General features: G+C 44.6%; 1 protein-coding gene across 1 annotated transcript; it reads left to right on the forward strand.

Moving 5' to 3' along the window:
• The first annotated feature begins 201554 nt into the window (after nucleotides 1-201554).
• On the forward strand, nucleotides 201555-205165 carry LOC147979757 (splicing factor YJU2-like). Its single transcript, XM_087547152.1, has 8 exons — nucleotides 201555-201898; nucleotides 202480-202629; nucleotides 202723-202857; nucleotides 202971-203036; nucleotides 203189-203254; nucleotides 203349-203444; nucleotides 204163-204244; nucleotides 204557-205165. Exons 1-8 carry the CDS (start codon nucleotides 201701-201703, stop codon nucleotides 204769-204771), a joined length of 1008 nt encoding a protein of 335 aa, XP_087403278.1. The 5' UTR covers nucleotides 201555-201700; the 3' UTR covers nucleotides 204772-205165.
• The last annotated feature ends 83193 nt before the right edge of the window (nucleotides 205166-288358 follow it).

Here is a 288358-nt window from a genome sequence, read left to right on the forward strand (position 1 = left end):
GGACTCCACAATCTGGTCGATGCACGGCAAGGGAAATGGGTCCGTCGGGCAAGCTTTGTTGAGATCTGTGAAATCTATGCAAAGCCTCCACTTCATGTTAGCCTTGCACATGACTACTGGGTTTGCTAACCATGTTGGATGCAGTACTCATCTGACCAAACCAGCTGCCTCAAGCTTCTTAATCTCTTCTGCAATAAACTACTGCCTCTCCAAGGTCTGCTTCCGAACCTTCTGCTTGACGGGTCGGGCATGTGGGCAGACAACAAGGTGGTGCTCGATTACCTCCTTGGGAACACTGGGGATATCAGATGGTTGCTAGGAAAACACATTGATATTCGCCTGCAGGAAGGCAACAAGCACGCTTTCCTATTTGTTGTTAAGGGTGGCGCTTATAGTGAAGGTACCATCAACGCCAGCCAACCCTACCGAGTTCTTCTTCACTTGTGGTGCAGCAACCTTGGATATCTTGCTATTGGAACTCTCCAGCAAGTCATCGACAGGTGTACTGCACTCAGGAGAGGTACGCTTCCCGGATTCCTTGCTGGTGTCTCTGCTATCCTTCTTCTTTCCTTTGCTTTCCTTGGTGGGAACTGCCGCTGCCGCAGCCTCTGCCGTGACTGCGTCCCGATACATCTTATCCACGCAAATGATTGTGTCTTTCTCATCTGATGGAATGACAATGACTCCCACTGGCCCTGGCATCTTCAAGATATTGTAGGCATAGTGAGATGCCGCCATGAATTTTTCCAAGGCCAGGCGTCCAAGAATCCCATTGTACGGCAGGGGGAGGTCAACCACGTCGAACACAACCTTCTCAGTCCGGTAGTTCAATTCTCTCCCAAATGTCACTGAAAACGTGATCTATCCCTTAGGACGGCTCGTGCCGGGATTAATTTCTTTAAACGTGCCCGTGACCTTTAATTCCTGCTCTGCTATCTGAAGCTTGCTGATCACCTATGGGGAAATCAGATTCAACCCGGCCCCGCCGTCAACCAACATCTTTGTGACTTCAAGGTTGCAGATTGTTGGAGAGACCAACAACGACAAGCACCCTACCACGATGGTGCGGTCAGGATGGTCCTCTTCTTCGAAGACAATGGGCATGCATGACCATTTGAGCGGCTTCCGAAACTCTGTCGTTGGCTCCACGACATTAACCTCATGCACCCACTGTTTGAGTTGGCGGTGAGAGGAGTGCAAAGATGCACCCCCGTCAATGCATAGGGCGTCAGTGGCCTTCTAGAATTCATGCTCACTGGCTTCCTCTTCATCCCCTCCATCACTCTCATCATTGCAAACTTCCTTCTCACGGCCCCTGGCGGGTTTTCCTTGGTTCCGAAAGGTCTTGCCGGGGAGATTCACTTCACCGCCTCGACCCTTCCCGCCAGCACCATTCTGACCCTTTTCCTTGTCACGCTTCTCATACTCAACCCTCTACTTCTTGACGAGCTGCTCTACCTGATGATACTCTTGGAGATCATGGCCCTTGGTTTGAAAAATCTTGCAATACGACCCATCACCTTTCCCAGCCTTCTCGGCAGCCGCAGCCTCCCGGCAGTCAGCGCACGCGACAACTTCCTTGCCGGGGGCTTGGGCCTTAGCCTTCTTGCCGGTACTAGGAGTGCCCGATCCTTCGACGGGCATCACTGCCTTATCCTTGCGCCTCTTGCTGCGCTTCTTATTCTTCTTCTTCTGACTGGTGGATTCATCATCATCTTCCGAGTTGATGTCGACGCAATCCTCCTCTCCAGGAAGTTTCCTTCCTTTTTCCACCCGAGCACACTTGTCCACCAAGGTGTAAAGCTCCTTCACAATCTTAGGCAACCACACGTTCATCTTGGAATGTATCCTACGGTTACGCACATTGGAATAGAAAGCTGCTATTACTGTTGCCGGGTGCATACCTGGGATATTCCTGTGGACTCTGCTAAATCTATGCAAATACTTCTATAGAGTCTCTCCTTCTTTCTGCTAGAGAAGCTGCAAGTCGCTGGGCCGTCTCGGTTCTTGATGGCCGCCCGTGAAGGCGCCAATGAACTCATGGCACAGGTCAGCCCAAGATGAAATGGAGTTCTCCGGCAGGTGCATCAGCCAAGACCTCACATTGGACGCCAAAGAGAAGTAGTTGGCGAACACCTTCTCATCTCTTCCCCCGGCAGCTTGAACAACAATGGTGTAGATGCTCAAGAACTCTGCCGGGTTTAGCCTCCCGTCATACTTCTCGGATATCTCTAGCTTGAACATGCGAGCAGATGGCCAGCGAACTTGCCGCAGCTCACGAGTAAATAAGGCAGGGCACCCAACCTCGAAAGGCAGGCACCCGCCGTCCTCGATCACAGGCTCATCGACACTGGGGCCATCGCACCCATTGGGCCAACGGTGGTCATCGCAGCGTTGCTCAATGATGACGTGCATGCCTCCCCTCTTCCGATCCTTTAGGGCTTGCCATTGGCCTGGACGTCCGCGAGGGTCAGAAGAGGCCATCGATACGTTGTTAGGTTCTTGATTCCGTGGCTCCCGTGCTGGCTGCCACGATGGGGACTAACAGTGGGGGTGCCCCCTTCCGTATGGCCAGCTACGCGGGATGTCGTCGTCGAGGTCGTGGCGGGCCAGCCCGCTGTGAGCCCCCAGCCTTGGCGAAGCCAATCAGACTTTGGATGTTGGCTCTCCACTCATCCATCTGATCGACTGCCGGTGAGAACCTCAATAGCAGCTAGGCCCATGCCATGGCCTCAGTAGCGGTGCTTGGCATCTGTGATGATGATGTGAACCGCTCCGTCACCCGGCTTCTGACGGTGCTGGCGGTGGCTATGATGCGTCCTCGCTGTTGCGACCCAGTCGCTTGGATGGCTCGGTGACGCGGTGAAGGCACTTGAGGTCCAGCGGCTCCATTGGGCGCATCGGTGGGGTCGACCCGCTCTGGCGGAGGTGCGCGCCCTGCAGACGTGCCCGCGATGGGGATGGCCGGAGGGTGGCGGTTCGCCCTAGATTGAGTACCACCGTTGTGGTTGTGCCCTTCAGCGAGGAGAAGAGGTATGGATGGCACAACCCCTTCATTCATACCTCGTGGAGCATGACCACCGGGATGTTGTTGAAGCTGCTCTCCTCTGGTGCCTCCCGCTCCTGCTTCGGCCGCGGGGGAGGTGGTTGCAATGTTGCCTGCGCCGACCATGTCTCCTGCAGCGTTCGCATCCTCCTGCGCCCCCCCGCTCTCCGCGGCGCCGGCGGCCGCGGGCGGTGTCGTGGTTCCAAGTCTGACAGTAGTGTAGGGGGGTAAGTATGGAGAGGCAATATCTTAGCTATGGAGAAGTTGTAAGAACGCAAGGTTTACGAGTTCAGGCCCTTCTCGGAGGAAGTAATAGCCCTACGTCTCAGAGCCCAGAGGCGGTCGACTGGATTATGAGAGTATGAATTACAGGGGTGCGAACCCTTTACACTGAGGAGGGGGTGGCTTATATAGAGTCTGTCAGACCCCTCCGGCCCTCAGTTATGCAGGGTTTTAAGTACATTAAGGTCGGGCGTTACTGGTAACTGTTGGGGAACGTAGCAATAATTCAAAATTTTCCTACGTGTCACCGAGATCAATCTATGGAGTCATCTAGAAATGAGGGAGGAGTGGATCTACATACCCTTGTAGATCGCGCGCGGAAGCGTTCAAGAGAACGGGGTTGATGGAGTCGTACTCGTCGTGATCCAAATCACCGATGATCCTAGCGCCGAACGGACGGCACCTCCGCGTTCAACACACGTACGGAGCAGCGACGTCTCCTCCTTCTTGATCCAGCAAGGGGGAAGGAGAGGTTGATGGAGATCCAGCAGCACGATGGCGTGGTGGTGGAAGTAGCGGGATTCCAACAGGGCTTCGCCAAGCGCTGCGGGAGGAGGGAGATGTGTCATGGGAGGGAGAGGGAGGCGCCAGGGCTTAGGTGTAGCTGCCCTCCCTTCCCCCCACTATATATAGGGCCAAGGGAGAGGGGGGAGGCACAGCCTTGGCCCTTCCTCCAAGGAAGGGTGCGGCCAGGGAGGAGTCCCTCCTCCCCAAGGCACCTCGGAGGTGCCTTCCCCCTTTAGGACTCTTCCTTTCCCTCTTCTCTTGGCGCATGGGCCTCTTGGGGCTGGTGCCCTTGGCCCATATAGGCCAAGGCGCACCCCCTACAGCCCATGTGGCCCCCCGGGGCAGGTGGCCCCACCCGGTGGACCCCCGGGACCCTTCCGGTGGTCCCGGTACAATACCGGTGACCCCGAAACTTGTCCCGATGGCCGAAATAGCACTTCCTATATATAATTCTTTACCTCCGGACCATTCCGGAACTCCTCGTGACGTCCGGGATCTCATCCGGGACTCCGAACAACTTTCGGGTTACCGCATACTAATATCTCTACGGGTTCGGGAGACATGCAGACATGACCGAGATGACTCTCCGGTCAATAACCAACAGCGGGATCTGGATACCCATGTTGGCTCCCACATGTTCCACGATGATCTCATCGGATGAACCACGATGTCAAGGACTTAATCAATCCCGTATACAATTCCCTTTGTCTAGCGGTACGATACTTGCCCGAGATTCGATCGTCGGTATCCCGATACCTTGTTCAATCTCATTACCGGCAAGTCTCTTTACTCGTTCCGTAACACATCATCCCGTGATAAACTCCTTTATCACATTGTGCACATTATGATGATGTCCTACCGAGTGGGCCCAGAGATACCTCTCCGTTTACACGGAGTGACAAATCCCAGTCTCGATTCGTGCCAACCCAATAGACACTTTCGGAGATACCTGTAGTGTACCTTTATAGCCACCCAGTTACGTTGTGACGTTTGGCACACCCAAAGCACTCCTACGGTATCCGGGAGTTGCACAATATCATGGTCTAAGGAAATGATACTTGACATTAGAAAAGCTTTAGCATACGAACTACATGATCTTGTGCTAGGCTTAGGATTGGGTCTTTGTCCATCACATCATTCTCCTAATGATGTGATCCCGTTATCAATGACATCCAATGTCCATGGTCAGGAAACCGTAACCATCTATTGATCAACGAGCTAGTCAACTAGAGGCTTACTAGGGACATGGTGTTGTCTATGTATCTACACATGTATCTGAGTTTCCTATCAATACAATTCTAGCATGGATAATAAACGATTATCATGAACAAGTAAATATAATAATAACTATTTATTATTGCCTCTAGGGCATATTTCCAACAGTCTCCCACTTGCACTAGAGTCAATAATCCAGTTCACATTGATATGTGATTAACACTCAAGGTCACATCCCCATGTGACTAACACCCAAAGAGTTTACTAGAGTCAATAATCTAGTTCACATTACCATGTGATTAACACTCGATGAGTTCTGGGTTTGATCATGTTATGCTTGTGAGAAATGTTATAGTCAACAGGTCTGAATCTTTCAGATCCGTATGTACTTCGCAAATCTCTATGTCATCTTGTAGATGCAGCTACTACACTATATTTGGAGCCATTTCAAATAACTGTTCTACTTGGAGCTATTCTAAATTGTTGCTCCATTACACGTATCCGGTATCTCTACTCAGAGCTATCCAGATAGGTGTTAAGCTTGCATCGACGTAACTCTTTACGTCGAACTCTTTATCACCTCCATAACCGAGAAACATATCCTTATTCCTCTAAGGATAATTTAGACCGCTATCTAGTGATCTACTCCTAGATTACCTTTGTACCCTCTTGCCAGATATGTGTCAAGGCACACTTCAGGTGCGGTACACAACATAGCATACTGTAGAGAGCCTATGGTAAAAGCATAGGGGACGACCTTCGTCCTTTCTCTCTATTCTGCCGTGGTCGAGCTTTAAGTCTTAACTTCATACCTTACAACTCAGGCAAGAACTCCTTCCTTGACTGATCCATCTTGAACACCTTCAAGATCATGTCAAGGTATGTGCTCATTTGAAAGTACCATTAAGCATTTTGATCTATCATTATAGATCTTGATGCTCAATGTTCAAGTAGCTTAATCCAGGCTTTCCATTGAAAAACACTTTCCAAATAACCCTATATGCTTTCCAAAAATTCTACATCATTTCTGATCAACAATGTGTCAACAACATATACTCATTAGAAATTCTATAGTGCTCCCACTCACTTCTTTGGAAATACAAATTTCTCATAAACTTTGTATACACTCAAAATCTTTGATCATCTCATCAAAGCATACATTCCAACTCCGAGATGCTTACTCCAGTCCTTAGAAGGATTGCTGGAGCTTTGCATACTTATTAGAATCTTTTAGGATTGACAAAACCTTCCGGTTGTATCACATACAACCTTTCCTCAAGAAAATCGTTGAGAAAACAATGTTTTTGACATCCTATCTGCAAGATTTCATAAACAATGCAGTAATCGCTAATATAATTCCAACAGACTCTTAGCATCGCTACGAGTGAGAAAGTCTCATCGTAGTCAACTCTTTGAACTTGTCGGAAAACATCTTAACGACAAGTCGAGCTTTCTTAATGGTGACATTTACCATCATTGTCCGTCTTCCTTTTAAAATCCATCTGTACTCAATAGCCTCATGACCATCGAGCTGTTCTGCCAAAGTCTACACTTTGTTTTCATACATGGATCATCTCTCGGATTTTATGGCCTCGAGCCATTTATCGGAATCCGGGCCCACCATCGCTTCTCCATAGCTCGTAGGTTCATTTTTGTCTAGCAACATGACTTCCAAGACAGGATTACGTACCACTCTGAAGTAGTACGCATCCTTGTCATCCCACGAGGTTTGGTAGTGACTTGATCTGAAGTTTCATGATCACTATCATAAGCTTCCACTTCAATTGGTGTAGGTGCCACAGGAACAACTCCCTGTGCCCTGCCACACACTAGTTGAAGAGACGGTTCAATAACCTCATCAAGTCTCCACCATCCTCCCACTCAATTCTTTCGAGAGAAACTTTTCCTCGAGAAAGGACCCGATTCTAGAAACAATCCCTTATTGCTTTCGGATCTGAGACAGGAGGTATACCCAACTGTTTTGGGTGTCCTATGAAGATGCATTTATCCGCTTTGGGTTCGAGCTTATCAGCCTGAAACTTTTCCGCATAAGTGTCGCAGCCCCAAACTTTTAAGAAATGACAACTTAGGTTTCTCTAAACCATAGTTCATACGGTGTCATCTCATCGGAATTACGTGGTGCCCCTTTTAAAGTGAATGTGGTTGTCTCTAATGCCTAACCCATAAACTATTGTGGTAATTCGATAAGAGACATCATGGTATGCATCATATCCAATAGGGTGCAGTTATGATGTTCGGACACACCATCACACTACGGTGTTCTAGGCTGTATTAGTTGTGAAACAATTTCCACAATGTATTAATTCTGTGCTAAACTCGTAATTCAGATATTCATCTCCATGATCATATCATAGATATTTTATCCTCTTGTCACGACGATCTTTCAACTTCACCCTGAAATTACTTGAACCTTTCAATAATTCAGACTCGTGATTCATCAAGTAAATGTACTCAACATCTACTCAAACCATCTGTGAAGTAAGAACATAACGATGTCCACTACACGCCTCAGCACTCATTGGACTGCACACATCAAAATGTATTACTTCCAACAAGTTGCTTTCTAGTTCCATTTTACTGAAAAACGAGGCTTTCAGTAATCTTGCCCATGTGGTATGATTTGCATGTCTCAAGTGATTCAAAATCAAGTGAGTCCAAACGGTCCATTTGCATGGAGTTTCTTCATGCATATACACCAATAGACATGGTTCGCATGTCTCAAACCTTTCAAAAATGAGTGAGCCCAAAGATCCATCAACACGGAGCTTCTTCATGCGTTTTATACCGATATGACTTAAGTGGCAGTGCCACAAGTAGGTGGTACTATCATTACTATATTTTGGCATGAACATGTGTATCACTACGATCGAGATTCAATAAACCATTCATTTTAGGTGTAAGACCATTTGAAGGTATTATTCAAATAAACAGAGTAACCATTATTCTCTTTAAATGAATAACCGTATTGCGATAGACATAATCCAATCATGTCTATGCTCAACGCAAACACCAATCTCGATGGTAGAGGGAGCGTACGATATTTGATCAACCTTGGAAATACTTCCAACACATATCGTCAGCTCACCTTTAGCTAGTCTCCGTTTATTCCGTAGCCTTTTGTTTCGAGTTACTAACACTTAGCAACCGAACTGGTATCTAATACCCTGGTGCTACTAGGAGTACTAGTAAAGTACACATCAACACAATGTATATCCAATATACTTCTATCGACCTTGCCAGCCTTCTCATCTACCAAGTATCTAGGGTAATTCTGCTCCAGTGGCTGTTCCCCTTATTACAGAAGCACTTAGTCTCAGGTTTGGGTTCAACTTTGGGTTTCTTCACTAGAGCAGCAGCTGATTTGCCGTTTCATGAAGTATCCCTTCTTGCCCTTGCCCTTCTTGAAACTAGTGGTTTCACCAACCATCAACAATTGATGCTCCTTCTTGATTTCTACTTTTGTGGTGTCAAACATCGCGAATATCTCAAGGATCATCATATATGTCCCTGATATATTATAGTTCATCATGAAGCTCTAGCAGCTTGGTGGTAATGACTTCGGAGAACCATCACTATTTCATCTGGAAGATCAACTCCCACTCGATTCAAGCGATTGTTGTACTTAGACAATCTGAGCATAAGCTCAACAATTGAGCTTTTCTCCCTTAGTTTGTAGGCTAAGAAAATCGTCGGAGGTCTTATACCTTTTGACGTGGGCACGAGCCTGAAATCCCAATTTCAGCCCTCGAAACATCTCATATGTTTCGCGACGTTTCAAAACATCTTCGGTGCCTCAACTCTAAACCGTTTAACTGAACTATCACGTAGTTATCAAAAATGTGTATGTCAGATGTTCGCAACATCCACAGACAACGTTCGAGGTTCAGCACACTGAGCGGTGCATTAAGGACATAAGCCTTCTATGAAGCAATGAGGACAATCCTCAGTTTACGGACCTAGTCCGCATAATTGCTACTATCAACTTTCAACTAAATTTTCTCTAGGAACATAACTAGACAGTAGAACTGAAGCGCGAGCTACGACATAATTTGCGAAGACCTTTTGACTATGTTCAGGATAATTAAGTTCATCTTATGAACTCCCACTCAGATAGACATCCCTCTAGTCATCTAAGTGATTACATGATCCGAGTCAACTAAGCCGTGTCCGATCATCACGTGAGACGGACTAGTCAACATCGATGAACATCTTCATGTTGATCGTATCTACCATACGACTCATGCTCGACCTTTCGGTCTCTTGTGTTCCGAGGCCATGTCTGTACATGCTAGGCTCGTCAAGTCAACCTAAGTGTTTTGCATGTGTTCCGAGGCCATGTCTGTACATGCTAGGCTCGTCAACACCCGTTGTATTCGAACGTAAGAATCTATCACACCCGATCATCACGTGGTGCTTCGAAACGACGAACTTTCGCAATGGTGCACAGTTAGGGGGAACACTTTCTTGAAATTTTAATGAGGGATCATCTTATTTACTACCGTCGTTCTAAGCAAATAAGATGTATAAACATGATAAACATCACATGCAATCAAATAGTGACATGATATGGCCAACATCACTTTGCTCCTTTTGATCTCCATCTTCGGGGCTCCATGATCATCATCGTCACCGGCATGACACCATGATCTCCATCATCATGATCTCCATCATTGTGTCTCCATGAAGTTGTCTCACCAACTTATTACTTCTACTACTACAGCTAACGGTTAGCAATAAAGTAAAGTAATTACATGACGTTTATGTTGACACGCAGGTCATAAATAAATTAAGACAACTCCTATGGCTCCTGCCGGTTGTCATACTCATCGACATGCAAGTCGTGATTCCTATTACAAGAACATGATCAATCTCATACATCACATATATCATTCATCACATCCTTTTAGCCATATCACATCACATAGCATACCCTGCAAAAACAAGTTAGACGTCCTCTAATTGTTGTTTGCATGTTTTACGTGGCTGCTATGGGTTTCTAGCAAGAACATTTCTTACCTACGCAAAAACCACAACGTGATATGCCAATTGCTATTTAACCTTCATAAGGACCCTTTTCATCAAATCCGATCCGACTAAAGTGGGAGAGACAGACACCCGCTAGCCACCTTATGCAACTAGTGCATGTCAGTCGGTGGAACCAGTCTCACGTAAGAGTACGTGTAAGGTCGGTCTGGGCCGCTTCATCCCACAATGCCGCCGAATCAAGATTGGACTAGTAACGGTAAGCATATTGAAAAAAATCAACGCCCACAACTACTTTGTGTTCTACTCGTGCATAGAAACTACGCATAGACCTAGCTCATGATGCCACTGTTGGGAAACGTAGCAATAATTCAAAATTTTCCTACGTGTCACCAAGATCAATCTATGGAGTCATCTAGCAACGAGGGAGGAGTGGATCTACATACCCTTGTAGATCGCGCGCGGAAGCGTTCAAGAGAACGGGGTTGATGGAGTCGTACTCGTCGTGATCCAAATCACCGATGATCCTAGCGCCGAACGGACGGCACCTCCGCGTTCAACACACGTACGGAGCAGAGACGTCTCCTCCTTCTTGATCCAGCAAGGGGGAAGGAGAGGTTGATGGAGATCCAGCAGCACGACGGCGTGGTGGTGGAAGTAACGGGATTCCAACAGGGCTTCGCCAAGCGCTGCGGGAGGAGGGAGATGTGTCATGGGAGGGAGAGGGAGGCGCCAGGGCTTAGGTGTAGCTTCCCTCCCTTCCCCCCACTATATCTAGGGCCAAGGGAGAGGGGGGAGGCGCAGCCTTGGCCCTTCCTCCAAGGAAGGGTGCGGCCAGGGAGGAGTCCCTCCTCCCCAAGGCACCTCGGAGGTGCCTTCCCCCTTTAGGACTCTTCCTTTCCCTCTTCTCTTGGCGCATGGGCCTCTTGGGGCTGGTGCCCTTGGCCCATATAGGCCAAGGCGCACCCCCTACAGCCCATGTGCCCCCCCGGGGCAGGTGGCCCCACCCGGTGGACCCCCGGGACCCTTCCGGTGGTCCCGGTACAATACCGGTGACCCTGAAACTTGTCCCGATGGCCGAAATAGCACTTCCTATATATAATTCTTTACCTCCGGACCATTCCTGAACTCCTCGTGACGTCCAGGATCTCATCCGGGACTCCGAACAACTTTCGGGTTACCGCATACTAATATCTCTATAACCCTAGCGTCACCGAACCTTAAGTGTGTAGACCCTACGGGTTCGGGAGACATGCAGACATGACCGAGATGACTCTCCGGTCAATAACCAACAGCAAGATCTGGATACCCATGTTGGCTCCCACATGTTCCACGATGATCTCATCGGATGAACCACGATGTCAAGGACTTAATCAATCCCGTATACAATTCCCTTTGTCTAGCGGTACGATACTTGCCCGAGATTCGATCGTTGGTATCCCGATACCTTGTTTAATCTCCTTACCGGCAAGTCTCTTTACTCGTTCCGTAACACATCATCCCGTGATAAACTCCTTGATCACATTGTGCACATTATGATGATGTCCTACCGAGTGGGCCCAGAGATACCTCTCCGTTTACATGGAGTGACAAATCCCAGTCTCGATTCGTGCCAACCCAACAGACACTTTCGGAGATACCTGTAGTGTACCTTTATAGCCACCCAGTTACATTGTGACGTTTGGCACACCCAAAGCACTCCTACGGTATCCGGGAGTTGCACAATCTCATGGTCTAAGGAAATGATACTTGACATTAGAAAAGCTTTAGCATACGAACTACATGATCTTGTGCTAGGCTTAGGATTGGGTCTTTATCCATCACATCATTCTCCTAATGATGTGATCCCGTTATCAATGACATCCAATGTCCATGGTCAGGAAACCGTAACCATCTATTGATCAACGAGCTAGTCAACTAGAGGCTTACTAGGGACATGGTGTTGTCTATGTATCCACACATGTATCTGAGTTTCCTATCAATACAATTCTAGCATGGATAATAAACGATTATCATGAACAAGGAAATATAATAATAACTATTTATTATTGCCTCTAGGGCATATTTCCAACAGTAACGCCCTTAATAAAGTGCTATGATGCCCATAAAAGCTACTTAATGACCGACCATTAGCGTGCGGAGTGACTTTAGGTCTCCTGGCCATCGGGTGGTTGGATCTTGGTCGAGTGGTTGCTTCTTGGTCGAGTGTCTTCGAGTCCGTCGAGTGAAACACCGCCAAGTCGATTGAAATGTGATTTCTTCTGGAGGTGTCCTTGGGTAGGTCAGTTTGGACAGGTCCATGACCCTACCCTAGGTACATAGCTTCATCATTAGCCCCCGAATGGATCGAGGTTTGAGTGGGAAAGGGTTTGAGCACATCTCCGACTCATTTTTCATGTCGTGAGCATACCTTGTTTCAGATCAATGGACCAGAGTGATGACAACAACTTTCTTTCCAGTCGCCTTGATCCATTCTTAGGTTTTGTCGAGTGAGTTCTTATACTTGAAGAGTTCTGAGTAACGGTGCGGAGGAGATCTTCGGTCCGACGAGTTGTTTTGCTGCCCGCGGATTTCGTGGGATCCAAATTTCGGGAAGCGCGCGGGACGGGAGAGGCCGCAGTAAACGGATGGGATAGCACGGAGCCGCCTCGATCCCCGCGCCACCTTTTTCGCCATGTATCGTGCGCGCGATCGCCACGGGATTTGACAGGGCCGTCCGGGCCTACCAGTCAGCCACTCGGAAGCAGCCTCATATAAGGCGTTGGGCCGGGGCTCTGTTCCGCACACCACCATTCTCTCTCTGTTTTCTCCCGATTTCTCCGCCACCCTTGCTCCCGTCTCGTCGCCGGATCTCCGCTCGAGCTCGAACTGCCACCATGGGGAAGGACAAGACGGCGGCGCTGGAACACGCGAAGAAGGCAACCGCGAAGGCAAAGGGCAAGCGGACCAACCGGGGCGGATCCTCGTCGAGGTCCGGCCTGCCGGCGGGCTGGATCCAGGGCGACTGGATCCGCTCGGCAATCACGCAGGACGACCTCAACGACCTGGTGGAAGGGGATTTATCCCCCACAAGTCGGCTCGGCTCCCGGGAGACGAAACTGAGCCGCAGCCCAGAGAGGGTGAGTGCGTCCTCTTAGCAACTCACATAGATCGTCGGTTCTCGCTGCCTCCCCACCCTTTCTTTCGGGGTTTTTTGAACTTCTTTGGGGCTCAGCTCCACCATTTTACTCCGAATACCATAGTCTATCTGGCCGCTTTCGTGTCTATGTGCGAAAACTTCTTGGGCTGTCGACCTCACTGGGGGCTCTTCAAACATATCTTCACTTGTCGTTCCCAGTCGGTCAAAAATACCAAGTCGAGTGACAAGAGGACTCGGGTGATCCAGATGTGTGGTGGTCTGGGGATCCAGATGAGGAGCAAAAGTACTTTCCCAGCGATGATCCTTCCTCACTCGGTCCGGGGCTGGCAGTCGACTTGGTTTTACTGCAAGGATCAGCCGACCCCTGACCAGTCGACTGGGCTTCCTCCTTTCTCCTTGGCTCGAGTGGAGAAGCCTGCTCCCCTGAAGATAGTTCCAGAAGAGAAGGCGCAGGTCAAGGAGCTGGTCGAACGGGTCGTCCAGCTCGTCCACAACGAAGTGACCGGGATGGATCTGCTGGAGGTCTTTCTCGGTCGATGCATCCAACCCCTTCAGGCGCACGATTATCCGATGTGGATGTATTCTGGGCTCGAAGATACCACTCGGATCCACCCGGAGGAGGTCAGTGAGGATACCTTGGAGAGCTGGTTGAGAGGAATCACTGGCAACAAAGACAACCCTCGGGGATCCAGGAGGGTGACTCCATTCGACAACTCGCGTCAGCCGGAGCAGGTATGTTTCTGTAAGTAACTTTCCGACTCTCCATGTGATGTCCCGTTTGCGGTCGACTGAATGTCTTTTGATTGTTATTTTTTCAGGCCCTCATTGAAATGTACTCGATGCCCAATGGAGAGCAAGGGCAAGACTTGGAAGGCGAGGCGAGCGGCGGCGACAGTGGCGAGTGGACTTCTGATGGTGAAGAGGATGGAGAAAGTGAAGACTCAAGCGACGAAGAAGAAGTCGAGTCGCCTCCTCGTAGGGAGAGGCGATCCAAACTTGCCCAAGAATGACCGAGCGTCCGTGAAAAGGTGACTGCTCAAGCTGGTCAATCTTCGAAGCGTCCTCGGATCTCTTCACCAACCCCGACCGAGAAAGCGCCCAAGCACCCCAAAGTTGCGGAGCCAAAAATCCGGAAGGCGTTGCCGAAGATTAAAATTGACATCCCCATCGCTTCTGCGTAAGTGTCTTCCTCTGTATACACTCGACACTCAGCGCCATTTGTTTTTCTTGTTTTAACCGGACGAACTTTGGAACTGCCAGCGCTGCCACTTCTAGGACCTCAGCTTACAGGGATGATGATGAGGTGATGGAGGATGCTGTCACGTCAAAACTGGGTATGACTCCTGCCATACTGTCTTTATTTTGGTCGATTCAACTGCAACGTGTACCATTGGGTGATGTGATTGTGACGATTGAACTTTGCATAGCTCCCAACATTATTGACCTCCCTGATGATGATGAAGAGCCCTAGAGGCCTTCGACGAGGAAAAATAGGCAGGCTCCTACAAGCGAGGCGCCACAGTCGACGCCAAGGACGGAACCAGTCGTTCAGGACACTGGCGACGCTAATCGGGGTTCTGTTACCTTTGTTGTGCCACTGTCGAGTGCCTTGCCCTCTTCGTCGACTGCTCAGGCCCCCGTCGACCCACCTTCAGTTTTTGTGACCCATCATGTCCCGGAGGACGAAGCGAATGCTGCCAAGGAAGCCATACGTCAGGCGGGCATCATGATGGAGAAGATGAGGATGGTGCGGGACGCCAGTCAGGCTGCCTACGACGCCAGCTCGGCCCTCCAAAGCAATGTTCAGGTTAATTGGTCACTGCTTGTTTTATTAGGATATGTTATCTGAAGACTCTTTTCCGAAAATCTTTGCATCTGTACACCCACTGGGTGCGTCGATTGAAATTTTTGAACCGGTGGGGGCACGCTGAGTGCACCCACTGGGTGTAGTCCCCGAGACTACGGTGGACTACTTGCTGTCGACTGTAGTCGTTGTATTTTTTTGAATGTATAAACCAAACTGGTAGTTTGTCTCTTCCACTCGGTCTGGTTGAGTGGGATCAGAACTGGTGGGGGCACGCAAAGTGCACCCACTGGGTGTAGTCCCCGAGACTACGGTGGACTGCTAGCAGTCGACTGTAGTCTGAGTTCTACTTTCTCTCTTTCTGCTTTTTTTTACTTCCTGGACTCGACTTCGGCGGGCCGGTCGAGTGGGATCAGAACCGGTGGGGGCACGCAAAGTGCACCCACTGGGTGTAGTCCCCGAGACTATCGTGGACTGCGGGCAGTCGACCATAGTCTTAGTATTTATTGCCTTTGTTGTTTTTCGCTGTAAAATAACTTCTCCTCTTTGATTGCAGAAATCTTGTGATCTGGGAGCTCGCTTTGCTGATTTGGAGAAACAGCAGACCCAACTGAACCTTGACTTGGAGCTGGCCAAGACAGAGCTGCAAAAGGCTAAGGATGGAGCCAATGGTAAGACGAGTTTGTCGACTGGTTTGCCTTGGGCTTGAGTACCCTTCTGCTCTTTCTGGATCAAGCGCCATTTCTTTGCAGAAAAGCTGAGAGAAGCTCTGGCAAAGAAGGACCAGGATCTGGCTGTTGCCCGAAAGGAAGCTGACGACAGAGTCGCTCTGGCCAAACAGAAGCTGGCTTCGGTCGGCCAGTTGGAAGAAGAGAATACCAGGCTGAAGTCTGCTCTGAATGACTCCAACAAGGAGTGCTCGCGTTGGAAGAAGGCGAATCTCGTCCAGGGCGAGAAAATGGAAAGCATTGCTCGCAGGAGGGATGATCTGGAGAGCTATCTGAGAAGTCTTGCCAAGAAGTTGTTCATCAAGCTTGAAGGTGCACATTCTGTTCCGACTGATTTTTTTTGTGTCGACTCAGTGTACGAAAATTGACTTATCCTTGGATCATGAATGCAGAGTTTTGCCAGAACTTTGAAGAGGAGACTAGGCGGATCGAACCAGGTTTGGATCCAATCAACTCTCCCGTGAAAGATGAAACTGCCATGAATCTGCTTCGACTGGAAACTCGCATCGACGGTGCCGTGGACTACTTGGCTCGACTGAAGGTCGCCATGTCACGGATCGACCCGGCACTTTGGCCAGAGGCTACACTCCAAAACGATCTTGAGTCTCTGATGACTCGACTTAACGGAATCCCTGACCGAGTGCAGGAGTGGAAGAAGGCTTCTGCTCGGTGTGGCGCTGATGTGGCTCTGTCTTTTGTTCGTGTCCACTGCAAGGAGGTGCGACAAGATAAGCTGGCCGCAATCAAGGTCGCCAACACCCAGAAGCACGACTTCCGAACTTTTATGGAGACTTTCATTGCTGCCGCGACTCGGATTGCCGATGGCGTCGACCTGGACGAGTTCGTCGAGCCTACCAGCCCTCCTCCTGCGGAGTGAACAAACTTTTATGCCCCACCTTAAATTTGCCTCGGAATGCCGAGTGGTTTTTGTAACTGTTAAACTCTTTCAGGCTGAATGCCTGAGCACTTTGACCTGTGGTCCGGACCCTTTAGGATTTATCTGAACTCGGTTTATCGTTGAATATCTTTATGAATCCCCCGTCGAGTGGAAATAGTTCTTCTTTTGAGACAACTTTTTTGCACTTGTGGCGCGGCTCCGAAGGGGAAGGTAGCAGTCGACCTGCACCTCGTTACTGCAGAGCAGGATGGAGTGCATGTTGTATTTGTGGCGAAGCTCTCCAAGGAGGAGGTGGCCGTCGATCTGCAGCTTGTTACTGCAGAGCGGGATGTGTTTCGTACTTAGGTGAGTGCCTGACTGCAGCTAAGTCCTCAAGCAAGAGAACTTAGGCGAGTACTGGACTGCAGCTAAGCCTCCGAGTGGGAGGGTTGCTCTCCACTCGGTAGGATTCTTTGTTTTTCAAACTTAGACGAGTGCCTGGCTGCAGCTGAGTCCTCAAGAGAGAGAACTTAGGCGAGTACTGGACTGCAGCTAAGCCCTCGAGTGGGAGGGATGCTCTCCACTCGGTAGGATTTTTTCAAACTTAGGCGAGTGCCTGACTGCAGCTAAGTCCTCAAGAGAGAGAACTTAGGCGAGTACTAGACTGCAGCTAAGCCCCCGAGTGGGCGGGCTGCTCTCCACTCGGTAGGCTTTTTTCAAACTTAGGCGAGTGCCTGACTGCAGCTAAGTCCTCAAGCGAGAGAACTTAGGCGAGTACTGGACTGCAGCTAAGCCCCCAAGTGGGAGGGATGCTCTCCACTCGGTAGGATTTTTTCAAACTTAGGCGAGTGCCTGACTGCAGCTAAGTCCTCAAGCGAGAGAACTTAGGCGAGTACTGGACTGCAGCTAAGCCCCCGAGTGGGCGGGCTGCTCTCCACTCGGTAGGATTTTTTCAAACTTAAGCGAGTGCCTGACTGCAGCTAAGTCCTCAAGCGAGAGAACTTAGGCGAGTACTGGACTGCAGCTAAGCCCGCGAGTGGGAGGGCTGCTCTTCACTCGGTAGGATTTTTTCAAACTTAGGCGAGTGCCTGACTGCAGCTAAGTCCTCAAGCGAGAGAACTTAGGCGAGTACTGGATTGCAGCTAAGCCCCCGAGTGGGAGGGCTGCTCTCCACTCGGTAGGATTTTTTTTCAAACTTAGGCGAAACGGATTCGCAGCTAAGACTCCGAGTGGGGGGCTGGCTCGCCACTCGGTAGGAAATCGTTTTTATAAACTTAGGCGAAGCGGATTCGCAGCTAAGCCACCCACTGGGGGATTTCTTACGTAAACAAAAACAATAATAATCACTAGGAAAATTATAATACTCTTGTCTTTGATAAATAAACTACATGAGTTTTTTCTTATTACATCTTATCTGAATGATAACTCAAGTATAAAAGGGGCGGAGTAGCTCCGCATTCCAGGCTCGTGGCTCATCAATCTGGCGATCGACATTGTAGAGGTGGTATGCTCCATTATGGAGGACTCTGGTGACTATGAAGGGGCCTTCCCAAGTAGGAGCGAGCTTGTGTGGTTTCTGCTGATCCACTCGGAGGACTAAGTCTCCTTCTTGGAAGGCTCGGCTCTTCACGTTTCTAGCATGGAATCGATGCAAGTCTTGCTGATAGATGGTTGATCGAATCAAGGCCATTTCTCTTTCTTCTTCTAGGAGGTCGACTGCGTCTTGCCGGGCTTGTTCTGCTTCATCTTCAGAGTAGAGCTCGACTCGGGGAGCGTTGTGAAGCAGGTCACTCGGTAAGACTGCCTCGGATCCGTAGACCAGAAAGAATGGGGTTCTTCCGGTCGATCGATTCGGGGTTGTTCTTAATCCCCAAAGGACTGATGGAAGCTCGTCGACCCATGCACCTGCTGCGTGCTTGAGATCGCGCATCAATCGTGGTTTCAGTCCTTTGAGAATCAGGCCGTTCTCCCTTTCTGCTTGCCCATTCGACTGGGGGTGAGCGACCGAAGCATAGTTGACTCGAGTGCCCTGAGAGGCGCAAAAGGCCCTGAATTTGTCGGAATCGAAGTTTGACCCGTTGTCGGTGATGATGCTGTGTGGAACTCCATATCTGAATATCAACTCTCTGATGAAACTGATAGCGGTGCAAGCATCAAGATTCTTGATAGGCTTGGCTTCAATCCATTTAGTGAACTTGTCGACTGCTACCAGCACATGAGTGAAGCCGCTCCTGCCTGTTCTCAGTGGTCCAACCATGTCCAGCCCCCAAACAGCGAAGGGCCAGACGAGTGGAATGGTTTTCAGGGCTGATGCGGGCTTGTGCGGCATATTGGAGTAATACTGACATCCTTCACATTTGTCGACTATCTCTTTTGCCATCTCATTGGCTCTTGGCCAATAGAACCCCGCTCGGTATGCTTTAGCCACAATGGTCTGAGAGGACGCATGATGACCACAGGTCCCCGAGTGGATATCGTTAAGGATCATCTGACCTTCTTCTGGTGTGATACACTTCTGGCCGACCCCAGTCGTGCTTTCTCTATATAACTGTCCCTTTATGACTGTAAAGGCCTTGGATCGACGGACGATCTGTCGAGCCTCTTCTTCATCTTCTGGGAGTTCTTTCCTTAGGATGTACGCGATGTACGATTCTGTCCAGACGGGAGTGATAACCAAGACTTCCATGATCAGGTCGACCATAGCTGGAACTTCAACTTCAGTCGGATCCATGGCGCTTTTTGGCTGCGGGGCCTCTTCAGTGAAGGGATCCTCCTGGACTGATGGTGTGTGGATGTGTTCCAAAAACACATTGCTGGGAATGGCTTCTCTTTTGGAACCTATTTTTGCCAGATCATCAGCTGCTTGGTTTTTCAGTCGGGGTATGTGATGAAGCTCTAACCCCTCGAATTTCTTCTCCAGCTTTCTCACTGCATTGCAATAACCAGTCATGGCTGGACTTCTGACGTCCCATTCCTTCATCACTTGATTAACCACCAAATCTGAGTCACCATAGACCATGAGGCGACGGACGCCGAGTGAAATGGCCATGCGCAACCCATATAAAAGTGCTTCGTATTCTGCCTTGTTGTTAGAGGAATCAAAGTGGATTTGAAGAACATATCTGAGTTTATCTCCTCTGGGGGAGACCAACACCACTCCAGCGCCGGAACCATTTAGCATCTTGGAACCGTCGAAGAACATGGTCCAATGCTCCGAGTGAACCTGAGTCGGCAGTTGCTGTTCAATCCACTCGGCGACGAAATCCGCGATTGCCTGGGACTTGATAGCTTTCTTTGCCTCAAACATGATATCTAGAGGAAGGAGTTCAATCGCCCATTTTGCCACTCGACCAGTTGTGTCCCTGTTATGCAAGATCTCTGACAATGGAGCGTCGCTGACGACTGTAATGGAATGATCAGAGAAGTAGTGGGCAACTTTCTTTGTGGTCATATAAATCCCATATACGAGCTTCTGATAATGAGGATATCTTTGCTTCGATGGGGTCAAGACTTCAGAAATATAATACACTGGGCGCTGAACTTTGAAGGTTTTCCCTTCTTCTTCCCGCTCGACCATAAGTACCGTATTGACGACTTGTCCTGTGGCTGCAATGTAAAGCAGCAAAGGCTCCTTGCTGATTGGGGCAGCAAGCACTGGCTGGGTGGAGAGCAGAGCTTTGAGCTCTGCGAACGCTGCGTCAGCTTCAGGAGTCCACCCAAACTTGTTAGACTTCTTCATCAATCGGTAAAGAGGCAATGCCTTTTCACCGAGACGAGATATGAATCGACTTAGGGCGGCCAAGCAACCAGTAAGCTTCTGAACATCGTGCACTCGCATAGGACTTTTCATTCGGAGTATAGTACCGACTTTTTCTGGATTGGCGTCGATTCCCCGTTCGGAAACGAGAAAACCGAGTAACTTTCCGCCAGGAACCCCGAATGTGCATTTTGATGGATTAAGCTTGATATCAAACCTTCTGAGGTTGGCAAAGGTTTCAACAAGGTCAGTCAGCAGGTCGGAACCCTTCCGTGACTTGACCAAAATATCATCCATGTACGCCTCCACATTCCGACTGATTTGGGTGAGCAAACACTTCTGAATCATCCTCATGAATGTGGCTCCGGCATTCTTGAGGCCGAATGGCATGGTAACATAACAGAAGCACCCGAATGGAGTGATGAAAGATGTTTTGATCTCGTCACGCCCATACAGACGGATCTGATGGTACCCGGAATAGGCGTCTAAAAAAGACAGTTGCTCATATCCCGCAGTCGAGTCGACTATCTGGTCGATGCGGGGGAGAGGAAAATGATCTTTCGGGCAGGCCCGATTGATATGTTTAAAGTCAATGCACATGCGAAGTGACTTGTCCTTCTTGGGGACCATGACAACATTGGCGAGCCACTCGGAGTGGTAGATTTCTCGGATGAACTCCGCCGCTAAGAGCCGAGCCACCTCTTCGCCAATGGCCTTTCTCTTCTGGACGGTGGACCGTCGGAGATGTTCCTTGACAGGTTTTACTTTTGAGTCGACTCTTAGGCGGTGCTCAGCCAGCTCCCTGGGAACACCCGGCATGTCAGAGGGCTTCCATGCGAAAATGTCCCAGTTCTCACAGAGGAACTGGATGAGCGCTTCTTCCTATTTGGAGCCGAGTGTTGTCGAGATATGAGTTGGAGCAGCGCTGGGGTCGGTCGGGTGGATGTGAGCTGTCTTCGTATCGCCAGTCGACTGAAAAGCTGACTCTGTAGTGGGATTCTTGGCTCGGAACAAATCACTCGGGTCTACAGTCTTCTGGTATTCCTGCAACTCCACCACTGCCATCTGAGCATCAGCGATCTTCGAACCTTTCTGAAAACATTCTTCCACTTTCTTCCGATTGCCCATAATAGCGATCACACCTTTGGGGCCAGGCATATGAAATTTGAGGTACACGTAACATGGTCGGGCCATGAAGCGTGCATAAGCCGCCCTCCCCAAAATAGCGTGGTAGGCACTCTGGAAGTCTACAACTTCGAATGTCAACTTTTCTTTGCGGTAATTTTTGGAATCACCGAAAACCACATCAAGAGCAATCTAGCTGAGTGATTCAGCCTTCTTCCCAGGAGTGACTCCATGGAAACTCATGTTGCTGGCACTGAGTCTGGACATCGGAATGCCCATCCCTTTCAACGTCTCAGCATACAATATGTTCAAACCACTGCCACCATCCATCAGGACTTTGGTCATTCGAGTGCCTTCAACAACTGGGTCGACCACCAAAGCTTGCCTCCCAGGGGTGGCGATGTGCATTGGGTGGTCGGACTGGTCGAATGTTATGGCAGTCTGAGACCATTTCAGGTAACTAGGTGTCGCCGGAGCGACCATATTCACCTCTCGGTTAATAACTTTCAGTCGACTTTTGCTCTCAACATCAGCAAAAATCATCAGGGTGGAATTGACTTGGGGGTATCCATCATTGCTATCTTCCTTGTACTCAACTTTGTCTGACTCCTTCTCTTTATCTTTGGGCTGCTTGCCCTGGAACTGCTGAATCAAGAGTCGACACTGTCGAGTGGTATGTTTTGGGTAAATGAAATTACCCTCTTCATCTTTCTTTGTGTGGACGAGACATGGTAAGTCCAACACATCATTTCCGTCCTGGTCTTTAACCTTTTTGGGGTTCCAAGGTCCTTTAGGTTTCCCTTTAAACTTACCTTGGGTTAAAGCCAAGGCTTCCCCGGGAGCCGCTGGCTCGGCTTTCCGCTTCTGTTTCCGATTGGAATTTCCTCCGGTTTCTTGGGCGACTGACTTGAGCTTGCCACTCCTGAGTTGATCCTCATCTTCACCATTAGCGTACTTGGTGGCAATCTCCATCATCCGATTCAGGGACATATCTCCGGTTCGACCGAATTTCAAATTCAGTTCTCTGTACTTGACGCCTTCCTTGAAGGCACAAATTGCTTGGTGGTCAGGCACATTCTCCACCGAGTGATGTAACGTGATCCACCTCTGGATGTAATCCCTCAGAGTTTCATTCGGCTTCTGCACGCAAGACCGCAGTTCCGTCAGTCCTGCCGGTCGCTTGCATGTGCCTTCAAATGTGGTGACGAACACTCGGGAGAGATCTTCCCAAGTGTAAATGCTGCTAGGCGCTAACTGGTTCAGCCACGCTCTGGCCGAGCCCTCCAACATGAGAGGCAGGTGCTTCATGGCCACTTCATCATTGCCGCCAATCTGGACGGCCACTCGGTAGTCCTCAAGCCAAGTATCGGGCTTGGACTCGCCAGTGAACTTACTGACTCCAGTCGCCAACCTGAAGTTGGGAGGAATCACAGCGGCCCTGATGGCTCTACTAAAGCACTCTGGCCCCGAAACATGTACTCTGCTGTTGGTAGGTGCATCTCTGTCGTGACCTTCTCGGTGAGCCCTGTTCCTGTTGACCAAACCTTGGATGAGAATGGATCTCGCATCAAAGCCTGGCCCTTTGGGTCGACTGGAATCCTTCGCCCACCACTATGAGGGCGCCTGTCATCCTGCTGGCGAGGCACATACGACCCGCTCCTCGAGGGAGGCGTGGGCACTCGACGTCGACTGTCATGATTGACTCGGTGATCATACTGCTCATGGTTCCCATACTGGTCACGCCAGTCTCCACGTCCCTCATGCCTCGGGGGCGATCTCGGGCTGTGAGCCGACTGGACTGTGTCCGCAGCAACGGATCTGCTGTGAATCCTGTTCCGCGACTGAGAAACAGCGGAATTCTGGTCTCTTGCTGCCCGGAGTAACGCTCTGATCTGCAGCAAGCCTCTGCCAGCCCCCGACTGGGAAGGCTGAATCGACTCCGCTATACGGGCCGCAGCTGCTAAATTCTGAATCGGAGTTCGATATACCTGCAGGGGCGGGAAGAGCTGACGCCGACTGGATTCGGGAACCCGTTGTCGCGCACGCTCGTCGAGTGCTCGTTGGAGGTTCTCCAGTCGAGTGCGCTCGACCAAGTTTGCCAGGCACGCGTCTTCCAAGGCGCGAGCCTCGGGGGTTTCTCCAATGATAGGAGTGTGCAGTGCATCCACGTTCCGGCGGCGAAGTTCTTCTCTCTGCAGCGACATGAGAGGCTCGGGAAGATACTCCTCATGGGGACGCGACGGGTCGCCTCCACCCGCGCCTCCGTAGGTGCGGGGAAAACCGGGAGGACTGGGCGGTCCATTGTAGGATCGAAAGTATGTCTAGAGGGGGGGGGTGATTAGACTACTTGACCAAATAAAAACTTAACCTTTTCTCAATTTTAGTTCTTGGCAGATTTTAGCTATTGTAGGACAAGTCAAGCAATCATCACACAATTCAAGCAAGCATGCAAAGAGTATATTGGCAGCGGAAAGTAAAGCATGCAATTTGCAAGAATGTAAAGGGAAGGGTTTGGAGAATTCAAACGCAATTGGAGACACGGATGTTTTTCCCGTGGTTCGGATAGGTGGTGCTATCCTACATCCACGTTGATGGAGACTTCAACCCACGAAGGGTAACGGTTGCGCGAGTCCACGGAGGGCTCCACCCACGAAGGGTAATGGTTGCGCGAGTCCACGGAGGGCTCCACCCACGAAGGGTCCACGAAGAAGCAACCACCCACGAAGGGTCCACGAAGAAGCAACCTTGTCTATCCCACCATGGCCATCGCCCACAAAGGACTTGCCTCACTAGCGGTAGATCTTCATGAAGTAGGCGATCTCCTTGCCCTTACAAACTCCTTGGTTCAACTCCACAATCTTGTCGGAGGCTCCCAAGTAACACCTAGCCAATCTAGGAGACACCACTCTCCAAGAAGTAACAAATGGTGTGTTGATGATGAACTGCTTGCTCTTGTGCTTCAAATGATAGTCTCCCCAACACTCAACTCTCTCTCATAGGATTTGGATTTTGTGGAAAGAAGATTTGAGTGGAAAGCAACTTGGGGAAGGCTAGAGATCAAGATTCATATGGTAGGAATGGAATATCTTGGTCTCAACACATGAGTAGGTGGTTCTCTCTCAGAACATATGAGTTGGAATTGTGTATGTGTTCTGATGGCTCTCTCCCCGAATGAAGAGGAGGTGGAGGGGTATATATAGCCTCCACACAAAATCCAACTGTTACACACAATTTTCCAATCTCGGTGGGACCGAATCAACAAACTCGGTCGGACCGAAAAGGTAAACCTAGTGACCGTTAGAGATTTTTGGTGGGACTGACATGCAACTCGGTAGGACCGATATGGTTAGGGTTTGGCCATAACGTAATCTCGGTGAGACCGATTACACAAACTCGGTGAGACCGAGTTTGGTAATAAGCTAACCAGAGAGTTGGTCAGGTAAACTCGGTGGGACCGATTTGCTCTTTCGGTGAGACCGAAAAGTTACAAAAAGGAAACAGAGAGTTTATACTGCAATCTCGGTGGGACCGATTCGCTCTTTCGGTGTGACCGAAAAGTTACGAAAGGGAAACAGAGAGTTTGCAATCCCATCTCGGTGAGACCGAGATCCCTATCAGTAGAACCGAATTTCTAGGGTTTGGCAGTGGCTTATGACAAGTGAAACTCGGTGGCGCCGGATAGAAAGAATCGGTAGGACCGAGTTTGGCTTAGGGTTTAGGTCATATGTGGATATGGGAAAGTAGTTGAGGGTTTTGGAGCATATCACTAAGCACATGAAGCAAGAGGCTCATTAAGCAACACCTCATCCCTCCTTGATAGTATTGGCTTTTCCTAAAGACTCAATGTGATCTTGGATCACTAAAATATAAAATGAAGAGTCTTGAGCTTTTGAGCTTGAGCCAATCCTTTTTCCTTAGCATTTTGAGGGTTCCACTTTCACATCCATGCCATGCCAATCATTGAGCTTTCCTGAAATAGTCATCTTGGAATAGCATTAGCTCAATGAGCTATATGTTGTTATGAATTACCAAAACCACCTAGGGATAGTTGCACTTTCATCCATCGACCATCAAAACCTCCGCCGCCGGATCGCTGCTGTCGCACTCGGATGCGGTCTCTGCGGAGCCAGTCGAACAGGCCGTAGAGGGATTCGTCGGGCTCGATCGCCGTGACTTGAGGGGTGGCCGACTGACGTGCCACCGCGTGTCTCACCCACCGCTGAAGTCTCGACCGACCGGAGCGCTTGCGCTGGCGGGAGACGGGGAGGGAGGACAACACAGGAGCCGACCGGTAGGGGGTCGACGGTTGCCGCAGGAGAACGCCACGGACGCACGCGCTAAAGTGCGTTGCCCCACGAACAGGGAGTGCGTCCACGTCGAGCGGAGCCTCCTGGAGCCAAGCAGAGTCATCGACGATGAACGTGAGTGCACCGAGACGGATCTCGCGGCCCTCCACCAAAACTCCGCCGAAAACCATGATGATTCGGGTCGGAAAAGGTCGCAACTCCTCCAACAAACGCTAAAACACCAGCCCCACGGTGGGCGCCAACTGTTGTGGTTCCAAGTCTGATAGTAGTGTAGGGGGGTAAGTATGGAGAGGCAAGATCTTAGCTATGGAGAAGTTGTAAGAACGCAAGGTTTACGAGTTCAGGCCCTTCTCGGAGGAAGTAATAGCCCTACGTCTCACAGCCCGGAGGCGGTCGACTGGATTATGAGAGTATGAATTACAGGGGTGCAAACCCTTTACACTGAGGAGGGGGGTGGCTTATATAGAGTCCGCCAGACCCCTCCATCCCTCAGTTATGCAGGGTTTTAAGTACATTAGGTCAGGCGTTACTGGTAACGCCCCTAATAAAGTGCTATGATGACCATAAAAGCCACTTAATGACCGACCGTTAGCGTGCAGAGTGACTTTAGGTCTCCTGGTCGTCGGGTGGTTGGATCTTGGTCGAGTGGTTGCTTCTTGGTCGAGTGTCTTTGAGTCCGTCGAGTGAAACACCGCCAAGTCGATTGAAATGTGATTTCTTTTGGAGGTGTCCTTGGGTAGGTCAGTTTGGACAGGTCCATGACCCTATCCTAGGTACATAGCTTCATCAGGCGGCAGAGACTTTGAGGTGGACGGGTGAGTTGCGGCACCAGGCTTCTTCTTGGGCGCCATAGTCGATGGAGCCGTTGATGACGCAAGATGGCAATGAAGGTGGCGCACTGCTCACGCCTTCGGGTTTGCGCAAGTGATCCCCCTACCTAGCGCGCCAAAGATGTCACGGGAAACCACGGCCACCTATGGGACCAAGAGCCCCTTTTTGGTTCGGCGAGGGGATGGCACATTGCATGTAGAGCGGAAAAGCATGGAACAACACAACAGAGATCACACGGGCTATTTACCTAGGTCCGGGCTGCCGTGAGGCGTAAAACCCTACTCCTGCTTTGGTGGATTGATTGTGGAAAAAATGGTGGTGGACGCAACTCGCTTGCCCGACAAGATTGCCTTAGGGTGAGAGCGGCTACGCGCATATGAGTGTGTGGAGGTCTAAATCATCTAACCCCTTCTACGTTGCCTTGGGCCTTCTTTTATTGATAGAAGGTGTCACCACAGTGGTAAATCAGTCATTATGTACTGATTAGATAGCAAACAATGCTATCATACCTAACTCTGCAGGCTGACAGAGCGCATTACATGCATCTCTCAGTGTCACATAATAGCTTGCCTGGCAAGGGGCTGCCAGGCTGTTTTGCCAGCTTTGCACTTGCCTGCTTGACACATCGCAGGACAGGTGTCACTTGTAGGAATTTTCTGTAGGAAGTGGCTGCCAAGTGGTGGATAGCACCCACTTCGTCACCTTGGAGCTTGACACTGCACTGATCGATGACTCGGGTTGTGATGAGGTGGTGCGGTGGGTCGGTTCTGCCTCCGTAAGTCCCGGCAGGCCTGTCGGGATGCCTCGAAAGCTTGCTTTCGGGGGAAACCCCGTCCTCGCCAGGCTTGCCTGCCTGGCAAGTGAGGCTTTTCCCTTGGCGCATCTTGCTTCTCTGGCTCCTCTTGGTCTTCTTGATCTGCATGTTGGATCCTCCAAAGGGCTGGTCTCTTGTGCTTCAACCTGATCTTCGGAGTTGTGGTCTTGTCCTCATGCATGTGCACAGTCTGGGCAACAGACCCAGGGTTTGTTGCACCGACACAGGAGCTACGGAATAAACGGAGATTGGCTAAGGACGAGGTGACGATGCGTGTCGGGAATAGTTCTAAGGTCGGTGTGATCGTCGTCGGCACGCTACCTCTACATCTACCTTAGGGATTAGTTTTAGACCTCAATAATTGTTATTTGGTGCCAGCGTTGAGCATGAACATTATATCTGGATCTTTTTTATTGCGAGACGGTTATTCATTTAAATCAAAGAATAATGGTTGTTCTATTTATATGAGTAATATCTTTTATGGTCATGCACCCTTGATGAATGGTCTAATCTTGTTGAATCTCGATCGTAGTGATACACATATTCATAATATTGATGCCAAAAGATGCATAGTTGATAATGATAGTGCAACATACTTGTGGCACTGCCGTTTAGGTCATATTGGTGTAAAGCGCATGAATAAACTCCATGCGGATGGACTTTTGGAATAACTTGATTATGAATCATTTGATACTTGATAACCATGCCTCATGGGCAATATGAGTAAAACTCCATTCTCCAGAACAATGGAGCGAGCTAATGACTTATTGGAAATAATACATAGCGATGTATGCGGTCCGATGAGTGTTGAGGCACACGGCGGGTATCGTTGTTTTCTAACCTTCAAAGATGATTTGAGTAGATATGGATATATCTACTTGATGAAACACAAGTCTGAAACATTTGAAAAGTTCATGGAATTTCAAAGTGAAATGGAGAATCATCATAACAAGAAAATAAAGTTTCTATGATCTGATCGCGGAGGCAAATATTTGTGTTACGAGTTTGGCCTTCATTTAAAACAATGTGGTATTGTTTCACAACTCACGCCACCTGGAACACCACAACGTAATGGTGCGTCTGAACACCGTACTTTATTAGATATGGTGCATTCTATGATGTCTCTTACCGATTTACCACTATCATTTCGGGGTTATGCATTAGAGACAGCCGCATTCACGTTAAATAGGGCACCGTCTAAATCCGTTGACACAACACCGTATGAACTATGGTTTGGCAAGAAACCTAAGCTATCGTTTCTTAAAGTTTGGGGTAGCGACACTTATGTCAAAAGGCTTCAGCCTGTTAAGCTCGAACCTAAATCGAAAAGGTGCATCCTCATAGGATACCCTAAGGAAACTATTGGGTACACCTTCTACCATTGATCCAAAGGCAAGATCTTTGTTGCCAAGAATAGGTCCTTTCTAGAGAAGGAGTTTCTCTCGAAAGAAGTGAGTGGGAGGAAAGTAAAACTTGATGAGGTAATTATACCTTCTCTTGAATTGGAAAGTAGCACATCAGATAAAACCGTTCCCATGATGCCTACACCAACTGGAGAGGAAGCTAATGATGATGGTCATGAAACTTTGGATCAAGTTACTATTGGACCTCGTAGGTCGATGATACGTCTCCAACGTATCTATTATTTATGAAGTATTCATGCTGTTATTTTATCATTCTTGGGTGTTTTACAATCATTTTATAGCAAGTTTATATAATTTTTTGGGACTAACCTATTGACCCAGTGCCCAGTGTCATTCGTTGTTTTTGCTTGTTTTTTACATAGCAGGAAATCAATATCAAACGGAGTCCAAACACCGCGAAAGTTTTTGGAGATTCTTTTTGGACCAGAAGGAACCCAATGGGCCAGAGCTGCACCTGGGGGGTGCCCCGAGGGGGCACAACCCACCAGGGCGCACCAGGGCCCCCCTAGCGCGCCCAGGTGGGTTGTGCCCACCTCGGTGGCCTCCCGCACCCCCTTTTTGCACTATAAATTCCCAAATATTCCGAAACCCTTTGGGGTTAACCTAGATCAGAAGTTTCGCCGCTGCAAGGCTCTGTAGCCATCGAAAACCAATCTAGACCCTTTCTGGTACACTGCCGGAGGGGGGAATCATCTCCGATGGCCATCTTCACCATCCCGGCAGCCATCACGATGACGAGAGAGTAGTCCACCCTCGGGGATGACGGTTTGTACCAGTAGCTATGTGATTTATCTCTCTCTCTCTCTCTCGTGATCTATATCATTGGAATTGTTAATATAGTCGGATCATATGATGTTTCTCCCCTCTATACCCTTCTTGTGATGAACTGAATCTTTACACTTTGAAGTTTTGTCTCGTCGGATTGAATATTCAGAGATGAGAACACATGATATATGTCTTGCAGTATGAATACTTTAGGTGACAATTGGGGTATCTTATTGATTCACTTGATATATGTTATGGCATTCAACTCGCGGATTCCCGCGGTGATATTGGGGTAATCTATGCATAGGGGTTTATGCATGTTTTTGTTATCTTTTCTCTGACGGAAACTTTGGGGTCTCTTTATAGTTCTTTGTGTGGATTGAGTATTATGAATGTGAATTTGCATTGGTGTTATTCTAGTACGAACTCTCGAATAGATCGAATGGCAAGAATAGCTTTGAGGGGGTTTCGTACCCTACAAACAATTCCTATATTTTGTTATCCGCTAATTGGAACTTGAGAGTGATTCTTTATTGTACTTTGAGGGATAATCATATGATCCAACTATGTTCGCACTGTTGAGAAATTGCACTAGCGAAACTATGGACCCTAGGCCTCATTTTTAACCATTGCAACACCGTTTTGTGCCCGTTTACTATTAGTTACCTTGCTGTTTTTATAATTTCAGATTACAAAAACAATATCTACTATCTGTATTACACTTTTATCACCATCTCTTCACCAAACTAGTGCACCTATACAATTTGCCATTGTATTGGGTGTGTTGGGGACACAGGAGATTGCTTGATCATATTCATCCTACACCTCTCAAGGATTGATAAACCTTAGGTAATCCACTTGAGGGGAAATTGCTACTTTCCTACAAAACTCTGTGCTTGGAGGCCCAACACGTGTCTACAAGAATAAAGTTGCGTAGTAGACATCAAGCTCTTTTCTGGTGCCGTTGCCGGGGAGGTGAGTGCATGAAGGTATATCTTTATATCTTGCAATTGAATATTTTAATTTCTTGTTTTATCAATAGTTTGGTTTATAAAATAAAACTACACAAAAATGGAATTGAGGTTGCATCATGTTATTGATCATGTTTATAATATTTTTCTTGAAAATGATGGTTCGGAAAATTGTGCTCAATTGTTAGAAGAAGAAGTCAACAAAATGTTTGGCACAAAATATTTGAATGATGAGCATGATTGCAATGTTGTTAGTATGAATTCTTTGAATATCCATGATGCTAATGATATGCAAAGCTACAAGCTTGGGGATGCTATGTTTGATGAAGATGATATTTTTTGTCCCCCAAGTTTTGATGTGCAATTTTATTATGATGAAAGCATGTCTCCTATTTATGATGATTATATTGATGAAAGTGGGTTTGGACGAGTGTCAACTTTAGGAAGTAATGATCCCACTATTTTGGAGGGTGTTGAATCTTATTGTGATAATTATGAAAGTGGGTTTGGAGAGGTAATGACTTCATTTAGTGATTAATCCACTATTTCAGAAGAGGTTCCAAATGATTATGAGAAAAAAGTTGCTATCTATGATGATTATGGTGATGACATGTACGCTAGATAGAATAATGATAACCATGAAACTTGTCATCATGATTTTAATTTTCACTCTCATGATAGTTATTTTGTTGAGTTTGCTCCTACTACCATTCATGAGAATAAATTTGCTTATGTGGAGAGTAACAAAATTTCTATGCTTGTGGATCATGGAAAGAATGCTTTATGTGATAGTTATATTGTCGAGTTAATTCATGATACCACTAAAAATTATTATGAGGGAGGAACATATGCTTGTAGGAATTGCAATAATATCAAGTTCCCTCTCTATGTGTTGAATGTTTTGAAGTTATGCTTGTTTTGCCTTCCTATGCTAGTTGATTCTTTCTCCCATAATTTGTTTGCTCACAAAATCCCTATGCATAGGAAGCATGTTAGGCTTAAATGAGCTTGTCATGTGATTCATGATGCTCTTGTTATGCTTCAATCCTTATCTCTTATGTGAGCATCATTGAACTCATCATGCCTAGCTAAAAGGCATTAAAGAAAAGCGCTTGTTGGGAGACAACCCAACACTTTTACCTACTGTTTTTGTGTGTTAAAATTATTAGGATACTGTAGTAATCATGTTTTATTGCTTTTGTTTCAATAAAGTGCCAAGTAAGACCTTTGGGATGGCTTACGGTGATAGTTGATTTGATCTTGCTGAAAAACAGAAACTTTTGCGCTTAGGAAACCAATTCTCATTTTTAACAGAAGCTTGATAAAATGCTGATTCTTTTTCAGAAGTTTAATATACAAATTGCTCATGTGGTCCTAATTTTTCATAATTTGTGGAGTAGTAGAAGTACGGTTGGAGTACAGATTACTACAGACTATTCTTGTTTTGACAGATTCTGTTTTCAATGCATAGTTTGCTTGTTTTATAGTTTATATGGCTTATATTGCTCAATATAAATTGTATAAATGATATGATACAGTAGGAATTGTGTGAGAAAAAATATGAATCTTGTCTTTGGCAGTACTAAAAGTGGAATGGTTTGCTCTTTATCATACTAACCTATCTCACAAAGTTCCGTTAAGTTTTGTGTGATTGAAGTTTTCAAGTTTGGGTGAGATATCAATATGAGGAGAATAAGGAGTGACAAGAACCTAAGATTTTGGATGCCCAAGGCACCCCCAAGGAAATATTCAAGCAAGATCCAAGCAACTAAGCTTGGGGATGCCCCGGAAGGCATCCCCTCTTTCGTCTCCAACATTATCGGTAACCTCACTTGGAGCTATGTTTTCATTCATCACATGATATGTGTTTTGCTTGGAGTGTCATTTTATTTTGTTAGGATTTGCTTTCTTTTATTTAGAATAATGTTTTGAATATTTTATTTCAATAAAAGTGGCAATAATAGCCTTTACCATGCTTATTTTGCAAGTATACATGTTGCTGTTTGAAAACATAAAGTTTACCGCTGTTGCAAAAATTCCCTAGAAAAGTCAGAAGGTGATAAAACATTGAAACTTTTTGCAAAATGAGCTCTGATAAATTTTCTACAGTGTGGTAAATTTTCATAATGTTTGGAGTTGAATAAGTATTGATACTCTTGCATTCTTTACAGACTATACTGTTTTGGCAAATTGCTGTTATGTTTGCATTGTTTGCATATGTTTGCTTGTTTAATGATTATATTTGTGGATAGGAGTATTAAATATGCAGAGGCATTTAGTATGCAATGTTGAATAATAATTTTAGTGATTTTCCACAGTAGAGAATGATAAGGTTTTTGCATTGGTTTATACTGACTTATCTCACGAGTTCTTTATGAGTTTTGTGTGGATGAAGTTTTTAAGATTTAGGGAAACCGTGATATAAAAGGAATTAAGGAGACACAAAATCTCAAACTTGGGGATGCCCAAGGAATCCCAATATAATATTTCAAGAAGTCTCAAGCACCTAAGCTTGGGGATGCCCTGGTAGGCATCCCACCTTTCTTCTTCAACAATTATCGGTTAGTATCGGTTGAGCCTAAGTTTTTGCTTCTTCACATGAGTTGTGCTATTCTTAGAATGTCATTTTTTTCATTTTGCTTGCTGTTTTAATAAGATACTTAGATCTGATTTTTTTAAAGAAAATAGAGTCCTCAAATAGTTGCCGGGGAGGCTAAGTATGCAGCATTCGCATTCCGTCAACAAAGCTCTTTTCTATGTCATTTACTCTTGTGATTCACTTATATCCTATGACTGAATTGTTGAATAAATTGAATGTCATAAAGTTGAAATCATATCATGCCTAGTGGTAGCTTCACATTGGGTTTAGAGAGTGAAATCTTTTGAGGCTTGACAATCACACTATTGGTCATACAAGCAATTCACGAATAATTAGTATAAGGAAGAGAACTTTCACATATAAATACACTATCATAGAAATATTTTGTGATTGTGAGCCCCCACCAAAATATTATATGCCAAAATTGTTGACGTTGGACAAGGAAGACAACTTAATGGTTTATGTTTGTTCATATTCACACAGAAGTTATATTGTCATAGATCCTTCAACATGTGGTGCTTTCCCCCCATCTTAGCTAGCCAAAAATTCCGCACCAAGTAGAGATACTACTTATGCATCCAAAAACCCTTAAACCCAAATCTTATTTTCAAGAGTCAACTATATCTACCTATATGCGGTATTCTTTTACCATTCTAAGCAAATCTGCATGTGCCATCTCTAATTTTCAAAATAAATTTCTCTTTTGTGTGCTCGTACCGCTCGCAAGGCAGTGAGTGGTGGCCAATATTTTCCATGCTAGATGTGTTATTCTCATGATGAGTGTTTATTCGCTTGTCATTGCACGAGAGTAAGGCAAAGGTATTATTGATGCCTAGTCTTGAAATGAAAAATGAATTTACTTTATGTTGTCAAATAATAAATTCCTTGGTAAGTGTTGGTATGGAGGGCACCCGTGGATACGGTTAGCCATGGAAAGTGAAAGTATGGTGGAAAAAGGAATAAACTTTACTTTCTTTTTGAGAACCGCCTATGATATATCTAGCATGGAAAGTGTTGGGAGCTCTAAGTCGTTTTCGTTGGTGGGAAAAGTATGCCTCTTTTATCTCTCAATTTTAGCTTTGAGCTCTGGCGCCTCTACAAATACCTACTTCCCTCTGCGAAGGGCCTGTCTTTTACTTTTATGTATTTACTTTTATGCAAAGAGTCAAAGTTCTTCTCTCTATTCCTTTTTATTTTTCTCTTTTGGCAAGCATCATATGGTGAGGAAAGATCTAGGCACATATATCTAGTTGAATATGGGTAGCATGAGTTATTATTGTTGACATCACCCTTGAGGTGAATACGTGGGGAGGCAAAACAATAAGCCCCTATCTTTCTATGTGTCTGGAGGAAATCAATATCAAACGGAGTCCAAACACCACGAAACTTTTTGGAGATTCTTTTTGGACCATAAGGAACCCAATGGGCAAGAGTTGCACCCGGGGGGGTGCCCGGAGGGGGGCACAACCCACCAGGGAGCTAGGGCCCCCTGGCACGCCCAGGTGGGTTGTGCCCACCTCGGTGGCCTCCCACACCCCCTCTTTGCACTATAAATTCCCAAATATTCCAAAACCCTTCGGGTTAACCTATATCAGAAGTTCCGCTGCCGCAAGGCTCTATAGCCACCGAAAACCAATCTAGACCCTTTCTGGCACACTACCGGAGGGGGTAATCATCTCCGGTGGCCATCTTCATCATCCCGGCGGCCATCACGATGAGGAGTGAGTAGTCCACCCTCGGGGCTGAGGGTTTGTACTAGTAGCTATGTGATTTATCTCTCTCTCTCTCGTGATCTATATCATGGGCTTTGTTAATATTGTCAGATCATATGATGTTTCTCCCCTCTATACCCTTGTTGTGATGAATTGAATCTTTACCATTTGAAGTTTTTTCTTGTCGGATTGAATATTCAGAGATGAGAACACATGATATATGTCTTGCGGTATGAATACTTGAGGTGACAATTGGTGTATCTTATTGATTCACTTGATATATGTTATGGCATTCAACTCGTAGATTCCCGCGGTGATATTGGGGTAATCTATGCATAGGGGTTGATGCACATTTTCATTATCTTTTCTCCGACGGAAACTTTGGGGTCTCTTTATAGTTCTTTCTGTGGATTGAGTATCATTAATATGAAATTGCTTTGGTGTTATTCTAGTACGAACTCTTGAATAGATCGAACGGAAAGAATAGCTTTGAGGGGTTTTTGTACCCTACAAACAATTCCTATCTTTTTTTATCCGCTAATAGGAACTCGGGAGTGATTCTTTATTGTACTTTGAGGGATAATCATATGATCCAACTATGTTAGCACTATTGAGAAATTGCACTAGCGAAAGTATAGACCCTAGGCCTCATTTTTAAGCATTGCAACACCGTTTTTGTGCCTGTTTACTATTAGTTACCTTGCTGTTTTTATAATTTCAGATTACAAAAACCAATATCTACTATCTGTATTACACTTTTATCACCATCTCTTCACCGAACTAGTGCACCTATACAATTTGCCGTTGTATTGGGTGTATTGGGGACACAAGAGATTGCTTGTATTTGGTTGCAGGGTCGTTTGAGGGAGACCATCTTCATCCTACACTTCTCATGGATTGATAAACCTTAGGTCATCCACTTGAGGGAAAATTGCTGCTGTCCTACAAAACTCTGCGCTTGGAGGCCCAACACATGTCTACAAGAATAAAGTTGCGTAGTAGACATCAGTCGACCAGAGCACGTTTTGCACTAGAGTGGTACGGTAATCCTGTCCTGTAAGTCATGTTATTAGACCATGGAAAACCAACAAACTATTAAGAAGCTATGATGAGCCCGGATTCCGATAAATGGCTTGAGGCCATGGTATCTAAGATAGGATCCATGTATGAGAACAAAGTATGGACTTTGGTGGACTTGCCCGATGATCAGCAAGCCATTGAGAATAAATGGATCTTCAAGAAGACAGACGTTGATGGTATTGTCACTATCTACAAAGCTCGACTTGTGTTTTTGACAAGTTCAAGGGGTTGACCATGATGAGACTTTCTCACCCGTAGCGATGCTTAAGTCAATTCAAATCATGTTTGCAATTGCCGTATTTTATAATTATGAAATGTGGCAAATGGACGTCAAAACTGCATTCCTTTATGGATTTCTTAAAGAAGAGTTGTATATGGTGCAACCGGAAGGTTTTGTCGATCCTAAAGGTGCTAACAAAGTGTGCAAGCTCCAGCGATCCATCTATGTACTGGTGCAAGCATCTCGGAGTTGGAATATACGCTTTGATGAGGTGATCAAAGCATATGGTTTTATATAGACATATGGTGAAGCCTGTATTTACAAGAAAGTGAGTGGGAGTGTAACGCCCACGATCCAACTATATCTCCCACGTGTCGAAGCACGACTTAGAGGCATTACCGCATTGTAAGCAATGTCGCAAGTGGGGTAATCTTCACACAACCCATGTACTGAATAAGAAAAGAGATACATAGTTGGCTTCCAATCGCCACGTCACACAATAGCATAAATATCATTACATTCATCCAGATACAATCAAGGTCCGACCACGGAACCAAAATAAAGACAACCCCAAATGCATAATGTCCCCGATCGCCCCAACTGGGCTCCACTACTGATCGTATGGAAAGGAAACGTAGTATCGTCCTGAGTCCTCATCGAACTCCCACTTGAGCTCAGTCGTAACTCCTGGAATGGTATCATCAGCACCTGCATCTGGTTTTGGAAGTAATCTGTGAGTCACGGGGACTCAACAATCTCACACCCTCGCGATCAAGACTATTTAAGCTTATAGGTAGGGAAAAGGTATGAGGTGGAGCTGCAGCAAGCACTATCATATATGGTGGCTAACATACACAAATGAGAGCGAGAAGAGAAGGCAAGGCACGATCGAGAAACTATGATCAAGAAGTGATCCTAGAACAACCTACGATCAAGCATAACACGAGACAGTGTTCTCTTCCCGGACTCCGCCGAAAAGAGACCATCATGGCCACACACTATGTTGATTCAATTTAATTAAGTTAAGTTTAAGGTTTTCTACAACCAGACATTAACAAATTCCCATGTGCCCATAACCGCGGGCACGGCTTTTGTCGTGGAATTGTCACGGCAGATGTCCTAGTGTGAGGACTTAGTCGTGAGGCCAACGCATCTTTGTAGTAGCTTGAGAGGGGTTGAGTGGAATCGAGAGACGCAACACAAGACAAGGATTTAGACAGCTTCGGGCCCCAGGAAACATCATCCGGTAATAGCCCTACATGCTGTTTGTGGCTAGATCTCATTATACTCATGAGAGTCATCGCATAAGCCGGCTCTTTGTGTCTAACCCTAGAGATTGTTTCTTCTTGCTTGTCCCTCTTTGGGGAGCCCTGCCCCCTCCTTATATATGTTAAAGGGGCGGGTTACATGACTAGTCCTAGTAGGATTAGGATTACTCTATTACAAGTGGAGTCCTAGTCTTGCTTCCTTTGTAGGAGAATATTCCTTATGCCTTTCCTCTTAAGCCGGCCCACCATAACATGAGCTGTTCTTCTGGGCTTTGGGTCTTGTCATCCATCTGAAACACCCACTGGGTCACTAATGAGCCGCCAAGATCGGGCGGGTTACCCATGAGTCGCCAAGCTCCGGGCGGGTCTCCAGTGAGTCGCCAAGATCCATCCGGGTCATACATCCAGCCGGGTTACACCGCGGGGTATATCCCCGACATTAGCCCCCAGTTTAATTTGGATTTATCCATGTTAAACTAATTTGTGACATAAACACAAGAAAAAATTTGACAGGTTGTGCTCCGGGTTAAATATTTTGTAAGCCGGCAGCTGATCATCCTTAAGTCCTTGTCATTTCCTTGTTGATATATACATGTCCATGATCTCATAGAAAATCTCCCTTAGCAGATATGTTTCAATTTTGTCAATGTAAAAAATAATCCAGATACTTCTTTTGAGAAATCCGGGTCAATAGACCAGCTTCAGAGTCAATTTGCAGACATTGTTATCTTTATAGAGAAATATCGTAGAAATAATCCACTTGAATCGGCTTCCAAAGCGCCGGCTTAAAAGTTATTGGTCTTGAAAAACTCATCTGACTTTCAGCCGGCTTGTAGAACTTGCCGGTTTATCATTGCCAAAATATCCGGTTTGTAAATATTGATAGCACCAGGTCATAATTGTTGCCGATGCCGGGTCATAGTTATTGGTGACACCGGGTCAAACTGGTTTACTCAAAACTGAGAATTTTGAAGATTTTTCTCCCTTATATCCATATTACCTGTAGCCCCCAAGTCTTGAGCAGAAACAAAGTGATGACTTAAGACTTGCTTCAATATAAATACTGCCACTTTGAAGAAATCCATGTTGTTCATGTTAGTCACTAGTAAAGACTGAATATTCCATATATGTAGCCCCCAAGTGCCGGGTTGTCATGCTTGCAGCAACCTAGGACTTGTAATTGCCTTATACTCATGAAAAACTACAACCAGTGTAGCCCCCAAGGGTCGGGTCATTATGCAATAATGAGCAGGGACTTTATAAATATGATCATATAGACTTGAACAACAACGTGTAGCCCCCAAGGGCCGGCTCAGTAAGATAATATTGAGCTGGGACTTTGTATATGATTCATTGATAATACCATCAAATGATGTAATCTCCACCATGGGGCTTGAACCCACGTCCACAAGGTTAAGAGCTTTGTACTCTACCAACTGAATAATGGATCTTTCAATATAATGGATTAAGGCTTGTGTACCTTGAATTTTCGACAGGAGAAATTGGTAGCCCCCAAGGGCCGGCTCATTTAAAATGTGATGAGTCGGGTCTTTAATAAGTTGAGCAAAAATGACTTTGCATTAGCCCCCAAGTACCAAGGTGCATGCTGGCAGTGACATGGGACTTGTATATTCGATGTAATCTCGATTTGAACAATGTAGCCCCCAAGTGCTGGGTCGTAAGCCGGCAGCGACTCGGGACTATTTCCTCCATTGTAAAATAAATCATGCCCATTGATAAAAATAATAGCCGTTGCGCTAAAGCGACTTTGAAAACCTCAATCATAACACTGGTTATTGATAATCACAATAGAAATCCAGCCATGTTGGCTATTCAAGATTTGAATAATATAATCCGGTATGAAAACCTCAATCATTCAATATCATCATGAAAATCCAGCCAGTTTTGGCTATTAAAGATTTGAATACCTCATCGGTTGACAAGTAAATCCGGATTTTAAATACCCGGCGGCTCTTGGCCGATGGCGATTTAATATGCCTCCATTGTAAGCCGGAATTTTTATAACCTGGCGGCTTATAGCCTTTGAGAAAAATCAAGAATTGATAACCCTTTTGAGACACCAATTTCAATCTTTCATGATGGGCTGGAACTTAATACTTTACGTAAATCATAGCTCTGTAAATCCTGCACAGAGTTTAAACAACATATGCCCTGGCGACTTAACGTCAAAAGCCAGGGCGGGTAACTACTCAAATGTAGTCTTATCCTGCACATAAGTAAATCACAAGATCCCCTGGCGGTTTACCGCAGGGCGGATCATAATATCCCACATATAACCATTGTGATATTTAATTCGTACTGCCGGTTTACATGACCTGTGCAGTAAGGGTGATAACCTAATCCTTAGAAGCCAATACTTCCAAATATATGATGATTGTCACATGCTGGCGACTTATCGTCCAAAGCCAAGCCGGGTTTAAACGAAACCACACTTATATGCTTCAGATATGAGCAAAAAGTCTCAAAACCCAAAAGATTGTTTGCAAAAACTTAATACAAATAAAAATTGAGGTTTCTGATTCGAATACAATCAGTAAACCGTTCCAAAGGGGCTACGCTAGGATTCGAATACGATCATGTAGCCCCCAATGGCTTTGGCGTTGCGCCGATCAAGAGGGTACCGACAGCTATGTTCTCTTTGGTTCGAATACGACCTATGTTTTAACAAGAAGCCCCCAAATGACCTTGAGAGGTTTTTAACGACCCTGATTCGAATACGATCCAAGTCAGATCCAAAAGGGGTTAAGCTATGATTCAGATACGATCAAGAAGCCCCCTAGTGAGTTTGGCTTTGCGCCGATCAAAAGGGTTATGATAGCTATGTTCTCTTTGGTTCGAATACGACCTATGTTTGAACAGGAAGCCCCCAAGTGACCATATAAATTCTGGCATTGCGCCGATCAAGAGGGTACCGACAGCTATGCTCGATGAGCAGGGAGCCCCCAAGTGATCATAATAAGATAAGCCGTAAGGCAGGATACCCATGTTTGAATCATGCATCATGACAGCAAGTTCTCTTTGGCAACCATTAATTTGTCTGAGAACTCGAACTTGCGAGAGATTAATTCTTTTTGAACCGGAACTTTAAACCGGATTTGAGAGCTTCAAGCTTTGTGGGAAACAGATTTACCTTGAACCGGATTTTGAACCGAAATCCTTCCTTTTAAGCCGGAAATTTCCTGACGGCCTTTAAATTTTCGTCAAAAAGACAGTAGCCTCCGGGGCCGGGCTATTTTTTCTTCCAATGACCCGGAGTTCTTGAATCTGCCTTAAACTAGCAATCATTTACTGAGTCATGTCATCATAGCCCCCGAGTCTCGAGGCAACTCAAGGAGTTGTCTTGAGATTCTCCATATTTGATCGTGATGTAAACCGGTATGAGTCATTGTAACATCCCAAAATTCTAAACTTTGGAATGTTATAATAAATAGATAGATTTGATTGATTGTGTGAAGTTGAGTGAAATTCTAAACTTTTTGAAAGTTAAATGAGAGGGAATAAAAGGACTTTCCCAGACTTTCATTTTTGCTTTTATGATCTCCATGATTTCAAATTCTTTTCACCATAAAACCTTGGAGAGAAGATGACATGACTTCTTCCATTTATTTAAATGACAAGGGGTGTTGAAAATATTTGAATTTCATTTGAAAACATTTACAATTCTGAAACTTTATGCAACTCAATGAATTTCATGAGAGAAGATAAAATGACTTCTTCAAATCATATGAAATATGAGTTGGGAGTTTCAAAGAAACTCAAATTTAAAATCCAGTTGAAATTATTTTTTCAATTTGGGTTATTTGAGTTTTATTCAAATTATTTTTCTCCAAAAATAAAATATATGGAAATTACGGTAACATGATTCCCTACAACACAAAATTGGAGAGAAATACATTTGCATTCATTTTGAGATTTTTAAAATGATTTTTACTAGATTTTATTAGACCAGTAGCACTCTTTGAATTATCTGAATTTGTGTGAAATTTATTTGACTCTAGAAAAATGTTCAACTTGTAGAAAATGTTTTTCTGAAAATTTTGATATATTATATGCCTATATAAAATTATTAGTTATTTTGTTTTATTTATGTTTGTTGTCTGGAAAATCTTTATTAAAAAATAAAAAAAATAGAATCCCTGCCGACTGGGCCGACCCAGCTCCTCAGCCAGGCCCAGCCCAGCTCACCAACTGCCTCCGTCTCCGAGCTCGGGACGTAGTCCCGAGCGTGGCCGACTTCGCCACCGTCGCCGACTCCCGGTCGGGCACGCCTCCCCTTGCCCCTCCTCCACGCCACCTCCTCTCCTCCCCTTAAATAGCGCGGCCCCGGGCCCCGCCTCTCTCTTCCCGCCGCCAAGCCATCGCCCGCGCCGCCGCCGCCGGGGTCTGCGCCGCCGTCCCCCGCTGCTGCAAGCCACAGCCGCGCCTCGCCTCCGCCCAAAGCTCTCTACCAGCGCCGCCGCCTTGCCCGCACCGCCGCCGCCCGCTGCTGCCTGCTACCGCGCCACCGCTCGCTGCCACCGGAGAACGTCGTTGCCGCCTGATCTGCCGTCACCGCCGACGAAAATCCGAGAACCGCGAATAAAACCGCCGGTAACCGCCGACCCGCCGGTTCATCCTGGTTTTTTTTCGGTCCAGTTTTCATTTAAAACTGAACAGTTTTCTTTTAGATAGATCTATTTAGAGAACGTTCGCTGGTTAGGTTTAGAAAACGAACGTTCGCCTTTTAGTCTTTTCCTTTTTCTGTTAGTTTTAGATAGGGACTTCTTCGTAGATGTTTTATTTACAGTTTAGTCCCTGATCTCAAAACAATCACTACTTTTTGCTCGCTAGTCGGAATTGGACGAAACCAACGCCCACTTCTTCGTTACGATCTCCTCTATCCAGTAAAACAACTTAAACATATTTTTAAAATTTTAAAATTTGAATTAGGTCATATTTAAATTCAAACTTCGTTTGTTTATAACTTGAGTTTCGTAACTCCGTTTGAGTTGATTCTTTTTGCAAATTAAAGCTCTTGACCAAAAATTTCTGATAAGGCCAAATTCACATAATTTTGGTACTATCAGAAATTGTTTTATGTTGCAAGAGTTATTTGCTTGGTTTTGATGTTTTCTGAATCGTCTTCTTCGATCTTTCTGATCTTTTGAGTGATTGCTTATGTGTGGTTACTACTGCTTGCCCATGATAGATTGACCGAAGTGTGACGAGTAGAACTATCAAGAGTTTTGAGTGCGAATCATCTTCATAAACATTGCAGGCAAGTTCACACTTTGATCATATCCCTTTTCATACCCAGTTTTTATGCATTAGTTTCAACCCTCAAACATTGCATGAGTAGGATTGATAACATGTGGGTATTGGGAAGTAGTTGATGAGGTAGGAACCTATTTCCCTGCATTCAAACCTTGAGAGTTACTATTACGTTATGCTTATATTGCCATGCTATGCTCGTAGACGTGGATTGGGTTTTAGAGTATTTCATGACAAATGTGAGATTGTTAATTAATGGTTTACTTAAGGTGGCAACTTTAACACACATCTGGGTGGATTGAGGCACCTGGGTATTCCAGCGATTGCCTGTCTAGGCACCTGGGTATTCCAGGATTGCCTGTTTTTTTATGGACCGCCACCCAGGCTCAAAGGGATCATGAGATTATTCATGCTAGAAACTTCCGTGTGTGGCCACAAGCTATTATGGGCTCTAGCATAGTTGATTAAATTGTGCGAACTCTTACAGTGGTAGACTAACAGATGTAGGGGAAAGTAGGTGTAACGGTCTACCCGATCGTAAGGTGCTAGCACTTCTGAAAGACTATGTCTCGGTCATCCGTTTCTCAAACACCATGTAGTGCGAGAAACCAAATAGAGGCGATCGAGTCTTGTGGGGAAAAGTGCGCAAACCTCTGCAGAGTGTATAAACTAATCATGGTTAGCCGTGTCCCCGGTTATGGACATCTTGAGTATCTAGTACTTGGATTTTCATGTGAATCTCATCACGTTACTTTAAATTAATTTTGTTGGGTTTAATGATGTTACTTAATTGGGATTAAGAATGCTGTCAACCATTCTCAATGTTCAACAACCACCAGGATAGTTAAATAAAAATTATTCCTTTGCAGTAGGGAAAAATTGGCTTTTCGCAAAATCCATATAACCATAGAGCTTTTCCACCAGCCTAATATGCATGTAGTGATAGCCATTGTTCATCATTTTTCTCTATGGTGTGAATTTGCCAGTACATTCAATGTACTGACCCTTTGTGGCTGCAACATCTCATGCTGCAGGATTATCTTACGACGAGTAAGTGATACGTTCGGGTTACGATTTCTACACTCAAATTTGCCATTGGTGTTGATGGGAATCCACAACCTTGTTACTTCCGCTATTTGGATTGAGGTAATAGTATTTGCGTTACTTTTACATGTGATTTACCTCTGTTATAAATCCTCGAGTACTGTGTGTGTCAGCATACCGATCCAGGGATGACACTTAAGCACAGAGACTTGATCCATTCGGGTCGGGTCGCTACAAGATGGTATCAGAGCACATGTTGACTGTAGGACGTGACCCTAGAAACTGGCAAGCCCATAGAAAGATTTTTCTCTACAACTTTCTTTTCAAAAGGATCTTTTACCTCTCTTCTCTTCTGAGCTTATTCAAATATACCCTTTTAGTGAGACCATACCCCTTTTCATTTTTTGACCACTCGAAGATTCTGCTGATGAGACTACTCCAAGAAGCACAAGATATGGGACCACTAAGACCACATCGGAATGAAGAGGATTTTACCGTATATTATAATGATGGAAACTACAACGGCTGAAGACTCCGAAGACTAGGGGAATTTGAAGGCCCTGTAGAATTTTCCAGATTTGTATGACCTAGGGAGGCACCCCTTATGGAACTTGGCAGACTAAGGAAGCCGTCAATACCTGAGATCAAGGTGTATCGGAGAAACACCGAGCATGAAGAGTGAAAAACCTCAAAGTTTTGTCAATAAAACCCTAAGGCAGGAGATATCTGAAGGAAATATGCCCTAGAGGCAATAATAAAGTTATTATTTATTTCCTTATATCATGATAAATGTTTATTATTCATGCTAGAATTGTATTAACCAGAAACATAATACATGTGTGAATACATAGACAAAAAGAGTGTCACTAGTATGCCTCTACTTGACTAGCTCGTTAATCAAAGATGGTTATGTTTCCTAACCATGAACAAGGAGTTGTTATTTGATTAACGGGATCACATCATTAGGTGAATGATCTGATTGACATGACCCATTCCATTAGCTTAGCACCTGATCGTTTAGTATGTTGCTATTGCTTTCTTCATGACTTATACATGTTCCTATGACTATGAGATTATGCAACTCCCGTTTGCCGAAGGAACACTTTGTGTGCTACCAAACGTCACAACGTAAATGGGTGATTATAAAGGTGCTCTACAGGTGTCTCCAAAGGTACATGTTGGGTTGGCGTATTTCGAGATTAGGATTTGTCACTCCGATTGTCGGAGAGGTATCTCTGGGCCCTCTCGGTAATGCACATCACATAAGCCTTGCAAGCATTGCAACTAACGAGTTAGTTGCGAGATGATGTATTACGGAACGAGTAAAGAGACTTGCCGGTAACGAGATTGAACTAGGTATTGAGATACCGACGATCGAATCTCGGGCAAGTAACATACCGATGACAAAGGGAAGAACGTATGTTGTTATGCGGTCTGACCGATAAAGATCTTCGTAGAATATGTAGGAGCCAATATGAGCATCCAGGTTCCGCTATTGGTTATTGACCGGAGACAAGTCTCGGTCATGTCTACATTGTTCTCGAACCCGTAGGGTCCGCACGCTTAAGGTTTCGATTATAGTTATATTATGAGTTTATGAGTTTTGATGTACCGAAGTTAGTTCGGAGTCCCGGATGTGATCACGGACATGAAGAGGAGTCTCAAAATGGTCGAGACATAAATATTGATATATTGGACGGCTTTATTCGGACACCGGAAGTGTTCCGGGTGATTTCGGAGAAAACCGGAGAGCCGGAGGGTTACCGGAACCCCCCGGGAGAAGTAATGGGCCATATGGGCCTTAGTGGAGAGAGAGAGGGGCAGCCAAAGGTGGGCCGCGCGCCTCCTCCCCCTGGTCTGAATTGGACTAGGAGAGGGGGGGCGGCGGCCCCCTTTCCCTCTCCCTCCCCACTTCTTTCCCCCTCCTAGTAGGAGTCCTACTCCTACTAGGAGGAGGACTCCTCCTTGGCACGCCATAGAGGGCCGGCCGGCCTCCTCCCCTTGATCCTTTATATACGGGGGCAGGGGGCACCCCTTGACACACAAGTTGATCCACGTGATCATATTCTTAGCCATGTGCGGTGCCCCCTTCCACCATAGTCCTCGATAATATTGTAGCGGTGCTTAGGCGAAGCCCTGCGATGGTAGTGCATCAAGATCGCCACCACGCCGTCGTGCTGATAGAACTCTTCCCCGACACTTTGCTGGATCGGAGTCCGGGGATCGTCATCGAGCTGAACGTGTGCTAGAACTCGGAGGTGCCATAGTTTCGGTGCTTGATCGGTCGGGCCGTGGAGACGTACGACTACATCAACCAAACGCTTCCGTTGTTGATCTACAAGGGTACGTAGATCACACTCTCCCCTCTCGTTGCTATGCATCACCATGATCTTGCGTGTGCGTAGGAATTTTTTTGAAATTACTACGTTCCCCAACAGTGGCATCCGAGCCTAGGTTTTATATGTTGATGTTATATGCACGAGTAGAACACAAGTGAGTTGTGGGCGATATAAGTCATACTGCTTACCAGCATGTCATACTTTGGTTCGGCGGTATTGTTGGACGAAGCGGCCCGGACCGACATTACGCGTACGCTTACGCGAGACCGGTTCTCCCGACGTGCTTTGCACATAGGTGGCTTGCGGGTGACAGTTTCTCCAACTTTAGTTGAACCAAGTGTGGCTACGCCCGGTCCTTGCGAAGGTTAAAACAACACCAACTTGACAAACTATCGTTGTGGTTTTGATGCGTAGGTAAGATTGGTTCTTGCTTAAGCCCGTAGCAGCCACGTAAAAATTGCAACAACAAAGTAGAGGACGTCTAACTTGTTTTTGCAGGGCATGTTGTGATGTGATATGGTCAAGACATGATGCTAAGTTTTATTGTATGAGATGATCATGTTTTGTAACCGAGTTATCGGCAACTGGCAGGAGCCATATGGTTGTCGCTTTATTGTATGCAATGCAATCGCGCTGTAATGCTTTACTTTATCACTAAGAGGTAGCGATAGTCGTGGAAGCATAAGATTGGCAAGATGACAACGATGCTACGATGGAGATCAAGGTGTCGTGCCGGTGACGATGTTGATCACGACGGTGCTTCGAAGATGGAGATCACAAGCACAAGATGATGATGGCCATATCATATCACTTATATTGATTGCATGTGATGTTTATCTTTTATGCATATTATCTTGCTTTGATTGACGGTAGCATTATAAGATGATCTCTCACTAATTATCAAGAAGTGTTCTCCCTGAGTATGCACCATTGCGAAAGTTCTTCGTGCTGAGACACCACGTGATGATCGGGTGTGATAGGCTCTACGTTCAAATACAACGGGTGCAAAACAGTTGCACACGCGGAATACTCAGGTTATACTTGACGAGCCAAGCATATACAGATATGGCCTCGGAACACGGAGACCGAAAGGTCGAGCGTGAATCATATAGTAGATATGATCAACATAGTGATGTTCACCAATGAAACTACTCCATCTCACGTGATGATCGGACATGGTTTAGTTGATTTGGATCACGTAATCACTTAGAGGATTAGAGGGATGTCTATCTAAGTGGGAGTTCTTTAAGTAAATTAATTGAACCTAAATTTATCATGAAACTTAGTACCTGATAGTATCTTGCTTGTTTATGCTTGATTGTAGATAGATGGCTCGTGCTGTTGTTCTGTTGAATTTTAATGCGTTCCTTGAGAAAGCAAAGTTGAAAGATGATGGTAGCAATTACACGGACTGGGTCCGTAACTTGAGGATTATCCTCATTGCTGCATAGAAGAATTACGTCCTGGAAGCACCGCTGGGTGCCAGGCCTGCTGCTGGAGCAACACCAGATGTTATGAACGTCTGGCAGAGCAAAGCTGATGACTACTCGATAGTTCAGCGTGCCATGCTTTACGGCTTAGAATCAGGACTTCAACGACGTTTTGAACGTCATGGAGCATATGAGATGTTTCAGGAGTTGAAGTTAATATTTCAAGCAAATGCCCGGATTGAGAGATATGAAGTCTCCAATAAGTTCTATAGCTGCAAGATGGAGGAGAACAGTTCTATCAGTGAGCATATACTCAAAATGTCTGGGTATAATAATCACTTGATTCAATTGGGAGTTAATCTTCCAGATGATTGCGTCATTGATAGAATTCTCCAATCACTGCCACCAAGCTACAAGAGCTTCGTGATGAACTATAATATGCAAGGGATGAATAAGACTATTCCCGAGCTCTTCGCAATGCTGAAAGCTGCGGAGGTAGAAATCAAGAAGGAGCATCAAGTGTTGATGGTCAACAAGACCACTAGTTTCAAGAAAAAGGGCAAAGGGAAGAAGAAGGGGAACTTCAAAAAGAACGACAAGCAAGTTGCTGCTCAAGAGAAGAAACCCAAACCTGGACCTAAGCCTGAAACTGAGTGCTTCTACTGCAAGCAGACTGGTCACTGGAAGCGGAACTGCCCCAAGTATTTGGCGGATAAGAAGGATGGCAAGGTGAACAAAGGTATATGTGATATACATGTTATTGATGTGTACCTTACTAATGCTCGCAGTAGCACCTGGGTATTTGATACTGGTTCTGTTGCTAATATTTGCAACTCGAAACAGGGACTATGGATTAAGCGAAGATTGGCTAAGGACGAGGTGACGATGCGCGTGGGAAACGGTTCCAAAGTCGATGTGATCGCAGTCGGCACGCTACCTCTACATCTACCTTCGGGATTAATATTAGACCTAAATAATTGTTATTTGGTGCCAGCGTTAAGCATGAACATTATATCTGGATCTTGTTTGATGCGAGACGGTTATTCATTTAAATCTGAGAATAATGGTTGTTCTATTTATATGAGTAATATCTTTTATGGTCATGCACCCTTAAAGAGTGGTCTATTTTTGTTGAATCTCGATAGTAGTGACACACATATTCATAGTGTTGAAGCCAAAAGATGCAGAGTTGATAATGATAGTGCAACTTATTTGTGGCACTGCCGTTTAGGTCATATCGGTATAAAGCGCATGAAGAAACTCCATACTGATGGACTTTTGGAACCACTTGATTATGAATCACTTGGTACTTGCGAACCGTGCCTCATGGGCAAGATGACTAAAACACCATTCTCCAGAACTATGGAGAGAGCAACAGATTTGTTGGAAATCATACATACAGATGTATGTGGTCCGATGAATATTGAGGCTCGTGGCGGATATCGTTATTTTCTCACCTTCACAGATGACTTAAGCAGATATGGGTATATCTACTTAATGAAACATAAGTCTGAAACGTTTGAAAAGTTCAAAAAATTTCAGAGTGAAGTTGAAAATCATCGTAACAAGAAAATAAAGTTTCTACGATCTGATCGTGGAGGAGAATATTTGAGTTACGAGTTTGGTGTACATTTGAAACAATGCGGAATAGTTTCGCAACTCACGCCACCCGGAACACCACAGCGCAATGGTGTGTCCGAACATCGTAATCGTACTTTACTAGATATGGTGCGATCTATGATGTCTCTTACTGATTTACCGCTATCGTTTTGGGGTTATGCTTTGGAGACGGCCGCATTCACGTTAAATAGGGCACCATCAAAATACGTTGAGACGACGCCTTATGAACTATGGTTTGGCAAGAAACCAAAGTTGTCGTTTCTGAAAGTTTGGGGCTGCGATGCTTATGTGAAAAAGCTTCAACCTGATAAGCTCGAACCCAAATCGGAGAAGTGTGTCTTCATAGGATATCCAAAGGAGACTATTGGATACACCTTCTATCACAGATCCGAAGGCAAGACTTTTGTTGCTAAGTTCGGAAACTTTCTGGAGAAGGAGTTTCTCTCGAAAGAAGTGAGTGGGAGGAAAGTAGAACTTGACGAGGTAACTGTACCTACTCCCTTATTGGAAATTAGTGCATCACAGAAAACTATTTCAGTGACACCTACACCAGTCAGTGAGGAAGCTAATGATGATGATCATGAAACTTCAGAACAAGATACTACTGAACCTCGTAGATCAACCAGAGTGAGATCCGCACCAGAGTGGTACAGTAATCCTATTCTGGAAGTCATGCTACTAGATCATGATGAATCTACGAACTATGAAGAAGCGATGGTGAGCCCAGATTCCGCAAAATGGCTTGAAGCCATGAAATCTGAGATGAGATCCATGTATGAGAACAAAGTATGGACTTTGGTTGACTTGCCCGATGATCGGCAAGCAATTGAGAATAAATGGATCTTCAAGAAGAAGACTGACGCTGACGGTAATATTACTGTCTACAAAGCTCGACTTGTCGCAAAAGGTTTTCGGCAAGTTCAAGGAATTGACTACGATGAGACCTTCTCACCCGTAGCGGTGCTTAAGTCTGTCCGAATCATGTTAGCAATTGCCGCATTTTATGATTATGAAATTTGGCAGATGGATGTCAAAACTGCATTCCTGAATGGATTTCTGGAAGAAGAGTTGTATATGATGCAACCAGAAGGTTTTGTCGATCCAAAGGGAGCTAACAAAGTGTGCAAGCTCCAGCGATCCATTTATGGACTGGTGCAAGCCTCTCGGAGTTGGAATAAATGCTTTGATAGTGTGATCAAAGCATTTGGTTTTATACAGACTTTTGGAGAAGACTGTATTTACAAGAAAGTGAGTGGGAGCTCTGTAGCATTTCTGATATTATATGTGGATGACATATTACTAATTGGAAATGATATAGAATTTCTGGATAGCATAAAGGGATACTTGAATAAGAGTTTTTCAATGAAAGACCTCGGTGAAGCTGCTTACATATTAGGCATTAAGATCTATAGAGATAGATCAAGACGCTTAATTGGACTTTCACAAAGCACATACCTTGACAAAGTTTTGAAGAAGTTCAAAATGGATCAAGCAAAGAAAGGGTTCTTGCCTGTGTTACAAGGTGTGAAGTTGAGCAAGACTCAATGCCCGACCACTGCAGAAGATAGAGAGAAAATGAAAGATGTTCCCTATGCTTCAGCCATAGGCTCTATCATGTATGCAATGCTGTGTACCAGACCTGATGTGTGCCTTGCTATAAGTCTAGCGGGGAGGTACCAAAGTGATCCAGGAGTGGATCACTGGACAGCGGTCAAGAACATCCTGAAATACCTGAAAAGGACTAAGGATATGTTTCTCATATATGGAGGTGACAAAGAGCTCATCGTAAAAGGTTATGTTGATGCAAGCTTTGACACTGATCCGGACGATTCTAAATCGCAAACCGGATACGTGTTTACATTAAACGGTGGAGCTGTCAGTTGGTGCAGTTCTAAACAAAGCGTTGTAGCGGGATCTACATGTGAAGCGGAGTACATAGCTGCTTCAGAAGCAGCAAATGAAGGAGTCTGGATGAAGGAGTTCATATCCGATCTAGGTGTCATACCTAGTGCATCGGGTCCAATGAAAATCTTTTGTGACAATACTGGTGCAATTGCCTTGGCAAAGGAATCCAGATTTCACAAGAGAACCAAGCACATCAAGAGACGCTTCAATTCCATCCGGGATCTAGTCCAGGTGGGAGACATAGAGATTTTCAAGATACATACGGATCTGAATGTTGCAGACCCGTTGACTAAGCCTCTCCCATGAGCAAAACATGATCAGCACCAAGGCTCCATGGGTGTTAGAATCATTACTGTGTAATCTGGATTATTGACACTAGTGCAAGTGGGAGACTGAAGGAAATATGCCCTAGAGGCAATAATAAAGTTATTATTTATTTCCTTATATCATGATAAATGTTTATTATTCATGCTAGAATTGTATTAACCGGAAACATAATACATGTGTGAATACATAGACAAAAAGAGTGTCACTAGTATGCCTCTACTTGACTAGCTCGTTAATCAAAGATGGTTATGTTTCCTAACCATGAACAAGGAGTTGTTATTTGATTAACGGGATAACATCATTAGGTGAATGATCTAATTGACATGACCCATTCCATTAGCTTAGCACCTGATCGTTTAGTATGTTGCTATTGCTTTCTTCATGACTTATACATGTTCCTATGACTATGAGATTATGCAACTCCCATTTGTCGGAGGAACACTTTGTGTGCTACCAAACGTCACAACGTAAATGGGTGATTATAAAGGTGCTCTACAGGTGTCTCCAAAGGTACATGTTGGGTTGGCGTATTTCGAGATTAGGATTTGTCACTCCGATTGTCGGAGAGGTATCTCTGGGCCCTCTCGGTAATGCACATCACATAAGCCTTGCAAGCATTGCAACTAATGAGTTAGTTGCGAGATGATGTATTACGGAACGAGTAAAGAGACTTGCCGGCAACGAGATTGAACTAGGTATTGAGATACCGACGATCAAATCTCGGGTAAGTAACATACCGATGACAAAGGGAACAACGTATGTTGTTATGCGGTCTGATCGATGAAGATCTTCGTAGAATATGTAGGAGCCAATATGAGCATCCAGGTTCCGCTATTGGTTATTGACCGGAGACGAGTCTCGGTCATGTCTACATTGTTCTCGAACCCGTAGGGTCCGCACGCTTAAGGTTTCGATGACGGTTATATTATGAGTTTATGAGTTTTGATGTACCGAAGTTAGTTCGGAGTCCCGGATGTGATCACGGACATGACGAGGAGTCTCGAAATGGTCGAGACATAAAGATTGATATATTGGACGGCTTTATTCGGACATGGAAGTGTTCCGGGTGATTTCGGAGAAAACCGGAGAGCCGGAGGGTTACCGGAACCCCCCCGGGAGAAGTAATGGGCCATATGGGCCTTAGTGGAGAGAGAGAGGGGCAGCCAAAGGTGGCCGCGCGCCTCCTCCCCCCTGGTCCGAATTGGACTAGGAGAGGGGGGGGGGCGGTGCCCCCCTTTCCCTCTCCCTCCCCACTTCTTTCCCCCTCCTAGTAGGAGTGACTCCTACTAGGAGGAGGACTCCTCCTTGGCGCGCCATAGAGGGCCGGCCGGCCTCCTCCCCTTGATCCTTTATATACGGGGGAAGGGGGCACCCCTTGACACACAAGTTGATCCACGTGATCATACTCTTAGCCGTGTGCGGTGCCCCCTTCCACCATAGTCCTCGATAATATTGTAGCGGTGCTTAGGCGAAGCCCTGCGACGGTAGTGCATCAAGATCGTCACCACGCCGTCGTGCTGACGGAACTCTTCCCCGACACTTTGCTGGATCGGAGTCCGGGGATCGTCATCGAGCTGAACGTGTGCTAGAACTCGGAGGTGCCGTAGTTTCGGTGCTTGATCGGTCGGGCCGTGGAGACGTACGACTACATCAACCAAACGCTTCCGTTGTCGATCTACAAGGGTACGTAGATCACACTCTCCCCTCTCGTTGCTACGCATCACCATGATCTTGCATGTGCGTAGGAATTTTTTTGAAATTACTACGTTCCCCAACAATATCAACTATGGAAGATAGCTCATGGCAATGACATGGGCAGAAACACGGCTATCCGTGATGTCATCGCCACTGATACTATGGTCACCGAGCTGAGTTAAGCATGCATATGCATGGAAGGATTGGATGGTAGAAGGCTGATGGAGCATCTATCAACAAAGGATGCAGTTTTAACCTTAGCTGATGTATCACCAGGATCTGGAGAATTACATCAGGAATTTTAAGACGGACCCGCAGGAAGCCGTATTTTGACAAGGAAGCATTTCGTGAAGAACTTAGGTCCAAGAAGTTGAAGTAGCCAAGCTGGAGGAGCAAAACCTCGAGATACCGGAGATTCGTCAGGAACTGAAGGACAGTAGGACCATGGTTCATGCGAAGGATGTTGAAACCAGAAGTTTGGGACGCAACTCCAGAATATTAAAGGACGCCACGAGAGACTTCGCGTCAACAGTGTTGATCTAGAAAAAGAACTTGAGAAAGACAAGCATGATGGGAAGAAGCCATTGGAGGCATGAACAAGGCTTGAAGAGTTTGGAGACGTTGAAGATTTATTGACCTTTAGAAGACCAAACCCCTGTTATATACCTACGTTATGCGACGTTTGTGAGCTGTCATTTGTTTGATGTTTTTCCCGACAGCCACAAATAAAATCTGTCTTTTCAAAACTTTTGTTTGTATTGTGTGTATCCCTCTCTATCTCTCTTATCTCACCCCAAACCCATGGACCCAATAGAGGATGAATGAAGATGAGCTTATATTTTCTGGACCAATGAGTCAATTGGAGACGGACCAATGGATTCAGAACATGGAGGATCACATGAAGAATAACCCTATAGTCGGAAAGGATATGACCCAGCACACTCTTCAGTGCTTTTAAAGAGGTGCTGCTACTTGGTGGAGGATGTACCAAACCATCAATGGATGGCAAGGAGTAACCACTTGGAAAGAATTTAAGTTGACTCTGCCAAAGTCTCGGCTTGTGTCCTAGAAGTTGAAGCCTTATGGAAAGGATGTGAAGAAACCTTGTGCATGCAAGATTTGTGGGGAAATAGGACACACCCATAAAGAACACAAGGATGAATGCCCTAATTGTGAAGGAAGTCACCCAGTTGAAGAATGCCCAACTAGGTAGATTACTTGTTTCTTGTGTGAAGGGACTACCCACTATCCTGCTCAGTGTCACATTTACCCCATGGTACAACGAACCATCCAGCAGAAGAAAGAAGTAATGAAAGGAGACCTCATGGAAATTTTAGAAGAAATTGAGATGAAGGAAGAGATGGAGGACACACCTAAAGAAGACCCGAGTAAACCCTACACTAAGACTTGCTATTCATGTGGAGAAGAAGGACACTCCCAAAATTGTTTGAATGGGGATCTAGTAGAATTCCCGACAGAGGAAGTAGAATATGACCCACAGGAAATAGAAGCCCTGATTGGAATGGAAAAGTCCAGGAAGAGAAACCGATTGGAGCCCAGGAGGGACCTGAGTCATATCACCTGTTACAGGTGCAAGGAGTTAGGGCACTACCTCAGCAGTTGCCCAAAAAGGAAACCTCGAGACTTGTCAGAAGTAATATGTTTTAGTTGTAATGGAGCAGGGCACTTTTCCAGAGAATGCCCCAAGGAGAAGGAAACTTGTGCTAGATAGTTGAGTTTGCAACAAAAGAAATGGAGTAGTAGAAGTGAGAACATTTTCTTTTATATTGAGGTGTTGAGTTGAGACATGTAATGGAAAAGCGAAAGATTGTAATCAATTGAGAGTGAATAAAGTTAGCATCGTTGGTACTGATATGGATTTTATGAGTTGTTACTCTATGAAGAAGGATTTTGACCATTTCTGAGGATATGAGAAATATGGTCTATGGAATATTTGTGCATTTTAAGGGTGGTAGTACCCTGTAAGAACCCTTGACCCCTGGAAAAGATAAGGATACTCCACTGAGTGGATTTCGGACAAAATGGATACGAGTTTTGTCTCGATATGTGTGATACCCCAAGAGTATGTGGGATGAAGTTGGAGACCGTCAGTTGTTTGGACCAAATGTGATCAAGGAGTCAGAAGAGAATGTTAAGTTGATTCGAGATAGACTAAAGGTAGCACAGTCCAGGCAGAAGAGTTATGCAGACTCAAAAACGCAAGGAGGTAGTCTATGAAAATTGGAGACAAGAGCATGTCTTCGTGTGTCCCCTCCGTGAGAAGTTAAACGATTTGGAGTTAAGGGAAAGTTAGCCCCGAGATTTATAGGACCATATCGAGTTTTGGAGCGTATGGGAGAAGTGGCCAACAAGTTGGAGTCACCCGAAAGACTGTCAGGAGTTCATGATGTGTTTCACGTTCCCAGTTGAAGAAGTGCCATGCAGAGATGGTCAATATTCCCCTGTAAGGACGCTTGACCCTGGAAAGGATAATGATGTTCCACGAAGTAGAATATGGACTTCATAAGTATAAGTTTTTATCTCGGTATGTGGGATATCCCACGAGGATGAAGAGATAAATTACTATTGGATATAAAGGAGGTATGATGTCGGAAATATGGATCAATGGAAACTCCATGATGAGTCTAAGTAATCGTGTCCTAGTTTGGTGCCAATAGAAGGAAGGAAGACAGTACAATTGGATGGATTTAAGAATACTAGGAAGTTGGAAGTTGGAATAAAGATCAGTTGCCCGATGATAAGTTCAAGGACTACAAGTGATGAGATGGGCCATAACCCACAGGCCCCAGGTAAGGATGGCAATTTTATCCATGGACATGGATACCCATGGATATCCAACCCGAATGGATAGGGTTTGGATATGCTTTTGTGCCCATGGGCAGCACCCAAACCCGACCTGATTACTCGTGGATAGGACATGGACATTATCTTGTACCCATGGATATATCCAAACCCAACCCGATCGTCTGACATAACGAGCAATATTCTGCAACCCCTACCCCATATTCACATGTCCCACTATAATTTTATCCTTTATCTAAAACATCCAAAAGAAATTACACAATCCCCACCGTAACATACTCCAACACACCTTCTCATCCTATTATCTACACTCATTAAATTACTTGTTGTTGAGAATCGGTGCCATCTACTTGAGTTACTCCTCTCATAGCCCTAGAGGTGGCCACCGCTGCCAGCCGCTACCCCCACGTAAGGTGGACCGCTGCAGCAGCCACTACTGGCCTGCGACAACCCAACTCCATATCTCCTTGACCCCTCCGTCTTCGCTTTTCCATACACGCATTGATGCATGGCCGCAACAGTGGGACAATGCAAGGGCTATGACTGCATGGCAGGGAGTGAGCACGCCAATGCAGAGTGCACGTTGTGCAATGAGTTATGTCTTATGTATAGGTCTTGAGAGGACCCTATGGATATCCAATGGGTATGGATATCCATCGGATTTGGACATGGTCACAATTTTTCGCCCATGGATATTTCATGGATGGGCTGGGACTGCCTTCATGGATATGGATTTGATATTGTTCAACCCGATCCAAACCCGACCCATTGCCATCCTTAGCCCCAGGACCTGCCAAGAAGCAATCACATTCTTGCTGAAGGAAAAAACCCTGGAAGAAGATATGCTTTTATCAATAGACGATCTTATAGGAGTTTACGCAAACCTGAGAGTTGTGAAGGAACGATAGATGCTTGTTTGGCTTTTAGAATCAATGGATTTATCCGAACTTGGTTCGTTGACAAGAGAAATTCTGCAATGCTTGTGAGGATGACCGAGTGTTAGAATGCGAGATTCACTAAACCGTATACAGGGTAATGATTTGGGTGCGGGATGGATTGATCACCATACTGACTTACTCTTATTATTCTCCTTGCTATATGGGATGGTAAATCTGAGTGACTTACCTATAGTAGAGAGACGACGATATTAAGCCTTGTTTAAACCTTAGAATGGTATAATCATTTTCCCTTGTACAAGGCAGCTGTTGCCAATCATAGGTTATACGGTGAGGATCAACCTAGACCCATTTCCTGCAGGAGAAACCATAAATTGTTGACCACCATGAGATATTGAAAGTTGTTTAGTATTGGCGCCAGACCCGTCAGCTCAGAAGACCCAGTCTCAGAATAACCTTACCAAGAAGAAAGGATACAGAAGAATTGTGGTAAAGGTTATGCCACTACCGGAAGAGCCTAGAGAAGGAACTTTCCCGAGAATCTGAGAAGACCGATACTGTCAAGAATAAGGATGGAGTATATGAGTTTTGATGGAACCGTATTAATGCTTCTAAGGGTGGTTTGGGAGTTGAAAATATTTGATAAGGGGTGTTGAAAATATTTGAATTTCATTTGAAAACATTTCCAATTCTGAAACTTTATGCAACTCAATGAATTTCACGAGAGAAGATAAAATGACTTCTTCAAATCATATGAAATATGATTTGGGAGTTTCAAAGAAACTCAAATTTAAAATCCAGTTGAAATTATTTTTTCAATTTGGGTTATTTGAGTTTTATTCAAATTATTTTTCTCCAAAAATAAAATATATGGAAATTAGGGTAACATGATTCCCTACAACAGAAAATTGGAGAGAAATACATTTGCATTCATTTTGGGATTTTTAAAATGATTTTTACTAGATTTTATTAGACCTGTAGCACTCTTTGAATTATCTGAATTTGTGTGAATTTTATTTGACTCTAGAAAAATGTTCAACTTGTAGAAAATGTTTTTCTGAAATTTTTGATATATTATATGCCTATATAAAATTATTAGTTATTTTGTTTTATTTACGTTTGTTGTCTGGAAAATCTTTATTAAAAAAATAAAAAAAATAGAATCCCCGCCGACTGGGCCGGCCCAGCTCCTCAGCCAGGCCCAGCCCAGCTCGCCAACCGCCTCCGTCTCCGAGCTCGGGACGAAGTCCCGAGCATGGCCGACTCCGCCGCCGCCGCCGATTCCCGGTTGGGCACGCCTCCCCTTGCCCCTCCTCCACGCCACCTCCTCTCCTCCCCTTAAATAGCGCGGCCCCGGGCCCCGCCTCTCTCTTCCCGCCGCCAAGCCATCGCCCGCACCGCAAACCACAGCGCCACCGCCGCCGGGGTCTGCGCCGCCGTCGCCCGCTGCTGCAAGCCACAGTCGCGCCTCGCCTCCGCCCAAAGCTCTCCACCAGCGCCGCCGCCTTGCCCGCACCGCCGCCCCCCGCTGCTGCCTGCTGCCGCGCCACCGCTCGCTGCCACCGGAGAACGTCGTTGCCGCCTGATCTGCCGTCACCGCCGACAAACATCCGAGAACCGCGAATAAAACCGCCGGTAACCGCCGACCCGCCGGTTCATCCTGGTTTTTTTTCGGTCCAGTTTTCATTTAAAACCGAACGGTTTTCTTTTAGATAGATCTATTTAGAGAACATTCGCTGGTTAGGTTTAGAAAACGAACATTCGCCTTTTAGTCTTTTCCTTTTTTAGTTAGTTTTAGATAGGGACTTCTTCGTAGATGTTTTATTTACAGTTTAGTCCCTGATCTCAAAACAATCACTACTTTTTGCTCGCTAGTCGGAATTGGACGAAACCAACGCCCACTTCTTCGTTATGATCTCCTCTATCCAGTAAAATAACTTAATCATCTTTTTGAAATTTTAAAATTTGAATTAGGCCAGATTTAAATTCAAACTTTGTTTGTTCATAACTTGAGTTTCATAACTCCGTTTGAGTTGATTCTTTTTGCAAATTAAAGCTCTTGACCTAAACTTTCTGATAAGGCCAAATTCACATAATTTTGGTACTGTCAGAAATTGTTTTATGTTGCAAGATTTATTTGCTTGGTTTTGATGTTTTCTGAATCGTCTTCTTCGATCTTTCTGATCTTTTGAGTGATTGCTTATGTGTGGTTACTACTGCTTGCCCACGATAGATTGACCCGAGTGTGACGAGTAGAACTATCAATAGTTTTGAGTGCGAATCATCTTCATCAACATTGCAGGCAAGTTCACACTTTGATCATATCCCTTTTCATACCTAGTTTTTATGCATTAGTTTCAACCCTCAAACATTGCATGAGTAGGATTGATAACATGTGGGTATTGGGAAGTAGTTGATGTGGTAGGAACCTATTGCCCTGCATTCAAACCTTGGGAGTTACTATTACATTATGCTTATATTGCCATGCTATGCTCGTAGACGTGGATTGGGTTTGAGAGTATTTCATGACAGATGTGAGATTGTTAATTAATGGTTTACTTAAGGTGGCAACTTTAACACACATCTTGGTGGATTGAGGCACCTGGGTATTCCAGCGATTGCCTGTCTAGGCACCTGGGTATTCTAGGATTGCTCATTTTTTATGGACCACCACCCAGGCTCAAAGGGATCATGAGATTATTCATGCTAGAAACTTCCGTGTGCAACCACAAGCTATTATGGGCTCTAGCATAGTTGATTAAGTTGTGCGAACTCTTACAGTGGTAGACTAGCAGATGTAGGGGAAAGTAGGTGTAACGGTCTACCCGATCGTAAGGTGCTAGCACTTCTGAAAGACTATCTCTCGGTCATCCGTTTCTCAAACACCATGTAGTGCGAGAAACCAAACGGAGGCGATCGAGTCTTATGGGGAAAAGTGCGCAAACCTCTGCAGAGTGTATAAACTAATCATGGTTAGTCGTGTCCCCGGTTATGGACATCTTGAGTATCTAGTACTTGGATTTTCATGTGAATCTCATCACGTTACTTTAAATTAATTTTGTTGGGTTTAATGATGTTACTTAATTGGGATTGAGAATGCTGTCAACCATTCTCAATGTTCAACAACCACCAGGATAGTTAAATAAAAATTATTCCTTTGCAGTAGGGAAAAATTGGCTTTTCGCAAAATCCATATAACCATAGAGCTTTTCCACCAGCCTAATATGCATGTAGTGATAGCCATTGTTCATCATTTTTCTCTATGGTGTGAATTTGCCAGTACATTTAATGTACTGACCCTTTGTGGCTGCAACATCTCATGTTGCAGGATTATCTTACGACGAGTAAGTGATACGTTAGGGTTACGATTTCTACACTCAACTTTGCCGTTGGTGTTGATGGGAATCCACAACCTTGTTACTTCCGCTATTTGGATTGAGGTAATAGTATTTGCGTTACTTTTACATGTGATTTACCTCTGTTATAAATCCTCGAGTACTGTGTGTGTCAGCATACCGATCCAGGGATGACACTTAAGCACAGAGACTTGATCCATTCGGGGCGGGTCGCTACAATCATTCAACAGCTCAGTGATATAACTTGTCCTGCATTGAAGAACTTGCAAGCCAGAGCAATTGCTCTTTTTAAGAAAAAAGCAATATATAATATAAAAATATACTGGATGGATTTCACCTGATGCATCAGGTCTGTAGTTATGACCACGGAGTTGATGATCACCATGGTGAAACTGGAATCAATCACGGCCGAGTCGGCCGCGGGTGCTGACATATCTGTCAGCCACAGCGTTTTAAACCAGTGTGGACGGGAGAGTCGACCGCGGCGTTGTAAACCGGTGTGGCCGCGAGAGACGGCCACGACGTTGTAAGCCGGTGCGGGAGTCCGTTGAGTAACGACGACCACCTGTGCCAAAAGATGTTGGCGTGCCTCCACCTCTGCGGTATAATATCACTTTTTGTCATAAATAATTGCCCTGCATAAACAATATTGCAGACCAAGGCAAAGATAAACTTGTTCTTTGACAAAAAAAACATGCGCCAATAAATCAAACTTGGATGGATAACACCTGATTTGTTTGGACGACGGATGATCCGTTTATCGCGAGAGAGGTGGCTCAGGAAGACCAGCGACTCATTATAGTTCCGGCGGCTCAGGCAGACCGGTGACTTAATATAATTCCGTCGGCTCAGGTAGACCGGCGACTTTAATATAACCCCAGCGGCTTAAAGCGACAAGGGCAGCTTCAACGCGGTTCCGGCAGGTTGACGTAGATTAAGCTGCACGGGTAGCGACTTGCACACACCTGTTCCATTAGTAAGCAGGCGCAGACGCCGGTGCGTGATGGTGCTGACGTACACTTCATAGGCACAACATGGCACCTCCTTTGCTGCGCATAAAAATATACAGACCAAAGTGATTGTTCTTTGATGAAAACCAATAAAATAAACTTAGATGGATATCACCTGATTTGTTCGGACAATGGATGATCTGTTCAACGCGACAGAGGCGGCTTAGCGTGGCCCCGGCGGCTCAACACAACAGGAGCGGCTCAATGCGGTCCCGGCGGCTTAGTTACAGCAGAGGCGGCTCAATGTAGCAGAAACAACACTCACGACGGCTCAGCAACAAAACGAGGCACCGCAAATGTTGGATGTAGTCTGACGGAAAATAACCTGCCTATATGTACGTCTAACTGACTGAGGAGTAGCACCCCATGTGGCCTTCATGACTGCCATGATGACTCATTGCCCTCCTTATTTTTATTCCATATATATACGTCTGATCTGATGTTCCAATAGTACTCCGTAGTTACATGGATTTAGTAGTGCTAGCACTATCATGGGAACAAGCTATCGCATCTTCACGTTGGACCCTTCCCTTGACGTTTTCAAAACTCCACACCACTTTTGCTAATGGATATTCAGGGTGGATGTTTGTAATAGGGCGGGCGAGCGACGCGCGCATCCATCGGGTGGCGCTTTGTAACCAAACACTTTTAGGCTGCACGTCTCCCGTGTCTCCTGTTGCAGACAGATGTTGGTGCAAACTTTGGCGAGTCAACAGACGCGGCCGACGCGCAGTCGGCAGAGGAGGCGTCCGAGGCGGGTCAGTATGGCGGCTTGCGGCAAGTTCTCGTAAGCAGCAATGACGGAGTCCGAGTCGTTTTCCTTTTCCGTGCCAGAAGTACTGATTTTACTTGATTGCTTACCAAAAGCTGGCTCAACACATAACAAGGGAACCGGTAGGTTCCGTGTGTCAGAATCAGACTATGGATTCGATCCCCTTTTTTCTTTTTTATCTAGCAGATTAGTTTACCAGTGGTAGTGCAAGTTGACACGGACTGATATGATGTGGTATACAACGGCTCCAGTAGGTCCTTTGTCTGCCTCGGCAACACACATCGCGTTGATGGCGCACAGAACACCAAGCCCAAATTTTCTTTGGAACTTCAAACTTGTACTGCCAGCTTCCAAAGTCAATAAAGATTCTAATTATCAACCAATGAAATCGCCGGCCTTGTTCAAGGTTATCCCCTGTAATTGTTTCGTGACGGTTCTTCTTCCATCTAACCAGCGCAGACTTCTCGATCCTTGGGAGAGATCCCTCCAAGAACTCAACACCACCGTAAGCAGGCCCCACGGTGGGCGCCAACTGTCGTGGAATTGTCATGGCAGATGTCCTAGTGTGAGGACTTAATCGTGAGGCCAACGCATCTTTGTAGTAGCTTGAGAGGGGTTGAGCGGAATCAAGAGACGCAACACGAGACAAGGATTTAGACAGCTTCGGGCCCCGGGAAACATCATCCGGTAATAGCCCTACATGTTGTTTGTGGCTAGATCTCATTATACTCATGAGAGAGTCGCCGCATAAGCCGGCTCTTTGTGTCTAACCCTAGAGATTGTTTCTTATTGCCTGTCCCTCTTTGGGGAGCCCTGCCCCTCCTTATATATGTTGAAGGGGCGGGTTACATGACTAGTCCTAGTAGGATTAGGATTACTCTATTACAAGTGGAGTCCTAGTCTTGCTTCCTTTGTAGGAGAATATTCCTTATGCCTTTCCTCTTAAGCCGGCCCACCATAACATGAGCTGGTCTTCTGGGCTTTGGGCCTTGTCATCCATCTGAAACACCCACCGGGTCACTAATGAGCCGCCAAGATCGGGCGGGTTACCCGTGAGTCGCCAAGCTCCGGGCGGGTCTCCAGTGAGTCACCAAGATCCATCCGGGTCATACATCCAGCCGGGTTACACCGCGGGGTATATCCCCGACAGCTTTCGAAAGTTCAAATCCCTGCAGGGGTGTCCCAACTTAGCCCATCACAAGCTCTCACGGTCAGCGAAGGATATTCCTTCTCCCAAGACAATCCGATCAGACTCGGAATCCTGGTTACAAGACATCTCGACAATGATAAAACTAAACCAGCAAAGCCACCCGAATGTGCCGACAAATCCCGATAGGAGCTGCACATATCTCGTTCTCAGGGCACACCGGATGAGCCAGACGTCGGGTTGGCATAGACCCTGGTTGCCCAGGGGGCGCCGGACATCGCTCAGGTTGGACCAATACTTAGAGAAGCATTGGCCCGGGGGGGTTCAAAATAAAGATGACCCTTGTGTCCGCGAAACCCAAGGGAAAAAGGCTAGGTCACAAATGGTAAAACCAAGGTTGGGCCTTGTTGGAGGAGTTTTATTCAAGGCGAACTGTCAAGGGGTTCCCATTATAACCCAACCGTGTAAGGAACGCAAAATCAAGGAACATAACACCGGTATGACGGAAACTAGGGCGGCAAGAGTGGAACAAAACACCAGGCATAAGGCCGAGCCTTCCACCCTTTACCAAGTATATAGATGCATTAAAATAGACAAGATATAATAATGATATCCCAACAATAAACATGTTCCAACAAGGAACAAACTCCAATCTTCACCTGCAACTAGCAACGCTATAAGAGGGGCTGAGCGAAGCGGTAACATAGCCAAACAACGGTTTGCTAGGAAAAGGTGGGTTAGAGGTTTGACATGGCAATATGGGAGGCATGATAAGCAAGTGGTAGGTATCATAGCATAGGCATAGCAAAAGAGCAAGCATCTAGCAAGCGAAGATAGAAGTGATTTTGAGGGTATGGTCATCTTGCCTGCAAAGTTCTCCGAGTTGATGTTAGCTTGATCCTCGTAAGCGTACTCAACTGGTTCCTCGATCACGTACTCGTCTCCCGGCTCTACCCAAGAAAGAACACAAGCAAAGGGAACCACAATCAACCACGTGCAATGTACAAACAACATGATGCAAAACATGTCATGATATGCGAGATGTGATATGCGATGCATATGCATGCTTCGGAAAGGAAAGATTGAACCTGGCCTCAACTTGGAAAACCAAGAGTGCCACTGGAAAGAGGAGTCGAAATCGATATAAAGATCACCGGAATCGGATGCACGGTTTGCAAATGGCAAGCAAAACAAATATGGCACCGATCTGCGATTAACAGCACGAGGCCATCTAAATGCATCAAGAACAACAAGCTACTGCACTCTAACATAGCAACAAAGAACATGGAAGGGATCCACTCAAGATGCTTGACAAAATATGAACACTGAGCTACGGCTAATTCACTCAATAGCAGGTTCAAACAAGCATGGCAAAAGTGCAAAAGATATCAGGTTACAAACTTAGTGAAAATAACAACATGTCAGGAATTTAACATCAGGAAGCAATGTTTAGAGCAAGATAACAACATGCTACAGGAACATATCATGGCAAAGCAAGGCATGGCATGAAGCTACTCAAAGCATAAAACAAAAGTCCCTTATTGACCATAAGCCAAAAGGGATCAGAAAATACAATGGCAACCATGTGAACATAGCAACTTTCGTTAACAGATTCAGACTTGCAAAAAACTGGAACATGGCAAAACAGATTCACGTAGGCATGTTTACGAGCTCGATGCACTCACCACAAGGCATTGCATGACAAACTAAGCATACACCCAGCAAGTAGACATGGCATAGAAGCTAAACATGGCAAGAACAACCTCATAGCATGCACGGATCAACTACAACAACCTCGGCAAAATTGCTTAACATGTAAACAATCTGCCAGGAACATTTTATAGAAAAAGTAGAGCTCGATTGAGTCATGCTAGGGTACTCCATAATTGCAAACAAAGACATGGATGGATAGAGCACAACAATATCTCAAAATGATCCTTACTAAACATGCTCAAAAGAGGCATGGATCACTCTGTAGCAACATGAATACATGGCATAAAAATATAATCAGGGAAAAGACTTAGAAGATTTCTAAGTCCCTGAAATCAGCAACATCACGAGAGCTACTTTGCATACTTGTGCTAGTCACCACAAAGATCACAAAAATACATGGCATACACCCCTGTAAAGATGGCATGGCATACTTCAAAACACATGTAGGGCTCAAGTTCATAGGAGGCACACATTAATCATGGTAAAAATGACAAATGTCCAATTACTGATAAGGATCTGAAACTAACATTGTGTAGCACTCTTGCAACAGCATTTAGGGCATCAAGATGAGCTCAAATGTACATGGTGCAATGGAATGAAATGAAGTACTCGTCGAGACGAACAATTTGATATGCTACACGCCCAAAACGGAGCCACGGATGCATAGTTATGACATGATGAAGTATGCTAAAAATAATAGAAAACTGGGACGAAGTCAACCCTAGGGTTTACTGTAGCCGATCCAGATCAGGCACGGACTTCGAGGCGGCGGCGGATCTCGCCGGATCTCCGCCGGAGAAGTGACCGGAGGAGGCCGGGGTGGGCGGAGCCAGCCGGATCCGGGCGGCGTCGGCGAGAAGAGGCGGCGGGGCGACGAGGGGAACTCCGGGCGGCGCACGGTAGTCGGCGGTGCGGCGAGGAGGTGGCCGCCGGTGTCGAGGCGGAGCATGGCGGCGCGGCGAACAGTGCGGCGGTGGGGCGGAGTCGGCTGGGCGGCGCGCGGACGAGCCGGGGAAGCGGGCGGCGGCGGGCGCGGAGCGGGCTGCGGGGGCCGGAGCTGGGCCTGGCGGGCTGGCACGGTCGGGCGGCGATGTGGGGCTCCCGTGGGACACGTGGCAAGTGGTGGTTGGACGGGGGGAGCGGGGCGGACGTGTCCGGCCCGGTCGGACGCGTCCGGCGGCTGGAGTTGGAAGGAGACTAGGTTTAGGGTTGAAATGACCCGGGATTTGGAGTGGGAGGACCTATTTATACATAGGAGGAGCTAGGAGGCTCCAAATTGAGCACGGTTTGCGGTCACGCGATCGTGATCGAACGACCGAGACGATGGAGAGGGTTTAGGTGGGTTTTGGGCCACTTTGGAGAGGTGTTGGGCTGCAACACACTCGGGGCCTTTTCGGTTCCTCGGTTAACCGTTGGAGTATCAAACAAAGTCCAAATGGCACGAAACTTGACAGGCGGTCTACCGGTAGTAAAACAAGGCCGCTTGGCAAGTCTCAGTCCAATCCGAGAACGTTTAACACCCGCACACGAAAAGAGGTAAAAGGGGACACCGGAGGACATAGGAGCGCCGGAATGCAAAACGGACAACGGGGAAAATGCTCGGATGCATGAGACGAACACGTATGCAAATGCGATGCACATGATGACATGATATGAGATGCATGACAAAGACAAAAGCAACACGAAGACAAAAACCCGACAAGGAGGAAATATCATAACTTAGTGCCGAAAATGGGAAGAGTTGGAATACAAATATGGCAAGTTACATATGGGGCGTTACAACACTCCACCACTATGAAAGGATCTCGTCCCGAGATCTAGGACTGGAAAAACTCCGGATATTTGGAATGGAGGTGGTCCTCGCGTTCTCAGGTGGCTTCACAGTCGGAATGATGTGACCACTTCACTTTCAGGAATTTGATAGACTTGTTGCGAGTCTTGCGCTCAGTTTCTTCAAGAATAGCAACGGGATGCTCATGATAAGACATGTCTTCTTGGAGATCAATCTCTTCAAAGTTGATGGTGTGGTTAGGAGTCTTGAAACACTTGCGAAGCTGAGACACATGAAACACGTCGTGCACGTTTGCAAAGTTGGATGGAAGCTCTAGTTGATAGGCGAGATCGCCTCTTTTGCCGATGATCTTGAAAGGACCCACATATCTAGGGGCAAGCTTCCCTTTGATACCGAAGCGACGAGTACCTTTCATTGGAGAGACGCGGAGGTAGACATGGTCTCCGATCTCGAAAGCCAAGTCACGATGCTTGCTATCATAGTAACTCTTCTGGCGCGATTGCGCGGCTTTGAGATTTTCACGAATGACTTTGCACATTTCTTCAGCCTCTGTGATCAAGTCATTGCCAAGAAGTTGGCGTTCACCAGTCTCTGACCAGTTAAGAGAAGTACGACACTTCCTGCCATAGAGAATCTCGAATGGGGCCTTTCCCGAACTCGCTTGGAAGCTGTTGTTGTAGGAGAACTCGGCATATGGAAGACAATCTTCCCACTTCATACCGAAAGAAATGACACATGCCCTGAGCATATCTTCAAGAATTTGATTGACTCGCTCGACTTGGCCACTGGTTTGAGGATGAAAAGTTGTGCTGAAGCGAATGTTGGTGCCCATGGCCTTCTGAAAAGAATCCCAGAACTTAGAAGTGAAGATACTTCCACAATCTGAAGATATCAACTGTGGAATGCCGTGCAGAGAGACAATCCTGGAGGTATATAGCTCTGCCAACTGAGCTGCTGTGATAGATTCTTTGATAGGAAGAAAATGAGCCACTTCGGTGAGCTTGTCGATGACAACGAAGATAGCATCATTGCCATGCTTGGACTTAGGAAATCCAGTCACGAAGTCCATCTCAATATGGTTAAACTTCCATTCTGGAATGGCAAGAGGTTGGAGGAGACCAGCTGGTCATTGGTGTTCTGCTTTCACTCTTCTGCAGACATCACATTCATTCACGAACTGAGCAATCTTGCGCTTCATTCGAGTCCACCAATACGACTGCTTGAGGTCATGGTACATCTTTGTACTTACAGGGTGAATAGAGAGGAGTGAATTGTGAGCTTCGTTCATAATGACTTTACGAAGGTCACCTTTAGGAACAACAATTCGATCCTCGAAGAAAAGAGTATCCTTGTCATCAAGACGATAGCACTTGTACTTGGGTTGGCTCTTGGCAATCCCAATCTTCACCTTCTTCACCATAGAATCAAGAAGCTGAGCCTCACGAATTTGATCTTCCAAAGTAGGAGAGACTTGGAGGTTGGTAAGGAATCCTTGAGGAACAACTTGAAGATTAAGTTTTCGGAAAGCTTCACAAAGCTCTGGTTGGTAGGGCTTGAGAATCAAACTGTTGCAGTACGCCTTCATGCTCAATGCGTCAGCAATTACATTGGCCTTGCCTGGAGTATATTCAATACTCGGATTATACTCTTGAATCATTTTGACCCAACGAGTCTGCCTGAGGTTGAGGTTGGGCTGAGTGAAGATGTACTTGAGACTCTTATGATCAGTAAAGATGTCCACTTTTCTTCCCAATAAGAGATTGTTGGAAATATGCCCTAGAGGCAATAATAAATTGATTATTATTATATTTCCTTGTTCATGATAATTGTTTATTATCCATGCTAGAATTGTATTGATAGGAAACTCAGATACATGTGTGGATACATAGACAACACCATGTCCCTAGTAAGCCTCTAGTTGACTAGCTCGTTGATCAATAGATGGTCACGGTTTCCTGACCATGGACATTGGATGTCGTTGATAACGGGATCACATCATTAGGAGAATGATGTGATGGATAAGACCCAATCCTAAGCCTAGCACAAGATCATGTAGTTCGTATGCTAAAGCTTTTCTAATGTCAAGTATCATTTCCTTAGACCATGAGATTGTGCAACTCCCGGATACCGTAGGAGTGCTTTGGGTGTGCCAAACATCACAACGTAACTGGGTGTCTATAAAGGTACACTACAGGTATCTCCGAAAGTGTCTGCTGGGTTGGCACGAATCGAGACTGGGATTTGTCACTCCGTGTAAACGGAGAGGTATCTCTAGGCCCACTCGGTAGGACATCATCATAATGTGCACAATGTGATCAAGGAGTTGATCAACGGATGATGTGTTATGAAACGAGTAAAGAGACTTGCCGGTAACGAGATTGAACAAGGTATCGGGATACCGACGATCGAATCTCGGGCAAGTATCGTACCGCTAGACAAAGGGAATTGAATACGGGATTGATTGATTAAGTCCTTGACATCGTGGTTCATCCGATGAGATCATCGTGGAACATGTGGGAACCAACATGGGTATCCACATCCCTCTGTTTGTTATTGACCGGAGAACGTCTCGGTCATGTCTGCATGGTTCCCGAACCCGTAGGGTCTACACACTTAAGGTTCGGTGACGCTAGGGTTATAGAGATATTAGTATGCGGTAACCCGAAAGTTGTTCGGAGTCCCAGATGAGATCCCAGACATCACGAGGAGTTCCGGAATGGTCCGGAGGTAAAGATTTATATATGGGAAGTCTTGTTTTGGTCGCCGGAAAAGTTTCGCGCATTATCGGTATTGTACCGGGAGTGCCGAAAGGGGTCCGGGGGTCCACCAAGGGGGTCCACCTTCCCCGGGGGGGCAAATGGACTGTAGGGGTGTGTGCCTTGGCCTATATGGGCCAAGGGCACCAGCCCCAAGAGGCCCATGCACCAAGATATAAGGGAAAGGAAGAGTCCTAAAGGGGGAAGGCACCTCCTAGGTGCCTTGGGGAGGATGGACTCCTCCCTGGCCGCACCCTTCCTTGGAGGAAGGGCCAAGGCTGCGCCCCCCCTCTCCCTTGGCCCTATATATAGTGGGGGGAAGGGAGGGCAGCAACACCAAAGCCCTGGCGCCTCCCTCTCCCTCCCATGACACATCTCCCTCCTCCCGCAGCGCTTGGCGAAGCCCTGTTGGAATCCCGCTACTTCCACCACCACGCCGTCGTGCTGCTGGATCTCCATCAACCTCTCCTCCCCCCTTGCTGGATCAAGAAGGAGGAGACGTCGCTGCTCCGTACGTGTGTTGAACGCGGAGGTGCCGTCCGTTCGGCGCTAGGATCATCGGTGATTTGGATCACGACGAGTACGACTCCATCAACCCCGTTCTCTTGAACGCTTCCGCGCGCGATCTACAAGGGTATGTAGATCCACTCCTCCCTCGTTGCTAGATGACTCCATAGATAGATCTTGGTGACATGTAGGAAAATTTTGAATTTATGCTACGTTCCCCAACAGAGATGTCTCCATGTTAAAAGAGCATGGTCAACTGCCGCCAACTCGAGGTCATGAGTGGGGTAATTCTTTTCGTTGGGCTTCAACTGGCGAGAGGTATAGGCCACAACTTTCTTCTCTTGCATCAACACTGCACCGAGACCTTGAAGGGAAGCATCACAGAAGACCTCGAATGGTTTGGATTCATCAGGAGGAGTCAAAACTGGAGCAGTGACTAACTTCTCTTTCAGGGTGTTGAAAGCGATGTCACATTCAGGCAACCAGACGTACTTCACATGCTACTTTGCATACTTGTGCTAGTCACCACAAAGATCACAAAAATACATGGCATACACCCCTGTAAAGATGGCATGGCATACTTCAAAACACATGTAGGGCTCAAGTTCATAGGAGGCACACATTAATCATGGTAAAAATGACAAATGCCCAATTACTGATAAGGATCTGAAACTAACATTGTGTAGCACTCTTGCAACAGCATTTAGGGCATCAAGATGAGCTCAAATGAACATGGTGCAATGGAATGAAATGAAGTACTCGTCGAGACGAACAATTTGATATGCTACACGCCCAAAACGGAGCCACGGATGCATAGTTATGACATGATGAAGTATGCTAAAAATAATGGAAAACTGGGACGAAGTCAACCCTAGGGTTTACTGTAGCCGATCCAGATCAGGCACGGACTTCGAGGCGGCGGCGGATCTCGCCGGATCTCCGCCGGAGAAGTGACCGGAGGAGGCCGGGGTGGGCGGAGCCAGCCGGATCCGGGCGGCGTCGGCGAGAAGAGGCGGCGGGGCGACGAGGGGAACTCCGGGCGGCGCACGGTAGTCGGCGGTGCGGCGAGGAGGTGGCCGCCGGTGTCGAGGCGGAGCAGGGCGGCGCGGCGAACAGTGCGGCGGCGGGACGGAGTCGGCTGGGCGGCGCGCGGGCGAGTCGGGGAAGAAGGCGGCGGCAGGCGCGGAGCGAGCTGCGGGGCCGGCGCTGGGCCTGGCGGGCCGGCACGGTCGGGCGGTGATGTGGGGCTCCCGCGGGACATGTGGCGAGCGGTGGTTGGACGGGGGGAGCGGGGCGGACGTGTCCGGCCTGGTCGGATTCGTCCGGCGGCTGGAGGTGGAAGGAGACTAGGTTTAGGGTTGAAATGACCCGGGATTTGGAGTGGGAGGACCTATTTATACATAGGAGGAGCTAGGAGGCTCCAAATTGAGCATGGTTTCCGGCCATGCGATCGTGATCGAACGACCGAGACGATGGAGAGGGTTTAGGTGGGTTTTGGGCCACTTTGGAGAGGTGTTGGGCTGCAACACACACGAGGCCTTTTCGGTTCCTCGGTTAACCACTGGAGTATCAAACGAAGTCCAAATGGCACGAAACTTGACAGGCAGTCTACCGGTAGTAAAACAAAGCCGCTTGGCAAGTCTCGGTCCAATCCGAGAACATTTAACACCCGCACATGAAAAGAGGTAAAAGGGGACACCGGAGGACATAGGAGCGCCCGAATGCAAAACGAACAACGGGGAAAATGCTCGGATGCATGAGACGAACACGTATGCAAATGCGATGCACATGATGACATGATATGAGATGCATGACAAAGACAAAAGCAACACGAAGACAAAAACCCGACAACGAGGAAATATCATAACTTAGTGCCAAAAATGGCAAGAGTTGGAATACAAATATGGCAAGTTACATATGGGGCGTTACAGGGAGCTCTGTAGCATTTCTGATATTGTATGTGGATGACATATTGTTGATTGGAAATGATATAGAATGTCTGGATAGCATAAAAGGATACTTGAATAAGAATTTTTCAATGAAAGACCTCGGTGAAGCTGCTTATATATTGGGCATCAAGATCTATTGGGATAGATTGAGACACTTAATAGGACTTTCACAAAGCACATACCTTGACAAAGTTTTAAAGAAGTTCAAAATGGATCAGTCAAAGAAAGGGTTGTTACCTGTGTTACAAGGTGTGAAATTGAGTCAGACTCAAAGCCCGACCACTGTAGAAGATAGAGAGAAAATGAAAGTCATTCCCTATGCCTCAGCCATAGGTTCTATAATGTATGCTATGTTGTGTACCAGACCTGATGTGTGCCTTGCCATAAGTTTGGCAGGGAGGTACCAAAGTAATCCAGGAGTGGATCACTGTGCAGCGGTCAAGAACATCCTAAAGTACCTGAAAAGGAGCAAGGATATGTTTCTCGTTTATTGAGGTGACTAAGAGCTCGTCATAAATGGTTACATCGATGCTATCTTCGACACAGATCCGGATGACTCTAAGTCCCAAACCGGATACGTATTTATATTGAATGGTGGAGCTGTCAGTTGGTGCAGTTCCAAGCAGAGCATCATGGCAAGATCTATGTGTGAAGCGGAGTACATAGCTGCTTCGAAAGCAGCACATGAAGGAGTCTAGATGAAGGAGTTCATATCCGATCTGGGTGTAATACCCAATGCATCGGGTCCAATGAAAATCTTTTGTGACAACATTGGAGCAATTACCTTAACGAAGGAATCTAGGTTTCACAAGAGAACCAAACACATCAAAAGATGCTTCAACACCATTCGTGAAAAGGTCAAGGATGGAGACATAGAGATTTGCAAAATACATATGGATCTGAATGTAGCAGACCTGTTGACTAAGACTCTTCCATGAAAAAAACATGATCAACACCAAGACTCCATGGGTGTTAGATTCATTACACTGTAATCTAGATTATTGACTCTGGTGCAAGTGGGAGACTGATGGAAATATGCCCTAGAGGCAATAATAAAGTTATTATTATTATATTTCCTTATTCATGATAAAGGTTTATTTTTCATGCTAGAATTGTATTGATCAGAAACTTAAATACATGTGTGGATACATAAACAAATACCGTGTCCCTAGTGAGCCTCTACTAGACTAGCTCGTTGATCAAAAGATGGTTAAGGTTTCCTAACCATAGACATGAGTTGTCATTTGATAACGGGATCACATCATTAGGAGAATGATGTGATGGACAAGACCCATCCGTTAGCATAGCATATGATCGTTCAGTTTCTTGCTATAGCTTTCTTAATGTCAAATACATATTCCTTCGACTATGAGATCATGCAACTCCCGGATACCGAAGGAATACCTTGTGTGCTATCAAACGTCACAATGTAATTGGGTGATCATAAATATGCTCTACAGGTATCTTCAAAGGTGTCTGTTGAGTTGGCGAGAGTCGAGATTGGGATTTGTCACTCCATATGACGGAGAGGTATCTTTGGGCCCTCTCGGTAATACAGCATCACAAGAAGCTTGCAAGCAAAGTGACTAAGGATTTAGTTATGGGATAACGTATTACGGAACGAGTAAAGAGACTTGCCGGTAACGAGATTGAACTAGGTATGAAGATACCGAAGATCGAATCTCAGGCAAGTAACATACCGACAGACAAAGGGAATTACGTATGTTGTCATAAGGTTCGACCGATAAAGATCTTCGTAGAATATGTAGGAACCAATACGGGCACCCAGGTTCCGCTATTGGTTATTGACTGGACAGGAGTCTCAGTCATGTCTACATCACTCTCGAACCCGTAGGGTCCGCACACTTAACGTTCGTTGATGATATAGTATTATATGAGTTATGTATGTTGGTGACCGAATGTTGTTCAGAGTCCCGGATGAGATCACAGACATGACGAGGAGCTCTAGAATGGTCCGGAGGTAAAGATTGATATATAGGATGATATGGTTAGGCCAAGGGGTAAGGCCCACGGGGCTTTAGGTCAGTGCAAAAGGATGTTTTGCAGAGGTCAGGTTCCAAACGTCGGAGACCCTGGTGTATGGCCTTGGGCCAGACGCCGAGGCCCATGGTGTCTGGTCCTGGAAGTCCGAGGACTCTTCCTTGCGTGCAAAACTGACTTTGAGGAGGCTCTTTCTCCAAGTTTCGACCCAGGGCTCAACATATAAATAGAGGGGCAGGGCTAGCACTCGGAACACATCAAGATACACAAAGCCGTGTGCCGGCAACCCCGTCCCTCTAGTTTATCCCCCATCATAGTTTCCGTTGTGCTTAGCGAAGCCCTGCGGAGATTGTTTTTCACCAACACCATCACCATGCCGTCATGCTGCCGGAAGTCATCTACTACTTCGCCCCTCTTGTTGGATCAAGAAGGCGAGGACGTCATCGAGTTGAATGTGTGCTGAAAGCATAGGTGTCGTATGTTTGGTACTTGATCGGGATGGGTCGTGAAGGTGTACGACTACATCAACCGCGTTGATAATGCTTCCGCTTAGCGATCTTCAAGGGTATGAAGATGCTCTCCCCCTCTTGTAGCTATGCATCTCCATGGATAGATCTTATGTTTGCATAGAAATTTTTGGTTTTCCATGCAACATTCCCCAACATACCACACACGGGTGTATTCTCTAAGCGTGTGTGACCGGAGGAGCTATCACTGATGGTTTCTGGGTCGTGTGGGAAGGACCCTCCTATCATACACACAAGCAAGGTGTTAAAACTCTGTCGTGGGAAGGGGTTAAAAACCGTTTGTATATATAGCATGTCATTGTACTAGTGCTTGATAAGAAAAGGCAATCTAAACACAAGGACATGGGTGTTTGGGAAGCTTCCGGTGAGCTTTGTTTCTATCCTGGTCTTTTAGTCATTTTTAGTTACTATCGTGCTTTTAACCGTACATCTGTTTGCTGGAACGTACATGTGTAATACAGAGTTATTTGCTTAGTCTGGTTAGTTTTAAGCATGTGTGTTTTAAGTGTGTGTTCTTTAGTACTGAGATGTCTTTTGTGGTTGAACTGATGCTCTTATTTTGATCATATTACTTGTGTACCTAACCAATTGGAATTGATAGTCAAATCATGTTAGCACTGAGGCTTTAAATCTGTTAATTAAATGATATTTTTCTTGTGTGGTGCATTTATTAATTACCCATTATTTTTCTCATTCCCAGTGGAAAACTTAGGATGAAGTGGTCTTTTTCAGGTCTATAAATGGCCAATCCTGGAGATGTCATCCCAAGTTCCCAGGATAACATTTCCGTAGGATGAGTTGAGAGATGGCCGCCGTATTGAGGGCACTGGTGATATTCCCCCTAGCCCTAGTAAGGCAAGTACTTCCCAAAGGCCAGGTTTTGGTATTGACTTAGCAGTTTCTGCATTGGAGCACCTCAAGCATTGTTTTATTAATGTGCATTCTAAACTGGAAAAGGTCCCTACTATAGTTGAGCGTCTCAGTCGTGTTGATGGAATCCTACTTGATGGTCATCGATTTAATGCTGAAGAAGCAATGGACTACATCAAGATGGAGAGGATTTTTAATCAGCGATAAGCGTGATGGTGCTGCTCACCTTATTCAAAGCTCAGCGCGCCTGTTGAACACCATCAAGTGTTTCAAAACTATGCAAGACTCTCGCTGTAAGCCGTATGAAGAAGATGATGATCTTGTTATCAAGTAGATGGAGCAGAATCAGGCTGCTGCTGGTAGGACTGCTGGTGATACCAAGGCTAATGTTTCTGACCACCACAGGAATGATGTCAACTTGGAGGCCCCTGTTCTTGAGGTTACTTAGTTTTGATCTTTGAATTTTTTACTAGGTTGTTCTGCTATCAGTGTTATAGTTGAACTTGCTCATCTACTTCGATTATGATTTATGCAGGAGACCACTAATGGGGTTGAGGTTGGTGTTGTTGACAGTCGATTCAACGATCTATCTGCTGATAAGAACAAGGTTAGTTGTTATTTTTAGTATTTAGATAGGTTCTTAAATTTTCATGTGTACCTTTGTGCCTTACATGTTCATGTTTCTATCCGACGTCATTATGAATTGTAGGTTATACTTACATTTGCTAGTATAGTTTAACTTTTGGGTTTGCTTCTAATAACAACATTGTTTTTCCTTTATTACTATCAATCAGGATCCGGTTGATGGTGATGAGGCTCATTTTCCCATCGATGATGTTCCTATGAATGTTAGCAATAACAATGTTGGTGCGGATGCTGCTAAGGTTTCTTTTATGTATTTGCATTATTTTTTGCAGGTTTCCCTGTTGTTTCTTGTAGTTGTAAAACTTACTCTATGCACCTTTTGTGGCTTTTTCTAGTTGTTAGTTTTGCTCATTTTCATTAGTGTCTATTTTTTTCTTTTCAGATGCCTGATGTTGAACGTGAGGCGACCATTACTGGTGGAGTATATGTTGGTCGTATTCCATTTAGCGGTGATTGTGATGTTGGTGTCAATTTTGCTGATGAGGATGTTGGTGCAACCAGTATACTTGTTGCAAAATCTTCTGGTGTTGGTAGCGCTGAGAATGATAACGGTTCTGATTCTGAGGATTTGCCTCTAGAAAATTTCCTGCTTGGAGGGCTTGACTATGATGATGCATTGGAAGACGTTGTGGTGTCTAGCATGGAAGAGGTGGTATCTGAAAATGATGATTTAATTATGACTATTTCTTATGGCCCCTTGACGCCGGTGGTGCTCCTGTCGTCTTCTACTGCCATAACCTGAAAGTGCAGGCAACTTGCTATTGTCACAAGATTTTTCGTCGTCAAACCCTAAAAGTGCAGGCAAGAATTTATAATAGTGTTAGGGTTTGGTGCCCCTTTTTAATGTACTTCTCATTTATGGTGTGGTGGTTGTGTTCCCCTATAATGTTTGAACTTATTATTTATTTTTTTTTGTGTAAGAAGATGGTACTAATGCTGCAAAGGTTGATGTGTTTTTCTTCACTGTTATGAGGTTGCACACGAACCATGAGAAACGGTTAGTGGGATTTTTTGTGTCCTGATTGTGCCTTTCATTTTTTTTCTCCTTCACTCTTGCTGGCACTGCAGTATTTTTAATTCCTCGCATCCTCTGTTTTCCCCAGTGATTTGCCAATGTTTCAAAATGATGAGTGTGACACTAGCGTTGGTGATGTGGCTTTTGTGTTCATCTTGGGTGGCCTCAACTCGGGTGTGGCTGATGTTATTCTATATTCTCTACGCGAAAAGTACTGGGGCACTGACAAGCTGATTGTTCCCAGATGGGTGACAGTGAGTATTGCTTTTTTTGTCTTTACTATCCTGCATTAGGTTTGATAAGTTGTTTGACAATTTTTAACTGATTTTTGTGTTTTGTACAACAGACCAAGATCCTTAATGGAGATATCGATGGGATTGTGTGGTAGTGGTTCACAAGATCAGGGGTTCGTGGTTATGACTTTGTATGTGACTCATCCTTTTGTTAATAATTTTTCTATACTGATGAAAGGATGTGTACTCTTATTTAAAGCTATACTTATTTTTGTAACGAACTCAAACTAAAATGTTTCTTACAAGTTTGGACGGTGGAAATAAACTTAACTAGCCTGTTTTTTGTACTAAGGTGCTTAATCATTAAGAACCGATGATTTTGTAATCTATTTGGACTGATGAATTTCCTTGGTTTGCTTATTTTTGTCAGGTTCATTTGTCTACTTTTGATCCGCCGCCATTTGTGCCTGGCATGAAGGTTGGTTAAGATGTTGGCCACTGGTGCTTGGTTATTCTCAATTTGAAGTTCCATCATTTTGAGTGCCTTGATTTACTCCGTGATGAAACCTGGGGTGATGCGGTTAGATTTTTCAGGACCATGACAGATAATATAAAGAGGCTCTAGAGGGAATCCAATGTAGGTAGGGCCAAACCGTTCTCCTCGGTGCGTGTTAATGATTTCTCTAGCGAGTTTATTCCTGTGCCACGGTAGCATAACATGTGAGTATCCTTTCTAATGAAATTTATTAGTTGATTTTTGTTCCTGTAATGCATGATTTTTTTCAATTTTTCTTGTATTCATGTATTTTATTGTTATGTACCCTTTCTTTTTTCTAGTTAGCATGCATGATTGTCGTTTTTTACGCTACACAACTGCAAGTCTTATCAATGCCGGGAGGATGGTGTGCTTGAAATGTTGGATTACACACACGAAGACATTCCTGACAATAGAAAGACTCTCCTGTATACTTGTGCGACTAGTGATGTGTTCGAGGTGGACTTCCAAGGTTTGTTTGGCGTTGACCCTTGTACGTATGCATGACTTTTGTCTATGTTTCCAGCTTTCCCTCTTGACTAGTACTATTATGAATTCTGTAGTTGAACTTACCATTTTGCTCCACCCTTTTGTTGTAGGTGATTGGTTGGATCTTGGGGAGCATGACTACAGAATCTTTGGCAGCCAGTTCTTGGAGCTGGAGCATGAGGTCTATTTTGAGCATCGCAAACCGTATGCCAGGCATCTTTAAACTCTCTGTGTGTCATGACCCGGTCCCGAGAGGGGCTCCAAATCTTTGTGCTTACTCTGCCAGTCCTTGGATCAATAGCTGACATGCATAGTTGACGATGAAATACCAAGAATACATCATGGTAACCCACAAGTATAGGGGGCCGCGACAGTCTTCGAGGGTAGTATTTCACCCAAATTTATTGATTTGACACAAGGGGTCCAAAGAATATTTATGAGACTTAGCAGTTGAGTTCTCAATTCAACCACGCCTAGAGAACTAAATACCTGTAGCAAAGTATTTAGTAGAACAATAGTAATGATAGTTTGATAGCAACGGCGATGGTAACAGTAGCCGTTTTGTGGTGATTGTAACAACATGAGCAAAGGTGGTAACTTAGTAGAGATAAATACGAGCAAAGCATAGGCATTGGATCAGCGATGGATATTTGTGTTGGATGACATTCATCATATAACAGTCACAACCCTCCCGTGGCAGCGAGGTCCATAAAGAAATCTAAGGGATGCTAAGGCCTCCTTTTAATAAAGAGATGGAACAAAGCACTAACACATGGTGAATACATGAACTCCTCGAATTACAGTCATCCCCGGAGAGTATCCCAACTATTGTCACTTTGGGGTCTACGGATCAAAACAATAACAAGTGCATACAAGTAGCAGATAGGATCAAGAACTCAAATATATTCATGACAACATAGAGGGTTCATATCTAAAATCGTGGCACTTGGGCCCTAGTGACAAGCATTAAGCATAGCAAAGTCATAGCAACATCAATCTCAGAACATAGTGGATACTAGGGATCAACCCCTAACATATTGACTCGATTACATGACAAATCTCATCCAACTCCATCACCGTCCAACAAGCCTATGAAGGAATTAATCACTCCCAGTGGTGAGCATCATGAAATTGTTGATGAAGAAGGGTTGATGATAACGATGGCGACGAATCCCCTCTCTAGAGCACCGAACGGACTCCAAAATAGCCCTCCTAATGAAGAACAGGAGGTGGCGGCGGCTCTGTGTCGTAAAATGCGATGAAACTTCTTATCCTAGTTTTTCTCGGGGAAACGTTTATAGAGTTGGAATTAGGCCAGACGGCCGCCTGTGGGACCCACAAGGCATCAGGGCACGCCCGGGGGGTAGGCGCGCCCTGTTGCCTTGTGACCAACTAGTGGCCCCCTCTGGTGGATCTTCATTCCAACATTTTTTATTTTAAAAAATCTCCGCAAAGTTTCATCCGATTCCAAGAACTTTTATTTCTGCACAAAAAACAACACCGTGGTAGTTCCGCTGAAAATAGCATGAGTCCGGGTTAGTTTCATTCAGATCATGCAAATTAGAGTCCAAAACAAGAGCAAAAATGTTTGGAAAAGTAGATATGATGGAGATGTATCACATCACATGTCATAGTATTAAATCACAGATCCAGTGCATTACAATACACACCTGCTTAGTTCATAGGATAGCTACGATAGGTGGTTCATCATGTTCAACCTTAGGTTTTTCTACAATAGGTTCCCTAGAAGCATGCAAAGGTTCTATCCTTATTTGTTTTCTTTCTCTTCTTCCTAGGTGAACTAGGTGCATCATTATAAATTCTCGGAGAATCTTGCTCAATCCTCTTAGGACCTTCAGGATATAGAGGATTCTAAGTCATTTTACCACCTCTAGTAACTACTCTAATAGCATGATCATTCTTTTTATTTTTCATCTCATTAAGCAAATCATTTTGTAATTTAGAAACTTGTTCCAACTGAGTGTGAACCATGGATGAATGTTTACATAAGCCTTAATATCATTAGCAATTCTAAACATCAAATAACTCAAGCATTCAATCATGATAGCATTACGTTTCAGTTGATTGCTTACATATCTATTAAAGTTTTCTTGCTTCACAACAAAGTTATCAAATTCATCCAAGCACTGACTAGGAGGTTTATTATAGGGAATGTCACCTTCATCAAATCTACAAAGAGAATTTACCTCCACTACCTGTGTCGGGATGCCACTTCCATGTATTTCTTCAATAGGGGGTAGATTCTTGACATCCTCTGATTTAATAGTGTCGGGCCCGTGGGACTGGGGGTACCCAAGCCCGTCTGCCTGCGGCCCATCATGCGGCGCCAACAGAAAGGCCAGGCTGGCCCACCTTCGGACTTCACGAGCCAGGCCCTCGTGATGGACGCGTCGTCAGGTGTCTTCAAGAGCCTCACGAGGCTCTCTCGCGGGACGGCTTCCTGAGGGTGCCTCCCAAGGCCCCTCGTGGAGGCGTTGTAACATCCCAATTTTCAAATTTGGATGTTATCACTAGGTCATCATATGCATTCATGCTCTTTGCATTTCTATTTGTTTTTATTTGAACATTTTGATCCTAGAAAAGGTTTCATAAAAATTCCATTTTTGAATTTTCAAAATTGGTAATTGGATCAAAGTGAATTTTTATTTGAAATTATTTTTCCAAATATTTCAAAATAAAATAGTGAGAGAAGATAATATGAGTTCTTCAAAACAGAGGAAATTTTGGAAATTTAATTTTAAATAAAAATACATTTTATTTGAATTTTATTTGAGTAAATTAGGGGAAGATGCATTTTCAAAATTGCATCTTAGCCCAGAAAAATGTTCATCTTGTCCTAAATATTAGGTTTGGACGGTGAAAATTGTTCTAGGATTTTTAGATTTTTTTTATTTTATTTGGATTTTTCCGTTCGGGCGAAATTATTTTAAAAAAAATCTTTTCGGACCGAACTCGGCCGAAGGCCCAGCAGGCCCGCTCGCGCCGCCGCCTTCCCCGCGCGCCGCCGTGCCCAAGCCGGACTCCGGCAAGGAGTCCGAGCCGCCGCCGCCGACCCCCTGCCCAAGTCGACCTCGCCCCCTCCTTTAAAAGCAGGAGCCACCGCCCCCCCTCTCACCTATACCCGCCGCCGCAGCCCGCCTCCCCAAGCCGAGCGGCACCGCCGCTGCCGCTGATGTTGCTGTCGCGCCGCGCCGCCGCCGCACCACCCCGCATCGCGAGCCGCCGCCGACGCCGCTGCCCCGCCTCGCCGAACCAGCCGTCTTCACCACCGTTTTTTCTTCTAGAACTGGTATAACCGCCGAACCCAACCCGGTTTTTTCAGGTTTTCTCAATTTATTCGGTTTATTCCATTTAGATCGGTTTTTAATTTAGGGTTCATTAATTAACGAACGTTCATCGGTTGGTTTCTGTTAACGAACAAATTCGTTCGTTTAGTTCGGTTAGCGGACGTTCGTCCGATAGACTTTTCTTTTTATTTTTATTTTTGGCCAGGGACCTATCCGCGAATACTTTTATCACAGATTAGTCCCTGATCTTCAAACCCTCGTTACTTTTTGCTCGTTTGTCCAAACCTAGTGAAACCAACGCCAAAATCTTCATCTTGTTCCCCTTTTCCAGATAATCAACTTGAACATGGTTTTGCCAATTTAAAATTTTGGTTTCAAGCAGATTTGAATTCGAATTTCTTTTGATCGTAGTTTGAATTTCGTAGCTCCGATTCGACTAATTCCTTTTGCAAATCGAAGCTCTTCAATTGAACTTTCAGTTTGGATCTTTTCTCTTGAGTTTTACCTTTGCATATTATGCTTGAGTGCTTATGTATGCTATTGTTTGTTCACGATAGAGTTTCCAGAGTGTGAGGCTTGCTACTACGAGTCACTAGGGTTTTCAGATCGTCAACAAGGCAAGTAACACTTTGATCATATCCCTTATTACCCAGTTTTTATGCATTAGTTTCAACCCTCAAACATTGCATGAGTAGGACTTGTTTAACATGTGGGTTTTGGGAAGTAGTTGAAGAGGTAGAACCTATTGCCCTTTACTTTCAAACCCTGGGAGTCACTACGTTATGCTTATATTGCTATGCTATGCTCATAGACATGGATTGGTTTGAGAGATTCATGAAGATGTGAGAGTTATTATAAATTAGTGGTTAACTTAAGGTGCCTACTTTAATACACATCTGGGTGGATTGGTTGGGACACCCTGGAGCACCCAGTGGTTGTCCGGGCACTTGGAGTAATCTAGTGTTGTCCTAGGATATCCTGGAGTACCCGTGTGATCATCCTATGGTTTGCCACACAAGAGCAAAGGGATCATAAGATTATTCATGCTAGAGACTTCCGTGTGCAGCCAGAAGCCATTATGGGCTCTGTCATAGTTGAGTAAGTTGTGGTAATCCTTTCCATGATGGGCTAGCAGATGTAGGGGATTGTAGGTGTACCGGTCTATCTATCGGTTAAGGGGACCTCTTCGGAAAGACTATGTCTCGGTCATCCGTTTCTCAAACACCATGCGGTGCGAGAAATACAACGAAGGAGATCAAGTCTTGTGGGGAAAAGTGTGCAAACCTCTGCAGAGTGTACAAACTAATCATGATTAGTCATGTCCCCGATTATAGACATCTTGAGTATCTGGTACTTGAATCATTATGTTGATCTCATCACTTTACTTAATTAATTTGTTGGGTTATAATTATTATTTCGGGATTGAGTTAGAGGAACCTTCTCAATAATTTTTTCAACCAACTTGGTAGTTAAATAAAATATATTCCTTTGTTGTAGGGAAAAACAGTTGGGGAACGCAGTAATTTCAAAAAAAAATCCTACGCACATGCAAGATCTATCATGGTGATGCATAGCAACGAGAGGGGAAGAGTATTGTCCATGTACCCTCGTAGACCGTAAGCGGAAGCGTTATGACAACGCGGTTGATGTAGTCGTATGTCTTCACGATCCGACCGATCCTAGTACCGAAAGTACGACACCTCCGCGATATGTACACGTTCAGCTCGGTGACGTCCCACGAACTCTCAATCCAGATGAGTGTCAAGGGAGAGCTTCGTCAACACGACGGCGTGATGACAGTGATGATGATGCTACCGGAACAGGGCTTCGCCTAAGCACCGCTACGATATGACCGAGGTGGATTATGGTGGAGGGGGGCACCGCACACGGCTAAGGGATCAATGATCAACTTGTGTGTCTATGGGGTGCCCCTTGGCCATGTATATAAAGGATGGAGGGAGGAGGAGGCCGGCCCTCATAGGTGATACGTCTCCAACGTATCTATAATTTTTGATTTCTCCATGCTATGTTATCTACTATTTTGGGCAATATTGGGCTTTATTATCCACTTTTATATTCTTTTTGGGACTAACCTATTAACCGGAGGCCCAGCCCAGAATTGCTGTTTTTTGCCTATTTCAGTGTTTCAAAGAAAAGGAATATCAAACGGAGTCGAAAGAGAACGAAATCAACTGGAGAAGTTATTTTTGAAAGGAAAGCTACCAGATGGACTTGGACCCCACGTCAGGAGCCAAGGGAGGTGCTCACGAGGGTGGGGGCGCCCCCCTAGGGCGTGCCCCCTGCCTCGTGGGGCCCCCGAAGCTCCACCGACGTACTTCCTGCACCCATATATACTCACGTACCCTAAAACTTCCAGAACATACAATAGATCGGGAGTTCCGCCGCCAGAAGCCTCCGTAGCCACCGAAAACCAATCTAGACCCGTTTCGGCACCCTGCCGGAGGGGGCAATCCCTCTCCGGTGGCCATCTTCATCATCCCGGTGCTCTCCATGACGAGGAGGGAGTAGTTCTCCCTCGGGGCTGAGGATATGTACCAGTAGCTATGTGTTTGATCTCTCTCTCTCTCTCGTGTTCTTGAGGTGATACGATCTTGATATATCGCGTGCTTTGCTATTATATTTGGATCCTATGATGTTTCTTCCCCCCTCTACTCTCTTGTAATGGATTGAGTTTCCCCTTGGAAGTTATATTGTCAGATTGAGTCTTTAAAGATTTGAGAACACTTGATGTATGTCTTGCCATGGATATCTGTGGTGACAATGGGATATCACGTGATTCACTTGATGTATGTTTTGGTGATCAACTTGCGGGTTCCGCCCATGAACCTATGCATAGGGGTTGGCACACGTTTTCGTCGTGATTCTCCGGTAGAAACTTTGGGGCACTCTTTGAGGTCCTTTGTGTTGGTTGAATAGATGAATCTGAGATTGTGTGATGCATATCGTATAATCATACCCACGGATACTTGAGGTGACATTGGAGTATCTAGGTGACATTAGGGTTTTGGTTGATTTGTGTTTTAAGGTGTTATTCTAGTACGAACTCTAGGTCTGTTTGTGACACTTATAGGAATAGCCCAACGGATTGATTGGAAAGAATAACTTTGAGGTGGTTTCGTACCCTACCATAATCTCTTCGTTTGTTCTCCGCTATTAATGACTTTCGATTGAGTCTTTGTTGCATGTTGAGGGATAGTTATGTGATCCAATTATGTTAGTATTGTTGAGGGAACTTACACTAGCAAAAGTATGAACCCTAGGCCTTATTTCTTATCATTGCAATACCATTTATGCTCACTTTTATCATTAGTTACCTTGCTGTTTTTATATTTTCAGATTACAAAAACCTTTATCTACAATCCATATACCACTTGTATCACCATCTCTTTGCCGAACTAGTGCACCTATACAATTTACCATTGTATTGGGTGTGTTGGGGACACAAGAGACTCTTTGTTATTTGGTTGCAGGGTTGCTTGAGAGAGACCATCTTCATCCTACGCCTCCTACGGATTGATAAACCTTAGGTCATCCACTTGAGGGAAATTTGCTACTGTCCTACAAACCTCTGCACTTGGAGGCCCAACAACGTCTACAAGAAGAAGGTTTTGTAGTAGATATCAAGCTCTTTTCTGGCGCCGTTGCCCGGGAGGTGAGTGCTTGAAGGTATATCTTTAGATCTTGCAATCGAGTCTTTTAGTTTCTTGTTTTATCACTAGTTTAGTCTATAAAAGAAAACTATAAAAAAATGCAATTGAGTTTGTCTCATACACTTCATCTTTTTAATATCTTTCGTGAGTATGATGGAAAGGAAAATTGTGCCAAAGTGTTAGAAGAAGAATGCATTAAAATGTTTGGCACTAAATCTTTGAATGATGAGCATGATTGCAATGTTGTAAGTACGCATTCTTTGAATATCCATGATACTAATGATGATTGCACTAGTTATGATGAAAATGTCTCCTATAAACATGTCAATTTTTGTGGAGTGCATTGGGTTTGTAAGTACACACCAAATAGGGAAGATAGATATTGCAAGAGGCATAAGTACTTAGAAACTAAATTGTTGCAAGAAGAGCTAGATGAATGTGCTAAAAATTGAATTTTTCTTTGCCCTACTTGTGAACTTTGCAATGAACATGATCATTTTAGTACCCAATGCAAATTGTTTCATGATCGTATCGTGTCCAAAAATTGTGATGACTTGATTTCCCTTGCACATCATGATGAACTTAGTTTGCTCTTGGGTTATGAAGAAATTAAACGTATAACTAAGGATATTCCAAAATTTTCCCTTGATAAAGTTCATTTTGAGAAAATTTATATGTATTGTGCGGTGAATTGCATTGAAAATCCTTATATTGCCAACTACATAAAGAAAATAAAATAAATAGAAGATGAAGAGAATACTAATGAAAGGGAAGAGACTTCCCAATATCCTCCTATTATTTCTTATGATGAATCAGGTAACGAGGAGGAGCCTCCTATTCAACCAATCTCATTAATAAGGAGCTCCAAAAAGAGGATTGAACCCACACATGATGTGGTGAAGAAGAAGAAAAGAAAAAGGAAGAGAGGTAAAAAGACATCTCTCCTAAATAGTACTGCTCCTATTACTATTGTGCCTCATGAAAATATAATTGTGGAAGATAATGATACTTCTTATGATCTTAAAAATCTTTTTGGCACTTGCTTGGAAGAATATGATAATTAATATACTATTGGTGCTATCCATACTATTAATTATGAGAGTAATTATGCTTATGATTTGAAAAGTCCCAAGCTTGGGGATGCTATGTTTGATGAAGATGATGTTTTTGAGAATATATTTTATGAAATTAATGTTTGTCCTAAGCTTGGGGAAGCTATGTTTAATGAAGATGATATTTTTAGTCTCACAAGTTTTGATATGCAAGTTTATAATGATGATAGCATGCCTCCTACTTATGATGATTATTGTGATGATACTTATGCTATAAAAAGTAGTGATTATATTTATAAAACTTTTCATGATTATGATTACCCCTTCTCTGAACATTACTCTTTTAATGTGGAAACTATTTATAGTATTCGAGTTTCTTATGATACTCCCACTATTCCGAATGAGAAGAATTTTGCATATGTGGAGAGTAATAAAATTTCTATGCTTGTAGATCATGAAAAGAATGCTTTATGTGATAGTTATATTGTTGAATTCATTCATGATGCTACTGAAAATTATTATGAGGGAGGAACTTATGCTTGTAGGAATGGCAATAATATCAAGTTTCCTCTCTATGTGCTTAAAGTTTTGAAGTTATGCTTGTTTTACCTTCCTATGCAAGTTGATTCTTGTTCCCACAAGTTGTTTGCTCACAAAATCCCTATGCATAGGAAGTGGGTTAGACTTAAATGTGTTAGTCATATTCTTCATGATGCTCTCTTTATGTTACAATTCTTATCTTCTATACGAGCATCGTTGAAATCATCATGCCTAGCTAGGGGCGTTAAATGATAGCGCTTGTTGGGAGGCAACCCAATTTTATTTTTGTTCCTTGCTTTTTGTTCCTGTTTAGTGATTAATAATTCATCTAGCCTCTGTTTAGATGTGGTTTTAGTTGTTTAATTAGTGTTTGTGCCAAGTAGAACCTTTGGGAAGACTTGGGGGAAGTCTTGTTGATCATGCTGTAAGAAAACAGAAACTTTAGCGCTCACGAGAATTGCTGCCATTTTTATTTTAAGAGTGCTATTTAGTTAATTCTTTTTGAAGATGATTAATAGATAAATTCCTCAGGTCCAGAAATTTATTTGAGAATTTTATGAGTTCCAGAAGTATACTTTTGATCCACATTACTACAGACTGTTCTGTTTTTGACAGATTCTGTTTTTCATGTGTTGTTTACTTATTTTGATGAATCTATGGCTAGTAAAAGAGTTTATAAACCATAGAGAAGTTGGAATACAGTAGGTTTAACACCAATATAAATAAATAATGAGTTCATTAGAGTAACTTGAAGTGGTGATTTATTTTCTTATACTAACGGAGCTTACGAGTTTTCTGTTAAGTTTTGTGTTGTGAAGTTTTCAAGTTTTGGGTAAGGATTCGATGGACTATGGAATAAGGAGTGGAAAGAGCCTAATCTTGGGGATGCCCAAGGCAACCCAAGGTAATATTCAAGGATATCCAACAGCCTAAGCTTGGGGATGCCCCGGAAGGCATCCCCTCTTTCGTCTTCGTTCATCGGTAACTTTACTTGGAGATATATTTTTATTTACCACATGATATGTGTTTTGCTTGGAGCATCATTTTATTTTATTTAGTTTTGCTTGCTGTTTGAATAAAATACCAAGATCTCAAATTCTTAAATGTTAGAGAGTCTTCAGATAGTTGCATAATTATTCGACTACTCATTGATCTTCACTTATATCTTTCAGAGTAGTTTGTCGTTTGCTCTAGTGCTTTACTTATATCTTTTAGAGCATGGTGGTAGTTTTATTTTGAAGAAATAGATGAACTCTCATGCTTCACTTAGATTATTTTGAGAGTCTTAAATAGCATGGTAATTTGCTTAAAATCCTAATATGCTAGCTATACAAGATTAGTAAAAACTTTCTTATGAATGTGTTGAATACTAAGAGAAGTTTGATGCTTGATGATTGTTTTGAGATATGGAGGTAATAATATCAAAGTCGTGCTAGTTGAGTAGTTGTGAATTTGAGAAATACTTGTGTTGAAGTTTGGGATTCCCGTAGCATGCACGTATGGTCAATCGTTATGTGATGAAGTCAGAGCATGAGTTATTTATTGATTGTCCTCCTTATGAGTGGCGGTCAGGGACGAGCGATGGTCTTTTCCTACCAATCTATCCCCTAGGAGCATGCGCATAGTACTTTGTTTCGATAACTAATAGATTTTTGCAATAAGTATGTGAGTTCTTTATGACTAATGTTGAGTCCATGGATTATATGCACTCTCACCCTTCCACCATTGCTAGCCTCTCTAATACCGCACACCTTTCGCCGGTATCATACACCCACCATATATCTTCCTCAAAACAGCCACCATACCTACCTATTATGGCATTTCCATAGCCATTCCGAGATATATGGCCATGCAAATTTCCACCATTCCGTTTATTATGACACGCTCCATCATTGTCATATTGCTATACATGATCATGTAGTTGACATTGTATTTGTGGCAAAGCCACTGTTCATAATTCTTCCATACATGTCACTCTTGAGTCATTGCACATCCCGGTACACCGCCGGAGGCATTCATATAGAGTCGTATTTTGTTCTAAGTATCGAGTTGTAATTCTTGAGTTGTAAGAAAATAAAAGTGTGATGATCATCATTATTAGAGCATTGTCCCAGTGAGGAAAGGATGATGGAGACTATGATTCCCCCACAAGTCGGGATGAGACTCCGGAGAAAATAAAAGAGGCCAAAGAAGCCCAAAAAAAGAGATCGTAAAAAAGAGAAAGGCCCAAATAAAAAAAGTAAAAAAATGAGAGAAAAAGAGAGATGAACTTTCTTTGGCCATGTTATTTTGAGAAGACATAATTGCTTAGTTAGTATGCTTGAAGTATTATCATTTTTATGTCAATATAAAATTTTGTCTTGAATCTTTCGGATCTGAATATTCATACCACAATTAAGGAGAATTGCATTGACATTATGCCAACTAGCATTCCACATCAAAAATTCTTTCTTTTATCATTTACCTACTCAAGGATGAGCAGGAATTAAGCGTGGGGATGCTTGGTACGTCTCCAACGTATGTATAATTTTTGATTGCTCCATGCTATGTTATCTATTGTTTTGGGCAATATTGGGCTTTATTATCCACTTTTATATTCTTTTTGGGACTAACCTATTAACCGGAGGCCTTTATTATCCACTTTTATATTCTTTTTGGGCAATATTGCTTGGTACGTCTCCAACGTACTTCCTGCACCCATATATACTCATGTACCCTAAAACTTCCAGAACAGACAATAGATCGGGAGTTCCGCCGCCAGAAGCCTCCGTAGCCATCGAAAACCAATCTAGAACCATTCTGGCACCCTGCCGGAGGGGGCAATCCCTCTCCGGTGGCCATCTTCATCATCCCGGTGCTCTCCATGACGAGGAGGGAGTAGTTCTCCCTCGGGGCTGAGGGTATGTACCAGTAGCTATGTGTTTGATCTCTCTCTCGTGTTCTTGAGGTGATACGATCTTGATGTATCGTGAGCTTTGCTATTATATTTGGATCCTATGATGTTTCTTCCCCCCTCTACTCTCTTGTAATGGATTGAGTTTCCCCTTTGAAGTTATCTTATCGGATTGAGTCTTTAAAGATTTGAGAACACTTGATGTATGTCTTGCCGTGGATATCTGTGGTGACAATGGGATATCACGTGATTCACTTGATGTATGTTTTGGTGATCAACTTGCGGGTTCCGCCCATGAACCTATGCATAGGGGTTGGCACATGTTTTCGTCATGATTCTCCAGTAGAAACTTTGGGGCACTCTTTGAGGTCCTTTGTGTTGGTTGAATAGATGAATCTGAGATTGTGTGATGCATATCGTATAATCATACCCACGGATACTTGAGGTGACATTGGAGTATCTAGGTGACATTAGGGTTTTGGTTGATTTGTGTCTTAAGGTGTTATTCTAGTACGAACTCTAGGGCTGTTTGTTGTTGGGGAACGTAGCAGAATTTTAAAAAAAAATTCTATGCATCACCAAGATCTATCTATGGAGTCATCTAGCAACGAGGGAGAGAGGAGTGCATCTACATACCCTTGTAGATCACGAGCGGAAGCGTTCAAGAGAACGAGGTTGATGGAGTCGTACTCGTCCTGATCCAAAACACCGAAGATCCTAGTGCCGAACGGACGGCACCTCCGCGTTCAACACACGTACGGAGCGAGGACGTCTCCCACGCCTTGATCCAGCAAGGAAGAGGGAGAGGTTGAGGAAGAGGGCTCCAACAGCAGCACGACGGCGTGGTGGTGGTGAAGCTGCAGTACTCCGGCAGGGCTTCGCCAAGCTCTTACGGAGGAGGAGAGGTGTTGGGGAGGGGAGGGGCTGCGCCTTGGATGTCGTGTGCAGCCCTCCCCTTGCCCCTCTATTTATAGGGGAAGGAGGAAGGGGGCCGGCCCCCTCTAGATGAGATCTAGAGGGGGGCAGCGGCCAAGGGGAGGGGGCTTGCCCCCCAAGCAAGGGGGGCGCCCCCTTTAGGGTTTCCCCCCCCCCCCCCAACCCTAGGCGCATGGGCCCAAGGGGGGATGCGGCCAGCCCATGTAGGGCTGGTTCCCTTTCCTCTACAGCCCATTAGGCCCTCCGAGAGAGGCGGCCCCTGCTGGTGGACCCCCGGAACCCCTCCGGTGGCCCCGGTACAATACCGATATGCCCCCGAACCTTTTCGGTGACCGTATGACAACTTCCTACATATAAATCTTCACCTCCGAACCATTCCGGAACTCCTCGTGACGTCCGAGATCTCATCCGAGACTCCGAACAACATTCCGTAATCACATACAAGTCTTCCTAACAACCCTAGCGTCACCGAACCTTAAGTGTGTAGACCCTACGGGTTCGGGAGACATGCAGACATGACCGAGATGACTCTCTGGTCAATAACCAACAGCGGGATCTGGATACCCATGTTGGCTCCCACATGCTCCTCGATGATCTCATCGGATGAACCACGATGTCGAGGATTTAATCAATCCGTATACAATTCCCTTTGTCAATCGGTACGTTACTTGCCCAAGACTCGATCGTCGGTATCCCAATACCTTGTTCAGTCTCGTTACCAGCAAGTCACTTTACTCGTACCGTAATGCATGATCCCGTGATCAACCACTTGATCACATTGAGCTCATTATGATGATGCATTACCGAGTGGGCCCAGAGATACCTCTCCGTCATACGGAGTGACAAATCCCAGTCTCGATCGGTGCCAACCCAACAGACACTTTCGGAGATACCTATAATGTACCTTTATAGTCACCCAGTTACGTTGTGATGTTTGGCACACCCAAGGCACTCCTACGGTATCCGGGAGTTGCACAATCTCATGGTTTAAGGAAATGATACTTGACATTCAGAAAAGCTACAGCAAATGAACTACATGATCTTTGAGCTATGCTTAGGATTGGGTCTTGTCCATCACATCATTCTCCTAATGATGTGATCCCGTTATCAATGACATCCAACATCCATAGTCAGGAAACCATGACTATCTTTTGATCAACGATCTAGTCAACTAGAGGCTCACTAGGGACGTGTTGTGGTCTATGTATTCACACATGTATTACGATTTCCGGATAACACAATTATAGCATGAACAATAGACAATTATCATGAACAAAGAAATATAATAATAACCATTTTATTATTGCCTCTAGGGCATATTTCCAACAGTCTCCCACTTGCACTAGAGTCAATATTCTAGTTACATTGTGATGAATCGAAGACCCATGCAGTTCTGGTGTTGATCATGTTTTGCTCTAGGGAGAGGTTTAGTCAACGGATCTGCCACATTCAGGTCCGTATGTACTTTACAAATCTCTATGTCTCCATTTTGAACACTTTCACGAATGGAGTTGAAGCGACGCTTGATATGCCTGGTCTTCCTGTGAAACCTGGGCTCCATGGCAAGGGCAATAGCTCCAGTGTTGTCACAGAAGAGAGTCATCGGGCCTGACGCATTGGGTATGACTCCTAGGTCGGTAATGAACTCCTTCACCCAGACTGCTTCTTGTGCTGCCTCCGAGGCTGCCATGTACTCCGCTTCACATGTAGATCCCGCCACAACGCTTTGCTTGCAACTGCACCAGCTTACTGCCCCACCATTCAAAATATACACGTATCCGGTTTGTGACTTAGAGTCATCCAGATATGTGTCGAAGCTAGCATCGACGTAACCCTTTACGACGAGCTCTTCATCACCTCCATACACGAGAAACATGTCCTTAGTCCTTTTCAGTTACTTCAGGATATTCTTGACCGCTGTCCAGTGTTCCATGCCGGGATTACTTTGGTACCTTCCTACCAAACTTACGACAAGGTTTACATCAGGTCTGGTACACAGCATAGCATACATGATAGACCCTATGGCCGAGGCATTGGGGACGACACTCATCTTTTCTCTATCTTCTGCCGTGGTCGGGCATTGAGCCGTGCTCAATCTCATACCTTGCAATACAGGCAAGAACCCCTTCTTTGACTGATCCATTTTGAACTTCTTCAATATCTTGTCAAGGTACATACTCTGTGAAAGACCAATGAGGCGTCTCGATCTATCTCTATAGATCTTGATGCCTAATATATAAGCAGCTTCTCCAAGGTCCTTCACTGAGAAACACTTGTTCAAGTATCCCTTTATGCTTTCCAAGAATTCTATATCATTTCCCATCAACAGTATGTCATCACATACAATATGAGAAATGCTACACAGCTCCCACTCACTTTCTTGTAAATGCAGGCTTCTCCATAAGTCTGCGTAAACCCAAACGCTTTGATCATCTCATCAAAACGAATGTTCCAACTCCGAGATGCTTGCACCATCCCATAAATCGAACATTGGAGCTTGCACACCTTGTCAGCATTCTTAGGATCGACAAAACCTTCCGGCTGCATCATATACAATTCTTCCTTAAGGAAACCATTAAGGAATGCCGTTTTGACATCCATTTGCCATATTTCATAATCATAGAATGCGGCAATTTCTAACATGATTCGGACGGACTTCAGCTTCGCTACGGGTGAGAAAGTCTCATCGTAGTCAATCCCTTGAACTTGTCGATAACCCTTAGCGACAAGCCGAGCTTTATAGATGGTCACATTACCATCCGCGTCTGTCTTCTTCTTAAAGATCCATTTATTTTCTATGGCTCGCCGATCATCGGGCAAGTCAGTCAAAGTCCATACTTTGTTTTCATACATGGATCCTATCTCGGATTTCATGGCTTCCAGCCATTTGTCGGAATCCGGGCCCGCCATCACTTCTTCATAGTTCGAAGGTTCACCGTTGTCTAACAACATGATTTCCAAGACAGGGTTGCTGTACCACTCTGGTGCGGAACGTGTCCTCGTGGACCTACAAAGTTCAGTAGTAACTTGATCTGAAGTTTCATGATCATCATCATTAACTTCCTCTCTAGTCGGTGCAGGCACCTCAGGAACATTTTCTTGAGCTGTGCCACTTATCGGTTCAAGAGGTAATACTTCATCAAGTTCTACTTTCCTCCCACTTATTTCTTTCAAGAGAAACTCTTTCTCTAGAAAGGACCCATTCTTGGCAACAAAGAACTTGCCTTCGGATCTGAGGTAGAAGGTATACCCAACAGTTTCTTTAGGGTATCCTATGAAGACGCATTTTTCCGACGTGGGTTCGAGCTTTTCAGGTTGAAGTTTCTTGACATAAGCATCGCATCCCCAAACTTTTAGAAACGACAGCTTAGGTTTCTTCCCAAACCATAATTCATACGGTGACGTCTCAACGGATTTCGATGGAGCCCTATTTAAAGTGAATGCGACAGTCTCTAAAGCATAGCCCCAAAATGACTGCGGTAAATCGGTAAGAGACATCATAGATCGCACCATATCCAATAGAGTGCGATTACGATGTTCGGACACACCATTACGCCGAGGTGTTCCAGGCGGCGTGAGTTGTGAAACTATTCCACATTTTCTTAAGTGTGTGCCAAATTCGTGACTCAAGTATTCTCCCCCACGATCTGATCGCAAGAACTTGATTTTCTTGTCACGTTGATTCTCAACCTCACTCTGAAATTCCTTGAACTTTTCAAAGGTCTCAGCTTGTGTTTCATTAAGTAGACATACCCATATCTACTCAAGTCATCAGTGAGGGTGAGAACATAACGATAGCCACTGCGAGCCTCAACACTCATTGGATCGCACACATCAGTATGTATGATTTCCAGTAAGTTGGTTGCTCGCTCCATTGTTCCTGAGAACGGAGTCTTGGTCATTTTACCCATGAGGCATGGTTCGCACGTGTCAAATGATTCGTAATCAAGAGACTCTAAAAGTCCATCTGCATGGAGCTTCTTCATGCGTTTGACACCTATGTGACCAAGGCGGCAGTGCCACAAGTATGTGGGACTATCATTATCAACCTTACAACTTTTGGTATTCACACTATGAATATGTGTAGCATTACGCCCGAGATTCATTAAGAATAAACCATTCACCATCGGAGCATGACCATAAAACATATCTCTCATATAAATAGAACAACCATTATTCTCGGATTTAAATGAGTAGCCATCTCGAATTAAACGAGATCCTGATACAATGTTCATGCTCAAAGCTGGCACTAAATAACAATTATTGAGGTTTAAAACTAATCCCGTAGGTAAATGTAGAGGTAGCGTGCCGACGGCGATCACATCGACCTTGGAACCATTCCCGACTCGCATCGTCACCTCATCCTTCGCCAGTCTCCGCTTATTCCGCAGCTCCTGTTTTGAGTTACAAATGTGAGCAACTGCACCGATATCAAATACCCATGAGCTACTACGAGTACTGGTAAGGTACACATCAATTACATGTATATCACATATACCTTTCGTGTTGCCGGCCTTCTTGTCCGCTAAGTATTTGGGGCAGTTCCGCTTCCAGTGACCACTTCCCTTGCAATAAAAACACTCAGTCTCGGGCTTGGGTCCAGTCTTTGGTTCTTCCCGGCAGCTTGCTTACCGGGCGCGGCAACTCCCTTGCCGTCCTTCTTGAAGTTTTTCTTACCCTTGCCTTTCTTGAACTTAGTGGTTTTATTCACCATCAACACTTGATGTTCCTTTTTGACTTCTACCTCTGCTGATTTTAGCATTGCAAATATTTCAGGAATGGTCTTTTCCATCCCCTGCATATTGAAGTTCATCACAAAGCTCTTGTAGCTTGGTGGAAGCGACTGAAGGATTCTGTCAATGATGGCGTCATCCGGGAGATTAACTCCCAGCTGAGTCAAGCGGTTATGCAACCCAGACATTTTGAGTATGTGCTCACTGACAGAACTATTTTCCTCCATCTTACAGCTGAAGAACTTGTCGAAGACTTCATATCTCTCGACCCGGGCATGAGCTTGAAAAACCATTTTCAGCTCTTCGAACATCTCATATGCTCCGTGTCTCTCAAAACGCTTTTGGAGCCCCGGTTCTAAGCTGTAAAGCATGCCGCACTGAACGAGGGAGTAATCATCAGCACGTGACTGCCAAGCGTTCATAATGTCTTGGTTCTGTGGGACGGGTGCGTCACCTAGCGGTGCTTTTAGGACATAATCTTTCTTGGCAGCTATGAGGATGATCCTCAGGTTCCGGACCCAGTCCGTATGGTTGCTGCCATCGTCTTTCAGCTTGGTTTTCTCTAGGAACGCGTTGAAGTTGAGGACAACGTGGGCCATTTGATCTACAAGACATATTGTAAAGATTTTAGACTAAGTTCATGATAATTAAGTTCATCTAATCAAATTATTCAATGAACTCCCACTCAGATAGACATCCCTCCAGTCATCTAAGTATAACATGATCCGAGTTAACTAGGCCGTGTCCGATCATCTCGTGAGACAGACTAGTCAACATCGATGAACATCTTCATGTTGATCGTATCTTCTATACGACTCATGCTCGACCTTTCGGCCTTCTGTGTTCCGAGGCCATGTCTGTACATGCTAGGCTCGTCAAGTCAACCTAAGTGTATTGCGTGTGTAAATCTGGCTTACACCCGTTGTATTCGAACGTTAGAATCTATCACACCCGATCATCAGTGGTGCTTCGAAACAACGAACCTTCGCAATGGTGCACAGTTAGGAGGAACACTTTCTTGAAATTATTGCGAGGGATCATCTTATTTAAGCTACTGTCGTTCTAAGCAAATAAGATGTAAAACATGATAAACATCACATGCAATCAAATAGTGACATGATATGGCCAATATCATTTGCTCCTTTTGATCTCCATCTTCGGGGCTCCATGAGCATCGTTGTCACCGGCATGACACCATGATCTCCATCATCATGATCTCCATCATCGTGTCTTCTTGAAGTTGTCTCGTCATCTATTACTTCTACTACTATGGCTAACGCTTTAGCAATAAAGTAAAGTAATTACATGACGTTTATGTTGACACGCAGGTCATAAATAAATAAAGACAACTCCTTTGGCTCCTGCCGGTTGTCATACTCATCGACATGCAAGTCGTGATTCCTATTACAAGAACATGATCATCTCATACATCACATATATCATTCATCACATCCTTTGGCCATATCACACCACAAAACACTTGCTGCAAAAACAAGTTAGACGTCCTCTAATTGTTGTTGCAAGTTTTTACGTGGCTGCTATAGGTTTCTAGCAAGAACGTTTCTTACCTACGCCAAAACCACAACATGAATTGCCAATTTCTATTTACCCTTCATAAGGACCCTGTTCATCGAATCCGATCCGACTAAACTGGGAGAGACAGACACCCGCTAGCAACCTTATGCAACTAGTGCATGTCAGTCGGTGGAACCAGTCTCACGTAAGCGTACGTGTAAGGTCGGTCCGGGCCGCTTCATCCCACGATGCCGCCGAATCAAGATAAGACTAGTAACGGTAAGCAAATTGACAATATCGACGCCCACAACTGCTTTGTGTTCTACTCGTGCATAGTAACTACGCATAGACCTAGCTCATGATGCCACTGTTGGGGAACGTAGCAGAATTTTAAAAAAAAATCTACGCATCACCAAGATCTATCTATGGAGTCATCTAGCAATGAGGGAGAGAGGATTGCATCTACATACCCTTGTAGATCACGAGCGGAAGCATTCAAGAGAACGGGGTTGATGGAGTCGTACTCGTCGTGATCCAAATCACCGAAGATCCTAGCGCCGAACGGACGGCACCTCCGCGTTCAACACACGTACGGAGCAAGGACGTCTCCCGCGCCTTGATCCAGCAAGGAGGAGGGAGAGGTTGAGGAAGAGGGCTCCAATAGCAGCACGACGGCGTGGTGGTGGTGAAGCTGCAGTACTCCGGCAGGGCTTCGCCAAGCTCTTACGGAGGAGGAGAGGTGTTGGGGAGGGGAGGGGCTGCGCCTTGGATGTTGTGTGCAGCCCTCCCCTTGCCCCTCTATTTATAGGGGAAGGAGGAAGGGGGCCGGCCCCCTCTAGATGAGATCTAGAGGGGGGGCGGCCATGGGGAGGGGGCTTGCCCCCCAAGCAAGGGGGGCGCCCCCTTTAGGGTTTCCCCCCCCCAACCCTAGGTGCATGGGCCCAAGGGGGGATGCGGCCAGCCCATGTAGGGCTGGTTCCCTTTCCTCTACAGCCCATTAGGTACTCCGAGAGAGGTGGCCCCTCCCGGTGGACCCCCGGAAACCCTTCGGTGGCCCCGGTACAATACCGATATGCCCCTGAAACTTTTCGGTGACCGTATGACAACTTCCTACATATAAATCTTCACCTCCGGACCATTCCGGAACTCCTCGTGGCGTCCGGTATCTCATCCGGGACTCCGAACAACATTCGGTAATCACATACAAGTCTTCCTAACAAACCTAGCGTCACCGAACCTTAAGGGTGTAGACCCTACGGGTTCGGGAGACATGCAGACATGACCGAGATGACTCTCTGGTCAATAACCAACAGCGGGATCTGGATACCCATGTTGGCTCCCACATGCTCCTCGATGATCTCATTGGATGAACCATGATGTCAAGGATTCAATCAATCCGTATACAATTCCCTTTGTCAATCGGTACGTTACTTGCCCGAGACTCGATCGTCGGTATCCCAATACCTTGTTCAGTCTCGTTACCGGCAAGTCACTTTACTCGTACTGTAATGCATTATCCCGTGATCAACCACTTGATCACATTGAGCTCATTATGATGATGCATTACCGAGTGGGCCCAGAGATACCTCTCCGTCATACGGAGTGACAAATCCCAGTCTCGATTTGTGCCAACCCAACAGACACTTTCGGAGATACCTGTAATGTACCTTTATAGTCACCCAGTTACATTGTGACGTTTGGCACACCCAAGGCACTCCTACGGTATCCGGGAGTTGCACAATCTCATGGTCTAAGGAAATGATACTTGACATTCAAAAAAGCTACAGCAAACGAACTACACGATCTTTGAGCTATGCTTAGGATTGGGTCTTGTCCATCACATCATTCTCCTAATGATGTGATCCCGTTATCAATGACATCCAACGTCCATAGTCAGGAAACCATGACTATCTTTTAATCAACGAGCTAGTCAACTAGAGGCTCACTACGGACGTGTTGTGGTCTATGTATTCACACATGTATTACGATTTCCGGATAACACAATTATAGCATGAACAATAGACAATTATCATGAACAAAGAAATATAATAATAACCATTTTATTATTGCCTCTAGGGCATATTTCCAACATTTGTGACACTTATAGGAATAGCCCAACGGATTGATTGGAAAGAATAACTTTGAGGTGGTTTCGTACCCTACCATAATCTCTTCGTTTGTTCTCCGCTATTAGTGACTTTGGAGTGACTCTTTGTTGCATGTTGAGGGATAGTTATGTGATCCAATTATGTTAGTATTGTTGAGGGAACTTGCACTAGTGAAAGTATGAACCCTAGGCCTTATTTCCTATCATTGCAATACCGTTTATGCTCACTTTTATCATTAGTTACCTTGCTGTTTTTATATTTTCATATTACAAAAACCTTTATATACCATCCGTATACCACTTGTATCACCATCTCTTTGCCGAACTAGTGCACCTATACAATTTACCATTGTATTGGGTGTGTTGGGGACACAACAGACTCTTTGTTATTTGGTTGTAGGGTTGCTTGAGAGAGACCATCTTCATCCTACGCCTCATATGGATTGATAAACCTTAGGTCATCCACTTGAGGGAAATTTGATACTGTCTTACAAACCTCTGCACTTGGAGGCCCAACAACGTCTGCAAGAAGAAGGTTGTGTAGTAGATATCAATAGGGCGCGCCCAAAGTGTGGAGTCCTACTAGGACTCCCTAGTCCTAGTAGGATTCCACCTCCCACATGGAATAGGAAAAAAGGAAGGGAGAAGGTGAAGGAAGGAAGGGGGCGCCCCCTTTCCTAGTCCAATTTGGACCAGTCCATGGGGAAGGGGTGCGGCCACCCTTGAGGCCTTTCTCTCCTTTCCCGTATGGCTCATTAAGGCCCAATACGAATTCCCGTAACTCTCCGGTACTCCCAAAAATACCTGAATCACTCGGAACCTTTCCGATGTTCGAATATAGCCTTCCAATATATCGATCTTTACGTCTCGATCATTCCGAGACTCTTCGTCATGTCCCGGTCTCATCTGGGACTCCGAACAAACTTCGGTCATCAAATCACATAACTCATAATACAAATCATCACAGAACGTTAATTGTGCGGACCCTACGGGTTCGAGAACTATGTAGACATGACCGAGCTTCATCTCCGGTCAATAACCAATAGCGGAACCTGGATGCTCATATTGGTTCCTACATATTCTATGAAGATCTTTATCGGTCAAACCGCATAACAACATACGATGTTCCCTTTGTCATCGGTATGTTACTTGCCCGAGATTCGATCGTCGGTATCATCATACCTAGTTCAATCTTGTTACTGGAAGGTCTCTTTACTCATTCCATAATGCATCGTCTCACAACTAACTCATTAGTCACATTGCTTGCACGGCTCATAGTGATGTACATTACCGAGAGGGCCCAGAGATACCTCTCCGATAGACGGAGTGACAAATCCTAATCTCGATCTATGCCAACTCAACAAACACCATCGAATACACCTGTAGAGCATCTTTATAATCACCCAGTTACGTTGTGACGTTTGATAGCACACAAAGTGTTCCCTCGGTATTCGGGAGTTGTATAATCTCATAGTCAGAGGAACATGTATAAGTCATGAAGAAAGTAGTAGCAATAAAACTGAATGATCATTATGCTAAGCTAACGGATGGGTCTTGTCCATCACATCATTCTCTAATGATGTGATCCCATTCATCAAATGACAACACATGTCCATGGCTAGGAAACTTAACCATCTTTGATTAACGAGCTAGTCAAGTAGAGGCATACTAGGGACACTCTGTTTGTCTATGTATTCACACATTTACTAAGTTTCCGGTTAATACAATTCTAGCATGAATAATAAACACTTATCATGATATAAGGAAATATAAATAACAACTTTATTATATCCTCTAGGGCATATTTCCTTCAGTCTCCCACTTGCACTAGAGTCAATAATCTAGTTCACATCGTCATGTGATTTAACACCAATAGTTCACATCTTTATGCGATCAGTTCACATCTCCATGTGACTAACACCCAAAGGGTTTACTAGAGTCAATAATCTAGTTCACATCGCTATGTGATTAACACCCAAAGAGTGATCATGTTTTCCTTGTGAGAGAAATTTAGTCAACGGGTCTGCCATATTCAGAGCCGTATGTATTTTGAAAATTTTCTATGTCTACAATGCTTTGCACGGAGCTAGTCTAGCTAATTGCTCCCACTTTCAATATGTATCTAGATCGAGACTTAGAGTCATCCAGATCAGTGGCAAAGCTTGCATCGATGTAACTCTTTACGACGAACTCTTTGTCATGTCCATAACTGAGATACATTTCCTTATTCCACTAAGGATATTTTTGACCGCTGTCTAGTGAGCCACTCCTGGATCACTATTGTACCCTCTTGCCAAACTTATGGTGAGGTACACAATAGGTCTTGTACATAGCATAGCATACTTTATAGAACCTATGACTGAGGCATAGGGAATGACTTTTCATTCTTTTTCTATTTTCTGCCGTGGCCGGGTTTTGAGTCTTTACTCAACTTCATACCTTGCAACACAGGCAAGAACTCCTTCTTTGACTGTTCCATTTTGAACTACTTCAAAATCTTGTCAAGGCATGTACTCATTGAAAATATATCAAGCGTCTTGATCTATCTCTGTAGATCTTGATGCTCAATATGTAAGTAGCTTCACTGAGGTCTTTCTTTGAAAAACTCCTTTCAAACACTCCTTTATGCTTTCCAGAAATTTCTACATTATTTCCGATCAACAATATGTCATTCACATATACTTATCAGAAATGTTGTAGTGCTCCCACTCACTTTCTTGTAAATACAGGCTTCACCGCAAGTCTGTATAAAACCATATGCTTTGATCACTTTATCAAATCATATATTCCAACTCCGAGATGCTTGCACTAGTCTATAGATGGATCGCTGGAGCTTGCTCACTTTGTTAGCACCTTTAGGATCGACAAAACCTTCTGGTTGCATCATATACAACTCTTCTTTAAGAAATCCATTAAGGAATGCAGTTTCGACATCCATTTGCCATATTTCATAGAATGCGGCAACTGCCAACATGATTCGGACAGACTTTTAAGCATCGATACGAGTGAGAAAATCTCATCGTAATCAACACCTTGAACTTGTCGAAAACCTTTTGCGACAATTCGAGCTTTGTAGATAGTAACACTACTATCAGCGTCCGTCTTCCTCTTGAAGATCCATTTATTCTCAATGACTCACCAATCATCGGGCAAGTCAATCAAAGTCCATACTTTGTTCTCATACATGGATCCCATCTCAGATTTCATGGCCTCAAGCCATTTTGCGGAATCTGGGCTCATCATCGCTTCCTCATAGTTCGTAGGTTCATCATGGTCTAGTAACATGACTTCCAGAATAGGATTACCGTACCACTCTGGTGCAGACCGTACTCTGGTTGACCTGTGAGGTTCGGTAGTAACTTGATCTGAAGTTTCATGATCATCATCATTAGCTTCCTCACTAATTGGTGTAGGAATCACTGGAACTGATTTCTGTGATGAACTACTTTCCAATAAGGGAGCAGGTACAATTACCTCATCAAGTTCTACTTTCCTCCCACTCAGTTCTTTCGAGAGAAACTCCTTCTCTAGAAAGGATCCATTCTTAGCAACAACATATCTTGCCTTCGGATCTGTGATAGAAGGTGTACCCAACAGTTTCTTTTGGGTATCCTATGAGGACGCACTACTCCGATTTGGGTTAGAGCTTATCATTTTGAAACTTTTTCACATAAGCATCGCAACCCCAAACTTTAAGAAACGACAGCTTTGGTTTCTTGCCAAACCATAGTTCATACGGTGTCCTCTCAACGGATTTAGATGGTGCCCTATTTAACGTGAATGCAGCTGTCTCTAATGCATGACCCCAAAACGATAGTGGTAAATCAGTAAGAGACATCATAGATCGCACCATATCCAATAAAGTACGATTACAACGTTCGGACACACCATTATGCTTTGGTGTTCCAGGTGGTGTGAGTTGTGAAACTATTCCACATTGTTTCAAATGAAGACCAAACTCGTAACTCAAATATTCACCTCCGCAATCAGATCGTGGAAACTTTATTTTCTTGTTACGATGATTTTCCACTTCACTCTGAAATTCTTTGAACTTTTCAAATATTTCATACTTATGTTTCATTAAGTAGATATACCTATATCTGCTCAAATCATCTGTGAAGGTTAGAGAATAACCATACCCACCGCGAGCCTCAACACTCATTGGACCACACACATCAGTATGTATTATTTCCAACAAGTCTGTTGCTCGCTCCATTGTTCCAAAGAACGGAGTCTTAGTCATCTTTCCCATGAGGCATGGTTCGCAAGCATCAAGTGATTCATAATCAAGTGATTCCAACAGTCCATCAACATGGAGTTTCTTCATGCGCTTTACACCAATATGACCTAAACGGCAGTGCCACATATAAGTTGCACTATCATTATTAACTTTGCATCTTTTGGCTTCAATATTATGAATATGTGTATCACTACGATCGAGATTCAATAAACCATTTATATTGAGTGTATGACCATAGAAGGTTTTATTCATGTAAATAGAACAACAATTATTCTTTGACTTAAATGAATAACCATATTGCAATAAACATGATCCGATCATATTTATGCTCAACGCAAACACCAAATAACATTTATTTTAGGTTCAACACTAATCCCGAAGGTAAAGGGAGTGTGCGATGGTGATCTTATCAACCTTGGAATCTCTTCCAACTCACATCATCACCTTACCCTTAACTAGTCTCTATTTATTTTGCAACTCCCGTTTCGAGTTACTACTCTTAGTAACTGAATCAGTATCAAATACTGCGGGGTTGCTATGAACACTAGTAAAGTACACATCAATAACATGTATATCATATATACTTTTGTTCACTTTGCCATCCTTCTTATCCGCCAAGTATTTAGGGCAGTTCCACTTCCAGTGACCATTTCCTTTGCAGTAGAAGCACTCAGTTTCAGGCTTGGGTCTAGCTTTGGGCTTCTTCATGGGAGTGGCAACTTGCTTGCCATTCTTCTTGAAGTTTCCTTTCTTTCCCTTGCCCTTTTACTTGAAACTAGTGATCTTGTCAACCATCAACACTTGATGCTTTTCTTGATTTCTACCTTTGCCGATTTCAGCATCGCGAAGAGCTCGGGAATTATTTTTCGTCATCCCTTGCCCTTTTACTTGAAACTAGTGATCTTGTAAACCATCAACACTTGATGCTTTTCTTGATTTCTACCTTCGCCGATTTCAGCATCGCGAAGAGCTCGGGAATTATTTTTCGTCATCCCTTGCATATTATAGTTCATCACGAAGTTCTAGTCACTTGGTGATAGTGACTAGAGGACTTTTGTAAATTACTACCTTATCTGGAAGATTAACTCCCACTTGATTCAAGCAATTGTAGTACCCAGACAATTTGAGCACATGCTCACTGGTTGAGCTATTCTCCTCCATCTTGTAGGCAAAGTACTGTCAGAGGTCTTATACCTCTTTACATGGGCATGAGTATGAAATACCAATTTCAACTCTTGGAACATCTTATATGCTCCGTGGAGTTCAAAACATTTTTGAATTCCCGGTTCTAAGCCGTAAAGCATGGTGCACTAAACTATCAAGTAGTCATCATACCGAGCTTTGCCAAACGTTCATAATGTATGCATCTGCTCCTGCAATAGGTCCGTGACCTAGAGGTGCATCAAGGATATAATTCTTCTATGCAGCAATGAGGATAATCCTCAGATCACGGAGCTAGTCCGCATCATTGCTACTAACATCTTTCAACATAGTTTTCTCTAGGAACATATCATAAATAAAATGGGGAAGCTATATGCGAGCAATTGATCTACAACATAGATATGCAAATACTATCAGGACTAAGTTCATGATAAATTAAAGTTCAGTTAATCATATTAGTTAAGAATTCCCACTTAGATAGACATCCCTCTAATCATCTAAGTGATCATGTGATCCATATCAACTAAACCATGTCCGATCATCACGTGAGATGGAGTAGTATTCAATGGTGAACATCACTATGTTGATCATATCTACTATATGATTCACGCTCGACCTTTTGGTCTCCAGTGTTCCGAGGTCATATCTGCATATGCTAGGCTGGTCAAGTTTAACCCGAGTATTTCGTGTGTGCAAAACTGGCTTGCACCCGTTGTATGTGAGCGTAGAGCTTATCACACCCGATCATCACGTGGTGTAACACCCCGGATATGATTTACCCAATATGTAATCCAACTCTTGCCATTTCCGGCGTTAAGTTATTTTATTTTCTTGGGTTCGGGTTTTTGTCTTCGTGTGTTGTTATCGTTGTCATGCATCTCATATCATGTCATCATGTGCATTGCATTTGCATACGTGTTCATCTCATGCATTCGAGCATTCTCCCCGTTGTCCGTTTTGCATTCCGGCGCTCCGTTCTCCTCCGGTGGTCATTTCTACCTTTCTTTCGTGTGTGGGGATTAAACATTTCCGGATTGGACCGAGACTTGCCAAGCGGCCTTGGTTTACTACCGTAGACCGCCTGTCAAGTTTCGTACCATTTGGACTTCATTTGATACTCCAACGGTTAACCGAGGGACCGAAAAGGCTTCGTGTGTGTTGCAGCCCAACACCCCTCCAAGTTGGCCCAAAACCCACCAAAACCCTCTCCATCATCTAGAGCGTTCGATCACGATCGCGTGGCTGAAAACCGCACCTCATTTGGACACTCCTAGCTCCCCCTATGCCTATATAAAGACCCCTCCTCGAAAATCCCGGACCCCCTCCATCCCTAACCCTAGATCCACCCCTCGCGCCGCGCCGGACACGTCCGGTCCGGCCGGACACGTCCGCCGCCCCAACCGGGCCAATCCCGCGCTGCCACGTGGCGCCGCCCGTGCCCACATCGCCGCCTCCTCCGCCTGCCCGCCGCGGCCCGCAGCGCGCCCCCGAGGCCCGGTCCGCCCGACCGCGCCTGCGCCTGATTCCTCCTCGCCGCGCCGCCGCACTCCCTCCTCGACGGCCGCCGCCCCTCCCCGCCGCCGACCTTCGCCGCCGCGCCCGTCCTCCGCCTCCTCCCGCCTCGACATCCGAGCCGCGCTGCCCTCGTCGCCGGCAGGTGCACCGGCGACCGGATCCGGTGCCGCCGCCCCTCTCCCTCGACACCGTCCTCGTCTTCCACTCCGGCCGGCAACTCCGGCGAACTCACCCCGGCGAGCCTCAAACCCCGTGCTCAAATCTGGATCCAAAAAAACCCTAGGGGTTGACCTCTCTCTTTTTCCCTAAGTCCCTAGTTATTTTGCCTATGTTCATCATGTTGTATCTCCTCATCCGTAGATCCGTTTTGGGCATATAGCATATCAAAATGTTCGTCTCAGGGAGCACATCATTTCATCCCATTGCATCATTTTCATTTGAGTTCATTTTGATGCCCGAAATGCTGTTGGAAGAGTGCTATTTGAGATAATTGTCAGATCTGCTGCTCCAATTAGATATTTGTCATTTTTGCCATGATTATTGTGTGCATGATATGCCCCTCAGCTCTTCATGAGTTTTGTTATATGTTTTGCCATCTATCCAGAGGTGCAACCCATGTATTTTTGTGATGTGTGTGGTGACTAGCACAAGCTTGCAAAGTGGGGCATTCGTTAATGCTGATTTCAGGGACTTAGCATTTCCACTAAGTCCTTGGACTGTTTATCTCAATATGCCTTATGTTCATGTTGTTTCCTAGTGATCCGTGCCTCTTTTGAGGATGATCAGTAAGGCTGATTTATTAATATTGTAGTGCTCTATCCATCCATGTCTTTGTTTGCAATTAGGAAGCACCCAAGCTTGAGTCAACCGAGCTCTACTTTTGCTATTTCGTGAATCTGGGCAGATTGTCTACTTGTTAGCGATTTTGCCGGGGATGTTGTAGTTGATCCGTGCATGCTATGTTATTGTTCTTGCCATGTCTAGCTTGTATAATGTGTATTATTGATGGATGTATGCTTATATTGTCATGACATGCTCTGTAGTGAGTGCATCGAGCTCGTAAACATGCCTACTTGATATCTGTTTCAGCATGCTCCAGTTTTCACTAAGTTTGTGATCTGATTGTGTTTTTGCCATGTTCACATGCTTGCAAATGTATTTTCTAATCCCTTTTGGCTCAAGGCCACTAAGGGATTTTTGTTAATCTCTTTGAGTAGCTCCATGCCATGCTTTACTTTGCCATGTTCAGGTCCTGTACCATATAGTTTTCATGCTCCAAAGTGTGCTACCTGATCTGAAATTCCAGACAAGTGTTAATTTCACTAAGTCTGAAATCTGTTTGTCAAATGCCTTTTTGTCATGCTTGTTTGAACCTGTTAATGGATGAATTGGCCGTAGCTCAGTGCTAGTCTTTTGTTAATAATCATGAATGGATCCCTGCCATGTATTTTTATGCCATGTTTGGGTGCTGTAGCATGTTCATCTTGTTGCATTTAGATGGCTACTTGCTATAAATCGCAGAACGTGGCCATATTTGAATTGCTTGCCATTTCCAAACCGTAACTCCGATTCCGGCGTTCTTTATATCGTTTTCAAGCGATTTGATCTCACCTTTCCAGTGGCACACTTGGATTCCCAAGTTGAGGCCAGGTTCATTCATTCCTTGTCAAATCTTGCATATGCATCCCATATTGCATCCCGCATAGCATACCATCTTTGCATCATGTTGTTTGAGTTTGCACGTGGTTGATTGTGTCCTTGTTGCTTGTTTGTCTTGTTTGGGTAGAGCCGGGAGACGAGTTCACTAATGAGGAGCCCGTTGAGTTTGCTTTCGAGGATCCAGTCAACTCTGACAACTTTGCAGGCAAGATGATCATACCCTCGAAATCACTACTATCTTTGCTATGCTAGAAGCTCGCTCTTTTGCTATGCCTATGCTACGATGCCTACCACTTGCTTTCATGCCTCCCAAATTGCCATGTCAATCCTCTAACCCACCATGTCCTAGCAAACTGTTGATTGGCTATGTTACCGCTTTGCTCAGCCCCACTTATAGCGTTGCTAGTTGCAGGTGAAGATTGGAGACCGTTCCTTGTTGGAACATTATTTTGCTTGTTGGGATATCATTATATTAACATGTTATCTTAATGCATCTATATACTTGGTAAAGGGTGGAAGGCTCGGCCTCTCGCCTAGTGTTTTGTTCCACTCTTGCCGCCCTAGTTTCCGTCATATCGGTGTTATGTTCCCGGATTTTGCGTTCCTTACGCGGTTGGGTTATAATGGGAACCCCTTGATAGTTCGCCTTGATTAAAGCTTTTCCAGCAATGCCCAACCTTGGTTTTACCATTTTCCACCTAGCCTCTTTTTCCCTTGGGTTTCCGGAGCCCGAGGGTCATCGTATTTAAACCCCCCGGGGCCAGTGCTCCTCTGAGTGTTGGTCCACCTCGTCAGCCGCCGGTGGCTACCAGGGGCAACTCTGGGCTGGCCTACCGGAAGTTTAGACAGTCTGAGTATGCCCTGAGAACGAGATATGTGCAGCTCCTATCGGGATTTGTCGGCACATTCGGGCGGTGTTGCTGGATTTGTTTTAACTTGTCGAAGTGTCTTGAAGAACTGGGATACCGAGTCTGATCGGAATGTCTCGGGAGGAGGTCTATTCCTTCGTTGACCGTGAGAGCTTGTCATGGGCTAAGTTGGTACCCCCTGTAGGGATTTGAACTTTCGAAAGCCGTGCCCGCGGTTATGGGAAGATGGGAATTTGTTAATGTCTGGTTGTAGATAACTTGAACATTAACTTAATTAAAATGAATCAACTGTGTGAGTTACCGTGATGGTCTCTTCTCGGCGGAGTCCGGGAAGTGAACACGGTGTTGGAGTAATGCTTGCGCAGGTTGTTCTCTAGTTACTCGATCGCGCTTTGCCTCCTCTTCTCGCTCTCTTTTGCGAACAGGATAGCCACCATATATGCTAGTCGCTTGCTGCAGCTCCACATAATTGCCTTGCTTTTCCTATTAAGCTTAAATAGTCTTGATCGCGAGGGTGCGAGATTGCTGAGTCCCTGTGGCTCACAGATTACTTCCAAACCAGATGCAGGACCTGATGATTCCGTTCCAGATGACGCGCTTGAGCTCAAGTGGGAGTTCGACGAGGACTCACGCCAATACTACGTGTCTTTCCCTGATGATCAGTAGTGGTGCCCAGTTGGGGTGATCGGGACCGTGTCGCATGTTGGGTTATCTTTTATTTTGGTGCCGTGGTTGGGCCATGAGTGTTTGAATGTTGTAATGCTATTTATGTACTTTGATTGACGTGGCGAGTGTAAGCCAACTATGTATCTCCCCTTTTATTATCTATATTACATGGGATGTTATGAAGATTGCCTAACTTGCGACATTGCTTTCAATGCGGTTATGCCTCTAAGTCGTGCCTCGACACGTGGGAGCTATAGCCACATCGAGGGCGTTACAAGTTGGTAATCAGAGCCTTCCCCGACCTTAGGAGCCCCCATTGCTTGATCGTTTTTAGCAGCCGTTGTTGAGTCTAGAAAAATGTTTTGAGTCATTTAGGAATTATATATCGGAGAGTTTAGGAATTCTTTTTACTTCCCAGTCTCCTCATCGCTCTGGTAAGGCATCCTGACGTAGAGTTTTGACTCTTCTCTTCTCAAATTTCACTAAAAAAAATTTAGGATCATGCGGGTATCTTGGAATTGTTCCGATGGTTTTGTGACGAGAACATTGTTCTTGGTGCCTCCTGTCTTTAGGTGTTGTGGCAGTGTCCCGGGGAGTTGAGCTCCGAGGTGTTGTCGTCACAATTTTATCGTTGCAGTTCTGGAATACCTGAGTTTAGTACGCCGACATCGAAAATCTCTTTTATGTAGTTCGTTGGTGAGATAACCTCGACGCCACCCAGTACTGGGGCGGGAGTTCGGGAGTATCGCCATAACTTGTATAACGGATGCTTTTCGAAGGTTGAGGTAGATGGTTTCCGAAGTTTTCTCGGTTATGTGTTGAAGGATGGATACAGCTGGATGTAGGAATTGCTAGATTTGGGTGAGATATTATGCTTCCCGTGTATCCCCAACACCTGATTGCATAACCGGAAAGGTTCGGGAGTTTCATAGGTGGGAATTCTTGTAGCTCTAGTTCTTCTTCCACGGATATTTGGTTCGAGATTGGGATTTCTTACCGAGTATTCGTTCTTGATCCATACCTTGTTGATTTATTTCTCTACCTTACTTCTAAGTGGCTTCTCAATTTATGGATATGTGACCATTTCAAGAGGAATGCATTCGTTCTTATGTTCGGATGTGAAGACTATATGTTGCAATTTTCATTCCGTCGGATTCAGCTTCAATATTTATCTGTCAATGTGCTAACGGTTGTCACCCTCTTCAGGATGGCTCCCGCTAATAGCACCAATCAGAATCAGAATCAGGATCCGCCACCACCTCCACCTCCTCCGGAGGCGTGGCAAGCTGTGATGGCCGCAACCAATGCAAACACGCAGTTGATCATGCAAATTCTTCAAGAGCGCAATCAAGCGAACCAAGGCAACCAAGGCAACAATCAGAATCACTTTGCTACACTCAACCAATTCCTTGCTAACGGGCCAAAGACTTTCAGCAATTGTGCTGAGGCAACTAATGCTGACGATTGGCTCATGGATCTGTGCAAGCATTTCGAGTGCAGTAACGTCAGGCCTGAGGACTTTGTCAAGTTCGCTTCCTTCCAACTCAAAGACCAAGCTGCAGAATGGTTCCAGCAGTACAAGGATTCCAGAGGAGGACGTGTGATTACCTGGGATGAATTCCGTCAAGACTTCAAAGCTCATCATATCCCTCAGAGCGTGGTTGAAAGCAAGCGTGAGGAATTCTGCAACCTGAAGCAAGGCTCTTTGTCTATCTATGACTACAACAAGTTGTTTCAGAAGCTCGCCCGCTTTGCGAAGCAGGACGTCCCTGACGAGAAGAGCATGATATACCATTTTAGGGGTGGTCTCAGAGAAGAAATCCAGCTAGCTCTTGTTCTCTTTGAGCCCTTGAGGTACGATGAGTTCTACAACATGGCATTGAAGCAAGAGGCTGCTCAACTGAGGTGTGATGCTTCCAAGAAGCGAGTCAGAGACACTACTCCTCTTCCTCTACTCAAGTGGCCAAGCAGCAGAAGTATTGGCTTCCTCCTCCTCCGTTTCGTCAGCCGTATCAGCAGAAGAGCAAAGGTGGCAGTGGATCTTCCCACCCACCCAACCCTGGCTTTCAGAACAAGACTTCATCTCAAGCTCCAAGATCAAGTGCTCCGTATCACCGTCCGTTTTCAGAGGTCACGTGCAACAAGTGCCAACAGAAGGGTCACTATGCCAACAAATGCTTCAATGAGAGGCGTCTTCCTCCTCCTCCTGTGAGATCGGCAAGTACAGCTGTGGTCAAGCATAACCCCAAGTACGCCAAGGTTAACATGGTGAATGCAGCTCAGGCAGAGGACTCTTCAGATGTCATCATGGGTAACCTTCCTATTAACGATGTTCTTGCAAAAGTTCTTTTTGACACTGGTGCATCGCATTGTTTTATCTCGAGACCTTTTGCATCTAAGCATGGGTGGTATTCTCAAGTTATGCCTAAACCATTAGCAGTTGTCTCTCCGGGTAGATGTTTGCTCGCTAACTACGAGGTTACGGATATTTCTATCTCGATGGGTGATTTCAAGTTTCTGGCTTCTCCAATGATCCTTGGTAACTCGGATATTGATCTTATTCTCGGAATGGATTGGCTTTCTAAGCACAAGGCGCATCTTGATTGTGCAGTCAGGCAGATTCTATTGACTCATTTGTCTGAGGATGTAATTGGCTTTGCCGCTCGGGATAATACCATCCGTCTGTTTCCTCTCAATGAGAAGGGTGAACTGGATGCTATCTCGCAGATTCCAGTCGTTTGCGAATATCAAGACGTCTTTCCAGAAGAGCTTCCAGGAATGCCTCCGCACTGGCCAGTTGAATTCGTCATCGATCTTGAGCCTGGCACGGAACCAGTGTGCAAGCGTCCTTACAAGCTCGGACCTGAAGAGTTGAAGGAGCTGAAGAAGCAACTCAATATTCAAGAGAGAATGGGTCTCATCCGACCTAGTTCTTCTCCGTGGGGTTGTGGTGTTCTTTTTGTGAAGAAGAAGGATGGAACGGACCGACTTTGTGTTGATTACCGTCCATTGAACAAGAAGACCATCAAGAACAAATACCCACTTCCCAACATCAATGAGCTGTTCGAACAACTCAAAGGTGCCCAAGTATTCTCCAAGATTGATCTCCATATGGGTTATCATCAGATTCGAATCCGCGAGCAAGATATTCCCAAGATGGCTTTCAGGACAAGCTATGGTTCATATGAATACACTGTCATGTCTTTTGGCCTCGTCAACGCTCCTCCGACGTTCTCTCGCATGATGAACTTCATCTTCAACGCCTACACCAATGACTTCGTTTTGGTCTATCTCGACGACATTCTGTTCTTTTCGAAGAACAAGGAAGATCATGCCAAGCACTTGCGTTTGGTACTTGATAAACTGAGGGAACACCAGTTCTACGCCAAGTTCTCCAAGTGCGAATTTTGGCTCGATGAGGTTCTTTATCTTGGTCATATCATCTCTGCCAAGGGCATTGCGGTGAATCCTGAGAAGGTGTCTGCAATTGTGAATTGGGAACCACCTCAGAACGTGAAGCAACTCCATAGCTTCCTCGGTCTCGCAAGATATTGTCGAAGATTCGTTGAAAACTTTTCTAAGATCGCGAAGCCTCTCTCAAATCTTCTCCAGAAGCACGTCAAGTACGTTTGGTCTCCGGAGTGTGACATTGCTTTCAACACTTTGAAAGAGAAATTAGTCACTGCTCCAGTTCTGACTCCGCCTGATGAATCCAAGACATACGAGGTCTTTCGTGATGCCTCTCTCCAAGGTCTTGGTGCAGTGTTGATGCAAGAGAAGAAAGTTGTGGCTTATACCTCTCGCCAGTTGAAGCCCAATGAGAAGAACTACCCCACTCATGACCTCGAGTTGGCGGCAGTTGTGCATGCTCTTTTGACTTGGAGACATCTCTTATTGGGAAGAAAAGTGGACATCTTCACTGACCACAAGAGTCTCAAGTACATCTTCACTCAGCCTAATCTCAACCTCAGACAGACTCGATGGGTCGAAATGATTCAAGAGTATAATCCGAGTATCGAGTATACTCCAGGCAAGGCCAATGTGATTGCTGACACTTTGAGCAGAAAGGCTTATTGCAACAGTCTGATTCTCAAGCCTTATCAACCCGAGCTTTGTGAAGCATTCCGCAAGCTTAATCTGCAAGTTGTTCCTCAAGGTTTCCTCGCCAACCTTCAAGTATCTCCTACCTTGGAAGACCAGATTCGCCAAGCTCAGCTTCTTGATGCTATGGTGAAAAAGGTGAAGATTGGGATTGCCAAGAGTCAACCCAAGTACAAGTGCTACCACCTTGACGACAAGGATACTCTCTTCTTCGAGGATCGCATTGTTGTGCCCAAAGGTGACCTTCGTAAAGTGATCATGAACGAGGCTCAAAATTCTCTCCTCTCCATCCACCCTGGGAGCACGAAGATGTATCAGGACCTCAAGCAGGCTTATTGGTGGACTCGAATGAAGCGCGAGATTGCTCAGTTCATGAATGAATGTGATGTCTGCAGAAGAGTGAAGGCAGAACACCAAAGGCCAGCTGGTCTCCTCCAACCTCTTGCCATTCCAGAATGGAAGTTTGACCACATTGAGATGGACTTCGTGACTGGGTTTCCAAAGTCCAAGCGTGGCAATGATGCTATATTCGTTGTCATCGACAAACTCACTAAAGTGGCTCACTTTCTGCCTATCAAAGAGTCAATCACTGCAGCTCAATTGGCGGAACTCTATACCTCTCGAATTGTCTCTCTGCACGGTATTCCACAAGTGATCTCTTCAGACCATGGCAGCATCTTTACCTCCAAGTTTTGGGATTCTTTTCAGAAGACCATGGGCACCAACATCCGCTTCAGCATAGCTTTCCATCCTCAAACTAGCGGTCAAGTCGAGCGTGTCAATCAGATTCTTGAAGATATGCTTAGGGCTTGTGTGATCTCCTTCGGCATGAAGTGGGAGGATTGTCTTCCATATGCTGAATTCTCCTACAACAACAGTTTTCAAGCAAGTTCGGGCAAGGCCCCATTTGAAATTCTATATGGCAGGAAGTGCCGTACCCCTCTCAACTGGTCTGAAACCGGTGAACGTCAGTTTTTGGGAAATGACTTAATCACAGAGGCAGAGGAAATGTGCAAAGTCATTCGAGATAACCTCAAAGCAGCCCAATCCCGCTAGAAGAGCTACTATGATAGTAAGCACCGTGATTTGGCTTTCGAGATCAGAGATCATTTTTACCTCCGCATCTCTCCTATGAAAGGTACTCGCTGCTTTGGTATCAAAGGGAAGCTTGCTCCTAGATACGTGGGACCTTTCAAGATTGTCAGCAAGAGAGGCGATCTCGCCTATCAACTCGAGCTTCCTTCAAACTTTGCAAATGTGCATGACGTGTTCCATGTCTCTCAGCTCCGGAAGTGCTTCAAGACTCCTGACCGCACCATCATCTTCGAGGACATTGAGCTCCAAGAAGATCTCTCTTATCGTGAGCACCTCGTTGCTATTCTTGAAGAGACTGAACGTAAGACTCGCAACAAGTCAATCAAATTCCTCAAAGTCAAGTGGTCACATCATTCCGGCCGTGAAGCTACCTGGGAACGCGAGGATCACCTCCGTTCTGAGTACCCGGCGTTCTTTCAGTCCTAGATCTCAGGACGAGATCCTTTCGTAGTGGTGGAGTGTTGTAACACCCCGGATATGATTTACCCAATATGTAATCCAACTCTTGCCGTTTCCGGCGTTAAGTTATTTTATTTTCTCGGGTTCGTGTTTTTGTCTCCGTGTGTTGTTATCGTTGTCATGCATCTAATATCATGTCATCATGTGCATTACATTTGCATACGTGTTCATCTCATGCATTCGAGCATTCTCCCCGTTGTCCGTTTTGCATTCCGGCGCTCCGTTCTCCTCCCGTGGTCATTTCTACCTTTCTTTCGTGTGTGTGGATTAAACATTTCCGGATTGGACCGAGACTTGCCAAGCGGCCTTGGCTTACTACCGGTAGACCGCCTGTCAAGTTTCGTACCATTTGGACTTCGTTTGATACTCCAACGGTTAACCGAGGGACCGAAAAGGCCTCGTGTGCGTTGCAGCCCAAAACCCCTCCAAGTTGGCCCAAAACCCACCAAAACCCTCTCCATCATCTAGAGCATTCGATCACGATCGCGTGGCCGAAAACCGCACCTCATTTGGACACTCCTAGCTCCCCCTATGCCTATATAAAGACCCCTCCTCGAAAATCCCAGATCCCCTCCATCCCTAACCCTAGATCCACCACTCGCGCCGCGCCGGACACGTCCGGTCCGGTCGGACATGTCCGCCGCCCCACCCGGGCCAATCCCGCGCTGCCACGTGGCGCCGCCCGTGCCCACATCGCCGCCTCCTCCGCCTGCCCGCCGCGGCCCGCAGCGCGCCCCCGAGGCCCGGTCCGCCCGACCGCGCCCGCGCCTGCTTCCTCCTCGCCGTGCCGCCGCACTCCCTCCTCGACGGCCGCCGCGCCTCCCCACTGCTGACCTTCGCCGCCGCGCCCGTCCTCCGCCTCCTCCCGCCTCGACGTCCGAGCCGCGCTGCCCTCGTCGCCGGCAGGTGCACCGGCGACCGGATCCGGTGCCACCGCCCCTCTCCCTCGACGCCGTCCTCGTCTTCCACTCCGGCCGGCAACTCCGGCGAACTCACCCCGGCGAGCCTCAAACCCCGTGCTCAGATCTGGATCCAAAAAAACCCTAGGGGTTGACCTCTCTCTTTTTCCCTAAGTCCCTAGTTATTTTGGCTATGTTCATCATGTTGTATCTCCTCATCCGTAGATCCGTTTTGGGCATATAGCATATCAAAATGTTCGTCTCAGGGAGCACATCATTTCAATTCATTGCATCATTTTCATTTGAGTTCATTTTGATGCCCAAAATGCTGTTGGAAGAGTGCTATTTGAGATAATTGTCAGATCTGCTGCTCCAATTAGATATTTGTCATTTTTGCCATGATTATTGTGTGCATGATATGCCCATGAGCTCTTCATGAGTTTTGTTATATGTTTTGCCATCTATCTAGAGTTGCAGCCCATGTATTTTTGTGATGTGTGTGGTGACTAGCACAAGCTTGCAAAGTGGGGCATTCGTTAATGCTGATTTCAGGGACTTAGCATTTCCACTAAGTCCTTGGACTGTTTATCTCAATATGCCTTATGTTCATGTTGTTTCCTAGTGATCCGTGCCTCTTTTGAGGATGATCAGTAAGGCTGATTTGTTAATCTTGTAGTGCTCTATTCATCCATGTCTTTGTTTGCAATTAGGGAGCACCCTAGCTTGAGTCAACCGAGCTCTACTTTTGCTATTTCATGAATCTGGACAGATTGTCTACTTGTTAGCGATTTTGCCGGGGATGTTGTAGTTGATCCGTGCATGCTATGTTATTGTTCTTGCCATGTCTAGCTTGTATAATGTGTATTATTGATGGATGTATGCTTATATTGTCATGACATGCTCTGTAGTGAGTGCATCGAGCTTGTAAACATGCCTACTTGATATCTGTTTCAGCATGCTCCAGTTTTCATGTAACATCCCAAATTTTCAATTTGGAATGTTATACACTAGGTCATCATGCATATCATATTTTATTTTGCTTTTGGTTTTGATCCTAGAAAATCCTAAGCAACTCAAGGACCCACGGAGAGAGTTGGGGATTTCGTTATTTACGTATTTGAGTTTTCTCAAATTATGTAAACAGGATCATTTGATTTTATTTATTTTATCATCAATTATTTCTATTACAAAAATATGAGAGCGGGAATAAAATGAATTTCCCAAAATATAGAAATATTGAGGATTTAATAAAAAAATCAAAAAAAGATTTATTTCAGAGTTTTTCGGTATTTTTATTTGAATTTAGGAAAAATGCGCGTTTTTCAAAGTTGTAGTTTGGGCCCAGATAAATGTTCACTTTATCGGGCTTGATTTTAGGAACCCGGCAAAATTTATTTCGTGATTTTTGGAGTCCGTTTAGTATTTCTTTTTATCTTCCTTCCGAGCGGATTTAAAAAAAACGCAAACCGACTTCGGGCCGTACCCGGCCAGGACTCCCTGGCCCGGGGACTTTATATAGCGTCCGAAGGCCCGCGAGAGGAGCCCAGCCGCCGCCCCCACGAAACCCTAACCCTAGCCCCTGTCCGCCGCCGCCGCCGCCGTTGCCGGAGCGCGCCGCCCGAGGTTCGCCGCTGCCGCCTCGTTTTTCGTGCAGTTTTTTTTTTAAAAAAATTCTGTTCGTCGTTTGTCTTTTTCATCGGATTTTCCGCGGTTATTTTCTGATCGTGATTTCTGATCCGATTTTCGTTTTAGTATAACTTTTCGCTCGTTTATCGGAATCAGGCGATTCAAGCGCCTGGAGTTTCGTCTCAAAACCCTCTTTCCGAATAATCAACTTAAACATGTTTTTGCTACAGTAAAATTTGCCCTAGATCCAGATTACTAGAACAAAGTTGTTTTCTTTCGCCGTTTGATTTCTTTTGCTTCGTTCGATTTGATTATTTCTGCCAACCGGAGTTCTTAAGTTGAACTTTCTGATCTTCAATTTGAGTTTTACCTGTGCATTAGACGAGTACTTATTGTATGCTTGTTGTTTGTCTGCGATAGAATACCCGGAGTGCGCCGCCTGTTACTTCGAATCTCTAGGTTTCGCGGATCATCAGCAAGGCAAGTAACACTTTGATCATACCTTTTCTACAACCCAGTTTTATTGCATTAGATCCATCCTCACACATTGCATGATTAGGATCTAATTAAATTGTGGGATGGGAAGTAGATGAGGTAGTACCTATTACCTGTTTATTATCAAACCTTTGGGAGTTACTTCTACGTTTGCTTATTATGCCATGCTATGCTAGTAGACGTGGATTGGGTGAGTGATATCCATGACAGATGTGAGATTGTTAATTAAGGGTTTATTTAAGGTGGCAACCTAACACACATCTGGGTGGATTGAGGCACCTGGGGTTACCAGGACTTGCCTGTTTTCTTGGACCGCCACCCAGGCTCAAAGGGATCATGAGATTATTCATACTAGAAACTTCCGTGTGCAGCCACAAGCCAATATGGGCTCTGGCATAGTTGACTAAGTTGTGCGAACTCTTACAGTGGTAGACTAGCAGATGTAGGGGAAAGTAGGTGTACCGGTCTACCCGTCGTAAGCTGCTAGCGCTTCTGAAAGACTGTGTCTCGGTCATCCGTCTTCTCAAACACCCTGCAGTGCGAGAAACCAAACGGAGGCGATCGAGTCTTGTGGGGAAAAGTGCGCAAACCTCTGCAGAGTGTAACAAACTAATCATGGTTAGCCGTGTCCCCGGTTATGGACATCTTGAGTATCTAGTACCTGGATTTTCATGTGAATCTCAACATGTTACCATAAATTAATTTTGTGGGATTTTAATGATGTTACTTAATTGGGATTGAGGATGCTGTCAACCATTCTCAATGTTTCACAACCACCATGATAGTAATTAATTTTATTCCTTTGCAGTAGGGAAAAATTGTCTTTACGCAAAAACTGTAACCATAGAGCTTTCCACCAGCCAAATATGCATATAGTATAGCCATTGCATTCTATTATTCTCTATGTGTTACCTTGCCAGCATATTCCATGTGCTGACCCGTTTCGGGCTGCAACGTTAATGTTGCAGACTTTTCAGACGACGATTAAGGAGTCTTTAGGTCGTGGTTCTATACTCAGTGATGCCGTTGGAGTTGATGGACTCACTTATCTTCCAAGCCTTCCGCTGTTATCATTATTAGATGGCCTTAAGCCATATTTATTGTAATAAGTTCTCTTTTGAGACATTCGATGTAATAAGTGTGTGACTGCTACTCTGCTATAAATCCTCCGAGTACTGTGTGGTGTCAGCATTACTGATCCAGGGATGACACCGGAGCACAGAGATCAGACTGTTTGAGGTCTGGTCGCTACATTTCACCAAGTCTGTGATCTGATTGTGTTTTTGCCATGTTCACATGCTTGCAAATGTATTTTCTGATCCCTTTTGGCTCAAGGTCACTAAGGGATTTTTGTTAAGCTCTTTGAGTAGCTCCATGCCATGCTTTACTTTGCCATGTTCAGGTCCTGTACCATATAGTTTTCATGCTCCAAAGTGTGCTACCTGATCTGAAATTCCAGACAAGTGTTAATTTCACTAAAAGTCTGAAATCTGTTTGCCAAATGCCTTTTTGCCATGCTTGTTTGAACCTGTTAATGGATGAATTGGCCGTAGCTCAGTGCTAGTCTTTTGTTAAGAATCATGAATGGATCCCTTCCATATATTTTGATGCCATGTTTGGGTGCTGTAGCATGTTCATCTTGTTGCATTTAGATGGCTACTTGCTGTAAATCGCAGAATGTGGCCATATTTGAATTGCTTGCCATTTCCAAACCGTAACTCCGATTCCGGCGTTCTTTATATCGTTTTCAAGCGATTTGATCTCACATTTCCAGTGGCACACTTGGATTCCCAAGTTGAGGCCAGGTTCATTCATTCCTTGTCAAATCTTGCATATGCATCCCATATTGCATCCCGCATAGCATACCATCTTTGCATCATGTTGTTTGAGTTTGCACGTGGTTGATTGTGTCCTTGTTGCTTGTTTGTCTTGTTTGGGTAGAGCCGGGAGACGAGTTCACTAATGAGGAGCCCGTTGAGTTTGCTTTCGAGGATCCAGTCAACTCTGACAACTTTGCAGGCAAGATGATCATACCCTCGAAATCACTACTATCTTTGCTATGCTAGAAGCTCGCTCTTTTGCTATGCCTATGCTACGATGCCTACCACTTGCTTTCATGCCTCCCAAATTGCCATGTCAAACCTCTAACCCACCATGTCCTAGCAAACCGTTGATTGGCTATGTTACCGCTTTGCTCAGCCCCTCTTATAGCGTTGCTAGTTGCAGGTGAAGATTGGAGACAGTTCCTTGTTGGAACATTATTTTACTTGTTGGGATATCATTATATTGACATGTTATCTTAATGCATCTATATACTTGGTAAAGGGTGGAAGGCTCGGCCTCTCGCCTAGTGTTTTGTTCCACTCTTGCCGCCCTAGTTTCCATCATATCGGTGTTATGTTCCCGGATCTTGCGTTCCTTATGCGGTTGGGTTATAATGGGAACCCCTTGATAGTTCGCCTTGATTAAAGCTTTTCCAGCAATGCCCAACCTTGGTTTTACCATTTGCCAACTAGCCTCTTTTTCCCTTGGGTTTCTGGAGCCCGAGGGTCATCGTATTTAAACCCCCCGGGCCAGTGCTCCTCTGAGTGTTGGTCCACCTCGTCAGCCGCCGGTGGCTACCAGGGGCAACTCTGGGATGGCCTACCGGAAGTTTAGACAATCTGAGTTTGCCCTGAGAACGAGATATGTGCAGCTCCTATCGAGATTTGTCGGCACATTCGGGCGGTGTTGCTGGATTTGTTTTAACTTGTCGAAGTGTCTTGAAGAACCGGGATACCGAGTCTGATCGAAATGTCTCAGGAGGAGGTCTATTCCTTCGTTGACCGTGAGAGCTTGTCATGGGCTAAGTTGGGACCCCCTGCAGGGATTTGAACTTTCGAAAGCCATGCCCACGGTTATGGGCAGATGGGAATTTGTTAATGTCCGGTTGTAGATAACTTGAACCTTAACTTAATTAAAATGAATCAACTGTGTGAGTTACCGTGATGGTCTCTTCTCGGCGGAGTCCGGGAAGTGAACACGGTGTCGGAGTAATGCTTGCGCAGGTTGTTCTCTAGTTGCTCGATCGCGCTTTGCCTCCTCTTCTCGCTCTCTTTTGCGAACAGGATAGCCACCATATATGCTAGTCGCTTGCTGCAGCTCCACATAATTGCCTTGCTTTTCCTATTAAGCTTAAATAGTCTTGATCACGAGGGTTCGAGATTGCTGAGTCCCTGTGGCTCACAGATTACTTCCAAACCAGATGCAGGACCTGATGATTCCGTTCCAGATGACGCGCTTGAGCTCAAGTGGGAGTTCGACGAGGACTCACGCCAATACTACGTGTCTTTCCCTGATGATCAGTAGTGGTGCCCAGTTCGGGTGATCGGGACCGTGTCGGATGTTGGGTTATCTTTTATTTTGGCGTCGTAGTCGGGCCATGAGTGTTTGAATGTTGTAATGCTATTTATGTACTTTGATTGACGTGGTGAGTGTAAGCCAACTATGTATCTCCCCTTTTATTATCTATATTACATGGGATGTTGTGAAGATTGCCTAACTTGCGACATTGCTTTCAATGCGGTTATGACTCTAAGTCGTGCCTCGACACGTGGGAGCTATAGCCGCATCGAGGGTGTTACACATGGTGTCTCGGCACGACGAACTGTAGCAACGGTGCATACTCAGGAAGAACACTTACCTTGAAATTTAGTGAGAGATCATCTTATAATGCTACCGTGGAACTAAGCAAAATAAGATGCATAAAGGATAAACATCACATGCAATCAATATAAGTGATATTATATGGCCATCATCATCTTGTGCCTTCGATCCCCATCTCCAAAGCACCGTCATGATCACCATCGTCACCGGCTTGACACCTTGATCTCCATCGAAGCATCATTGTCGTCTCACCAACTATTGCTTCTACGACTATCGCTACCGCTTAGTGATAAAGTAAAGCAATTACATGGCGATTGCATTTCATACAATAAAGCAACAACCATATGGCTCCTGTCAGTTGCCGATAACTGTGTTACAAAACATGATCATCTCATACAATAAAATTTAGCATCATGTCTTGACCATATCACATCACAACATGCCCTGAAAAAACAAGTTAGACATCCTCTACTTTGTTGTTGCATGTTTTACGTGGCTGCTACGGGCTGAGCAAGAACCATTCTTACCTACGCATCAAAAACCACAACGCGTTATAGTGATTGCTTTTTGATCTTCAGAAAGAACCATGTTCATTGAATCCGATTCAACTAAAGTTGGAGAAACTGACACCCACCAGCCACCTGTGTGCGATGCACGTCCGTAGAACCAGTCTCGCGTAAGCGTACACGTAATGTCGGTCTGGGCCGCTTCATCCAACAATACCGCCAAATCAATAATCAACTAGTGACGGCAAGCAATATGTATATACCCACGCCCACAACTCCTTTGTGTTCTACTCGTCCATATAACATCTACGCATAAACCTGGCTCGGATGCCACTATTGGGCAACGCAGTAATTTCAAAAAAAAATCCTATGCACACGCAAGATCTATCATGGTGATGCATAGCAACGAGAGGGGAAGAGTGTTGTCCATGTACCCTCGTAGACCGTAAGCGGAAGCGTTATGACAATGCTTTTGATGTAGTCGTACGTCTTCATGATCCGACCGATCCTAGTACCGAAAATACGGCACCTCCGCGATCTGCACACGTTCAGCTCGGTGACGTCCCACGAACTCTCGATTCAGCTGAGTGTCGAGGGAGAGCTTCATCAGCACGACGGCGTGATGACGGTGATGATGATGCTATCGGAACAGGGCTTCGCCTAAGCACCGCTATGATATTACCGAGGTGGATTATGGTGGAGGGAGGCACCGCACACGGCTAAGGGATCAATAATCAACTTGTGTGTCTATGGGGTGCCCCCTGGCCACGTATATAAAGTATGGAGGGAGGAGGAGGCCGGCCCTCATAGGGCGCGCCCAAAGTGTGGAGTCCTACTAGGACTCCCTAGTCCTAGTAGGATTCCACCTCCCACATGGAATAGGAAAAAGAGAAGGGAGAAGAAGAAGGAAGGAAGGGGGCACCCCCTTTCCCTAGTCCAATTCGGACAAATCCATGGGGAAGGGGTGCGGCCACCCTTGAGGCCTTTCTCTCCTTTCCCATATGGCCTATTAAGGCCCAATACGAGTTCCCATAACTCTCCGGTACTCCGAAAAATACCCGAATCACTCGAAACCTTTTCGATATCTAAATATAGCCTTCCAATACATCGATCTTTACGTCTCGACCATTTCGAGACTCCTCGTCATGTCCCCGATCTCATCCCGGACTCTGAACAAACTTCGGTCATCAAATCACATAACTCATAATACAAATCGTCATAGAACGTTAATCGTGCGGACCCTACGGGTTCGAGAACTATGTAGACATGACCGAGACTCATCTCCGGTCAATAACCAATAGCGGAACCTGGATGCTCATATTGGTTCCTACATATTCTACGAAGATCTTTATCGGTCAAACCGCATAACAACATACGTTGTTCCCTTTGTCATCGGTATGTTACTTGCCCGAGATTTGATCGTCGGTATCATCATACCTAGTTCAATCTCATTATTGGAAAGTCTCTTTACTCGTTCCGCAATGCATCATCCCGCAACTAACTCATTAGTCACATTGCTTGCAAGGCTCATAGTGATGTACATTACTGATAGGGCCTAGAGATACCTCTCTGATAGACGGAGTGACAAATCCTAATCTTGATCTATGCCAACTCAACAAACACCATCGGAGACACCTGTAGAGCATCTTTATAATCACCCAGTTACGTTGTGACGTTTGATAGCACACAAAGTGTTCCTCTGGTATTCGGAAGTTGCATAATCTCATAGTCAGAGGAACATGTATAAGTCGTGAAGAAATCAGTAGCAATAAAACTGAACGACCATCATGCTAAGCTAACAGATGGGTCTTGTCCATCACATCATTCTCTAATGATGTGATCCCGTTCATCAAATGACAACAGATGTCCATGGCTAGGAAACTTAACCATCTTTGATTAACGAGCTAGTCAAGTAGAGGCATACTAGGGACACTCTGTTTGTCTATGTATTCACACATGTACTAAGTTTCTGGTTAATACAATTCTAGCATGAATAATAAACATTTATCATGATATAAGGAAATATGAATAACAACTTTATTATTGCCTCTAGGGCATATTTCCTTCAAAAACTAGCTTTATGCAAATGATAACCATAGAGCCTCCACCAGCCATATATGCATGTAGTTATAGCTGTTATTTGTTCTTTGCTCTATAGTGTCATATTGCCAGCATATTCCATGTGCCGACCTACACAGGCTGCAACGTATTATGTTGCAGAGTTTTCAGACGAAGAGTAAGGTGTGCTAGGTCATTGTCGTGCACTCAGCTATGTCGTTGGAGTTGATGGACTCATTTACCTTCGAAGCTTCCATTGTTATCTTATTTAGATGGCCTTCAGCCATATTATTGTAATAAGTTCTCTCTTTGAGATATTTGATGTAATAAGTGTGTGATTGAACTCTTTTATAAATCCTCGAGTACTATGTGTGTCAGCATTACCGATCCAGGAATGACACTTATACACAGAGATTTGACCGTCTGAGGTCGGATCGCTACAGGCGTGCAGATCAAGGGTCAGACAGAGGATTCATGCGGCCCTGCTGCTTCATGTGGGTGACGCGTGTGATGATGAGCAGAGCCAGAGGGGCACCAACTGGCGCGGATATGGAGGATTTCCACTTTTGTGCTAAGGGGACATGGACAGCGCGTCGGTTCCTAAAGCAACCCCCAAAGGTTGCCACTTTGGTGCAAGAAGACCAGGACAGTGGGCTTGCCAGGATGGAGGTCATCACCGATCCCACCAGCGCGTCATGGCAAGGAGCTTTAGCAGGCGAAGACCACCTTTAGTCAGCATAAGTTGCACTCATGTTCACCTTCAAAATTGGCCATTGTGGCAACCCTTCCCGCCTAGAGTTTTTGGGGGAAGAGGGCCTGGGCCATTATAAATATAGGCTAGACGCCATCGTATAAAGGGACGGAGTCCTAGGATCCCTCGAGCCATCCGAGCCTCCCGAGGTAGTTCATCCTCCTTGTACACACACACTCATCCTCCGTCTCGAGGCAATCAAACCACAAAGCAGGAGTAGGGTCTTACACCGCAAGGTGGCCCGAAACTGGGTAAACTGCTGTGTTTGTAGTTCTTCTTTCCTCTCACTTGAGAATGTCATAGCATCGCTGTGTGATATTGAGTAGCAGGGCAGGGATAAGCGAGGCACGGTGATGCTTTATTTGCTTCTCGCATAACTTCCGGACTGTGGAATAGAATACCTTTGTTCTTTGGAGTTGGTTTAGGTGGTGGTTCAAAAAGTGTCCAATCATCGACGTTCCTCAGTATTTACCCAATAATTCTTGAGCCTGTTCAACTGTTTGTTCCCTGAAAACACAACCCGCACAACTATCTAGGTAGTACCCAGAAGCATCGGTTAGTCCATTATAAAAAATATCACGTATTTCATTTTTGTTTAGAGGATGATCAAGAAGAGCATTAAGTAGTTGGAGAAGCCTCCCCCAAGCTTGAGGGAGATTCTCTTCTTCAAATTGCACAAAGTTATATATTTCCTACAAGGAAGCTTGTTTCTTATGAGGAGGAAAATATTTTTCAGAGATGTAATATATCATATGCTGGGGACTACGCACACAACCAGGAGCAAGAGTATTAAACCATACTTTAGCATCACCCTTTAATGAGAAAGGAAACAACTTAAGAATTAGTAGTATCAAAAAAATTCCTCATGAGAAAACAAGGTGTCTATGTCATTTAATTTAGTAAGATGTGGCACAACAGTTTCAGTTTCATAACCATGAAAAGGATCGAATTGTACCAAAGTAATAAGTTCAGGATCAACGGATAATTCATAATCCTTATCAGTAACAAAGATAGGAGAAGTAGCATACTTGGCATCATATTTCATTCTCTCTATCGTAGCCTTTTCTTTCAGCTTAGTAATTTCTTAAGATCTTCTCTATCATTACAAGCAAGAAATTCTCTATCAATCTCTAATGACCCACAAGTATAGGGGATCAATCGTAGTCCTTTCGATAAGTAAAGAGTGTAAAACCCAACGAGGAGCAGAAGGAAATGACAACTGGTTTTCAGCAAGGTATTCTCTGCAAGTGCTGAAAGTAACAGTGATAGATATTTTTGTAGCAAGATAATTCATAATAAGTAGCAAGTGACAATAGTAGCAAAGGTGAAGTAAGGTGGCCCAATCATTTTCATAGCAAAGGACAAGCCGGAACATTCTCTTATAATAATCAAGCGTTCTCGAGGACACATGGGAATTATTGTCTAGTCATGTTCATCATGTTTAGTTGATTCGCATTCGCTACTTTGATAATTTGATATGTGGGTGGACCGGTACTTGGGTGTTGTTCTTACTTGAACAAGCAGCCCACTTATGATTACCCCCTCTCGCAAGCATCCGCAACTATGAAAGAAGAATTAAGATAAATCTAACCATAGCATGAAACATATGGATCCAAATCAGCCCCTTACAGAATAACACGTAAAGTGGGGTTTAAGCTTCTGTCACTCTAGCAACCCATCATCTACTTATTACTCCACAATGCCTTCCCTTAGGCCCTTAGGCCCAAGTATGATGAAGTGTCATGTAGTCGACATTCACATGAAGTAACAGCATACATATCATCAAAATATCCAACGAATACCAACATCACATGATTACTTATAACAAGACTTCTCCCATGCCCTGAAGAACAAAAGTAACTACTCACAAATCATATTCATGTTCAAGATCAGAGGGGTATTGAATATGCTTGAGGATCTGAATATTTAATCTTGAACCAAATAAACCAACTAGCATCAACTACAAGATGTAATCAACACTACTAGCAACCCACAGGTACCAATCTGACGTTGGACAAAGATTGAGTACAAGAGATGAACTAGGGTTTGAGATGAGATGGTGCTGGTGAAGATGTTGATGAAGATTGGTCCTCCCATGATGAGAGGATTGTTGGTGATGTCGATGGCTTCGATTTCCCCCTCCCGGAGGAAAGTTTCCCCGATGGAACCACTGCGCCGGAGAGCAAAAGTGCTCCTGCCTAGGTTCCGCCTTGAGATGGCGATGCTTCGTCCCGAAATTCTTCCTCTTATTTTTTCCTAGAGAAAATGGCTTCATATAGTAGAAGATGGGCACCAGAGGCCTGCTAGGGGCCCACAAGCCCTACCCCCTGGGCGCGCCCCCTGAGCTTGTCGCTCCTTGGTGCCCCCCTCCTGGTATTTCTTCTACCAATATTTTTTATATATTCCAAAATAATTCTCTGTAAATTTTTAGGTCATTTGGAGTTGTGCAGAATAGCTTCCTCTGTTGTAGCCCTTTTTAGTCCAGAATTCCAACTATCGGTAATCTCCCTCTTCATGTGAAACTTGCAAAATAAGAGAGAAACGACATAAGAATTACATCATAAAGTGGAATATCAATCCAAAACCTAGTAAATAACAGTTGGAAAACATGATGCAAAATGGACGTATCAATCTCCCCATCCATAACATAACCCTTAGGTACTTTAGGCATTTCAAATCTAGTAGGAGAGCTAGGCATAATAGGTGAATCATAATTATCAGTAGTTTCAGCATTTTCAAATTCTTTAGCTTTAGGAATTTGTTCATCAAGAAAATCACCTAGTGTAGAGACCCGACCTCAAACGGTCAAGTCTCCGTGCTTCAGTGTCATCCCTGGATCGGTAATGCTGACACACACAATACTCGAAGGATTTATAACAGAGTAGCAATCACACACTTATTACATCGAATGTCTCAAAAGAGAACTTATTACAATAAATATGGCTTAAGGCCATCTAATACGATAACAACGGAAGGCTTGGAAGATAAAGTGAGTCCATCAACTCCAACGACATAGCTGAGGTGCACGGCAACGACCTAACGAACCTTACTCCTCGTCTGAAAAGTCTGAAACATAATACGTTGCAGCCGAAAATGGGTCAGCACATGGAATATGCTGGCAAAATAACACAGTAGAGTAAGAACTGAATAATGCTATCAGTACATGCATATTTGGCTGGTGGAAAGCTCTATGGTTAAAGTTTTTGCGAAAAGCCAATTTTTTCCTACAACAAAGGAATAGATTTTATTTAAGTATCATGGTAGTTGAAACATCATTGAGAAGGTTCCTCCAACTCAATCCCAATTAAAAGTAATTATCAACCCAACAATATTAATTTAGAGTGATGAGATACATACGATAATCCAAGTACTAGATACTCAAGATGTCCATAACCGGGGACACGGCTAACCATGATTAGTTTGTACACTCTGCAGAGGTTTGCGCACTTTTCCCCACAAGACTTGATCTCCTCCATTGGATTTCTCGCACTACATGGTGTTTGAGAAACGGATGACCGAGACACAGTCTTTCAGAAGCATTAGCTCTAACCCCGGGTAGACAGTACCAACTTACATCCCTCTACATCTGCTAGCCTACCACTGGAAGAGGTCATGCAACTTACTCAACTATGCTAGAGCCTATAATATCTTGCGGCCGCACACGGAAGTTTCTAGCATGAAATATCTTAGTTCCCCTTTGAGCATGGGTGGCGGACCTTAGGATTATCACACGGGTACTCCGGGATATCCTAGGACAACACTGGATTCTCCAGGTGCCCGACAAGCAATCCACCCAGATGTGTATTGAAGTTGTCACCTTAAGTTGAACCATTAATTAACAATCTCACATCTGTCATGGATTCACTCACCCAAACCACATCTACGAGCATAGAATAGCAATATAAGCAATACATAGAAGTAACTCCCAAGGGTTTGATAATAACAGGGCAATAGGTACTACCTCATCAACTACTTCCCAATCCCACATGTTATCAAGTCCTAACCATGCAATGTTTGAGGGTTGAAACTAATGCATAAAAACTGGGTGATAAAGGGATATGATCAAAGTGTTACTTGCCTTGCTGATGATCCGCAAAAAAAAGAGACTCGTAGTAGCACGCTTCGCACTCCGGGTGTTCTATCGCAAACAAACAATAGCATACATAAGCAATCAAGCAAAGAAGCATGGGTAAAACACGAATAAGAAGATCTAACCAGAAAGTTCAACTTAAGTAACTCCGGTTTGCAAAAAGAATCAAATCAAACGGGGCAACGAAACTCAAACTGCGAAAGAAACAAGATCCGATTACTAATCTGGACTAAAGTCAAATTTTACTGTATCAAAATCTTGTTCAAGTTGGTTAAACGGGAAGAGGGCTTTGAGACGAAGATCTAGGCGCTTGAATCGCCTGATTCCGATAAACAAGCGAAAAGATAAACTAAAACGAAAATCAGATCAGAAATCGCAATCGAAAATAATCGCGGAAAATCCGAAAAAAAGAGAAAAACTAACGAACAGGCTAACGAACGAATGTTCGCTGTCTGTGGCTAACGAGAGAACACCGTTCGTTAAAACGAACGGACGGACGAACGTTTGCTAAGTAACTAAACCGAGAAAACTGGCGAACCGTTCTAAAAAAACGAAACTAGGGTTTAAAAAAACCGACGGTTTTACCTAAACCGTAAAAAAACGGACGGCGAGATTCGAACTCCGGCGCGGCTCCGGCTGCTTCCGGCGAGCGGGGCGGCGGCGCGGGCAACTGCGGGGTGCGGCGGAGCAGCCCGGGGTGGCGTGGGGTGCCTCAGCGGCGGCGGCGGCAGCAGCGGCGAGCGGCGGCGGCAGCGGCGAGCGGCGGCGGCGGCGGCGCAGGGCGGCGGCGGCGGCTGTGGCTTGGGGCTCTAGGGGGGCCGGGTCGGCTTTTAAAGGGGGGTGGCTTGCGGGAGGGGGCGGGGAGGCGTGGCCGACTCGGCCTCGGCGGGCGGCGGCGTGGTGGTCGCGGTCTCCGCGAGGGAGACGGCGGCGCGGCGGCGGCTGGGCCAACTAGGCCTCGGCCCAGTTTGGTCCGGCGGACTTCTCTCCTTTTTTTTAAATAACGCTCCGACGAAAATAAATCCTAAAAAAATAATAAAAATCTAAAAATGCCAAAACAAATTTTCATCGTCTAAATAAAATATTTAGAACAAGATGAACATTTTATTGGCCCTAAAATGCAATTTTGAAAACGTGCAATTTTTCTAATGCAAATAAAATAGCAGTAAAATCCAAATAAAAGCAAATATTTGATTTTAATATTTTTCCTCCTATATTTCATTTATTTTGAAGAAGTCAAATTATCTCCTCTCATATATTTTAACATGAAATATTTTCAGAGAGAAAAATAACTAAAACCAATAATCCTCGTTTCAATATTTGATAAATTTCAAATATGAAAACACTGAAATCCCCAACTCTCTCTCCGAGGGTCCTTGAGTTGCTTAGGATTTTGAGGATCAAGCCAAAATGCAATAAAATATGTATGCAATGATGACCTAATGTATAACATTCCAAATTGAAAATTTGGGATGTTACAAACCTACCCCCCTTAAGATGAATCTCGCCCTCGAGATTCGGGTTGGCTAGAAAATAGGTGTGGGTGGTCTTTGCGAAGATCATCCTCTCGTTCCCAGGTGGCTTCGTCCTCGGTATGGTGGCTCCACTAAACCTTGCAAAACTTGATGACCTTGCTGCGAGTAACCCGGCTGGCAAACTCGAGAATCTTGACTGGTTTCTCCTCATAAGTCAAATCATTGCCCAACTGAATCATTTCCAGTGGTACTGTATCTCTCAGAGGAATGTCAGCCATCTCTGCGTGGCACTTCTTCAACTGAGAAACGTGGAACACATCATGAACTCCTAACAATCCTTCGGGTAATTCCAACTTGTAAGCAACTTCTCCCATACATTCCAAAACTCTGTATGGTCCCACAAAACGTGGCGCTAACTTTCCCTTAACTCCAAAGCGCTTAACTCCTCGGAGTGGTGATACTCGAAGATACACTCTGTCTCCGATTTCATAGACTACCTCCTTGCGTTTTGAATCTGCATAACTCTTCTGTCGAGACTGAGCTACCTTCAGTCTATCTCTAATCAATTTAACCTTCACTTCTGATTCCTTAATCAAATCTGGTCCAAACAACTGACGGTCTCCAACTTCATCCCACAACAACGGTGTCCTGCACCTCCTTCCGTACAAGGCTTCGAAAGGTGCCATCTTCAAACTGGCCTGGTAACTGTTGTTGTATGGGAACTCTGCGTAGGGCAGGTTGTCATCCCAACTAGATCCATAATCTAGTGCACAAGCTCTCAACATATCCTCCAAAATCTGGTTGACTCTCTCGGTCTATCCATCTGTTTGTGGGTGAAAAGTTGTACTGAACTCCAGTCTAGTTCCCAAAGTTTCATGCAACTGATTCCAGAACTTTGAGGTAAACTGGGTTCCTCTATCCGATACAATGCTCCTTGGAACTCCATGCAAACATACGATCATGGTCATGTATATCTTGGCCAACTTGGCACTTGTATAGGTGGTTTTCACTAGGATAAAGTGAGCTACTTTGGTCAAGAGATCAACTACTACCCATATAGAATCATATCCTGATTTGGTCCTGGGCAATCCGGTGATGAAATCCATGCCAAGCTTATCCCACTTCCATTCGGGTATCGGCATAGGCTGTAACAATCCGGCTGGCTTTTGATGTTCTGCCTTCACTCTTTGACATACATCACATACGGCTGCATACTCGGCAATATCCTTCTTCATACCAGTCCACGAGAAACCCTCCTTTAAATCCACATACATCTTGGTGTTTCCAGGGTGTATCGAGTATGGTGAGTCATGAGCCTCCTGAAGTATTAACTTCCTGATCTCTGTGTTATTGGGCACATAAACACGGTCCTCAAACCACAAGGTGTCGTGTTCATCCTCACGAAAACCTTTGGCCTTTCCTTTGCTCATTCTCTATTTTATCTCGGCAATCTCTTTGTCATCCTTCTGAGCTTCTCAAATCTTTCCTAACAATGTAGACTGAACCTCCATTGTTGCAACAAAACCTCTAGGGACAATCTCCAATCGAAGTTCCCTGAGATCCTCTCCTAACTCCTTTGGCAATCCTACGCTTATGAGTGTGTGGGCATAACTCTTCCGGCTCAAAGCGTCTGCTACAATGTTGGCCTTGCCTGGATGATAGTGAAGCTTCACGTCGTAATCCTTTATAAGCTCCAACCATCTCCTCTGCCTAAGGTTCAGCTCCTTCTGTGTGAAAATGTACTTCAAACTCTTATGATCAGTGTACACATCACAATGGTTTCCAATAAGGTAATGTCTCCAAGTCTTTGATACGTCTCCAACGTATCTACTTTTCCAAACACTTTTGCCCTTGTTTTGGACTCTAACTTGCATGATTTGAATGGAACTAACCCGGACAGACACTGTTTTCAGCAGAATTACCATGGTGTTATTTATGTGCAGGAGCAAACGTTCTCAGAATGACCTGAAACTTCACGGAGCCACTTTTCAGAAAATAAGAAAAATACCTGCAAAAGATGAAGGCCAGGGGGACCACCACCTTGCCACGAGGGTGGGGGGCACGCCTGCCCCCCCTAGGGCGCGCCCCCTACCTCGTGGGCCCCCTGTTGCGTCTCCGACTCCAACTCCACCTCCATATATTGAGTTTCGGGGAGAAAAAATCAAGGAGAAGAAATTATCGCATTTTATGATATGGAGCCACCGCCAAGCCCTTAAACCTCTCGGGAGGGCTGATCTGGAGTCCGTTCGGGGCTCCGGAGAGGGGAATCCGTCGCCATCATCATCATCAACCATCCTCCATCACCAATTTCATGATGCTCACCGCCGTGTGTGAGTAATTCCATCGTAGGCTTGCTGGACGGTGATGGGTTGGATGGGATCTATCATGTAATCGAGTTAGTTTTGTTAGGGTTTGATCCCTAGTGTCCACTATGTTCTGAGATTGATGTTGCTATAACTTTGCTATGCTTAATGCTTGTCACTAGGGCCCGAGTGCCATGATGTCAGATCTGAACCTATTATGTTTTCATCAATATATGAGTGTTCTTGATCCTATCTTGCAAGTCTATAGTCACCTATTATGTGTTATGATCCGTTAACCCCGAAGTGACAATAATCGGGATACTTACCGGTGATGACCGTAGTTTGAGGAGTTCATGTATTCACTATGTGTTAATGCTTTGTTCCGGTTCTCTATTAAAAGGAGGCCTTAATATCCCTTAGTTTCCGTAAGGACCCCGCTGCCACGGGAGGGTAAGACAAAAGATGTCATGCAAGTTCTTTTCCATAAGCACGTATGACTATGTTCGGAATACATGCCTACATTATATCAATGAACTGGAGCTAGTTCTGTGTCACCCTAGGTTATGACTGTTACATGATGAACCGCATCCGGCATAATACTCCATCACTAATCCATTGCCTACGAGCTTTCCATATATTGTTCTTCGCTTATTTACTTTCCCGTTGCTATTGCTATCATCACTACAAAATACCAAAAACATTACTTTTACTATTGTTACCTTTTGTTATCGTTATCAATACTATCATATTACTTTGCTACTAAACACTTTGCTGCAGATATTAAGTTTCCAGGTGTGGTTGAATTGACAACCCAGCTGCTAATACTTGAGAATATTCTTTGGCTCCCCTTGTGTCGAATCAACAAATTTGGGTTGAATACTCTACCCTCGAAAACTGTTGCGATCCCCTATACTTGTGGGTTATCAAGACTATTTTCTGGAGCTGTTGCCGGGGAGCATAGCTCTATTCTTTGAGTCACTTGGGATATATATCTGCTTATCGTTATGAAGAACTTGAGAGATCCAAAAACCAAGATCTATCCCTCAACTACGAGGGGAGGTAAGGAACTGCCATCTAGCTCTGCACTTGATTCACCTTCTGTTATGAGTAAGTTTGCGACACCTACACCTGCTTCTGCTATTCGTTCTGATATGTCGCATGTTATTGATGATGCCACTTCTGCTATGCATGATACTTATGATGAAACTACCTCTATGCCTGATACTACTGTGCCACTTAGTGATTTTCTTGATGAACAAGTTGCTAGGGCCAGAGAAATTGAAAATATTGAATCTGATGATACTGATGAAAGTGATGATGAAGAATCACTTGTTATTCCTAAGGGTTATGTTATTGATCAAGAAGCTTCTTTCGCCTTGCGAAAATAGAAATGAACTAAAACGGTTATTAGCTAAATGGAGTAAGCAATCTCTAAGTGCTAGAATGAAACCTAACCCTGCTTTTGCTACTTCACCTATCTGTGTTACTGATAAGGATTATGAATTATCTATTGATTATGCTATAATTACTTTAGTTGAATCTGATCCTTTTCATGGTTATGAATCTGAAACTGTTGTGGCACATCTTACTAAATTGAATGATATAGCTACCCTATTTACTAAAGATGAGAGAACTCGTTACTTTTATATCCTTAAAATATTTCCGTTCTCATTAAAGGGTGATGCTAATATATGGTTTAATTCTCTTGATCCTGGTTGTGTGCGTAGTCCCCAGGATATGATTTATTACTTCTCTGCTAAATATTTCCCTGCTCATAAGAAACAAGCTGCTTTAAGGGATATATATAATTTTGTGCAAATTGAAGAAGGGAGTCTCCCACAAGCTTGGGGGGGCTTCTCCAATTACTTAATGCTTTGCCTGATCATCCTCTTAAGAAAAATGAAATACTTGATATCTTTTCTAATGGACTAATCAATGCCTCCAGAGATTACCTGGATAGTTGTGTTGGTTCTGTTTTTCAGGGAAAGAACACCGGATGAAGCTGAAATTCTATTGAACAATATGTTGACAAATGAAAATAATTGGACACCTCCGGAGCCTATTCCTAAACCAACTCTGAAGAAGTGGGTATTCTATTTCTCAGTCTTGAAGATATGCAAGAGGCAAAGAAATCTATGAAAGAAAAGGGTATTAAAGCTGAAGATGTTAAGAATTTACCTCCTATTGAAGAAATACATGGTCTTAATTTACCGCCTATTGAAGAAACATATAATCCAAATCCTTCTCCTATTGAAGAAACTCATGGTCTTGATAACCCGACACAGGTAGTAAAGGTAAATTCTCTCTACAGATATGATAAAGCTGAAATCCCATTTACTAAATTTGCTAGCCCATGCTTAGATGAGTTTGATAAATTTATGGCTAAGCATGAAGACTTTAATGCTTATTTTGGTAGACAATTGAAATACAATTGAAATATGCTTGAACACTTGGGTGATTATATGGCTAATGTCAAAGGTGAACTTAAACTTATTAGTAAACATGCTTCTATGGTTACCACTCAAGTAGAACAAGTACTTAAAGCTCAAAATGATTTGCTCAATGAATTGAATAGTAAAGATAATGATAATGCTGTTAGAGTGGCTACTAGAACTGGTAGAATGACTCAGGAACCTTTGTATCCTGAAGGCCACCCTAAGAGAATTGAGCAAGATTCTCAGAGAAATAATATAGATGCACCTAGTTCTTCTAAAAAGAAGAAAAAGAAAAATGATAGGACTTTGCATGCTCCTGGTGATCCTATTGTTGAATCACCTCAGAATCCAAATGATATTTCTATTTCTGGTGCTGAAACACAATCTGGTAATGAACCTAAAACTAGTGGTAATGTTAATGATAATGTTCATGATGATGCTCAACCTAGTAATGATAATGATATAGAAATTGAACCTGCTGTTGATCTTGATAACCCACAATCAAAGAATCAACGTTATGATAAGAAAGACTTTGTTGCTAGGAAACATGGTAAAGAAAGAGAGCCTTGGTTCAGAAACCCATGCCTTTTCCTCCCAAACCATCCAAGAAAAAGGATGATGAGGATTTTGAGCGCTTTGCTGAAATGATTAGACCTATCTTTTTGCGTATGTGATTAACTGATATGCTCAAAACCAATCCTTATGCTAGGTACATGAAAGATATTATTACAAATAAGAGAAAGATACCGGAAGCTGAAATTTCCACCATGCTTGCTAATTATACTTTTAAGGGTGGAATACCAAAGAAACTTGGAGATCCAGGAGTACCCACTATACCATGCTCCATTAAAAGAAATTATGTTAAAACTGCTTTATGTGATCTTGGAGCCGGTGTTAGTGTTATGCCTCTCTCTTTATATCATAGACTTGATTTGAATAAGTTGGCACCTACTGAAATATCTTTGCAAATGGCTGATAAATCAACTGCTATACCTGTCGGTATTTGTGAGGATGTGCCTGTTGTAGTTGCAAACGTTACTGTTTTAACGGACTTTGTTATTCTTGATATTCCCGAGGATGATAGTATATCTATTATTCTTGGAAGACCCATTTTAAATACTGCAGGGGCTGTTATTGATTGCACTAAAGGCAATGTCACTTTTCATGTTAATGGTAATGAGCATACAGTACACTTTCCGAGGAAACAACCTCAAGTTCATAGTATCAACTCTATTGGAAAAATTCCATCGATTATATTTGGAGGTTTTGAATTTCCTCTTCCTACTGTCAAGAAGAAATACGACATTCTTATTATTGGGGATGTGCATATCCCCATTGAGGTAACATAGTGTTATTCGAAATTTCTTCGGTTCCATGTTATTCGGAATGAGTTTGTTAACAAGACTTGATCAACCTTGTTAGTGGATTCCTTTTGATGATCATGAGATGGATGAAACTAGAAGGCACAACCTTCTGTACCCCAGTTTTACTTTCTGTTATTTATATTAAATAAAATTAAAATAAATATTTTTCTGTCTGTTTATCTGATTATTCGTGCAATATAAAAATACCTTGAAAATAAAAGTTCTCCAAATGCCCTGAAATTTAAATATGATTTTTTCTAGAATATTTGACAATATTTGGCACTAAGAACACATCAAGGGGGCCAACCACCTACCCACGAGGGTGGAGGGCGCGCCCCCTGCCTCGTGGGCCCACGGTGGCCCTCCTCCACTTATTCCTGCACCCACACACTTCATCTTCCTCCCACAAACACGAATATCGAGCTCAAGCACGAGTTCTAGCTCACTTTGCTGCCGTTTTCGATCTCCTTGCTCAAAGCACCTCTCACAAAACTGCTTGGGGAGATTGTTCCTTGGTATGTGACTCCTCCATTGGTACAATTAGTTTTTTTTCTAGTGCTTTATTCATTGCAAATTTTTTCTGCTTAGGTGACCCTGTTCTTGAGCTTGCATGTCAAATTTATATGGTCAAAAGTAGTTTTGATGCATGATATAGGCCCTAGGCACTTGTAGGAGTAGTTGCTATCAATATTATTGAGTTTGGTTTACTTTTATTTTGAAGTTACTAAAAATTTCAGAATTTTTCAGAAAATGATGAGGAGACTATTGAGGGGCTCATCGAGCCAAAGCTCGAAGGAAAAGGCACCGAAGCCTAAGTATAATTTGCCTCGCACCGCGGAGGTTCGGGCGTGTGAATGGCCTTCCGAGGATTTCTTGAGAGCAGCCGGGATTTATGAAGATTTTCATGATTTGGCTCATAATGCAGGCCTCACCGCTTTCCTCCACGACCAATGCAATCAGTATCTCTTACTCACAAATACCTTTGTGCAAAACTTTCATTTCCATTCTAGGAACTCTCCACCTACGGTGGAGTTTCATTTATATGATGAGCATAAGGAGATGTCACTTTATGATTTTTGTCGGATTTGTTTAGTCCCTTTTGAGGGCAAGACAGAAGAACCACATCATGATGATGTGGAGGAGTTTATTGATACTATCACTGTAGGAGAAACTAGGAAGGTTTCCGATGCACGGATCACTAGCATACATTTTCCTGTATTACGTTACTTTGCATTATTTGCTAGTCGTTGCTTAATTGGACGCGGAAACTATGGAAATCTTAGTATCCCTGATATAATTATTCTGCTCCATGGTTTATACAGTGATAACACTTTTAGTATGGGCGGTATTATTGCCAAACGGTTAAGTCTGAACCGTACCAAGGGCCCCATCTTTGGAGGCATCTACGCTTCACGCCTAGCTGCATATTTTAACAGACCTATTAGGCATTCTGAGAAGGAAGAAAAAGTGCTGCCTCGTGTTTATCTAGATTATAAAAGTATGGTGGCACATGATTTTATTGTTAAGAATAGGGAAGGAGAGCCTAAATATCAATTGTTCTTTAACAAACATCATCATGAGACTATTACCCTGCCTGCTCCTTCTTTGTTTCTTTTGTCTGTAGGCATGTACCTTGTTCCGTTGAAGGCTATTCACGCCTACCAAAACCCTGCACCAGCTGAGGAGCCAGAGCCGGAACCACAAATTGATCCTTCACGATAGTCTAATTACCGGTGGGATCCGGAGATGATTGTTAGCCAGTGGCAATCGGAGTCTTCCTCTTCTTCCTCTCAGTACGACCCCAACTACTATTATGGATATCTGCCAGGCCAGCCGTGGCCGTAGACCAACTTAGGCCAAAAGTCTAAGCTTGGGGAGTACGTATTTCCCATCGACATTACATTTATGTTCACACACTCATTGCTAGATGTCGGTGCTCATACTTTTTCATTGTATCTGTTGGGGAACGTAGCAGAATTTTAAAATTTTCTATGCATCACCAAGATCAATCTATGGAGTCATCTAGCAATGAGGGAGAGAGGAGTGCATCTACATACCCTTGTAGATCGCGCGCGGAAGCGTTCAAGAGAACGGGGTTGATGGAGTCGTACTCGACGTGATTCAAATCACCGATGACCAAGTGCCGAACGGACAGCACCTCCGTGTTCAACACACGTACGGTTGGGAAGATGTCTCCTCCAACTTGATCCATCAAGGGGGAAGTAGAGGTTGATGAAGATCCAGCAGCACGGCGGCGTGGTGGTGGAAGCAACGGTGATCTCGGCAGGGCTTCGCCAAGCGCTGGGAGACAGAGGAGTGTCACGGGAGGGAGAGGGAGAGGCCAGGGGCTTGGGTGCACAGCCCTCCCTCCCCCCCACTATATATAGGGTGCCTAGGGGGGGCGCCGGCCCTAGGATATCCAATCTCCTAGGGGGGGCAAAGGGGGTGCCTTGCCCCCATGGCAAGGGTGGCGCCCCCCACCCCTAGGGTTTCCAACCCTAGGCGCAGGGGGAGGCCCAAGGGGGGCGCACCAGCCCACTAGGGGCTGATTCCCCTCCCACTTCAGCCCATGGGGCCCTCCAGGATAGGTGGCCCCACCCGGTGGACCCCCGGGACCCTTCCGGTGGTCCCGGTACAATACCGGTGACCCCCGAAACCTTCCCGATGGCCGAAACTGGACTTCCTATATATGAATCTTTACCTCCGGACCATTCCGAAACTCCTCGTGACGTCCGGGATCTCATCTGGGACTCTGAACAACTTTCGGGTTACCGTGTGCTAATATCTCTACACCCCTAGCGTCACCGAACCTTAAGTGTGTAGACCCTACGGGTTCGGGAGACATGCAGACATGACCGAGTAGCCTCTCCGGTCAATAACCAATAGCGGGATCTGGATACCCATGTTGCCTCCCACATGCTCCACGATGATCTCATCAGATGAACCACGATGCCGAGGATTCAATCAATCCGTATATAATTCCCTTTGTCAATCGGTACGTTACTTGTCCGAGACTCGATCGTCGGTATCCCGATACTTTGTTCAGTCTCGTTACCGGCAAGTCACTTTACTCGTACCGTAATGCATGATCCCGTGATCAACCACTTGATCACATTGAGCTCATTATGATGATGCATTACCGAGTGGGCCCAGAGATACCTCTCCGTCATACGGAGTGACAAATCCCAGTCTCGATTCGTGCCAACCCAACAGACACTTTCGGAGATACCTGTAATGTACCTTTATAGTCACCCAGTTACGTTGTGATGTTTGGCACACCCAAGGTACTCCTACGGTATCCGGGAGTTGCACAATCTCATGGTCTAAGGAAATGATACTTGACATTCAGAAAAGCTACAACAAACGAACTACACGATCTTTGAGCTAAGCTTAGGATTGGGTCTTGTCCATCACATCATTCTCCTAATGATGTGATCCCGTTATCAATGACATCTAATGTCCATAGTCAGGAAACCATGACTATCCTTTGATCAACGAGCTAGTCAACTAGAGGCTCACTAGGGACGTGTTGTGGTCTATGTATTCACACATGTATTAGGATTTCCGGATAACACAATTATAGCATGAACAATAGAAAATTATCATGAACAAAGAAATATAATAATAACCATTTTATTATTGCCTCTAGGGCATATTTCCAACAGTCTCCCACTTGCACTAGAGTCAATATTCTAGTTACATTGTGATGAATCGAACACCCATGCAGTTCTGGTGTTGATCATGTTTTGCTCTAGGGAGAGGTTTAGTCAACGGATCTGCTACATTCAGGTCCGTATGTACTTTACAAATCTCTATGTCTCCATTTTGAACACTTTCACGAATGGAGTTGAAGCGACGCTTGATATGCCTGGTCTTCCTGTGAAACCTGGGCTCCTTGGCAAGGGAAATAGCTCCAGTGTTGTCACAGAAGAGAGTCATCGGGCCCGACGCATTGGGTATGACTCCTAGGTCGGTAATGAACTCCTTCACCCAGACTGCTTCTTGTGCTGCCTCCGAGGCTGCCATGTACTCCGCCTCACATGTAGATCCCGCCACAACGCTTTGCTTGCAACTACACCAGCTTACTGCCCCACCATTCAAAATATACACGTATCCGGTTTGTGACTTAGAGTCATCCAGATCTGTGTCGAAGCTAGCATCGACGTAACCCTTTACGACGAGCTCTTCATCACCTCCATAAACGAGAAACATTTCCTTAGTCCTTTTCAGGTACTTTAGGATATTCTTGACCACTGTCCAGTGTTCCATGCCAGGATTACTTTGGTACCTTCCTACCAAACTTACGGCAAGGTTTACATCAGGTCTGGTACACAGCATAGCATACATGATAGACCCTATGGCCGAGGCATAGGGGACGACACTCATCTTTTCTCTATCTTCTGCCGTGGTCGGGCATTGAGCCATGCTCAATCTCGTACCTTGCAATACAGGCAAGAACCCCTTCTTTGACTGATCCATTTTGAACTTCTTCAATATCTTGTCAAGGTACGTACTCTGTGAAAGACCAATGAGGCGTCTCGATCTATCTCTATAGATCTTGATGCCTAATATATAAGCAGCTTCTCCAAGGTCCTTCATTGAAAAACACTTGTTCAAGTAGGCCTTTATGCTTTCCAAGAATTCTATATCATTTCCCATCAACAGTATGTCATCCACATACAATATGAGAAATGCTACAGAGCTCCCACTCACTTTCTTGTAAATGCAGGCTTCTCCATAAGTCTGCATAAACCCAAACGCTTTGATCATCTCATCAAAGCGAATGTTCCAACTCCGAGATGCTTGCACCAGCCCATAAATCGAGCGTTGGAGCTTGCACACCTTGTCAGCATTCTTAGGATAGAGAAAACCTTCCGGCTGCATCATATACAATTCTTCCTTAAGGAAACCATTAAGGAATGTCGTTTTGACGTCCATTTGCCATATCTCATAATAATAGAATGCGGCAATTGCTAACATGATTCGGACGGACTTCAGCTTCGCTACGGGTGAGAAAGTCTCATCATAGTTGAAAGTGCGTTATATCGACTAGAAGGGGGGTGAATAGGCGATTTTTATAAAAGTCTTCAAAACGTGGAAGTTATGAAGACAAACGATAGAAATAAACCTATTACCGTGCAGCGGAAGGTGCACTACACTAGGCAAGCCATAGTCAAGTATTCAATGGAGTGAAAGCACAATGACTAATAGCAGCAATGTAGTAAGGATCAGGTAGGAAGATATTATGAAGCCAAATAGAAAACGCAGTCACTCAGTGAAGATAAAAGATAGTGCAATCATACAATGACTTCACAAGGAGTAACAATAAGTAAAGGGAAGGGAAGATGAAACCAGTGACACGTTGAAGACAATGATTTGTTGGACCAGTTCCAGTTGCTGTGACAACTATATGTCTGGTTAGGGCGGCTAGGTATTTAAACCTTAGGACACACAGTCCCGGACACCCAGTCCTGAACACGCAGCTCAGGACACCCAGTCCTCACCGTATTACCCTTGAGCTAAGGTCACACAGACCTCGCCCAATCACTCTGGTAAGTCTTCAAGGTAGACTCCCAAACCTTCACAGACTTCGTTCACCAGCAATCCACAATGTCTCTTGGATGCTCAGAACGCGACGCCTAACCGGCTGGAGGATGCACAATCCTCAAGTGTAATAAGTCTTCAGATCACACAGACAAGAAGACTTAAGTGATGCCTAATTCTTTTTGGCTCTGGGTGGTCAGGGCTTTATCCTCGCAAGGAATTCTCTCTCAAAGGCTTCGAGGTGGGTTGCTCTCAAACGACAAAAGCCGTACTCTGAATCTGAGCAGCCAACCATTTACGGTTGTAGGGGATGGGCTATTTATAGCCACTAGGCAACCCGACCTGATTTGTCCTAAATGACCCTGGGTCACTAAGGAACTGACACGTGTTCCAACGGTCAGATTTCAAACTCACACGGCAACTTTACTTGGGTTACAAGCAAAGCTGACTTGTCTGACTCTGGATAAGATTCGCTCTCAAAGTCTTCATCAAAGACATAGGTTTTGTTTAAGCGTCACTTCAGTCATTCTGACTGGTTCTCTTGGACCTCACTTAACAGTACGGTGGTTCCTATGACTCAACACAGAAGAAAAAGAACTACGAAAGATCTAAGTCTTCGAGCTCCATAGGCTTCATGCGGTGTCTTCTCTTGTCATAGTCTTCGATGTGAATATCTTCATATACCACCTTTGACTTCAATGTCTTCATACATTTTTAGGGGTCATCTCTGGTAGGAAAACCGAATCAATGAGGGACTTCTACCTGTGTTATCCTGCAATTCTCACAAACACATTAGTCCCTCAACTAGGTTTGTCGTCAATACTCCAAAACTAACTAGGGGTGGCACTAGATGCACTTACAATCTCCCCCTTTTTGGTGATTGATGACAACTAGTTGAAGTTTTCAACGGGGAATATAATCTGTGAAATTGTAAGGATAAGGAATTGTCTTCATAAGTTGCAAGGGCTTCCCCTGAAGATGTGCATATAAGTAATTTGCTTTTGGAATGCAAATGCACATGGCAGGTTGTACTTGTGGAGATCCACTTCAACTTATGATGACAATCGACTATGCATGAGAAAGTATGTGAAGATAATGACATGCATAATGGAAAATGGACGTCTGCAGAATGATCTAAGTGCGGAATTTATCGTCGCACATGCGGAATTTATCATCGCAACACAAGGTGGCAAATAAGTAGCAGATGACCATCGAGTCTAAGTGTTAGAACTCAAAGAACCAAATGTAGCAAAACGAGAGTTGTAAGCACGAAGCAAAATATAAAGCACCCGCCCATATGGACCCGCTTGAAGACTATCAAACTCATATGCTTCTCCCCCTTTTGTCAGTAAGGACCAAAAAGGTTCGAAGACATAGAGCATCTACTCGTTCCCATGAAGAGTAGGTGAAGCAGCAGGGTCATCAGTGGTGTTCGGCGGTGCAGAAGAAGGAGGTGGCGATGAAGTAGCATCGTATTCATCCTTGATCACTCTGGCATTCACAGTTGCAGCAGAGGAAGAGAACTCAGAGTCTTCAAGGGATGGAGTTCGTCGCAGCACTGCCCTTCGAGGAGGTGTGGAGTCAAACTTGAATCGCTCAGAGAAGCCATCCTCTTGAAGATCATCTTCAGAACACATCGGCGTCAGCCCTTTCCATGTGCGGCGAGAGGTTTCATGGGTAACAAAAGCATTCTTGGTGGCAAGATTGCGAATGCGATTAACATCCACCAAGAGGCTTTGCGTTTGACGCTTCAGCCAGTCATGATGCCTATCCTGTTTCTGATGAAGAGCCACAAGAAGCTCTCGGTTATTGAGAACACGAGTGCGCTTCTTGGGTCGTGGAGCAGTTGTACTGTCAGTGGCTTCAGCGAGAGCAGGATGCGGTGCACGTGTAGTGCCAGCCAAAGGATACACACGAGTTACGGCTTCAACGCCTTCAACGTTTTGAGAAAAACTTTGATGCTCTGCATTCTGAAGACTTAGATGTTCCTTGGCAGGCTTAGGATAGATGGCTTCAATAGACATATCCACATCAGGCAAAAAGATCCGATGATTGCGGGCAGAGGGCTGATATGAGATAGCGGAGTGAAGTTTGATCAGCTGCATCACCCAAGGGGCATAGAACTTCAAACCAAACAGATCATAGCCAAATGCAGCAAGTTGGCGAATGAAGAAATCATGTGTATTGAAGCATTTTCCATGAAGAATATAGAAGACCAAAGTCTTCATTGCACCTTCCAGCTTGGCATGGGGAGAATGTCCTTTGATTGGCCAGAGAGTTCGCCTTATGATGTGATAAATGGTCCTTGGCAGATACTCAAGGTCTTCAACGAAGAACTCCGTGGGATAAGCAGCATCTTGGGGCAATGGCTTCATCATACTGAGCATCTGACTCATATTAGGTTCAGTCTTCTGAAAGATGCTCTCAACAGCTTCACTATGAAGCTGACAGCCATGCTCGTAGAGATCGCCAGGAGTGGGAAAACCAGTGAGCTCAATGATGTCAAAGGCTTTGGCTTCGTGATGAACGTTTCCTGTCATCCACTCCAGGACCCAAGTCTTCGAATCTCTGTTATACCCGCGGATGTGAAGTGTGGCATAGAATTGGAGCAGCAACTCTTCATTCCAATGCTCTTGGTCAGTGACGAATGGCAGCAGTCCAACCTCTTTGAAGCAATCCAGAGCTTCTTCCAGACAGGGCAGACCAGCTATTGCTTCAATGTCAAGGCGCTTGTGTGGGAAGATGCGACCTTGGTTGTAAAGAACGCATGAGTAATAGCTTCGCTGCGGATAGCTCCAGAACCGATCAGATGATATTCTTTCCCTTGAGTAGGGGCTCCTGGAGCTATTGAAGAATGTGTTGTCTGCTCTGAAGCCATTGATATTGAAGGAGCCAGGTGCTGATGTAGGACTTGGGAACCTGGGCAATCTTGGGATTGGCTTCTGTACCTGAGGCCTGTGCTCAACATGATAGTCGAACTGGGACTGGCAGCAGACGCAGGAACAGAAGCAGCGGGATCAGTGGCTTCACTGACTTCTGGTGCTTTTGTTGGTGAGGGCTCCACATTAGCTTCAGCCATGACAGCGTTAGTGGCTTCAGTGGTGTTGGTGGTGGCAGCCTCAAGATTTTCAACCTCCACTTGACGAGCAGGAGGGTCGGTCACGATCACGTTCTCCTCGAGAACTGCTTCTTGGTGGGACAGGGGAGTGGCAACTTGTGGGACTTCTTCTTCAGCGACTGATGCAACCGGATTGTCTTCAGCAGTTTTATCTTCAGACGCAGAGACTTGAGGCCTTGGACCTTTGCGAAGCTTGCGCAATGCGGGTGACTCCTGTGGAGTTGGTGTTGGCTGGGCCTCAAAGTCTTCTTCTGCTTGTGGGCGATCCGCCCATGAAGCATCCTGTGCAATTGGCATCAGTGGATGACCAATGCTGATGAGTTCGCTGTGCGTTAGCACAGGCGATGATACCTGTTGGTGCTCTAGCTGAGGAAGGGCTGCATCATCTTCAACATGGTCATGGTGACCAATGTCTTCAGCAGCGATGGGATCAGCTGCTGGAAAGTCTTCAGCTTCATGAGCCTCTATGAAAGCAGGCTCATGGACAGTCAGTTGACGTTCTTGTGGATCGGCATCGGGGTGAACCATGGAAATGGGTTCAACAATCAAGGGCTCTGTGGGAGCAGCCCGTTCCTTCTTGGTCTTTCTTTTCTTCTTGGCGGGGGCAGTAGCAGAGGCTTCAGGATGTTTTCTCTTCCTTGCTTCAGCCTCAGCAGTCCTGGTCTTCTTCAGTTCTGAAGCGGTTGACCTGGCCTTTGGCTTCGGGCCAGTCATGCTAGTTGGGCAGACAAGGGGATCTGCTTCCTGCCTTGGTGCTTCAGGTTCAGCCATAGCGGGCTTCTTCTTCTTCTTGGCAGCCATCCTGGGGTCGATGCCAGGACGCCCAAGGGCCTTGCGCTTCTCAGCCTCATTGTAGGCTTGCACACACCTATCAGCCAGGACCTTCATGCGCTCACGAGAACCCTGAGCTTCTGCACATTTCTTTAGAAAGGCTTCCTTGAGCTCGTGCAGCATAATCTTGAAGTTCTTCACATCTTGCACGCTGAGCTTGGCCATATGCTTCTTGAACTGAGATTTCTCAAAGTCAATCTTCTGCTTCAGTTCAACAATGCGTTGGGCGATGGCTAACTCTGAAGCAATGGCGCCATGGAAGGCGACACTGAGGCCAATGGGTAGTTGCAGATCATCGAAGCTGATGTTTGGCGTGTCAAACCACTCATCAATGAAGTTGTGGATGATTTTTACATCAAAGAGAGGCATATCATTGAAGATTTATGCTTCTTCTTTGCTCTTGATGAGTTGCTCAAGAGCATCATCTGCAAGATCTTCATCACTTGATAGATCAATGGCATCATTGTGCAGAATGGCAGCAGTAGTTAGCTCTTGGCCGGTGTGTGGCAGAGGCATCTTGACCTTCTGGGGCTTGGAGATGCGTGATAAATCTTCAGACTGCACACTGTCTTCAGGAGGTGCAGTTGCTAGTGGCTTCGCCCATGAGATTTTTGGTGAAGGGGCAGGCTTTGAAGCTTTAGCTTCTTTAACTTCTTTGGCTTCGGTGCTGCAGGCGCTTCATCTGATTCAGCGTCAGCTGCAGGCTCATTCACGGCTGTCCCTTGAACCACGATGTGTGTGATGAGGCCTTCAAGGTTGTAGGAAGGACCGACGACATTGGGTTCTGCATCACGTGTGCCGTCAGCCCTTGGAGCAGAAGGACCAGGGTTGAAGTCTAGTCCCAATGTCTTCTTGTTCTGCTTCGTTGAGTTCTGGGCAAACTGAAAGTTGCGCTTGAACAGAATGTCGTCACGACACCATAGCAGAGACGACGGGTCAGCATCCGCAGGCTGTGGTCCACGGACCATGCAGGGATAGAAGCCTCATTCAATGGCTTCATCTCTGGTCCTGGGTTGAAGATTTTTGTAGAGGATGTCTCCCCATGGTCGCTTGATGGCATTCTTTTCAGCATATTCCTTTGTCACAAATCTGTACTTGAACCACTGTTCTGCCCAATAGCATCGAATCCATTGGATTCGTGTTTTGCGCTGATTGTAATCCTCTTCAGGATCTGTCTTGTACAGTTTTGAGAGGTCATCTGGCAGATCTCTTGATGTTTCTCCACGATGCTTTCTGCCACACTTCCTTGCTGATTTCTCTGAAGCCATGAACTTTAATCCGAAAGGCTTCAATACGTTCAAAGGCTTCAAGGGCTTTCGCTTGCTGGACAGACAGGAACTGGCTTCAGGAGAATTGATATGATGCTGTAAGAATTCTGCAAATGAATGCAGACTATGAGAACCAAGGGATTCTCCCACGGACATGTACCTGTGATAGCATTAAGGTGCAAAGGAAGGGGAAGAGGTCATATGCATTCTCAGAAGATTTTGAAGATAAATCAGTTTAGAAGACATTGACCTCATCGTGCAAAGACATTCACTCATAGATAAGGAGTTGGTTCCAGATTTGTACGAATCCATGAATCAGTACAAGTGAGGAATCTCACTACTTTGTGAAGCATAAGTGAATATACTAGGCATGTTATGAGATGCAGTATGAAAGAGATCCAACTTGTGTGAATGGAAACTGTTTGTGGTAGAAAGTGATAAAGCTATAGGATCAAAGGGGCCGTAAAAAGGAAGTTTTATTTACCACACGAAGAACTGCTAGACGGAGTGGAAGAGGAGGCCGAGCAGTTCGATCTTCCATGCCCTAACTTGGCGACGAAGGACACCTACGGCGACGGCGGAGGTGACGATGTCCGCGGTCGGCGTGAAGACGGCGTCGGAGAGGTTGCGGCAGTGAAGCGCTTCATCGCCGGCGTCGTCGAGGGCTAGCGGTGGCGCTAGGGTTCGTGCGAGAGTGGAAGAAGAGATAATGACCGCTGTGAAGTGTGTATTTATAGGTACAGGGGCGGCACTGCGTTATTACTCAGGTGCCCCTGGAGATTCGCATCTGAGGAACACGTGGCCATCATGCAGAATTTTGGGGTTTGTTCCACGTCCCACGCATGCCTGGATTGTCGGGGGTCGTTCCTACTTCTCCGGGTTTCATGTGGAGGAATGAGCATTGAAAGCAGACTTAAGGTTTGTCTCTGTATCTTCTGCTGACAAGGACGCAGAGAAGACATTCGACAGTTTCAATAGAATGCATATGATTTGGAGAGATAGAGTTTGAGATAAAAAGCATAGAGAGGTTAGGGTCCGATCACATTCACTTAGTTCAAAAGATTCAACAAGAAGACATAGCTATAAGTGAATGTTGTAGAGGACAGAACACTAGTATATATGTATATAATCAACATAGTGAAGATAATCATGAAAACATGTTGAGATTGAAGCCAAACCAAATGTGAAGACATAGCAAGGTAACACCATGAGTGAAACACTTCAAATAGAACATTTGGTGGTGGCGTTACCCACCGTATAGGAAGTATTAGACCCAGACACGGCGCACAATTATCGTGGCGCTCCGAAGTCAAATTCCACATTAATGTATTCACACTTAGAATCTATGTCTTCATTGATTGACGATATACTTTACTTCGTGTGTTGCACATCTAAGTCATCAATATGTATAAGGGTTAGGATGTGTGCCTGATCACAGGACATTTGAGGATTCCAGGATATTTAGCCCACACCGTAACTTGCAAAATCTCTTCTCATCCAAGGGCTTGGTGAAGATATCTGCCAATTGCTCTTCAGTGTTGACGTGTATGATATCAATATCTTCCTTCACGACATGATCTCTGAGAAAGTGATGACGAATTTCAATGTGCTTTGTCTTCGAGTGTTGAACTGGGTTGTTGGCAATCTTAATGGCGCTTTCGTTGTCATGGTAGAGTGGCACTTGCTTCAGATGAATGCCATAGTCCTTGAGTGTTTGCTTCATCCACAGAAGCTGAGCGCAGCAAGATCCAGCAGCAATGTATTCAGATTCAGCAGTGGAGAGAGATACATAGTTCTGCTTCTTTGAAGACCAACACACAAGTGATCGTCCCAAAAAATGACATGTGCCTGATGTAGACTTGCGATCCACTTTGTCACCAGCATAATCAGCATCCGAGAATCCAACCAGATCAAACTCTGAGCCCTTTGGATACCATAATCCTAGAGTTGGGGTGTGAGCCAAATATCGAAGAATTCGCTTCACAGCTAAGTGATGCGACTCCTTTGGTGCCACTTGAAATCGAGCACACATGAAAACACTAAGAATAATATCTGGCCTAGATGCACATAGATAAAGTAAAGAACCAATCATGGAGCGGTATACCTTTTGATCGAACTCTTTACCATTGTCGTCAGGACCCAGATGATGCTTGGCTGGCATTAGCCTCGTGAAGCCTTTGCAGTCTTGCATACCGAACTTCTTCAGGCAATCTTTGAGATACTTCTCTTGAGATATGAAGATGCCGTTGCGTTGCTGTCGTATTTGAAGACCGAGAAAGAACTTCAGCTCTCCCATCATAGACATTTGATATTGCTCTTGCATCATATATCCAAACTCTTCACTGTACTTCTGATTGGTGCAGCCGAAGATAATGTCATCCACATATATTTGGCACACAAACAGTTCACCATCATATGTCTTCGTGAAGAGAGTGGGGTCGAGGGAACCAGGTATGAAGCCTTTGCTCTTCAGGAAGTATTTGAGTGTGTCATACCAGGCCCGAGGGGCTTGTTTTAGGCCATACAGTGCCTTGTTGAGCTTGTATACCATGTCAGGATGTTTTGGATCTTTAAAGCCAGGTGGTTGTGCAACATACACTTCTTCTTCAATCTTTCCATTAAGAAAGGCGCTCTTCACATCCATTTGATAAAGAAGTATGTTGTGATGATTTGCATAGGCCAGCAGTATGCGTATGGCTTCAAGTCTAGCCACAGGAGCAAATGTTTCATCGAAGTCAATGCCTTCCACTTGAGTATATCCTTGAGCAACAAGACCAGCTTTGTTTCTGACAACTTGACCATGCTCATCCTGTTTGTTGCGGTATATCCATTTTGTGCCTATTATGTTGTGCTTCCGAGGATCGGGACGCTTAACCAGTTCCCATACATTATTCAGCTCAAACTGTTGAAGCTCTTCTTGCATAGCTTGAATCCATTCAGGTTCCATGAAGGCTTCTTCAACTTTCTTGGGTTCTTTTATTGAAACGAATGCGAAGTGCCCACAGAAATTTGCTAGCTGAGTTGCCCTTGAACGAGTGAGTGGACCTGGAGCATTGATGCTATCAATTATTCTTTCAATCTGCACTTCATTGGCAACACGAGGATGTACAGGGCGAAGATTTTGCTCTTGCTGATCATTGTCGTTGTTAGAGGGAATGTCTTCAGGCTGAGCATTGTCTTCAGGATGACATAGAAATTTGCGAAGTACATACGGATCTGAAAGATTCAGACCCGTTGACTATAACATCTCTCACAAGCATAACATGATCAAACCCAGAACTCATCGAGTGTTAATCATATGGTAATGTGAACTAGATTATTGACTCTAGTAAACTCTTTGGGTGATGGTCACATGGGGATGTGACCTTGAGTGTTAGTCACATAGCGATGTGAACTGGATTATTGACTCTAGTGCAAGTGGGAGACTGTTGGAAATATGCCCTAGAGGCAATAATAAATTGGTTATTATTATATTTCCTTGTTCATGATAATCATTTATTATCCATGCTAGAATTGTATTGATAGGAAACTCAGATACATGTGTGGATACATAGACAACACCATGTCCCTAGTAAGCCTCTAGTTGACTAGCTCGTTGATCAATAGATGGTTACGGTTTCCTGGCCATGGACATTGGATGTCGTTGATAACGGGATCACATCATTAGGAGAATGATGTGATGGACAAGACACAATCCTAAGCCTAGCACAAAGATCGTGTAGTTCGTTCGCTAAAGCTTTTCTAATGTCAAGTATCATTTCCTTAGACCATGAGATTGTGCAACTCCCGGATACCGTAGGAATACTTTGGGTGTGCCAAACGTCACAAGTAACTGGGTGGCTATAAAGGTACACTACAGGTATCTCCGAAAGTGTCTGTTGGGTTGGCACGAATCGAGACTGGGATTTGTCACTCCGTGTAAACGGAGAGGTATCTCTAGGCCCACTCGGTAGGACATCATCATAATGTGCACAATGTGATCAAGGAGTTGATCACGGGATGATGTGTTACGGAACGAGTAAAGAGACTTGCCGGTAACGAGATTGAGCAAGGTATCGGGATACCGACGATCGAATCTCAGGCAAGTATCGTACCGACAGACAAAGGGAATTGTATACGGGATTGATTGAATCCTCGACATCGTGGTTCATCCGATGAGATCATCGTGGAACATGTGGGAGCCAACATGGGTATCCAGATCCCGCTGTTGGTTATTGGCCGGAGAGTCGTCTCGTTCATGTCTACATGTCTCCCGAACCCGTAGGGTCTACACACTTAAGGTTCGGTGACGCTAGGGTTGTAGGGATATGTATATGCAGTAACCCGAATGTTGTTCGGAGTCCCGGATGAGATCCCGGACGTCACGAGGAGTTCCGGAATGGTCCGGAGGTAAAGAATTATATATAGGAAGTGCTATTTCGGCCATCGGGACAAGTTTCGGGGTCACCGGTATTGTACCGGAACCACCGGAAGGGTCCCGGGGGTCCACCAGGTGGGGCCACCTATCCCGGAGGGCCCCATGGGTTGAAGTAGGAAGGGATCCAGCCCAAAGTGGGCTGGGGCGCCACTTCCCCCTAGGGCCCATGCGCCTAAGGGTGGGGAAACCCTAGGGGAAGAGTCCTAAGAGGGGAAGGCACCCCTGGGTGCCTTGGGAGGGAGGGACTCCTCCCTTGGCTGCCGCCCCCTAGGAGATTGGATCTCCTAGGGCCGGCGCCCCCCCCTTGGGCTCCCTATATATAGTGGGGGAAGGAGGGCCTCTCAACCTACGCCTTGGCGCCTCCCTCTCCCTCTCCAACACCTCCTCCTCCTCCATAGAGCTTAGCGAAGCCCTGCCGGAGTACTGCAGCTCCATCACCACCACGCCGTCGTGCTGCTGCTGGAGCCATCTCCATCAACCTCTCCTTCCCCCTTGCTGGATCAAGAAGGAGGAGACGTCGCTGCTCCGTACGTGTGTTGAACGCGGAGGTGCCGTCCGTTCGACGCTAGGATCATCGGTGATTTGGATCATGACGAGTACGACTCCATCAACCCCGTTCTCTTGAACGCTTCCGCGCACGATCTACAAGGGTATGTAGATCCACTCCTCCCTCGTTGCTAGATGACTCCATAGATTGATCTTGGTGATACATAGAAAATTTTGAATTATTGCTACGTTCCCCAACAGTGGCATCATGAGCTAGGTCTATGCGTAGTTACTATGCACGAGTAGAACAAAAAGTAGTTGTGGGCGTTGATTTTGTTCAATATGCTTACCGTTACTAGTCCAATCTTGATTCGGCGGCATTGTGGGATGAAGCGGCCCGGACCGACCTTACACGTACTCTTACGTGAGACTGGTTCCACCGACTGACATGCACTAGTTGCATAAGGTGGCTAGCGGGTGTCTGTCTCTCCCACTTTAGTCGGATCGAATTCGATGAAAAGGGTCCTTATGAAGGGTAAATAGCAATTGGCATATCACGTTGTGGTTTTGCGTAGGTAAGAAACGTTCTTGCTAGAAACCCTAGCAGCCACGTAAAACAAGCAAACAACAATTAGAGGACGTCTAACTTGTTTTTGCAGGGTATGCTATGTGATGTGATATGGCCAAAAGGATGTGATGAATGATATATGTGATGTATGAGATTGATCATGTTCTTGTAATAGGAATCACGACTTGCATGTCGATGAGTATGACAACCGGCAGGAGCCATAGGAGTTGTCTTAATTTATTTATGACCTGCGTGTCAACATAAACGTCATGTAATTACTTTACTTTATTGCTAACCGTTAGCTATAGTAGTAGAAGTAATAGTTGACGAGACAACTTCATGAAGACACGATGATAGAGATCATGATGATGGAGATCATGGTGTCATGCCGGTGACAAGATGATCATGGAGCCCCAAGATGGAGATCAAAGGAGCTATATGATATTGGCCATATCATGTCACTATTATTTGATTGCATGTGATGTTTATCATGTTTATACATCTTGTTTACTTAGAACGATGGTAGTAAATAAGATGATCCCTCACTAAAATTTCAAGAAGGTGTTCCCCCTAACTGTGCACCATTGCGAAAGTTCGTCGTTTCGAAGCACCACGTGATGATCGGGTGTGATAGATTCTTACGTTCACATACAACGGGTGTAAGCCAGATTTACACACGCGAAACACTTAGGTTGACTTGACGAGCCTAGCATGTACAGACATGGCCTCGGAACACAAGAGACCGAAAGGTCGAGCATGAGTCGTATGGTAGATACGATCAACATGAAGATGTTCACCGATGTTGACTAGTCCGTCTCACGTGATGATCGGACACGGCCTAGTTGACTCGGATCATGTAATCACTTAGATGACTAGAGGGATGTCTATCTGAGTGGGAGTTCATAAGATGAACTTAATTATCCTGAACATAGTCAAAAGGTCTTCACAAATTATGTCGTAGCTCGCGCTTTAGTTCTACTGTTTAGATATGTTCCTAGAGAAATTTTAGTTGAAAGTTGATAGTAGCAATTATGCGGACTAGGTCCATAAACTGAGGTTTGTCCTCATTGCTTCATAGAAGGCTTATGTCCTTAATGCACCGCTCAGTGTGCTGAACCTCGAACGTTGTCTATGGATGTTGCAAACATCTGACATACACATTTTGATAACTACGTGATAGTTCAGTTAAACGGTTTAGAATTGAGGCACCGAAGACGGTTTTGAAACGTCGCAAAACATATGAGATGTTTTGAGGGCTGAAATTGGGATTTCAGGCTCGTGCCCACATCAAAAGGTATAAGACCTCCGACGATTTTCTTAGCCTACAAACTAAGGGAGAAAAGCTCAATTGTTGAGCTTGTGCTCAGATTGTCTAAGTACAACAATCGCTTGAATCGAGTGGGAGTTGATCTTCCAGATGAAATAGTGATGGTTCTCCGAAGTCATTACCACCAAGCTGCTAGAGCTTCGTGATGAACTATGATATATCAGGGACATATATGATGATCCTTGAGATATTCGCGATGTTTGACACCGCGAAAGTAGAAATCAAGAAGGAGCATCAATTGTTGATGGTTGGTGAAACCACTAGTTTCAAGAAGGGCAAGGGAACAAAGGGATACTTCATGAAACGGCAATTTAGCTGCTGCTCTAGTGAAGAAACCCAAGGTTGAACCCAAACCCGAGACTGAGTGCTTCTGTAATAAGGGGAACAGCCACTGGAGCAAAATTACCCTAGATACTTGGTAGATGAGAAGGCTGGCAAGGTCGATAGAAGTATATTGGATATACATTGTGTTGATGTGTACTTTACTAGTACTCCTAGTAGCACCAGGGTATTAGATACCGGTTCGGTTGCTAAGTGTTAGTAACTCGAAACAAAAGGCTACGGAATAAACGGAGACTAGCTAAAGGTGAGCTGACGATATGTGTTGGAAGTATTTCCAAGGTTGATCAAATATCGTACGCTCCCTCTACCATCGAGATTGGTGTTTGCGTTGAGCATAGACATGATTGGATTATGTCTATCGCAATACGGTTATTCATTTAAAGAGAATAATGGTTACTCTGTTTATTTGAATAATACCTTCAAATGGTCTTACACCTGAAATGAATGGTTTACTGAATCTCGATCGTAGTGATACACATGTTCATGCCAAAAGATAGTAATGATAGTACCACCTACTTGTGGCACTGCCACTTAAGTCATATCGGTATAAAACGCATGAAGAAGCTCCATGTTGATGGATCTTTGGGCTCACTCATTTTTGAAAGGTTTGAGACATGCGAACCATGTCTATTGGTGTATATGCATGAAGAAACTCCATGCAAATGGACCGTTTGGACTCACTTGATTTTGAATCACTTGAGACATGCAAATCATACCACATGGGCAAGATGACTGAAAGCCTCGTTTTCAGTAAAATGGAACTAGAAAGCAACTTGTTGGAAGAAATACATTTTGATGTGTGCAGTCCAATGAGTGCTGAGGCGTGTAGTGGACATCGTTATGTTCTTACTTCACAGATGGTTTGAGTAGATGTTGAGTACATTTACTTGATGAATCACGAGTCTGAATTATTGAAAGGTTCAAGTAATTTCAGGGTGAAGTTGAAAGATCGTCGTGACAAGAGGATAAAATATCTATGATATGATCATAGAGATGAATATCTGAATTACGAGTTTGGCACAGAATTAAGACATTGTGGAAATTGTTTCACAACTAATACAGCCTGGAACACCGTAGTGTGATGATGTGTCCGAACATCATAACTGCACCCTATTGGATATGATGCATACCATGATGTCTCTTATCGAATTACCATGATAGTTTATGGGTTAGGCATTAGAGACAACCACATTCACTTTAAATAGGGCACCACGTAATTCCGATGAGATGACACCGTATGAACTGTGGTTTAGAGAAACCTAAGCTGTCATTTCTTAAAAGGTTTGGGGCTGCGACGCTTATGTGAAAAAGGTTTCAGGCTGATAAGCTCGAACCCAAAGCGGATAAATGCATCTTCATAGGACACCCAAAACAGTTGGGTATACCTCCTGTCTCAGATCCGAAAGCAATAAGGGATTGTTTCTAGAATCGGGTCCTTTCTCGAGGAAAAGTTTCTCTTGAAAGAATTGAGTGGGAGGATGGTGGAGACTTGATGAGGTTATTGAACCGTCTCTTCAACTAGTGTATAGCAGGGCACAAAGAGTTGTTCCTGTGGCACCTACACCAATTGAAGTGGAAGCTTATGATAGTGATCATGATACTTCGGATCAAGTCACTCCCAAACCTCGTAGGATGACAAGGATGCGTATTACTTCAGAGTGGTATGTAATCCTGTCTTGGAAGTCATGTTGCTAGACAACAATGAACCTACGAGCTATGGAGAAGCGATGGTGGGCCTGGATTCCAAAATGGCTCGAGGCCATATAATCCGAGAGAGGATCCATATATGAAAACAAAGTGTAGACTTTGGGAGAACTACTTGATGGTCGTAAGGCTGTTAGGTACATATGGATTTTAAAAGGAAGACGGACAATGATGGTAGGTATCACCATTAAGAAAGCTCGACTTGTCGTTAAGATGTTTTCCGACAAGTTCAAGGAGTTGACTACGATGAGACTTTCTCACTCATAGCGATGCTAAGAGTCTGTTGGAATTATATTAGCGATTACTGCATTATTTATGAAATCTTGCAGATAGGATGTCAAAACATTGTTTCCTCGACGATTTTCTTGAGGAAAGGTTGTATGTGATACAACCGGAAGGTTTTGTCAATCCTGAAAGATGCTAATAAGTATGCAGAGCTCCAGCAATCCTTCTAAGGACTGGAGTAAGCATCTCGGAGTTGGAATGTACGCTTTGATGAGATGATCAAAGATTTTGGGTGTATACAAAGTTTATGAGAAACTTGTATTTCCAAAGAAGTGAGTGGGAGCACTATAGAATTTCTGATAAATATATGTTGTTGACATATTGTTGATCGGAAATGATGTAGAATTTCTAGAAAGCATGCATAGTTATTTGAAAGTGTTTTTCAATGGAAAGCCTGGATTAAGCTACTTGAACGTTGAGCATCAAGATCTATAAGGATAGATCAAAACGCTTAATGGTACTTCCAAATGAGCACATACCTTGACATGATCTTGAAGGTGTTCAAGATGGACCAATCAAAGAAGGAGTTCTTGCCTGAGTTGTAAGGTATGAAGTTAAGACTTAAAGCTCGACCACGACAGAGTAGAGAGAAAGGACGAAGGTCGTCCCCTATGCTTAAGACATAGGCCCTACAGTATGCTATGCTGTGTACCGCACCTGAAATGTGCCTTGCCATGAGTCAGTCAAGGGGTGCAAGAGTGATCCAAGAATGGATCATAAGACAGCAGTCAAAGTTATCCTTAGTAACTAGTGGACTAAGGAATTTTCTCGATTATGGAGGTGGTAAAAGAGTTCGTCGTAAAGGGTTACGCCGATGCAAACTTTGACACTAATCCAGATTATTCTGAGTAGTAAACTGGATTCGTATAGTAGAGAAGTTATTTGGAATAGCTCCAAATGTAGCGTAGTAGTTGCATCTACAAGATGACATAGAAATTTGCGAAGTACATACGGATCTGAAAGATTCAGACCCGTTGACTATAACATCTCTCACAAGCATAACATGATCAAACCCAGAACTCATCGAGTGTTAATCACATGGTAATGTGAACTAGATTATTGACTCTAGTAAACTCTTTGGGTGATGGTCACATGGGGATGTGACCTTGAGTGTTAGTCACATAGCGATGTGAACTAGATTATTGACTCTAGTGCAAGTGGGAGACTATTGGAAATATGCCCTAGAGGCAATAATAAATTGGTTATTATTATATTTCCTTGTTCATGATAATCGTTTATTATCCATGCTAGAATTGTATTGATAGGAAACTCAGATACATGTGTGGATACATAGACAACACCATGTCCCTAGTAAGCCTCTAGTTGACTAGCTCGTTGATCAATAGATGGTTACAGTTTCCTGGCCATGGACATTGGATGTCGTTGATAATGGGATCACATCATTAGGAGAATGATGTGATGGACAAGACCCAATCCTAAGCCTAGCACAAAGATTGTGTAGTTCGTTCGCTAAAGCTTTTCTAATGTCAAGTATCATTTCCTTAGACCATGAGATTGTGCAACTCCCGGATACCGTAGGAATACTTTGGGTGTGCCAAACGTCACAACGTAACTGGGTGGCTATAAAGGTACACTACAGGTATCTCTGAAAGTGTCTGTTGGGTTGGCACGAATCGAGACTGGATTTGTCACTCCGTGTAAACGGAGAGGTATCTCTGGGCCCACTCGGTAGGACATCATCATAATGTGCACAATGTGATCAAGGAGTTGATCACGGGATGATGTGTTACGGAACGAGTAAAGAGACTTGACGGTAACGAGATTGAGCAAGGTATCGGGATACCGACAATCGAATCTCGGGCAAGTATCGTACCGATAGACAAAGGGAATTGTATACGGGATTGATTGAATCCTCGACATCGTGGTTCATCCGATGAGATCATCGTGGAACATGTGGGAGCCAACATGGTATCCAGATCCCGCTGTTGGTTATTGGCCGGAGAGTCGTCTCGGTCATGTCTACATGTCTCCCGAACCCGTAGGGTCTACACACTTAAGGTTCGGTGACGCTAGGGTTGTAGGGATATGTATATGCAGTAACCCGAATGTTGTTCGGAGTCCCGGATGAGATCCCGGACGTCACGAGGAGTTCCGGAATGGTCCGTAGGTAAAGAATTATATATAGGAAGTGCTATTTCGGCCATCGGGACAAGTTTCGGGGTCACCGGTATTGTACCGGGACCACCGGAAGGGTCCCGGGGGTCCACCGGGTGAGGCCACCTATCCCGGAGGGCCCCATGGGCTGAAGTGGGAAGGGATCCAGCCCAAAGTGGGCTGGGGCGCCACTTCCCCCTAGGGCCCATGCGCCTAAGGGTGGGGAAACCCTAGGGGAAGAGTCCTAAGAGGGGAAGGCACCCCTGGGTGCCTTGGGGGGGAGGGACTCCTCCCTTGGCCGCCGCCCCCTAGGAGATTGGATCTCCTAGGGCCGGCACCCCCCCCTTGGGCTCCCTATATATAGTGGGGGAAGGAGGGCCTCTCAACCTACGCCTTGGCGCCTCCCTCTCCCTCTCCAACACCTCCTCCTCCTCCATAGAGCTTAGCGAAGCCCTGCCGGAGTACTGCAGCTCCATCACCACCACGCCGTCGTGCTGCTGCTGGAGCCATCTCCATCAACCTCTCCTTCCCCCTTGCTGGATCAAGAAGGAGGAGACGTCGCTGCTCCGTACGTGTGTTGAACGCGGAGGTGCCGTCCGTTCGGCGCTAGGATCATCGGTGATTTGGATCATGACGAGTACGACTCCGTCAACCCCGTTCTCTTGAACGCTTCCGCGCGCGATCTACAAGGGTATGTAGATCCACTCCTCCCTCGTTGCTAGATGACTCCATAGATTGATCTTAGTGATACGTAGAAAATTTTGAATTATTGCTACGTTCCCCAACAATCAGGTGCTGAGATGATAAGTTCTTCTTCAGGATGAGCTTTAGAAGGTATAATTTCTCCAGTTCCCATTAGCTTGATTGATTCACTAGATGGAACTTCATCTAGCACATTTGGCAGGTGCTCTCTTTGTGAACCGTTGGTCTCATCGAACCGCACATCCACTGTCTCAACCACTTTATAATGAAAGAGATTGAAGACTCCGTAGGAGTGCGAATCCTTTCCATATCCCAGCATAAAACCCTCATGTGCTTTTGGTGCAAACTTTGAGGTGTGATGTGGGTCTTTGATCCAGCACCTGGCACCAAATACTCTGAAGTAACTGACATTTGGCTTCTTGCTAGTAAGGAGCTCATAAGATGTCTTGTTCAGAAGCTTGTGAAGATAAACACGATTGATTGTATGGCATGCAGTATCAATGGCTTTAGGCCAGAATTTTCTGGGAGTCTTGTATTCATCTAGCATCGTTCTGGCCATCTCAAGGAGTGTTCTGTTCTTGCGTTCGACGACGCCATTCTGCTATGGCGTGTACGGGGCTGAGAATTCATGTGTGATGCCCAAGGTATCAAGATATGTATCAAGGCCGGTGTTCTTGAATTCAGTGCCATTGTCACTTCTAATGTGCTTTATCTTGACGCCGTAGTTGTTCATTGCTCGATTGGCGAAGCGTCTGAAGACATCCTGCACTTCAGTCTTGTAAAGGATTATGTGCACCCAAGTATATCTAGAATAATCATCAACAATGACAAAGCCATAGAGACAAGTAGTAGTAGTAAGATTTGAGTAATGAGTGGGACCGAAAAGATCCATGTGAAGCAGTTCGAAAGGTTGAGTAGTAGTCATGATTGTCTTCGAGGGATGTTTGGCCCTCGTCATCTTTCCTGCTTCACAGGCACCGCATAAATGATCTTTCTTGAACTTGACGCCCTCGATGCCTATGACATGCTTCTTCTTTGCAAGGGTGTGGAGGTTCCTCATGCCAGCATGCCCAAGCCTCCGATGCCAGAGCCAGCATTTTGAAGCTTTTTCTAGAAGACATACGGCAAGCTGTGGTCCTGCTGAGAAATCTACCATGTACAAATCATCTTTTCGATACCCTTCAAATACTAGAGACTTGTCAGATTCCATTAGAACAAGGCAACGATATTTTCCAAATATTACGATCATGTTTAAATCGCAAAGCATTGATACAGACATTAAGTTGAAGCCAAGGGATTCAACAAGCATGACTTTATCCATGTGTTGATCCCTTGAGATTGCAACTCTACCTAGACCCAATACCTTACTTTTACCAGTGTCAGCAAATGTGATGTGGCTCTTGTCGGATGGACGTAAGGTTGAGTCCATAAGAAGGCTTCTTTTGCCAGTCATGTGATTTGTACACCCACTATCAATAATCCATTCTGAAGACGCTGGTGTCGTACCCTACAATGCAGTTAGGGGGATAGGCTTCACGAAGAGAATTGTGAAGCAAAAACATTTGACGAACCAGTGGGTTATGAAAGCTTAGATCCAGATTAGGACTAATAGGGAGAGTAGCAAGCGATTCAGGAACGAAGTACATAGTAAGACCATTCGGGCATTTGATCTTGCGCCCTACAAGATGTTTAAGGTCCCCAGCAATGGCGTCAGAAGATTTTGGTTTTCTGCTGGAGACCTTTCCCTGCAAAAGAGAGTTAAGCTTTCTTAGCCACCCACATCTTCAAGGGTGGCTTAGAAGCAATAAGTCTAAGTGCAGCATCTAAGAACTTTGGCTTTGGATCCCTAGCAAACAGTCTTGCAGGCGGACAATAGTACTCATAAGAATAAGCAGAATAGTTCTTGGTCTTATGAACATGGCGGTTTGATGAACCGCTCTCATATTCATAGGCCTGAGTATGGTTTCCCTGCAAAACATTTGCGTTAGTGCGACTCAGGTGAGTCCTCTGTCTGTATGAAGCCTTTGGACCGTATGAAGCCTTTGGTCTGAGGTTTGTCTTCTTCACGTGAGGTGTCATGATGACATTCACAGGAAGATTCTCCAGACACTTTTTCGAAACCCAGATCTTCTTCATAGGCGGTCCATTCCTGCAGTTAGTACCAATGTACCTGGCAAACACTTCACCATTCTGATTCTTAAACAGTTTATAGTTTGCATCAAAGGATTCATCAATGACAACGGGATTTGCACAAGTGAACCCAGATAGAGTGGATGGATCTGCTGAAAATTCCTTTGCAGCAACCCATGTGGTTTTGGGGTACTGCTCAGGTTTCCAGTAAGAGCCATCAGCATTCATTTTCCTTACGAACCCAACACCCTCTTTCCTCGGGTTTCGGTTCAAGATCTGCTTTTTGAGGACATCACATAGTGTCTGATGCCCTTTAAGACTTTTGTACATCCCTGTTTCAAGCAATGTCTTCAACCTAGCATTCTCATCAGCAATAGCAGTGGAATCCTCAGCAGCGGGGTTAGTTCCCACATCAACAGTTGAAGATATTGCAACAGTAGCAGCAGTAGAACATTCAGCAATAGTAGTAGCATTATCACGCTCAATGCATTTAAGACATGGTGGTTCAAATCCTTCCTGAGCGGAGCTGATCTGTTCGGCGCGAAGTGACTCATTTTCCTTTTGAAGATCTTCATGAGCCGCTCTCAATTTCTCAAGATCTTGCTTCCTTTGAAGATAATCATAGGAAAGCTTTTCATGAGTTGTTGAGAGCGTTTCATGACGACTTTCAAGTTCCTCATACTTAACGTGAAGATTTTTTATGTCTTCAATTAAGGACTCAGATCGAGTCATTTCAGCACCTAACAGATCATCGCTTCTGTCTAATAGTTTTTGAATATGTTCCATAGCTTTCTATTGTTCAGTTGCAATTTTAGCAAGTGTTTTGTAGCTGGGTTTTGAACCACAATCAGAGTCATCGTCACTAGATTTTTGATAGTGAGTAGTGCGTGTGTTTACCTTGGCACCGCGTGCCATGAAGCAGTAGGTAGGAGCGGAGTAGTCTTGGTCATTTGCATCGGTGTCGGTGATGAAGTCATTGTCTTCAGTGTTGAAGATGGACTTGGCAATGTATGCTGTAGCCAGACTTGCGACGCCTGAATCGGACTCCTCCTCAGACTCCACCTCCGCCTCCTCAGAAGCGGACTCCTCCTCTGAATCCATTTCCTTGCCAACAAACGCACGTGCCTTGCCAGATGAGCTCTTCTTGTGTGATGAAGACTTTGAGGAAGACTTGGAAGAAGACTTTGAGTATTTCTTCTTCTTCTTGTCGTCAGAGTCATATTCCTTGCTCTTCTTCTTCTTCTTTTTGTTCTCATCGTCCCACTGCGGACACTCAGAGATGAAGTGGCCAGGTTTCTTGCACTTGTGACATGTTTTCTTCTTGTAGTCATGAGCAGAAGCTTCATCATTCCTTGAGCTTGATTGGGAAGACTTTCTGAAACCTTTCTTCTTTGTGAATTTTTGGAACTTCTTCACAAGCATAGCAAGTTCCCTTCCAATGTCTTCAGGATCATCCGAACTGCTGTCAGATTCTTCTTCAGATGAGGAGACAGCTTTTGCCTTCAAGGCACGAGTTCGCCCATAGTTTGGACCGTAGATATCTCTTTTCTCAGAAAGCTGAAACTCATGTGTGTTGAGCCTCTCAAGTATGTCAGATGGATCGAGTATCTTGAAATCAGGACGTTCTTGAATCATCAGGGCTAGGGTGTCAAACGAACTATCAAGTGATCTCAGTAGTGTCTTGACGACTTCATGCTTGGTGATCTCAGTAGCGCCGAGGGCTTGAAGCTCATTTGTGATGTCAGTGAGTCGGTCAAATGTGAGCTAGACATTCTCATTGTCATTTTGCTTGAAGAGGTTGAAGAGGTTGCGAAGGACACTGATTCTCTGATCTCTCTGGGTTGAGACGCCTTCATTGACCTTGGAGAGCCAGTCCCAGACCAGCTTAGATGTTTCGAAAGCACTCACACGGCCATATTGTTCTTTGGTCAGATGACCACAGATGATATTCTTGGCAGTAGAGTCCAGTTGAACGAACTTCTTGACATCAGCAGCAGTGACACCTTCTCCAGCCTTGGGAACGCCGTTTTTGATTACATACCATAGGTCGACGTCAATGGCTTCAAGATGCATGCGCATCTTATTCTTCCAGTAGGGATATTCAGTTCCATCGAAGACGGGGCACGCAGCGGAGACTTTAATTATCCCTGCAGTCGACATAGCTAAAACTCCAGCTGGTTAAACCGAATCACATAGAACAAGGGAGCACCTCGCTCTGATACCAATTGAAAGTGCGTTATATCGACTAGAGGGGGTGAATAGGCGATTTTTATGTAAGTCTTCAAAACATGGAAGTTATGAAGACAAACGATAGAAATAAACCTATTACCCTGCAGCGGAAGGTAGACTACACTAGGCAAGCCATAGTCAAGTATTCAATGGAGTGAAAGCACAATGACTAATAGCAGCAATGTAGTAAGGATCAGGTAGTAAGATATTATGAAGCCAAACAGAAAATGCAGTCACTCAGTGAAGATAAAAGATAGTGCAATCATACAATGACTTCACAAGGAGTAACAGTAAGTAAAGGGAAGGGAAGATGAAACCAGTGACACGTTGAAGACAATGATTTGTTCGACCAGTTCCAGTTGTTGTGACAACTGTACGTCTGGTTAGGGCGGCTAGGTATTTAAACCTTAGGACACACAGTCCCGGACACCCAGTCCTGAACACACAGCTCAGGACACCCAGTCCTCACCGTATTCCCCTTGAGCTAAGGTCACACAGACCTCGCCCAATCACTCTGGTAAGTCTTCAAGGTAGACTCCCAAACCTTCACAGACTTCGTTCACCGGCAATCCACAATGTCTCTTGGATGCTCAGAACGCGACGCCTAACCGGCTGGAGGATGCACAGTCCTCAAGTGTAATAAGTCTTCAGATCACACAGACAAGAAGACTTAAGTGATGCCTAATTCTCTTTGGCTCTGGGTGGTTAGGGCTTTATCCTCGCAAGGAATTCTCTCTCAAAGGCTTCGAGGTGGGTTGCTCTCAAACGACAAAAGCCGTACTCTGAATCTGAGCAGCCAACCATTTACGGTTGTAGGGGATGGGCTATTTATAGCCACTAGGCAACCCGACCTGATTTGTCCGAAATGACCCTGGGTCACTAAGGAACTGACACGTGTTCCAACGGTCAGATTTCAAACTCACACGGCAACTTTACTTGGGCTACAAGCAAAGCTGACTTGTCCGACTCTGGACAAGATTCGCTCTCAAAGTCTTCACTCGAAGACATAGGTTTTGTTTAAGCATCACTTCAGTCATTCTGACTGGTTCTCTTGGACCCCACTTAACAGTACGGTGGTTCCTATGACTCAACACAGAAGAAAAAGAACTACGAAAGATCTAAGTCTTCGAGCTCCATAGGCTTCATGCGATGTCTTCTCTTGTCATAGTCTTCAATGTGGATATCTTCATATACCACCTTTGACTTCAATGTCTTCATACATTTTTAGGGGTCATCTCTGGTAGGAAAACCGAATCAATGAGGGACTTCTACCTGTGTTATCATGCAATTCTCACAAACACATTAGTCCCTCAACTAGGTTTGTCGTCAATACTCCAAAACCAACTAGGGGTGGCACTAGATGCACTTACAATAGTCAACCCCTTGAACTTGTCGATAACCCTTAGCGACAAGCCGAGCTTTATAGATGGTCACATTACCATCCACGTCTGTCTTCTTCTTAAAGATCCATTTATTTTCTATGGCTCGCCGATCAACGGGCAAGTTAGTCAAAGTCCATACTTCGTTTTCATACATGGATCCTATCTCGGATTTCATGGCTTCCAGCCATTTGTCGGAATCCGGGCCCGCCATCGCTTCTTCATAGTTCGAAGGTTCACCGTTGTCTAACAACATGATTTCCAAGACAGGGTTGCCGTACCACTCTGGTGCGGAATGTGTCCTTGTGGACCTACGAAGTTCAGTAGCAACTTGATCTGAAGTTTCATGATCATCATCTACTTCCTCTCTAGTCGGTGCAGGCACCTCAGGAACATTTTCTTGAGCTGCGCCACTTACCGGTTCAAGAGGTAATACTTCATCAAGTTCTACCTTCCTCCCACTTATTTCTTTCGAGAGAAACTCTTTATCTAGAAAGGACCCATTCTTGGCAACAAAGATCTTGCCTTCGGATCTGAGGTAGAAGGTATACCCAACAGTTTCTTTAGGGTATCCTATGAAGACGCATTTTTCCGACTTGGGTTCGAACTTTTCAGGTTGAAGTTTCTTGACATAAGCATCGCATCCCCAAACTTTTAGAAACGACAGCTTAGGTTTCTTCCCAAACCATAATTCATACGGTGTCGTCTCAACGGATTTCGACGGAGCCCTATTTAAAGTGAATGCGGCAGTCTCTAAAGCATAGCCCCAAAATGATAGCGGTAAATCAGTAAGAGACATCATAGATCGCACCATATCTAATAGAGTGCGATTACGACGTTCGGACACACCATTATGCTGAGGTGTTCCAGGCGGCGTTAGTTGTGAAACTATTCCACATTTTCTTAAGTGTGTGCCAGATTCGTGACTCAAGTATTCTCCCCCATGATCTGATCGCAAGAACTTGATTTTCCTGTCACGTTGATTCTCAACCTCACTCTGAAATTCCTTAAACTTTTCAAAGGTCTTAGACTTGTGTTTCATTAAGTAGACATACCCATATCTACTCAAGTCATCAGTGAGGGTGAGAACATAACGATAGCCACCGCGAGCCTCAACACTCATTGGACCGCACACATCAGTATGTATGATTTCCAATAAGTTGGTTGCTCGCTCCATTGTTCCTGAGAACAGAGTCTTGGTCATTTTACCCATGAGGCATGGTTCGCACATGTCAAATGATTCGTAATCAAGAGACTCTAAAAGTCCATCTGCATGGAGCTTCTTCATGCGTTTGACACCTATGTGACCAAGGCGGCAGTGCCACAAGTATGTGGGACTATCATTATCAACCTTACATCTTTTGGTATTCACACTATGAATATGTGTAGCATTACGCTCGAGATTCATTAGGAATAAACCATTCACCATCGGAGCATGACCATAAAACATATCTCTCATATAAATAGAACAACCATTATTCTCGGATTTAAATGAGTAGCCATCTCGTATTAAACGAGATCCTGATATAATGTTCATGCTCAAAGCTGGCACTAAATAACAATTATTGAGGTTTAAAACTAATCCCGTAGGTAAATGTAGAGGTAGCGTGCCGACGGCGATCACATCGACCTTCGAACCATTCCCGACGCGCATCGTCACCTCGTCCTTCGCCAGTCTCCGTTTATTCCGCAGCTGCTGCTTTGAGTTACAAATGTGAGCAACCGCACCGGTATCAAATACCCAGGAGCTACTACGAGTACTGGTAAGGTACACATCAATTACATGTATATCACATATACCTTTCGTGATGCCGGCCTTCTTGTCCGCTAAGTATTTGGGGCAGTTCCGCTTCCAGTGACCACTTCCCTTGCAATAAAAACACTCAGTCTCGGGCTTGGGTCCATTCTTTGGCTTCTTCCCAGCAGCTTGCTTACCGGGCGCGGCAACTCCCTTGTCGTCCTTCTTGAAGTTCTTCTTACCCTTGCCTTTCTTGAACTTAGTGGTTTTATTCACCATCAACATTTGATGTTCCTTTTTGACTTCTACCTCTGCTGATTTTAGCATTACAAATACTTCAGGAATTGTCTTTTCCATCCCCTGCATATTGAAGTTCATCACAAAGCTCTTGTAGCTCAGTGGAAGCGACTGAAGGATTCTGTCAATGACCGCGTCATCTGGGAGATTAACTCCCAGCTGAGCAAGCGGTTATGCAACCCAGACATTTTGAGTATGTGCTCACTGACAGAACTATTTTCCTCCATCTTACAGCTAAAGAACTTGTCGGAGACTTCATATCTCTCGACCCGGGCATGAGCTTGAAAAACCATTTTCAGCTCTTCGAACATCTCATATGCTCCATGTCTCTCAAAACGCTTTTGGAGCCCCAGTTCTAAGCTGTAAGGCATGCCGCACTGAACGAGGGAGTAATCATCAGCACGTGTCTGCCAAGCGTTCATAACGTCTTGGTTCTGTGGGACGGGTGCGTCACCTAGCGGTGCTTCTAGGACATAATCTTTCTTGGCAGCTATGAGGATGATCCTCAGGTTCCGGACCCACTCCGTATAGTTGCTGCCATCGTCTTTCAGCTTGGTTTTCTCTAGGAACGCGTTGAATTTGAGGACAACGTGGGCCATTTGATCTACAAGACATATTGTAAAGATTTTAGACTAAGTTCATAATAATTAAGTTCATCTAATCAAATTATTAAATGAACTCCCACTTAGATAGACATCCCTCCGGTCATCTAAGTATAACATGATCCGAGTTAACTAGGCCGTGTCCGATCATCACGTGAGACAGACTAGTCAACATCGGTGAACATCTTCATGTTGATTGTATCTTCTATACGACTCATGCTCGACCTTTCGGTCTTCTGTGTTCCAAGGCCATGTCTGTACATGCTAGGCTCGTCAAGTCAACCTAAGTGTATTGCTTGTGTAAATCTGTCTTCCACCCGTTGTATTCGAACGTTAGAATCTATCACACCTGATCATCACGTGGTGCTTCGAAACAACGAACCTTCGCAAAGGTGCACAGTTAGGGGGAACACTTTCTTGAAATTATTACGAGGGATCATCTTATTTAAGCTACCGTCGTTCTAAGCAAATAAGATGTAAAACATGATAAACATCACATGCAATCAAATAGTGACATGATATGGCCAATATCATTTGCTCCTTTGATCTCCATCTTCGGGGCTCCATGGTCATCGTTGTCACCGGCATGACACCATGATCTCCATCATCGTGTCTTCTTGAAGTTGTCTCGTCATCTATTACTTCTACTACTATGGCTAACGCTTTAGCAATAAAGTAAAGTAATTACGTGACATTTATGTTGACACGCAGGTCATAAATAAATAAAGACAACTCATATGGCTCATGCCGGTTGTCATACTCATCGACATGCAAGTCGTGATTCCTATTACAAGAACATGATCAATCTCATACATCACATATATCATTCATCATTCATCACAACCTTTGGCCATATCACATCACAAAACACTTGCTGCAAAAACAAGTTAGACGTCCTCTAATTGTTGTTGCAAGTTTTTACGTGGCTGCTATAGGTTTCTAGCAAGAACGTTTCTTACCTATGCCAAAACCACAACGTGAATTGCCAATTTCTATTTACCCTTCATAAGGACCCTGTTCATCGAATCCGATCCGACTAAAGTGGGAGAGACAGACACCCGCCAGCCACCTTATGCAACTAGTGCATGTCAGTCGGTGGAACCGATCTCACGTAAGCGTACGTGTAAGGTTGGTCCGGGCCGCTTCATCCCACGATGCCGCCGAATCAATATAAGACTAGTAACGGCAAGCAAATTGACAATATCGACACCCACAACTACTTTGTGTTCTACTCGTGCATAGTAACTACGCATAGACCCAGCTCATGATGCCACTGTTGGGGAACGTAGCAGAATTTTAAAATTTTCTACGCATCACCAAGATCAATCTATGGAGTCATCTAGCAACGAGGGGGAGAGGAGTGCATCTACATACCCTTGTAGATCGCGCGCGGAAGCGTTTAAGAGAACGGGGTTGATGGAGTCGTACTCGACGTGATTCAAATCACTGATGACCAAGTGCCGAACGGACAGCACCTCCGCGTTCAACACACGTACGGTTGGGAAGACGTCTCCTCCAACTTGATCCAGCAAGGGGGAAGGAGAGGTTGATGAAGATCAAGCAGCACGACGGCATGGTGGTGGAAGCAACGGTGATCTCGGCAGGGCTTCGCCAAGCGCTGGGAGACGAAGGAGTGTCACGGGAGGGAGAGGGAGAGGCCAGGGCTTGGGTGCGCAGCCCTCCCTCCACCCCATTGTATATAGGGTGCCTGGGGGGGCGCCGTCCCTAGGAGATCCAATCTCCTAGGGGGCGGCGGCCAAAGGGGGTGCCTTGCCCCCCAAGGCAAGGGTGGCGCCCCCCACCCCTAGGGTTTCCAACCCTAGGCGCAGGGGGTGGCCCAAGGGGGGCGCACCAGCCCACTAGGGGCTGGTTCCCCTCCCACTTCAGCCCATGGGGCCCTCCGGGATAGGTGGCGCCACCCGGTGGACCCCCGGGACCCTTCCGGTGGTCCCGGTACAATACCGGTGACCCCCGAAACCTTCCCGATGGCCGAAATTGGACTTCCTATATATGAATCTTTACCTCCGGACCATTCCGAAACTCCTCGTGACGTCCGGGATCTCATACAGGACTCTGAACAACTTTCGGGTTACCGTGTGCTAATATCTCTACAACCCTAGCATCACCGAACCTTAAGTGTGTAGACCCTACGGGTTCGGGAGACATGCAGACATGACCGAGTAGCCTCTTCGGTCAATAACCAACAGCGGGATCTGGATACCCATGTTGGCTCCCACATGCTCCACGATGATCTCATCGGATGAACCACGATGTTAAGGATTCAATCAACCCAATATACAATTCCCTTTGTCAATCGGTACGTTACTTGTCCGAGACTCGATCGTCGGTATCCCAATACTTTGTTCAGTCTCGTTACCGGCAAGTCACTTTACTCGTACCGTAATGCATGATCCCGTGATCAACCACTTGATCACATTGAGCTCATTATGATGATGCATTACCGAGTGGGCCTAGAGATACCTCTCCGTCATATGGAGTGACAAATCCCAGTCTCGATTCGTGCCAACCCAACAGACACTTTCGGAGATACCTGTAATGTACCTTTATAGTCACCCAGTTACGTTGTGACGTTTGGCACACCCAAGGTACTCCTACGGTATCTAGGAGTTCCACAATCTCATGGTCTAAGGAAATGATACTTGACATTCAGAAAAGCTACAGCAAACGAACTACACGATCTTTGAGCTAAGCTTAGGATTGGGTCTTGTCCATCACATCATTCTCCTAATGATGTGATCCCGTTATCAATGACATCTAATGTCCATAGTCAGGAAACCATGACTATCCTTTGATCAACGAGCTAGTCAACTAGAGGCTCACTAGGGACGTGTTGTGGTCTCTGTATTCACACATGTATTACGATTTCCGGATAACACAATTATAGCATGAACAATAGACAATTATCATGAATAAAGAAATATAATAATAACCATTTTATTATTGCCTCTAGGGCATATTTCCAACAGTATCATCCATGCTAGTTTATTTCCTTTTGTGCTTTCTTCTTGTGTGTTTAATAAACCTTAAGAAAAACCAAAAAAATTAGTTGTAGCTTTTAGTTAATTTACTTTCCATGCCTGTAGTAGTAATTAAAAAGATAACCCAAAAATATTTCATGTTCTTCTTTTGCTTGTTGGGAGCTTTCCCGTGTAAATAGTTTTATTTCTTTTCTTCCTTTGGGGGGTCAGTAGGAGAAGACCATGATTAAATTGTTGAAGTGGCTCTTTTATGCATTATTGTTTATCTGACAAAAGAGCCCATATTGCCTTGTCTTCTCCTGTTTATTGAATGCTTGTAGATTCCAGCTTAGTCCAATGCACGTGCACTATTATTATTATTCACATTGTTCGGTCGTGCAAGTGAAAGGCAATTATGACGATATATGATGGACTGACTGAGATGAGAAAAGCTGGTATGAACTCGAACTCTTTTGTTTTTGTAAATATGATTAGTTCATCATTCCTGATTCAGCCTATTATGAATAAACATGTTTGCAATGACAACTAGAGATCATAGTTTCTTATGCCATGCTTGATTAGCTATGAGTTATAATGGTTTACCTTGCGTGCCAACATGCTATTAAAATGGTTATGATGTGGTATGATAGGGTGGTATCCTCCTCTGAATGATTTAAGTGACTTGACTTGGCGCATGTTCACGCATGTAGTTGAAACAAAATCAACATAGCATTCACGATATTTATGTTCATGGTGGATTATATCCTACTCATGCTTTCATTCGGTGTTGATTAATTTTAATGCATGTTCATGACTGTTGTCGCTCTCTAGCTGGTCGCTTCCCAGTCTTTTGCTAGCCTTCACCTGTACTAAGCGGGAATACTGCTGGTGCATCCAATCCCTTAAACCCCAAAGTTATTCCACATGAGTCCACTATACCTACCTATATACGGTATCTACCTGCCGTTCCAAGTAAATTTGTATGTGCCAAACTCTAAACCTTCAAATAAATATCTTGTTTTGTATGCTCGAATAGCTCATGTATCAACTAGGGTTGTCTGTATCTTCCATGTTAGGCGAGTTATTCTCAAGAGGAGTGGACTCCGCTCCTCACGCACGAGATAAATGGCTGGTCACCGGGATGCCCAGTCCCATGCTTTATGCATACTAAATCAAAATAATTACAAACAAAACTCCCCCTGGGACTCTTGTTAGTTGGAGGCACTCGTTGTTTTGAGCAAGCCATGGATTGATGCTTGTTGGTGGAAGGGGGAGTATAAACTTTACCATTCTGTTTGGGAACCGCCTATAATGTGTGTAGCATGGAAGATATTGCCATCTCTTGGTTGTTATGTTGACAATGAAAGTATACTTGTCGGTGTCAAAACCGGCGGATCTCGGGTAGGGGGTCCCGAACTATGCGTCAAGGCCGGATGGTAACAGGAGACAAGGGACACGATGTTTTTACCCAGGTTCGGGCCCTCTCGATGGAGGTAATACCCTACTCCTGCTTGATTAATATTGATGATATGGGTAGTACAAGAGTAGATCTACCACGAGATCAAGGAGGCTAAACCCTAGAAGCTAGCCTATGGTATGATTGTTGTATATGGAGTTGATCGCCTACGGACTACAACCCCCCGGTTTATATAGACACAGGATAGGGTTAGGGTTACACAGAGTCGGTTACAATGGTAGGAGATCTTGAATATCCGCATCGCCAAGCTTGCCTTCCACGCCAAGGAAAGTCTCATCCGGACACGGGACGAAGTCTTCAATCTTGTATCTTCATAGTCCAGGAGTCCGGCCGAAGGTATAGTCCGGCTACCCGAACACCCCCTAATCCAGGACTCCCTCAGTAGCCCCCGAACCAGGCTTCAATGATGACGAGTCTGGCGTGCAGATTGTTCGGCATTGCAAGGCGGGTTCTTCTCCAAATCATGTGTACCTGTAGGAATAATGTCCGATTTTTGTAATGTAGTGCTCCTCGGCTTCCACGCCCAATAATGGCCGTCTTCCACGTGTCAAACGAATGTGAAAAGCCGGGGCTTTTTTACATCCACACCCCCAGCCGTATAAACGAGCCGCCTATTTAACGGGATGGGGATTTAGGTCCAAACCACATCTTCTCCTTTCCACGAGTTATCATCAGAGCGCTTCTAGCAAAGGTCCATTCCAACATGACCAGCCGCCGCAGCTCCTCCCCTCGCCCCTCCAGTCCCAAACCTGGGGACTGGGAGAGTTGCACCATCCCGCATAGCGAGTTAGTGTCGCTTCAGGCCAAGGGATTTCTCCCTCAGGCATACATGGTCCCGGTCCGAGCCGGTCTCGCCACCTACAATGGCGGAAAACAAGCGGAGAGCACCCCCAATCCTTCTAAAGGAGAGCGGGTGTGCCTCGTCCCCTATCTAATAAGGGGACTAGGATTTCCAATTCACCCATTTCTCCGTGGGCTTCTGGAGTTCTACGGCCTCCAGCTGCACAATCTCACACCCGCCTCTGTATTACATATTGCGAGTTTCGTTGCCCTTTGTGAGCTATTTTTAGGTGTTGAGGCTCATTTTGCGCTGTGGAAGAGGTTATTTTTCCTGGTGCCCCGTTCTCAAGAGGGGTCTATATACCAAGTGGGCGGAGCCGAAGTATGGCGCATCGCCGGGACTGGATACCTATCCGAAACCCCAAAGAAGGCGTCTGAGGACTGGCCTTCGGAATGGTTTTACATAGATGACATCCCGCTACCGGACCCTATCCGGGTCGGGCTCCCTGAGTTCAACAGTGCTCCATTGAAGAAACGCTTGAGCTGGCGTCCGCGGAGCTCTCAGAGAGAAAACGACAGAGACGTCCTTTACCTGATGGGCCGGATAAGACTGTTGGCTCATTTCGGACTAACCATGATTGGAGTCATGGCCGCATGCATTATGCGGGGGGTGCAGCCGCTTCAATATAGAGGCCACCCCATGTGGGATTTCAACGGGGAGGATGACGCCACCCGTTACGGTCGTAAGGGGCCGGCCTCAGCCGCCGCCCTAATAAAGATCTTATCCTCTTTGTACAAGGGAGAAAAGGAGGAATTCCTCCGCGTCAACCCGCGGGCCGGATTCACTATGTACGATCCTCCAAGTTGGGTAAGTGAACAATTGCGCTTGCCCGTTTGTTTTATACTCCCACGGTTAGATATGTAGTCTAACGACTTCAATGCAGGAACTGCGACAGGAGGTAAAGGATATAAACAGCCGCCCTCCACATCCCGAGGACCCAGAACGGTCCCTCGATCCGGACTACGAAGAGGATCCGGACATATCGGTGGAGCTTATCGATGGGGTGTTCCATCAGCTAAGAAAGGACAATACCTTGGTAGCCATTACGGCTGATTACCCAGGGTTAATCCCGGCCTCCCAGGTGACAGAAACCGGAATCTCATTCCCTTGAGAGAGATTCCATTCTCACGTATTCCGGTGTTTCTGACGACAACCGTGTTTTGCAGGGGAGATTTCCGAGGCGGGAGGCCGAACCTGCGGCGACTAGCCAACGAGGGGCCGCAGGACCCCATGGGGCAAAAAGGAATGTAGTCCGGACTGAGATGCCGGCGCAAAGGTATAGCGCACCCTCTGTTTCCCTGGTGTTATTCTGTCAGGGCATATTAACGTTCGTGCTATCTTCAGAACGAAGAGACCTCGCCGGACTACATCCGGAGAGGTTGCCAATCGCGCCTCCACCAGCCATGCTCCAACGTCTGGCCAGGAAGCGGAGGCGAGCACAAGGCGCGCACCGGACGCTCCTCCGACAGAGGATGCAGACAGGCTGTCTACCACCAATTCTGAAGTGGAGAGTGCCATGAACCACAGGCGTCGCCGGACAGTTCTACGCGACGCTTGTTTCTCCCAAGAGGCTTTAGATGCCTTTAATTCGGGAGATGCGTACCTCCGTGCCGCTCAAAATGGTTTAGCCAGAGCCACGGAGCAGTATGTAAAAGACATACAGGTAAGAAAATTTTGGTCAAATATATATATATACCAGTAGCCCCTGAGACTTGAAACATTTAGAGCAACTGATTTAAGGATCATTTAATATGCAGGTTCTTACAGAGAAGAACACCGTACTGTCCCAGGAGCTGGAAAAGTGCAAGGCCCAACTAGAGGCCGCACTAGCCGCAGCAGGGGAGCCCAAAGAGACCCCCTCAGGTAAGATACACTTCAAAAGATTAGTATTGTGCGGTGTGGGTGCAAATCTGACAAATCATATTACAGATGGCGCCGGACTCAATCCGGAAGAGCAACAACTCTTACGCCGGCTAAAGGCCGGTGAGAGTACGTTGACAAAGGTGAGGCGAGAGAAGAATGATCTTCAGGATGCCAACACCAAGCTAGACGTCGAACTTAAAGATGTTCATGGCCAGCTGTCGGACTCCACGAAGGAGAATCAGCGGCTTCGACCCGACATATTTAGTAAGTGCTTGAACGAACTTTGAAAAAAGAGTTCGGCGAGGAAGTCGACTAACAGAGTAATGTCTGTAGGTATGCTCACAGGTCGTCCTGCAGAGGAGATGCCCGGTTCTATGGGTGACCTTCTTCCCGAACTCTTGCAACTGCACGAGCGAATTCGGCAGGCGATGCGAGGCGTTGCCCAAGCCTTATGGCCTGCCCACTCCATGCCCGAGGGCCTTGGAGAGCTTGCGGAGAAGCTGAAGGGAGCTCGGCGGCGCTTCCGGTTGTGGAAGATATCGGCCTGCCGACAAGGCGCTAGGGAGGCCTGGGCCATGGTGAAGACCCGTTTTACGAAGTCTGACCCAAACCACATGGCCGAGGTCGGACCAGTGGGGCCTGACGGGAAGGAGATCCCTGTAAGCTTAGTATACGGCCAAGTAGAGTTGGCCGCGAAGTATTCCCAGTAGGACTGTAAATTAGACAGCCTATTAGATGGTATAGAACAGGAATACAATCAGTCAGAATGACTATGTAATTTTGAATTGACATGTGTAATGCCTTCTAGCCGGATTGTAGATCATTTGTCGTTGCCGACCTTTTCGCTTCAACCTCGGGACCTGACGGTCCGGAGTGTGTCCGAATACCATAGCGGTTATATAAGAACCGGGGTATGCGTGGAGACCAGGCGTAGGGGTCATTAGTGCTTTATCAGACAAGTGCCCAACTAGTTATGTTATATTACATGGTTAGTAAGAAACATCTTCCAGAGAGAATAGTTCCATTAGGGGTTCCTTTCGCTGGGAGGCATGCCCTAAAGTGCATGTCCGGACTGGGTGAAAAAACGCAGAAAAAGCATCTGGGGGCGCATAAAATGGGTAAAAAGATCATCTTTTATTTCACCGACCGAATATTCCCTTAAGAACGCTAGCTTTCGGCTTCACGCAGTCTGAGGTACACATCTGGCTGACCCGGCAGTAACAATCGCAGAGGTGCTCCCTTTACCGCCTAGCCGAACAATCAGGAACGTAGGGGTAAGCACAGGAGCCAGGCAACCCAGCTTGGCCAAAACTTAAGTCATATCGATGCATATAATGGTGAAGAAAAAGGTACATGCGGAAGTTTGACGCATGTGTTGGGCGTGAAGCCCGTATAAATAAGCTTCTGTTAAAGAAGCCCCCAGGTTTAATGAGCGCGAGTGGCGCGTCACTAGATGAGGCTTTAAGGGACAGAGTCCGGCGCTAGGCATAGAATCTTCGGAGACGGGTGGCGTTCCACGGGTTCGGCTCGAGTCGGTTATCCGACGCATCTCGCAGGCGGTACGCCCCACCAGTCAGGACTTGGTCGATTATGAATGGACCTTCCCACTTGGGCTTGAGTTTGTCCTTTTTCTTATCCGGCGAGCGTAGAACTAGTTCGCCAACATTGTAATTTTTGGCCCGTACTTCTCTGCTTTGATATCTTCGGGCCTGCTGTTGATAAAATGCGGAACGGGCTTTTGCCACGTCACGCTCCTCCTCCAAGGCATCCAAGTTGTCCTGCCGATCGAGCTCGGCTTCTCTTTCTTCGTACATGCGCACTCTAGGTGAGTCATGAATTATGTCGCAGGGCAGAACTGCCTCTGCGCCGTACACCATAAAAAATGGTGTGTATCCGGTGGTGCGATTTGGCGTGGTCCGCAGCCCCCAGAGCACGGAGTCGAGCTCCTCTACCCAGTGCGTGCTAGATTCCTTGAGGGAGCGCACCAGTCTGGGTTTAATGCCGCTCATGATAAGACCATTTGCGCGTTCGACCTGGCCGTTGGTTTGTGGGTGATAGACGGAAGCATAATCGAGCTTGATGCCCATGTTTTTGCACCAGAGTTTTACCTCGTCGGTGGTAAAGTTTGTACCGTTATCGGTTATGATGCTGTGGGGGATGCCATAACGGTGTACAACCCCGGATATGAAGTCTATCACAGGTCCGGATTCGGCCGTTTTAACAGGCTTGGCTTCTATCCATTTGGTGAACTTATCCACCATGACCAGTAAGTATTTTTTCCTATCGGTCCCACCTTTAAGGGGTCCGACCATGTCAAGCCCCCAGACCACAAAAGGCCAGGTGATGGGTATAGTTTGGAGTGCGGTGGGTGGCATATGGCTTTGGTTGGCAAAAAGTTGGCAACCAGCGCATCGTTGGACTAGGTCCTGAGCGTCTGCCCGGGCTGTCGGCCAATAAAAGCCTGTACGGAAAGCCTTGCTAACAAGGGACCGAGCAGTGGCGTGGTGACTACCGAGTCCGGCATGAATTTCAGCCAGAAGGTTCCGCCCTTCCTCTTCAGAGATGCATCTTTGAAGGACTCCGGTAGTGCTTTTCTTATAAAGCTCTCCCTCATGGACTCTATAGGCTTTAGATCGCCGCACTATGCAGCGGGCCTCGTTTTGGTCCTCCGGGAGTTCCTGCCTAGTAAGGTAGGCTAGGAGTGGTTCTGTCCACGGGGCGATAACCGCCATTATTACATGGGCTGAAGGTGTAATTTCATTGGCAGGGCCTCCAATTTTGTCAGATTGTTCGGCGTCGAGTGGTGCGGCTGGGTCCGGGCTATTATTTGCGGGTTCCCCCTCCCATGCTACGGATGGCTTGAACAATCTTTCCAAAAAGATGTTGGGGGGACTGCATCGCGTTTTGCTCCGATGCGTGCCAGGACGTCCGCTGCTTGATTGTTTTCTCGGGCTATATGGTGAAACTCCAGCCCTTCGAACCGAGCTGACATTTTTAGGACGGCGTTGCGGTAAGCTGCCATTTTTGGGTCCTTGGCATCGAAGTCTCCATTTATTTGGGATATCGCGAGGTTTGAATCCCCGCGTACCTCTAGGCGCTGGATACCCATGGATACTGCTATCCGGAGACCATGTAGGAGGGCCTCGTATTCGGCTGCATTGTTGGAATCCGTGTACATGATCTGGAGCACATATTGGACTATGTCTCCTGTGGGGGACGTCAGGACGACGCCAGCCCCTAGTACGGCCAACATTTTGGAGCCGTCGAAATGCATAATCCAGTTTGAATATGTGCCGTATTCTTTAGGGAGCTCGGCCTCCGTCCATTCTGCGACGAAGTCGGCCAAAACTTGCGATTTAATAGCTCATCGTGGCTTATAGGTTATATCGAACGGGAGAAGCTCGATGGCCCATTTTGCAATCCGGCCCGTTGCATCGCGGTTGTTGATAATATCGTTGAGTGGTACTTCCGAGGCTACTGTTATGGAACACTCTTGAAAGTAGTGTCGTAGCTTCCGGGATGCCATGAATACCGCGTATGCAATCTTTTGATAATGCGGGTACCGTGATTTACATGGAGTGAGGACAGTGGACACGTAGTAGACAGGCCTTTGAAGGGGGAATTTGTGTCCATCCGTTTCCCGCTCGACAACGAGCACTGCGCTGACAACTTGATGTGTTGCTGCAATGTACAGTAACATTGGTTCGCCGGTGTTCGGTGCGGCCAGGACTGGGTTTGTTGCCAATATGGCTTTTATTTCATCAAGTCCGGCCGTGGTGGCATCCGTCCACTCGAAGTGTTCGGTGTGCCGAAGGAGGCGATAGAGGGGTAGTGCCTTTTCTCCCAAGCGGGAGATGAAGCGGCTTAAAGCTGCCACACATCCGGTTAATTTTTGTATTTGTTTGAGGTCCTTTGGGATATCCAATTGTGACAAAGCTCGGATCTTGGCTGGATTTGCTTCAATTCCTCTACCGGATACAATGAAGCCCAAGAGCTTTCCGGCTGGAACGCCGAAGACGCATTTTTCCGGGTTGAGCTTGATGTCATATTTTCGGAGGTTATCGAATGCAAGCCTCAAGTCATCTACTAGAGATTCGACATGTCTTGATTTGACGACCACATCATCCACATATGCCTCCACTGTTTTGCCGATCTGGTTTTCCAGACATGTCTGGATCATGCGCTGATATGTTGCGCCGGCGTTTTTCAGCCTGAAGGGCATTGTGTTGAAGCAGAATGGGCCGTATGGTGTGATGAATGCTGTTGCGGCTTGGTCTGATTCTGCCATCTTGATTTGATGGTAACCGGAGTATGCGTCGAGGAAACACAACGAATCGTGTCCTGCGGTGGCATCGATAATTTGATCGATACAGGGGAGGGGGAAGGGATCCTTTGGGCAAGCCTTGTTGAGGTCTTTAAAATCGACACACAGGCGCCAGGATTTGTCCTTCTTTGGTACCATCACCAGGTTTGCTAGCCAGTCCGGATGTTTTATGTCTCTAATGAATCCGGCCTCCAATAGCTTGGCTAGCTCCTCTCCCATAGCCTGTCTCTTGGGTTTGGAAAAACGCCGAAGGTCTTGTTTGACAGGTTTGAATCCTTTTAGGATATTTAAGCTGTGTTCAGCCAGCCTGCGTGGGATCCCTGGCATGTCTGAAGGGTGCCAGGCGAAAATGTCCCAGTTCTCTCGTAGGAACTCTCGCAGCGCGGCGTCTACATCAGGGTTCAGTCGTGCCCCGATGGAAGCTGTTTTATTGGGGTTCGTTGGATGGACCTGGAATTTGACTATTTCGTCAGCTGGCTTGAAGGATGTGGATTTGGATCTCTTGTCGAGTATCACATCATCCCTGTTAACCGTGGAGCGCAGCGCAGTCAGTTCCTCGGCCGCTAAGGCTTCGGATAGTGCCTCAAGGGCTAATGCGGCCGTCTTGTTTTCGGCACGGAGTGCTATGTCCGGATCACTAACTAGAGTGATAATTCCGTTCGGCCCGGGCATCTTAAGCTTCATGTACCCATAATGGGGTATTGCTTGGAAGATTGTGAATGCTTCCCGCCCTAGTAAAGCCTGATATCCGCTTTTGAACGGGGCCACCTGAAACGTGACTTCTTTGGACCTGTAATTATCCGGCATGCCGAACACCACATCTAGTGTGATTTTTCCTGTGCAGCGCGCTTCCCGACTGGGGATTATTCCTCTAAAGGTTGTGCTGCTTCACTCGATGCGGTTCCAGTCTATTTCCATTTTTCGAAGGGTTTCCTCATAAATGAGGTTCAGTCCGCTGCCTCCATCCATGAGCACCTTGGTGAGGCGAAAGCCGTCCACTATGGGACTGAGGACCAATGCGGCTGGTGCTTGGGCTGTTCGGAATCTAGGTTCATCACTTGCGTTGAAGGTAATAGCAGTGTCGCTCCATGGATTTATTGTTGCAACTTGATAAACTTCGGCAAGGCTGCGGAGTGTTCTTTTTCGCATATTGTTTGATGCGAAAGTCTCGAAGACTGTGAGAACGGTACTAGTGTCCTCGGGCTGGCTTTCTGCGGCCTCCAGAACTAAGAGGTCCTCGCCAATTTTGGCTACCTGCCGGAGTATCCAACATGCTCTAAGGCCGTGAGTTGGTGTGGCGTCCTCTGTACTGTGAATTCTACAGGGTGCATCAAGCCACCTTTCCAGTACGGTTCCATGCCCTGTAGAGGGTTTTGGCTTTTTGGTGTTTATCCCGGGTGTCCTATGATGATGCACCCTCTTAGTTCGGACGGGATTACTATTCAAGGCCGGATTATCCCAAAATTTTGTTTTGGTTTTCCAGGCGCTTTCCATCGCACAGTATTTTTGTACTATGGACGCCAAGTCAGCGAAGCGTGTGATATCACGATGACTTATGGCGTTAAGGATTCCCTCGTCCATGCAATTACTACAGAAAATTGAGATTGCGTCTCCCTCGCGGCAATCCTTTATCCTGTTCATAACCAGGAGGAATCTGGCCCAGTAATGATGTACTGTTTCCTCGGGCCTCTGCCTGATTTGGGAGAGATCGCTTATGTTCGGGTGGGCGGGTGTCGTTGAATCTGAAACCTCACCCAATCCAAGATTCGGAGGCCGAAGAGTTTCCGAACTCTAAAGTTCGGATTCTTGGATGTTGTCCAATGAATCTAGCCCGTTGCCTGATCCTAAGCTCAGGTCTTGAGTTACATCCTCCCCTCCACAGGTATCCGGCTTGGAGGGGTCGGGAATTCGGACGTAGCTAGTCCTTAAAATAGATGAAGGGTCGCCGCACTGCGCCTCTACCACGGCAACATGGTGGATGATTTGGGGAGAGTTAATTTCTCTTAGATCGGGTTTAAGCCCAACCTGGTCGTAATCCGTAGCGACCCCCAGGGCGGCGATGCGATCCAAGAGCTCATTTATGGAAGAGAGCTCCATTGGATCTAGCTGCTCGACGAGCTCCGAGCTGACGTGTAGGTTGCTTTTGATGACCCGAGAGGTCACCGTCGGCGCAACAGCCGAACAGGCGGTCATGAGGAAACCACCTAGCCGGAGAGTTTGGCCGACAGCCAAGGCTCCCTTAGCAACGGCGCCGTCTTTAAAGACGGGAGGAGGCATCCTTCCTGATTGCGACGGCACAGAGGAACTCTCAATGAAAGCACCAATGTCGGTGTCAAAACCGGCGGATCTCGGGTAGGGGGTCCCGAACTGTGCGTCAAGGCCGGATGGTAACAGGAGACAAGGGACACGATGTTTTTACCCAGGTTCGGGCCCTCTCGGTGGAGGTAATACCCTACTCCTGCTTGATTAATATTGATGATATGGGTAGTACAAGAGTAGATCTACCACGAGATCAAGGAGGCTAAACCCTAGAAGCTAGCCTATGGTATGATTGTTGTATATGGAGTTGATCGCCTACGGACTACAACCCCCCAGTTTATATAGACACCGGATAGGGTTAGGGTTACACAGAGTCGGTTACAATGGTAGGAGATCTTGAATATCCGCATCGCCAAGCTTTCCTTCCACACCAAGGAAAGTCTCATCCGGACACGGGATGAAGTCTTCAATCTTGTATCTTCATAGTACAGGAGTCCGGCTGAAGGTATAGTCCGGCTACCCGAACACCCCCTAATCCAGGACTCCCTCAATACCGCTCAAAATATTATTCACCTCTATTTCAAAACCGAGCTCTAGCACCTCTACAAATCCATGCTTCCCTCTGCGAAGGGCCTATCTATTTACTTTTATGCTGAGTCATCATCCTCTTATTAAAAAGCACAAGTTAGAGAGCACCACTGTCATTTGCATTCATTACTGTTAGTTTACATTGAGTATGACTTGACTGGATCTCTTTTACCATGAATTACAATGTCTAGTCAGTCCTTGGTCTTTAAAGGTGCTCTGCATTTATGTTTTGCGGTCTCAGAAAGGGCTAGCGAGATACCATCTTGTTATATCATATTATGATTGTTTTGAGAAAGTGTTGTCATCCGAGATTTATTATTATGGCTCGCTAGTTGATTATGCTATTGATATGAGTAAACTTGAGACCTATGCGTTATTGCGAATGTGGTTAGTTATAATCTTTGCTGAAAACTTGAATGCTGGCTTTACATATTTACAACAAGAAGAGCAAATCGAGTATGTAAAAGTTTTTCTTTATCACTTTTAGTTTGTCAACTGAATTGCTTGAGGACAAGCAAAGGTTTAAGCTTGGGGGAGTTGATACGTCTCCAATGTATCTACTTTTCCAAACACTTTTGCCCTTGTTTTGGACTCTAACTTGCATGATTTGAATGGAACTAACCCGGACTGACGTTGTTTTCAGCAGAATTACCATGGTGTTATTTATGTGCAGGAGCAAACGTTCTCGGAATGACCTGAAACTTCACAGAGCCAGTTTTCAGAAAATAAGAAAAATACCTGCAAAAGATGAAGGCCAGGGGGGCCACCACCTTGCCATGAGGGTGGGGGGCGCGCCCCCTACCTCGTGGCCCCCCTGTTGTGTCTCCGACTCCAACTCCACCTCCATATATTGAGTTTCGGGGAGAAAAAAATCAGGGAGAAGAAATTATCGCGTTTTCCGATACGGAGCCGCCGCCAAGCCCTAAAACCTCTCTGGAGGGCTAATCTGGAGTCCGTTCGGGGCTCCGGAGAGGGGAATCCGTCGCCATCGTCATCATCAACCATCCTCCATCACCAATTTCATGATGCTCACCGCCGTGCGTGAGTAATTCCATCGTAGGCTTGCTGGACGGTGATGGGTTGGATGGGATCTATCATGTAATCGAGTTAGTTTTGTTAGGGTTTGATCCCTAGTGTCCACTATGTTCTAAGATTGATGTTGCTATGACTTTGCTATGCTTAATGCTTGTCACTAGGGCCCGAGTGCCATGATTTCAGATCTAAACCTATTATGTTTTCATCAATATATGAGTGTTCTTGATCCTATCTTGCAAGTCTATAGTCACCTATTATGTGTTATGATCCGTTAACCCCGAAGTGACAATAATCGGGATACTTACCGGTGATGACCGTAGTTTGAGGAGTTCATGTATTCACTATGTGTTAATGCTTTGTTCCGGTTCTCTATTAAAAGGAGGCCTTAATATCCCTTAGTTTTCGTAAGGACCCCGCTGCCACAGGAGGGTAGGACAAAAGATGTCATGCAAGTTCTTTTCCATAAGAACGTATGACTATGTTCGGAATACATGCCTACATTATATCAATGAACTGGAGCTAGTTCTGTGTCACCCTAGGTTATGACTGTTACATGATGAACCGCATCCGGCATAATTCTCCATCACTGATCCATTGCCTACGAGCTTTCCATATATTGTTCTTCGCTTATTTACTTTCCCGTTGCTATTGCTATCATCACTACAAAATACCAAAAACATTACTTTTACTGTTGTTACCTTTTGTTACCGTTATCACTACTATCATATTACTTTGCTACTGCACACTTTGCTGCAGATATTAAGTTTCCAGGTGTGGTTGAATTGACAACTCAGCTGCTAATACTTGAGAATATTCTTTGGCTCCCCTTGTGTCGAATCAACAAATTTGGGTTGAATACTCTACCCTCGAAAACTGTTGCGATCCCCTATACTTGTGGGTTATCAGTCTTCAACGCATGCACTACGGCAGCCAACTCCAAATCATGTGTGGCATAATTTAACTCATGCGGTTTCAGTTGTCGCGAGGCATATGAAACAACTCTTCCGTCCTGCATCAGTACTCCTCCAAGTCCTAAGCGAGAGGCGTTGCAATACACTTGGAAATCCTTGCGTATATCTGGCAGAATCAGTACTGGGGTTGTAGTCAGACGTTTCTTTAACTCCTGAAAACTCGCTTCACATTCTTCTGTCCATTTAAATTTGGTATCCTTCTTCAATAGCTCTATCATTGGCTTCGCAATCTTGGAAAAAATCTCAATGAATCTCCGGTAGTATCTTGTGAGTCCAAGAAAACTGTGGATCTCACTAACTGAAGTGGGTGCCAACCATTCAGTGACTGACTGAACCTTGGTGGGGTCTACTGCTATACCTTCTCCTGATATAACATGTCCACGGAATCCAACTTCTTTCAACCAAAACTCACATTTGCTGAACTTGGCATACAACTGATGTTCCCTGAGTTTCTCGAGAACTAAACGCAAATGCTCCTTGTGCTCCTCTTCATTCTTCGAGTATACCATTATATCATCAATGAACACCACAACAAACTTATCCAAATATTCCATGAACACTTTGTTCATCATGCTCATGAAATAGGCAGGGGCGTTAGTCAGTCCAAATGACATGACCGTATACTCATATAACCCGTACCTTGTGGTAAATGCGGTTTTAGGTATATCCTTCTCCCGGATCTTTAGCTGGTGATATCCTGATCGCTGATCGATCTTCGAAAACACCTTAGCTCCTTGCAACTGGTCAAACAAATCATTGATCATCGGTAGTGGATATTTGTTCTTGATCGTCACCTCATTCAACGCACGATAATCAACAACCATCCTTAGAGACTTATCCTTCTTCTCAACCAAAAGCACTGGGGCTCCCCATGGTGATGAACTCCGTCGGATGTAACCTTTCTCCAATAACTCCTTGATCTGCTTCTTAATCTCCTCCAAATCATTTGCGGGCATCCGGTAGGGTCTCTTTGATATTGGCCATGTACCTGGCAATAGCTCTATCACAAACTCGATGTCTCGATCCGGTGGCATGCCTGGTAACTCCTCTGGAAAAACATCTGGGTAATCCTTCACTACAGGCACTTCCTCCTGAACAACTCCCCTGAGGGTAGTTACTTGGCTCCTCCTAGGCGCATGCCTTGATACATACTTGATCCTTTTTCCCTCCGGGGTGGTGAGATAAATCGACTTACTAGCACATTCAATGCTTCCTCCATACTTTGACATCCAGTCCATGCCTAATATCACATCCAATCCTTGTGACTCCAAAATTATTAGGTCTGACGGGAAAACATGGCTACCAATGGTTAAGGGTATCCGGTCGCACCATCGGCTAGCCATATACTCTGCTCCAGGTGTACTTACTAACAGAGGGATCCTAAGGGCTTGGGTTGGTAGTTTAAACTTATCCACGAATCCCCTTGATATGTATGAATGTGATGCACCAGTATCAAAAAGAATAAGGGCGGTAAAAGACTTAACAAAAAACTTACCGATAACTGCGTCTAGCTGCCCTTCAACCTCCTCCACGTTAACGTGGTTCACTTGTCCTTTGTTGAATGGATTGGGCTTCTTCCTAGCGCTCCCATTACCGTTTCCATTCTTCGCTTCAGGGCACTCCGTGGCATAGTGTCCAGTCTTCCCGCACTTGAAGCAAGTAATGTGACTTAGGTCTCTCTTGGCGGGTGTGGCTGGATTGGAGCGGTTCTGATTGTTGCTTACTCCGTTCCCAGTCCCATTCTTGGAACCATTGTAGTTATGCGAACTTCCTCCGTTGTGGTTATGGCTTCCATGGTTATGAACAAGTCCTCCCGAGTTCGGGGTTAGACGAGGTTTCTGCTGGGCTCCTGAGTTGTACCTTCCTTGTCCATACTTCCTTTTGTGGCTCTCAATTTGCTGGTGCTTCCCTTCAATCATAAAAGCCTTGTCTACCAACTCCTGGTAGTTGTTAAATGTTGCCACCATCAATTGCATGCTCATCTCATCGTTCAGCCCTTCCATAAACTTCTCCTGCTTCGTGGCATCTGTGGCCACATCATCAGGGGCATAACGAGACAACTTACTAAATTCATCCACGTACTGCCCCACAGTACGGTTCCCTTGGCGCAAGTTGTGAAACTCACGCTTCTTCATGCTCATAGCTCCCGTTGAGACATGGGCGGTGCGGAATGCTTGTTGAAACTGATCCCATGTAACAGTGGCTATAGGGTAGGTGACTGTGTAATTCTCCCACCATGAGGCTGCTGGTCCATCCAACTGATGTGCGGCAAAACACACCTTCTCAGCATATGTACATCCTGAAGTGGTTAACTCCCTTCCAATCCTGCGGAGCCAATCATCAGCCACTTTCGGCTCGATGCTACTGGAAAACACCGGCGACTGCAACCTCAGAAAGCGGTCTAAGTTGTCAACTGGTGGTGGTGGTGGGTTGTTGTTGTTGTTGCCTTGGTTCTGAACTAACAACTGCATCAGTGTATTTTGCTGCTGGATCAACTGAGTGAGCTCCGGTGGGAAAGTAAATCCGGGGTCACGTCTCGGAGGCATCTGAGGGTTTAGAGGGAAGAGAATAGAATAGAATGAGGTCTAGTGAGAAAAACACTACCCATATGCACATGAGACAAACACAATCATTTCACTCAATCAATCAAACAAGGGTATACAATCGATCTAACTATCGTTGCAGAAGTGCTCGGACTATACTATATACATGGTGGAATACTACTACTGATGTGGTGGTCTACTAGAAATATTGATCGGCCGAAGACTCCATGATGTCTGCTCCAGCTTCGTCTTCATAGTCATCATCGCTATCATCGGGGTCCGAGTCGGTGTCGTCGATGATGATGTAGTCCTCAGAATGAATCTCTTTGGGTTCATCGTCTTCTCCTCCTGGCGCGGGGTCTCCCATGAATACTCCTAGCTTCCTTTCCAGATCGTCATTCTTCTCCACTAGTACGACGATTTCCTCCTCATAATCTTCACGTGTAGCCTTGAGTTCTTCCTCTAGTTCCGTGATCCTTGTCATCGCCTTCTTCAGATCTATCATGCCTGCGCACAGCTGGTTCTCCCGGCAACGCATGTGCTGGTTTAACTCCTGGATGAAAGCTGCGATTGATTTATCCTTCCTGGTGTTGATCATCTCCCATTGCTCATCTCGGCGCCCACAAATCTGGTAGATAGTATCCTTAAGCTCCTTATGGTAAACTTCTCCAATGCATCCCATAGTGATGTGAGCTGCCATACTCTTTCCTAAACTCCAGGTTGGTGCATCAAAGGAAAACTCTATGGGCTTAGTGACTGGCGTGAATGTCCTTCCTGGAACTTGAACTTGAATCATCCATCGTTCCTCTTCTAGTAGAGTGGCGTTGTAAGTCCCGGTGAAGCTTGGTATTCCAATGTTCAGGTACTTAGTGACTTCCTTCAAGTGTCATCCAAAAGGTGCTTCTTCATCCGGTTGTGCAAACTTGTTCATTGCGTCCGCCATCCTAAAGAGTAGAAAATGGAGAGGAGTCAGAAATGAGAAGAGAATAGTGATCTAGGGCTTTAGCTTAGTGGTAGTGTCCTACACTCAGCGTGTGCTCTGATACCATCTTGTAGCGACCCGACCTTAAATGGTCAAGTCTCTGTGCTTCGGTGTCATCCCTGGATCGGTAATGCTCACACACACAGTACTTGAAGGATTTATAACAGAGTAGCAATCACACACTTATTACATCGAATGTCTCAAAGGAGAACTTATTACAATAAATATGGCTTAAGGCCATCTAATACGATAATAGCGGAAGGCTTGGAAGATAAAGTGAGTCCATCAACTCCAACGGCGTAGCTGAGCTGCACGGCAACGACCTAACGAACCTTACTCCTTGTCTGAAAAGTCTGCAACATAATATGTTGCAACCCGAAAACAGGCCAGCACATGGAATATGCTGGCAAAATAACTCAGTAGAGCAAGAACTGAATAATGCTATCACTACATGCATATTTGGCTGGTGGAAAGCTCTATGGTTAAAGTTTTTGTGAAAAGCCAATTTTTCCCTACAACAAAGGAATAGATTTTATTTAAGTATCATGGTAGTTGAAACATCATTGAGAAGGTTCCTCCAACTCAATCCCAATTAAAAGTAATTATCAACCCAACAATATTAATTTAGAGTGATGAGATACATACGATAATCCAAGTACTAGATACTCAAGATGTCCATAACCGGGGACACGGCTAACCATGATTAGTTTGTACACTCTGCGAAGTTTTGCGCACTTTTCCCCATAAGACTCGATCTCCTCCGTTGGATTTCTCACACCACATGGTGTTTGAGAAACGGATGACCGAGACACAGTCTTTCAGAAGAATTAGCTCTAACCCCGGGTAGACAGTACCAACCTACATCCCTCTACATCTGCTAGCCTACCACTGGAAGAGGTCATGCAACTTACTCAACTATGCTAGAGCCCATAATAGCTTGTGGGTGCACACAGAAGTTTCTAGCATGAAATATCTCAGTTCCCTTTGAGCCTGGGTAGCGGACCTTAGGATTATCACATGGGTACTCCGGGATATCCTAGGACAACACTGGATTCTCCAGGTGCCCGACAAGCAATCCACCTAGATGTGTACTAAATTTGCCACCTTAAGTTGAACCATTAATTAACAATCTCACATCTGTCATGGATTCACTCACCCAAACCACGTCTATGAGCATAGCATAGCAATATAAGCAATACGTAGAAGTAACCCCCAAGGGTTTGATAATAACGGGGCAATAGGTTCTACCTCATCAACTACTTCCCAATCTCACATGTTATCAAGTCCTAACCATGCAATGTTTGAGGGTTGAAACTAATGCATAAAAACTATGTGATAAAGGGATATGATCAAAGTGTTACTTGCCTTGCTGATGATCCGCAAAACCTAGAGACTCGTAGTAGCATGCTTCGCACTCCGGGTGTTCTATCGCAAACAAACAATAGCATACATAAGCAATCAAGCAAAGAAGCACGGGTAAAACACGAATAAGAAGATCTAACCAGAAAGTTCAACTTAAGAACTCCGGTTTGCAAAAAGAATCAAATCAAACAGAGCAACGAAACTCAAACTGCGAAAGAAACAAGATCTGATTACTAATCTGGACTAAAGTCAAATTTTACTGTACAAAAATCTTGTTCAAGTTGGTTAAACGAAAAGAGGGCTTTGAGACGAAGATCTAGGCGCTCGAATCGCTTGATTCCGATAAACGAGCGAAAAGATAAACTAAAACAAAAATCGGATCAGAAATCGCGATCGAAAATAATCACGGAAAATCCGAAAGAAAAGAGAAAAACTGACGAACAGGCTAACGAACGAATGTTCGCTGTCTGTGGCTAACGAGTGAACATCGTTCGTTAAAGCGAACGTACGGACGAACGTCCGCTAAGTAACTAAACCGAGAAAACCAGCGAACCATTCTTAAAAAACCGAAACTAGGGTTTAAAAAAACCGACGGTTTTACCTAAACCGTAAAAAAACCGGACGGCGAGATTCGAACTCCGGCGTGGATCCAGCGGCTTTCGGCGAGTGGGGCAGCGGCGCGCGCAACGGCGGGGTGCGGCAGGGCGGCGCGGGGTGGCGTGGGGTGGCTCAGTAGCGGCGGCGAGCGGCGGCGGCGGCGCAGGGCGGCGGAGCGGCTAGCGGGCGGCGGCGGCTGCGACTTGGGGCTCCAGGGGGTCCTGGGTCGGCTTTTAAAGGGGGGAGGGTGGCTTGCGGGAGGGGGCGGGGAGGCGTGGCCGACTCGGCCTCGGCGGGCCACGGCGTGGTGGTCGTGGTCTCCGTGAGGGAGACGGCGGCGCAGCGGCGGCTGGGCCAACTGGGCCTTGGCCCAGTTTGGTCCGGCGGGCTTCTCTCCTTTTTTTAAATAACGCTCCGACGAAAAAAAAATCCTAGAAAAAAAATCTAAAAATGCCAAAGCAAATTTTCACCGTCTAAATGAAATATTTAGAACAAGATGAACATTTTCTTGGCCCTAAAATGCAATTTTGAAAACATGCAATTTTTCTAATGCAAATAAAATAGCAGTGAAATGCGAATAAAAGCAAATGTTTGATTTTAATATTTTCCTCCAATATTTCATTTATTTTGAAGAAGTCATATTATCTCCTCTCATATATTTTAATATGAAATATTTTCGGAGAGAAAAATAATTAAAACCAATAATCCTCGTTTCAATATTTGATAAAATTCAAATATGAAAACAGTGAAATCCCCAACTCTCTCTCCGAGGGTCCTTGAGTTGCTTAGGATTTCGAGGATCAAGCCAAAATGCAATAAAATATGATATGCAATGATGACCTAATGTATAACATTTCAAATTGAAAATTTGGGATGTTACACCTAGTGGCACAGTATCATCAAGCAGAGTACTAACATCATCACAAGTTTCATTTATAACAAAAGTAGTATCATCAATTACTTGCGACATATCAGATTGAATAGCAGGTGGTGGTGTCGCAAGCCTACTTAAAACAGAAGGTGAATCAAGTGCCGGGCTAGATGGCAGTTCTTTATCTGCCGTTGTCTTAGAGGGTACAGTCATAGTCTTGGAATCTTTCAGATTCTTCATAGTGATCAATAGATAAACAATTCCCAAGTGAACTCAATAAATAGATCACAAATATAGGGGATCGCGACAGTCTCCGAGGGTAGTATTTCATCCAAATTTATTGATTCGACACAAGGGGAGCCAAAGAATATTTATGAGACTTAGCAGTTGAGTTGTCAATTCAACCACACCTGGAGAACTAAATACCTGCAGCAAAGTATTTAGTAGCATAGTAGTATGATAGTTTGATAGTGCAGTGACAGTAACAGTAGCAGTTTTATACTGATTGTAATAGTAGCAACAATAGTAGTAACTTAGCAGAGATCAATATGAGCAAAGCATAGGCATTGGATCAGCGATGGATATTTGTGTTGGATGATATTCATCATATAGCAGTCACAACCTAGAGCGATACACAATAGCTCCAATTCACCAATTCAATGTAGGCATGTATTCCTTATATAGTCATGCATGCTTATAGTAAGAACTTGCATGACATCCTTTGTCCTACCCTCCCATTGCAGCGGAGTCCATAAGGAGACCTAAGGGATATTAAGGCCTCCTTTTAATAGTGAACCAGAACAAAGCATTAACACATGGTGAATACATGAACTCCTCGAATTACATCCATCTAGGAGAGTATCCCTACTATTGTCACTATGAGGTCTACGGACCAGAACAAAACAAGTGCTCACAACTAGCAGATAGGATCAAGAACTCAAATATATTCATGAAAACATAGAGGGTTCAGATCTGAAATCATGGCACTCGGATCGTAGTGACAAGCATTAAGCATAGCAAAGTCATAGCAACATCAGTCTCAGAACATAGTGGATAGTAGGGATCAAGGCCTAACAAATTAACTCAATTACATGACAAATTTCATCCAACTCCATCACCGACCAGCAAGCCTACAAAGGATACTCACTCCTAGTGGTGAGCATCATGAAATTGTTGATGACTAAGGGTTGGTGATGATGATGGCGACGAATCCCCCTCTCCGGAGCCCTAAGCGGACTTCAGAACAGCCCTCGGTGAAGAATAGGAGGTGGTGGTGGCTCTGTATCGTAAAACATGATAAAACTTCTTGTCCTATTTTTCTCTCGGGGAAACAGAATTTGTAGAGTTGGAATTAGGTTAGACGGCCACCTGTAGGACCCACAAGGCATCAATGCGCGCCTTGGGGGAGGGGGATAGGCGCGCCTTGTTGCCTTATGAGCAAATGGTGCCCCCTTCGGTGGATCTTCATTCTAGTATTTTTTATTTATTCAATAAAAAGTTCTCTGCAAAGTTTCGTATGATTCCGAGAACTTCTATTTTGTGCACAAAAAAACACCATGGTAGTTCTACTAAAACAGCGTCGATCTAGGTTAGTTTCATTCAAATCATGCAAATTAGAGACCAAAACAAGAGCAAAAGTGTTTGGAAAAGTATATAGGATGGAGACGTATCACATCACATGTCATAGTATTACATCACAGATCTAGTGCTTTACAATACACACCTGCTTAGCTCATGGGATAGCTACGATACATAAATGCAGCAGAGATAATGTTCTGGTCTTGTGGCATCCATCCACTCACAAGCAAGAGTTGAGTGTAGTGTCATAACCCTACTTTGTACCTTTCTTTCGATACGGTAAACCTGCAACATGATACATTGTAGCCACAAGGGTCAATACGTTGAGTGTATTTGCAAGTCCACGGTTAGTTGGGAATCCCGTTCACCTACATGCACTTTGGCTGGTGGAGTTCAAGACTCTTTGCAAAAATAGCTTTATCCTACTTTGTAATAGTGGTCTACTCTAATAGTTGGACATACCATCTCACACAGTAGTCCTAGACAATTCTCTGACATGATCATCCATAATGCATGCGAGTATGTGGGCCTCCGTCTCAGGATGCCCTAAACCAATCTCCTAGATAATTCTCCTATCTCACACTAGGCATTTGGGTTGGTCCATACTCCCCTTTGGTTCAAACCATCAAATTTTAATTGGAAGAGGTGATGAGATCAAGCTGATAATTCGTAAATGAGTTGCTCAAAAGTTGTCCATAACCGGGGATACATCTAATCATGGTTAGCTTTTACACTCTGCAGAGGTTTGTGTAATTTACCCGTGATTCCCGATCACATGCGTCTGCAACTAAACTTCACTTATGAAGTAGCTAGGTAGATCAATACTAGACTTTTGGGAAGTAGTAGCCCTCTCCCACTAGCAGACCCAGTCCAGCCTACACACCTACATCTGCTGGTCATGTCAGGGAAGGTTCCCACAACTTGGTCAAGATAGATCCCATATTGACTCATGGTTACACATGGAAGCTACTCAACTTAGAACCCGTACAATCCCTTTTATACCTGGGTGGCATTCCCAACCAATGTCTACACTCCGATGACCCAATCAATGCCAATCCATCCAGACTGATTCATTAATTAAGTTGTACTTAAGTAATCAACCATGAGGTTGTAGTCTTGAAAATATTTTTTTGTTTTTCCAATACATGTAATAGCAGCTAAGCAACTAATCGATGGTTACAAGGTCAGGGTAAGTTTGGACCTACATTTACAACTATTGAGTTGTATAGAATTTAGCATCCAACCTCACACACCTATCATGGCAATTCTAACATGCATGAAAAATACCGTGTAGCATGGTTAAAGTGGAGCTTGCCTGGTATTGACGATTCTTCAATCTCACAACCTGGATCAAGTTACTCTTTGCTCTCCTTACAATCTAATGTAAGTATAGAGTAATCGTAAACAACCACACAATACAATCAAACATACAACAAGTGGAGTGCATGGTGTTGTGTCATTGTGCTGTGAGATCATGTGTCATGCGTTAACTCATAAGAGTTTGGAAAACAACATAGTGGTTGTTAATTGGAATACATGTGACATAATGGTTCACATGCAAGTTTCAATTGAAAGGGGTTCATCACATAAGGAGTGTGTGATGCAAAGTTGGGGTTGCCAGATTCTGCAAAAGAAATCTTGCAACTAGAGTCATGGTCTATGAATCTTAAATAGCCAAGTTCAAGTTCATGTTTTAATGACATTTCACACTTGTTGACCTTTCATGGACATGAATACACATTGGCTTGGCTAGGTTTCATTTAAGTTTCACTAGTTGGTCTTTACTTAAGTTGGGTTCTTATTTAGGTTTGAATTAGTCTAAACTCTTCAACTTCATATTTGAATTGACTTCAAATATTTTGAGTTAGGTTTAACTAAGTTGAATAAGTTCATCTAGGTTCATTAAATTGGTTTGACTTATAATTCAATTTGAATTTGAATTAGGGTTCACCATATATGAATTCAAATTGAATTTAGTTTAAAATGATATTTGGATTTTAATTTAAATTAATTTTAAATATTGAAGATAGTTCAAGTTCAAAATATTTCATAGTTGACTAATGTTGGTTCATGAATTCATTTGGAATAGTTTTCATTTAATTTGGATTAAACTAAATGACTTCTATGTTTCTTTTAGGTTTAACTAAATTCAAATTATGTATGAAGTTTTCCTATAAAGTCAAATACACATCCAATAATGTTTTTCTAAAGTTTATTTTAAGTCTTATTCAAGTTTGAACTAAAGTCAAGTATAAATCCAAGGTTATTTACTACAACTCAATTCAAGTCTTATTTGTGTTTGGACTGAGTTCAATTTAAGCTTAACTCCCTAAAGTTAAGTATATCTCCAAAATATTACTAAACTTAATTTAAGTTTCTCAACTATAATGCCAAAGGATTTATTCAAAATGAGTTCATGGTTTTAAAGTTATAACCAATTTAAATTTGAACTAAATTCGAATATTATTTGGTTTTCCTAAAGTCCAATAAAAACAAAATATTTTCTAAAGTTTATTTTGAGTTTCTCAAACATGTTGCAAAATGAATTATTCCATTTAGATATTTTATTTAAACACAAACATAAATCGTTTTAAATTTCATTTTTAATTCTAGCTTCTACTAAATTCTATTTAAATTCAAAATTTTATATTATTAAAATTTGAGTTTCAGTGAGATAAGTTGACACTATATTCCACTAGATTCGTTCTGCAAAAAGAATCAATTTAATTGAATTTATAATTTGCAAGTTATGCCCTATTTAAGTTTTAATTCATTCTATTTTAATTAAAATTTTAAGCTATTCACATTCCAAAGTTTATTAGTCTAGGTCACATTACATTTCATAAGGATCATTTTGTAAAAGAATCACTCAATTTGGACTTATAGATAAAAAGTTGTGATGGTTTGAATTTCTTGGAGGTTTTCTATAAAACGACAATTTCATTTACATAACCAATTTTCTTATGGATAATGTTGTGGATAAGGTGGGACATGTGGCAATTCCTGATTGGACGATATTGTTTCGCGTTGAAGTGAGTGTGCGTTGTGCGTTAGATCCAATAGTGGAAAATGGATCGAGTGTTGCTCACCCACTAGGTTATCAGAGACGGTCGGAATCTCGTTGGAAAATACGAACACTACAACGTTGTGCTCGCGCGTGGACACTCCGGCCATTCCAGTGGTCGCCGGCGGCAACGGAGGGCACAATTGGGCGTGGCTCGTCATCGTGGATCTCCTGGTGGTCCTCTTTAGCTTCGGGGACGATGGAGATGGGCATGATAGGGTCACCAAAGAAGTCGAGGACGGTAGAGCTCCTCAGTATGGACGTTCATGATGAAATCAAACATGCCTGACAAATGGATGGGTCAGGGGTTGCAGGCTGATGACCCACAATTATAGGGGACCGCAACAGTCTTCGAGGGTAGTATTTCACCCAAATTTACTGATCCGACACAAGGGGAGCCAAAGAATATTTATAAGCCTTAGCAGTTGAGTTGTCAATTCAACCACACCTCAGAAGTCACTTCTTTGCAGCAATTTATTAGTAGCACAGTAATATGATAGTAGTGGGAACAGTAGTAGGAATAGTAATAGTAACAACAGCTTTGTAGCAAGTGTAATAGTAGCAGTAATAGTAACTTGAGAAAAGACAATATTATGAAAGCGTAGGCATGGAGTAGCGATGGATATTTTGATGAAACTTACTAGGTAACAGTCAAAACCTAGAGTGATACACAATAGCTCCAATTCATCAGTCATATGTAGGCATGTATTCCCTATATAGTCACATGTGCTTGTGGTAAGAACTTGCATGACATCTTTTGTCCTACCCTCCCATGGCAGCGGGGTCCTAATGGAAACTAAGGGTAATTAAGGCGCTCCTTTTAATAGAGAATCAAAACAAAGCGTTAATGCAAAGTGAATGCCTGAAGTCCTCAGTTACAGTCATCCCCGGAGAGGATCCCAATTATTGTCACCTTGGGGTCTATGAATTAGAACAATAACATGTGCATATAACTTGCAAGATAGGATCAAGAACTCAAATATATTCATGAAAACATAATAGTTTTAGATCTGAAATCATGGCACTTGGGCCCTAGTGACAAGCATTAAGCATAGCAAAGTCATAGCAACATCAATGTCAGAACATAGTGGATACTAGGGATCAAGCCCAAATAAACTGACTCGATTACATGACGAATTTCATCCATCTCCTTCTACCTCCAGTATACCAACAATGAAATTACTCACTCCCGGTGGTGATCATCATGAGTTTGTTGATGAAGAAGGGTTGTTGATGATGACGACAACGATTTACCCTCCCCGGAGCCCCGAACGGACTCCAGATCAGGCCTCCCGATGATGAACATGAGGAGGTGGCGGCTCCATATTGTAAAACACGACGAAACTTTCTTTTTGTTTTTTCTTGGGAATACGGTACATGTAGGCTTGTATATAGGTCAAACGGAGGCTCAAGGGGCCCACGAGCTCACATGGCGCGCTCTAGGGGGCGCCCCCTGAGCTTGTAGCTCCGTGGTGGCCCCCCTTTGGTAGTTATTTACGCTAGTATTTTTATCTATTCCAAAATTATTCTTTGTAAAAATTCGTCCAATTCAGAGAATATTTTTTTGCACAAAAACAACACCAAAGTAGTTCTACTGAAAATAGCGTCAGTTCGGGTTAGATTCACTCAAATCATGCAAATTAGAGTTCAAAACAAGAGCAAAAGTGTTTGGAAAAGTAGATATGTTGGAGACGTATCAACTCCCCCAAGCTTAACTCATTTCTTGTCCTTAAGCAATTTAGTTGACAACCTGAAAGTGACAAAGAAAAAGTTTTACAAACTCTTTTGTTTTGTTGCTGTATATAAGCTTAACTAGTAATCAAGTTTTCAGCAAAGATCATGAACCAACCACATATATGATAACATTTAGAATTCATATCTATTCATGTCAATGGCATAATGAACTAGCGAGCAATAATACTATATCTCAAATACTAGCACTTTGTCAAAATAATCATGATCCAATATGATAGAATGGTATCTCGCTAGCCCTTTTTTAGACCACAAAACATAAATGAGAGCATCTGTGAAGTTCAAGCAGAGACTAAACATTGTAATTCAGGGTAGAAGACATTCATTCATGCTCACACCCAACATTAATTAGACTGAATGCATGTTAAACTAAGAATGACAATAGTGCTCTTAGGATTGGTGCTTGAATGAGAAGGTGAGGATACAACAATAAAAGTAAATAGATAGGACCTTCGCAGAAGGAAGCAAGGATTTTCTTATGTGCCAGAGCTCATCGTTTTAAAACAGAGATGAATTGCATTTTGAGTGGTGTACTTTTCAGACCGTAGTTTACAGTAGAGATTACAATATCTTCCATGCTAAACATGTTAAATGGCAATCCCCATGCAAAAAGTTTTACTCCCCCTCCACCATACGAACACAAACCATGGCTTGCCGAATCCAAGGTGCCTACAAACAATCAACTGTCTGGGAGGGAGTGTTTTTATAAAGTAAAGCAGGACTAGGCATCTCGTTACCAACCTTCCTCGAGATTGACGAGCGAATAAACTCTCATCGCGAGTTAAACACACTTAGCATGGAAGATATTGATCCCCCAATCGCTCCATGAGCTTTGGGGCACACAAAACAAATGTTTATTTGAAGGCTTAGAGATGGCACATGCAAATTTAGTGGGAACAACAGGGTAATACTATATATAGGTAGATATGGTGCACTCTTATGGCAAAACTTTATTTTAGAAATTTGGATGCACAAGCAGTATTTTCGCTTAGTAGAGGGGAAGACTAGCAAGTAGATTGGGAAGCGACCAACTAGAGAGCGGCAACAGTCATAATCATGCATTTTGAATAATTAAAATTGAACGCGAGCATGCGGAGGATATAAAACACTCTGAACATAAATATCATAGAGGCAATATTGGATTTAAATGAATTACATGTGTTGACATGTGCCAAATCAAGTCACTTGAGTTCTTCAGAGGAGGATACCGTCCTACCATACCGCATCATAGTCATTTTAATGCATGTTGACACAGAAGACACCATATTATACACTTCTAACTACTTAAGCATGGCATAAGCAACTATAATCTCTAATTGTTATCACACACATGTTTACTCACAATAGGTTGAATTGGGACTACTAAGTTAAACATATTTACAAAAACAAAAACAACTAGAGTTCATACCGGCTTTTCTTCGTCACCATTACGTCATCAAATCATCGTCATTATTGACTTTTACTTGCATGATCAAATGATGTGGAAATTATAATAGTGCAAGTGTGTCGTGGACTAAGCTAAAATTTGGAAACACTTTATACACATGAGATGACAAGGAAATGTTTGGCCTTTCATTAGATCGACAATTACAACACATATGAGCCATTTGGAAATTCTTACAAAGTCTTTTCCTTATGACAAATCAAGAAAAGAAATTCAGAGAAACACACTGAAATATTTTTAAAGTTTTTAGTTTTTCTAAAAAAAGCGAATGAAAGAAGAACAAGGAGAAGCAAGGAAAAATGTTTACACCGAGGGTCTCCCAACAAACACAAAAGAAGAAACGAGAAATATTTTTGGGTTTTATTTTAATATCACGAACTAACTAAAAGTAAACGATAAAGATAAAAAGAAGCGAGAAACATTTTTTGGATTTTTGAAAGTTTTTCAAACACACAAAAGAGACAAATAAAAGCGAGCACGAATAAAAAAAGAAAATGGTGAACGCCGACAGGTGTAAGGAATGTGTGATACATGAATGAAATGTCGGTGAGAATACGTACTCCCCAAGCTTAAGCTTTTGGCTTAACTTGGTCTATGGCCACTGTTGATCTTGGTAAAACTCATAATGATAGCCGGGGTTAGCTACCAGTGCGGCAACCACTGCCTAGTGAGCGGCTTCACTCCAACGAGCGGCTTCATGCGTTGCCCTGGCCTCCTCCAAATATATATAATACCTCTATTTGTCCTGAAAATTAAATAGAGAAGGGTCAGACAAAGTAATTGGTACAACACCACTGATATCAAAGGTTAGCCTGTACTGATATTCCCGACTCCCTAAAGCAATAGATTTATGACGTTGGGTAGCCTCATAATCCAGCTAAGAGGCAACTCTGAATCATTATCTCTAATAGGTACACCAAGATGAGCAGGTACACAAGTGTCATAGATTCCTCCATAGAAATCACCATCCAAAGCATTTCTACTCAAACACCGTGTAAATATTGCCCCAAATTAAAAAAATTATCAACAAGCACGGTGCATTTAAGGATGCTTAAATCAGGAGCATAAGTGGTACCGAGGTCATGTTTACCGGTTAAACATCTTTCTATGAATAATACAAAGTAATGAATAGCAGGAAAATGTATGCTTTCAACCCTACCCCGAGTTACTCCTCTAGTTTCTCCATGACAAATGCTCCTAATAAATTCTTCATAATCAGCCTTACGGGACTCCTCACATGTACCCCGGAAGGGATTTTGAAGCAAACATCACGAAGAGTCATACTAAATGGTCTATCACAAAGGTTGAAAACAACACAAGATACGATACGATGAGGCACATACTTGAAATGTCGCACAAAAATAGTGAGATGATGGTATTGGGCACACTTATCTGCGAGAAAATCGGTTAACCGGACATTTTCAATGAATATGTCGAACTCTTCCTTGATGCCGCCATCAACCATGACAGTCTCACATGGCCATTGACAAGCTTTCACATTGGCTGCCCGCAGAGAGCCTTCCCCGGCTTCATGGTATGCAGGTCTTGCCGCGCTCTGGCTTGAAGAGCCTCCCGAGAACACCTTCCTAAGCATCTTTCTTTTTCTGAATTTTTTTAGACAACTAATAAAAAGTGGACAAAACTTAACAAAATCGATAACAACTATTCCCATAAGTATCTAGAGGTTATATCATGCATTGAAACTACATATGACCAAGCTTTTAAATCTAGATCGATATGACCGATTTATAGGCCGATATATCAGTTTTGTGGCTCTACGGATATAAATATAACGTATCATTTTGTAAATATTATTTTCACACATATCATCCGAGATGACCAATATCTGACCCGATGTGCCTGCTGATATAGACCAGTATGAACACAATTATTTATTAGGAAGCAGTGGTAAAAAGATTACATATTTACAACTTCATCGTATTATTAAAGTCATGGATAATGTTTCGTAGAACACATATATAACGTATTGCTCTTAATCTTAGAGTGATGATTTTGTGAATCTATCTTAAATAGTTTATTAATTAATAAATTCATAAACTAGGAATTTAAATTTGTTACACTAGAATGTTGATACCATACATTTTGTTTCTACTAAAAAGACATTTGTGAACAAGAATATTGGGAAAAAAATGTAATTATATTCCCTTCGATATATTTACATATTGTCCGGTATATCATCCGATATCTGACATTCAATATGTTCAAGCCAAACCGATACGAACCCGATATACGATATTTTTTTTGAACGGTAGTGTGCGTGTGGGTGAGGGCGGGGTGTTGATGCTAGATTGCGTCATCCCATGTTGGCTGATCTTCGTCTCCAGCTATCTTCGTGTTGATTTAGTTTTCACTGCCGCATGCGTCATGCCTTCATTCTGTGTTTGACCCGGTCTGACCCGTTGAAAACGGCCGATTCATATGTTGTTTTTAGCGAGCCACGCCCTGAGTGCTTTAAGGTTGCGTGTCTCCGTGTAATACCAAACATGTTTTTTCTTACACTCAAAGATGCGGGTGCTTGCCACCAGAGAATAGACATATATCTATATCTATGCCTAATAATAAATGAGTTATTGCTTCTGGCGGTATGTAAATGAAATTGCTCTCAAAGTTACAAAATATTACCCACTGATGACATCTATAATCTATAAGTAATAAAAAAACGTTTCACACAGAGTAATTCCCGTCTGGGCCTGCCCATGAAGGAACCTTCTATACTACGTTCTGCATGCTGGGAAAAGACACAACGCGTCTGTTTGGGCCGGCCTGTGTCCGGACGGTCTATTTTTAAATTTCGTTTTCCTTTTCAGTCTTCCTTATTTTATTTAAATAATATGGAGCTTCAAAAAAGTTCCGTTTTTTTAAACGAGAATTTTCGAATAAAATTTTAATAATTCATATTTTTTTTGTGTATTTAGAAAATGTTCACGATTTTTCAAAAATGGTCGCATATTCAAAAAATGTTCTCAATTTAAATTTTTTTTGTGAAATCAATAAATGTTCCAGATTTTTTAAAAAGTTCGTGTATTAAAAGATATCCATGGATTGCAAAATATCCTAAAAATTCAAAAACTGTTCGTGACTTACAAAATAGTTTATTGATTCATAAAATGTTCGCTGATTCAAAAAATGATCATGCATTTCAAAAAATATTTGTTAAATTTAAAAATATTCATGCATTTCAAATATTGTTGAACCAATTTCTTTTAAAAAAATGTTCGTTGATTCTAGAAATATTCCCCTATTCAAGAAAAATGATTTAAAAATGTTCACAATTTTAATAAAATGTTTGCAAATATTATAAATTTTTATTAATTCAAAATATTCATGATTTTAGAAAAAAAAATCTGTAAAAATATTCGTGTATTTGAAAATTGTTCATGATTTCAGATATGTTCAAGAGTATAAAAAAATGTTCATGATTTTCAAAAAAAATCATGACTTAACAAAAATGATAGTGATATTGTATCTCGGTGATGCAACAAACTGTGGTCAGGGCCATTGAAGATTATGATTTTTCTTTATTCCATTTGCGTTTTGCTAGTATTATTTCAGCTCTAAAATAAATAAATATTATACGTTGATCTTTTTTTTTGAGAAATTTATACGTTGATAATATCCTTGGTTGTCATCACGCCGAAACGGGCGCAACCCAAACTCGCCGCCTTTGCGACCCGCCGCCCCCGAAACGACCGACCCGCTCCTCCCTCCTCTCCGGCGTGTCCAACCTACTGCTCCGGCTAGCTTTCCGGCGGCGGCGCGATGGGTGAGCGGAAGGTGCTGAACAAGTACTACCCGCCGGACTTCGACCCGGCGAAGATCCCGCGGCGGAAGCAGCCTAAGAACCAGCAGATCAAGGTGCGCATGATGCTTCCCATGAGCATCCGGTGTGGCACCTGCGGCACCTACATCTACAAGGGCACCAAATTCAACTCGCGCAAGGAGGACTGCATCGGCGAGGTACGCACGCGCCCCCGCCCGTCCGTTTGTCGTGATACCTAGGCTTAGTTATTTAACCCTAGCGTCGTGGTGGGCTCGAATTGCACAAATTGAGTCGATTGACGCTCCAATTTGTGAACGGTACTATCAATTTTAACGTACTGTTTGCCCGTTGATGCTTGTTCCAGTCTGTGCAGAACCAAACAGCTATAATTCAGTGATCCGAGTTGTAGAGCTATTGCTAGTGAAACAAACTACTCAAATCAAATTGTCTGCCTTCATTTTTAATAATCTTCATCGGCATGCAGCACAAAGTTCATGGGCGCATTCAAAGTTAATAACTCACATTTCATCTTGAAGTGCCCTGCACTATATTATTGCTGTAATGCAGTTTAACTGTTATTCCAAGAGTGTCGAGTCGAATTTACAACCATTACTGGAATCTGGGTTTCATCACTATAGGGGGATCATTATCTTCTATGATGTTATCCATGGCATGGAATTCTTGAATTCTATATCCATATTGACGATGCATATTTTCTTTATTGATATTGATACAATTGAAATCCATGCTAATGTGATTATTTTTCTTCTATGTGCAGACATACTTGGGCATACAAATTTTTAGATTTTACTTCAAGTGTACTAGGTGCTCAGCTGAGATTACCTTCAAAACAGACCCCCAGAATTCAGACTACACGGTGGAATCTGGGGCTAGTCGTAATTTTGAACCTTGGCGTGAAGAGGATGAGGTGAGTGATATATGGAAAATTCTGAGCACAGCTTTTATCTTTCGACCAGCTTGAGCTTCAATTAAATCATGGGGATTTATTTCCATTGTTCAGGTTGTGGATAAAGAGAAGAGGAAGCGAGAAGCAGAGGAGATGGGCGATGCAATGAGAGCACTGGAGAACAGAGCAATGGATTCAAAGCAAGACATGGACATACTTGCCGCTTTAGAAGAGATGCGATCGATGAAGGTATGATCTGGTCATCTTGCCAACCTCTTAAGTTCAGTTAACCTGTACTTGTACATGCACATGAAATCTTGACTTTACTGACTACTGACATCGTTTTATTGTGCTGTTTACAGTCTAGACATGCTGGAGTCTCCGTTGACCAGATGCTTGAAATTTTGAAGCATTCCGCTCATCAAAAGGCAAGATCTCACAAGCTTTGTTTTCTGTATAATTGATAAAAGTTTCACGTTTGGGTAATATGTAGGTTATTTTGCTTATGGCATGGTGGTCCTGTGGTATCATTTTATTAAAATCTTTTCTCTAATAATGGCCATTTTGTGTGTGGTTACAGGAGGAAAAAACAGTAGCAGAACTAGATGAAGAAGACGAAGAACTCATCAAATCAATCACTTTCAGAGTAATCCTCTATGTCAACATTCATATGTACCTGCATGTGCAAACTTGTATTTGAATTTTTTTTTCTAACCCTGTCATACTGTTGGTTATTGCAGAACTCGAAAGATTATGTTAAACGGATCGAAGACGATGACGATGACGACGATGGTGACAATTTTGGTATACCAGGACAGTCAAGTGTCACGTCAAAGGTACTTGTCTCACTGTATTGTGTTTTCTTCCTTTTCTTTTCTGTTTCTATTTCATATTGCATGTTCTGTGGTCTTAAGTATCGATTGTTGAAAGATCACTGTAGACCATTAGCTTGAGTTTAATTTGTTATTTCGAAACTAGCTGACCTGATAAAGCAGCCATCAGTTACAACATCAAAACATGTCACTTATCATTTTTGCGTACTTACTCTATTTGAAGGATTTTGACATTCCTCTTCTTGATATGAAAACTGTAAATATGCAGCTTTTATATAGATTTGTTCAAAGTGTAAGCTAGCTAATGACTGAACTTGAAATTGCCAAAATTATCGTCTTCTGTGAAGTGTTTGTTGTAGTTTCTCTAGGACGCTTTCAGTTTTGCATTAGATATAGCAACAGTTGAGATTAACGGAGGAAGACATTTTGAACTCAAATCCTCTTACAAGAGTAAATGCTGGTCATTGAGCAATGTGTAGTATAGAACTTATATCAAACATTGTCATAAATCTAATGGTGTTATGGTCTTATGGTCTTATGGAGTAGCCCTCATTGAGTCATTGTAGCAATTTCTATGGAAGATATTATGCAGTTTTTCTATGCAGAGGATATTGCTTACTTCTCCCCGTGCCATGAGTATGCTCATGTATTTGCAGTTTTCAGTTCGACGTCTCTTGAACTTGTTTGTTTAGTGAACTGACAGTTCCTACTTTTTATGCAGATTAATGGATCATCTGAATCAATGACGAATCCTACAGATGTCTTGACCAAAGCTAATGGACCTGAGAGTGCCAATAAAGAAGGTAGACACTCATATGCGCTCACCTTGTTTTTTCACTGTATCACTAATATTGTTAAGGGCACATGCAGAATCCGAGAATTCCATATTTTAGAACTTGCTATTTCAATGTTTATGCGCTGACCTTGATCCTGTTTCACATATCACGCAGCCTATTTTGGCCATCACTATATTTTATCATGGATTACCAACGTCAACCTTGTTTTATGTCGCTATTTGCCTCTATTTTTACTTGTGTTATTTTCTTTTTATGTGATCAAACAGTGTTCCGTTTTGAAAACAAATGTGTTGCTTACATTTAAACATTGCTCTACAGGAAACAAGAGCTTGGCATCTAGGATGCCCAAATTCATAGTAAAACCAAAGGCCACTGGTGCAAATCCTCAGAAGAAACAGAAGACAGAAACCCACGCCGTCCAAGATAACGGCAAAGCACCGGCTGCTGAGAATAAAAATGAAGCTTCAGTAGAGAAGACCAATGTTCTTCAGTCCCTCTGCCAGTATGATGATAGCGATGAAAGTGATGACTGAAGACAAGACAACCCCCTGGAACACGGATGTGTTAGTTTTTTTTTTCGAGAAAACACAAGAGAGCTTGGGGGGGGGGGGGGGGGGGGGGGGTTGGTTATGGTTACAAGCCTCCTAGGAAGCGGTTACAACTCTGAACACTAGTCAATGGACATCGGTTACAAGCCTCCTAGGAGACGGTTACAACTCTGAACGCTAGTCAATGGACTAACACGGATGTGTTAGTCTAAGTCTGTAAATTGTCTTCTCTTGCAAAATCTCTGCTGCCAACTTTTAGTCCGCCGTGTTGAAAACCTATGGCAACTAGTAATAGTTTAGACTACAGATAGAGTTGTGTTTGGGATACATTTGTAACATTAACAAATTCAGATTTTGTTCAAAATTGATATTTTTCTAATTTTTGTTTTAAAATTGAGATTATGGATGCATCACTGCCATCTCTATTAATGTCTTTGTCCTATGACCGCGAGTCGATTTTTCTGTGCAATTTTTCTCTTCGACATCAGATTGCATCACAGGGGCAGCAGAGAGAGCACCAACAGTCACCCCAAACCCCCTGCGACGGAGGAGCAGCCAAGGCACGAAGGCAAACTGTCTACTCCCTCCGTTCCAAATTACTTGCTTTAGATTTGTCTAGATATAGAGGTATCTAGCACTAAAATGAGTCTAGATACATCCATATCTAGACAAATCTAAGACAAGTAATTTGGAACGGAGGGAGTACATGGCAACGCTGATCCGTCAACAGCCTCCCACGCCACAACACGCATCCTCGCTACGACACTGAGGGCATCGGAGAGGGAGGGGGCACGTCCTTTAAAGACCAAGGCAATGAGACAGACCACTGCATTCCGGTGCTTCCATCAATGAGACAGACCACGGCACTCCGATGCTTCCATCAATGAGATATCAAAAGAGATGCCGATCGTGAACAGAAGTCTGACCCCACAATCACGCTGGCAAACAGGCAACCCAAGACAAAGTGGTCCACTGGCTTGGGGGTCGAGGGACAGAGGCGGCAGCCTGCCTCGATGATCGTCTTCCGTAGCGGGATCTCCCGTGTTGATGCGGGCGAGCACGAGCGGCCAGCCGAAGAATTTGACTCTCAACAGCGCATCCGCTGAGCCGCACAAGAGCGTCCATGCTGCTAGTAGAGGGCTACTCGTGGAGAGCGCATTGTGAGGAGCCGAGCCGAGCATGAGCCGACGCTCGTCATCATGACGCACCGCAAACACCCAGCTCAGCTGGTGGAGCAGGAAGGCACACTGCCTCGTCCCAGACTAGATGAGTTGAGGCACCAGCGCGCCCATCCAACTCGTGTGCTTGGACATGTCAAGCTGTAGCATTAATCACTCACCTGTGTCCAGCATCGTAGGGACTCTTTTCAGAGGATGGGCGGGGCGCATTGGATGAGCATCTGCTTCGCTACTTGACCGAAAGGAACATCAATCTATATCTTCATCTATGAAGCACCGATACGACGACACTGACACATCAATACGAGTACGAGGATACGAGACACGACAATATGTGCTTGCGACGGCGACCAGAGGGCCGTTATGCTGCAACCTGCCAAACGCAAGTTGTGCGAGGCAATTTGCTCTCCGCTCGTGTGTGGATGGAGGGTTAGCTGCGCCTGGCAGAGAGGGTGCAAGATGAAGACAACGCGAGGAGCACGTTCCAACGGTCCTGTGGTTGGATGGTTAGGAGGACGGTGGTATCCCAGCCCACCGGGGTTCAAATCCTGATGCTCATGTTTATCTTGGATTTATTTCAGGATTTTCGGCGATGTACATTCCGTGGGAGGAGACGTTCCCGTCGACTACGAGGCACCTACGGTGACTCCGTAAAATCTTAAGATGATATGTCGGTTCAGTCTCTCGGAGATACTCATAGGGGTAGGATGTGTGTGTGCGTTCATAGGGGTGAGTGTATGCATGCATATATGAGCGCTTGCGGCTGTATTGTGTTAAAAACGGCTACCCTTTGTAACACCCACGATGCGGCTATATCTCCCACGTGTCGGAGCACGACTTAGAGGCATAACCGCATAGTAGGCATGCCGCAAGAGGGGTAATCTTTACGCATCCCATGTACTGAATATGAAAGGGATAAAGAGTTGGCTTACAATCGCCACTTCAAACAATACATAAATATATCATACAACATTCAGAATACAATCAAGATCCGACTACGGAACCAAAATAAAGAAAAGACAACCCCAATTGCTAGATCCCCGATCGACCCAACTGGGCCCCACTACTGGTCAAAAGGAAACGAAACACAACAACGAAAAGGTCTTCATCGAGCTCCCACTTGAGCTCGGTTGCGTCATCTGCACTGGTTTCATCGGCACCTGCAAACTGGTTTTGGAAGTAACTGTGAGTCACGGGGACTCAGCAATCTCACACCCTCGCGATCAAGACTATTTAAGCTTAAGGGTAGGAAAAGGTAGTGAGGTGGAGCTGTAGCAAGCACTAGCATATATGGTGGCTAACTTACGCAAATGAGAGCGAGAAGAGAAGCAAAGCAACGGTCGTGAAGCTAGAAGTGACCACAATCCTGAAACTACTTACGCACAAACATAACTCCAAAGCCGTGTTCACTTCCCGGACTCCGCCGAGAAGAGACCACCACAGCTACACACGCGGTTGATTCATTTTAGTTAAGTCAAGTGTCAAGTTCTCTACAACCGGATATTAACAAATTCCCATCTGCCCATAACCGCGGGCATGGCTTTCGAAAGTTCAAAACCCTACAGGGGTGTCCCAACTTAGCCCATCACAAGCTCTCATGGTCAACGAAGGATATTCCTTCTCCCAGGAAGACCCGATCAGACTCGGAATCCCGGTTACAAGACATTTTGACAATGGTAAAACAAGACCAGCAAAGCCACCTGAATGTGCCGACAAATCCCGATAGGAGCTGCACATATCTCGTTCTCAGGGCACACCGGATGGGCAAGACGTCGGGTTGGCATAAACCCTGGTTGCCCAGGGGGCGCTGGACATCGCCCAGTTTGGACCAACACTCAGAGGAGCACTGGCCCGGGGGTTTAAAATAAAGATGACCCTTGAGTCTGCAGAACCCAAGGGAAAAAGGCTTAGGTGGCAAATGGTAAAACCAAGGTTGGGCCTTGCTGGAGGAGTTTTATTCAAAGCGAACTGTCAAGGGGTTCCCATTATAACCCAACTACGTAAGGAACGCAAAATGAAGGAACATAACACCGGTATGACGGGAACTAGGGCGGAAAGAGTAGAACAAAACACCAGGCATAAGGCCGAGCCTTCCACCCTTTACCAAGTATATAGGTGCATTAAAGTAAACAAGATATAATAGTAATGATATCCCAACAATATCCATGTTCCAACTGTTGGGTTTCGTAGTAATTTCAAAAAATTTCCTACGCGCACCCAAGATCATGGTGATGCATAGCAACGAGAGGGGAGAGTATGATCTACGTACCCTTGTAGATCGACAACGGAAGCGTTTGGTTGATGTAGTCGTACGTCTCCACGGCCCGACCGATCAAGCACCGAAACTACGGTACCTCCGAGTTCTAGCACACGTTCAGCTCGATGACGATCCCCGGACTCCGATCCAACAAAGTGTCGGGGAAGAGTTCCGTCAGTACGACGGCATGGTGACGATCTTGATGTACTACCGTCGCAGGGCTTCGCCTAAGCACCGCTACAATATTATCGAGGACTATGGTGGAAGGGGGCACCGCACACGGCTAAGAATATGATCACGTGGATCAACTTGTGTCTCTAGGGGTGCCCCTGCCTCCGTATATAAAGGTTCAAGGGAGGGGGGCCGGTCGGCCAAGGTGTGGCGCGCCAGGAGGAGTCCTACTCCTTCTGGGAGTAGGACTCCCCCCTTTCCTAGTTGGAATAGGATTCGTGGAGGGGGGGGGGGGAAGAGGAGAGAGAGGAGGAAGGGGGGCCGGCCCCCTCTCCTTGTCCAATTCGGAAAAAGGGGGGAGGGGCGCGCGGCCCATCTCTGGCCACCTCTCCTCTCTTCCACTAAGGCCCACTAAGGCCCATATACCTCCCGGGGGGTTCCGGTAACCTCCCGGTACTCCGGTAAAATCCCGATTTCACCCGGAACACTTCCGATATCCAAACATAGGCTTCCAATATATCAATCTTTATGTCTCGACCATTTCGAGACTCCTCGTCATGTCCGTGATCACATCCGGGACTCCGAACAACCTTCGGTACATCAAAATGCATAAACTCATAATATAACTGTCATCGTAACCTTAAGCGTGCGGACCCTACGGGTTCGAGAACAATGTAGACATGACCGAGACACGTCTCCGGTCAATAACCAATAGCGGAACCTGGATGCTCATATTGGCTCCTACATATTCTACGAAGATCTTTTATCGGTCAGACCGCATAACAACATACGTTGTTCCCTTTGTCATCAGTATGTTACTTGCCCGAGATTCGATCGTCGGTATCCTATACCTAGTTCAATCTCCTTACCGGCAAGTCTCTTTACTCATTCTGTAATACATCATCCCGCAACTAACTCATTAGTTGCAATGCTTGCAAGGCTTAACTGATGTGCATTACCGAGAGGGCCTAGAGATACCTCTCCGACAATCGGAGTGACAAATCCTAATCTCGAAATACGCCAACCCAACATGTACCTTTGGAGACACCCGTAGAGCTCCTTTATAATCACCCAGTTACGTTGTGACGTTTGGTAGCACACAAAGTGTTCCTCTGGCAAACGGGAGTTGCATAATCTCATAGTCATAGGAACATGTATAAGTCATGAAGAAAGCAATAGCAACATACTAAACGATCGGGTGCTAAGCTAATGGAATGGGTCATGTCAATCAGATCATTCAACTAATGATGTGATCCCGTTAATCAAATAACAACTCTTTGTCCATGGTTAGGAAACATAACCATCTTTGATTAACGAGCTAGTCAAGTAGAGGCATACTAGTGACACTCTGTTTGTCTATGTATTCACACATGTATTATGTTTCCGGTTAATACAATTCTAGCATGAATAATAAACTTTTATCATGATATAAGGAAATAAATAATAACTTTATTATCGCCTCTAGGGCATATTTCCTTCAGTCTCCCACTTGCACTAGAGTCAATAATCTAGATTACACAGTAATGATTCTAACACCCATGGAGCCTTGGTGTTGATCATGTTTTGCTCGTGGAAGAGGCTTAGTCAACGGGTCTGCAACATTCAGATCCGTATGTATCTTGCAAATCTCTATGTCTCCCACCTGGACTAGATCCCGGATGGAATTGAAGCGTCTCTTGATGTGCTTGGTTCTCTTGTGAAATCTGGATTCCTTTGCCAAGGCAATTGAACCAGTATTGTCACAAAAGATTTTCATTGGACCCAATGCACTAGGTATGATACCTAGATCGGATATGAACTCCTTCATCCAGACTCCTTCATTCGCTGCTTCCGAAGCAGCTATGTATTCCGCTTCACACGTAGATCCCGCCACGACGCTCTGTTTAGAACTGCACCAACTAACAGCTCCACCGTTTAATGTAAACACGTATCCGGTTTGCGATTTAGAATCGTCCGGATCAGTGTCAAAGCTTGCATCAACGTAACCGTTTACGATGAGCTCTTTGTCACCTCCATATACGAGAAACATATCCTTTTCAGGTACTTCAGGATGTTCTTGACCGCTGTCCAGTGATCCACTCCTGGATTACTTTGGTACCTCCCTGCTAGACTTATAGCAAGGCACACATCAGGTCTGGTACACAGCATTGCATACATGATAGAGCCTATGGCTGAAGCATAGGGAACATCTTTCATCTTCTCTCTATCTTCTGCAGTGGTCGGGCATTGAGTCCGACTCAACTTCACACCTTGTAACACAGGCAAGAACCCTTTCTTTGCTTGATCCATTTTGAACTTCTTCAAAATCTTGTCAAGGTATGTGCTTTGTGAAAGTCCAATTAAACGTCTTGATCTATCTCTATAGATCTTTATGCCTAATATGTAAGCAGCTTCACCGAGGTCTTTCATTGAAAAACTCTTATTCAAGTATCCCTTTATGCTATCGAGAAATTCTATATCATTTCCAATCAGTAATATGTCATCCACATATAATATCAGAAATGCTACAGAGCTCCCACTCACTTTCTTGTAAATACAGGCTTCTCCAAAAGTCTGTATAAAACCAAATGCTTTGATCACACTATCAAAGCGTTTATTCCAACTCCGAGAGGCTTGCACCAGTCCATAAATGGATCGCTGGAGCTTGCACACTTTGTTAGCTCCCTTTGGATCGACAAAACCTTCCGGTTGCATCATATACAACTCTTCTTCCAGAAATCCATTCAGGAATGCAGTTTTGACATCCATCTGCCAAATTTCATAATCATAAAATGCGGCAATTGCTAACATGATTCGGACAGACTTAAGCATCGCTACAGGTGAGAAGGTCTCATCGTAGTCAATCCCTTGAACTTGCCGAAACCCTTTTGCGACAAGTCGAGCTTTGTAGACAGTAATATTACCGTCGGCGTCAGTCTTCTTCTTGAAGATCCATTTATTCTCAATTGCTTGCCGATCATTGGGCAAGTCAACCAAAGTCCATACTTTGTTCTCATACATGGATCCCATCTCAGATTTCATGGCTTCAAGCCATTTTGCTGAATCTGGGCTCACCATCGCTTCTTCATAGTTCGTAGGTTCATCATGATCTAGTAGCATGACTTCCAGAACAGGATTACCGTACCACTCTGGTGCGGATCTCACTCTGGTTGATCTACGAGGTTCAGTAGTATCTTGTTCTGAAGTTTCATGATCATTATCATTAGCTTCCTCACTAATTGGTGTAGGTGTCATAGAAACAGTTTTCTGTGATGCACTACTTTCCAATAAGGGAGCAGGTACAATTACCTCGTCAAGTTCTACTTTCCTCCCACTCACTTCTTTCGAGAGAAACTCCTTCTCCAGAAATTTTCTGAACTTAGCAACAAAAGTCTTGCCTTCGGATCTGTGATAGAAGGTGTATCCAATAGTCTCCTTTGGATATCCTATGAAGACACATTTCTTCGATTTGGGTTCGATCTTATCAGGTTGAAGCTTTTTCACATAAGCATCGCAGCCCCAAACTTTTAGAAATGACAACTTTGGTTTCTTGCCAAACCATAGTTCATAAGGCGTCGTCTCAACGGATTTTGATGGTGCCCTATTTAACGTGAATGCGGCCGTCTCCAAAGCATAACCCCAAAACGATAGCGGTAAATCAGTAAGAGACATCATAGATCGCACCATATCTAGTAAAGTACGATTACGACGTTCGGACACACCATTACGCTGTGGTGTTCCGGGTGGCGTGAGTTGCGAAACTATTCCGCATTGTTTCAAATGTACACCAAACTCGTAACTCAAATATTCTCCTCCACGATCAGATTGTAGAAACTTTATTTTCTTGTTACGATGATTTTCAACTTCACTCTGAAATTCTTTGAACTTTTCAAACGTTTCAGACTTATGTTTCATTAAGTAGATATACCCATATCTGCTTAAATCATCTGTGAAGGTGAGAAAATAACGATATCCGCCACGAGCCTCAATATTCATCGGACCACATACATCTGTATGTATGATTTCCAACAAATCTGTTGCTCTCTCCATAGTACCGGAGAACGGTGTTTTAGTCATCTTGCCCGTGAGGCACGGTTCGCAAGTACCAAGTGATTCATAATCAAGTGGTTCCAAAAGTCCATCAGTATGGAGTTTCTTCATGCGCTTTACACCGATATGACCTAAACGGCAGTGCCACAAATAAGTTGCACTATCATTATCAACTCTGCATCTTTTGGTTTCAACATTATGAATATGTGTGTTACTACTATCGAGATTCAATAAGAATAGACCACTCTTCAGGGGTGCATGACCATAAAAGATATTACTCATATAAATAGAACAACCATTATTCTCTGATTTAAATGAATAACCGTCTCGCATCAAACAAGATCCATATATAATGTTCATGCTTAACGCTGGCACCAAATAACAATTATTTAGGTCTAATATTAATCCCGAAGGTAGATGTAGAGGTAGCGTGCCGACCGCGATCACATCGACTTTGGAACTGTTTCCCACGCGCATCATCACCTCGTCCTTAGCCAATCTTCGCTTAATCCATAGTCCCTGTTTCGAGTTGCAAATATTAGCAACAGAACCAGTATCAAATACCCAGGTGCTACTGCGAGCATTAGTAAGGTACACATCAATAACATGTATATCACATATACCTTTGTTCACCTTGCCATCCTTCTTATCCGCCAAATACTTGGGGCAGTTCCGCTTCCAGTGACCAGTCTGCTTGTAGTAGAAGCACTCAGTTTCAGGCTTAGGTTCAGACTTGAGTTTCTTCTCTTGAGCAGCAACTTGCTTGCTGTTCTTCTTGAAGTTCCCCTTCTTCTTCCCTTTGCCCTTTTTCTTGAAACTAGTGGACTTGTTGACCATCAACACTTGATGCTCCTTTTTGATTTCTACCTCCGCAGCTTTCAGCATTGCGAAGAGCTCGGGAATAGTCTTATTCATCCCTTGCATATTATAGTTCATCACGAAGCTCTTGTAGCTTGGTGGCAGTGATTGGAGAATTTTGTCAATGACGCAATCATCTGGAAGATTAACTCCCATTTGAATCAAGTGATTATTATACCCAGACATTTTGAGTATATGCTCACTGACAGAACTGTTCTCCTCCATTTTGCAGCTATAGAACTTATTGGAGACTTCATATCTCTCAATCCGGGCATTTGCTTGAAATATTAACTTCAACTCCTGGAACATCTCATATGCTCCATGACGTTCAAAACGTCGTTGAAGTCCCGGTTCTAAGCCGTAAAGCATGGCACACTGAACTATCGAGTAGTCATCAGCTTTGCTCTGCCAGACGTTCACAACATCTGGTGTTGCTCCAGCAGCAGGCCTGGCACCCAGCGGTGCTTCCAGGACGTAATTCTTCTGTGCAGCAATGAGGATAATCCTCAAGTTACGGACCCAGTCCGTGTAATTGCTACCATCTTCTTTCAACTTTGCTTTCTCAAGGAACGCATTAAAATTTAACGGAACAACAACACGGGCCATTTATCTACAATCATACATAAACAAGCAAGATACTATCAGGTACTAAGTTCATGATAAATTTAGGTTCAGTTAATCATATTACTTAAAGAACTCCCACTTAGATAGACATCCCTCTAATCATCTAAGTGATTACGTGATCCAAATCAACTAAACCATGTCCGATCATCACGTGAGATGGAGTAGTTTCATTGGTGAACATCACTATGTTGATCATATCTACTATATGATTCACGCTCGACCTTTCGGTCTCCGTGTTCCGAGGCCATATCTGTATATGCTTGGCTCGTCAAGTATAACCTGAGTATTCCGCGTGTGCAACTGTTTTGCACCCGTTGTATTTGAACGTAGAGCCTATCACACCCGATCATCACGTGGTGTCTCAGCACAAAGAACTTTCGCAACGGTGCATACTCAGGGAGAACACTTCTTGATAATTTAGTGAGAGATCATCTTATAATGCTACCGTCAATCAAAGCAAGATAAGATGCATAAAAGGTAAACATCACATGCAATCAATATAAGTGATATGATATGGCCATCATCATCTTGTGCTTGTGATCTCCATCTCCGAAGCACCGTCATGATCACCATCGTCACCGGCGCGACACCTTGATCTCCATCGTAGCATCATTGTAGTCTCGCCAATCTTATGCTTCCACGACTATCGCTACCTCTTAGTGATAAAGTAAAGCATTACAGCGCGATTGCATTGCATACAATAAAGCGACAACCATATGGCTCCTGCCAGTTGCCGATAACTCGGTTACAAAAGATGATCATCTCATACAATAAAATTTAGCATCATGTCTTGACCATATCACATCACAACATGCCCTGCAAAAACAAGTTAGACGTCCTCTACTTTGTTGTTGCATGTTTTACGTGGCTGCTACGGGCATAAGCAAGAACCAATCTTACCTACGCATCAAAACCACAACGATAGTTTGTCAAGTTGGTGCTGTTTTAACCTTCGCAAGGACCAGGCGTAGCCACACTCGGTTCAACTAAAGTTGGAGAAACTGTCACCCGCAAGCCACCTATGTGCAAAGCACGTCGGGAGAACCGGTCTCGCGTAAGCGTACGCGTAATGTTGGTCCGGGCCGCTTCGTCCAACAATACCGCCGAACCAAAGTATGACATGCTGGTAAGCAGTATGACTTATATCGCCCACAACTCACTTGTGTTCTACTCGTGCATATAACATCAACATATAAAACCTAGGCTCGGATGCCACTGTTGGGTTTCGTAGTAATTTCAAAAAAATTCCTACGCGCACGCAAGATCATGGTGATGCATAGCAACGAGAGGGGAGAGTATGATCTATGTACCCTTGTAGATCGATAACGGAAGCGTTTGGTTGATGTAGTCGTACGTCTCCACGGCCCGACCGATCAAGCACCGAAACTACGACACCTCCGAGTTCTAGCACACGTTCAGCTCGATGATGATCCCCGGATTCCGATCCAGCAAAGTGTCGGGGAAGAGTTCCGTCAGCACGACGGCGTGGTGACGATCTTGATGTACTACCGTCGCAGGGCTTCGCCTGAGCACCGCTACAATATTATCGAGGACTATGGTGGAAGGGGGCACCGCACACGGCTAAGAATATGATCACGTGGATCAACTTGTGTCTCTAGGGGTGCCCCTGCCTCCGTATATAAAGGTTCAAGGGAGGGGGGCCGGCCGGCCAAGGTGTGGCGCGCCAGGAGGAGTCCTACTCCTTCTGGGAGTAGGACTCCCCCCTTTCCTAGTTGGAATAGGATTCGTGGAGGGGGGGGGAGAGGAGAGAGAGGAGGAAGGGGGGCCGGCCCCCTCTCCTTGTCCAATTCGGACCAAGGGGGGAGGGGCACGCGGCCCATCTCTGGCCACCTCTCCTCTCTTCCACTAAGGCCCACTAAGGCCCATATACCTCCCGGGGGGTTCCGGTAACCTCCCGGTACTCCGGTAAAATCCCGATTTCACCCGGAACACTTCCGATATCCAAACATAGGCTTCCAATATATCAATATTTATGTCTCGACCATTTCGAGACTCCTCGTCATGTCCGTGATCACATCCGGGACTTCGAACAACCTTCGGTACATCAAAATGCATAAACTCATAATATAACTGTCATCGTAACCTTAAGCGTGCGGACCCTACGGGTTCGAGAACAATGTAGACATGACCGAGACACGTCTCCGGTCAATAACCAATAGCGGAACCTGGATGCTCATATTGGATCCTACATATTCTACGAAGATCTTTTATCGGTCAGACCGCATAGCAACATACGTTGTTCCCTTTGTCATCGGTATGTTACTTGCCCGAGATTCGATCGTCGGTATCCTATACCTAGTTCAATCTCGTTACCGGCAAGTCTCTTTACTCGTTCTATAATACATCATCCCGCAACTAACTCATTAGTTGCAATGCTTGCAAGGCTTAAGTGATGTGCATTACCGAGAGGGCCTAGAGATACCTCTCCGACAATCGGAGTGACAAATCCTAATCTCGAAATACGCCAACCCAACATGTACCTTTGGAGACACCTGTACAGATCCTTTATAATCACCCAGTTATGTTGTGATGTTTGGTAGCACACAAAGTGTTGCTCTGGCAAACGGGAGTTGCATAATCTCATAGTCATAGGAACATGTATAAGTCATGAAGAAAGCAATAGCAACATACTAAACGATCGGGTGCTAAGCTAATGGAATGGGTCATGTCAATCAGATCATTCAACTAATGATGTGATCCCGTTAATCAAATAACAACTCTTTGTCCATGGTTAGGAAACATAACCATCTTTGATTAACGAGCTAGTCAAGTAGAGGCATACTAGTGACACTCTGTTTGTCTATGTATTCACACATGTATTATGTTTCCGGTTAATACAATTCTAGCATGAATAATAAACTTTTATCATGATATAAGGAAATAAATAATAATTTTATTATTGCCTCTAGGGCATATTTCCTTCACCAACATGGAACAAACTCCATCTTCACCTGCAACTAACAACGCTATAAGAGGGGCTGAGCAAAAGAGGTAATATAGCCAAACAATGGTTTGCTAGGAAAGGCGGGTTAGAGGCTTGACATGGCAATATGGGAGGCATGATATAGCAAGTGGTAGGTATCGTGGCATAGCAAATAGAGCGAACAACTATAAATCAAAGATAGAAGTGATTTCGAGGATATGGTCATCTTGCCTGCAAAGTTCTCCGAGTTGACGAAAGCTTGATCCTCGTAAGAGTACTCAACGGGTTCCTCGATCACGTAATCGTCTCCCGGCTCTACCCAAAGCAAGAACACAAGCAAAGGAAACAACAATCAACCACGGTGCAATGCGCAAGCAACATGATGCAAAACATGGCATGATATGCGAGATGTGATATGCAATGCATATGCGTGCTCCGAAAGGAAAAGATTGATCAAGGAATCAACTTGGCAAACCAAGTGTGACGCTGGAAAGATGAGTTGATTTCGGTCGAAATCGATATAAAGATCACCGGAATCGGATGCACGGTTTGCAAATGACAAGCAAAACAAGAATGTCACAATTCTGCGATTAACAGCACAATGCCATCTAGAATGCAATAAGAAACTATGCTACTGCACTCCAACATAGCAACAAATCACATGGCAGTGAGATACTCAAGATTCTTGACAAAAGATGAACACTGAGCTACGACTAAATCACACAAGAGCAAGTTCAAACAAGCATGACAAAAGAGCAAAAGACATCAACATCACAGACTTAGTGAAAATACTAACATGCCAGGAATTAACATCAGGAAGCAATGTTTAGAGCAAGATAACAACATGCTACATGATCAGAACATAGCAATACAAGGCATGGCATGAATCTACTCAAAGCATAGAACAAAAGTCCCTTACTGACCATAAGCCAAAAGGGCACAGAAAATATGATGGGACCCATGTAAACATAGCAAGTTTCATTAATAGATTCAGACTTAGCAAAAAACTGGGCATGGCATAAACATAATTATGAAGGCCTGTTTACGAGCTTGATTCACTCAACACAAGGCATTGCATGACAAGATAAGCATAGCATCAGCAAGAAGACATGTTCAAGAAGCTAAACAAGGCAATAGCAAGTTCATAGCATGCATGGATCAACTACAACATCCATGGCAAAATTGATTAACATGTAAACAATCTGCCAGGAACATTTTATAGCAAAAGTAGAGCAAGATTAAGTCATGCTAGGGCACTCCATAATTGCAAACAGGGGCATGGATGGATATAGCATAACCATATGTCACAATCATCCTTACTGAACATACTCAAAAGAAGCATGGATCTCACTGTAGCAACATGAATACATGGCATAAAAATAACAGCAGGGAAAAAACTTAGTGAAATTCTAATTCCCTGAAAACAGTAATATTACGAGAGCTACTTTGCATGCTTGTGCTAGCCACCACATTGATCACAAAAATACATGGCATACACCCCTGTAAAGATGGCATGGCATATCCCAAAACACATGTAGAGCTCATGCCCATATGCAGCACACAATAAATGTAGAAAAAATGACAAATGCTCATACTCTGCTAAGTAACAGGAACTAACATTTTATAGCACTCTTGCATCAGTCATTAGGTGTTACGCCCCGAGACCGATGTGCCAGGTGTCCTCCAGTTATTCGCTGTTGTTGTGTTTTTATTGCTTGCATGTCATGTATTGCATATCATGTCATCATGTGCATTTCATTTGCATACATGTTCGTCTCATGCATCCGAGCATTTTCCCCGTTGTCCGTTTTGCAATCCGGCGCTCCTATGTCACCCGGTGTCCCTTTCTACCTCCTTTCGTGTGCAGGTGTTAAACGTTTTCGGATTAGACCGAGACTTGTCATGCAGCCTTGGTTTAGTACCGGTAGACCGCCTGTCAAGTTTCGTGCCATTTGGACTTCGTTTGATACTCCAACGGTTAACCGAGGGACCGAAAAGGCCTTGTGAGTGTTGCAACCCAACACCCTTCCAAAGTGGCCCAAAACCCACCTAAACCCGTTCCATCATCTCGGTCGTTCGATCATGATTGCGTGGCCCCAAACCGCACCTCATTTGGACTCTCCTAGCTCCCTCTACCTATAAATATGTGGCCTCCCCCGAAATTTTCGCGGATGAAACCCTAACCTCCTTCTCCACGCACCGCCGGACATGTCCACCCGGCGGCCGGACACGTCCAACCGCCCGCCGCAGCGAATCACGCGCTGCCACCTGTCCACCGCCGCCGGCCCGCGGAGCCCATCGCCGCCTCCCGCTCTCCTCGCAGTGCAGCGCCTCGCCGCCTGTTCGTCCCCGCTGCCCCGCGGCCGCCGCCTCCGCCGCCCCGGCGAGGTTCCGGCCACCGCCTCACCGGCTGGCCTCGCCGCTCCGCCGCGCCGGTCAAGCACCAGATCCGGGAGCCGCGCTCCGCTGCCTCGGGCGCCCGCGCCTCCAACTGCCAGATCCCGCCGGCGCCCTCGTCATGTCGCCGGAGATCGGATCCCCGCCGTCCTACGTCCTCGCCGGCGCTGCCATGGACCGCTGCCGCCCTGTCTCTCCACTCCCGATCAGGATCGGGAGAGGGACGCCGAGCACCCGCGTGGGCCTTCTCCCCGCCTTGGCCTCCCAGGCCCAGCTCGTTGGCCCATCTCGGCCGGCCTGCTTCACCAGCGTCCTGGGCCGAAGCCCACGTGGTGAGATGCCCTATTCCCCGTCCCGTGTGTTGTTTAACTATCTGACGCTCGGATCCTTTTTTCACTAAGCCCCAGATCTGCAGAGATTTTTATGCATTTTCCATCGCTCGTAACTCATCATCCGTAGCTCCGTTTCGTGCGTGTAGCATATCAAAATGTTCGCCTCGACGAGTATATCATTTCATCTCATTGCATCATTTTCATTTGAGCTCATCTTGATGCCCGAAATGTTGTTGGAAGAGGGCTATGTGAGTATTTTGTCAGATCTGTTTCAGCAAATGGCATTTTGTCATTTTTGCCATGATTATTGTGTGCATGCTATGACCCTGAGCTCTACATGTGTTTTGTTATATGCCATGCCATCTTTACAGTGGTGCTTGCCATGTATTTTTGTGATATTTGTGGTGACTAGCACAAGCTTGCAAAGTAGCGTAATCGGTAATGCTGATTTCAGGGACTTAGAATTTCACTAAGTCCTTGTTCTGTTTTTGTCGATATGCCATATGTTCATGTTGTTTCCTAGTGATCCGTGCCTCTTTTGAGGATGATCAGTAAGGATGTTTTATTAATATTGTGGTGCTCTATCCATCCATGTCTTTGTTTGCATTTATGTAGCACCCTAGATTGAGTCAATCGAGCTCTACTTGTGCTATTTAATGTTCCTGGCAGATTGTTAACTTGTTTAGCGATTTTGCTGAGGATGTTGCTATTGATCCGTGCATGCTATGATGTTGTTCTAGCCATTTATAGCTTCTATGCCATGTCTTCTTGATGGGTGTATGCTTAGTTTGTCATGCTATGCTCTGTAGTGAGCGCATCAAGCTCGTAAACATGCCTACTCGTTAACTGATTTGCATGCTCCAGTTTTTCACTAAGTCCGAATATGTTTATGTTTTTGCCATGTTCACATGCTTGCAATTGTATTCTCTGATCCCTTTTGGCTCAAGGTCACTAAGGGACTTTTGTTAAATGCTTTGAGTAGCTTCATGCCATGCCTTACTATTCCATGTTTTATTCCTGTAGCATGTAGTTTTCATGCTCTAAAGTGTGATTCTTGATGATAAATTCGAGGCTTGTGTTAATTTCACTAAGTCCGAAACCTGTTATCATTTGCACTTTTACCATGCTTGTTTGAGCCTGTTAATGGATGATTTAGCCGTAGCTCGGTGTTCATCTCTTGTCAAGCTTCTTGAATGGATCCCTGCCATGTATTTTGTTGCCATGTTTGAGTGCTGTAGCATATTTATCTTGATGCATCTAGATGGCTACTTGCTAATTATCGCAGACCGGTGCCATATTTGTTTTGCTTGCCATTTCCAAACCGTGCATCCGATTCTGGCGATCTTTATATCGATTTCAACCGAAATAAACTCACCTTTCCAGTGGCACTCTTGGATTTCCAAGTTGAGGCCAGGTTCAATCATTCCTTTCCAAATCATGCATATGCATCACATACCGCATCCCGCATATCATACCATGTTCATGTGTTGGTTGTTTACTATGCTGTGTGCTTCTTTCCGGTGTTGCTTCTTCGGGTTGGTTCCGATTACGTCGCGTTTGTGAGGACCCATTCGGCTACGTCCGTTTGTCTTCTTCATGGACTCGTTCTTCTTCCTTGCGGGATTTCAGGCAAGATGACCATACCCTCGAAATCACTTCTATCTTTGCTTGCTAGTTGCTTGCTCTTTTGCTATGCCTATGCTGCGATACCTACCACTTGCTTATCATGCCTCCCATATTGTTAAACCAAGCCTCTAACCCACCTTATCCTAGCAAACCGTTGTTTGGCTATGTTACCGCTTTGCTCAGCCCCTCTTATAGTGTTGTTAGTTGCAGGTGAAGATTAAAGTTTGTTCCTTGTTGGAACATGGAGATGTTGTTCCTTGTTGGGACATGTTTACTTGTTGGGATATCACAATATCTCTTATTTAATTAATGCATCTATATACTTGGTAAAGGGTGGAAGGCTCGGCCTTATGCCTGGTGTTTTGTTCCACTCTTGCCGCCCTAGTTTCCGTCACATCGGTGTTATGTTCCCGGATTTTGCGTTCCTTACGCGGTTGGGTTATAATGGGAACCCCTTGACAGTTCGCCTTGAATAAAACTCCTCCAGCAAGGCCCAACATTGGTTTTACCATTCGCCACCTAGCCTTTTCTTTCCCTTGAGTCGGCCGTCTCAAGGGTCATCTTTATTTAAACCCTCGGGCCAGTGCTCCTCTGAGTGTTGGTCCAACCTGTCAGCTGCCGGTGGCCACCAGGGGCAACTCTGGGCTGGCCTACTGGAACCTTGGACAATCCGGTGTGCCCTGAGAAAGAGATATGTGCAGCTCCTATCGGGATTTGTCGGCACATTCGGGTGGCTTTGCTGGTCTTATTTTACCATTGTCGAAATGTCTTGTAACCGGGATTCCGAGCCTGATCGGGTCTTCCCGCTAGAAGGAATATCCTTCGTTGATCGTGAGAGCTTGTGATGGGCTAAGTTGGGACACCCCTGCAGGGATTTGAACTTTTGAAAGCCGTGCCCGCGGTTATGGGCAGATGGGAATTTGTTAATGTCCGGTTGTAGAAAACCTAAAGTTGATCTTATTTAAAATGCATCAACCGCGTGTGTTACCATGATGGTCTCTTCTCGGCGGAGTGTGGGAAGTGAACACGGTGTTGGAGTTATGCTTGACGTAGGTTGTTTTAGGATCACTTCTTGATCATAGTTTCTCGACCGTGCTTTTGCCTTCTCTTCTCGCTCTCATTTGCGAATAGGTTAGCCACCATATATGCTAGTAGCTTGCTGCAGCTCCACATCATACCTTTACCTTACCCATGAGCTTAAATAGTCTTGATCGCGAGGGTGTGAGATTGCTGAGTCCCCGTGACTCACAGATACTTCCAAAACCAGCTTGCAGGTACCGTTGAACTGTGCAGGTGACGCAACCAAGCTCAAGGAGGATCTCGATGAAGATCTTGTCCTTTGTGTTGTTTCGTTCTAGTTGATCAGTAGTGGAGCCCAGTCGGGACGATCGGGGATCTGTGTAGCATTTGGGGTAGTCTTCTTTTATTTTGGGTTTCGTAGTCGGACCTTGATTGTATCTGGTTGATGTAATGCTTTATTCATGTATTTGTGTGAAGTGGCGATTGTAAGCCAACTATGTAACTCTTTTCCCTTATGTATTACATGGGTTGTGTGAAGATTACCTCACTTGCGACATTGCTTTCAATGCGGTTATGCCTCTAAGTCGTGCTTCGACACGTGGGAGATATAGCCGCATCGAGGGTGTTACATTAGGGCATCAAGATGGACTCAAAAAAGCATGACACAATGGAACAAGATGAAGATCACATCCTGATGATCATTTTGATATACCATGCATGCAAAATGGAGCTACGGTCATGGAGTTATGATGCGATGAACATGGCCTGAAAACATCACAGATCTGGGGACTTAGAGAAAAATCAACCTCCGAAAAAGTCAACTCGGGACGGAGATATCCGGGACGCGGGGATGCCGTTTGCTTCGACTCTTGGTAGATCTGATCCATCTTCATCTCGGCGAGGCGTGGTTCTCCAGCGAGGCGCAGTGGGTGCTTCGGCGATCCTTGGAAGAGAGAGAGAGATCCGGTGAGAGAGAGAGAGAGGAAGCAGGAGGAAGAAGGGGAGAGGCGCAGGGGCTTGCCTGTCCGGAAGCGGTCGCCGGCGGCGGCGCTGAGTCGCCGGCCGAAGCGAGGAGGTGGGAGGCGCAGGGGCTCTGGTGGCGGATGAGCTCCTGGGCGGCAGGGTGAGCGAGGCGGCACGGGGGTCCCCGCGGGCGGCGGCGGAGATCCGTGTGGCGGGGCCGACGTAGCCCAGCGTCGAGGCGGCGGCTAGCGAAGGCGAGCGGGGCGGCACCGGCGAGGCGCGCGGCGGCGCAGCAGCACAGGCGGCGGGGATGGGCGGCGCGGCGAGGAACGGGCGGCAGCGCTCGGGCCCAGATCCAACCCGAGCGGGCCTGGCGGCGGCGGAGATCCGGGTCTGCGCGGGCCCTCGATGGGCTTCCCGGGCCCGGCGGCAAAGTGGGCGCAGGGCGATGATGTGGCGGCCTCCGGTTGGGCGAGGGCGGTGGTGCGGACATGTTCGGCGGCGGGGAAGTTGTCCGGTGGCGCGGAGGAGGATTGGATCTAGGTTTCGCCCGAAAATTGGACGGGGAAGACCTATTTATACATAGGAGGTGGGAGTGTCCAAATGAGGTACGGTTTTCGGCCACGCGATCGTGATCGAACGGCCGAGAGGATGGAGGGGGTTTGGATGGGTTTTTGGACTGCTATGGAGGGGTGTTGGGCTGCAACACACACGAGGCCTTTACGGTTCCCTGGTTAACCGTTGGAGTATCAAACGGACTCCAAATGGGACGAAACTTGACAGACGGTCTACCAGTGGTGTACCAAGGCCGCTTGGCGAATCTCGGTCCATTCCGAGAAAGTTTAACACTCGCACACGAAAAGAGACAAAAGGGGGACGCCGGAGGACGTAGGAGTGTCGGATTGCAAAACGGACAACGGGGAAAATGCTCGGATGCATGAGACGAACACGTATGCAAATGCGATGCACATGATGACATGATATGAAATGCATGACATGAACAAAATGCAAAACGAAAACAGAACCCAACCACGAAGGGAAACTCATATCGCATCTCCGGAAAAGGCAAGGGTCGGAGTTACGAATATGGAAAGTTGCATCTGGGGCGTTACACCCTTATCCTAATGTGACGGCGCGGAGGCGACCGGCCAGGTGCTCGTGCCGGTCAACTTGCGCCTAGTAGTGGCCACATGGTATTCATTTTTTTAGGGATATTCTTTTAGAGGAAAAGGGCTACGCCCCAGCTCTATTGTATTGCAAATGAAGCAGAAATCCAGTTAAACAGAGATAGCACACGAAGGACATCAACCCACTGCCTCAACCATCAGACCCAGCGGACATAAAAGGGAAAAATACCAAGATGATCTAAGCTACCCTAAGAGCAGCAGAGAATAGAAGTCACATGATACAACAAACGACCGTCTTTTATATTCATTACAGGATAAGAGGAAGCTAGCACCAAACATGTGTAGCTTGTATTCCTCCAGCCGTGCGCCTGGTAGTTTCTCAAATTAAGTCCTCCCACTTCAGTCAGGATCTGGCCACATCAGAAGGGGAGCGCTTCTTGCCAGTTGCTCTATTTCCCTTAACCACTCCTCCAGTTTTTCCTTTGCATGACCTAAGGATAGGCATCCCCACATGGACAAATTTGATGCAATTTTCCTCCATATAGCCTGCATCCCAGGCCAAACAACATAATTGAAAACCATGTCATTATGAGTTTTCCAGATAGCCCAAAGGCCAACTGCATGGATAATATTAATTGTAGCAAAACTATCTCCTCTAGCCCAACAAGAAGAGTAAGACATCATATTAACATCTCCTCCAAACCTAGTCAGCCTAGCAATAGCTCTCCAGAATTCAGCAGCAACAACACATCCAAAAAACAAATGATAGCAAGATTCCACCTCAGTGCATAATACATAGGTGTGATGAGGGATTGTATGTCTCTTTCCTAGATCATCTCTAGCTAGCAATTTATTATTAGCTAACAACCAAAGGGAGAATTTGAATTCTAGGGTGAATTTTTATAGACTAGACACCAGGTGTGTTAAAAGGCAACACACCTCTAATTAACAAATTTGTAAAAAGATTTAACTGTGTACACCCCTTTGGAATTCAAATTCCAACCAGGGAGTCATCTATATCAGTGAACTGAATAGAATTAGCAATTTCCAAAATCTCATACCACATGGTCAAGAGTTCCTGAGTAAAACATCTTCTGAAAGTAAGTCTGAGATTACTACCATCCCAAACTGCTGCAACATTGGCATTATGCTCATTAGACAGGCTATAGAGGTCCTAATACTGCATAGCTAATGTGGCACCTCCAAACCAGTGGTCTTCTGAGAATATTACACTTTTGCCATTACCTATATTCGAGGAGTAACCAACTTTTGAGGCTTGAGCGGCCCAAAGTAAACCTTTCCAAAAAGGAGAGGCCCCAGAGGGAGAACAAGTAAAGATGTTGGGGTCATGATTGTTGTATTTGGAATCAACAATATCTTTCCAAATCTTACCCTCTGCCTTGTAATATCTACTTACCCAAGAGCTAAGAAAATAGAGGTTCATATCACCAATATCAGTGATACCAGCCCCCCGAATTCTTTTTTAATGCAAGGGATCTCCAGGCAGTCAAGTGATACTTGTGATGCCCTTTATAGTCATCCCAAAAACAATGAGCTAGTTGTGAATAAATAAGCTTGATGGCCCATTTAGGGAATTTAAGAAACCCCATAAGATAAGTAGGTATGCTAGCTAAGCAGGCTTGGACTAAAATTAATCTTTTACAAAAAGAGAGAAGTCCCCTCTCCATCCAGCAGCTCTCTTAATAACCTTATCAACAGTGGGTTGTAGGTCCTCCTTCCTAAGCTTGTTGTAGTGAAGGGGAGCACCCAAATATTTAATGGGTAAAGAGCCAAGTTTGCAACCCATAGTCTGAGCAAAAACTAAATCCCTATCCCTGTCTATATTGATGGGAACAAGGTCACATTTATGAAAGTTAATCCTCATGCCAGAAAGATGTTCAAAACAAGATAAGAGCCATTTCAGGTTCATAGCATGGTCAAGATTATTATCTAAGAACATGAGTGTATCATCAGCATACTGCATGCTAATCACCCCAGCTGTATTAAAAGGAGGAAACACCCCAGCAATCAAATTATTATTAGCAGCTTTCACCAGAATTCTGGTGAAAACATCAACTACCAGATTAGAGAGAAGGGGGATGCAGGGTCCCCTTGCCTAACCCCTTTCCCAACTATAAAATAGTCATTGTTGGTGTCATTTATCCTGACCCCAACAGATCCATTGCAAAGGATAGACTCTAGTTTATACACCCATCTAGGACCAAAGCCTCTTTTCCTAAGCATTTTCAAGAGAAATTCTCTACTAATCATATCATAATCTTTTTCATAATCAAGCTTAAAACAAATTCCAGGGAGATGGTTAGCAGCAACAGCATGAACCACTTCATGAGCAGACACAATGCTTTCCATGATGAATCTCCCCTTAATGAATGCAGTCTGATTAGGAGAAATAAGATCATTACAAACAGGGCCAAACCTATTGGTGGCACATTTTGAAAAGATCTTAAAACTACAATTAGTCATAGCCAGAGGTCTAAATCTCTCCGGTTTGGTAGCATTTGGTTCTTTAGGGACAAGGGTAAGCAAGGAGAAATTAAGCCTATAAAGATCCAGTTCCCCAGCTTCCCAGTCCCTGAACAAAGCAAACAATTTTTTTATAAGATCCCAATATTTCTGGTAAACAAAAAAGGAAAGTCACCAGGCCCAGGTGCCCCCTCAGAATATGAGCCAAAGACAGGATCCTTTCTCTCGTCTTCAGAGAATAGTTTTTCAAGAATACTAACATGCTCTAAGCTAGCCATACTAGCCTGATCCCAAAAGTCATCCCTGGGATCAATGTCAACAGTAGGGACAAAACTAAAAGGCTTTTTTATAGAAATCAACAGCAATTTGAAGGATACCTTTAGTGTCTTCCACTGTTCCTGAGGGGCTTTCCGGCACAACTATCTGTTTTTTCCTTCTCTTCTGGTTGGCCACAACTTTGAAGTAGTCGGTGTTTAGTTCACCTTCAAGAATCCAACTCTCTCTAGAACTTAGTCTCGCTTTTATCTCCTCCTTTCTCCATATCTCACTGAGCTCATCTGAAATATTTTTCATCTTTTGTTTAGAGTTAGGAGACAGAGGTTGAGATTCAGCCAAAATATCTAAACAATTATACTCTGCTACTAAGGCCTATTTAGTTCTATTTTGGGCAGCTTCATAATTAGCACTCGAGCCTTTAGCAGCTCTAATTTTGAACTGTCAAATGTCAATAGATTTAGTAGCATGTCATTTGGAGCTCCAAGCTTTATGGATGACTATGAAGGAAAGTATAATTGCTGCAGTTAAGAGTTTTTTCGCACTTGTAGCATGCCCCCACATATTAATGATACTATTATTGTTATGATACCGCAGGTGTATAACCTGGTGAAGATTACAGACTTTTGACCAATTAGTTTGTGTAATGTTGTTTACAAGGTTGTGTCGAAGTGCTTGGTGAATCGTTTGACACCTGCTTTGGAGGATATAATCTCTCCGGCCCAGAGTGCTTCCGTTCCTGGGCGGATGTGATGTCTACTGCGCAACTTTATTCTTGTAGACACATGTTGGGCCTCCAAGCGCAGAGTTTTGTAGGACAGTAGCAATTTCCCCTAAAGTTGATGACCTAAGGTTTATCAATCCATGAGAGGTGTAGGATGAAGATGGTCTCTCTCAAGCGACCCTGCAACCAAATACAAGAAATCTCTTGTGTCCCCAACACACCCAATACAATGGCAAATTGTATAGGTGCACTAGTTCGGTGAAGAGATGGTGATAAAAGTGTAATATGGATCATAGAAATATGTTTTTATAATCTGAATAAATAAAAACAACAAGGTAGAAAATAGTAAACGGGCACAAAAACGGTATTGCAATGCTTGAAAATGAGGCCCAGGGTCCGTACTTTCGCTAGTGCAATCTCTGAACAATGCTAATATAATTGGATCATATAACCACCCCTCAAAGTGCGATGAAGAATCACTCCAAAGTTCCTACCTAGCGGGGAACATAAGAAGAAATCGTTTGTAGGGTACGAAACCACCTCGAAGCTATTTTTTCCGATCGATCTATCCAAGAGTTCATACTAAAATAACACCAAATAATTTCAGATTCATAATACTCAATCCATCACAAAGAACCTCAAAGAGTGCCCCAAGATTTCTACCGGAGAAGCAAAGACAAGAACGTGCATCAACCCCTATGCATAGATTACCCCAACGTCACCTCGGGAATCCACGAGTTGAGTGACAAAACATATATCAAGTGAATCAATACGATAACCCATTGTCACCACGAGTATTCAATCGCAAGACATATATCAAGTGTTCTCAAATCCATAAAAGTATTCAATCCGATAACAACGAAATCTGAAAGGGAAAAACTCAATTCATCACAACAAGATAGAGGGGGGGGGGAACACCATATGATCCGACTATATTAACAAAGCCCGCGATATATCAAGATCGTGACATCTCAAGAACACAAGAGAGAGAGAGATTAAACACATAGCTACTGGTACAAACCCTCAGCCCCGAGGGTGGACTACTCCTCATCGTGGTGGCCGCCAGGATGATGAAGATGGCCACCGGAGATGATTACCCCCTCCGGTAGGGTGCCGGAAAGGGTCTAGATTGGTTTTCGGTGGCTACAGAGCCTTGCGGAGGCGGAACTTCTGATCTAGGTTAACCCCGAGGAGTTTCAAAATAAATTTGGGAATTTATGGTGCAAAGAAGGGGTATGGGAGGCCACCAAGGTGGGCACAACCCACCTGGGCGCGCCAGTGGGCCCTGGCGTGCCCTGGTGGGTTGTGCCTCCCTCGGGGCACCCCCCAGGTGCTGCTTTGGCCCATCGGGAGTCTTCTGGTCCAGAAAAAATCCACAAAAATTTTCGCGGTGTTTGGACTCCGTTTAATATTGATTTTTTTTTGATGTAAAAAACAAGCAAAAAACAGCAACTGGCACTGGGCACCGGGTCAATAGGTTAGTCCCAAAAAATGATATAAATTTGCTATAAAATGATTGTAAAACATCGAAGAATGATAATGTATTGGCATGAATACTTCATAAATTATAGATACGTTGGAGAGGTATCAGCATCCCCAAGCTTAATTCCTACTCGTCCTCGAGTAGGTAAATGATAAAAGAAATAATTTCTGAAGTGTGAATGCTAGCAAAGTGCACAAGTTTGATCAATGATAATTTCAATCACTTTTCCTAGAATCATAACATCAATTCTTTCTTATAAAACTTCTCATGTTATAGTGGCAACCCATTCACACATTAAGGTTCAAACAATGAACTCTCTTGAAACTCAACAACATATGTTCTCAGTCACCAAGCAATTGCAATTCAGCTTATTCAACAGAGTTTAAGTAAGAGCTCCACATACTCAACCATCATATAGTCTTCTATGATTGCTAACACTCACCGCATACACATGAGCAAAACGTTTCAATTGGACACATAGAAATGTAGGGGCTTATTGTTTTGCCTCCCGATGCATTCACCTCAAGGGTGATGTCAACAATAGTAACTCATGCTACCCATATTCAACTAGACATATGTGCCTAGATCTTTCCTCACCACATGATGCTTGCCAAAATAAAAAATAAAATAAAAAGGAATAGAGAGAAGAACTTTGACTCTTGCATAAAGGTAAATACATAAAAGTAAAAGATGGACCCTTCGCAGAGGGAAGCAGAGGTTGCCATGCGCTTATTTGTTTGTATGCTCAATCCCAGAGGTTGCCATGCGCTTGTTTGTTTGTATGCTCAATCCCTTAGTGGAAAAGAACGACACGTTATACTGCCCCTTGTGATAGCAACCTTTATTATGCAGTCTGTCGCTTTTATTATTTTACCATCACAAGTTCGTACAACGCTCAATTTTCTCTTACACTAAATGATCTTACACTTTTAGAAGCAATTTTTATTGCCTTATTGCACCGATGACAACTTACTTGAAGGATCTTGCTCAATCCTTAGGTAGGTATGGTGGACTCTTGAAAATAAGATTTGGGCTTAAGGGTTTTTTGATGCACAAGTAGTATCTCTACTTGGTGCGGAATTTTTGGCTAGTAAAGATGGGGGCAAGCACCACATGTTGAAGGATCTATGACAATATAACTTCTATGAGAATATAAACCATTACGTTGTCTTCCTTGTCCAACATCATCAATTTTGGCATATAATATTTTGATGGGGGCTCACAATCACAAAAGATTTCCATGATAGTGTGTTTATATGTGAAAGTTCTCTTCCTTATACTAATTATTCGTGAATTGCTTGTATGACCAATATTGTGATTGTCAAGCCTCAAAATATTTCACTTTCTAAACCCAATGTGAAGCTACCACTAGGCATGTTATGATTTCAAATTCATGACATTCAATTTATTCAACAATTTACTCATAGGATATAAGTGAAGCACAAGAGTAAATGACATAGAAAAGAGCTTCGTTGACGGGATGTGAATGCCGCTTACTTAGCCTCCCTGGTAACTATTTGAGGACTCTATTTTATTTAAAAACTTTCAGATCTAAGTATTTTATTAAAACATCAAGCAAAATGAAAATAAAATGACACTTCAAGAATGGCACATATCATGTGAAGAAGCAAAAACTTAGGCTCAACTGATACTAACCGATAATTGTTGAAGAAGAAAGGTTTGATGCATGCCGAGGCACCCCCAAGCTTACATGCTTGAGACTTCTTGAAATATTATCTTGGGTTGCCTTGGGCATCCCCAAGCTTGAGCTTTTGTGTCTCCTTAATTCCTTTTATATCACGGTTTCCCTAAGTCTTAAAAACTTCATCCACACAAAACTCAACAAGAACTCATGAGATAAGTTAGTATAAACCAACGCAAAAACCTTATCATTCTATACTGTAGAAAATAACTAAAATTATTATTCAACATTGCATAATAAATGTCTCAGCATATTTAATACTCCTATCCTCAAATAGAATCATTAAACAAGCAAACACATGCAAACAATGCAAGCATAACAGCAATCTGCCAAAACAGTACAGTCTATAAAGAATGCAAAAGTATTGATACTTCCCTAACTCCAAAAGTTATGAAAATTTACCACGCTGTAGAAAATTTATCAGATCTTATTTTGCAAAAAAATCAACATTTTATCATATTTTGACTTTTCTAGGGATTTTTTCAACAACGGTAAACTTTCTGTTTTGACACAGCAACATGTAGACTTGTAAAATAAGCATAGTAAAGGCTATCGATGTCACTTTTATTGAAATAAAAGTTGCAAAACATTATTCTAAATAACAGATAGCAAATACTAACAAAATAAAATTATTCTCCAAGAAAAACACATATCTTGTGACGAATGAAAACATAGCTCCAAGTGAGGTTACATACAATGTTGAAGACGAAAGAGGGGATGCCTTCCGGGGCATCCCCAAGCTTAGTTGCTTGGATATTCCTTGGATATTATCTTGGGGTGCCTTGGGCATCCCCAAGCTTAGGGTCTTGTCACTCCTTATTCTCATCATATCGACATCTCACCCAAAACTTGAAAACTTCAATCACACAAAACTTAACGGAACTTCGTGAGATAGGTTAGTATGATAAAGAGCAAACCATTTCACTTTGGTACTGTAAAATACAAGATTCATAATTGTTTCCATACAATGCCTACTGTAGCATATCATTTCCACAATTTATATTGAGCAATATAAGCATAGAAACTAGAAAACAAGCAAAATATGCATTGAAAACAGAATCTGTCAAAAACAGAACAGTCTGTAGTAATCTGTACTCCAACCATATTTTTGGTACTCCAAACATTCTGAAAAAATCGGAAAACCTGGGAAATTTTTCTATTAATCTTCTGCAAAAATAATCAGCATTTTATCACGCTTGTGTTAAAAATGAGAATTGTTTTCCTGAGCGCAAAAGTTTCTGTTTTTCAGCAAGATCAAATCAACTATCACCGTAAGCCATCCCAAAGGTATTACTTGGCACTTTATTAAAACAAAAGCAATAAAATATGATTACTACAATAGCCTAATCATGTGAACACACAAAAACAGTAGGTAAAAGTTTTGGGTTGTCTCCCAACAAGCGCTTTTGTTTAATGCCTTTTAGCTAGGCATGGTGATTTCAATGATACTCGTATAAAAGATAAGAATTGAAACACAAAAAGAGCATCATCAAGCATATGATTAGCACATTTAAGTCTAACACACTTCTTATGCATAGGAATTTTGTGAGCGAACAATTTATGGGAACAAGAATCAACTAGCATATGAAGGCAAAACAAGCACAACTTCAAAATTTTCAACACATAGAGAGGAAACTTGATATTATTGCAATTCCTACAAGCATAAGTTCCTCCCTCATAATAATTTTCAGTAGCATCATGAAGAAATTCAACAATATAGCTATCACATAAAGCATTCCTTTCATGACACAAAAGCATAGAACACTTATTACTCTCCACATACGCAAATTTCTTCTCATCAATAGTAGTGGGAGCAAAGTCAGCAAAATAACTATCATGAGAGTGAAAATTAAAATCATGATGACAAGTTTCATGGTTATCATTATTCTTTATAGCATACATGTCATCACCATAATCATCATAGATCGCAACTTTGTTATCATATTCAATTGAAGCCTCATCCAAAATAGTGGATTCATCATTAAATAAAGTCACGACCTCTCCAAATCCACTTTCATCAATATAATCATCATAAATAGGAGGCATACAATCATCATAATAAATTTTTTCATCAAAACTTGGGGGACCAAAAATATCATATTCATCAAATATAGCATCCCCAAGCTTATGGCTTTGCATATCATTAGCATCACGTATATTCAAAGAATTCATACTAAAAACATTGCAATCATGCTCATCATTCAAATATTTTGTGCCAAACATTTTATTGACTTCTTATTCTAACAATTGAGCACAATTTATCAAACCATCATTTTCAAGAAAGATATTATAAAGACGATCAATAATATGATGCAACCTCAATTTCATTTTTTGTGTAGCTTTCTTTTATAAACCAAACTAGTGATAAATAAAAAACTAAAAGATTCGATTGCAAGATCTAAAGATATACCTTCAAGCACTCACCTCCCCGGCAACGGTGCCAGAAAAGAGCTTGATGTCTACTATGCAACTTTATTCTTGTAGACACGTGTTGGGCCTCCAAGCGCAGAGATTTGTAGGACAGTAGCAATTTTCCCTCAAGTGGATGACCTAAGATTTATAAATCCGTGAGGTGTAGGATGAAGATGGTCTCTCTCAAACGACCCTGCAAACCAAATACAAGAAATCTCTTGTGTCCCCAACACACCTAATACAATGACAAATTGTATAGGTGCACTAGTTCGGCGAAGAGATGGTGATAAAAGTGTAATATGGATGGTAGAAATATATTATTATAATATGAATAAATAAAAAAAGTAAGGTAGCAAATAGTAAACGGGCACAAAAATGGTATTGCAATGCTTGAAAATGAGGCATAGGGTCTGTACTTTCGCTAGTGCAATCTTTGAACAGTGCTAATATAATTGGATCATATAACCACCTCTCAAAGTGCGATGAAGAATCACTCCAAAGTTCCTATCTAGCAGAGAACATAAGAAGAAATCGTTTGTAGGGTACGAAACCACCTTGAAGCTATTTTTTATGATCGATCTATCCAAGAGTTCGCACTAAAATAACACCAAATAATTTCAGATTCATAATACTCAATCCATCACAAAGAACCTCAAAGAGTGCCCCAAGATTTCTACCGGAGAAACAAAGACAAGAACGTGCATCAACCCCTATGCATAGATTACCCCAATGTCACCTCAGGAAGCCGCGAGTTGCGTGCCAAAACATATATCAAGTGAATCAATACGATACCCCATTGTCACCATGAGTATTCAACTGCAATACATATATCAAGTGTTCTCAAATCCATAAAAGTATTCAATCCGATAACAACAAAATCTCAAAGGGAAAAACTCAATTCATCACAACAAGATAAAGACGGGAAAACACCATACGATCTGACTATATTAACAAAGCCCGCGATACATCAAGATCATGACATCTCAAGAACACGAGAGAGAGAGAGAGAGATTAAACACATAGCTACTGGTACAAACCCTCAGCCCCGAGGGTGGACTATTCCCTCCTCATCATGGTGGCCGTCGGATGATGAAGATGGCCACCGGAGATGATTTCCCCCTCCGGTAGGGTGCCGGAAAGGGTCCAAATTAGTTTTCGGTGGCTACAGAGCCTTGCGGCGGTGAAACTTCTGATCTAAGTTAACCCCGAGGGGTTTCGGAATATTTGGGAATTTATAGTGCAAAGAAGGGGTACGGGAGGCCACCGAGGTGGGCACAACCCACCTGGGCGCGCCAGGGGGCTCTGGCGCGCTCTGGTGGGTTGTGTCCCCCGCGGGGCACCCCCAGGTGCTGCTTTGGCCCATCGGTAGTCTTCCGGTCCATAAAAAATCCACAAAAAGTTTCTCAGTGTTTGGACTCCGTTTAATATTGATTTTCTGCGATGTAAAAAACTAGCAAAAAAACAGCAACTGGCATTGGGCACTATGTCAATAGGTTTGTCCCAAAAAATGATATAAAGTTGCTATAAATTAATTTTAAAACATCCAAGAATGATAATATATTGGCATGAATACTTCATAAATTACAGATAGGTTGGAGACGTATCAGGATGATAATTGATAATGCCTTTGTTGCTTTTGAATGTATTCACCACATAAAACAAGAAAAGGACCCTACAAAGAGTTTTTGTGCTTACAAAGTAGATCTATCTAAGGCTTATAATAGAGTGGATTGGAATTACCTTAAGAAGATGATGCAAAAACTTGGCTTCGCTCGCCGTTGGGTTGACTGGATAATGACATGTGTGACCTCGGTTAGATACTCTATAAATTTCAGTGGAGCTATCTTGGATTCGTTTGCACCATCGCGTGGTCTTCGGCAAAGTGATCCACTATCCCCTTATTTGTTCCTATTTGTTGCTGATGGCCTCTCTGCACTTATCAATCAGAGCATTGAGGATGGAAGGTTATCGCTAATAAAAATCACAAGGAGAGCCCCGGGTATATCTCATCTCTTATTCGCTGATGATACACTCTTGTTCTTTAAAGCAAATGTTGAAGAAGCTACTTTTGTTGAGAGCATTCTGAATAAATATGCATGTACTACTGAACAGCTCCTAAATCCTGAAAGAAATATGTCCTAGAGGCAATAATAAAATTGTTATATATATATATATATATATATATATATATATATATAGGACAATCATGGTATTAGAATAACTATTCTGATCATAGCATCGCTATATAGGCGCGACGCGAATCTCCCGAACTCCCAACCGGTGCATACTAAAAAAAACCCGTCCCCCATCTCCCACGCGCCGCCTGATCTCCACCTCCAGTTGCCACTCGCCGCCGCGACCCCCGCCCTCCTGCAGCACCGCGGCCCCCGCTGCCCTACGCTGCGGCCACACCAGGAACCAGGGCCGTCGCCGCCCCCCACCAGCATCCCGCGCCGCCGCCAGCCACCAACAACTCGCGCCGCCGCCCTCCCCATGCTACTGCCGAACTCACCGCTCCACGCCCCAACCGCCGCCCCTATCGTCCGTCCGACCGCGACCACCTGCACACCGCTGCCCCGACCACCTGCGCGTCGCTGCCCGCCGCCGGCCTGGATCCTTGCGCACCGCCGGCCCCGACCACCTGGGCGCTGCCGCGGCGCCGCTCATCTCCCTGTACACCGTCGGCCTTGACCAGTTGCGCGCCGCCGCAACACCAAGATCCAAGTTGGAGGTCCACTACATGTCCATCTCCCGTGCTCCTCCCCCCGAGTCTCTTCCCGAATCACCGTAAGCAGCCACGGTGAGCGACCGTACCCGTCAACTCTCTCTGACCTTCCCCGTCATCTCTCTCTGACCTTCCCCGCACGTCTCCTCTGCTGCCGTGCACGGTGCTTGGTGGCATCCCAGGTGCCTCTCCAAAACAGTGTGTGTAGTGCTCCCCTGAAAATCCTCTCACGTATGCAGCTTCTCGGTTGTTAACTCAGATAGATGCAGCGATACACAAAGACGGCTACCTGATTACTACATTAGTCTAGAAACCATGATTCACTGTTGCTAGAACAGTGGAACACTGATAAGTATCATCCATCACTCAGCTAATGCACGGGGAACATGGCCACGAGCTCGACCATAAGAGAAGGGCAACTCACGCTCAGATGCTGGAAGCTGTGAGTGACTGCGACGGCCTTCAAATTTTCTGGAGCAGCGAAAAAATCGAAGCATGCCTTCTTTAGGCCCTCACAGCAGTGTTGCTCGACCAGTGCCAAAATGTTCGCCGCCGTGCCGACGTGGATGTACTCGCATAGCTTCTCCTCGCAAATCAGCTTCAGCCGCCCCATTTCAAATGACATCTAGCTACTACGGTTGTCTCTGTTTAGCTTTTTTTTTCTTCTCTTTGAACTAGCTGCCGATTTGCACCGGTCTCTCAGACGTGCTCCTACATATGGATGTGTTGCTCATGTGAAAAATGTGCTAAGTGAATTTAATAATCTTGACAAAACTGCAGGGTGTATCTAATTTACTGAAAGAATTCTCATTTTCCCCTTTTACAACCATTGAGATGTTCAGAGACGTCGCATGAAGTTCTTCGAGGTGGTTTGTGTTCCTTGCTGCTGCTGGATACTGGACGTGTGTGCTTGTGGGCTTGCTGGACGTGTGTTGGCTAGCTTCAGGCTCTAGAGAGCAGAACAAAGTTGACCTTCCATGCCAAGAATTCAAATATGTTCTACTATTTGTCATTCATCTACGTTAGTTCATAGTCCTACATGTATGGTTTTCGTTTGCTGAATCTACACAAGCCATGCTGAGTATTCTTGCTACAATATTGCTAATTCCATGAATCCTTACTGAGTCTTTATACTAAATCTGAAAGAAATACTGCCTGAAGCAAAACGAACACTTTCAGTTCGGAATTATGTATCCCTTCTTACCCAACAACACAACTTGCTTCCCAAACCTGAATTTTTGATCAGTCCAGCCCTCATACTTGTTTGTATGATGTTTCTGCGAAGCATTGATCAAGCGTTTACTCACTCCTAAAAATGTGCATGCGTTGCCGCTAGCCTGCTGGTGTTCAAGTCTTTCCCAAATCTCACATTCTAGTGCCGGTGTTCTGCTCTCTATATTTGTACCGTGAAATCAGTTTTGTTTGACTCCATCCAAAAGCTTCAGAATAATCCCCGTGCGCACACTCATGTGTGTGTGCGCGCGCCAAAGCCGGTCGCCTTACAGAGGACCAGTGAGCACGCCTCCGTGCAGGTCGTTGCATACCCCGCATGGTGAAGATGGTCATGTGACCCTCTTCCCCAAATGGATTTTCCCTGTTTTAAAAAAATACCCTATAGGTTGAAATTTAAATAATGGATTAGTTTGTTGTTTATTTCAAAAATCAAGAAGTTCATATAGCAGTTCAAAAAATACATACGTAGAAGCTCAAAAATTATAATTGAGGAAGAAGTTCAAAAACAGCTTCAAATAAAAAAAACAGAATAGTTAAAAAAAGTTTATAAAAATGATTTCTCCTCCTAAAACTTATAAGTTCAAATTAGAATAACGAAGCGGTTCCATGTTTATATAAAAAAGAAAATTTCCTGTAACTAACCAAAAACTAAGAAGTTCAAACTTAAAAAAATGGCGAAGTTCGATGTTTATAAAAAAACAGATTTTTCTCATCATTAAAAGAATAAAACACAAAACTTCAAATTAAAGTAACGGAGCAACTCGATGTATTAAAAAAACTCAGATTATTCTTGTTTCTAGAAAAAAGTATTTAATTCAATTCAAGAACAAAGTTGTTCGATGTTTACTTAAAAGATTGATTTTTTTGTTTTCTAAAAATAAAGTAAGAAGTACAAATTAAAATAATAGTGAAGTTCAAAGTTATACAAACCTAGAATTTACAAGTTAAAAAAATCGATGCCATTTTTTGGGATTTTTAAAACAACCCATGAAATCGCAATGAATTTGAAAACATTGTCTACATGAAAAATGTCTTCTAAAAAATAAGTTTTCCATATATCATACGCATTATTCCCATAATATAATTTGAATGTTTTGTGTATATCGTTCAAAACAAGTTTTATCGTGTTGAAAAGACGATGCTCTTAACCCGTCATGATTTTGTTTAAAGAAATGCTTTCCAATAAGTTTCTAATGATACAATTTGGTTTAAATTGTTTATTTTTGTATAACTAGGACTTTTCCCGTTACTAATGAGTAACACCAAGAAGTCCTGATTAAAAAAAATGAAGTTGTTTGATGTTTATAAAAGCTCATATTTTCCCTAATACTAAATATTAAAACTAAGAAGTTCAATTTTAAAAAAGGAGTAGTTCGATGTATATAAAATACTTAGTTCTTGTTGTTACTTGAGAATAAACCAAGAAGTTCAAATGGAAAAAAGCGGAGCAGTTGGATATTTATTTGATAAATCAGATTTTTCAAGTTACTAAATAATAAAACCAATAAGTTCAATTTGAAATAACAAAGAAGTTTGATGTTTCTAACAAAACTTCAATCTTCACATTTCTAAAAATACACAAAAGAAGTTCAAATAAAAAAGTTAGAGCGGTTCGATGTCTATACAAATCAGATTTTTTTTCATTACTAAATTGAAATAGAGAGAAGTTCAAATGGATAATAGCCAGAAGTTCATGTACTGCATGGTGCGTGTTTCGTATAAGAAAAAAAATATAAAAAAGGTGAAGTACAAAATTTTGTTGCTAGAAGTTAAAGTGCTCGGCCCGAGAAAGTTCAAAAATTCTTGTGAGAGAGGTTGAACAAAAATACGTGACAGAAGTTCAAGATGAAAACAGCGGGTAGTTCAACAACTACACAAAATGCGTTTTAGATAGGAATATCAGAATAGAAAACAAAAGGCTTAAAAGATTTGTTGCGAGAAGTTCATGTGCTCCTCCCGGTGAAGTTCAAGATCTCTAGTGCGAAACGTCCGACCTTCAATTATATATAAAAAACAGGCAAAACGACGTTGTTTTTTCCATTTATAAAACTGCTCTTAAATAATAAAAATTTGTAACGTGTGTCTACATGAAAAAGATGCTCCTATTCATAAGCTTTCCAATGGTATATTATATGCTATATTCCGATGAATGGTTAAAAGTTTTATGTATTCCGTTAAAAACACATTTTTACGCATTCAAAAAAATATTTTGAACCGCCGCGAGTATGAAAAATTGAACAACACGAAAAAGTTGCGTGTTTGCAACAACTTTCCATCGGCATATCATTTGCTCAATTCCAGTAAGTGGTTTGGGAGTTATATGCAAAAACATCACGTCATAAACAGAGTGAAGTTCAAACAGACGTGCGCGGGAAGTTCAACTACTTCACACAGTGCATTTTTCCAAGGCAGAAATTATGATCTCGTCATTTTCTAATTTACTTCAAAACAACAGGAATAGCATTTGTGTAAGTTCAAGTCCTCGTCCGAGAAATTAAAAAAATTATCATGAGAGAGGTTTGTACATAAATAATATCATTTATGTAACACTGACAAATGGATGGGAAAATTAAAAACGAAAATACATCACAGAAGTTCAACGTGAAAACAATACAAAGTTCGACTACTATAGTGAATGAATTGGAGATGAAAAACTTTTAAAATTGTCGCGAGTATGAAAAAACGATCAACACGGGAAAGTTGCGTGTTTACAACAGCTTTCCATCAGTATATCACTTGCTCAATTCTGGTGAGTGGATGGAGAGCTACGAGCAGTGGATGGAGAGCTACGGGCAAAAAAAATCACGTGAAAAACAGAGTGAAGTTCAGGTACACGCGCCGAGAAGTTCAGGTTCTTCACGCGGTGCATTTTTTAAAAATCTGTTTCGCGATAAAGACAGAACGAACGATCTCGCCATTTCCGAAATTACTTGAAAATGGCAAGGAATCACAGAAAACCATCAACATGAAATTTTTTTGCATTTTCTGTAGCTTTTCAGCGGTATATTATTTGCCCCATTCTGATAAAGTTTGTAGAAATTACGGCAAAAATATGTTTTTAACCATTTTCAAAACTGACATAAAACCGTAATAAATTAGGAGAAACAATATATACAAAAAAGTTTCGCATTTCTTCAAGCTTTCCAACGCCATATCATTTGCTGCATTTGGACGTACGGTTAAAAAATTAGCTCGAAAATATGAACTCGGTAGAACTTGTACCGTTTTCTAAATTACTTTTAAACCATTCAAAATTAGAAAAAACTTTTAACATAAAAAAGTAGCGCATTTTCATAGGCTTTCCAACGCCATATTATTTGCCTCAATTGGATTAACCGTTTAGAAATGGCATCGAAAATACGAACCCGGGTGTTCGGTTTGTGAAATTTTACGATTTTCCGAATTACTCTTTAACCGTAGGGAATTAGAGAAAACTTTCAACATGTGGAAGGAGCGGTTTTGCAGCATCTTTCCAACGCCATATTATTTGCCTCATTCCGATAAACGGTTTAAAAATGCGATCGAAAATACAATTCACGTTTTTTATATGAAGAAAAAACAGTTTTCAAAACTGCTCTTAAACCGCTTACATTTTGCCAAAAATTTAACTTGGGTCATGATACTGATGTCCATAGCTATCCAACGGTATATCGCAAGCCCCATTTGGACACCTTTTAGCTGAAGTTCAACCTACTACTCGGGGGAGGTCAGGCGCGTTACTCGGGAAGTTCATGTTGTGATCAGAATATTATTCTGATCCCGTGATCAGAATAGTGTTTATGTATATATATATATCCTTATATCATGATAAATGTTTATTATTCATGCTAGAATTGTATTAACCGGAAACTTGATACATGTGTGAATACATAGACAAAACACAGTGTCCCTAGTATGCCTCTACTAGACTAGCTCGTTAATCAAAGATGATTAAGTTTCCTAACCATCGACATGTGTTGTCATTTGATGAACGGTATCACATCATTAGGAGAATGATGTGATGCACAAGACCCATCCATTAGCTTAGCATAATGACCGTTAAGTTTTATTACTATTGCTTTCTTCATGACTTATACATATTCCTTTGACTATGTGATAGAGGCAAAGGTGTCCCGATGTTTCGGTGAGATGGTGGCTATCGTTTTCTGTGGGAGTCGACCTTGACGATCCGACTACGAACGTGCGAGACGTCGCGCCTTAGCAATCGCTAAACCAACTTCCGAGGATTATTGACCACGCCGGAGCACGATCAACCTGACCACGAGGGTCTGTTTCCTGCGAGCAAACGAAGAACAAGCAAGAAACTGAGATTGCAATCTGGATATTGCGAATATAAGATGAAAGCGTTATTGATCAAGGTGGGGTTCTGTGACGTCTTGGTCTGGTTGTTGGACACAAACGAAGTACGCGAAGTTGCAGCTATGGCGAACTTTTAATCTAAACAAAACCCCAAAGCCTAAACGATGCCCTAAGGGCTGTATATATGGAGGAGAGAGGGGGAATTTCGTGGCCCTTGGTGGAGGGGTCCGAAACCAACCCTAACTCTTGTTTCCCCACACATACGGACTCTAAAAACAGCCTATACTTAATTACTTCGAAAATACATGGGCCTGGCCCAATAATAAGGTGACGCGGCACCTAAAATAGCCTTGGGACGAAATTTATGAAGTGGCATCTTGTATATTTCGTCCCATGCTTCATGCACTCATTATGGTGGCTTCAGAGTCCTGGAATCATCACTTGTAACTCCGTTCTTGTTCCCCTTGCGCATGCCATCATCTCCATGCTTGAACTTGCTCCAAGGTTCATCTTTCTTGTCCAAGCTAGGCCCTTCATTTGTAAGCAAAACAAATGTATCTAATTTAGGAAGCATCATATTCTCATGAACATTAGAATCGTTACCAAGAAACGAAAGTACCTGATAATTCAATTGGCGTGCGCGAGCTCTAGTAATCGGTCCAGTGTGTATAGTAGCAGGGGCTGTGGGTGTAACAATGGTATTGATGTCCTCATCATCCTCCCCTTCTTGAAATGAAGTCATCCTCGACGAAAGTCCATCGTCCTCACCCAAATAAGGCTTCAAATTTGCAATGTTAAAAGTGGGACTAACCCCAAAATCTACAGGCAGCTCAAGTTTATATGCATTATCATTTATTTTCTCTAACACCTTAAAAGGACCATCAGCACGTGGCATTAGTTTTGATTTGCGCAAATTAGGAAATCTATCCTTACGCAAATGTAACCAAACAAGATCTCCAGGTGCAAACACAACATGTTTTCTACCCTTATCTCCAGCAAGTTTATATTTAGCATTCATACGCTCAATATTTTCCTTAGTTAACTCATGCATTTTTAAAATAAATTCAGCACGTTCTTTAGCATTAAAATTAACCTTCTCCGAAGATGGAAGAGGCAACAAATCAATAGGTGCACGAGGTAGGAAACCATACACAATTTCAAAAGGGCACATCTTAGTAGTAGAATGCAATGAACGATTATAAGCAAATTCAATATGAGGCAAGCATTCTTCCCACATTTTCTTGTTATTCTTCAAAACAGCCCTAAGCATAGTAGACAATGTTCTATTGACTACTTCAGTTTGTCCATCAGTTTGGGGGTGACAAGTAGTACTAAAAAGCAGCTTAGTCCCCAACTTAGCCCATAAATATCTCCAAAAGTGGCTAAGAAATTTAGTATCATGATCTGAAACAATAGTATTTGGCACACCATGTAAGCGAATAATTTCATGAAAGAACAAATCAGCAACATTAACAGCATCATCGCTTTTATGACATGGTATAAAGTGTGCCATTTTCGAGAACCTATCCACGACAACAAATATGCTATCCCTCCCCTTCTTTGTTTGAGGTAAACCTAAAACAAAGTCCATAGATATATCCTCCCAAGGAACACTAGGTACAGGCAAAGGCATATATAAACCATGAGGATTGAGTCGTGACTTAGCTCTTTGACATGTAGTGCAGCGAGCAACAAAACGCTCAACATCCCGTCTCATCTTTGGCCAAAAGAAATGTGTAGCAAGTATATCCTCCGTCTTCTTGACGCCAAAGTGTCCCATTAATCCTCCTCCATGCGCCTCCTGCAACAACAAAAGACGAACGGAGCTAGCTGGAATGCATAGCTTGTTAGCACAAAACACAAATCCATCGTTAAGAACGAACTTGTTCCAAGTTCTCCCTTCCTTACAATTCTGCAATACATCTTTAAATTTAGCATCATGAACATATTGACCTTTGATGGTCTCCAAACCAAATATTTTAAAGTCAAGTTGTGAAAGCATAGTATAACGACGAGACAAGGCATCAGCAATAACATTTCCTTTACCCTTCTTGTGTTTAGTGACATAAGGGAAAGTCTCAATGAATTCAACCCATTTAGCATGTCTACGGTTCAATTTTGCTTGACTTTTAATGTGTTTCAAAGATTCATGATCAGAATGTATAACAAATTCCTTGGGCCATAAATAATGTTGCCATGTTTCTAAGATCCGAACAAGAGCATATAATTCTTTATCATAAGTAGAATAGTTCAGACTAGGCCCACTCAATTTTTCAGAAAAGTATGCAATAGGTTTTCCATCTTGTAATAACACACCTCCTAATCCAATTCCACTAGCATCACATTCAAGCTCAAAAGTCTTATTGAAATTAGGAAGTTGGAGTAAAGGAGCATGTGTCAACTTATCTTTCAATACCGTGAAGGCTTCTTCCTGTGCGGTACCCCAAATAAAAGGCACATCCTTCTTTGTAAGCTCGTTGAGAGGTGCAGCAATGGTGCTGAAATCTCTACAAAACGCCTATAGAAACCAGTGAGGCCAAGGAAACTCCTCACTTGTGTGACCATTTTGGGCTGCGGCCAACTCTCAACAGCTTCAATCTTGGCTTTATCAACTTCAATTCCCTGTGGAGTAACAACATAGCCAAGAAAAGATACTCGGTCGGTGCAAAAGGTGCACTTTCCAAGGTTACCAAACAAACGTGCATCACGTAGAGCAATAAAAACAGCACGTAAATGTTCCAAATGTTCCTCCAAAGATTTGCTATAAATCAATAAGTCATCAAAGTAAACTACCACAAATCGTCCAATGAAAGCACGTAAGACTTCGTTCATTAACCTCATGAAAGTACTAGGTGCATTAGTTAACCCAAAAGGCATGACTAACCACTAATATAATCCAAACTTAGTTTTAAATGCTGTTTTCCATTCATTTCCCAATTTCATACGAATTTGATGGTATCCACTACGCAAATCAACTTTGGAGAATATTGTAGAGCCACTCAATTCATCAAGCATATCATCTAGCCTAGGAATAGGATGACGATAACGAATAGTAATATTATTAATGCCTCTACAATCAACGCACATACGCGACGTACCATCCTTTTTCGGCACTAAAATGATAGGAACAGCACAAGGACTAAGGGATTCGCGTATATAACCTTTGTCGAGCAGTTCTTGTACTTGACGCATAATCTCCTTCGTCTCCTCTGGATTGGTACGGTATGGTGCACGGTTGGGTAATGATGCACCGGGAATTAAGTCAATTTGATGCTCAATCCCTCGAATAGGTGGTAATCCCGGTGGCACGTCTTGTGGAAAGACATCAGCGAACTCCTGCAAAATGTTAGTGACAGCAGGAGGCAAAGAGGAAGGCACGTCCTCGAATGAAAATAATGCCTCTTTGCACACAAAAGCATAGCAAACAGATTTGCTAAAATCTAGATCATCAATATCAGATTTGGTGGCAAGTAAACATGCACTTTTCAATTTAATTTCAGAAGCAACACTAGATTGTTTATTATTATTATTAGGCTGCATTTGTTGCTCAAATTCTTTTGCCACAATCTGATTTTCACTCTTATTTTTCTCCTGTTTTGCTTTATTAGCTCTATTAATATCATCTTTCAAAATGGAATCAGGAGTCATAGGAAGCAAAGTAATATTTTTATCCTTATGAACAAGAGTATACTGATTGTTTCTACCATGGTGAACAGATTTTTTTATCAAATTGCCATGGTCTACCAAGTAATAAGGAACATGCTTGCATAGGTACCACATCACAATCAACATAATCAGCATATGTAGAGATACTAAAATGCACACGAACCGTACGTGTTACCTTAACCTTGCCGCTGTTGTTGAACCATTGGATGTAGTAAGGATGTGGATGTGGTCTTGTGGTGAGAGATAACTTCTCCACCATCTCCATGCTAGCCAAGTTATTGCAGCTCCCTCCATCTATGATGACGCGAACAGAACGTTCCTTCACAACTCCCTTTGTATGGAACAAATTATGCCTCTGATTTTGCTCAGCTTGTGTAACCTGCACACTCAAAACACGTTGAGCAACTAAACATTCATACCTGTCAGCATCTTCAGCAGCCATGTATTGCGTCTCATGATCAGAATCATCTCCACCGTGTTCTTCATGTGTAATAAGAGCCAAAGTCTCCTCATCATAGTCACTAGCGGACTCATACCCACCATCCTCAGTAGCAATCATCACACGCTGAGATTGGCATTCTCTCGCAAAATGTCCTCTTCCCTTACAACAACGACAAATAATATCACTTGTGTGCCCTATTGATGCCATGGAAGAAGAAGAGCTCTGCGCAGGTCCAGCAGGTGTGCTCTTGGCAGATAGTGGTGGTTGTGCCTGCTTTCTTGTATCACGGCTGGAGGTGGCACCTGATGGAGGTGCTGGTGGAGTGGAAGTAGAGGATGCACGTGGTGTCCATGATGAAGATCGACCTGCAGAAAAGTTAGTTCGCGCCAATGCCTGTCGATCCTGCACTTCACGTTCAGCTTTACAAGCAAGATGGAATAAACGAGTGATATTATTATACTCCTTGTACTCTAGGATGGTCTGAATCTCTCTATTTAATCCACCCATAAAACGTGCAAGCATAGCTTCATTCTCCTCAACAATACCACATCTAATCATGCCAGTTTGTAATTCCTGATAATATTCTTCTACAAAAATTTTTCCTTGTCTTAAACGCTGCAATTTTTGAAGTAATTCACGTTGATAATATGGTGGAACCCAACGAGTACGCATAGCAGTTTTCAAAGCAGCCCAAGTAGCAGGGATAGGATATAATCTACAATGCTCAGACCACCAAACACATGCAAAACTAGTGAATGCATAAACAGCAGCAGGAACACATCTCTCCTCAGGATATTGTAAACATGTAAATCGTTGTTCAGTTTCTAACTCCCAAGTAAGATATATATCAGGAACATATCTACCCTCAAATGGTGTAATATTCAATTTTAGTTTAGGGAGATGGTCATGATCTCGTACCTGAGGGTGAGCCCTACCATTGCCATTATTTGCATGTGGACGACCTGGTGGTTGCTGTGCTGGTGGTGGCACGTAGTTCTGATTTTGATCAACCTCATCCTCGTAATCGCCGGCAAAATCATCCTCCTCTGCATCAGTAGCAGGAGCCACAGAAGTATCAACAGCAGCACCAACAGTTTGGCCAGGTGCAAGAGGGAGACGGCTCGCTCGGCGGAGGGCTGTTTCACGATGTGTAGGTAGTCGTTGTTGTTGTTGTTGTTGTTGTTGTTGTTGTAGAGGTGCGTTAGGTGCAGCCGGTGGTGGTGGTGGAAGACGCGCGAGCAATTCATTAAACCTGTTATCTAGCTTTGTTTCGAACGTCTTCTCCATGTCATCTATCTTCTCCATGGCCTCTTCAAATCTGTTTAGCACATCTTGCACCTGTCCACTCATCATTTGCTGAAATTTATCATGCAACTCCTTATTCGTCATGTTCTCCCAGTCAGTCTCGTCGGCTTGTGATCCTGCCATGGTTAGCAACAATAGAAACACACAAGAATATGATCCTATAGAATACTAACAAGAGGTGGTGGTGGTGTCACAAATCCGTCAAGCCAATCTCAAATTCTTACCAGTTCTTACCCAGCAGCAGGCAGTGATCGGAAACCGTCGTAGTCAAAACTCTCAAAGCTTGGATAGAGTGATTACCAGGGAGAGTCAAACGCACGACGTAGATGTATGTGGAGCTGGGAAGGCTTATAATATGGTAGCAAAAAGGGTCAGCAATAATCAATTCAGAGATGCAAAGTTGAATAAACGCTCAACGACGGTACTGTGCTGGTCCTAGGCTAGACCGTGCTAGAGACGCGAGCCTAGAACACTAACAAAATCACGATGCTGCACGTAAACAATGGAGGAGCACACTCTGAATTTTTTTCTCTTTTTTTCACTTTTTTTTGCACTTTTTTTCCTCTTTTTTTTTGCTCCACAACATTTTTTTTCGAAAAAGTCTACAAATGGTCTAAAAACTGCCTAGCCAGAATTTTCCAAACTTAGTTTTTTTTTGAGTTTGGAACTATTTTTCTTCTGCGGGTAGCACGGAATCTCAGGAGTCCTACTCTCTCACGACTCGGAGTATGGCGTGATCTAGAACTCGAAAACAAAGCAACAAATACTGGACACGGACTAGGACTGGTGCGGAGATGAATCTGGTGGAACTCGGACTGTGGTGGTATATCTGGACTCGGATTGGTGGTGGTATATGGCGATGGTATATCTGGACTCGGATTGGTGGTGGTATATGGAGATGGTATATGTGGACTCGGATTGGTGGTTGTATATGGCAGTAGCGATGTATATGGTGGGTGGTGGTATATGGTAATGATGATGACGATGGTGCGGCGGCGGCGTGACAACCTGTGAACAGAACTCGAAACTCTAAAGGACTAGACGCTAAGACCAGCAACTTGACACGACGATGCAACTGCAAATTCAACAAAGCAAATACAGAAAAGATTATGCAAAGGCTCAGATTGGTTAGGATAGGATGAACTAACCCTAATTTTTTTGGCTTTTTCGTGGACTGTAGGTGTGAAGAACAGACTCGAACTAATCTACGAAAAACTGTAAAATCTCACCGAGCAACCTGAAAATCTGATACCACTTGATAGAGGCAAAGGTGTCCCAATGTTTCGGTGAGATGGTGGCTATCGTTTTCTGTGGGAGTCGACCTTGATGATCCGACTACGAACGTGCGAGACGTCGTGCCTTAGCAATCGCTAAACCAACTTCCGAGGGTTATTGACCACGCCGGAGCACGATCAACCTGACCACGAGGGTCTGTTTCCTGCGAGCAAACGAAGAACAAGCAAGAAACTGAGATTGCAATCTGGATATTGCGAATGTAAGATGAAAGCTTTATTGATCAAGGTGGGGTTCTGTGACGTCTTGGTCTGGTCGTTGGACACAAACGAAGTACGCGAAGTTGCAGCTATGGCGAACTTTTAATCTAAACAAAACCCCAAAGCCTAAACGATGCCCTAAGGGCTGTATATATGGAGGAGAGAGGGGGAATTTCGTGGCCCTTGGTGGAGGGGTCCGAAACCAACCCTAACTCTTGTTTCCCCACACATACGGACTCTAAAAACAGCCTATACTTAATTACTTCGAAAATACATGGGCCTGGCCCAATAATAAGGTGACGCAGCACCTAAAATAGCCTCGGGACGAAATTTATGAAGTGGCATCTTGTATATTTCGTCCCATGCTTCATGCACTCATTATGGTGGCTTCAGAGTCCTGGAATCATCACTTGTAACTCCGTTCTTGTTCCCCTTGCGCATGCCATCATCTCCATGCTTGAACTTGCTCCAAGGTTCATCTTTCTTGTCCAAGCTAGGCCCTTCATTTGTAAGCAAAACAAATGTATCTAATTTAGGTAGCATCATATTCTCATGAACATTAGAATCGTTACCAAGAAACGAAAGTACCTGATAATTCAATTGGCGTGCGCGAGCTCTAGTAATCGGTCCAGTGTGTATAGTAGCAGGGGCTGTGGGTGTAACAATGGTATTGATGTCCTCATCACTATGAGATTATGCAACTCCAGGATACCGGAGGAATACCTTGTGTGCTATCAAACGTCACAACGTAACTGGGTGGTTAAGATGCTCTACAGGTATCTCCGAAGGTGTTTGTTGGGTTGGCATAGATTGAGATTATGATTTGTCACTCCGAGTACCGGAGAGGTATCTCTGGGCCCTCTCAGTAATGCACATCATGATAAGCCTTGCAAGCAATGTGACTAATGAGTTAGTTATGGGGTGATGCATTACGGAACAAGTAAAGAGACTTGCCGTAACGAGATTTATCTAGGTATGAAGATACCGACGATTGAATCTCGGGCAAGTAACATACCGATGACAAAGGGAATGACATATGTTGTCATTACGGTTTGACAGATAAAGATCTTTGTAGAATATGTAGGAACCAATATGAGCATCTAGGTTCCGCTATTGGTTATTGACCGGAAAGGTGTCTCGGTCATGTCTACATAGTTCCTGAACCCGTAGGGTCTGCACGCTTAACGTTTGATGACGATTTGTATTATGAGTTATGTGTTTTGGTGACCGAAGATTTTTCGGAGTCCCGGGTGAGATCACGAACATGACGAGGAATCTCGAAATGGTCGAGAGGTAAAGATTGATATATTGGTCGACAGTATTCAGACACTGAAAGTGTTTCGAAATGTATCGGGTACATATCGGAGTACCAGAGGGTTACCGGAACCCCCCGGGGGAAGATGTGGGCCATAGGAGGGAGGAAACCCAGCCCACAAGGGTGGCGCGCGCCCCCCTAAGGGAGGAGTCCGAATTGGACTAGGGGAGGGGGCGCGACCCCCCTTTCCTTCTCCTTCTCCCTCTCCTCCCCCCTTCCCCTTTGATAAAAGGAAGGGGGCGAATTGGACTAGGAGCCCAAGTGGGACTCCTCCCACTTGGTGCGCCCCTAGGCCGGCCTCCTCCCCTCTCCCTCCTTTATATGCGGTGGTGGGGGAGCCTCCAACACACAACAATTGTTCCTAGCCGTGTGCGGCACCCCCCTCCACCGTTTACTCCTCCGGTCATATTATCGTAGTGCTTAGGCGAAGCCCTGCGCGGATCACTTCACCATCACACTACAAAAAAATACACTTCCGTGATGATACGTGTTTGTCACAGTAGGTCACGTTTTTTGTCATGCATGTACATCCATGACAAATTTATGACAGAATCAAGATAGTCATACCTGTGCTGTCATAGAAGTGTTCCATGACATTACCAAAATTATCATCACGGAAGTGTCCACTTTCATGACGATAAATCACGCGTCACAGAAGTGCTTTCGTCAAGGGTGACCGACACATGGCATCCACCGTAACAAAATGCCGTTAAGCTATTGGGTCCAGTTTTGGATCCAATAACCCGTTAACAGCCCCGACCAATGGGGATTTTCCACGTGTAAAATCATCATTGGCTGGAGGAAACACGTGTCGGCTCATCGTTGGGACATATGTCATCCATGCATTGGACCCAAAGCGCCTATGATACATCGACACGTGGCACGGCCCAACAAAGTCCCATTCCTGTGAAAAGACCGACCCGTTTGACTTGGTCAAAAGGTGGCGGGCCGGCCCACGGTGAGCCTGTTAACGGCTTGTTCGCATATAGCCCATTTACAGCCAGCTAACCAAGGGCCCATTTACGGCCTATCCGAATTAGGCCTAGTAGTGTCATCTGGGCTATCCAATATAATTCCAGCCTGTTTTAACTTCCGTCCCATGTATGGCCCATGACGTCTTTCGACCCATATGAGGCCCTTAGTAACCCTCGGCCCATTAACGGCACGTGGTGAAACTGGCCCGTAATGAACAGTGTATCACTTTATACCCATTAACGGCCCATTATTCCATTGGGCCGTGTCCAGCCCATGTTATCTTTCGGCCTTCTCAGGGCCCATTTATTCTTGGGCTCATTTCTAGTATTCGTTTACTTACGGCCTGTTAGTGTCATTTTCTACCTGTGGGCCAAATTCAGCCCGTGGTTACAGTTGGCCCATTTGTGGCCCGTTAATACGTTGGGCCGTTTATATAGCATCATCAAATATGTCCGATTAACGACGACACGTTATGGTCGGCCCATGAATGGACGATTTCAACTCTAGCCCATTTACAACCATAATGTGGTCTGTTGTTGGCCCATGTTTGGCCAACCGATCATACGGCCCGGAGAAGGCCCATTGATGATACGGCCCATAGAAGGCCCATTGTGTCTATGGCCCATATAAGGCCCATTGTTTCTACGCCCCGTAGAAGGCCCATTGTTTCTACGGCCCGTAGGAGCCCCATGTTAACTACAGTAAATATGTAGCCCATGGTTATTGTGGCCTAATTTTAAAAAATAGGTTATTGCGGCCACTAGCAAGCCGCAGAAAAGAACTGCACCGACTACAAGAAAACAAATGAACAAGACAATAAGGAAATAAATTAGCAAGCAACTTACGCTAGGCTATAACGGCTATTACACATATTACATCCACTGGGCATCAAAGTTCGCCACCAGTGCAAATATAGGGAACAAAGCAGCATATAAATGCCGCAGCAAAACAAGTCCAAAACTGAAACAACTTCAGAAGAGCTCAAGAAACAATATCCTGGGTACCCATAATGCTGGCAAGATGCTTAGCAAGCTTATTAACTATCTCTTGTTTGGCGCTTAAATCCTCCAGCACTTGTTGTTGCACCAGAAAGTATGCATCTGAATTCTGTAGGGACTTCCTCAGTCCTTCGGCTTCCTGTCGCATCACATCTTATCGATGTCTTTCAAATTGAATTTGATACTCAAGAAGCCGAACTAATTTAGGCAGCGAGTTCGAAGAGCTGGTGCCAGCAGTAGTAGCCAGTAACTCGAACACTACATCAAGACAAGACTTTGGGGTTGTCTCAGTGTCTTCAATATAGTTTTTATCAGCTTTCTTGGAGACCAACAGGGATGTCTCACTATCTTGAACCTTATCTGCATTACTTCCTTTACCATTTCATAAGGGTGTACTCTTCTCCAATATTTTATCCGCGTTCTAAAAGAGAAACAAACAAACACATCACAGGTTTACAGTGTAGTATATGAAACTCATTTTGGTAAACCAGTTCAGTAGTAAGGTGGACAGGATAACAACATGAAACAAACATATATCTATGTAGTATGGTCACTGTATGGTCTATATCATTCTAGTTTATGTTGCCAAATCAAGATAGATACAGTTCGAATCATATCTATTTCAGACAAAGCGGCATAGACAGAATATAAGTGTGGGAAACTACACAGCAATAACAACACTTGTAATGTGCATGGCATGAGAACATAACTGTTTATTCAATTGAAACTGAAATCAACATAGAACAAGTTACAACAGCAAACACGTTAAAGAAATAGGTTTAAAACATACCTGTTGCGCCATTGAAGTTTCAATTGCATCCTTCAAATTTGAAATTAGTTGGTATGAGTAAATACAGTGATGCAAGAGCAAAGTAGTATGAACCATAGCTACAGAACCTGACCTGAGAACATTCTTCTTCTACTTTAAGCGTTGACTTGGGGTTCGGAGTGGTGGTCCTCGTGCTTTGGACACTGCAGTTGCCTTACTAACTGCTCGTGTTTGGGTGCTCTGTGATGAAGACGGTGTTGTGTCAACGGGACCTGGGTTACTATCTGCTGGGGTTGGGGTTAGAAGGGTGTAGCTGGTTCTCTGTCCAACTAGGTAGGGGTACAATCTGCGTGAGTCTGGGTTATGTGTGGCGGGGCTGGTTCTTGGGCAAGTACAACTATGGTTCTATCTCCATCGACGGGTAGCACGATCTTTTCTGAAGACCGTGTTTTTACTCCCACAGATACTGCCATCACCCCCTTCAATTGAAATGGCTGATAAACAAGAAAAGTAATTGAATGTACAGACATTGTAAGATAGACATGTGCAATGGATAGTAGGGAAGAAAACATGGCATGAAATAATTCACATTTATGTGGTCTAACCAAACAGAATAGCAGGACATAATTTCACATATATGATGGCTAATTAAACAGCATAGCATGACACAATTTCACATGTATGATGGCTAACTAAACAGGATAGAATGACATACTTCAAAATATGATGACTATGTAAACAGGATGACATGATATAACTATACGATGTGTCTATTAAAGTGGTTGGCATGCCATAAATCACAAACATGCCGTCGATGGAAACATGATGGCATGATATAATTCACGGATAGAATGACATAATTCAAAATATGATGACTATGTAAATAGGATGAGATGATATAACTATATTATGTCTTTAGAAAATGGGTTGGCATGCCATAATTCAGATACATGTTGTCTATGTAAACATCATGGCATGATATAATTCAAATATATGATTTATATACTAAGGAAGTGAGCAGAGGGCAATCACATATATGATGTGTCTACTAAGGAGATGGCATTCATTATTGTGTATATGATGTAAAAACTAAGCATTGCAATACAACATATGCATGATATGAGTAATATAACCCTGCCAAGTTTGAGCATACACCTCAGGGGGATAATAGGACTGGTCATCTGCCTCTGAATCCTCCTCTGAAGAGCTATCTGTAACCAGCAAGATATATGCTTCAACACGTAGCATTGTATGCTCTGAAGACCTTGTTTTCGCTCCAGATTTCTCCATCACCAATTCAAATGGCTGATGCACAAGAAGAGCAGTTGAATATACAAACATTGTCGACAAAAGCAATGAGAAATACAAAAGAAGGATGGCATGATATAATTCACATATATGACACTTGGCTAAACAGCATGGCATTGCATAATTCACATATATAATGCCTTGCAACAAGATAGCATTGCATAATTCACATATATAATGTCTTGCAACAAGATGGCATTGCATAATTCACATATATGGTAATTAGACACTAAACAGGTGGCATTCACACAAAGCATGTCTAAACTAAGCAAATGACATAGCAATGCAAGATACCATACGCATGATATGAGCAACATAACCCTGCCAAGTTAGAGCATGCACCTCGGGGGGGGGGGATAGGACCGGTCATCTGTCTCCGAATCCTCCTCTGAGGAGCTATCTATAACTAGCAAGACATGCGCTTCGTCAGATAGCATTGTCTGCTCTGAAGACCTTGTTTCCACTCCAGATTTTTCCATGACCGTGCCGAATGGCTGATGCACAGGAAGAGTAATTGAATGTACTAAAATTGTTAAAAAATTTAACACGTAATAAAAAATGATGTCATGATATAATTCACATATAATATGACTGGCTAACCAGGGTGGCATTGCAAAATTCACATATATGATGTCTGGCTAAACAAGATGGCATTGCATGATTCACATATACGATAAAAAACTAAAAGATGGCATTGACACAAAGCATGTCTAAACTAAGCAGATGACATCTTTGATATATACAGTAAACAATGCAAGGCACCATATGCATGATATTACCAACATTAGCATGCCAAGTTAGAGTGAAGACCTCATGGGGTAAATAGGAGTGATCTTCTGCTTCTGAATCCCCCTCAGAACAGTTATCTTCCTCTTGATTACGATCTGAAATGGGTGGAGGGGGGGCTGCCTTGGTGCCCACCATGGAGCGACGTCTGCATGAGATTTTATTGCCACGCAAGGCTCGTCTCTTTTGCTCTACATGTTCAGTTCCATTGTGTACAATAACTGACATGCATAGAAATAAAACATAGTGAGATTATGTAAGGAGTGCATGCACAAATCCAGAGTGATGGTAGCAAACTATGGATAGACCCAAAACCAATGATAGCAGGCAGATAATAGCTTTAGTTAAAAAATACAGATAATGGCTCCTTTAATGTTTGTTTGCACCCAACATGAAACTCATAGTAGACACCCGAGATTAACCAGATAGTAGACAGATAGTACTGATTGCTGCCCCAATATGTACCCCACAACCATTTAAAAACTCAAGTTTCAACATAAGTTTGGACCTGACTCGGAGTCTAATAGGTGAACACGACGATAAAGTAGCATGTCATCATATTAAGCGATGCATAATGTAAGCAGACACGGAAGAGTGCGACCTCTCTTGCAGACCCGTGTAGTCCTCAAGGTCATCTGCTCAGTTGATGATGGTAATGCAGTTGTCGTGGCTGCCGGCGGCGGGGAAGAAGATCTGAGGCGGCGAAAGACAGTCTGGAGAGTGGATCCCTACTGTGGTGAACCCTTCAGTCGTTGGAGCAACTGAGCTGGGTTGGAACACAGCACCGCAGGAGCAGGACAAACGACACAAGGTTTTCTTTGACACACATCTGTAACAGAAGTAATTGTGTAAGGGCTTGTTTGAATTTTAGGATTCTAACAATGCAGGGATAGGAAATAGACAGGAATAGGATAGAAATGCACGTGCAAAACAGAGAATTTAAAAACACAGGATTTCTGCCAATCTGGGTGTTTGGTTCACAAGAATTGGAAGAACACAGGATGCAAAGAAGCATGGTGAGATTAAGTCAAACCACAAGAAAATGTACGGTTATAATGCTATTATCTCTTAGTCTTGTGCTTCATGAATAGGAATTTGAAAAGGAGGACAAGTGGAAATTAAAATTCCTACGGTTTTTCTTTCAAGGAGACACTAAAGGAATAAATCCTACAGTTTTCCTTTGCTCCATTCCTTTGCACCAAATTCATGAAAAGTAGTACCATAGGAAACTTTCCAATTCCTATATTTTTCATTCACTTTTCCTTTCAAGCACTGGTGATTCTAGTAGGCAGGCTTGAGCAAGGAAAAGCCTACACTAAAAATGTTTTTGTGCTACTTCTATTACTTTGGACCCAGGCCACTGCCCTACTAGCTCAGCTCCCAGGGCCATCGACAAATGCACAGCTCAAACGCGCAGAGATAAATAATGATGGCGTTCAAGAGAGTCCATCATGAATATCTAAGTTTCCTGGTACCTCACTACTTGTCATATAGTAGGATAAAATAATCGTATTTTGCGTTACTCCGTGTGCTCAGTGGACAATGTATATAACATGTAGAGTAAAAAAGAGATGCAACAAGTGTACAACCTCTTTGGCGAAGCCATGTCGATCTCAGCGTGATTGGGTTGGCCGGTGAGGATGCTCCGGCTGACTTGGCTGTCGGAGGAGGGGAAGAAGATCTTAGGAGTCTAGAGATGGAGCCCGAGGTACCGCTCCACTGTGATGGAGGGTTTCGTCGTTGAAGCAGCTCTGGTGAGTTGTACGACGCGGAGGCTGAAACAGGACAAGAGAGACAACGTTAACCTGAGTGGAATTCTAATAGCATCTCCAATAGATGACGTGTAGGATCGAAAGTATGTCTAGAGGGGGGGTGATTAGACTACTTGACCAAATAAAAACTTAACCTTTTCCCAATTTTAGTTCTTGGCAGATTTTAGCTAATTTAGGACAAGTCAAGCAATCATCACATGATTCAAGCAAGCATGCAAAGAGTATATAGGCAGCGGAAAGTAAAGCATGCAACTTGCAAGAATGTAAAGGGAAGGGTTTGGAGAATTCAAACGCTATTGGAGACACGGATGTTTTTCCCGTGGTTCGGATAGGTGGTGCTATCCTACATCCACGTTGATGGAGACTTCAACCCACGAAGGGTAACGGTTGCGCGAGTCCACACAGGGCTCCACCCAAGGGTAACAGTTGCGCGAGTCCACACAGGGCTCCACCCACGAAGGGTCCACGAAGAAGCAACCACCCACAAAGGGTCCACGAAGAAGCAACCTTGTCTATCCCACCATGGCCAACGCCCACACAGGACTTGCCTCACTAGCGGTAGATCTTCACGAAGTAGGCGATCTCCTTGCCCTTACAAACTCCTTGGTTCAACTCCACAATCGTGTCGGAGGCTCCCAAGTGACACATAGCCAATCTAGGAGACACCACTCTCCAAGAAGTAACAAATGGTGTGTAGGTAATGAACTCCTTGCTCTTGTGCTTCAAATGATAGTCTCCCCAACACTCAACTCTCTCTCATAGGATTTGGATTTGGTGGAAAGAAGATTTGAGTGGAAAGCTACTTGGGAAGGCTAGAGATCAAGATTCATATGGTAGGAATGGAGTGTCTTGGTCTCAACACATGAGTAGGTGGTTCTCTCTCAGAACATAAGAGTTGGAATGATGTGTGTGTTCTGATGGCTCTCTCGCTGAATGAGAAGGAGGTGGAGGGGTATATATAGCCTCCACACAAAATCCAACCGTTACACAGTTTTCCAATCTCGGTGGGACCGAATCAATAAACTCGGTCGGACCGAAAATGTAAACCTAGTGACCGTTAGTGATTTCCGGTGGGACTGACATGCAACTCGGTGGGACCGATATGGTTAGGGTTTGGGCATAACGTAATCTCGGTGAGACCGATTACACAAACTCGGTGAGACCGAATTTGGTAATTAGCTAACCAGAGAGTTGGTCAGGCAAACTTGGTGGGACCGATTTGCTCTTTCGGTGAGACCGAAAAGTTACAAAGGGAAACACTGAGTTTACATTGCAATCTCGGTGGGACCGATTCGCTCTTTCGGTGGGACCGAAAAGTTACGAAAGGGAAACAGAGAGTTTGCAACCCCATCTCGGTGAGACCGAGATCCTTATCGGTAGAACCGAATTGCTAGGGTTTGGCAGTGGCTAATGACAAGTGAAACTTGGTGGCGCCGGATAGGAAGAATCGGTAGGACCAAGTTTGGCTTAGGGTTTAGGTCATATGTGGATATGGGAAAGTAGTTGAGGGTTTTGGAGCATATCACTAAGCACATGAAGCAAGAGGCTCATTAAGCAACACCTCATCCCTCCTTAATAGTATTGGCTTTTCCTAAAGACTCAATGTGATCTTGGATCACTAAAATATAAAATGAAGAGTCTTGAGCTTTTGAGCTTGAGCCAATCCTTTATCCTTAGCATTTTGAGGGTTCCACTTTCACATCCATGCCATGCCAATCATTGAGCTTTCCTGAAATGATCATCTTGGAATAGCATTAGCTCAATGAGCTATATGTTGTTATGAATTACCAAAACCACCTAGGGATAGTTGCACTTTCAATCTCCCCCTTTTTGGTAATTGATGACAACATATAGATCAAAGCTTCGACAAAAGATAATAATCATGAAATATATCATCGCTTTGAGAAGTATGTGATAAGTAAGAGCTCCCCCTAAATTTGTGCATATTTAACATTTGCTTTGGACTGCAAATGCACAAAGAGTTAGAGTCATGGGTTACTCTTCCATGTCACATACATCTTGGTGGAGCGCTCAAAATGATAAGAATGAAATACATGCACTCATCACCAAGAATAATGAATGATCACATAAGATAGATAGGATAATAGCATTAAGCAAGCATTAAGTGTAGCTTATGATCAAACACATGATCATCAATGTCTCACAAATAATGACGTAGTATCTCAAAAGCACACAAAAGCAAACAAGTGTTCGAAAAACCACCAAATAAAGCAAGAGAGAAAAGCAACACACTCTCTCTCGAAGCTTATGATCTATACATCTTCTCCCCCTTTGGCAACAAGTTACCAAAAAGTTCCTAGAAAATGCATAGCACTAGATCGACGCTCAGGCTTGATCTTCAGGTGGTGGTGGAGTCCGGATCACTCCAAGGACGAAGGCTTCGGTAGATGCTGAAGTAGTCGCTGGAGTTGGAGCTGAAGTAGATGCTGGAGCTGGTGGAACTGAGGCTGTAGCTGGTGCTGAAGTGGTGGCTCTTGTGTCAGCAACTGGCACGGCAGATGACCTCGGGCCTCGTGGCACTCTGGAAAAGGCATGAGTAGTAGTCCTGCCTCTCCTCTCTTGCATGTCCTCCTGGAGTTGCTCCACTGCAGACTGAACTTCCGTTACCTTGACATCCAAGTCATAGAACTTCTGTTCCATGATTCTCTCTAGGCTCTGCTGATTCTGAGTGAGGGTGGCCAGACTTTGCTCAATCCTCAGCGTGGATGCAATAAAGTAACCAAGATGCTCTTGTTTGGTCTTCAAGAAGTATTCAGATGCCTCCTCTTGAGTAGGCATCTTGGCAGCTTTCTCCTTCCTCACCTTCTCCTTCTTTGCAAATGCTTGGGCAGATGATGGCTCGTTCTCAGTCATGACCACTTGGTTATCCTCAAAATCTGGACGGATGGGAAAATGTTCCTTATCCAATAGATATATGCCCGTGCCCATCTTGGAGTTGATGAGCTCCTGAATCTGAGGGGCATATCCGCAACTCCTCTTCTGATCTGCTGCAGTCCTCTTGATTGTTTCCACTATGAGGCTCATCACCTTGAACTTCTGAGGCACATCAAACACATGTAGCAAGTTGATAGCATGGCCTCTGATCATCTTGTGATCTCCAGACTTAGGCAATAAGGTGTGCCTTAGTATCCAATTGATCGTCGGGAGCCCTGACAGAAGGTAATGTACTGAGCCAAATTTGAAGGTATCAAGTGCTTCATTTGGGATCTCCTTGTACATATTTGACATTGAGTTGTGGTCCATATTTTTCTTGGCATAGATATCCAAGTCTTCATCTTGCTCCTCTGGGGCATTAATGATATGTGCCCACTCAGCCACGGTGGATTGGTACCTTGTACCCTCAGACATCCATGTGATCCTCCCATCTGGATAAAAGTGAGACGTGGAGTAGAACTGCATGATAAGCTCCTCGTTCCACTTTGTGAGCTTCTGCCCAACAAAGTCAGCTACTCCACAAGCTATGAAGCTGTCTTGCACTCCAGGATAGTGCTCCTCATTGTCCTTGATGTATGTCCAATCAACCCAACGCATATCACAGACAATGGGCTTCTTATCTAGCAGCACTGTCTCATAGAAATCCTGCTGCTCCTTGGTGTGAAACCTGTAGTCCACGGCAGTCCTTCTCCTTGAAGCATATGGGTCTGCTTCTCTCTATTTCCTTAGCCCTGAATCTCTCCTGAGCTTCATGTCCTCAGCCACAGGATGAGCATCGTTGTGGTCTGGGATCTTGGGCTTTAGCTTTCTTAGGACATTTTCTTCTTCTTCTTCTTCTTCTTCTTCAGCAACAGTCTCAGGCACTGGGGCCTTGTTCTTTTCAGCTGCAGGGATGCTCCGTGTATTCCTCTTGGGCTTTGGCTTTGGAGCTGACTTGGCCTTGGAAGCAGCTCCCCCTGATTTTATGGCATCTCCCATAAGCTTGGGTGCCTTGGGCGCTGGTGCAGTTGCCTCTTCTTCTTCTTCTTCTTCTTCTTCTTCTTCTTCTTCCTCTTCCATGATGGAAGCTTTGCCAAGCACTCTAGCAACAGTCTTCTTCACCCTTTCCTTCCTTTTCTTGCCCTCAGCTGCAACTGGTTCTTGGGGAGTGGGCTTCTCAGTTGAGGCTCTTGCCTTTGACATGGGCTGCCTGCCTGCTGGCCTTTTGATTTTCAGGCCTGGCTTAGTGCCTTGAGCTGGCTCAACTCTCTTGGAAGTGGCCTCTTCCTCTGCCACATAGTCCTCATCTTCGGAATCTGAAGTCCTCTTCTTCCTTTGTCTCGTGGCAGCCTTTGGCAAGTTACTAGGAGTGCTCCTGCTGCCTTCATCAGATGAACTGGAGGGACTAGTGCCCTCACTCATCACCACTTGCTGTTCTGACAGATTCTGGCTATCACTGTGATCAGACATGCTGCAAACTGACTGCTGACCCCTAGTTCGGCGGGGACTTGCTACGGCGGCAACGGCGGGGCAGAATTCCCGTTGACGGCGACGGAGACCAGCGACTGGAGGCTGCTGGCGGCGAGAAGACGATCCGGAGACCACGAGGGCACAGCAGGCTATCGCGTGGGCGAAGGGGTTCGGAGAAATTTCCAAATTTTGCCCGTGACTATATATTGCCCGACCATGTCGGTGTGACCGAGTGGAACAACTCGGTGGCACCGAGATTCATAACTGCGTGCAGTTACTGAAACTCGGTGTGACCGAAAGGTTCAAATCGGTTGCACCGAGATCGAAGACCTAGATCAACTTAATGATCTCGGTAGGACCGAAGGTGGAGTATCGGTCAGACCGAGAATCATAAAGAGGTTTTGGAAGTTTAAGTCTATGACGAATCGGGGACTCCGAGCGCTCCTCACACAGAGTGGTTCGAATCTGACTTGATCAAATTTTGTGATGCAGCATGAATAGAGTTTGAGACGAGAAAAGCATAGATAGCTAGAGGAGGTTCTTAGGCATTCTTGTCCATCCACTTGGCAAAAGAAGATAAAACCAAACAATCAAAACAACAAGTGGATGTCCTCGAATGAGTAAAATATGCAATCAGCATGCTCACTCAATAAGATGGCAAATGAAATATGTGACAAGGCATGCACAACCAATTCTAGCATCTATCAAGCAATTTGCGATGACTAGGTCATCTATATATGAGTATATTGACTTAGGAGTCAAGTGAGATCACTTGATCATAGGTCATACTCATCGTTTAAGCTCAAGTGGGGTTACCAATTTTACATAAAGCATTGTTGTGTTCACATCTTTAGAGTTGCTTTAGCTCAAGTCTTAGAGTAAAGCTCCCCCTAGATGTGATATCCCCCCTAAGAGGGATGAACTAACCTTGGGTTTTGTCGATGATGACTTCATGTAGATGTTGAAGATGTGGATGCTCAATGTTGATGTAGATCTCTTGGAGCTATCCATTTGAGTGAATTGCACTTTCAATACCTACATGGGTTAGTCCCACAAGGAACAAACAAGGATATCCATAGACATAGAGTGATGCACACAAAAGATGATGTCCATGAAAGCTTTTAGGTTACCTTGTCCCTTGTCTTACCAACAAGAGGGTTTGTGACTCCTTGAACTAGTGCAAGATGTGGAAGTTGATTGCACTTGTTCTTGCCAAAATGATAAGAGTGAAGTATGTTGGCGGAGTCACCCTCAAGAACTCTCTAGTTCTTCTTCTTTTGGATCCACATCATCTTGATGGGAATCCTTGGAGTTGTAGTCGTACTTGATGAAGTGGAACTTGAAGTAGTCTTGGGAATCCACTTGACTAAGGTCTTAGGAGCTTCTTCAAATGCATCAATTTCCTCTTGAAGCTTGTCCTTGCCTTTTTGCTCGTAGTCTTGTGGTGGAAGATCATCTTGAGCTTGTGTCCCCTTGAAAGAAGTATACTTCTCTTGTTGAGGGACAAACTTTGTCTTGGGGTATTGATCTTCTTCCCACTCAACTCCATTGGCATTGAACTTTCGCTCAAAACCAACACCTTGATTCTTCCGGTGCATTTCTTGCTTGCGCACAATTTCCTCGAATTGCTTACTCCCGGCAAGGCTTTTGTACACTCCTTTCTCTATAATTCCCTTCAATAAACTATTTTCTTGCTCAAGTGTAACTTGGCTAAGAGAATCATTAGTGGAATCAAGAGAACTACTAGAAGTAACAATATTGGATTTAGCATGATCATTGTTACTACTAGAGGAAGAATCTTTCTTGTTAGACTTGACTTGAGGCATGTAAGTGGATAAGAGTAAACGCTTGGCAATGTAAGAAGAACTTTTCTTGCGGAGATCATCATTGATTGCCTTTAAGAACTCATGCTCTTGCTCAAGATTGAGCTTTTCAAAGCATAATTTCTCATGAGCTCTTAAAAGTTCTCGATGATCTTCGAAGATAGTGTCATAAGCTAACTTAAGAGTTTTTAGTTCTTTAGTTAGAGCCTCAATCTTCTCCTTATCATTGTCATTCGTTTTATCTTGATTATCATGATTAATTGGTCTTTCATCATAGTACTCATCACTAGAGTTGTCAACAAGCAAATCATCACCTAACAAGTCATCTTCATCACTATTGAAATCAACATACTCGGGGTGTGTTACCTTAGGACCTTTGGCCATGAAGTATCTTCCAATTCCTTCATTTGGTGAATCAAATATGTCGTAGGAGTTGGTTGACACAAGTGCTAGACCGGCAACACCTTCATCTTGAGTATCTTCGGAGTCGGAGTGATAACTTCTCTCGGAGTGGCTGTCGGAGTTGGAGCCGGATACCCATTCACCAACATGAGCTTGATGTCTTCGTTTTGTGTAGCTCCTTGATGATTTTTCCTTCCTTTCCGAATCCTTGCTTCTCCGTGAGTATCTTCGTTCATAACGATCATCTCTACTCCTTCTCTCTCTTGGTGGTGATCCTTTGCTTCTTCTTTTTGGAGAATCTTCTTTTCTCTTGTAGGGAGCCGTACACTCATTGGAATAGTGTCCGGGTCTTCCACAATTGTAGCAGTTTCGCTCTCGACTAGAAGATCTTTTGTCATTGTAGGACCTTGACTTGAAGCTTCTATCTTTGCTTCTACTCTTGTAGAACTTGTTGAAGTTCTTTACCATTAAGCTCAATTCTTCATTGAAGTCTTGTTTCTCACTTGATGATGTAGGGGCTTCACATGAGGCTTTATAGGCACCACTTGATTTGTTGTGAAGTTCCTCTTTATCCTTAAGTGACATCTCATGAGCAACAATTCTTCCAATCACCTCCGTTGGCTTGAGATCTTTGTAATTTGGCATCATTTGGATCAATGTGCACACGGTATCATATTTTCCATCCAAGGCTCTTAGAATCTTCTTGATTATGAATTTATCGGTCATCTCTTCACTTCCTAAGCCGGCAATCTCATTTTTGATGAGAGCAAGCCTAGAGTACATTTCAGCGACACCTTCACCATCCTTCATCTTGAACTTGTCAAGTTGGCTTTGAAGCACATCCAACTTGGATTCCTTGACGGAGTCAGTACCTTCGTGCATATCAATCAAAGTGTCCCAAATTTCCTTTGCATTCTCAAGGCGGCTGATTTTGTTGAATTCTTTGGGGCACAATCCGTTTAAGAGAATATCACAAGCTTGAGCATTGTATTACAACATCTTCAACTCATCCGCGGTAGCTTCACGGTTTGGTTCTCTCCCATCAAAGAAGTCACCTTGCAAACCAACACACACAATAGCCCAAACGGCGGGGTTATGTCCAAGAATATGCATTTTCATTTTATGCTTCCAACTAGCAAAATTAGTACCATCCAAGTAAGGACCTCTACGGTGATAATTTCCCTCGCTAGACGCCATACTCTCCTAGGTTGTGAAACCAAGGCTATGACCACCAAAAGCTATGGAGATCAAGAAAATGGAGACCAAAGCTCTGATACCACTTGTAGGATCGAAAGTATGTCTAGAGGGGGGGGTGATTAGACTACTTGACCAAATAAAAACTTAACCTTTTCCCAATTTTAGTTCTTGGCAGATTTTAGCTAATTTAGGACAAGTCAAGCAATCATCACATGATTCAAGCAAGCATGCAAAGAGTATATAGGCAGCGGAAAGTAAAGCATGCAACTTGCAAGAATGTAAAGGGAAGGGTTTGGAGAATTCAAACGCTATTGGAGACACGGATGTTTTTCCCGTGGTTCGGATAGGTGGTGCTATCCTACATCCACGTTGATGGAGACTTCAACCCACGAAGGGTAACGGTTGCGCGAGTCCACACAGGGCTCCACCCAAGGGTAACGGTTGCGCGAGTCTACACAGGGCTCCACCCACGAAGGGTCCACGAAGAAGCAACCACCCACAAAGGGTCCACGAAGAAGCAACCTTGTCTATCCCACCATGGCCAACGCCCACACAGGACTTGCCTCACTAGCGGTAGATCTTCACGAAGTAGGCGATCTCCTTGCCCTTACAAACTCCTTGGTTCAACTCCACAATCGTGTCGGAGGCTCCCAAGTGACACATAGCCAATCTAGGAGACACCTCTCTCCAAGAAGTAACAAATGGTGTGTAGGTAATGAACTCCTTGCTCTTGTGCTTCAAATGATAGTCTCCCCAATACTCAACTCTCTCTCATAGGATTTGGATTTGGTGGAAAGAAGATTTGAGTGGAAAGCAACTTGGGAAGGCTAGAGATCAAGATTCATATGGTAGGAATGGAGTGTCTTGGTCTCAACACATGAGTAGGTGGTTCTCTCTCAGAACATAAGAGTTGGAATGATGTGTGTGTTCTGATGGCTCTCTCGCTGAATGAGAAGGAGGTGGAGGGGTATATATAGCCTCCACACAAAATCCAAACGTTACACAGTTTTCCAATCTCGGTGGAACCGAATCAATAAACTCGGTCGGACCGAAAATGTAAACCTAGTGACCGTTAGTGATTTTCGGTGGGACTGACATGCAACTCGGTGGGACCGATATGGTTAGGGTTTGGGAATAACGTAATCTCGGTGAGACCGATTACACAAACTCGGTGAGACCGAATTTGGTAATTAGCTAACTAGAGAGTTGGTCAGGCAAACTCGGTGGGACCAATTTGCTCTTTCGGTGAGACCGAAAAGTTACAAAGGGAAAACACTGAGTTTACATTGCAATCTCGGTGGGACCGATTCGCTCTTTCGGTGGGACCGAAAAGTTACGAAAGGGAAACAGAGAGTTTGCAACCCCATCTCGGTGAGACCGAGATCCTTATGAACCGAATTGCTAGGGTTTGGCAGTGGCTAATGACAAGTGAAACTCGGTGGCGCCGGATAGGAAGAATCGGTAGGACCGAGTTTGGCTTAGGGTTTAGGTCATATGTGGATATGGGAAAGTAGTTGAGGGTTTTGGAGCATATCACTAAGCACATGAAGCAAGAGGCTCATTAAGCAACACCTCATCCCTCCTTAATAGTATTGGCTTTTCCTAAAGACTCAATGTGATCTTGGATCACTAAAATATAAAATGAAGAGTCTTGAGCTTTTGAGCTTGAGCCAATCCTTTGTCCTTAGCATTTTGAGGGTTCCACTTTCACATCCATGCCATGCCAATCATTGAGCTTTCCTGAAATGATCATCTTGGAATAGCATTAGCTCAATGAGCTATATGTTGTTATGAATTACCAAAACCACCTAGGGATAGTTGCACTTTCATGATGTAAAATACATAACCACAAAGTGCTAGATGTAAAATACATCAGCCGCTCATCTCTAAACTTAACTGTTGAAACTGAATTTAACTGTCGAAACTGAACTTAACTGTCGAAACTGAATTTTGCTGTCAAAACTGAACGCACTAGAGGTGAGGCTACACGTCAGTGGACTGACTTTTTCATCTTTGGTTAGTCGATTTTGTAGCCGTTGGATACGAAATCAAGGGCCTGCAGTTCATCTTCAACCTCCACCCCCCTGAGCCGCCAGCCACCACTGGCCAAACAGCTGCCTCGCCCGCCCCAAAAACACTCCCCACCGCTGGTTCGCCGCCGCCCCAGCCATCCCTCTAGGTCCCCCGTGTCGAGCTTTTTCTCCGTCGATCCCCACGCCACCGCCCCACCACCGCCAACGACCACCGCCCCCACCCTGAACCCTAAGATAGATAGTGAGGTACCTCTCCGGTGAGTCCCCCTCCCTGCTGCGGCTGGTTCTTCCTTAACTCCAGCGAGCCCCCCACCCCCACCCCCTGAAAATCAACTGACCCAAAAGTCGATTCAGTCGACTGAAGTGTAGCTAAATCGGAGCAGCATCGCAAGCAAGAGCAAGAGCGAGAGTAGCAGCAAGAGCAAGAGCAGACAAGGCAGGGGACCGAGAGCAAGAGCAGAGCAGCAGCGCGAGTGAGAGCTAAAGCAGCAGCAGCTCCTACTGATGTGGACGTCGCCGCCGAGGGAGCGACGCCATGGAGGAAGTGGCCGGCGACGCCGCCGTGGATGGAGCCACGCCGTGTCGGCTCGGGACCGAGCGTCGGCAGCACCATGAGATTGAATCAAGAAGAAAATGTGACGATTAGTGTGCAACCTCTTTGGTGGCGCCGATTAGGCCGCAACTTCATCCGAGGAAACGGTGATGATGATGCTCTTCCATTGGTGCAGGTGAAGACGGTGGTGTGGGAATGGAGGTGGCGCGAAAGACGAGGGGAGCATCGGGGCAGCTCCTTGGAGGTGGAGGACGGGGTGGCTGAACCGGCGGGACGACCAGATTGACGACGGATCCTCATCCGGTACGGTGGATGAGGGACGTCGAGGTGTTGCTGTGGACGATGTCGTCGGGGAAGAGGCTCCGGCTGGGTGGCGGACGGAGGAGGGTGTGGGGCTTCGCGGGTTTCCCCGGCCTCGGTGTATGAATGGGTGGACGTATGGGATGGGAGTGGGGAACCATGGCTTAGGGACGCGCTTGTCCGAAATGTGGGGTAAGTTACGAAAGTACCACCACCGATTTGAGGCGGTTCTTTTGGTTCAGGGGTATCACGGGCATTTCGCGTGTCGGGATTTCACAGGAGGTGGGAGTTTTCGCACGCATTGTAATTTTGGAATAGCAAGGCGTGGGTTGAGATGGAGGGTGTTGTCGGAGCACAACGAGACAAAGATATATCTTAAATATTTCGGCTAACAAGGCGCGGGTTGAAATTTTCGGACAAGCCTAACGTGTACTGTACCAAATCAATTCTCACTACAAATGTCATTCAAAACTTTGAATTCATGTTATGTTCAATTAAAATATTTCGCTACGTGTATAATGCATGCAACCTACTATTCAAATGAATGTTTTAGTGCATTCCAAACGTATATACTACCGCTTCAATATGAACTAAATTTGAATTCGTTTCTCTATTTGAATAAGATCTACAATAATGATTGTTGTGAATTCAAAGCATTTGAATCCGTTTCTCTGTTTTAATAAGATCTACAATCATCATTATTGTCAAGTTAAACCATCGTTTGTGCATTATCTTCATAGCACACCACATGATTAGTCTCGAGTTACATATGAACTATGTGTACTATATGAACTCGAACTCAATTTTTTGAATCCACTTTATGTTGATTTCAAATCATAGACCATTTCAAGCTATAGCTAGATCTTCATAACCTAAACCATGTCTCATATGTATAATGTGTTTATCACATTATGTATGGTGTCCCGCCCCCTACGCCTATAAGTATTTAGATGTGAGTTGCAAACACCACACATTACCACAAATTCAAATAAAATGTGAGAATGTTCGATATATAGTATTGTTTAGATTGTTCGATATTTAGTTGTAAGCTACAAATGCCACACATTATCACAAATTCAAATAAAATGTGAGATTGTTAGATGTATAGTATGGTTTAGATTGTTCGACATTTAGCTGTGAGTTGCAAACGCCATGCGTTATCACATTATGGTATAACATGCGCAAAACCACAACACGCGTATCACCGCTATATTCATGCATGCATATGTTTAAAACACTATGATCTCCTATTCAAATATATGAATCCACTTTCATATCAAATTATGATCTTTATTAGTCTCTTACACCCACACAATCCTCTAACCTTTGTAGCTACCACTAACTTTCTCTCGTGCATGCACATGCCCTCCACGCCCTCCCCCTCCCTCAGCATTCTATCCATCGCGTACATTCATTTTTTTCTTTAGGTCGTTCTCCCACAGTCTCCACAACTCCTTTCTGACACACATCGATCGATAAACCTCTCCAGCGATGTCTGCCTACAACATACACACGCACCTTCAATCTCCTCCTTTATGTGTCCTTGCCTCGTGTCTCTCATACGGCCCCACACACGTGTAAACTCTCGCCCCTCTTTTCATCGATCTCACAACCGCACACTCCTCCCCCTATCTAGCTAGTAGCTGGGCCTCTCGCACCACCTCCTAACTCCATTCTCTTTGTCTATCCGTCTCGCCGGGCCTTATTTGCCTCTAACAAATGGGCGTACACTGACCGATCTCCCGCTATACATATAGCTAGCTAGGTCCTTATAACTCGTTATTCCCCACGCGTCGATCGATCTATCTCATTAGTTATGTCTCTCCCTTCCTCCGACAAACAACAATTGATATACCGATCTAGTTAGGTTTGCTTACCAAACACATGGTTCCCCTTCATCATCCATGGATGCGTCCCGACAGATCTATCACGCACAGGCACACACAGAAACACATCCCCACTCTTATTGATAATACTGCAGTTCCACCCTCAGTTTGTCTAGTAGGCCTCTCCCACCATCTTCGAGAAGCAACTCCATCACCCATCCAGCACTCTACCCCTCTCCCTCCCTCTCTCTCCTCTCTCTTTTTGTCCCATCCTATTTCCCGTCCTTCAGTTATGTATGGATGTCGACCGATCTCCCTCAAGACATAGCTGGGTCTCTCCTTCTCAACACATACACGAGTCATTCTACCTCTATAGTTAGGCCTCTGCCTACCCCTACCCAGCCCCTCCCCCCCCACACACACACCGATACATCGAGCGCTCTAGTCATGTCTCCCTGCCACACACAAACTTGACCTGTGCCCTCCGACGTTCCGGTAGGTCAGTCGCCCTATATCTTTGACTTGCACACACACACACACAATTTCGATGGCTCTCTTCATCGATCTCGCACCCACCCACTTGATCCTCTCTTCGACTCTATCGATATCTATGACCCCTCCCTCTCTTCTCATGGATCGCCCGACCCTCTATATATGATATGGATAGGCCTCCATTTCACACACATTGCATGCAAAATTTTGTTTGAGATGTCATCAACACATATTCCCACAAATACATTCACGAAATCAACCTCCCCCCAAAAGAAAAAACACTCATGAACGCACAAGACATTTGTCTAGGTTTGTATCTCTCACACACACACGTAGGTGGGGGACGTGCATGAAGAGAAGAGGTGCACGCATGGCGCACATACTCCCGTCTCTTTCCCAACCACACCCGCGCGGGTACACGGTGGAGCTCATTTCTGTATGAAAAGGCAGCCCACATGGTAATTTGACACGTGTACTGGTTGTCCACTAGATGGAGGGAGGATCGTCTACCACGGGTGAACAAACAAATTGCGACTTGATGCGTTATGTTAAAAAAGAGGCAAACCATGTGGGACCTACCTTAGAGGCAAGGCATTATACACTGGAGTACTTTTGATGTGTCCCGTCAACTCGCAGAATGAGGAGAAGCTTGCTTAGTACACTATCTCCCCTACCCACGGGTGCAGTGGCTCGCAGGATGAGTTGAAGCTTGCTTACTAGTAGTAGTACTGTACGCCTTATGCCCGCACCCTCGCCCACGCGCGCGGTGGCTCGCAGGACGAGGAGAAAAATTTACTACTCCCTCTGTTTACTCCTCGTCCCTACTACCTTGGTTAGAGAGATTATCATATTGTTTGGAATATATATGTCCTTTAGTAGATTTCAATATGAACTACTAGTACATACTCCAAACACTGATGTATATAGACATATTTTAAAGTGTAGATTCACTCATTTTGCTCCGTATGTAGTCCATATTGAGGCCCTGTTTGGTTCATAAGTCCTAGGACTTTTTCTAGTCCCAACTAAAAAGTCCCTACTCCTTAAAAAGTCCCTCCCTATTTGTTTTCAGGGACTAAAAAGTCCCTAATCCCTCCCTAGAGGTTATTGAATGACCATGTTACCCCTAGTATACAGAAAAATAACAACCAAACAACACCATGGGGCGGCGGGTCAATGGGTGCAGGGAGGGGCATTGTTGGAAAAGTCCCAAAAAAGACTCTCCTTGAGAGTCTTCTTCATTAAGTCCCAAAAAGCAAGTTTTAGTCCCTAGTAGTCCCTCCTGTTTGGTTAAAAAGTCCCTAAGAGGGACTTTTTCTAGTCCCTAAACTAAAAAGTCCCTGGAAACAAACACCCCCTGCATAAAGTTGAGACACTTATTTTGGAACAGAGGGAGTACATATTTGCTATGATCTGTCAATCATTGAGATGCAATAGCATGCATGTTAGTCTCCTTTGTATTTGATGAAATGTTGCAACGGGCAACCTTGGACGCAAGATACATGTAATAGAAGTTGGAAGCTTCATAGCATTGTACTATCTCGCTGATAAATTACAGTACGTACTATACTAGTACTTCCTCTATTCCTAAATATAAGTCTTTGTAGAGATTTCACCATGAACCACATATGGATGTATATAGATGCATTTTAAGTGTACATTCATTCATTTTGTTCCGTATGTAGTCCACCTAGTGGAATATCTACAAAGACTTATATATTTAGGAACGGAGGGAGCACTATGTAAAGAGTTAGGTGTCGCGCGGTGTCTAGAAAATATGTTGATAGTGTGAGGTGGGCCACGTAATCACTGAGCCTGTGTCTTTTCACTGATCTTGCACTCCTCTGCCGTAAGAATGGAGAAAATTGTAATCTAGTAGTACCTCCTTTCGCCAAAAGCGTGGGACATCCAGCAGTCCTACCACCTCAGTAATAATGACCAATGAGCCGTCAAATCACATAGACCCAGCAGTAAGTTGGACGGACGAAGCAACCATCACTCTTGAATCCGCTTCTCCCTTCAACGCAGGCGCCAGTGAGAGGTCGCGTCCGCTCTGCCCGGGCATGAATGTGGTACTGATTCTGTGGAGCGGTGCTGACCGTTTTGGGCGGGAAGCGCGCACAGGTGATGGAGGGGCTTTGGGTGGGCCAGGCTGGTCAGGAGCGGGCGTGGCAGTTGTCTGCCTGTCCCTCTACCGGATGCCCGGAAATGAGAGGATGCACCGACTCTCGCGGCTAAAATCGTACACTACACACCATCTCTCTGTAGGAATAGGTCGATCTGTCGCTCTCTCTAACACACACATGATGTTAAACACACACACACACACACACGCACACACAGGTTCATAGAATAGGAAAATCGTGCGAGTGTGAAGCCACAGGAAGTGAGATACAAATGGAGTACGTACAAGGAGCGAAGAGGTGACGAATATTCCATCAAACCTGGACCGAGGAGTAGTACTCCCTCCGTCTAGGTGTTAAGTCATCTTACGGAAATAAGATATTCCCAAAATGTTTAGGCGTCATCCATTAACTTCGCATCTCGATCCCCTCCTGGCCTCGTTGCTAGCGAGCATTGTTACTTACGGAGCGTTTGGATCCTTAGCAAGAACAACTTATAGCATAGCCGGGTAAGGTTAGGCGTTTGGAACTGTTAAAATATGTTAGCTTTTGTGGGCCAACTAGCTTGGGTGGGCTAGAAAAATCTTGCTAGCTCAGGAGAGCCAGATCGGCTTGCTTCCGACGGCAAACTTCGCGTAGTAGTAACATAGACTAGTAACATATGCATGTTACTAGTCCAAGTTACTCACCACTATGACCAGCCTAAGCAATGTAACCAAACGCTCCTTACTCTGCCTTGTTATATCCCCCGGAAACCCAATGCATGGAGCGCAACTACGCGTTGATCAGTCAAGAAATCAAAGTCGGCTTGCATGCGAGTTAATACATGGCCCTGCATGGTAGCTAAAACGGAATCTCTTAGTTGTTTGGATTAATTGTTGCATTTATAGACAGAAATCAGGGCTTTGATTGGAGGAATGACCGGTCATGTTTCTCCTTCTCCTCCAATCCGCTTGCACCTTAGTCCTGCTGCACCTTCTAACGTGACTTATTACACCTAGACAGAGGGAGTCATACGAGATATGGTGGCACACTGACTTAGGTCGAATACAAGTGCCCAAAAATGTGTGCATGTTATAATAAGGATTCACTTAAAATAGTACGTGAGCGAACAGAGGGATCAATTGGACAGTGTTACCGAGCAGTAGCGAGATGTGTGAGGTAAGATACATCGCTAGCGCTTTTAATTTTTCTTATTAATTTGTTTGTTTCACCCTCTGACTGGTGGGACCCAACGTACTACGTGGAGAGAGGTAAGGTGACTAAGGCTGCATTATTTCTGCACCACTATGGATAGTCTTACCACCAAAGCCACATGGCACGATTATGATTTAAATCCCAATGACTCCCACTCAAAAAAACACGGCATGCTTGTCACACGAATGCAGGAATGTATAAAAGGTTATTTTCCTCTTGTTGAACATAACAGGAGGGTTGTGTAGCCGGTTAGCCTGTTCGCTCATCAAACTTGAGGTCTTGGATTCGATAACTACACTTGAGCATAATTCGTGCCAGGAGGATTCTTTGACTGCTCAAAATGGATGGATACAGAGCTATACGATCAGTTGTAGCCTCGGCGCTTGTTTTCTAGGGTTTGCACTCTTCACACTCTCTCGAGTATATATATACACGCTGGAGCCTCAGTGCTTGTAGTTGCTCTCTTCACACTCTCTCACCCTCTCCAGATATAAACAAGACTTCGTTGGCCTCTCTCTCCCCCCTCACTGCTGGTCTGCTTGTAGTTCTCTCTTCACACTCTCTCACCCTCTCAAGATCTAAATAAGACTTCGTTGGCCTCTCTCTCTCTCCCCTCACTGCTGGTGAAAGAGCCGACAAGATCCGTCCGCCGGGAAGGGAAGGAGGCTTAACGCTGTCACCGTCGGCGAGGGAGGGAATCCACTACCGGCGCAGCTGTTCACTTTCACCCAGCAACGGCGCGGGAGGGCCTCCGACCCCTTCTTCTTCGCCGCCGTACATAGTGTGGGCCGAATGGCCTCCGGTCGCCCACCGAACCACACCCCAAGAACCGTAAGGTATAATTTACTTATTCCACATGCATTGCTCTAGCTGCATTTGGGCTTTTTCCGCTTCTGCACTCGAATCTAGGTGTTGGATCAAACAGGAAAGTAGTGGGGAAAGTTGTATACCATGAATCTAGGACATGGTTCAAAGAGGAAAGGAATGGGGGAAAGTCGTGGCAAAAGTTGTATAGCATGAATCTAGGACGTGGTTCAAAAAGGAAAGGAAGGGGGAAAGTACCGGGGAAAGTTGTATCGCATGAATCTAAGACGTGGTTCAAAGAGGAAAGGAATGGGGGAAAGTAGTGGGGAATGTTGTATAGCATAAATCTAGGACGTGGTTCAAAGAGGAAAGGAAGGGGGGAAAGTACTAGTACAAACTGGATATCCAGCACCTACATTGGTCGAAAAGGGAAAACAATGACAAACGTAGTACGCACATCTGTAATGAACTGGTCTTTTGTTTTGTTTTGGGGGACAAGGCTGTAGAGTTTGAGCAGGACTAGATTTGCTGCGCTCACATAGGGAAAGGTGTCTAAAGATAACAAAACTGGGACCAACACAAATATGCTCTTTGGTTGTTTGTTCTTTGTTGCAACAGACTATGCATCACCCCAGTACATCGCTAGATGCACATGGTGCTGGTGCGTCCACTATCCCGTGCAACTCTTTAGCTGTTGTTAATCTAAGGCCCTGTTTGGTTAAAATTCCCTAGTCCCCACCTTCTTGGTTCCAGGGACTAAACATGGAGTAGAGGTTATTAAATGACATGCTAAAAGACCATGTTACCCCTAGTAATGAACTAATAGAGACAAGGTGCGATGTGTGGCAGGGTCTTCTTTCTTTAGTCCCAAATGCCCACTTTTAGTCCCTAAAAGTCCCTCATGTTTGGTTTAGATGGGACTGACATGGAGTTTTTTAGTCCCTCCACCAAAATGTCCCTGTAAAAAAACACCCTCTAATAATGCCGCTGGAAAATTGATGCAATGCTATAGTTAAAAGCAAATTACATGTTTAACGAATTGTATTATTAATATAATCTCTCTGTTAATATTAATCAATGCCACCATTTGAGAAATGCTACTGTCTTGCTCTTTTCCCATTTAGATAAGGTAGATGCTTCTTTTTGTTGGCTTCTGTGTCGTCCACCATTATTGACCACTAGTTGTTTCCTTTGCACCTCTGTGTAAACAGGGTTATCTACTTCACCCCATTGCCATTGTGACCTTTTGTTGCACTGCACAAAACACTTTTGTTTTAAGAGTGTTTTGTGCAGTTCAACCAAAATGTCACACCGACAACGTTGTTTGATTGCTTGATCTTAGTGGAACTGCACAAGAGGAGATCTTACTTCCTATCCGTGTTGGCAAATTTGGTTCAGATCTTCTTCTTGTGAGTTGTTTGAATTCCGTGTCATGAGAGGTCAGTACTAGCCTTCTTTCACATGATTCTGCAGTGTGCTTTCATATGTTGTGCTACTTGTATGATAATGTTGCTTGATTTTAGTGAACTGCACAGATGGAGATAAGACTTCCAATCTGTATGTGCACCGTAATATCCCATTGAGGTAAGATAAGGATATTTCACAACTGTTGGCCTATATTTTGCCACTTTCATCCAAAAATTAATGTCATTGTTTAGTGCTATACTTGTGCAACCTAATTGACATGCCAAATCTTACATTGAAGGCGAAGCTTGTCTGTTATTGAACCAAGTGATGAAGTAGAAGAACAAGCGGAAGAAAAACAAAAATCAACTCCCGGTGCTGTAATGAAGCACTGGAACTGTGGTGACACTGGAACTGTGGTGACACAAGTAATGATATAGTTTTGCATCTTAATTTATTGCTATCACTAGAACGAGCAATTGTTTTGCCACTGATTTGATGCCACTCTTAATGTAATACGTAATTATCTCTACTTGTGCAAACAGGGATCTTCTTTGAAGATACCATATATTTTAGTGGAACTGCACAAGAAGATGTTGGAAACATTAAACTAATCGAGGAGTATATATTAAGCATGGCCACCACAGTAGATAGCAACAGATGGTTTCGGAGAAATGCTTCATCTGTATGCTCTACACAATAAGCCTCCTGACAAAGGTTGATACTCATCCACTGATTTCATCCATATGATTGAGCTTTGTCATCTCTATTGGTGTTGTGCTACTGTTTAGATACTGTCATCAAAAAGTGGTATTGTCCTTGAGAAGTGCTTCATCAGTGCTATTTTAAATATTTCCTTTCCTTTTTCTCGAGCAAACAGGGATGCTAGCATTTAGTTGTCCTCTTGTATTTGCACAACAGGATCATCCTCCTCTGAAGAAGAATATGGAGTACGTGAAGTGTCTAGTTTCGATTATGCCAGGATGAAGAAGCCATGTCTATCTTCTCATCAGAAGGAGCGGTTGAAGGATGGTTACATTACCCCCCACATGACCAAACTAACTTCAGCTCAGAAGGACTGACAAATCTCCATTTTCTTGCTGTGATGCATGATTACAATGTTGTTCTAGGATTCTTTCCGGTGAGTTCCATTTTTCTAAAAGTGTGCTCTACATGGACCATGTAGGTGTCTGTTTAAACTATCAATTCATAGTACAGTTTGCTTTATACTAATCACTTTTTTGTATTTGTGCAAACAGGGGTGCTCAGCTTGATTTCAATGGGAACTGCACAAAATGTTCATGAATACATCGAATCATTCATTTCCACCACAAGAAAGGAGGTGCCGAGCGAATTTGGTTGATTTTGGTGGAACTGCACAAGAAGAACAACTGGTTTATTTAGCACGAGGTGCCATGTCAATGTCCGAATTGATGGCAAACCCTGCCCATTCCACAATCGTAGGCATTTGATATTTTGGAATGGGACAACCTAGTTAAATTTTGCTCATTGATTTTAGCAAGAAGACATGCGTTTGATATTTTTGAATGGGACACCCTTTGCTGTCAGCAGGGTCGATCCATTTTTTCTTTACTCTTTAGTTGTGAAGTAAATATTGGCTCTAACATATGAATCGCTGAGATACAGAATCCGATTGTTTTGAATGTTCTCTATGAATTGCCAGGCTTGTGTGTTTGTTTGCAATGTACAGGAACACTAAAAAGCTGCTCAAACTCTTTGTACTACTTTTGTTCCTTTTTACTTCGCACATTGTGAAAGTGCATACTTTGTTCTATAAGATTGGTCAAAGTAGAGATACTTTGACTGTAAACAAAACTTATATGCAGACTAGAAAGGACCGGAGGGAGTACATGTGAAACTGCTGCAAACGAGGTGATCACCCTGGAAATAATGCTAGTATGTATTGTTTTGCATGTTCATCCAATGCCAGTGATACAAGAATTCGAACTAATCGAAATAAATTCATTCATACACGGTCGGATTTCATATAAACATGCCGGATTTCATTACATTTCATACATTCTTCAACTAAAAAGGGGTGCGCTGGATGTATAATTAATTAACCGAAACTACCCACCTGTGTCTGGTAGCATACAACTGAAGTGCTCAAGTTCTCTAGCAAATGACTGTATCTTATGAGCTTGCTCAACCACGGAGCGGTCTTCAGTCATCCTGTAATCATAGAATTGCTCCATGATGTACAGCTCAGTGCTAGCAACCGGAGGGTAGCAGCGGTGGCCTTACTTGGACCCGAGCGGCGGCGACCTACCTTGTTCTACTCTTCCTCGTTTTCTGTGTGGCGCGGCCTCGTTGGCAGTGGGGCGGGGCCTCGGCAGAGCCGGCGATGTCCTCTGTCTCGTTGCCGGCGGGCGGCACCTCGGCGGAGCGGGGGAAATCCTCCCCCTCGTTGCTGGCAGGGTGGGGCCTCGGCAGAGCCGGCGGTGTCCTCTACCTCGTTGTTGGCACCGCGGGGCCTCGGCAGAGCCGGCAGTGTCCTCTGCCTCGTTGTTGGAGCCGCGGGGCCTCGGCGGAGCAGGGCCTCGTCGACGCCAGCGGAGCGGGGACTCGTTGGAGCCAGCATTTTCCTCTGCCTCGTCCTCGGTCTCGCCAAACAGCGCCTCACCCACTTCATCGCCCTCTTTGTAGGCTGCTGCAGCCTCCGCCACCTGCATGCGGTACACCCAGCGCTCGAGGCGGCCCTCACGGGTGGAGCGGTATGAGTCGAGCAGCGCCTCCTGCTCTGCCCGCTCCGCGACGATCTGCTCCTCCGCCTGCAGGTGCTCCTGGAGGAGATGGTGGTTGTAGGCGGCGTCGGCCTGCTCCTCCCGGAACTGCTCCTCACGCTTCTGCCTCACCGTGTCCATATGTTGGGCACGGGCCTCGCTGATGGTCATGGTGCAATGCACCGGCGAGGATGGTGTGGAGGAGGGGGTTGGCGCCGGATCGTCGACTACCATGTTCTCCGTTGGGACGTCGTCGTCCTCCGGCTGCCTGCTGGCCAGCCAGTCGGCAGCAATGGCTGCCATCTCCTTGTGGTCCATCGTCCATCTGTCCTGAAGAGCGCTGGAGCGTGAGGAAGCCATGGTGGGCAATAGTGGTGCGGACAGGAGAAAGGTAACGGATGCGGATGACTGCAGCTATGGCCGGCGCAGCAATTTATATAGCAATGGTGGGCGGCGGAGGAACGGACGTGTGGTGCCGGAGTAGCCGCCTCGGCAACCGCGTATCATTAATGTGGACGGTAGAAGGACAGACGGACGACACTTGTGATGTTTGAAGGCGGAGCAATTGCCTGCATCGGGAAGCGGGGCGGGCGGTGCTGACCGTTTCGGGCGGAAAGCGCGCGGGGACGAGGGAGGCGGTCTGGGTGGGCCAGGGTAGTCAGACTCGTGCTTAGCAGCGGGTCGGTCCAGCAGCCGGACATGCTAGCTCGCCAGCTAGCTCGCCGAGCTGAGCAACGATAATCAGACAATGGACGTAGCTTCCGACCAGGAGCCGGCGCCACTGTCCAAGCCGGTTCATGCCGTGTTCACCATAGAGCAGGTGCGGCCGCACTTCGACGCCCTAATGGCGGAAGAGCTACCAGCACATGAGGACCTGTGCTGCAACCTCTGTCTCCTCAACGAGCACCGGTGAACAAGCGAACGACAATGCCGTCGCGGACATGTGGCCCTATGATCTTGGCTTCCCGAATGAGCAGCAGGCGCTGTATCAGACCATCTGTAGGGCCCGCGAGGCCCTCTCCGTCGTCCTTCGAGTTGTTGCGCTCGCCGTGGTGTCGTCGTCTCGTGTTGTCAACATGGTCAACGGACATGAGGATGAGGAGATGACTTTACTTGGAGAGGATGACAGTGGGGACTCACCAGGGCCATAGCCGCACATACGCAAGTGCCTCCTTATTAGTATATAAAACTATTTTTTTGCTTCTTCCTGGTTTCCTGACATCACGGTCCCACACCATTGTCAACCTATGTAGTCAACAAATGAGAGAATTACACAAGAAGCGACCGACAGCTGGGACCAAGCAGCTCGAGCAGTATTTGTGTTTTTGAGGTGTGAGCACTACAGAGTTTTTCTTCAGCGATGTTTAGCCCAGATATTAATTTTTCTCCTCTGAACAACAACGAAAATATCGCTGCAGGTATTAACTGGGCGGGCTGTGGCCTGTCTAGCCCAGGCCAGATATCCAGCCCAGATATTAATTTTTTTCAAGCTGAAAATGGCTAGCCCAGCTATAATTTTTTTTAGGAATACCCAGGCAAGGTCAAGTTGTTATTCTCCGCCCCGCTGGGCTGCAAATCTTTCCTAGGAGGGATGCATTAGGCTTAACGAGAAAATGGGCTTTAAGAAATAATAAATGGGATGTAATTATGAAAACTGGGCAGTAACTATAAAAAATGCACCAAACACGTAATTACTTTATAAAATATATTTTTTATATTGAAAATTTAAATTTCATTAATTGTTGCGAGCGCAATGTTTCGTTGGATTTTTACGTAATATAAATTTATACTGAAATTGTATTTAATCTGACTAGATATTTCGGGATAAAAATATTTCGGATCCCATCAAAATGTGGGAAATTTTATTGAATTCTGTTTTGAATGGTTGGTTGAAATGAGTTGTACTTTTAACAAACTGTAAATGGATTGTAGTAAATTCCATTAGAATTCAAAAATTGGCTGCACATTCTTACAAATCTCAAATGGGTTATAAGTTCTGTGCCACACACTTGTGGCCTTACTAAGTTGACGCGTCCCCTCAAAAAAAAAGAGTTGACGTGTATGCAAGCCTTTGTCAACTTATAATCAACACATGGTTCTACCAGCAGTGGTCGTTGGATGTCCATCCAATGGATGCCGTGCTTCTTCTTCAATCTCAGATATTCTAGCTTCACCCGCCCAAAAAATTATTCCTCCCCCTGACATCTGGGGCACACCATTTCGGAAGCTGACCTGTGGACCTACTAAGTTGATGCATACCAAGGGCTTTGTCGACTTAGTCAATATAAATGATTCTAGCTGCAGTGACCGTACGATGTCCATCCAACATCCATCGTGCTTCTTCAACCTCTGGTCTTCTTGCTCCAGCCACCCAAAGCAGCATCGGTCGTGCCGCCTGCTCCTGCCTCCCATGGCTGGCTGTGCTGCCGCGGAGGCCTCACCGCCCCCTACTACTCCCACCGCTGGCCAGGCCATCCCTCCACTCACCCACACCCCCTGTTATTCTCCGACGATGGTAGCCTCACACCGCAACCGAACCAGTGAACCCTCGTACTCCTCTCTGCATGGGTATCCACTGTCGCGTCTTCCTCAGCTCTACGTCGTCCCCTTCCTAGGCCTCACCGTCGTCCACCACCGTGGTGCTCTCGGTGCAGCGTGGTCAATGTGGTCAACGACCGACTTCCATCGGAAGAGTAATGTACGTGGAGAGGCTGACAGTTGGGTCCACGGCAGCCGCAAGGAAGTGCCTCCTTATTACGCGCAAAATAATTATTCCTCCACCTGACAGCGGGGACCCATCGGACGGGCCACCGTATTTCGCAAAAAAACATTCCCCCCCTGACTGCTGGGAACCACCAGCTACATCTTCGCATGCAAGGAAGTGCGTTTGGGCAAAAAAATGATTCGCCCCCCTGACTGCTCGGACCCACCAGCTATATCTTCATACACAAGGAAGTGCCTGACAGTCGGGACCCACCTAGTCGAAGCATACGTAGCGTTGTCATTCTGGTTGCGAACGTGTACGTACATACTGGTCGATGTAGAGGCACGCACGTGTTGTAGTAGAGGCATGCACGTAGCATGTACACGTACGTACAGCGGCCACTGTGCAAGAAAGAAAATACGACCACGTACGTACATACAGGCGGGGTCTCGAACGCCTACTCGCGCATACGTACGGCCAGGGCTCGTGTACATGGCGGGGTCGGAACGGAGAAACAGCGTTGTCGTGTTCATGGGGAGCCAACCAGCTGGGTCGGAACGGAATGCGTTGTCGTGTTCATCGGGAGGGCTTGGACGGAATAGCTAATGTAAACGAGGCCTGGCGTACTGCAAAACGGAGGAAACGACCTTGTGTTCGACCGGCCACAGTCGAAACAGGATCCTGTTCATCGGGAGGGGTTTGGCGTACCGCAAAATAGAGGAAACGGACCTCCTACGGTCGAAACGGGGGTCCTGTTCATTGGGAGGGGTGTGGCGTACCGCAAAACGGAGGAAACGGACTTGTGTTGGAGTGCTACGGTCGAAACGGGGGTCCTGTTCATCGGGAGGGGTGTGGCGTACCGCAAAACGGGACTCCAAGGGATACTGTTCATCTCCACCGTCGACCCCCTTCAGCCTCCATGGGCTACTGTTCATCCACCATCGACCTCCTCCAGCCTCCACCTACGACTGTTTATCCATGGGCTCCTATTCATCCAGCCTCCACCGCGCGCTACTCCACAGGCTACTATTCAACCAGCGCTCTCCACGGGCTCCTATTCAACCACCCCTCCATGGGCTACTGTTCATCCAGCCCTCCACGGGGTGGTCCTGTTCATCCAGCCCTCCACGGGGTCCTGTTGGTCCAGCCCCAACCGGCTCGATCGATCGGGGTCCTGTTCATCCAGAGGCAACACCACAAGGTCCTGTTCATCCACCCCCACCGGGAACTGTTCATCCAAACCCCCCAGCAACACTCACTGTTCATCTAGAGGCAACATCGATCGGCTTCAGTTAGCAGCAGTAGCGAAGGAATAGCTCAATCGGGTTCAGTTAACAGCCGCCAATCGATTGCTCGGGTTCAGTAACACGTAGCCTGCGGTGCAATCGCTCGGGTTCAGTAGGCGAACGCCTCGCTCGGGTTCATTTAGAGCCCAACGCCTCGCACCCACACGCGTGCGTGTACGAGAGAAATGCGCATCGCTCGGCCTCGACCACCCATCGTAACTGGGAACACCCCGATATTTTCCTCGCCCTCGCTTCTACCACGGTTTTTTCCGTCATGGACGGCCCAAAGAATGTCATGCAGCTGCGTCTCCGGCCCGCCCAGGATGAAAAGCTCATTTTCTGTCATGATTTTTAGTCATAGAAGTAGGAGCCCACCACATCTATGATGATATCAGGTTTTGTCATAATTATCGTCATAGAAGTGTCATAAGTATGACAGGAAAAAAATTCGTTCAGCCCAAAATGTCACGGATGTGTCTTTTTTTGTAGTGTCACCATCACCACGCTGTCGTGCTGACAAAAATCTCCCTCAACACTTTGCTGGATCAAGAGTTCGAGGGATGTCATCGAGCTAAACGTGTGCAGAACTCGGAGGTGCTGTATGTTCGGTACTTGATCGGTTGAATCGAGAAGATGTTCGACTACATCAACCGCGTTAAACTAACGCTTCCGCTTTCGGTCTACGAGGGTACGTGGACACACTCTCCCCCTCTCGTTGCTATGCATCTCCTATATAGATCTTGCATGATCGTAGGAATTTTTTTGAAATTGCATGCTATGTTCCCCAATAGTGGCATCCGAGCCAGGTTTATGCATAGATGATATGCACGAGTAGAACACTAAGAGTTGTGGGCGGTGATCGTCATACTGCTTACCACCAATGTCTTATTTTGATTCGGCAGTATTGTTGGATGAAGCGGCCTGAACCAACCTTACATGACCACGTTCATGAGACCGGTTCCACCGACAGACATGCAACTAGTTTTGCATGAAGGTGGCTGGCGGGTGTCTGTTTCTCCAACTTTAGTTGAATCGAATTTGACTGCGGCCAGTCCTTGTTGAAGGTTAAAACAGCAAACTTGATAAGTCACCGTTGTGGTTTTGATGTGTAGGTAAGAACGGTTCTTGCTAGAAGCCCATAGCAGCCATGTAAAACTTGCAACAACAATGTAGAGGACGTCTAACTTGTTTTTGCAGGGCATGTTGTGATGTTATATGGTCAAGACATGATGTGATATACGTTATTGTATGAGATGATCATGTTTTGTAAAAGTTATCGGCAACTGGAAGGAGCCTTATGGTTGTCGTATGAAATGCAAACGCCATGTAATTGCTTTACTTTATCACTATGTGTTAGTGATAGTTGTAGAAGCAATAGTTGGCAAGACGACCATGACACTTTGATGGAGATCAAGGTGTCAAGCCGGTGACAATGGAGATCATGACAGTGCTGTGGAGATGGAGATCAAAGGCACAAGATGATGATGGCCATATCATGTCACATATTTTGATTGCATGTGATGTTTATATTTTATGCATCTTATTTTTGCTTAGTACGGCGGTAGCATTATAAGATGATCCCTCACTAAAATTTCAAGGTATAAGTGTTCTCCCTGAGTATGCACCGTTGCGACAGTTCGTCGAGCCGAGACACCACGTGATGATCAGGTGTGATAAGCTCTACGTTCACACACAACGGGTTCAAGACAATTTTGCACATGCGGAATACTTGGGTTAAACTTGACGAGCCTAGCATGTATAGACATGGCCTCGGAACACTCAAGACTGAAAGGTCGAACATGAATCATATAGTAGATATGATCAACATAAAGATGTTCACCGTTGAAAACTACTCCATCTCACGTGATGATCGAACATGGTTTATTTGATATGGATCACGTGATCATTTAGATGACTCGAGGGATGTCTATCTAAGTGGGAGTTCTTAAGTAATATGATTATTTGAACTTAATTTATCATGAACTTAGTCTTGATAGTTTTTGCATATCTATGTTGTAGATCAATGGCCCGTGCTACCGTTCCCTTGAATTTTAATGCGTTCCTAGAGAAAGTTGAAAGATGATGGTAGCAACTACACGGACTGGGTCCGTAACTTGAGGATTATCCTCATTGCTGCACAGAAGAATTATGTCCTTGATGCACCGCTAGGTGAAAGACCTGCTGCAGGAGCAGATGCTGATGTTATGAATGTCTGGCAAGCTCGATCTGATGACTACTCGATTGTTCAGTGTGCCATGCTTTACGGCTTAGAATCGGGACTTCAAAGACGTTTTGAACGTCATGGACCATATGAGATGTTCCAGGAGTTGAAGTTAATATTTCAAGCAAATGCCAGAGCTGGGAGATATGAAGTCTCCAACAAGTTCTATAGATGCAAGATGGAGGAGAACAGTTCTATCAGTGAACACATACTCAGAATGTCTGGGTACCATAACCACCTGACTCAGCTGGGAGTTAATCTTTCGGATGATAGTGTTATTGACAGAGTTCTTCAATCACTCCCACCAAGCTACAAAGGCTTCGTGATGAACTATAATATGCAAGGGATGGATAACACGATTCCCGACCTCTTCGCTATGCTTAAATCTGCGGAGGTAGAAATCAAGAAGGAGCATCAAGTGCTGATGTTTAACAAGACCACTAGTTTCAGGAAAAAGGGTGACAAAGGGACTCGTCACTAGAAGCGGAACTTCCCCAAGTATTTGGCGGATAAGAAGGATGGCAAAGTGAACAAAGGTATATTTGATATACATGTTAATGATGTGTACCTTACTAATGCTCGTAGTAGCGCCTGGGTATTTGATATTGGTTCCATTGCTCATATTTGCAACTCGAAATAGGGGCTACGGATTAGATGAAGATTGGCTAAGGACAAGGTGACGATGCGCGTCGAGAATGGTTCCAAGGTCGATTTGATCGCCGTCGGCACGCTACCTCTACATCTACCTTCGGGATTAGTTTTAGACCTAAATAATTTTTATTTGGTGCCAGCGTTGAGCATGAACATTGTATCTGGATCTTGTTTGATGCGAGACGGTTATTCATTTAAATCAGAGAATAATGGTTGTTCTATTTATATGAGTAATATCTTTTATGGTCATGCACCCTTGAAGAATGGTCTATTTTGTTGAATCTCGATCGTGGTGTGACGCCCCAAGACCGGAGCTTCAGATGCCTTCCTTGGTTTTCCGAGTTTCGTCGGGTAATTTGTTTTGTGTGTTGAATTCATCTTTGCATTTGTGCATTGCATCATGTCATTTTTTAACTCGACTAAATAAATGGCATGGATCTTTGATCCATTTAAACCGAGGGAATTCACATGGTGATTCTCTTTATAACATATCCTCCCGATATTAGGGGGCTATAATAAATATTCCATCTTTTGGAATTTACCACAACACACTTGCAAAATATTCCATGCTCTTCTTACTAAATTCCTCGTCTCCAAACTTTGCCATATATTCTTTCATCATATTTCGGAGCTCCACCAAAAAAATCCGAACATTTTTGGTCACCTCTAATTCCTAATCCTTGTTCAAATCATTTGAATTAAATTCAAATGACTTTGAATTAAATTCTTACAATCATGCCTCTCCTATTTTTCGTGGTCCGTGCACATTTTTGCGAGTCTGGGAAATTTATCCCCGTGCCCAAACTCTTTCTCTACCCTTCTCTTTCCTTCCCTTTTCTTTCTCTTTTTCTGGTGTTTTGAATAGAGTAAATATAGGAGAGATAAGAGCCCGGCTGGGCCTCCTAGCCCAGTTGCAACCTTCCCGTCCAGGCCGCTGCTTCCCCGTGGCCCATTTGGCCAAGGCCTCCCGCGCCAGCCCACCTACAGCTAACCCTAGTGCCTGACCTCCTCCTCTCATTCTCTCCCTCCCACGGCGCCGCCAGCCTCCCTCGTCCTTCTCTCGATCGCACTGCCAGGGGAGAGCCGAGCGCTCGATCCTCCCATCTCTCCTGCTCGTCCCGATCCCCCTCGCTCTTCCTCCCCTCGTCTCCCTTTCCTCCCTTCCACCTCGAGCCAGGGGAGGAGCCCCCGCGCCCAATCCCCTCCAGGACCCCGACGCGACCGAGCCTCACCCCCGGCGCGCCCCTTCTCCTCCTCCACCTGAAGCCCGCAAAGCCGCGCGCCCCTGCCATTCCTACGCCCGTCGCCTCCCTCTGTTCTACCCCGCCTCAGCGCCGCCATCCTCCATGGCCGCAGCCAGCCGAGCTCGAAGCTCCCGCCGCTGCACCTCGTGGCGAGGGCCGCTCCCCTTCCTCTGCTGCTCCCAACCGCACCGTTGTCCAAGTCCATCAGAGGACCTTCGCCGCCACCATGGAGGCCTAAGACGCCGACCTCATCGGGCCTCTACCTCCGTCTCGCGCCCGCAGCCATGCTCTGGATCGAGAGGAGCTCGATCCCGAGCGCATTTTCCCGTCCATGCCGTCCCTGAGCCCCGGCGCCCCCTTTGCTCTGTTGCACGCCCGTGGCATCCTCGTCGCTCAAGCCTTGCCCCGCAACCTGCTTCCTTCGGTTGCTATTGGTTTGTTGGTCATCATGGTCATGTTGCTGCGGACGCCAAGTACGACTACACCATGGCGATACATGAACGACCATGGCTACGACAAGTGTACCTCTACATCCTGGAATCGCTAAGTACCACACCGAAACGCAAGTACAACAAGGAACCCCGAAGGAATTGGATGCACCAAGTTCCTCTCCGACACGTGTATGACTACCGTCGCCGAAGACCCATGAACCAAAAACTTCAAGTTCGACTACCGTCGCAAGGACGAGACCGGCGAGCCTGAAGACCCCAAGTACCACGACAACCCCGAAGGGATTCGAATTCGTCAAGTTGACCTTCGAAAACGTGTACCCCTACACCACAATGAAACGCCGAGTTCCTCTCCGAACGTGTGTACCACTATCGTCGACCCCGAAGGGCTTGGAGTCATCAAGTACCTCTCCGAACGAACGTGAACCACTACTTCCCTCAACGAACTCAAACCGCTCCGTAAACGCACGCTTCGAAGGTATAACCGCCGAGAATGACCGCCCGTGGATGAATGCTTGTGTTGTATGAGATGCATGGTTGGTTGTTGTATTCGCTCGTGAATGTTAGTTGTTCGTCCCCGTTAGCCTTGCCGTCCACCCGTGGGAACCCGGCAACCGGGATCACCCCATCATCTTGCATGACACGCTCCCGCCACACTACCTTTTGCACCGGTATCTCCGTGAGCTTCCGAAACCGATATGGTGCCGTGGCATCATTTTCGGATTCATCACCGTGACACCCTTTCTTTCCACCATGGTGACAAAATGCCTCATATCTTATCATGTCAACTTTTTCATAAAATTGCATAAACTTGCACATGTCATCCGCATCATGATAACAACTTCAAGAATGTTTAAATTGTTGCTTGCTTCAATTGCTAAATGCATATGAGGTTTTCTGGAATTGTTGCTTGTTGTTCCGGCCTCATTTAAACTTTCCTAGTTAGGTAGTTTTATTATGCTCCACCTCTTGCCATGTTTAACAACATTTAATATCGTTGGGTACCTAAACGAGAGTGAACTAAATAAGTTACGTGGTGTTCCGTCAATATGCAACGGAGTTGCATATTGAGCTCCACTTAATTCGTAGGTTTGTTTGTGCACTTTGCCATGCCATGCTTCTTTAATCCGGACATGCATCATACTTGGTTGGGCATCATGCCATGTTCATGTGATGGTTGTTTACTATGTTGCTTGCTTCTTTCCGGGTTGCTTCTCTCGTTAGCTTCGGTTCCGTTCCGGAGTTGTGAGGATCCGTTCGACTACATCTGTTTGTCTTCTTCATGGACTCGTTCTTCTTCCTTGCGGGATTTCAGGCAAGATGACCATACCCTCGAAATTACTTCTATCTTTGCTTGCTGGTTGCTCGCTCTTTTGCTATGCCGCGATACCTACCACTTCGTATATCATGCCTCCCATATTGCCATGCCAAGCCTCTAACCCACCTTGTCCTAGCAAACCGTTGTTTGGCTATGTTACCGCTTTGCTCAGCCCCTCTTATAGCGTTACTAGTTGCAGGTGAAGTTTGGAGTTTGTTCCTTGTTGGAACATGATTATTGTTGGGATATAACAATATCTCTTATTTAATTAATGCATCTATATACTTGGTAAAGGGTGGAAGGCTCGGCCTTATGCCTGGTGTTTTTTTCCACTCTTGTCGCCCTAGTTTCCGTCATACCGGTGTTATGTTCCTTGATTTTGCGTTCCTTACGCGGTTGGGTTATAATGGGAACCCCTTGATAGTTCGCCTTGAATAAAACTCCTCCAGCAAGGCCTAACCTTGGTTTTACCATTTGCACTAACAACCTATCACCTTCCCTTGGGTTCTGCAGGCTCAAGGGTCATCTTTATTTTAACCCCCCCCCTGGCCAGTGCTTCTCTAAGTGTTGTTCCGAACTAGAGTCCTTTGCAGCGCCACCTCAGGGAAACTCGAGGGCTGATTTTAGTTGTATGGAGCGCTCATCCGGTGTTGCCCTGAGAACGAGATATGTGCAGCTCCTATCAGGATGTCGGCACATCAGGCGGC

This window comes from Triticum urartu, chromosome 3A, assembly GCF_056163025.1.
Source record: "Triticum urartu cultivar PI428250 chromosome 3A, HENAU_Tu73, whole genome shotgun sequence".
In the NCBI taxonomy this organism is placed as follows: Eukaryota; Viridiplantae; Streptophyta; class Magnoliopsida; order Poales; family Poaceae; genus Triticum; species Triticum urartu.

Excerpts from the sequence above, each read along its gene's own strand:
- LOC147979757 (XM_087547152.1), top strand. The coding sequence starts at position 201,701 with ATGGGTGAGCGGAAGGTGCTGAACAAGTACTACCCGCCGGACTTCGAC. Across the intron at positions 203,037-203,188 it reads AGCATTCCGCTCATCAAAAG|GAGGAAAAAACAGTAGCAGA; the intron begins GCAAGATCTCAC and ends GTGTGGTTACAG. Across the intron at positions 204,245-204,556 it reads TGAGAGTGCCAATAAAGAAG|GAAACAAGAGCTTGGCATCT; the intron begins GTAGACACTCAT and ends ATTGCTCTACAG.